Consider the following 288358-nt stretch of genomic DNA (forward strand, 5'->3'; position numbering starts at 1 on the left):
TTTTCCTTGGCATTACCAAGCCCAGGACCTCTTGTGCAACAAGGTTGAGGGAACTATGAAGCAAGGAGGCTGGAGAGCAAGAGAGTACTCCATAAGCCAGTGCTACTGCAACTGACTTCCTCCCTACCTTACCTGATAAACCTTGAGCCTCTGAGGACTGCTTTAAGAGACACAGCAGGGAAGCAGACTTGGCCCAATGGATAGGGCGTCCGCCTACCACATGAGAGGTCCAGGGTTCAAACCCCGGGCCTCCTTGACCCATGTGCAGCTGGTCCACGCGCAGTGCTGATGCGCGCAAGGAGTGCCCTGCCACGCAGGGGTGTCCCCCGCATAAGGGAGCCCCATGCGCAAGGAGTGCGCTCCGTAAGGAGAGCTGCCCAGTGCGAAAGAAAGTGCAACCTGCCCAGGAATGGCGCCACAAACATGGAGAGTTGACGCAACAAGATGATGCAACAAAAAGAAACACAGATTCTTGGTGCTGCTAATAAGAATAGAAGCGGTCACAGAAGGACACACAATGAATGGACATGGAGAGCAGACAACTGAGGGAGGGGAGAGAAATCAATTTTAAAAAAATCTTTAAAAAAAAAAAGAGAGACACAGCAACTTTGTTATAGTGAACACATCTTCCACTTTCAATTCTTCATCCTGGAAAATGATTTTGGTTATGGTGATGGCCATTAACCATGATTGCAAGTGACTTTCAGAGTGAATGTCTGCATACAAGTTTATAGAATCTTATGTCTTGGACCTAGAAGGAACCTCAGTTAGGTAAGGAACTATGATCTGTGCCAGAGGCTGTGATCTGTACCAAAATCAACATTTCTTCTAATACTGGGAACAAAAAATGGACCATGACTCCAGGCTCCTTGCTGTTAGCTATGGCTATGGGACTAAAGCTTGCCTTAGTGCAATGTGACAGGAAGTAACACATGACACTTTCAGGCCTGGCCCACTCAAAATTCCCACACCTACTTCTCCATGCACTTTTTCCCTTCCAGCTGCCTGGGACCATTACTCCAGCAAGATCTTGGGAGCCAGCATTGGAGGTAGAGTGATTCTTAGCCTCGATCCATGAATGACTAAATGGATGAGGGCTGCCCCTCCCACCCCAGACCCTAATGGAGGGTGTTTTTCAAAAGTACTTTAACAGAGTTGAGATCCTGCCTTGAAAGATCTTGCCTATGTGTACCTTGGTTTGCTCATTTGTAAAATAGAGCCAAAAATACTCACAGAGTTTTGGAGCAAATAATATGAGCTAGTGAATGATGACCACCTATTGTAGTGTAGCACCTGGCACCTAATAGATGCCCAAGAAATATCGATTGCATATATACCTTCATTCCTTGAATGTTGTTGTGGTATTTCAATGAAAAAGGCATTTTAGAAGGAGATATGGACATGTAAAAGCTAGCAGATGCAAGTGAGAAGATGGTATATCAGCTCCTTCCCCCCTCACATTCTAAGTAGCTTGGACAATTTGTGGAGCTATTCATGAGTCCAAAGCAGTGGGAGATGGCCACTGGGATCCATGATAATGGAATGTTGATTTTTAGTCACTCTTCCATGTTTTGTGCAAACCCAAAGCCAAACCATGTAGTCAAGAAACCAATAGGAATTTGTAGTCTCTAGAACTGGTGTTAGTATGTAAGCAAGGGCTTATAGAGAGGAGATGCACTCACATAGTAAATATTTTTAAAATGATAGAAACTTGGATGATTTGATCTTTATCTTATCTAGGGAATGGAGGTGGCTCAGGTGATTAGACACCTCCCTCCCACATCAGAGTCCCAGGTTTGGTTCCTGGTGCTTCCTAAAGAAACAAGGAAGACAAACAGACACAGCAAATGCAAACAATGGGGGTGGGGAGGTGGGGGGAGAAACAAATAACAAATGAATCTTTAAAAAAAAATCTTGTCCAAACTTTTATGATCTTTAAGAAAACAGTGTTCTAGTTTTATCCTTTCTTGACTCCTATGGCTTCCTAACCTTGGGAGGTACAAGTAAGAAATTCCCTCACAAAAGCAGAAAATAAAAAGGAGAAAGACAGATATGCAACAGATGACCTGCAGTCATGAATAGTTCTTATTTAAGTATCTTAGGCTGTTATTGGAGAAATCAAGTCATTTTAACAAAGCAACATGTCCTTTTAGTGCTACCCTGGGTTTGTTTTGCATTTTGTTAGGTCCCATTATGACTCCATTATCTTTGTACAGATTTGTATGGATTTTTTTTTTTCTTTCCTTTTTTCAATACAGCATCTTTTCCTCAAAGGACTTCTGATATCATTAAAATAGACTTTGGAACCATACATATCTGGGTTAAATCTTGAGCAAATTACTTAATCTTAAGATCATCTGAATCCTTATTGTAAATTTGGGCTAAATATACCATAGGGCCTGGCATGTAAGAAATGCTCAAATCCTGGCTCCATTCCCTCCTTTCTCTTGCTACAGTGCAGAAGGTCAGGTTTGTGAGACTACATTCCATAGTGGTGACAGGGAATGTCTGAGCCACCAACAGCTACTGCGGGGAACTCAGGTGAGTAAATGGACAGCAGCAGGGTTTCCCTTGGCTGTAAAAGAAGGACTGCTGATCCTGAAAAAGTCTAGGTTATACCTGCAGAGTATAGAAATCTCAAAAGATGACTCAAGTTCTGAGGACACTATTTTTAAATGGCTTCCTGCTGTGAGACAAACTTATGGGGAGGTTTATTTCAGGCCCATTGTAGTTTTCCACCTGATCTATGTATTTGTTTAGGTATTTATCCCCATCTGCTGGTACAATATTAAAGATCTTCCTTCCATACAGATGGAAATGGAGTTGCTAGCCTTCATTTTCAAGCACCGTGAAGAGGTTCAAGCCAGAACTGAGATCTGGGAGGAGAAAGAGGAAGTTTCCAGAACAGAAGAGAAATGAGGTTTCTTAATAAAGAAGGGGAATGTTATTTTTAGTCTCAGCATGAGGTGCTTAGTTGTTCCTCCTCTTGGAGTCAACTTCTCTTTAAGTTGAACTTCTGGTATGGGAATTGTGAGGTTAGAGACCTGGAGAATGGTACAATTACCCTATACCTAAGGCTTAAACCATCAACCAGTATTTAGTTTGCCCAACTGGACTCAGCAGGACAGTTTGCCTCTGCTCCAAGCAGCATTAGCTGAGGTGGCTTGAAGGCTAGAGGAATGTGACTTAGGGACTGGGGCTGGAAATGGCTGAAGGATTTGCTCACTTGCACACCTGGTGATTGATGCTGGCATCAACTGGGAACTCAGTTAAGGCAGTTAACGTGGCCACTCCTGTCTCCCTCAGAGCATGGTAAGTGGGTTCCAAGAAGAAGAGAACCTGCAGAACTGGACAGAGATTTATGACCTATCCTTGGAAGTCACTTGACATTACTTCCACTCTTGTCACAGGCCAGCCTAGATTCACTGGTAGGGAACATAGACTTCTCTCCTCAATGGGAGGAGTATCAAGGTCATATTGCAGGCGGCGAACTTGGCCCAGAGGTTAGGGCGTCCGTCTACCACATAGGAGGTCCGTGGTTCAAACCCTGGGCCTCCTTGACCCATGTGGAGCTGGCCCATGCGCAGTGCTGATGGGCGCAAGGAGTGCCCTGCCATGCAGGGTGTCCCCCACGCAGGGGAGCCCCACGCGCAAGAAGTGCGCTCCGTAAGGAGTGCCGCCCAGCGCGAAACAAAGTGCAGCCTGTCCGGGAATGGTGCCGCACACACAGAAAGCTGACACAACAAGATGACGCAACGAAAGGAAACACAAATTCCTGTGCCGCTGACAACAGAAGCGGACAAAGAAGACGCAGCAAACACAGAGAACAGACAACCGGGGTGGGGGCGGGGGGCAGGAAGGGGAGAGAAATAAATAAATAAATCTTAAAAAAAATCATACTGCAATGTCATCTGGGAGACCTCGTTGTTTTCAGCTTTAACATAACTATGTGCCACAGAGAAAAACTGACAGAGGAATGGAAAGATGGGCTTGTTGTTTGATAAATAAGGAAAGAGAAATTCAGAGCTATACTTTTATAATTTATATATACAATTTTCAAAAATTGGAATATTGGAGGTGGGGGTGAAAGTAATAGCAGTGTAATAGAATACAGAAGAGAATTTTCTTTTAAAAGGTCATTTATTTGGGACACACTGTAAAATGAACCAGAGAATAAAGTCTTTCTTAGAAAGGACACTGCTGAATCCATGATTTCTGATATTTCTCGTGTTTTTATGGTTTAATTTTTGAAACAACTGGAAATTATTTTGATGAAAGGAGGGAGGTAGGGGCTCAGATTGATTTTCTTAAATGGAATTAATCAGTTGGAACATCTGTTTACTGAATAAGCATCTCCTCACTGTTATGGATTGAATTGTATCCTCCAAAAAGATATGTTGAAGCTCTAATGAATCTCCAGTACCTCAGTATGTGAGCTTTTTTAGAAATAGGATCATTACAGATGGTATTAGGCAAGTTAAAGTGAGGTTATCCTGGAGTAGGGTAGGTCCTTAATGTGATAGGATTATGAAGCTGTTGCAACAGAACTCATTAACCCATCTCATTGTTGTAACTGGATACTTCCTTAGCCTCCTGATGGCCTCGCTGTACCGAGAGCCCTTTATAGTCAGTCTACCCCAGCCCCAACCAGCTCTAACTGGTTCTTGGGGATTCCTCAGGACCTTGCTTATGTGCTCCCTACTAACTGTGACAGAAAGAAACCTATCCAAGTAAAAGTCTCCCTTTTTTATATTCTTAGGTTGCCATTTTCTGGTCATGGAATGTATGACTTCCTTTGTAGAGATTTTGTGCATGCCCCATAAGCTTAGGCTTAGTGCTTGTGCACTGACACTCCCTCACTTCCCCTAACCCCATATAAACCTTACACAGCCACATGAAAGGGAAACAGATTTGAGCTTTGCTCCTGTCTCCTTGCTGGTTAATCTCACAATAAAAGCCCTTTTTAAAAAAATAAAAACCTCAGTGTCCTAATATTGGCTCTGTGCAAGTCGAGCAGTGAGCCCTTGCTCAGTGACAATTTTGGTGACCGTGAAGGGACCCCAGTGGTCTCAGGGACTGTGTGCCCAAGCTACCATACCCCAGTGCAATGTGGACCCTTATTGCTGATCTTGAGTGGTGCTACCTAGACCAGTTTGTCTAGAGACTTGGTGATTAGGATTCTCCTGCCCCTATCTGGCATGTTGGACCCCTCAGTGCTATCTAATTTTGAGGAAAGAAACAGCAGAAGTCATTTGGGTGAGTAACCTTGTATGAGCAGCTAAGTCCAGCACTTGTCCCTCTGTTGTCCTTTGGGGTTAAAACTCCTCTTGCTCTAAAAGCTTTAATACATGGTTGGAGAGAAATGCCCAGGCTCCTCATCAAAATTAAGAGTCATAGATCTGGTAATTGGCCAGAGATAAAGTCCTCTGTTAAAACTTTGCTGGCTGTGTCTGTTTGGACAAGAAGGGATTCTAGCTGTGGAAAGTACTCACAGGAATTTTGTATCTATTGACTGGCTGAGGGTTGCATTCCTGCCTTCTCTTGTCAAAAAAAATTTTGTTTGAATTATAAACACTAATTATAGTTTGTCTGGGCTGAAACATCACTATAAGATCATCATAATTATGGGCAATATTAATGGTATACCTAACTGCAGACCTTTGGAGTGTTTTTTTTTTACATAATTGACTTATAAACAAAGAAAAGGGAAAAAGTGATTTTCCTTTGTAACAAAGCATGGCCCCATATAAATCAGATTCAGGGGACCATTGGTCTGAAGACATATCTCTAAATTATAATACCATTCTACGCCTAGATTTGTTCTGCAAATGAGAAGAAAAATGGGGTGAGATCCCATACATTTAGTCTTTTATGCCTTTAATCAAAATAAAACTTGCAAAAGAGAAGTAAAATTAAGACACAAAGAGGATAAGCTCAGACAGTCTCTGCTGCCAGACTCCTAACTGGAGGATGATTTAACTTTGCCACACCTAATGCCTCTTGAAGCCCTCCTTCATACATGGGAAAGACACAGTGGGGCCCCATTGGGAATTCCCAAATCCCCTCCAGTTCCCAATCAGGAAGGAACAGTCTCCCCTTATGTGGCAGTTTGATATTATTGATGAACTCCAAAAAGAAATACTGATTGTTTGTAAACTGGTCTGTTCCTCGGGCTAATGATACCCTTTGATTGTATTAATTTCAGAGGTTTCACTTATACTTATTAAATTAAGATTAGGGTTTTGATTCAGCCATGCCCGTCCTTTTGGTGGGTGGATAATTACATAGAAAGGGCATGGCAGAGAAGAGAGTTGAGTTTTGATGATTGAGTGCTGGGGAGAGAGCAGGGCATTTGCCTGATAGTTTTCAGCTGGTCTTGTGGAGAAAGCAGAGCAGATGAGTCTGGAAAGAGAGGAGCCCTGGGAAGAGAGATGAACCTTATGCCAATCTACAGCTGAGACCATGGAGCCTTAAGAGGAAGAGGAAGGCTGAAAGGGCAGCCGTCTTGCTCCAACACATGGCAACAGACTTTGGTGAGGGAAGTAACTTACTCTTCATGGCCTTCTGACTGTAAGCTTCTACCCCATGTAAATACCCTTTAAAAAAGTCAATGGAGTTCTAGTACTTTCGATCAGCACACTTTTGGCTGACAAATACACTCTATCATACCTGACAGAGTACCCAGTTTGGATCAGGGACCATTCAACCCTTGGCAGGACAATCCCCACTAAGGCAGGTGCCAGCAGGACTAGACGAACAAGAAGAACCTAGAGGATTTATTTATGTACATTCCCCTTTTTCTATGCCTGACTTATATAATTGAAAAAATAATATGCCCTCTTATCAAGATGATCCCAAGAAGATGGAAAATCTCTTAACATCTAATTTTGCTACCCACAATCCCAGTTGGGCATATATTCAAGCCCTTATGAATACCCTCTTCACTCTTGAGGAACGCAGGATGATCTTAGAAAAATCCTGCTAAGAAGCAGACAGGTTTTACGAATTACAACCTAATAACCTGACTTGGACAAGTGCAGCTTTGCTTATTCCAGGGATAGAGTCTGGATGGTATCCCAATGACCACAGGGACAAGTCAAATTGAACCATTATAAAGAATGCATAATAACAGGGATACAAAAGGGGGCTCTGTAGCAGTTTGATATAACTGATGAACTCCAAAAAGAAATATTGGATTATGCTTGTAATCTAATCTGTACCTGGGCATGATTGAGTTTTGATTAGGGCGTGGAGTCCCTACTCCTTGGTGTGTGGGGACTCACAGATAAGGCATGACAAAGAACAGAATTGAGGGTTTTCTGATGTTGGAATTTGATGCTGAAGACTTAAACTTGAGCCCTGGGAAGTTGACTCGCAGAGGAAAGAGAAGCCAGCCCCAGGAAGGAAGGAAACTTGAAGCCAGAGTAAAGCAAGCCCCAGGAGCATAAGAACCCAGGAAGCCTGAACACTTGCAGACATCGGCAGCCATCTTGCTCGAAATAGACTTTGGTGAGGAAAGCAACTTATGCTTTATGGCCTGGTATCTAAGCTCCTACCCCAAATAAATACCCTTTATAAAAACCAACCAATTTCTGGTATTTTGCATCAGCACCCCTTTGGCTGACTAATACGGGCTCCAAGACCAGAAAGCTTAAAGAAAAATTCAAGAAATTAAACAGGGGTTAAAAGAAAATCCTTTCACTTTTTTTGAGAGGATATGCAAGGCATACAGGCAATACACTGATTTCTCTGATTTGGATCCTGAGCATCCAGATAATATGACGCTAGTTAGTATGACCTGCATTAGTCAGAGGACCCCAGATATAAGGGGAAAAAAAACTACAAAAATTGCAAGGGGACTGGGGATGTGATCCCTTTGCCACAATTGGTTGAGGATTACCTTTATGGATTTTAATAATTGGGACAAGAGTCAGGAAAGACAGAAACAAGATATGTGATGCTAAGCCACTCTCTTAGCAGTTGCATTAAGCCACACTGATTTGTCAGAATGGAAGAAGACATGAAGAGAGGCCAATAATCCAAAGTAAGACCCCAAGCCTCCCAAATTCCCAAAAGGAAGGATTAGCCAAACTTGGGGCCATAACAACGTGCCTAACGCAAAGAAGAAGGACACTGGAAGCATGATTGCCCACGGGCACCTTGGAAACAGGATTCCTGATGGTGCCCAACTTACAGATAAGGACCCAAAAGATTCTAAACCTTCCTTGAAGATGCCTAGATTCACTGATAGCAAAAGCTTCCAAGACTGATGAGGACCTGGGGTGCCCCTTGACCTGACTGGTCCCATTCACATTTTCCACAAGGAACCCTAGGTAAAAACGATGATGGAAAAGAAGCTTATAGACTTTTTAATAGTCACTAGAGCAACCTACTCTGTTTAAAATAATAAATGAGGCGCCCTTTCCCCAGACCATGACATTCACTGGAGTGTCAAGATGGATGGCTCATTAAGTCCTTCTTAAAACCCTTCAAATGCCAGCTGGGTGAAAATAATTTAAGACACAGTTTTCTCTATATTCCAGAATGCCCAATACCCTTGTTTGGATGGGACTTACTAATTAAGCCAAACGCACAAGTTACTTTCTCCACAGAGAAAATAAATGTTGATGTTCATTCCAAACAAGGCTGTGCCCTCCAAACTGCTTTATTATAGCTAGATAAAGAGGTGCCACTGAAGATTCCTGATGAAATATTATAAAAAGTAAGACCAGTGGTGAGGACTGATGGGATGCCAGAAGAGCTAAAATTGCTGAACTGATTAAGGTAAGGTTCCTTTCTGGGGGGGATGCTTCCAATCTAAAACAGTACTCTTTCCTTTGGTATCAGTTGATTTGGCCTTGTCAGTCCCTACACAGCACTCTTTTGCTAGTCACAAAACTTGGTACCAACGAGTATCACTTTGTGCAGGACTTAAGGGCAATTACTCAAATTGTAGAAGACATTCATGCCTGGTGCCAAATCCTTACACTCTGCTCACCACTTTACTGGGAAATTTCTGTTGGTTTTTAGTACTGGATTTAAAAGATGCATTCTACTCAATGAGTCCAGAGCCTCGAGAACTGTTTGCTTTTGAATGGGAAGACCCCAAAATGAATGTAAAGCAATAGTATTGTTGGACTGTGCTTCTCCAAGGATTTAAAAATGACCCCACTCTATTGGGAGAAATACTAGCTCAGTATTTGAGGGAGCTCCCACTTCAGAAGGGAATCCTACTATAATATGTGGATGAGATCCTGTTTGCTAGTACCATCAAGGAAGTTTCAGATCAAAATACCATCTTAACACTGAAGGTCCCGGCAGATCGAGGATATAAAGGTTAAGAAAAAAAGGCCCAAATTTCATGACCCACCATGACATATTTAGGATTTGAACTGTCAAAGGGTAAAAGAAATTTGCTGCCATGTAGAAGAGAAGCAATAGCCAGAGTGGCAGTACCAACCACTAGGAGGGAGCTCTGGGGATTTCTAGGAATGGATTTTTGGATTCCAAATTTTAGACTTATAGCCAGATCTCTATATGAAGCCCTTAAAAGAAGGACAGTGAGCCACTGGACTGGACTCCTGAATGCCAAAATGTAGTCCACACTATTAAAGAGAAATTCTTAACAGCCCCTGCCCTTGGCCTTCCGGATCTCAGAAAGTCTTTTGATTTTTTTGTACATGAGATATAAGGGATGAGCCTTGGGTTACTAACACAAAACTTGGGTAGCTCATGAAGTCCTGATGACTACTTTTCCAAACATTTAGATATAGTTACCCAAGTTTGGCTAGTATGTGTCTGTGTCATGGCCACCACCTAAGACCTACTACAGGAAGCTAAAAAGTTTACTCTGGTACAACCTACTACAGTGCACACTTTCCACTGTGTGATACCCCCTTTTGAACAAAGAGAGGGAGATTGATTTACATCTACAAGACCAAGCAAATATCAGGCTATATTATTAGATAATCCAAATGTAAAATTAAAAGGAGTCTCTTCTTTGAACCCACATTCCAGTACACAAGAGGAACCCATTCATGACTGCATACAGATAATTGAAAAAGTCTATTGCAGCTGATGGACCTCACAGACCAACCCTTAGAGAAAGCTGATGTTGAGATGTTCATGGACAGAAGTAGCTTCATGGAACAGGGACTCTGAAGAGCTGGGTATGCTATAGTAACCCTCCATGAAGTCCTAGAGGCAAACACACTTCCTCCAGGTGCATCCACCCAAAGAGCAGAACTTATAGCCCTTACCAGAGCCTTCCATCTAGGAAACGGAAAGAAGGTCACCATTTACACTGGTCCTAAGTATGCCTTCTCCATGGTCCATGCACATGGACTCATCTGGAAAGAAAGAGGACTATTCCTGAATGATATTACAGGGACAGATGCAGGACACTGCATCTTTTTAATAGTCACTAGAGCAACCTACTCCATTTAAAATAATGCCATAACACACTGGATTGACTGGGGGAGAATGAACTACAATGTAAACTATGGTCCCTGCGGTGTGGCAGTGCTCCAGGGTATATTCACCAATACAATGAATGTGCCCTATTGATGATAGGGGATGTTGATGTGGGAGGAGCTGGGTGGGGTGGGGTATATGGGAACCTCTTATATCTTTTAATGTAACGTTATTAAATCTTAAAAAAACGAAGAAAGTGGCCTATTAACCTCAGAAGAAAAGGAAATTTTAAACACGCAGGAAGTTATATTAGCCCTGTTAGAAACCATTATGTTGCAATTGGAAATAGCTGCTGTCCTTTGCCTGGGCACCAGAAAACTGATAACTTGATAGCCAAAAGAAATAATTTTGCTGATCAGGTTCCTAAATGGGCTGCTAAGACATGAGTCAAACAAGTACAGCTGTCCTAATACCTGATATAGATTTGAACTCATTTAAGCCCCAACATTTGACAGTAGATACTAGAGCTAATGAATGGGGTTTCAATATCAACGTCAGAGACCCAGAAGAAGAACCCCACAAAGCCATGAAGGAAGGATGAATTTATAATGAGCAAGGAGTTGTCTTAATACCTGAAAATTTAGTGGAAGAAATAATTGCACATTTATACCAAGGAATTCATTATGGTAGAGAGGCCCATGCCAATGACTGTGAAAACTCATGGTTGGCCCAAATATGAAGAAAATAATTTTAAAAGTGGTTAAAAATTGCTTGATCTGCAGCAAAATTAATCCAAAGATGGGACCTCCACCTCCGATTAAGGAAACTCAAATGAGGGGGAACTGAAGGAAGATTGGCAACTAGACCTTACCATTATGCCAAAGGCCATGGGAAATTATAGGTTCTTACTAGTGTTGTGGACACCTTCTCAGGATGGGTAAACACTTTTCCATGTAGGACCAAAAAAGCCTTAAGTCGCAAAGGTTTTATTGAAAGAAGTGATTCCCTGGTTTGGACTGCTTTATTCTATATAGAATGATAATGGGGGCACTTTCATAGCTAAAGTAAACCAAGAATTTGCTGGAACCCTAGGAATACATTGGAAACTTCATGCCTCCTGGAGGCCATAATCTACTGGAAAAGTAGAAAAGATGAACTATGCCTTAAAGAAGACCTTGGCAAAGATTTGCCAAGAGATTAATCTGAATTGAGACAAAGCATTGCCAATTATACTGCTTACCTAATAGAGTGGCTCCCAGAAGCAGGATCCAGTTGAGTCTTTATGAAATATTATATTGGAGACTTTTTCTTAAGACTAAAATTTACTGTGCTTAACAAATGGTCATATTGTTAAGGAATAAATACTATAAAATGTTTAGAATATTTAGGTGCTGCTTATCTGCTATTAATCAATATGGTTGTTTCCCACAGATGTACCTCTTCACTGTGTAAGTCCAGGAGACTGGATTACTTCTTAAAACTTGGATAAATTAGTGTCTGGAACACCAACCACAGCTCCATTGGAATGGGCCTTATGAGGTTTTACTCATTACCAACTTTTTTGTTAAGCTGCTACAAATAAGGCCCTCATGTCAAGTTAAATCATTTCCTTAGGATGAACAAGATCCTAAGGAACTTTGCTGGGACTGGGTAACAGCAAATCACTTCTGTTCAGAAATAGCCCCACACTGGATGGACTCACACCCCTAATAATGATTTTTTGACTTTACTATATTTTTGTGAACCCATAACCAATATTAAATTGCTTTTTAAGAAGAACCAAGATCCAAAAGCCTATTTGTAGATTACTGTCACTACATTCCCTCTCATTTTGCTCTTCACTCTCCTCTTAGATAATTAAATTGGCCCTACCCATTCTCAATAGGCTCTCAATGGTAATGTTTCCCTTAAACGGGCACACTTCCATGCCATCTCTATGAATCAATCTAATTGCTGGATACATGGTCAGCTTCCACTTTCTAGTGCTTCTGGTCTACCTCAATGAAACTTGCCCCTCTAGGGAAAAGATTGGATAGCCCTATGAAACTTAAAGAAGAACAAAAACAATCAGTAACCTTTAGCTCTTTAGATGTAACTAACGCTTGACCCTAACAATTGGCCCATTATATTAATGCCTTTGGACATAAAGTCAATTTTTCCTATAACATGACTATCAAAATGGCCATTCAATAGGCAAAACAATCACCTAAGGGTAAAAACTTGACTTGAGTTAAAGGGTAGAACAATATAACTCTGGGAGGGCATGCTATGGTTGACCCCTGGGAATGGCCACCTGAATCAAAAAGCCTCCCTTTCCTGGAACAACAAAAAGTATCATTCCAAGCAGCAGGATCCTTACAGTTCCAGAAAAATGGGCTGGTGACTGCCTGAACAATGTCACCAAACTATTATATAACAAGAGAGTGGGTGGCGGACTTAGCCCAGTGGTTAGGGCATCTGTCTACCACATGGGGGGGTCTGTGGTTCCAACCCCAGGCCTCCTTGACCCATGTGGAGCTGGCCCATGCGCAGTGCTGATGCGCACAAGGAGTGCCCTGCCACGCAGAGGTGTCCCCCCGCATAGGGGAGCCCCACGTGCAAGGAGTGCGCCCCGTAAGGAGAGCTGCCCAGCACGAAAGAAAATGCAGCCTGCCCAGGAATGGTGCCGCATACACGGAGAGCTGACACAACAAGATGATGCAACAAAAAGAAACACAGATTCCCGTGCTGCTGACAACAACAGAAGCGAACAAAGAAGACGCAGCAAATCAGAAACACAGATTCCCGTGCCGCTGACAACAACAGAAGTGGACAAAGAAGACACAGCAAATTGACATAGAGAACAGACAACCAGGGTGGGGGGCGGGGGGAAGGGAGAGAAATAAATGAATAAATAAATCTTTTAAAATAAAGAAAAGAAAAAAAGAAAGTGACTGGCTTGGGACTGTTTGGTCAAGTTATCCTGGTATTTATTCAACAGCTCCAAATGGAACCCAATGGACAACGGCACAAGTCCATGGTCCTCATTGCCCCTAGGCTGGCTAGGATGATATCCATGAGGTTAGCCATGGATCCAAGGGACTATTCATAGCACTCTACCCCTTTTGCTAATTTACCTTTATTAAAAGCTAGATGGGCCCAGTCAGTTTTTGCACTTTTGTGATCATCTTGCAGCCCTATTTGTTCCACCAAAAGACACTGAAGATGTCATCATTCACATTGAGGCCCTTAATAAATTTACTCAATAAACCCTAAATGATAGTCTCTGTGTTATTTTTCTGCTAAACACCCTTGTAGCAATTTAATATTATTGATGAATTCCAAAAAGAAATACTGGATCATGCTTGTAATCTGATCTGTACCTGGGCATGATTGAGTTATGATTAGGGTGTGGAGTCCCCATCCCTTGGTGGGTCGGGACTCATAGATAAAAGGCATGGCAAAGAACAGAGTTGAGGGTTTCTGATGTTGGAGTTTTGATGTTGGAGTTTGATGCTGAAGCCTTAAACTGGAGCCCCGGCTAGTAAGCTCACAAAGGAAAGAGAAGCCACTCTCAGGAAGAAAGGAAGCTTGAACCCAGAGAAAAGCAAGTGCCAGGAACATTGGAACCCAGGAACCCTGAACCCTCAGATGTTGGCAGCCATCTTGCTCCAAATACACTTTGATGAGGGAAGTAATTTATGCTTTATTAGCTGGTATATGTAAGCTCCTACTGCAAATAAATATCCTTTATAAAAACCAACCTATTTCTGGTATTTTGCATCAGCACCCCTTTGGCCGACTAATACAACCCTCATGCATAATGCCATCTTCCAAAACAGATTGGCGCTAGACATCCTCACTGTCTTCCAGGGTGGTCTTGTGTTATAATTAAAACTGAATAATGCCTTTCATACCTGAGCAATCTGCTAATGTTACAAGATTATCATTTCATGTGAAAATCAGATTGATGCCATGGAAACAAGTTCTCTCTCATTTGATTTGTTTAGTTGCTTCCCCTAGGGAATTGGGTCTTGATTCAGACCATATTACAGAGAGGACTATCTGTCCTTATTCTAATTATTATTGGCATTCTTGTTTTTAAGCTTTGTTTCATATCTTATCCCAACTCTGCCAAAACAAGACGACCAACAAAATAATGATGAGGATTCACCATTGTTCATAGCAGTGTTATTCACAACTGCCAAAAGATGGAAACAACATAAGTGTCCATTGACTGATGAATGGAAAAACAAATTATAGTATATACATATGATGGGATACTATACTGCTATAAGATGAAATTGCGACATAAATGATAACATGGATGAACCTTGAGGACATCATGCTGAGTGAAATAAGCCAGAAACAAGAAGACAAATATTGCATGGTTTCACTATTATGAGCTAAATATGAAGAATAAACACATAGAGTTAAAATCTAGTGTATAGTTACTAGGTGATAGGCTGAAGGCTGAGAAGGGTACTGATGGTTAATGTATGTAGAATTATTAATTAGTTTGCCTGTAAAAGTATGGAAATGGATGGACTTGATGGTAACACATTATAGTGAGTATAATTAACAGAGCAGGTTTACAGATGGGATTGTGGCTGAAAAGGGTAGTTTAGGTACATAAATGTCAACTGGAAAAAAGCTAAAGAATAATCTACAGACCGAATAACATAGTGAACCTGGAGGGAGATGAGGATTGTGGTTAACAGTACAAATACAAGAGTGTACTTTTCTATGAGCTAGAACAAATGTATGTCACTATTACAAGGTGGTAAGAATATGGTGATGCATGGAAAAAATACAATTAATGTAACTAACAGACTGTAATTAGAGCAATATTGTGATATTCTTGCATCAATGTCAAAGATGAAAGAAGGTACTATATCAATGCTAACAGTGAGTAATAGAGGGAGCATGGAATTTCTTCTTTTGGACTAAAGAAAATGTTCAAAAACTTACTGAGGCAATGACTACACAACTCTTGATGAAATTGAGGTCACTGAGTGTACACTTTGGATAGAAAGTACAAGGCATGGGACTGTATAATGCAATGAGCCACGTGATGGAAGATGGACTTGGGTGATAGTACAAATATGAGTGTTCCCTTATGAACTATAACAAATGTAGGAAACTAATATATGATGTTAATAAAGGAGGTGTATGGAAAAAATATATCAGATGTAAGCTATGGGCCATAGTTAGTGGTAATAGTCTGATCATGTTCTTTCATAATCTGTAAAAAATGTTCCACAACAATATAAGGTGTTGGTGGAAGGGTAATGTACGGGAATTCTGCACATTATGCTTACTGTTTTGTAACCTCCCAACTTCTCTAACTTAAAAAATATTTATTAAAAAAATGATGACTCAGCCTAGACCTGGGAGCACCGAACACCTTCAGCTGCAAGCAAAACAATTTCATTCCTCTGCCCTGTGATATTGACATCTCTCCACAGCTTTAAGCAGCCAGAACAGTCACTGTCCCAAATCCTCAAGGTTGAGGAATGAATTAAAAATAAGGGAGGACTGAATCCATTGCAACAGACTAACACATATCCATTGTTGTACCTAGATACTGCCTTGGCCTCCCTATGGCTTTCCTCTACCCTGAGACCCTTATGGTCAGTCCGCTGCAGCCCCAACTAGCTCTAACTGGTTCTCAAGGATTCCTTGAGACCTCATTTGCACACTGTGCCTGAAAGTAATCTACCCAAGGAACACCCTCCCCTTTTGTTTTACAGGTTTAGACGCCATTTTCTGGTCATTCGATGTATGACTTTTTATGTAGAGTTCATGCCCATGTCCTATATGCTGAGGTTTGGTGCTTGCACTTTGAGATGCCCTCCTAACCTCATATAAACCTCACCCAAACAGATGGGAGCTTTGCTCCGGTCTCCTTGCTGGTCAACCTTGCAATACAACCCTTTCCTTTTCCCAAAATCCCAGTGTCATATTGGCTTCTGTGCACCTCAGAAAGCAAGCCCGTGCTCAGTACCAACTGGCTCCTCATAAGAAGAGGAAATTTGGGACACAGAGGGAAAAACACCAGTTGATGACTGAGAACACTAGGAATGGCAGCAAGTAAGCACTAGAAGTCAGGAGGGGCATGAAATAGATTCTCCCCTGCAGGTAAAGAGGAAGCATGGTCGTGCTGACTCCTTCATTTCAGACATCTAGTCTCCAGAACTAACACAATTAACTTTGGTTGTTTTAAGCCACACAGTTTGTGGTACTTTATTATGACAGCCCAAGGAAATGAGACACTCACTGATCTGAAATGTCACTCTTCATGTACTAACTTTCTAGATTTCTTAGGGTCTGCCTCTGGATTCAATTATTCTAATCCATCTTCTTATCTTCCCAAGATAATGTCTCAAACCCAAAACTCTGGAGTCAGATAGATTGGGTTTAAACTCAGAAGTTGCTTAATCTTAGTCTATTTGAACTCTCTAAGCTTCAGTTTCCTTCTCTGTAAATTGGGGATAATAATTCTATGTACCCTATTGGATTATTTTCAAGATTAAATGACTTAACATGTGCAAAATTGTCAGCATAGTCCCCAGCACCTGTATAGCTTGGATTCTCTGGGAAGCAGATGCTGAGATGGAGATTAGGGAATGGGGTGTTTATTTGGGAGGGCTCTTCGGATCAACACAAGCAGAAGGGAGCGGTAGTAGGAAGGACAAAGGGAGAAGTTGAACTGCAATGCATAAATGCATATGCAAATAACAACCTCAGCCAACCTCCTTGTGAGTTTTGGAGCTCATATGCCCCTTAAATTTGTCCCCAGTGGGACAGGCTTTTCTACACCCACACTGATCAGTCGTTGCATGTGCGCCACAGTGGAAATGGGCATGACCGTGGGTGAGGTGGCTGTCTGCAGCTGAGACAATCCCTGAAGGAGCTGACAGCTGGAGGCTGTTTGCCAGGTGTATTCCCGTGGCTGGGCCAATAAGCCATTTGTTAAAAAGGGATCTTGGTTCACCACAGCACCTCATTCCAAAACTTTTGATTTTTTCCTCCTCTTTATTTCCAACTTGAGTGACGAACAGTTCAGCAAAGCTTCTTGCTAGGAGGCTCCTTGTCCTAGACCCGCTGGCACACTGAAATTGTAATCATGGAGGCATCAAGAACACAAAGAGAGGATATAGTTCTGTGTGAGATGGAGGAAGTGAGGTTCTACAGCCTAAATGAGATAAGCCAGACAAGGATTTGACAAACCCAAAGCTTTCCTATTAGATTAAAACACTTTTTTTCAATGTAATTTTTTTGTTGTTCATTTCTGGATCAAAAAAACGTTAACTATAAAGAGGAATGTGAATGTGAGAATCAGGCAATGAATGACTTCCATGATTACAGGGAAACATCTTAGAAAATTATTTGCAGAGATCAAACAAGGTGAGGTCATCAATTTGCTTTTCTTTTTATTATAAAAGTAAAATAAAAAATAGCATTTATAAATCCAACATTTTTCCATTAAAGTATTTGATCTAAAAACATATTTACAATAGCAAAATGCAGAAAAAGAGGAAAATATCATTTTTAGCACTGATTGTAACCATGTTTAAATATTGACATGTACATGTTCTTTTTTCAAATCACAGATATAACCACATTAGAAAAAGCAATAAGCCTTTTTTTTTGTACACCAAGAGACTTTCACTTAATAATATGCCTTTTCTTAATCCTTAATCTGAATGCACGTTTGTGGTGTGGACGGCTTGAAAGAACACTGGGTAAGGACTTGGGGACACAGCAGAGGGACAGCAGCAACGACAACAGAAAGCAACTGTAATCCATTAGCAGCTGGTAAAGCTCAGTAAGCTACCTCACCTGCAAGGATGCAACAGCCCAGCGGAGTGCTGTGATTGCTAGATACTATCTTAAGTGAACCGAACTAAAATTCATTTACGAACCAAGAAAGGAAGCCAGGTTTTAAAGGCCTTGAATTAAATCCAGAATGATTCAGGCAGGCCGGTTTTCTTCGAGCACCTTTGGATGTACTTTACCTTCCTTCTTTTGGACAATGCTTTGGTTTACACAGTGTTGAAAACTGCCAAGAGGCTAGATTTTGCCTTCAATAGATCCTTCCTGCCCAAAGTTGGGGGGCATTTTGTTAAGAGTTAGCAATGAGTTGCTGCTGGTCAGAGACTCTGTAAAGCTGAGTTTGCGGAACGATGTCTCCACACCACTGTCGCAGATGCTATCATTATCTCGGAGCTCATCTGAAGAGAGAAAGCACAGAATCACTGGGGGCAGAGCTGGGAACAAGCCAAAGGCTTTGCTGTCACAGACCTTACATTTCAGCTGGCTGCAAAATTTAGATCCAAACAGTGCCTTGGCCTACCTTTGTGCATTAGCTCCACAAATCACCACTACCCACCTCTGCTGGTACTACTGTTCACAGTTTTCTATCCCCTCAGAATACCTGCTTATTCTAAGTGGGTAGAAAATACCACTTAGAATAAACAGAATGGGACAGAGGTCTTCACTTGCCATCTAGTCTTATGTTTATCAGAATCCTTTCTGAATTTTCTCGACTCAAAGTCTGCCTTTTTTTTTCTTAGAAATCAGGATATTCTTCCAACCACTGTTACCCATTTTGTAGCTGGGGAAATTGCTGAACCTAGGCATAATAAAATGGTGAGAGAAGTAGGAACTAAAAATGAAAGATTTCTCTGAACCTTATATACTTTTAAACACTATGCATTGCCCCCAAAATATACTGGTAGCAAAAAAAAAGTGATTTTGATGCAAATGTGTCTATGTTGGAAAATTAGGTTGAATTCCTCTTGTTGAAAGAAGAATCTTGAGGGTTTTGAACAATGTGAATGCTTTCTTATGAATAGAAAGTGACCAGGAAAAGGGAAGTCTAAGATACACTAAGAATGCCATCTTCTTGGAGTTTAAATCCCAATATTAGAATATTATGGCTTTGATGGGAGTGGCATGGCTGTTCTCTTGCTGTTTATTGCCTTAGTCAGTCAATCAATCCTTTTGGTTATCTACCATGTACTAGAAGAGTGAGGTTAAGGTCTTAGTGTTTTTTAAGACATAACTATTTACTTACTTCTCTGGATATTGTATGGATTGGGCACCAGGCCATGATATAGGAGATCTGGGCTGTTTTCTTGGTGGATACACCTTAGTCTTTTCTAAAGTGTACACAGAGACACCTGTCCTTACTCTCCTAGAAAAGCCCTCTGAAGAGGTGACACGGATGTTGAAATTGAATGGCAAGAGGAGCTCTCCAGGGAAGGGGAAGAGAAGGTTCAAAGGCCCTGGAGCTGGGTCAGGTTCATGAGTTGGGGAAACAGAAGGAACATGTGGTGAGCTGAAGGGTAGTGGGGTGAGAGGGAGTGTAGCAAAGTGATATTTTTAAAGGGAGAATGGATATAGCAGGGACTTTGCTTTTATAGCTCACTGCCTTATTTTCAGAGCCTCAAAAGGTCCCAGGCACATGGATGGTGCTCATTAAAGATTTGTTGAATGAATATATGAACTGGTGGGTGCACAAGAAGAATTAACATAATCTCATTACTTCTTAAAAAGAATCACACCAATGCCCTACAAAGAATGAACTAGAGGGAGGTGGACAGAATGGAAATGGAGGCTGGTCAGGAGCTCTTACAGGAATCTAGGCAAGAGATGAAGGTGGGTGTTGTAGAGGAGAGGAGACCTTAGTGGATTAGATGTGAAGTAGTTGGGGCAGTAAGTATTCATGGACAATTCTTAGATTTTTGTCTGGACCTTCTGGACAATGGCCATGCTTCTGACTGACATAGCCAAGGCTGAATTTGACTGGGGCTATCAGAAGGTCTTTCACTGGGCTCTGGAGCACTAAGACTTTAAAAGATGAGTTGTAGAGAAGACTGCAAATGGGAAGGGGAAGCAGGTCAGCGAGGCAGGAGGACAAGCAGGTGTGTGTGCTGTGGGGAAGCCAAGAGCAGTGTGTTTGGAGTAGGAGGGAGTGGCTGACTGGCAGAGGCAGTGAGCAGCCTCGGAGGTGAGATCAGAAGGGATCTGGTGATGTGGAGGCTCTTGATCCTCAGGATGAGAGCAGGCCTGGTGGAGTGGAGGGACTGGTAGCTTGACCATAGGAGACCAAGAAGAGGAGGTGAAGAAAGAACAACATGAAAAAATCCGAAGAAGTCTTGCTATATGGGAGAACAGAGAAATCAGGCTATCATTAAAGGGGATGTGGGATGAGAGGAATGTTATTTTCCTGTTTGGGTCTGGTTTTAAAGATGAGAGAAATGATGGCAGGCTTGCTAGGTATTCCTGTTGAGAGGGAAAAACTGCTAATGCAAGATAGAGAGGCAAGAACTAGAGGAACAAGGACCTAGAGAAGGCAAGAGGGAATGGACACAGGATGAGGGCTCTCTTCAACAGGGGCACAGACATTTCATCCACTAGAAACTGGATGGAAGCTTGACATGTGGGTACAGGTACAGGTGGTGTGGGAGATCTGAAGGTGCAGAGGTGAGAGAGTTCCTTCTAACTGTCTCTATGTTTTCAAGAGAATGCAAGACAAGGACATTGGAGGGATAGAGGAAAGGGATGCTGGAGTTTTACAAAAGAGCATGAAATGGTTGTTCAGAAAGTGGGAGAATAACACTACAGGGAAATACAGGATTACAGGGCTGTATTAGAGTCCACTCCATAAGATTACGCGTTTTTAGTTGTGATGAAAGATGGTCTCGTTAAAGGTGGAAAACAAGGTCATTGCTATGAGCACAGGAGAGGGAGCTGATTATTGGAGGAGGTGGAGGAACTGAGGGGCAGCAGGGTGGGAAAAAAATCACAGCATCAGTGCATGGTCCTGGCAGCTAATCCTGGTTTATAAACTTTGGACAGCACATTTTCTCTCTCTCTCTTTTTTTAATATAAGAGGAAAATAATATTTCCTTAGCCATCCACCTCATGTAAGGTTTTAATACATGTCGTGAATCTAAGTAAGTCACTTGTCAAGGTCTTTGTTCATGGGAAGAGCCCCCTCACAGGAATGGTGTATCAGGAGAGGCAGAAGGTAGAGCACGTGTGCCCTGGGGTTAGAGACACAGGAAGCTATATTCAGGAAATGATGGGGAGGTAGGGACCGCAATGCCACATCCCAAGAGAACTGAAGATACAGGCTGGGGGAGCATGGAAATATGAACTGCTTTTCTTTCCCTGTTTTTCTTACCTATTTGCTGCCTTGTGGAGGGAGGTGAGAGAGGCAGAGAGTGGGCCTGAGAGGTTGTATTTATTGTGCTGGTGGCTGCAGTATCTGAGGTGCAGAAGGCTTTCTGGATAACTTCAATTGCTTCAATATAGCCCATCTGTCTCAGGGCCTCCACCAGCTCTTTCACTGTCCCTCCAGAGACCTGCAAGAAAGAAATGAAGAAAGTCTACATATTCATGTTCAAACCCTTGTGCAAGTAACAAACAAGGGGCAGGCTGTAAACACTGACACCATATCCCTTCTCTCTTCCATGCTGTCTCCTCGACTCAGAGAGCCAGACTGGAAAGGTCAGAGAGAAGAGTGACTAAGAAAACATGCAGTTGTTGAATCAGGTTTCCTGTCAGTTCAAAGACTACTCAGGAAATCACAGAAAAGTGGTTTAGAGTAAAAACACACTAACACAAGGGGGGGGGGGGGTAGGGAGGGAGAGAGAAAGAGAGAGAAAAAGAGAGAGGAAAGCACGGAGGTAGTGAAACTCTACCTAGAGTGAAGTTTATGCAGTATCTCTGTGTAAGCTGAATCTCTGGAAACTACTGAGAAACAAGAGCTAACAACGACATTTTCAACAGAAAATAACTTCACCTCATGTTTTTCTACCTTTTCTTTTTAGCACCACAGGGAATGGCTCTGCTGGGAGCCCCCCGCCCAGAAAGATGATTCCATGTCCTGACATGTGATCAAGGCATCTTCTTGTGGACAAGAAGACAGGCATGTTAACTACATTCTATCCTGTTTGTTCAGGAGATCAAAGTTCTGTGACAATCTTGACCCTCTAAGTTGTGTTTTTCCCAAGGACCTTGGGCAAATCTCAAGGTATTTGAAAAGAAGGTTCTCAGGAAGGTGGGCTTCCTTCCTGGTCTGGGTCACCCTCCCAGGCTTTGGGCAAGGACTGGTTTCTTCCTCAGAGGCAAAGGAGAGGGAAAGGGATTATGTCCCGTCTAGTGAAGTTTATTAAGAGTAAAGTCAAATAAAACTAGTCAAATGTGTAAGGCGATGTGTTACCTCATAGTTGTCCATAAGTGTTTTAGAAGGGGCAGGACTCAGTCGGAAGGCATTATTAAGTATCCCAAGACCTAGTTTCTGTGCCAGAGTAGCCCAGTTTTTGTCTGGATCAGGAATTTCTAGCAACTTGTAGAGTTGCAACTTTGCATCTTCAGTCAGCTGCTTCATGTCTCCTGAAGGAAATGAAGAAGAAACACTGCAGTCCTAACCTGGTGGAAACACTCTGAACGGACTATGAAGCTTTCCCTCCACCCACTGCCCCCTCCGTGGGAAGCAATCAAGCTACTTTACCTGAATGCTACCAGAATCCCAACTGAGTAGTATCACTAAGTATTTTAGTAGATTGCAAACTGGATATTCTCTTTGTATACCTCCAGAATCTTTTGATTCTGAAATAAGGAACTGTGTTTTTCACAGTAAACCCTGGCTTAAAGGGCATTAGTTCTCCCAACCCCCTTTAAATGGTAGTGTGGAGGTAACACTGGTTAAGAGAGTCTGGTTCTACTACAACCCACCTTGTGTCAGTAAATCATCAGACGTAAACTCTGACTTATCATATGGTTTCCCATTTAATATGTCAAATACCTGTGGGGGAGAAAAACATGGGAAAACATTACACATGAATGGGACCACTAGGAAAACCTACTGCAATAGAAAAGCATGCCTTTGGAGTATAGAATAGTTTTGGGGTTCTGGGGCCAGCCAGGAGGTTATCCTCTACAGGAGCAGCCTCATGGAGGGCCAGAGTCAAGGCTTTTCAGAGGGACAAAGGCAATCGAGCCACCAAGCCAGCCACGTCTTGTTCAGAGAGTCTTTGATCACTGATATCTCTTGGAGAGTTAGGGCTAGGGCTGAGCTTACTCAAAGAGGTAAGATTGTTCCCTTGCTGTCCCCTCCTCCCTAGTAAAAGGCTTATGAGAATGAATTTTATAAACTTGCTTATACTGAGTGTATAAATGCTCACAAGGCTTGGTGTTGCCTTCTAGCACCATTTACATTTTAACTGAGGGGTTGAAAGAGTCTTAGGTCAAACAACAACAACCACTACAATAAAATCTCTAAGTGAGGAATTTAGCTATAGCTGCGGAGGCCTTTCTGGTGCTCTCTGAGGTCACTCTGTTGTTGGCTGGCTGGGGTAAAGATAACACAGGGTCAGTGAAGTGGGTTATCTTTCTGTGGTGAGGCCTTCTGGGGAGCCATGTGGTCTCTCTACCACGGCAACTTGGCTCACAGCAGAACCTGCAGGAAGGCAATCGAGCAGCTTTTATATGTGGAGCAGCACTTGCCTCCAAGAAAACTGGTTTTGTTGTATTAGAGATCTGGCTCCTCTCTCTGGGCTAGGAAGACCTAGTAACCATTTTTAAAAAAAATTTTTTTAACCTTCAGATCTCAAGATTTTAGTGGAGTTTTGAGGAAGGCTTTAAATCTATTTATTTTGTTTATATTTATTGAAATCCTCAGGGGAGTTCCCCATTTCTTTCTATGTTCAGAAAGTGCCTAGCTAAATTCTAAGCAAACCAAAACAGGTACCTCAGCTTCAGAAATAGAGCTGGTAACAATTCTGGTCTAAACTGAGAACAGATAACTCTTATGTGAATTTTGCATTCTCTTTTTTCTAATCCTCTCTAAAATCTTAACTTTGATCTGACCAGGCATCCACTTTAACACTCAGAACTCAGCTGACCTAGATCTTTCATGGATAGGTTTTTCAAGATAAATATGGTTCTTGACAAGCAGACTTTCTGAAAAATAAAAATAAAAGGCATGCTCTTCAGAGAATAAAGAACCAGGAAAACCATCTATTCTTACACCTGAACCTTCAGCTATCTCAGGAGCGGTCATCTAAGGGACTACGGCGTTCCCCACCTGCCAGTTGGCAGCCATATCTAGAGGTGTGGTTCCAGGCACGACTCCTTCATCCTCTCCCTCCTTTTCCCAAGAGTCATCCAGATCATAGAGAGGCTCAAAATTCTCCACCAGAGGATCTGCTCCTGAGAAGTCAAGTTATACAGCATTAGGTAAACCCGGTCTTGCCAACTTCCACTGCCTGCAGGGGTCAGAGTTCAAAGGCAAAGTATAGTAGCTGCGAAAGGCAATTATCTATATACTTTTAAATATATGACATAGTTTTATTGGAATATTCAGAAAACTTTTTAAAATTCTAATTGATCTTGATTATAAAGATGTTTTGTGATACCCTAGATACCCAAAGATACAATAAAAGACTTTGAATGCATGGAATTTCACGTTTAGCTCATCAGACTAGTTTTCAATGAAATAATGTATCTTTAATCTGAAGACAGGTAAAAAGCAGTTTATAGAAACTAGGGTGCACCCTTAGGACTCAGATCCTAAATGTTCAAATTCATGCCTGCTAATGTGCATTTCTCAGCCTCTTCTCTTGCTCACTCAAAAGAGCTAAGATGAATGATATTTGGTGACAACATGCTCAGTTTTATTCCTGGGTACAACACTGTCAGGGCCTTGATCTTGAAATAAGATACAAAAAAAAAAAACAAAACTTCTGCAAAGATGTGAAAATTTTGGGGCTGCTGGGTCCTGGGAAATCTAGTCTGTTCTTTTGCCTCCAGCAAGAAAACATCTAAAGTAACTCAGAGATTAGAGTTAGAGTTACTTCTCAAAGGCCTAGAGACTATTTTTATGAGAGTATTTAACTTGATGTCTAATAAATAGTGGTAAGGTCAGCACACCCTTTTGGGAAGAGGGACTTGTTTCTGTGTTGCTGGGAAAACATCTCATTTGTGCTAACATCAGCAAGAAGAGAGAGGCTAATGAGAGTCAAAGAAATATCTAGGTGCCATTTCTTTTTTTCATTCTAATGGTCTTGGGGACTGATCTATGAGGCAATAAGTATAACTGGACTGTGAAAACAGTGGAGAAACTAAGGACAGAACACTGGAGAAGTTGAGCTATGTCTGTAACTTAAAAGTGACCTTCATCATCACTTTGAATTGTAGAACTAGATTTTTCATCTGAGTTTCTTCATCTATACATTGGAAACAGTTTCTTGCTATTCTTTCATGGGATTCTAAGAATTCAAGAGAAAACATGTTTGGAAGGGTTACAGCTTCTTGTCTGAAGGCATTTCTTAATTACAACCAGTAACTTCCAAAATTGTTCATACACACTGCAATCAGAGTCTCTTGTTCAAGAAAAGGTTCATTTTGACAAAGGAGAAAAGAAAAGGGTGCTGCTTATTTGGGATATGATTTTACTTGTCAGAAAAATGTGGTGCTCCTAAAGAAAAAGTTCCTGCATCTTTCTGGATTCAATTTTTTTCAGGTGGTATTTTAACTTGGTCTATTTTTTTGAACTTAGGAGCCACTTATCTTTTAAAAATTTTAAATCTTGCAAAGTAAACCAGATATGTCAGGGCAGGCTGACATACTAAATTGAGATTCCAATTTCATTAAACATTTCTTGAGGTCTGAAACACGTAAAGCACTGGGGATTCAAAAATGAGCAAGAATAACATATTTTCTATACTTCGCAGGATTTTAACAAGGATTACATGGAGTAATATATGTTAATCAGATACTATAGTAGGGAAAAGAAACACAATAGATAGAAGAGAGTCTGAAAATTCAGACTGGTGGAGTCTGATTCACAGCTTTGGCCATTATAGGACCAAGGACTGGGCCCAGTTCTCTCTCTAGTCTGTTTCTTTAGCTGTGAAATGGTCTCAAAGAGTTATCGTGTGGACTAAATGAGGCAGTGCTTCATAAATTGCCTAGCACAGTGCCTAGCATATAGTGAAGTCAATAAGATGCTAACGATTTTTATTCCAGTGCCTTGCACATAGGAGCGCTCAACACAGAGCCCATTTTATGAGTGTTTAACTTAAGTTTCTAAGATAAATTTTTTTTTTTTTGCAAAAGGAAGTCTTTAAATCATTTCCTATACCAATGAAAATTTTCTTCTGGAGACTTTGGACTTGATCAGAGACTTTGGTACTGCCCTGAATTCTTTCTTCATGGAATTAAATCCATCTCTAAGAAGAGCCTTTGCAACTCACCCTAAACAACCAAATCCTAGAACAAACAGATGAAATAGAGAGTAGAAACTACCAGGACTGTGAGGATGGAGCCAGGATTACTAGTCTACACACTGTCTTGATGGCACTTAAAATGTGATTGCCTTCTAATGTTTATTTACCCAGACATTTCAGTGGCAGGTGTGCAGGGCATAAAGGAGGTGTCATGGCTGCTCTACTCCTTGCTTGGGGTTGGGTTTGTGTTCCTGATGACATTTTTCATCAATGACTGCCAGGCTGTCTTACCTGCTGCTTTCAGAAGAGCTGCCAGCCTGGTGGATCCTCTTCCAGCCGCTATGTGCAGGGGTGTGGTGCCATCATAGGTGGTACTGTCCACGTAAGCATCACCCTAACATCCAGGGCACACAGGTAAGGGTTAGTGGAAGGTTCTTTTGCCTTTTTGTCCCTACCTCCCTATGTCTGCAGGGCCCTTGGGTCACATTACCAGCCCAGTTGCTGTTTTGGGCTGGCCCCCCCATTAGAGATGCTGGGGAGGAAAATGACTGAAGCTGCTACTCTGAAGCCTTGCACTGATGTTAAATTAACAGCTGAACGTAGGAAGAAATGTTATTACTGATGCAATTCTTTGAAAAGACTCTGCTAAATCTCCCTTGGGAATTCAAAGCAAAGAGAAATAAGTGCATCCTTCACCTCCAAGAGCAGGCAGCCAGCCAAGGAGATGTTGTCATGCTCCACAGCCAGGTGCAGCGCTGTGCGCCCAGACTTCTGTTCTTGAGCATTGACGTCTGCGCCCGCGGCCACCAGGTGCCGCAGACACAGCATGCTGTCACTCATCATGGCTATGTGAATGGCGTTCAGACCTAGGCCCAAGCACAGGAAGGTCACGGGGTGGAAGGTTGCTCACAAGCTGGCCCTCAGGGAAACTGAAGACAATGGCAGAACGCTGGTCTATCTCACCTCGAGTGCTGAAAGAGTATCTACTCAAGATATTCTTTATAGGCACTGTAACTCCCTGGTGCAGCATTTAAACCCAGTCTCTAACCATGTCCTCAGGAGACACTGAGAGCAAATAAACATCCCCTGAATAAATGTTGCATTATTCCCTTAAAGACCAGCATTTGCTCAGGCTTCTGCTTTTTCCCTCTATCGGCAAACTATTCCCAGTCACCTTTAAAGGAACTAGCTATGGTGAGCCCGAGACAGATGAACTCCAGGTGATTAAGGAAAGCAAATCCAATAACAAGCATTTCTTCCTCCCATTCCCTGCCCTGAGTGATGTTGCAGGGTCAGATGCTGGACATTATATATCCTACAACCCACTGGGTGGACTGGGGGAGAGTGTAAACTACATGTGGACTGTTATCCATGTGGTGCAGCGGTGCTCCGGGGTGTGTTCGCCAAGTGCAATGAGTGTGTCGCAGTGGTGGGGGCGCTGTTGATGTGGGAGGAGTGGGGTGAGGGGGGTGGGGGTATATGGGGCCCTCATATTTTTTGAATGTAACATTAAAAATAAATAACAAGCATTTATCAACTACTTAGTAGTTGTTTAGAAAGCTGAGGGAGAAGGTAATACCATGACCCATGAGTGTCTCTTACCTTCCCCGTTGGGTTGGTTGATAAGTAGTGTGGCCTTTTTGTGCTTGAGTAAGATACTGAGAATTCTATCATGTCCTTCTTTGGCAGCTAAGTGCAAAACGGAATTACCCAAGCGGTCCAGAAGGCTTGGGTCAGCTCCGGCCCTCAGCAAGTCCTCTACCATTTCTTCCTGCTTGGTGATGACTGCCAAGTGTAAAGGAGTCTGGAGACAGTGGAGAAGGGGTAGGAGATACCTGGTCAGCTGTACATACTTACTACTTATAGGCTGTTACTGTAATACATGGAATCAAATTGCAGGACAATTTCCCATTTCCAGATTAACTCCTGACTTCCGCAAATGAACTATTCCTTTTTCATACCATAAGCTAATGAAGTATGTATACTGAACTAACATTTAGCCCTTCAATAGTTAAGATTATTTTTATGTTTACTACTTCTAAGTAGAAACCAATGAAAGCCAATGAAAGATAATGTCATTCTCTATTCACATGGAAAATATGTTTGCTAAATCAAGAAATAAACGCTCAACTGAATGGCTCCATGAGACAGATCAATATTAACTCTTCCCTCACTTTGTAAACATAGGATTTTAAACATCATAATTAATACAATACAATCATCTCACTAAGAGGGCGCAAATGAACACAAGAGTTGCTCACACCTAATAGTTACTTAACAGTCCATTTGACTACCCTGCCCACAAAGCAAGTGAATCAGATGTTTTGGAAACTGTGTTTTTTCAAAAATGAGCAAGGCAAACAATCACTAAAGTATGTTTCAAAGAACTGAGGTTATAGACAGAGAACAGCAAAATATTATTACACAAAGAAGCCTATCTTCACAGAAGTCTGACTGTGAAAGCCAGCCCACCCAGTGACAATTTGCCTAAACCTTCCCTTTCAGTAAGCAGTTACTGGACACAGCGGCCACCACAGTCAGGCCACCGAAATCCTGGCTGGTGCAAGGTGGCCAGAGCACGTGGGACCTCGCAGGATGAAAGAGGTCCAGGTCATTCAAGGCTCAATTACACAGTTATTTAACAGCAGAAACAACATTGACCTTTTGCAAAATTATCACTCTCCCTTATTTCATTCATTTCCAAGACTATAATCCTAACTTAAAATGGAACAATGTTCTCAAAATTTCATCTGCTACAGCCATGAGTCCTCCTCTCAAAATGAATAGGGAAGTGGATGTAGCTCAAGCGACTGGGCTCCCGTCTACCACATGAGGGAGGCTGTCCCGGGTTTGGTTTCCAGTGCCTTGAAAAGAAGATGAGCAAACAGTGAGCTGACATGACTGGCAGGCGGAGTGAATTGATGCAAGAGGATACAACAAGGGACATGAGGAAAACATAATGAGAGATGCAGCAAAGCGGGGAAAGAGATTTGAACATGACAGAGGGCCACAGAAATGTAATAAGATCAAAGTAATTTTGGGAGAATGTGTAAGACAATTGCCAAATAATCCCACATTACTGACCGAACTGTATAAATTCCCAGCAGAAACAGTTATCAGAGAACCATAATAACAGATAAAAAGAGTGAAAATTTTAGTGGTTTCCAGTTCTCAAATCAAACTTGCCATGGTTGTGTGTTTGACACCTGGATGGCATACCAGAGGCTCCAGCCCTCTTGCCCATTAACCAGAGTGATAATTAAGTGGGGAAAAATGGATTTGTATTTTCCTGATAGCCACAAAATCAGAAGCGGCAGAAGTGCCATTGGTGGTGGTTTCAGGTTTTTTTGTCTCCAGCACACTGGAGCGTCTCAGTATATGGAACCAAATGGTGCAGCAAGGAGTTTAGCACATGATAAATCACAACTACTAATCCTGTTGGGCTGTGTCCTTTGCAGAGTCTATTTATAAACAGAAAAACAAGTAATTCCTTGAATCTGACCTATAGGAAATGAAGTTAGGCAGCCTTTGAAAGGATGCTAATTTTATTTGTATACTTGTGATGATTAAAAGGAACAATGAGTTCAAAAGTCTAAGGGAATCAAGTTTTATGGGCCAAACCATTTTCCAAATACCAACAACCCCCAAAAATGTTATGAAAAGTTTGATGAAGATATTCTTTAAATGTAAATCTAAAATCACACCTCATCTAAGTTATTTTATGTCAGTGAAGGATCCCCAACTTCATTTTTCCTTTGACATAAAGCACAACTTCCAGAAGTTTACTGCTTAATGTCAAAAAGGAAACTGTTATTTTCCCCTATTAGGAAACACCTATTCTCAGATAAAAATCTATTGAGAGCTATATGCAAACATTTTAGTACTTTTGCTTTGAGGAAATAAAAATGATTCCTATCACTGTGTTAAAAACTGAGAACTGGACCAGGTACATTTACAAAGTAAATAATTATCCATGATTTTTGCTAAATTTTTTGAAGGTTACAAATAAGAGGCCTGAGTCAGGGATCCCAGCACACCTAAAGGAGGAGAACTAGGAAGACTCTTTGGGTCAAGTAAAGGAAGGGGAAAGATGGAAAATAGAGAGGGGCGTGACCAGGAGATTCCTGGAGAAGACAGTGGAGCAGGAGTGAAGACAGCAAAGTGGGGGAGTAACCAGGGGAGGTGACGGGGGAGCCCTAGAAAGTAGAATCCCATCACGGCCAAGTGCTTTTTGCAGTCCTCAGACAGAATCAGCCAAGGTCAACTGGCTGCAAACGCCCAGAGTCCAGGCTTGTTCTGCCCCTGCAGTCTTGGTCCTCATTTCCTCACTCCAAAAGTCTGGATGTGCCCATCAAGTGGCCTCACTGCGTCTCCAGCTGACTTCTCTCTTTTTGAGTGTTTATAGCTCCCTTTAAAAGAGTTCCTCAATTTGTTTTTCTATTTAAACCTGGTTGGGCAAAACTCTTTGGTGTTCTCTTTTTCCCTCACATTGAGCTGTCTTTCTGTTTTTGAAAGATACCTTTTTCTCCTCAAGCAACCTTTTTACTTTTCTGTGTTCTGATTTCAGTACCCTTTATTTGATATACATTTAATTTGGAGGTTGTCAAAGTGCTTTACAGTAGTCTTCAAAATTCTAGAAAATGACTGCCTTTTCAAATAATTTTTTCAATTTTATTTTTCTTGACAGATATGCCATTTTTACTCTAGTTTCTGCTTCTGAAATGGATCAACTGTTTGAACAATTTCTAAAGTTTGCCTTCCCCCAGCAGGATGCTCCTAAATACCTGTTGTGGAGTGACTGCTATGAAATGGCTTTCACCACACAAAAAAGGATCCCAATTCACAAAATAACAATCTTAACTAAAGGGCTTTTAGGATATAATTTACAAAAATGTTAAATGATTTGTTGTATTTTTGCTTCTATTAACATTATTAAAAATAACACATACAGAAATAAACAAACAGAAACTATGGATTTTCTTTCAGTTTTCTCCTTGAGATCTCTACTTACTTGGTAGAGGTCATTTCTCATGTTGATGATGTCATCAGAAATCAAGCCACTTGTGACTTCTAGCAGGTCCCTCACAAGTTGAGCATGAAGATGGATGATTGCTAAGTGTAAGACACTGGAATATAGAAATGAAAATCAACTGAAGTATTAAAAAAAAATGAATCCCAAGGTATGGTTAGACTTGCAGACTGACACTTGCCCACATACTTAGCTTTATTTGGTGTTAAAATGATTTGAATCTGAGGTGGGTCATGCTCTCCACAGACTCTGTCCCTCCCCCTTGCTTACCCAAGGCTCCTACGCTCATTTAGTGTTTACCTGGTCTCTAGGAGCCTCTGTGTTTGACGCCTTGAGGTGAAAAGGCACCCAGGCTTTGAGTCCAGGGAGGCCCAAGTTCAAATGCCAGATCTGTCTCTCTGCTTTGGTTTAAGGGAATTTTCTTTTCTCATTTTTCCCTGCCTTTCCCTGACATATAGACAATGTCCAGAACAGTTTAGTTACATCACCTGGCCCTGTCACTCTTCTTCCAAAATACACATGTGGAGGGCTTTTAAAGATCTCCCAAGAAGGGAGAATGGAAATAGGCTTTAAACTAATGGGAGAAAACTCCTGAAGCAAACCTCTGAAGAAGCAATGTGACTGCATTTCTCCCCCTCCTGGGGGAGACAATATTCCCTCCACCTGAACGGTCCTGTTCCTCTTCTCTGCCTGGACAATGCCCACGCCCTCCTCACACTCAGTTTAAACTTCACATTCTGGAGAAGACTACCCTGACTTCCTAAGCAGGGCGAGTCCCCTGCTCACGGCTCCTGGCCACTCTGTTTATCGCTGGGTTATGCAACTGTGGTTTACTACACGTCTTTCCACGTTCCTGGTCTGCGATTTTCCTCCAGGCAGACTCTATGTTCTAATGACCTGAACACACAGTTAAGGACTAAAATAAGAATGACAGGCTAAATCTAGTGGGTTTATACTAATGAGGTAAATATATATATATAGGTAGGTGTGCCAACCTATATTGTATAAAAAATATTTTTTGTATAATTGTATAAAATATTTTTTGTATAACTGTATAAAAAATATTTTTAAAATTAAATTGAAACTACCAGAACAACAGCAATGAAAGTGGCTACTATTTGTTGAATGCTTCTAATTACCAGGTAACATATTTTATCTTTTTTATCATAACAATCATCCAATGAGGTAGATAATAGTACCTGAGACTTACAGGTACAACAGAACTCAGACAAGGGCAAAGAGCTAGTAAGTGGTGAAACTGGGATTCAAGCCCAGGTCTGTCTTGTTCCAAAGCCATCTCGTGATCTTTTAAGCTATCCTGCTTAGGATATAGTTGCAGATGAACACCTAAGAGGATGACTTCTCCAAAATAAGTACAAATTGAAATGCAGCACACACTCAAAGTATCACACAGTGGCAGCACATCTGGGATTTGAGGTGCAGGCTAGAATTTCTCTAACTTGACGCTCCTAGTTGCCACTTTATTCTGACCTCTTAGCAAGAGCAAGTATATCTTATTTGGGATTAACATTGTCATAGGAGGGCCTGAAAGAGCTAGATTGTGATTCATTACTTGAGAGATATTTTTTAATGAATGATTTCAGGCTTTCACTATCATGTCTTGAAATGTGATGCTGGAAGAAGGCTTTTGAAAAGTGCTGAATATCTGACGCAGGCATGATGCACACATACCAAGAAAAATGTCATATTTTAAAAGCTGCCTAAAAATTTCCTTAAGCATCTCAGCATTTGGTAGCAGAAGTACATTTCCTCCTCCCCCACAAATCCTCACACCCTCATGGGAATTTCCCCAATGCCAGAAATTTTTATTTTTGTTCTTTATTGTATTTTCTGTGATGACTAATGGCCACAGGATTCAGATTATTAGCTGAATATGAAAAAGTTCAATGAAAACAAGAGGCCTGCGCTGCAATGGCCAAAGGCTGTCCCTGGTCTTCACTGTTATGAGGACTCCTCTTTAGTCTCTGCAAGGCCTACCTCTGTGGCCACTAGTGTGGCAAGCTGCCAGAGTCCACACATGTGAGCAGGCTTGGGGTCCCACCGGGGGCTTTAAGTATTTAAGTGTCTACAGTCCTCCCTCCAAACACCAGCAGTCACTTTCTAACTTGTATGTGTTTGCCTTTTTTAGGCTCATCAATTAACCAGGACCCTAAAAATGTCACTTGAAACACTGTTGTCCTTCTCGCTTAACTGCTTTGTCTTCTGGTTAGATGTCATTGAAAGCTAATTGGATTATTTAACCTTGGAAAATCCATTCTGTCTCTTCATGACAATTATAAAAAGAAGACTCTACTGGCTCCTTTCATACTGGATAACAAGGCCATGGTTATACCACATCTTCGGTTACATTGCAAGGAATAAGAACCAAGGTCTCTGCTTGAAACCCTGAGGTTGGCACTTTCCTAAAGCATTTGTTTCAGTTTTTAAACTGAGGTTTTAAAAAACAGCACACAAGAGTTCTTTCACAGAAAAGGATTTCTCAGTGCTGACACTATTTTAGGAAGGTTTTAGGAAAGGCATTTGACTTATATCTGAAAGCTGCTGCCTCTCGTTATTTTTATAGGCTTTTGAGATCATTTTAGAAGTCACAATGAAAGGATTAAGAGAACTATTTTAGAAAGAAGCCAGGTGGCTTTGCAAATATAATCTCAGCAATAGCAGGAATGGAAGGCATGGTGTTTGGAATTTTAGACTGCCACACCACACGGGTTGCAGCAGTCACCAGAGTCTGATTCAGCCACAGATTGGTGACCATTAACAGAGGCAGCAGGAAAGGAACCAGGAACTGAGAGAGAATGACAATGGCTTCTTAGTCATTTCTGTTGCTGCTGCTGCTTTTATTGGGCTTATTTTGAGTACTCTATCATTACAGATAGGCAGTCGGGTTAACAGTGCTTAGGGATTTGATGAGGTCTCTTAACAATTCTCCAAATATTATTTCAGTTAATAAAGCAAGGCTTTTCAAAAAGGAGCATTCCCTACACACATTTTAATTTTCTTGCCCAAAGGTTGACACTCTTAGATGGGTACTGCCAGCTTTTCCAGAGTCTAACAGGAGAAGCAAATTACACTATGCAAACTTATTGACACATTATCTTCCTTGAGAGGTGTTCCACTCACACGACCCAGTACCTAAGCAATTCTTTTTCTCTCTAGCCAGTGTGCAAACAATTCTTTTCTCTCTTTCCTACTCCAGAACAAGAGTCCTGACTTACCTATCCCCATTTTCATCCTGCACTGAAGTAAGGTGGCGCTGAACAGCCAGCAGCATCTTCACGTCTCCTGTTACTGCATAGTCGAAGAGGGCATTGGCATGCCGCTTGGCCAGCTCCATAGCCTTCTCTAGAAAGAGATTATCTGCAAGGCAAGAGCCACAATCCTAGCTGAGATTCTTTTACTGGCTTTAAATGTTTGAGGACAAAACTATCCACACATCAGTGTTTTCTGACACCTCAATACATCATCATAGCCAAAAATGTTCCTTTCAGTGTTTCTGGATTGTGCTCACTTTACAACTGAACAACTGGCTTACTCACAAAGAGAGTTAGAGACTGATCTGAAAAGTCTGTTTATAGCTTGTTGGGGGTAGAGGGAGAAAGTTCAGAAGTGTCTGTTATAAGGGCAAATCAAGCAATCTCTGTATAATGTTGATGGGTTTTTCTGGAACTCTAGGTAATCAATCACTTGAAATAATCCTTCATTGGAGTCTTTAACAACTATCTCATTAGGCAAAGTGTCTAATATACAAGCATGGCCACAGACAGCCAGGCAGACTTTCCATGAGCCATTGATGTTTTTGTAAAGTTCACTTCCTCAAGATCAGGTGTTAGCAAATAATGTTGCAAGGATCAAACCCTGTGCGTGGGCTGTTTTTACATGAACCCCTAGCTCAGCATCATTTGTACATTTGAAGAAAGGTGTTTAAAATAATAAAGAATATGCAAAAGAGACAACGGATGGCTGCCAAGTCTAAATATATACTATCTTTCCCTTTATATTATGTATCCTGAGCATGATGTAGGAAGATACAGAATTATGACATAAATTCTAATGGGGACTGGCTCAAAGTACACTCAAAAGTACAGAGATCCCTCCAAATCCTAACCTTTCAAAGCATGAGACAGGATAAAGAGAAAAGCTCCTATTTTCAGGCACAGTTCCACTTTGATATGACCATCAAGTTAGACTCTTGAGGGGGGCGGCTATTAAGGTTATGGAAACTGTTCTCTGTGGTATACAGGAAGTAGATTATCTCTCATGATATCCTGCAACTATGTGACTAGGATTGGAGAATGTGCATCTAAACTTCTGTACTTTGTGTTCAAAGATAACAATGGGAAATGGAAATCCCAGTGTGACTAAAATGACCTGACACATGCTTTTCAGAAGACAGACAAAGAATATTGGGATTTTCAAGGGCACATTGCACTTGGTATTGATATATCACCTGTTGATTAACAGAAAGTAAACCTGTCTTCTGGAAATAGTTTTCTACACTATAGCTGAGTTCTCTTTCACCCCCACCCAACACAGTGTAATCATCTGGATGATCACTTACCCTGAAACCTACAATTCTCTTCCTTTCCTCCCATTGTATAGGCCAGAGTAACCTCATCACCCTCATCGCTGGACTCCTTATCTTGCTCTGTGGTTTCAATGACTTTCCCAGAAAGATTTACAGCATCTCTGTCATCATTCTTGTCACAAACTTCATGGTCTTTCTTAGATGGGGTGTCTATAGTTCCTAGTAGGGTAAATTAAAAACATCAGCTTTTTTCTTAGTAAAATCTATTAATTAGGTTATAATTCATAGTTTCAATTAAAGTCAGATGAAGGTAAGAGGCAAATTTATCACAAAGAGAAAGAAAACAAATGAATTAAAATTCTTTTTAAGATGGCCAAATCATAAGGAACATGCCTTGGAGCTTTTTAAAACTCTTACTTCTAAAAATTTATATCTCATTCTGTTTATCTGTAAATGAGAAAAATGAAAATAAAGCTCTGTTGAGAATTATAGGAAAGTGGAATTTTTTAAGCTCTTGAAAGCAGAGCAGTTATTTTTTTTACCTAATGCTAATTAACAAAGCAAGTCGGAAAGAAGTGATCTCAGGTCACATCCCTCAGTGTGTGACATATCCAGAGCACCATTTCTAATGAAGCTTTCTGAAGTCTGACCAAGCAATCAGACAGGAATTAGGGGAACACCTAGGTTTTAAGGGCAGATCTGGTTCACAACTTGATTCTGCCACTTATGGTTATGGGCCTTCAGAAATAAATTAACACTTTTGGACTCTGGTGAACTCCATTATAAAATGGAGATGCTAATGTTTTACTCATAGAGCACTAATGGAAATTACTATTAAAACACGTAAAAGCATCTGGCATAAAACAGGTATTCAATAAATGGGCATATTTTACTGTAGTATTTCTTCAATGGGTTCATTAGAATGGACATGTAATATACACAGTGCAACAACTGCTTCTTGGGGGATACATTTGATGGGAAAAAGACCCACCCAATAAAAATATTTCAAAAGCACATTATTTGAGAAAGAAGAGAGAGAATAGTTAGATTTGGTGATGTTTTAAAAAATGCTTCAATAGCCCTATGTCCCTTATTAATGCTCAGTTCTATCTCTAGTTCATGCCACTTAAAAAGAAAATATCTAAATAAACAAAGCATCTGGAAAAGAGTTAATCTCATCTACAGGAGAGAAGAATTTTTGGAAAAACATGTTAGTTTACTTGCATTCATCATTCTTTTCAGGATAATACCACTGTGACACGTAATGATTAAAAAAAACGTTTTGGCATTAATTAAATCTTCCTCCTTCTTCATGTTAAAAAAAAAAATCATTAATTACCATGCTTCATCCCAGGATTAGATTTAGTGGTTCCAGGATGGAAGGCGATTCCACCATATGTAGGAAATCCATAGGGAGGGAAGCCATACCCTGAAATGGCAAATAAAATGAAGGAGACATGATGATTTTTTACAAAGACACAGTAAAGCATTGTGTGAGAACTTTGTGCCTGCTTCTGTTACTTTACGGGGGTCATGGTGAGATCAGAATTCCACTTTGGCAGTTTACATTTAGGCAATTCTGGCAGGGAACCAGGCTTGGGGTACGATGGAGGAGTTCATGCTGGAGAAAATTTCCTCCTCCTGTGCTAAGGGGAAGGGCTAAGAGTGAATGGTCTCTACCCAAACCCAGACTTGCCCACAAAGAAGACACTGTAATAACCTCTGGAGGGAAAAAACAAACCAAACACAGAACATAAACTGATTCCTAAACAGGCAAACAACCACAACTATGCAGTCTCATGCATTTCTTATGGAAGCATAAACTGGCAAAACTCATTGGGGAAACAGCTGACAGTAGAAGTCATATCTTTTGACAAAATAATTTCATGTCAAATAATCTAATTTTAAAAAACACTCTGGAATAAAAGAAAAGCTATGTGGATAAAGAAGTTCAGTGTAGCATTTAATATAGAAAACAGGAAACGACATTCAGGTAAATTATACTACAATTTGTTCATGTGATGAAATATTATGAATGATTTTAAATGATGCTTATGTAAAGTATATATGCCATGGAAGAATGCTTATGTTAATTAACAGTACATACAACTCTCTATATACAATGATGGTGCAATGCTAATAAATAGCTAATGCAAATAAATGAACTAAAATACCATGTTCAATGTCATCACAGCTGTATTTTGGAAAATATATACAATAATTTATGCACAGATAAGAATTAGAAATGGTTAACTCTGGATGGTAGGATTTTCAGTATTTTCAACTTTTCTATAATGTAGTATATATAATCAGATCTTTTCAATGTTACCAAAAAACACCAAGACAACTATGCAAAATCAAAGAAAAGGAAAGGGGAACTATATAAAAATGTTACTAGTAGTATTCTTTGGATAACTGGCCTTGGGTGACTTATTTCTTGCTACTATTTTTGGCATTATCAACATATTATAAAATGAACACACGTCTTTGAATATTTAAAAAAACTGCATTGTGGGAAACTTTATCACACTCAATAAATGCCACAAAACCTACAGAAATGCTTATAAACCTAGGAAAAGAAAATTCTCCCGTCTTAAATATAAAAAAGCTTTACAAAGAGTAATCTCTATTCTTACCTGGGCCCGTACTTCCAGTGCCCCCTCCTCCACCACCAGTACCAAACATTCCTCCACCTCCGGCTCCAGCACCACTACCACCGCCAAAACTGTCTGAAAAATTGGGCATGAGCTTCTGCCTTTTCCTCTGCACTTCCTCTTTATCTGTATTTAAAGAGAGATAGGCCAAAAGGAAGAGAAACCAGAGGAGAGAAGATTAATTTGGTTATAATATTAGCCACAGAAAGAATATTGATTCTGATGGTATTTTTAAACATCTTAAAGGGAAATTGAAAGCACGCGAGGAGGAAGAGATGCCAAATTTCAAGAAGCATTACATTTATTCCAGGGGGTAACTAGACCGAGAATGATCCTCAGACAGACCACAGAAACAGTTCACACCCAAACCTTCTCTGCAACAGTTTCTCAAGTCCTCAGTGTTGTTAAAATTAGTGGAAGACTAGACTGCATTTCAAAGAGTAAGATATTGAAGATAATTACTAAGAAAGGACTATTGGGGATTTTCACTTGGTTGCACAAATCAACTATTATTGATCAGCTAATCACTTATTGTGCATGTACTATGACCTAGGTGCTGGGGATAAAGAGAAACATCACATAATGTCTTTGCTTTCAAGAACCCTCCAATATAATTTTAAGGTATGGGGGAAAGACTTAGAGCGATAGCTTTATAAGGCTATAAATGCTAAATTCATGGTGTAGACGAGTGTTTCAGGGGTTAGGAAAGGGCTTCTAGGAGTTTTCTGTGGCTGGAAAATTCAAGAAAGGCTTCCCAGAATCAACTTTAAATAAAGAGGGGGAAGAGAGAGGATATTCTGGGAAGGGGATACAGAAAGAACAATGTTCACAGGGAAAGAATGTTCACAGGGTGCTTAAAAGAACAGCAGTGGATCAGCTGCAGTGAAAGATTAGTATAAAGAATTTTTGAGAAGTGGGGTTGATTGGGATCATATTGTGGAACGCCTGGAATATGAAGCTAAGGGATTTAACCTACAGGCAGGAATGCCACTGACTGTTTTTGAGTGGGAGAATGATGTGCATAGGAAGATTCATCTGCCATGTGACAGGTGGAAGAAGAGTCAAAGTGAGAGGCAGAGACAGCTTCTTACTGTCACCATGATAATAGGCAGAGTTGGACCCCAGGTATACAATGAAAGAGGGAGCTGTAGGTTTTGGTGATGATGAGCTACAGGAGACTGTATGTCTAAAACTGCCATTTGACTAAAACACAGTGATGACCTTGGAGACTTTTGACTGCCCAGGTCTATAAACTATTTATATTTCTTCTGATACTCCTCATGCGGTTGCTCTGTTTTTCCTTCGCTGTCATTTCTTTTCACTTCTCACACTATCTGTGCTTTTCACCAGCCCCACTTGCCTTTCTGAGATCTGTCTCTGCCTCTGTGGTCTATTATTGCATTCTTGTTTCTTCTTTCTTTTTCCCTTTTCTTCTCATCTATAAAATTTCCTTATGATTTATACCATAACTAATTGATAGCCATACTCATTACTCATCCCATAAACTACTGATTGCACATAGGTTATCGTAGAAATATGAAACAAAGAGGAAAGCAGAAAACCTTGTGTATAATGAGAAATAAATGTCTATTGACACATTTTCTAGCAAAGAGAATATTTAGTATTTTCTAGGTACTCCTTTTGCCTTATAAAGCAGAAGTATGGAGAGCAGTAAATGGAAATTTTTAAGAGGGACTTAAAAAATATCAACTTATCCTACAGTCAGTAAGATATCAATGGCAAGAAATTGAAACAGAAAATTTCATGGCAAACTTCATAAAATGGGAACCCCAAATCTGAATCTCCATGCAACTGAACATGGTGATATTCATACTGGGTTCATGTGGGCTGCCTCTGGCAGTGGCACTGTTGGGTACTAGGGAACATCAACCTATTCTAGAAGGGCCCATAGTGGCCAGCAGCACAAGAGGAAACTGAAGCCAGGATGGTTAGGTGCTTTCTCTGAGGTCTGGGCAGACAGAAGAGCAGATCCATTTTAGTGATCTTTCCATTACATTAGGCTGACAATCTTTGGGAAACACTCCAAAATATCTTTGTTTCCTGTCATAATCTATTATGTTAGAAAATGGTTTAATCCCTGAATTTAGATAAACTTTTTGCCTCTATCATCTTTTGCTGTGCATAAGCTTTAAACACACCTCATTTTCACTTTTCAGGTTCTAGTTCATCAGTAAGATAACTGGGTATCTTCCATACCCTTCATAGTTCAAAGAGTATGATCCTGGTTCTTCCTAATATCTATCTTTTCAGATTGAAAAGTGAGGTCTTTCTCTGTTTTCAATAGTTCCTCAACTATCTTCTTCCCTAACCAATTGTATTAGTCTGCCAAAAGGCTGCTGATGTAAAGTATCAGAAATCTGTTGAACTTTTATAAGGTTATTTATTTGGGGTAAAAGCTTACGGTTCCTAGGTCATGAAAATGTCTAACTCAAGGCACCGTAAGAGATGCTTTCTCACTAGTGTCAGCTGCCATGTTTTGAAGCAAGATGGCAGGTGATCTCTGCCTGGTCTCTCCTTCCCCTCCAGGATTCCTTTTCCTCTTGAGCTCCATGGGCCCAGCTTCTTGAGGCTTCATGCTTAAGTGATCCTGTAGTCCTCTCTCTCCTGGCGTAGGGCTTGTTTCTTTCCAGGCTTCTCTATCAATCTAGGTTGTTCTCTTCTCTTCCCCACTTTCATCTATAAGTCATCAGGCAAAATGGCTCATCTCACCCCAGGGCCTCAGCTGTTTCAGTCTTCTCTTTTCTTTCACATGGCAGGATAAAAAATGACAGAGCTCTCTCTTCTGTGTCTGTCTGCGTGAGTGTTCCTTTATATCAGACCCAGCAAGGGGGCGGGGACTCAGCCTGAGTCAGGTCCACTGATGTAGTTGAATCAAAAGCCCAAAGCAATCTTACCAAATAACCTAATCAAAAGTCCCTCAGCTGAATTTAATACAATCAAAGGGTATCACGTCCAGATGAAAAGGCTAGTTTACAAACATAATCTTTCTCTTTTTGGGATTCATAAAGTAATCTCAAACTGCCATACTCTACCTCTGAATCCCCAAAAGACATTACAATATTCCTAAAAAATGTTAAATCATTTCAGTAGCAATGTTAAGTACAAAATCACATCAAAATCAGTTTTGGAATACAGTTTGCCTTGGGTCAAAATTACCCTCTGGCTGTAGACCTGTGAAACTTATAAAACAAGTTATCTGTTTCCTGTATATAAAGGAGACAGACATGTAGGATAAACCTTTGTGTTACTGTAAGAAGAATTGGGGAGGGAAATGTGTCATGGGGCCCCAGTGGTTCTGAAAACCTGCAGGGCATACTCTATTAGATTTCAAACTCTGAGAGTCATCCTTAAAATGATGGTTTTTTTTTCCTCAGGGCCTAATAGAGGCCCACCCTTTCCACAGGTTTGGTCAACAACCATTTTCTCAGCTTCACCCTCATCAAGCATTTGTGTGGTGGTGGCATTCCAGATCTCACCCTTCAAGAACATTTGGGAGATGGCCACACTTCCCCAATCTCTGGGTTATAGTATCAACTCCCATAGTACTGTGAGGTGGCAGCAACATTCTCCCTAATCACTGGCAGAATAAGGAGGCTCAGCCTCCTCAGAGCAGTGGGGTGGTGACCAAATTCTCCCAAATCTTTAAGGAACAGGCCCACACTCCCATTCAGAGCAGTGGGGTGGTGATCTAACTTTCCCTAATCCCTGGAGAATGTGCTTCACCCTCTCTGTAGCCCAGGGTGGCCAAATTCTCCCTAAACAACAGGCTAGAACATCGCCCTCTTCAAAGGCCTATTGCAAAATCACCTCTCCATATACATGGGTGGGGTCCTTCTCTTGGCCAGAGGAAATGTCTTAATTACAGTCCTCAACTTCATGGCTTTCCTCCTAAAGCTGTTTGCTCTTCAATCTCTTACCTTCATACCCCTTAGTTCAGGATGATAGTGGTTTTGTTCATACAGATCTCACAAAAAAGTTTGTTGGTTTAGCATGTAGGAAGCAAGGGTCTAACCCATCATACAAGTAAGACTTTCTACAAGTCCTTCCGGGATAACTGCATTTTTAATCCTGACTTACAAGTTCCAAGTTTAGTTAATTCCTCAAATGGGGTACTATCATCTGGGGATTTGATTTCCAGAAGCTTTGTATTTCTGAAATCAGTCTCTGGTTTCTTTGTACCCCACAATTCAGTTCTCAGCTTATCTCTTTCCTCTCACATTTTGCTATAAGTTGCAAGGAGAAGCCAGGCTGCATTTCCCACATTTACTTTGGAAATCCCTCAGCTAAATGTTCAAGCTTATCATTTTCAAATTCTGCATTCCATCTAACATCAGGAGTCAATCTTGCCAAGTTCTCTGCAACATCAAAACACAGATCACTTTTCCTCCAGTTTCCAATAATAGCTTCCTCATTTCCTTCTAAGGCCTTATTAGAAATAATTTAGGGTCCATATTCCTACCAACAGTCTCTTTAAAGCAAACAAAGCCTTTTCCATCAAGTATCTCACAATTCCTTAAAACAATACCCCTTACCCTTTTATAAAACTGTTCTGGCATTTTTGGTAATTGCCAGGAGCATGACCCCACTCTCCTAGTACCAATTTCTGTATTAGTCTGCCAAAGGGCTGCTGATGCAAAGTGTCAGAAATCTGTTGGCTTTTATAAAGGTTATTTATTTGGGGGTAAAAGCTTACAATTCCCAGGCTGTGAAAAAAATCCAACTGAAGTCCTCAGAAGAGATATTTTCTCACCAAAGTTAGCTGCCATGTGTTGAAGCAAGATGGTGGGTGATCTCTGCCTGGTCTCTCCTTCCCCTCAAGGTTTCCTCTTTCTCTTGAGCTCCATGGCCCAGATTCTTGAGGCTTCATGCTTAAGTGACCCTGTAGCCCCCTCTCTCCTGGCATAGGGCTTGTTTCTTTCAGGATTGTCTATATCAGCCTTGTTTGTTTTGGTCTCTTACCAATTTCAGCTGTAAGCCATCAGGAAAATGGCTCATCTTTCCCCAGGGCCTCAGCTATCTGAGCTTTTCCATTCCTGTCACATGGCAGGATCAAAAATGACAGAGCTTGGGAAGTGGCTGTGGCTCGATCAGTTGGGCTCCTGTCTACCATATGGGAGGCCCTGGGTTTGCATCCCGGGACCTACTTGTGAAGGCAGGCTTGCTTGTAAGTGCTGCAGAGTGCCACTGGCCTGCAAGCACCACGGAGTGCTGCCCAGCCCACAAGTGCTGCAGACAGCCAACTCAGCAAGGTGACACAACAAAAAAGGAAGACAAGCAAAAAAAAAAAGCAAAACAACACAGAAGAGTACACAGTGAATGGACACCGAGAGGAGACAACAAGCCAGCTGCAAGGGGGGAGGGGGAAATAAATAAAAATAAATACAGACACAGAACAATGCACAGTGAATGGACACAGAGCGCAGACAACAAGCAAAAAGTTGCAAGGGGCAGGGGGAATGACAGCACTCTCTCTTCCTGTGTCTGTCTGTGTGAGTGTCCATTTATATTAGACCCAACAAGGGGGCAGGGACTCAACCTGAGTCATGCCCACTGATGTGGTTAACACAAAAGCCCAAAGCAATTTTATCATAATCTAATCAAACATCCTTCAGCTGAATTTAATGCAATCAAAGGGTGTCACACGCAGATGAATAGGTTAGTTTACAAACAATCTTTTTCTTTTTGGGTCATAAAATAACTTAAACTGCCACACCAATCATCCTTGTGTCAACACTCTTTTAATTGTTCTCTTCTAGATCAACCATTCCCATTAAGTTTTCATTTAGGTACAATGCCAATGACATGGAGGATGCAGACTTCAGAGTTGCATGATTCTGGATGAGAGGAAAATGTTTTATCTATGTCTTAATGTCCTTCTAGATGGCACCCAACATATTACTATCTAGCCTGTTGGATGACGATGACAACTTGAGTGGTCACTCAGTAAGTCAGCCCACAGACACTTAACAAGTATTCGCTCTGTGCCATATATGTTCTAGATGCTGGAGACATATCTGAACAAGAAGGATCATGTCTGTGGTCTTAGAGGAGATATTTTTATTGGGCGTTCAAGGATATAGGCAATAGAGAAATAGATAAGATAATTTTACATATTGATAAAAAAATAACACTATAAAAATTGGGAAACAGGATAAAAGACAATGCAGAATTCAAGAAGATATTTCAATTCTAAGGGAAAACAATAGGGAATTTAAACAGGTATGGGATTTTTCCTTTTGGAATAATGAAAGTTCTAAAATTCACTGAGGTAATGATAGTACAACTCTGTGATGAAAGTAAGAACTACTGAGTATATACTTTGAATGGATTATACAAAGCATGGGACTGTATAGTACAATGATTCCTATGGTGGAAGATGGACCATAAGTAACATGACAAGCATGATACTTTCTCTTATGAATGATAACACATGTATAATACTAATACTGGGTGTTAATAATTAGGTGGGTTGGGGGAAAATATACCGAATATAAGATATAGGCTATAGTTAGCAGTAATATTTTGACGATGCTCTTTCACAGTTTGTAACAAATATTTCACAACAATGCAAGGTGTTGGTGGTAGGGTGAGCCTGTATGGGAAGTATGGGAGCCCTGTATGATGATATGCATGTTTATTTTGTAAGTTCACAACTTTTATTGTTCATGTATGTTCATGTATGAATGATATACTTCAATAAAATTTTTTTTAATAAAAGAGAGAATGCAGGGGGTGGCAGGTAGTAGAAGATGTGTTCAATACCTCTCAGAAATGTATAAATTGATTCCCTGGATTGTATAGTTTGATTCATTTCCTTATATTTGCTCTTATGATAAATAGCCTTCTACTTTTCTGACCATCCACACGGCTGGTGTGATAGTTCTCCTGGGGCCTATCATCTTGGGATTTTATAACCCAGAAGGTTTTATGGAATAAAGTAGTTGGTTATCAATAAAAAAGTTCTAATCTCATAATACCTCCATCACAATATACACATAGTGTGGCCTTTCTTTCTTGTGGAGCTCAATTGCTAACCCTGCTATTTTTACAGATGGTCCTTCTTATATTGTTGTATAATCAACAATTATTGTATTGTATTAAATGCACAATCAATATTCTTGAAGGTATGTACTTAAAGCATACAGGTGGAATTTTGAGCTTTCCGGAGAACCCGTTCTCTAATCCTGGCAGTAGATAGTACGCAAGTACTAGAATGAACAGCGTCCTGCTATATTATGCTGCACGGATACCACCAGTAAAGGAAGAAAGGCAGCCTAGAAACCAAGCTTAGCTCTGAATACTATTAGGCGCATACATGTGTAGGGAATCTGGGTTTCCCTTTTTTTCCCTTCTTACATTGATTCTCAGTGTTGGCAAAAATTGACATTGTTTTGAGGATATATTTCAGGTGAAAAATCTATTTGTTTTTTCCCTCAGGAAGTCCAAGAGAATTTGCCATATTTCGATTTTGTATTTACTTTTAAAGAAGGCTGTTTAAACCCAAGAAGTGATTTTAAAATTGTTTTATGTGAAGCTGAAATGATCAAAGATCTCAGGAGCTCTTGGATGAGGAAGTGAGGAGAGGTGAGTGAAGCTCTGGGGAAGGCCAAGAAGGCAGGGCTCTCCATGCCCCTTTTAACCACAGCCTATTTGTTTTCTACACTGGGATTTTCATAGACAAAGTGATTCTTCTTGCATAAAAGTGTTTTAAAATCATGGGTATTCAGAATGCACCATAAATATGACCCATCAATGGAGAAGTCACAACTTCATAAAAGAGATAAGAATGCACAGAAGCATTTTCTAAGTGTTTCTGCTGCAATATACATTCTAGGAAAAGAAAGCCCTCTTCAAAGGTGACCCATGACATGTTGCTATCTACAGATTCAACATGTGTGTGGACTGTTGCTGCTGCACCTTTGTGGTTTCCAACCTTGGCTAGAACTTGGGTGCCTAGTGAAAATAATTTTACTGACCTCCTTCTCCAGTCTCACTTCCTTCAAACCCAGGGATTCCTAATGCTGTGGTCTTTTTGTTTTTCAGTCTGGTGAACTCTATGGACTTCCTTCTCAGAATGATGGTTTTAAACACATAAACTACAAAATAGGATTACAAAGGACGCTAATGATACTAAAAGCACATTTTTGTTCACGGACCCCTAGGGAATCAGTGGACTCCAGGTTAAGATAAATCTTAATTTATCAGGATGACATCAGCCTTTGAACAATTACCCAGTTTTGGTGTCTGTCATATCTCCTTCTGAGATGATTCTTAACACTGAATTTCCCATCCTCCCGTCTCTCAAGTTCTAGTTCTGTATTTTGAGTGGCCTCCTAGGAATTTGCTCTTGAATTTCCCACACGTACTTAAAATTCAATATGTTTTAAGTCAAACTGCTTCTTTACCCACCCAAACTTACTATTTTTATTATAGAAGTTGGAGATTTACAAAAAAATCATGCAGAAAGTACAGAGTTCCCATATGCCAGTCCTCGTATTAACACTTTGCTTTAGTGTGATACTTTTGTTACAATAGATGAAACATGATTATAATTATACTACTAAATGTTGTCCATAGTTTACATTAGGATTCACTGTTGTGTTCTATGGTTCTATGATTTTTTAAAATTTTTATTCTGGTAACATATATACAACCTAATTTTCCAATCTTAACCACTTCTGGATACACAATTCAGTGGTCCAAATGTATTGTTGCTCCCTGCTTCCTTCATCAGCCAGCCACATCACAAGCTTCCTAGGGCAGAAATCTTAGAACCATCCATGACTCCTAAATCTCTTCTTCTCCTCCTACCTCAACCAGCATCCAGGTCCTTTGATGCCATCACTGCACAGTCTCTTTTATTCACCCCTTCCTTTCATTCCTTTACTAACCTCACCATTTTTCACTTGGATTCCTGCAATACTCTTCTGAATCACTGTCTGCCTCCCAGGTACCCTCTTCAGTGTCTTTATACATCTTTCCAAATGTGGACAGGCCTGGCTGTTCTCTCCAGAGCCAGTGGGAATTCTGGACCTGGCATTCCCAGCACACCTCAGCCTAGCTCTGGCTGACTGCACTCTGCCTTCCCTGGTCTATCTCAGTGCTCCTAAAGATCACGTTTCTCTGAATAAACACTAATTGCTCTTACCTCGGTCCTTTAGCACCTCAAGTTTCCTGAGACTAGAAAACCTTTTTCTTCTCAAAAACCAACTGCTGAAAAAGGACCAAACAATAATTTCTCTAAGAAGCCTTTTTCTTAGAGCTGCTATAGAATCAACAGCTTTCTCCTCAGCATTTTCTTATGGGTTTGTAGATAATTTACTTTTGATTCTTTATCAAAATCATAAATTGCATTATAACTGTTTAAGAAGAATATTATCTCTACTTCTAGATGTGTCTTTTGTGAGGAAAAGACTCATGCCTCATTCATTTTTATAGCCTTAGGATGCACAGTGGCTGAGCCTTCCTTTCAACTGCCTGACACCAGTTGACTGAGTGGCCTGATTTTCCAAAACCACCAAGGCTTATCTTTTGATCTCAATTGCCTGTATCCTGAGTTACTCAATAAATGTTGACTTCTCAAATAAAATTGTCTAAAATTCATGGAGGAAATAACATTACTTTAAAAGGCTAGTCTTAATTCAATGAATCACAAATAGTATATTATGTGTCTCTACTCTGAAAATAAGCACCATGGATCAACGGTCAGTTAACTAGAGACTGTTGATAGGAGGAGACTAAGTGGTCTTTTCTAATCAGCTTGTCTTCTTATTGGAAAAAACACAAGAGCCTAAACAACTTAGTTACCTTTGATTTCAGGGTAGTAGAGAAAAGGTTTTGGTTCACTGGTTTCCAAATCAGACTTCCTCCTTAGTTGGACGAACACAGAGGCTGGTTTTGTAATATTGACATCTTTATACTTTGGAGTTTTGAAGACGATGGCAAACTGCAGAATACAAGATCCAAATGGTATATAGGACCATATATATTTTGCAGCAATACTACTCATAAAACACTTTCTGAATGCTTTTCTTTATGTCCAGTGTTTAGACACCAAATACTAAAAACACAGCACCCTAGAGAAAGCTACAAATTCAGAATTTTATATACAGACATTTTTATTAAGTTTCCACAGTGAAACTGAAACACAAGACTATGCTACTGTCCTGCATTTCTCTATTATTTCATTCATCTAACACTTCAAATGTCTTCTAGTTGTAAATATCATGTGAATAAAATACACTTCTTTTTCCCCTTCCAAATCAGCCTTAAAAGCTTTACAGCAGAATCAGAAAGACTGGTTGTGGAAAGACAGAGAGAGGAAGGAAAGGGTACCACTATCATCCCTGTATGCCAGACAATGAGGAGAGGAAAGGAAGTCCTACTCAGGGAGGCAACAACACAGGATTGGGTGTATCTTGAGGTGACGATGGCCAAGAGTCTGGGCATATGCAAGGGGTTCTGTAACACACCTCTAAGATAGTAAGTAGCCTCCTCAGTAATTTCTTCATGGTGCTAGAATAGTGAGAAATATTTGCATTTTTAGGTTGACTTTCTGAATGTGTAATATATTCACAAGGATTGAGACTTTGTAAAGTAAAAAAAGGTATACAATGGTATACATTGGAAATTGTCCATGCCACCCCTGTCCTCCATAAATTCAATGCTCATTATATATCTGCTCCTCAAACATAAACACTATTGTTTCTTATGTATCCTTCCTGAGTTTCTTTATGCATATACAAACATGAACATAGAGTGTTATAATGTACCCTTTGTTCTGCCTCAAGATTTTAACATCATATCTTTGAGGGCTTTCCATATTATTTCATAGAATAGTCATTTTTCTAAAAATCTGCATAATATTCCATTACATAGTACACTATAATTTATTTAATTGGTCACTAATTGACAGAAATTTGTGTTGTTTCTAATTTTTTTTGTGAAAATATTATTTCTCAATTACCCTCAAAAAGAAGCAGAGTAACCATTGAGATGGTAAATTCATCAGTTTCATCTGTTAGTCATATAATCAATTGTAACTGGTATAAATCTTGATTTATCAGGATGATATCAACCTCAACTAGATTCCTTCTCTTCACACTTTCATTTGAATGCCCTTCAAACAGTTTTCCTAGCAGAATACTTGAAACATTTTCACTTGATGAACTGAGAGCCATTGTCTTATGGGTTAAGGGATCAGACATTTCAATTATTATTGCTAAGGCCTCAGAGCCACTGGTCTAAAAGGCCCTTATCCTTAATTCTATGGTAGATAACTTTCCTGGAAACCTGAAAGAATTTTAGAAGGTACTTTTTCATGGAAATCAGATATTTATGATTTTTCTTGTTTCAGATACAGAAATTAATGAATTTAAACAAGGCAGAAAATGTAAAATCATCACTATCAACATCATCATCATCATCATCATCCACTTACTTGTCTGTGAACATCTGTGGGGGAAAAATCTCCAAATCCTTCCCAGACTCCACCATTTTCTTCCTCTTCATAAAAACGAATCTGAATGTCATCTGCAAACAATCACATTCAGGTGTATAAATTTCCATAGTGTAATAATATTGATAAACATGCTGAAAACAGAGCTGTTACAAGGTTCTACTTACTATTTATCTAAATTTCATTCAAATTAATAAATATGAAATAGTTTTTGGTATCTGAAAACTTTCATATATCACTGAATTTTTTTTTTTTTTTTTTTGCTACCACAATAATGGGCCCCAAGTTTCATTAACAAGGGCAGAATACTAGATTTACCCACTCAATCTGAGTTTTCTCTTAATCAGTTTTTAAAATGATTTTATTTATTTATTTATTTCTAATGAAAGAAATTGTAGGTTTACAGAAATATCATGTAAAAAACAACATTCCCATATCCTTCCCTCTCTCCCTGGCAATTATTGATACTTTGCATTAGTGTGGAAACTTTGTTACAATTGATAAGAGAATATTATAATTGTATAATTAACTACAGTTCATTGTGTCCATTAGGGTGTATTCTTTCACCATATACCACCCTATTAGTAACACCTTGCACTGGTGTGGTACATTTGTTATAATTCATGAAAAAACATTTTTACAATTGTAATATTAACTATTGTCCATTGTTTACAATGGGGTTGACTGTGTTGTACAGGCCTATGTTTATTTCTTGATTTTTATTCTAGTAACGCATATACAAGTTAAAATTTCCCCTTTTAACCACATTTCTCATATATAATCTGGTTCTGTTAATTATATTCACAATGTTGCACTAACATCACCACCATCCACTTCCAAAACTTTGCAATCAACCCAAACAGAAATTCTGTACAAATTAAGTATTAATTCCCCATTCCTTACCCCCCACCCTGACCCTGATAACCTATATTCTAGATCTAGTGCTATGACTTTGCTTATTATAATGATTTCAAAACAGTGAGATCATACAACATTTGTCCTTTTGTGTGTCTCGCTATTTCACTCAACAGAACATCCTCAAGGTTCAACCAGAACTTCATTCCTTTTTAATGCTGAATAATATTCCTTTGTATGTGTATAGATCACATTTTATCCATTGACACTTAGGTTGCTTCCATCTTTTGGCAACTGTGAATAATGCTGTCATGAACTTTGGTGTGCAAACACCTGTTTGAATTCCTTCTTTTAATTCTTCTGGGTATATGTCTGGTTGAGGGATTACTGGGTCATAGGATAATTCTAAACTTAGTGTTCTAAGGACCTACCAAACTGTCTTCCACAGAGGTGGCACCATTTTACATTCCCACCAATAATGAATGAGTGTTCCTATTTCTCCACATCCTTTCCAACACTTGTAATTATCTGTTTTTTTCAGTAATGGCCATTCTAGTGGGTGTGAAACGGTATCTCACTGTAGTTTTGATTTGTGTTTCCCGGATAGCTAGTGATGTTTAGCATCTTTTCATGTGCATTTTAGTCATCTGTATATCTTCCTTGGAGAAATGTCTTTTCAAGTCTTTTGCCCATTTTAAAATTGGGTTGTTTATCTTTTTTTATTGTTGAGTTGTAGGATTTCTTTATATATCCTGGATATTTTACCCTTAACAGATATGTGGTTTCCAAATATTTTCTCCTATTGCACAGGCTGCCTATTCACTTCCTTGACATACTCCTTTGAAACACAAAAGTTTTTAATTTTGAGGAGGTCCCATTTATCTATTTTTTCTTTTGTTGCTCGTGTTGCATGTGAAGTCTAAGATACCACTGCCTAACCCAAGATCCTGAAGATGCTTCCCTACATTTTCTTCTTGGATTTTTATTTTCCTAGTTCTTACATTTGGGTCTTTGATCCATTTTGAGTTAATTTTTGCATATGGTATGAGAGAGGAGTCTTTGCTCATTCTTTTAGATATGGATATCCAGTTCTCCCAAAACCATTTGTTGAAGAGACTCTTCTCTCCTAATTTGTCTTTGCTACTTTGTCAAAAATCAGTTGGCTATAAATGTGAGGATTGATTTCTGAGCTCTCAGTTCTTTTCTATTGATTTATATCTTTTCTCATGCCAGTACCATGCCATTTTGACCACGGTAGCTTTGTAATAAGCTTCAATGTCAGGAAGTATGAATTTTTTACTTTCCCACTTCTCCATCCCTAAACCATTTTCTCCTGAGAAATATAAGGGATGGTGGGGAATTTCAGAACCCCAAAAGATAGTTCAAATCAATATAAATTTACATAATAATAGTTACACATATAATTTTTATTATGTGGCAGGTACTGCTCTGAATGCTTTATTTGTGTACATTAACTAAATTTTATCCTAAAAAAGAAAACCCTGCAAGGTAGGTAGACCATTAGTCTACTCATTTTACAGAAGAGGAAGCTTTGGCCATGAAAGCTGGAAAGGCTGAACAACTAGTAAGCGGAAGAGATGGAATTTGAACCTAGACAGTAAGGTTCCAGGGCCCAGACTCATAAATGCTCTGTCACATGGCTTCCCTATAATATTTTTTTTTGTTCATATGGAGTAATTGTACAAAATATTATGATGGTCAGATTCCTTCAAATTAAACTGGAGTGCTGTCATTTCACTCTTCATTTATGGACTCAGATTCTGATGAAATATGGTAATAAAAGTCAGGTGAGCATCTCCTTGGCTTTGCTTCCCATTTCATAGAAGGCACCATATTACTGACTAATGAAAACTAAGTTGCTATTTACATAGCATTTTAGATATGATGCAATTGGATAAAACATCCCATTATCTCCTAGTTCATTCTTTTGTTTATCATAGGACTTCCCTGGACCTAATTATTCAGGATTCTTTAAGCCAAGTCGAAGACTTCTCTTACTAAGTCATTCCAATGTAATGATAATGATTAAGAATTATATTTACAAATAAAGGTGCTCTGATTATGTTCACTTAAGTGTACACACCCAGGAATCTGGAAGTGAGTAGCCCTTGGACACAATGTGTTAAAAGACGGCTGATACCATGGTATGCAAAGAAGGTGTAAACATTTTAAAATAAAGAATATATAACTTTATTTAAAATCTGATCCTACTTTTTCTGATGCATTTAATATCAAATGAGAATATATATATGTGTGTGTTTGTGTGTATCTAAGTCATAGGCCTTTTATTTAGGGACTTACTTTCAAAATGCACACTTGTAGTGCATAGATTTTTCTTATTTATTTATTTATTTATTTATTTATTTATTTATTTATTTCTCTCCCCTCTCCCCCTGCCCCAGTTGTTCTCTGTGTCTATTTGCTGCATCGTCTTCTTTGTCCGCTTCTGTTGTCAGCAGCATGGGAATCTGTGTTTCTTTTTGTTGTGTCATCTTGTTGTGTCAGCTCTCCATGTGGGTGGCGCCATTCTTGGGCAGGCTGCACTTTCTTTCGTGCTGGGTAGTTCTCCCTATGGGGTGCACTCCTTGCGCATGGGGCTCCCCTATGTGGGGGACACCCCTGCGTGGCACGGCACTCCTTGTGCGCATCAACGCTGCACATGGGCCAGCTCCACATGGGTCAAGGAGGCCTGGGGTTTGAACTGTGGACCTTCCATGTGGTAGACGGATGCCCTAACCACTGGGCAAGTCCACTTCCCTATAGATTTTTCTTATACTACACTTTTCCTCTACTATTTAATATTTGAAATGAGTGAAGCTTGAGAAAATAATATATAATCTCCTTCTGTTTTTCTAACTTATTAGTCTTATATCTAATTTGTACAATTATACAAATATTAGTATAAGTATAATATAATTATGTATATAATTATAATATAGTTAATGCCAAGAATCATTTCTCAAAGTAAAAACTGGGAGTTAAATTTGCTTTGGGAACTCTCCTATGTTCCTTATTTTCTTTCTTTAGTTGACATCACAGTGTTATATGGATGTGTTTGGAGAAGATCTCTTGGTGTTATAATAAAGAATTGCAAAATAAGCAACGTATTATTTATTCTGCAAGTGGATGTATGTGTGTGTGTCAAACATGGACCATTATTCATTTAGTTTAGATTAATAAAGCATAGATATCAAAGTATAAATTATAAAAATAATGAAATTTCAATGACTACATTATCACATTTTATTATGTCTCTTTACTTCCACTGAAAATTTACAAATGAATTAGTTGGTCTAAAAAAACCCACAAAGCAACTTAAATTTGAAAGAGGAGAAATGTGTAGATGTTTTTTAAGGAATCCTATGACAGAAGAGGGATATTACTTGTCCATTGCCAAAAAGTGACTCACACACACACTCAGAATTATATTTTACATGTTGAGACCAGAAATTGCATTTACCTTTCTGAACCTTGTCACAAAGAAGATAAATTTCTTCCCCTCCAGTTACGCATCCAGCTGTCCTGTCCATTCTTACAATTTTCAAGTTGGAGGCATTGGGGGCTTCTGTTCATGGGAGAAGAACAAGCATGATGATTTATCTGCAGCTTTATGAGCCAATCCCTTATGAAGTACCCTGCTCTTAGTACACATTACCAAAAGAAGTTTAATGCCTTTACCTCATATTGCTTTAACAGGGTTACTAATAAAACAAAAATGCCTCTCAAAGTCCTTAGAGCACTTCTTGGGCAGGGATTATTCATTATCACCAAAATATGATGAGACAGAAATGAGCAGGTTTTTTTTTCTCAGCAAGAGAGTTGATACAGAAAGAGAAAGAGCTTTTCTGATGTTTCAGGAAGTACCAAGCTACAGGTTTTCTGAAATTCCAATTAGGTCAAGACTCCAAACTTATTTCCAAAATATAGCTGTACCATTTACAAGTCTTAGAAATCTAGGAAAAATATAATTTTCTTAAACTATGCATTCATTTTTTTTCTACAGAAAAGAAAAAGGAGATATTATATTTCTTCTCCTCAAACTAAATTAGGATTCTTTGTGGTTAAGGGGCAAAAGTTTCAGTGTGGTAATGGTATAAAGCTTCCTTTTTTTTTTTTTTTTTTTGCTTCAACAGCTGCATTTTAAGGTGATCTTTGGTATACAAGTCTATATCATATTATAATTCTTTCACTTCCCCTCAAACTTAAGTTAGAGAAATCAGTTAGTTGTTGTACTCGGTACACATAGTTTTCTATTTATACCAAATTCCATAAATTTTCAATGGAATTAAATACTGTACTTTCAGGCTTTGGGAAGTATCTTTTTTAATAAGTCTCATGTATACCAAACAAGTAAGTTCCAAGGCAAATGCTACAGACCTTTGTAAAACTCTTTATAAAACTGTAGGAATAACATTTTGAAGCCACATGGCTTCTCTACTACTCATTCAGTTAACTTGAAATTTCTACCTTAATAAAGCTAGTGATTATTAATGTTATCCAGGAATGAAGATGGATAAGACCATCAGTTCTCTAAATTCTCTTCAGAGCCCAGAATAAAAAATTTGAGACATTCTTCCTTTCCAAGAGCACCAGCAAAAGTTCATAAAATAACAAGAAATTTGGTACTGCATGTAAAAGTCTGAAATATCCATCTGAGGAAGAGGAACTACATTTATTGGGCATCTCATAAAATATTTAATCCAGAGCCAAACTGTTTTGATAGATTTTAGTATTCCCATTCTACAGAGGAGGAAGAGATTAAAGAGATTACAAATCAAAGAGAAAAGTTAGCTGCCAGAGGATTCAGAGCTAGTAAGTCAATGCTAAGGCATGGTTGGAAGCTTGTGTTCTCTGTATTACACCAAGTGGCCCCCAAGACAAGTAAGTACTCACTACTGTCGTAGATGGCGTCTGACACCACAGGTTCCAGGCGCCTTGTGAAGCTGCCAGTGCTGTCTGGAAGGAAAGCTGTAAACATGAGCCGCACCACACTGAGGTCCATCTCCTTTGTCTGCTGAAGAGCTGCCTGGCGGATTATCTCTTTTTCCCGATCTAGGACCACAGAGCACAGTATATTTCATGCCCAGGGGAAGCATAAAGAGGAGTGAACATTATAAATAGGATGTTTTTTATAAGAACATCAACTGAAAATAAAAACCTATCTTTTTTTCCTTTTGAAATTCTTCATATTGCTAGTAAAATTTAAAAACACAGCCTCATTTATGTCATCCGAAATTAAAGGTATCTAAAGAAGGCCTGTTGAAAGCACAGGCAGTGCCTAATAGAGGAGGACAGAAAGTAAGTCAAACCCTTAATGTTGTTGCAAGTAACTATGCATCTTGTTCTTCAAGGAGTAAAGCCTCGTGGTTGCCGTGGGCCCTGAGGGGAGGAGGAGGGAGGACTAGAATAGATGGAACAGGGGGCATTTTGGGGACAATGGCAGTATTCTACATGATCTTGCAATGCTGGATATAAGCCATGCTAAATTTCATCAAAATTTATGAAAGCGTAGGGTCCAAAATGTATACCATAATGCAAACCGCTGACGATGGTTAGTAGCTATGATTCAATATTTGTACAACTGTAACAAATGTTCCATCCACATATAAAATGTTATCAATAGGGGAAAGGAGGAAAGGAAGAGAATGTTGGGTATATGGGAATCCCCAATATTCTGTATGTAACTGTAACCTAAAACTTCTTTGAAGACAAAATGAAAAAGGTAAGACACCAGGGGAATAAATGGAAGAAAATGTCACTGTACATACAGGGCAACAGATATTACAATGATGAAAGACATGTCAAAAATTTTTTTAAAAGTATTTTTTCATTATTTTTTATTATTCCAAACTTTAAAAATTATTTATTTTTAAAATTTTATACATTTCATTTCTATTTTTAAAACTATCATTATTTCATTTTCTTATTAATTATATTTGGCTATTTTTTTGGCTTCACTTTTGAAAAGTTTGGATCACAGAAGGGTTACAATTATGACAGGGGAGGATCATTGGTGTGGGGTGTCAGTGATGGGGGATACATGGGAGGAGGTTCACCTGGGCATATATATATAAGGCATAAAAATATGTTCAAGTGCTCATGGGGCATTGCACAGTGGATGGAGATTCACAGAATAACTGAAAGAGTATTGAATTCCCATCCTGGGGAGTTCTGCCACATTCTCCAATGGAACAGCAAGAATCCCCTGAATATAGGGGCAATGACTAGTGAAGGAGGATGGTTCATTGACAGGCCCTTGATATTGATGACTGTGTTTATGAACCCTTACTCTTGAAATTGAAACTTAGCCTAGTATTATATAGGGTGTCTAAGTGTTACTTCCTGAAAGCCTCCTTGTTGCTCAAATGTGGCCTCTCTCTAAGCCAAACTCAGCATATAAATGCATTACCTTCCCCCCAGCGTGGGACATGACTCCCAGGGATGCACCTCCCTTGCACCAAGGGATTACTACCAAGCACCAGTTAGCAATGTAACTGGAGAAAGACCATGGCCAAAAGGGGGAAAAGGTAACGACAAATGAGTTTATGTGGCTAAGAGACTTCAAAATGAGTTGGGAGGTCATTCCATAGGTTATGCTTATGCATAACTCTGCAGGCTCTCATTGACTGCAAAGTAAATACTACGTCAAACAGCAGGGCTCCTGAGGAAACTGGAGGCATCTAGACACTATAGTCAGGGCAGATAGCTCAGGGGTCTGTGCCTTGCCAGTGGGCCCTACTTTGGAATTTATCCTCCCCAGTGTGACAGAGTTGTATTCAGTTGTGGTTTCCCTACACATGGCTCTTCTGACTCTTCTATCTGAACCTATAATTAGTGCTAGAGTTGAAGGGTTTATGTCTAAGAGACTTAAATCTTTAGGCTGTCCATGTACTAGCTGGGCCCTGAATCTCAATGGAGTTGCATTACCTACTCTCCAGTTCATTGGACTCACCCAGGACAACTAACAAGAAGATAATGATGGAAAACAACCATCCCAAAGAATTGAGAAAACCTGCAACTACAAGCAAGAGAGTCCCATCTATCTGCCCTTTAGGATTGAAGCCTCCTCTCAATTAGAGGTGGAGTGGGCATCACCATCCCAGAATCCTCAGAATTGGGGGATGAACTATGGACCAAAGTAGAATGACTGGTATTCTACGATAGGCATACTGTGATTCTAGCAATGTAAGAACGTACATTCTTACATAGATTTTCACAGTGGATGTGGAGGCAGTGGCCACTGGAGGTTCTGAGGGCAGGGAGAGGGAAAAATATGTGTAATATGGGGGCAATTTTGGGACTTGGGAATTGTCCTGCATGACATTGCAATGACAGATACAGGCCATTATATATCTTGTCATAACCTACAAAATTGTGCTGGAGAGAGTGTAAACTAAAGTGTAAATTATAATCTGTGCTTAGTGGCAATGCTCCAAAATGTGTTGATCAATTGTAATGAATGTACTGCACTAATGAAGGATGTTTTTAATGTGGGAAAATGTGGAAGGAATAGGGAGCAGGATATATGGGAATCCCCTTTATTTTTTATGTAACATTTATGTAATCTAAGTATTTAAAAAAAAAAATCTTTAAAAAAAAAAATAAAGAAGGCCTGAATTTTCTCTGGATCATAGTGAAAATGGTCTTTCATGTATCAAACCTCTCTTGTGCTACCCAATCTCTCCCTGCAATCAGAGTTAAAAGCACAAAGGAAGTGATGGAATGGAACACAATAAATCTACTCCTCACGAGTTGTATTGAGAAACATGAAAATCAATTATTCCCAAAGCACAGAGGCTGTGTTCACTCCACGGTGCCTGGCTCTTGGTAGATAATCAAAAAGCATTTTTGAAGGAAGGAAATGAATGACTCACTCCATTTAGCTCCTGCCCACCTGACAGGCACTACATGCAGGTTGATATAGTCATGCTTGATTTACAATATTAAAAAAACATAATAATTCAAGTAAGAAGTCCTATAAAAGAGCTACAGATGGGGAAGCAGACTTGGCCCAATGGATAGGGTGTCCGCCTACCACATGGGAGGTCTGCAGTTCAAACCGTGGGCCTCCTTGACCCGTGTGGAGCTGGCCCATACAGGTGAGTGCTGATGCATGCAATGAGTGCTGTGCCACGCAGGGGTGCCCCCCTCATAGGGGAGCCCCACGCGCAAGGGGTGCACCCCGTAAGGAGAGCCGCCCAGTGTGAAAGAAAGTGCAGCCTGCCCAAGCATGGCACCGCATACATGGAGAGCTGACACAACAAGATGATGCAACATAAAGAAACAGATTCCCGGTGCCGCTGATAAGGATAGAAGTGGTCACAGACCATCACACAGCGAATGGACACAGAGAGCAGACAACTTGAGGGGGAAATCCTTTCTTCTAAAAAAAAAAAAAGAGCCACAGATGAAGTGTTATGAGATTTTGAAGGAGGGGAGAATTCAGAGGCTTTGGGCAGAAGAGGCATTTACTCTAAATCTTGAAGAAATTTTAGAATTTGGTGGAGAGTAGATAAGGGCATTTAAGGATGAAGGAAGAGCAAGAATGGAAAGAATGTGCCAAGGCACATGAAGGGGTCTACTGGGAAACAGAGTTAGAAATGCAGACTGGGGTCAACTCTTTGGAGGCCTAAAATGTCTCCTTACATAATTTATCCTTGTTTTTGTGGGCAGTGGGGAGATACCTGAGTAGGTGTGAGATGTACGGTTCAGTAAGATCTATCTGGCCATAGGGTGTAAGGTGGATTAGAAGTGGGAGGGATAGACTACTACAACAGGAGCAATGAAATTGAAGTGGGCACAGAATACCTGGAACAATGACTGGAGATGCAGCACAGGTGGGAGGGAGGAGCCATAAATAATGTGAAAGTTTTGAATCTGGATATCTGATGATATAACATGTTTAGTAGAAAAATGATCAGTTTTGGGTCTCCTGTGTATGAGATGATGGCAGGATGGCCAGACTAAAGAATAAAATATAAAAGCAGAAATAGGGTACGTAATAGGACAGGGATTGGGGTTGAAAGAAAAAAAGTGAGTAAAGGACAAGAAAGCAGAAAGCCACAGCATTTCTCTGGTAAAGATAGAATAGTTTATTATGTACCTGAAGAGCCCAAAGAAAGAAAGATTCATTATAATACGGTGAACTGTTCTTTAAGTCTTGAATGATGAACTGGGTTTTGACAGGTTGCAAAGAGAGGGAGGGAAATTTTTGAGAGGAAGACACATATAAAGAATGGATATGCATCACATGTTCAGAGGAGCAGAGATTAGGAGGGTGGGCACAGGAGGGGGACTGGAGATAAGGCTGGAAAGGTGGCTGGGGCCAGACTGTGAGGGCTTCGTATGCCAGGCTATGGAGCTTTAGATTTTACTTTAGAGGTAACAGGATGCCATCAATGGTTTCTGAGCAGGGAAGGAGTGGAAGCAGCTTGGGCATAGACCAGAAGAAGGAGAAATCAAAAGCATACAGACCAATACTTAGTCCACACATGAGAAAAGGAAAGCCTGAGTTCCTCGAAGGAGCACTGATGCTCACCTGTGAGTTGTCTGTCTCCTCCACCTTCTGCTTGCAAATAGGCAAGATCAGGATGCACCAGAAGTCCAGGATTATAGCCCCTTACACATGCTTCTGTCATTCGTGTTTCCAGTGTTTCAAATACTTTTTTCTTTGTCACATGAAGTATACCCAGGTTTGCAAAGCTGGAGGAAAAAAAAAGTAATAGCAGCAACAACCAAAAGTTAGGCAGTTGATGGCTAGAGAGCCCAACTTCAGTAAAGTGGAATTTTAAAAAAACACACAAGTCCTCATTCTTTTATCCAAATCTCTTGCAGCTAGGTACATTTTGGAATTCAGAGTTTTCTTTTATATTAGAAGAGCAATACAAGACACACATTGCATATCACACAATCTGCTCAGTGTGTCTGGGATATGCAATAATCAAGCACATTAGTATTTCTGAAGTGAGATGTATAACTAGACATCAAATGGAACAATAAAGACTATAAACAGCTTCACATCAGATCAGATAGGGGTTTGCCACCAAAGAGTTTGTGATAACTCAGAGCTTATTAAACTTCAAAATTGTGATTAAGGGATTGTGGCTAATAGTTATAGTTATATTAATAAGGAAGTTTTACCAACACTTATTTATTTATTTACGTATTTATTTGCTTTTTTTTACATTTATTTTTAAGTATTTTCTATGGAAATGAAATTTTTATTCCAAATATAACATAAAATTATTTTATTTTTTTCCTTTTCAGTGAATAATTTATTGAAATAAAAAACACAGGGATTATATATTCACATATGTGTATAACCATTACTACAAACGGGGTAGTGAATTCCCCCAATTTTTCTCTTCTACCACTATAATGCATGCCTCTGGTTTCTTCCTTTTCTTTAGGCAACATTTGATCTCCTTTTTTATTTTTTTAAATTTTCATTGTCTTTTTTAAAAAAAGATACATAGATCACACAAAATGTTACATTAAAAAATATGAGGTTTCCATATACCCCACTCCCCACCCCATCCCTCACTCCTCCCAGTTCAACAATCTCTTAATCAGTGTGGCACATTTACTGCATTTGATGAATACATTTTGGAACACTGCTACACAGCATGGATTATAGTTTACATTGTAATTTACACTCTCCCCCAGTCCATTCAGTGGGTTATGGCAGGATATATAATGTCCTGCATCTGTCCCTGCAATATCATTCATGACAACTCCAAGTCCCAAAAATACCCCCATAATGCCAAAGCTATTTTAAGATTAGAGGAATATTATTTTGGAAGGGATATTTTTGCTTTTGGATCATCACTGGGTTTCTGGATGTGATTTAAAGATTACCTGGAATTCCATCTCCTCCTGGGTTATCTGTAAGTTTGCAATTATTTATTACCACTGGAATTGTCATAATTCTACATGTACTCAAGCCTGATGGTATTTAATCAATGATAGGGAATCTTTTATTAGTGAAGGCTATAGAGCCATTGAAAAAAATATGTAAATAAGCTAAATAAATCCATTGAAGGGATTTTAAAGAAACAATTTAAAATACTCCAGCCATTCATTTTAAAAATAAAGTACATGAAACAAAGGAACATATTAAATAAATGCAATACAACAAACAACTTTATCAAGAAGAATCATTCATTCAATAAATATTCAGCTCCTACTAGTGGGAGGCAGTGTCCTATGCACTTCTGTTAACAGTAAGAGAATCTCTACCTTCACAGAATTAATGTGCTAGGGCGTTTATATATGCTGTATATGGTGACAGAGAAGAAACAAACAAAAAATAAATTACAGACCAATTAGAAGGTAATAAATGTTATCAAGAAAAATAAAGTAGGGGCACTGGGTAATGCATTATACTTTAAAATAGGGAGAGATCAGGAAGGAGCTCACTGAAGATGACAATTGAATAAAGACTTGAAGGACATGAGGTAAAAGGCATCGATACATGGAGGAAGGACATTCAAGATGCAAGAAATAGCAAGTGCAGAGACCTGAGGTAGGAACATGCCTGGTGATGAGGCCAATGTGGCTGCAGTGAAATGAACAAGAGGGTCAGCAGTAGGCAAGGTGATCTAAAAGGGAAGCAGGGACCCAGATCCTTAAGCCTTGTAAGCTGCAGCAGTTTGATACGGTTATGAATTCCAAAAATAGGTATTAGAATGTTTGTAATCTGATCTGTAACTGGGTATGATTAAGTTATGATCAGGGCTTTGATTGGGACACATCATTAGGGCGTTCAGTCCCCACCCCTTGGTGGGTGGGGACTCACAGATAAAAGGCATGGCAAAGGACAGAGTTGAGGGTTTCTGATGTTGGAGTTTTGATGTTGGAGTTTGATGCTGAAGTCTTACGATGGAGCCCCAGGGAGAAAGACAGAGCCGTTTGCCTGATAGTCTATAGCTGGCCTTGTGGAGAAAGGCAAAGCCTAAAGAGTCTCATAGTCTACAGTTGACCTTGTGGAGAAAACAGAGGAGCTGAGCCCAGAAGAACCCAGGAAGCCTGAACCCTCACAGACATGCAACCATCTTGCTACGATACGTGAAAATAGACTTTGGTGAGGGAAGTAACTTATGCTTATGGCCTGGTATCTGTAAGCTCCTACCCCAAATAAGTACCCTTTATAAAAACCAAACGATTTCTGGTATTTTGCATCAGCACCCCTTTGGCTGACTAATATATAAGCTTTTGTAAGGAATTAGTTCTTTCACTCTGACTTTTACTCAGAATGAAAAAAAAAGATTAGTAGAGGAAAGAAAAACATATGACAGAACTGGACTGACTGAAAGAAAGAACAAGATAATATGGAATGTCATATAAAGTAGGGGAAGAAAATATGAGATGAAGGTAGAATGAGAAGAGCACTCATATAGAGGCCCAGAGACAGAATGAGACGAATGTCCAGACAGAGACAGAAAAAAGTAGGACACCTGAGATAAACACAGAGAACATACACCACTAGAATATGCTTCCTGAGGGCAGGGATCTCCAGTACTTTGAAGAGTGCCTGACACATTGGTATCTAATCAGTGCCTGTTGAATAAATGAAAGAACAAACAAATACTGCATAGAAAACTACACAACATGGCATACTGATATGCATGTAAGCACAGGAAGTTTTTTGGGAACACCACCCCTGTCTTTCAGCCTTTTAGGATTTAAACCTAGAACATCTACATCTTAAAACATTTGCAATACAGGAAAATGGGTTTGTTTCCTAGGTAATGATAATGACAAACATTTGTGCGGCCATTTAAAATTTACCATGTATAAAGAGCTTTTCATGGACATTATCTACTTTAATCTCTATAAGAGAGGTATCATCTTTATTATTCATACAATATTCATACAATATTATTCATTGTATGAATAATAAAGACTTTGCTCTGGTAATACAAACAATATAGAAGTCAGTCTTCTGCTTCTGTAATTATAATTTAACACAGACAGAGTTGACCTCCTACCTTAAACAACTGAAAATATGAAAAATATTAAAAAAATGTTTTTCAGACATTAGACAACAGGATGCACAGGCCAGTGCTCTTTAAGAAACGGAAACAAATAAGGTGAGTCCTACAATTCCTCCAGGTTAATACCTGTAATTTCCAGGATGCAATAAGAAAGGGGAACCCAAATGAAGCCTGGAAATCTCCCTGAGATAAGGAGACAGAGCTAAGAATTCACAGGCAGAGTACTAGACTGTAAAGAACTGTACACAGAGACAACATCCAGAGATCAGCAGGGGATCCACCCTGAGTCTTCAGCTGGGTACTGATCAATGTGCATGTAAGGAAACTACCCTAGGCTGAGAAAAGAACCACCAGAAAGAAAAAAAAAATATTGGAACACTTACAGAGCTAGAGTAATTCATGTCTCCAACAGCCAGACAGGAGAAATCTTGCAATATATAGAACACTGGGTTGAATATTCAGAAAGGTATTGCCATAGTAATGGTTTCAAATTAGCCTTAGACTAAATGCTGCTCTGATCTTCCCAACAAAGCTTAAGAGTAAGTATAGAAAGCAAAAATTTCCCGAAAGCTTAAATTCATCTTAGTGCTCAAAATATTTAAAGGAATACAAGAAACTCCAGCCCCCAACAATCCAAAATTCAAAATGTTTGACATTTAATTCAAAAATTACCAGATAAAAGGTAAGAAAATATAAATCATAATGAGGATTAAAAATCAACCAATAAAACAGATCCACAGATGAGACAGAAGACCAAATATGTAGACATGCACATTAAAATACTAAGTAAAATATAAAAGAACATATAAAATATAAAGATATCCCACATATTTAAGAAGGTACAAAGTACTATTATGTTAAGAAGAGACACGACAGATATAAAAAAGACCCTATATAAACTTTAAGAGATGAAAAATACAATGCCATGAGAAGAAAAATACACTAGATGGGATTAAGGACATATTACACACACAGACAAAAAGATTAGTGAGGTTGAAGACACAGTAATGTGAACTATCCAAATTATAACACAGAGAAAAAAGATGAAAATGAACAGAACATTAGTGAGCTGTCCAACCAAATATACATGTAATTGTGGTTCCAGGAGGAAAGGAAAGAATGGAAGAGATGGGAAAAATACTTGTAAAATATAGGCTGCTAAATTAAATAAAAACTATAAATCCCTCAGAACCAAGAATCTCAAAGAACCCCCTGCATAGGGGAACATGAAGAAAACTGCACTAAATACATCATACTCAAATTACTTAAAACTAGTGATAAAGAGAAAATCTGAAAAGCTACTAGAGATTAAAAAAAAAAAGACATTATATACAGAAGAACCAAGATAAGAATTATAGGAGACTTCTTGTCAGAAACAATGCAAGCCAGAAGTCAGTGGATCAACATCTTGTAGGAACTAAAAGAAAAAGTCAATCTAGAATTCAATACTCTTCAAAAGTATCTTTCAAAATTAAAGATAAAATAAAGACTTTTACAGACTTACAATTGAAACAATTCACCAGTATATTCAGGCAAAAGAAAATGATATCAGATAGAAATCTCAACTTAAAAAATATAATGAAGTACATTGAAAATGGTAAATATAAAATAACTTTTTTCCTATTTTAAAAATTTCCTTAAGAGCTGGTTGACTGCTTAAAGCATAAGCAAAAAACAATGTATTCTGGGATTATGACATGCATATATATAAAACATATGACAACAATAGCACAAAGGGTAGAAAAAGGGAAATTAAAGTATACTGTTCTAAGTTTCACATACTATATGTGAAGGGTATAATATTACTTGAAGGTAGGCTATAAGTTAAAGATGTGTAGTAAAAACCCTAAAACAACTACTAAAAAATACAGAGGTATAGCTAATAAGCCAATTAAGGAGATAAAATGGAATCATAACAAATAATCCATTAGTCCGAAGGAAGGTAGAAAAAGAAAAAGGGCAACAATGAATAGATGTGACAAACAGAAAACAAACAAGAAAGGTGGTAGATTTAAATGCAGTCATATCAGTAATCACATTGAATATAAATAGTCAGGGGGAGCCGATGTGGCCCAAGCAGTTGAGCACCCTCCTCCCATATGGGAGGTTGCAGGTTTGGTTCCTGGTGCCTCCCAAAAAAGACAAACAAACAGCAAGGAGACAAGGAGCAGGCATTGAGCAAAAACAATGAGCAGAGAATGAGCAAAAACAAAAAACAAAACAACAGCAACAACAAAAAATGAGCAGACAACAAGTAAAAACAATGAACAAATAGACAAGGGAGCCATCTGGGAGGGGTAATATAAATAGTTAAAACACCCCAACTAAAAGTCAGAGATTGTTAGACAATAAAAAAGCAAAACCAAAGGATATGCAGTGTATAACAAACTTAACTTTGAATTAAACATACAAATAGGTTAAAATTAAAAGGATGAAAAAAAATATGTTCCATGCCAACATTAGTAAAAAGAAAGCTGAATCATCAACATATAAATAAACAAAACATGGTATACATACATACAAGGAAAGCAGCTGTAAAAAGAAGTAAAGTTCTGATAGATGTTACAATATGGATAAACCTTGAAGATATCATGTGGAGTGAAATAAACCAGTCAGCCACAAAAGAACAAATAGTGTATGATTTCTATTATATGAAATGCCTGAAATAGACAATTTCAGAAATAGAAAGTAGATTACAGGTTACCAGGGTAAGGGCTAGGGAGTTATTGCTTAATTGGTACAGACTTTCTGATTGGGGTGATGAAAAAGTTTTGGTAATGAATGGTAGTGATGGTAACACAATTTGGTGAATGCAATTAAGATCACTGAATTGTACACATGAAAGATGTTAAAATAGGAAATTTTGTGTTATCTATATGTTACCACAACAAAAATTAAAAAGAAAGCTGAAACAGATATGTTAGTATCAAAGTAGATTTTAGAGCAAAGAATATTACCAGGAATAAATGGGGTAATTTCAGAATAAAAAGGGATCAATTAATGAAGAAGACATAATCCTAAAGTTTTATGTACCTAATAAAATAGCTTCAAAATATCTGGGGCAAAATTTTACAGAACTGAAAGGAGAAACAGAAATCTACAAATATAGACAAAGAGTTTAACACCTCTCTCTCAATAACTGACAGAGCAAATAGACAGAAAATGAGTAAAGATATATAGGATTTGAACAATACTGTCAAACAACTGGGTTTAATTGACATTTACAAAACATTCAACAAGAGCAGGATAAACATTCCTTTTAAGTGCACAAGGATCATTTACCAAAGTAGGCCATATTCTGACCCATAAAACAGGTCTCAAAATATTAAAGGATTCAAATCATACAAAGTATTCTCTTACCACAATGGAATTAAATAAAAAATCAAAAACAGAAAGATATCTTCACGGGAGTATATTTAAATCATCTAACAATAATTGTTGAAGCTGGGTGATGAAATAAAGGGGATTCATTATGCTATTCTTTCTACTTCAGTATACTTTTGAAAATTCCTACAATAAAATGTAAAAGAAAATGAGAAGACAGTATCATTAGTACATTAGAAAACAATTCAAGATCAAAATGTTAATACATAGGAATGCAAAGTGGTATGGTATAGCCACTTTGGAAAACAATTTGGCACTTTCTTACCAAGATAAATGTACATTTACCATACATCCTTGCAATTCTACTCCTAGGTATTTACCCAAGAGAAATAAAAAATTATGTTCATACAAAAAGTGGCTTTATCTTCAGAAAACTGGAAACAAACCAAATGTCTTTCTACTGGGGAATGATAAAGAAATTGTGGTATATAGATACAATGGAATACAATCTAATGAAAGGAATAAAGTACTGATACATGTAACAACATGGATGAATCTCAAATGCATTATGCTAAATGAATAAAACCAGACTCAAAGGCCACATATTGTATGATTCTATTTATATGTCATTCCGAAAAAAACAAAAGTATAGGGATAGAAGACAGATCAGTGGTTGCCAAGGATTAGAGTGGGAGAGGAATTGATTACAAAGGGTTGGGATGGAATTATTCTGTATCTTGACTGTGGTGGTTATGGGACTGTATGTAGTTATCAAAACTCATAGAGGGGAGCAGATGTAGTTCAAGTGATTGAGTGCCAGTTCCCACGTGTGAGATCCTGGGTTTAATCCTTGGTACCACCTAAGAAAGACAAAACAAAACACAAAAGGAAAACAACAACAACAAAAAACCTCACAGAACTGTATACTTTGAAGGGTGAATATTACAGTATTAAAATTATATTTCAACAAGCCTGACCCCCCCCCCCAAAAAAAAAAAACCAGACAGACCGAAAAGTTATCATCACCTGTAATAATGAGGCTAGGGCTACAACCCTGTTTCTTACTTGAAATGTCATATTCCTACAAACCAGTGGTTTTCGGGGTAGTCTCCAGACCAGCAGCATCAAATTCATCTGGAAGCTTTTTAAAAATGCAAATTTTTGGGCCCCATCACAAACCTACTCTGGGAGTAGGGCTCAGCAATTGGTTTTAACAAACCCTCCAGGTGATTCTGATGCATACTTAAGTGTGAGAACCACTGTCCCATGCCACTCTAGACCAATGAGAGCAAAATCTATGAGACTAGAGCCCGGCATCAGTATTTTGTAAAGTGCTAATCTTTATAACCAGTACCAGGTTTGGAACCTTCTGCACTACTCCAAAAGTTTACATCATCATAATCATTTGAAAACTGTTGTTAACTTCTCCCTGTGCTCAAATCTCCATGTCACTGGGGTAGGATCCAAAGCCTCCCCCGACCTGACTTTCCCTTCTTTCTGGACTCAACTATTAACTTCACAGCTGGTACAGGATTTAAAAGCAGCCCCTGACTCACAAAATACAGCCTAATTTGGAAGTTGGATACTTCCAAGCTCAGCCCGTACTTAGTCCATTTCCCCCAACCAGCTCCTTTTCTGTAAGGCTGAACTATATGAAATCACTAATATTCAAATGGTTTTGAACCTACAAAAGCAGCCATTTCCTATAACCTACACTAGCTCATGGAGGGAGGTCTTGTTCTCCTTCATATTTATATATCTACTTCCAGTGCTTACCAGTTGGTTGTGCTATAAATATTAGTTAAAAATGTATAAGTATTAATTAACAAAAAAAGAATACCTGTCTATACCTCAGGGCTGCCAGGAAGCAAACAGAGGGTGTGGAATTTATTGGTGAGGAAGGTGGTCTAAAGCAATGTTAAATTAAATAGCTAGAGAGAATTTTCAATTGAATTAAAATTTCAAAGAACTAAAATATTGTTGAAACAAACTGTTGATATTCAAGGTTTAAAATAAAATGACAAACTAAGCTTTTTTTAAAAAAAATCAGGACAGGCCCCAAAGGCTAAATAATAAATGAATAAGAAATAAAAAAAATACAAAATTAAAAAGACAAATCTCCAAGTAAAAATAAGCAATCATGATTTAGTTATCAAAAACATCAGTATTTTAATACAGATACTAAAATACCTTTCAAAATAGAAACTAAATATTATTAAGAATTCATGTTAAGAGAAAAGCAAAGACTCAATAAAAGGTAATTTTTTCAGTTTTGATAATTTAAAGGTGATTTATTTTCTTAGTGTCATTTTTTATATACTTTTATTTGTTGTGTCAGATTGGTGCCCTGTTTGTGAATCTATAGCTTTGCTCAAGCTGTATTATTAAAATCAGGTTATCTTGGGCAGCAGCTGTGGCTCAATCAGTTGGGCTCCCCTCTACCATATAGGAGGCCCTGGGTTTGCGGCCTGGGGCCTCCTTGTGAAGGCAGGTTTGCACGCACGCTGCGGAGAGCTGACTCAGTAAGGTGATGCAACAAAAAAAGGGAGACAAGCAAAAACACAGAAGAACGAGCAGCCAATAGACACAGTGAGCAGACAACAAGCAAACCTCAAGGGGGTAGGGGAAATAAAATAAATAAATACAGACACAGAAGCACACACAGCGAATGGACACAGAGAGCAGATGGCATGCAAAAAGCCACGGTGTGTGGGGGGGGATAAAAAAAAATCAGGTTATCTTGGTTCCTTTTCTAGTATTGACAAGTATAAGGAATAACTTTGACTATCTTCCTAAATTTCTTTATGTGATATTCTTGCCTATAAATTAGAACTAAATAATAATAATCAATGACATACCATAAATACATAAATGCCAAGTTTGCTCATGTTATTTTATAATATTAGCTAAAATTAGTTCAGTCTAGAGTTTTGGACATTGAAAGGGCCTGGAAACAGATTCTGTAGCTCAATCCCTACATTTTATAAGATAAGAAATTAAGGTCCCAAGAAGTCATACAGTTTGTACCAAGTCTCACTGTGGAGATTGACAGAGCTGGAAATAGAATTCTGGTTTTCCATTGCTAGCATGGTGTTCTTTCCACTAAAGTTCAATAGGTTCTGACATTAGAAACAAAAAAAGAAAGGCAAGTTAATCATGAAGGAAATAGTGTAGTTGTTTGGAAAATACAGGCAAAAGTTTCTCAATCAAAAGTCAAATTAGCAAGTTTGTACCAATGTTTCATAGAACACTTTGAATAAGAAAGGTCTACTGCAACTCTCAAGTTGCATCCTCTTGATTAAATTTTTCAGTAATTGGCTAAGGTCAGAAAACCTTACAGTGCTACAATCAGACATCTTGATAATCAACTGATGCTCAAAATGTTTGTCGACTGAATGAATGGGCCCTGCCAACACCGGAGCCCCACACTTCACGGCACTATGTTGAGAGTACAGGAATCCCTCATTTTCCTTGTCGATGTGAAATTCACTTCTTTTCTCATGGTAGGTATCTAATTAAATAAATATTAGTTCCTTCCAAAATCCTGAAAGATTTCTAAGTCATATCACAGAAACACTGAATTACAGACAACATACTGGAAATTTTGCAATAATAAAAATTTTTATTAGGGAACTTCATCCATAATTTCCTCTAAAGGGTATAATCATCACATATTAAAAAGGACTAAAGAGTATAGCACTTCAAACTGACAGGAACCTATTGTAGCAAATCTGCAGAAACACTAAGTGATCAATTAATCTGAAACTGTGACAATGACCCTGCATTTCATGTCTCTCCTCGGCAGTCAGGAACTGGAAGGGTTTCCCAAAACAGACGATGAACCAACTGGGATACAGAACAGGAAATAGGACAGTCTTTCAAGAGGATGTTGAAACAAGTTCAGATAAAGCACACTTGATTTTTCCAAATCAATTTAAGCTTCTTCCCTCAATCTAGAGTGTTTTTTTCCTAACATCAAAAGAATCAGATTTTAGTGACTTAAAAGAAAGCTCTCTCTCTAGGTTTTCACACTTGAATATTTTCACAGTCAAACAAAGAAATACCTAGGAACATGAAAGCTCAACCTACCCAATAGCAACCAACTTGAAACGTGATCTAAATTCAAAGCCTGAAATGCTACCAAAAGCTTAATTACAGTTGAGTTAAACTATTTTCTTCTTTTGTGTAAATAGCCCAGATTAACTGGGATTTTAGCATAAACTTTAAAACCAGGATAAGAAAACCCTGAAAGTTAATTAAAATTAATTATTTTAAGAAATTAATAAAAAATTTCTGACTTCATTTGGATAGAAATTATTTCTATAAAAGTTCTTTCATTAATAAATTGCTTCTTTTATCTGTCTAGCCAACCCTTTAAGGAAATGCCACCTTGTGTTTCTATTTGAAACATAACGAATGCCAAAAATTTTTATTTCTTAGCCTCTTTTCTGTGGACATTTTCTGAAGCAATAATTATTTATCCACTTCAAGCTTAAAAAGTACACAGCAAAAATCCAGAGTCAATAGTTCATGAAAGGAATCATCAAGAGTGTAAAAATACCCCCCAAAAGTTTGATTTCTATGTTAAATTTTTTATTCCTCTTTCCTCCTCATCTTTGTTTCCAGGAAAAGGAAAATATTGCTAGAAGTGCCACGCGTCTCCCAGGTCAAGTGATCATATAATTTATCATCCTGGCTGGGCCACTTTTGAGAAGGAAAGGGCGATGCTATAAATAATTAGGAGAGGAGCATGGATGTAAGTCAGGCAAACCCCAACATGTGGTCACCTTTCCCCTTGAAGTACAAGTGAGAGCACAGCTTTTCATGTTTTCTTTGAGGCCTGTGAGGGCTCAGAAAGGTCTCTAAAATCAAAAGGGCCTGTTCCATCAAAGTCCCTGAACCCCATGTCCTATCGGCTCCTTCCTTTTGTGACATGATACACCCTCACTTACCCGACCACCATGTCCTTGGGTCCAGCGGTTACAGTGCAGATCCCGTCCTCACAGTGTTTCCCCACTAGGCTGTGCGCATGCAGGTGGATGTTTTTTCCATTTGTGACCAACTGAACAATCACCTTTGCAGGCCCCACATAGTTGCAGATCTATGTAAGAAGCACATTTCAAAAGTCAGCACACCTGACTATATAGCAACATGAAAAAATGTTTATGATAAGCTAGTAAATCTAAAAAGCAATAAAATTATAGACATACATATATGACCCTGGATCTGTTTTTAAAAATTAAAACAATGACTAGATGGAAATAAATTAAAATGTCAATGGTGATTGTTTTGTGTGGTGGGAGAATATACTTCAGGAAGCCGACTATTTAAAATACAGTATGTATTGTTAAAGTTGGAACAATGCATCCTAGAGATGCTGTATTGCCATAAATCTCTTCCTACTAACCAAAAGCCATTCTCCACCTGCACCCTCACAATTTTTAGTCACACGAGCTGAGTGGATTGATCAATGAGAAGTTAACTGATGATTGATGGAAATCAAGGGACGGAGGGAGGTAAGCAGAAACAGTGCATCCTTTTTGCTATGTGATGGGGCAGGAGAAAGAGTCCCTGTATCCTCTCCAAGGACCTGGCTCTGAAGGTTGGCCATGGATGCTCAAGCCCAAGGACTTGGCTTGTAGTCATCTGTTAGGATATCTCAGCCTTCAGAAACTCTTTGCCATGAGCTTTGATAACTGAGTTATATATGCACAGATCATAGAATGTTTCATCATCTCAAAAGAGTACATTCTATAACTGGAAGGTCTAGATTTGGTACTTACTTAACTCTTATTTGATAAATCAGATTTTTTTTTCATTTAAAGTAATATATTGTTTAAAATAATGTTGACAGTAATAGGAAGGAAGAAGCCTAGAGATAATGACATTTTAAGCAAGCAGAACTTGTACACCTTTTTCCTTCAGTTAATCTAATTCCCTAGATTCCTTTCCTTGAGAAAGTGTAACACTAAAAGCATACCACCAGAAAACACAGGACTTATTTACCCTCTAGAATCTTATTAAGTCATAACTCTGTGATAGATTCAACTGACTTTTGGAGGTGCACTGTATCTCCTCACAGGGTGATCAACTATCCTGGTTTGCCTGGGAATGAGGGATTTCCATGCTAAAACTGAAAGGAGTTGGTACATGTGATGGCTTAGAGCTACGTACCCCAGAAAAGACATGTTTTTAAGCTTAATCCATTCTGGTGAGTGTGGGCTCATTGTAATAAGATCTCTTGAAGATGTTACTTCAGTTAAGGTGTGGCCCAAATGAATCAAATTTGGCTTTAATATTTAGAAACGAGTCTCTTTTATAAGCAGAATGAAAGTTAGACAGAGAAAAAGCCAAAGGGAGCACACAGAAGTCACAAGTGAAGGGAATGGAGAAGCCAGAAGACAGCGCCACGGGCACTGCCATGTGGCAGAGAAGTAAAGGACAAGGATCACTGGCAGCCAGTCCCAGAACACAGTCTTCTGGGAAAATGCCTTAATGACACCTTGATTTTGGACTTCTCCCAGCCTCAAAACTGTGAGCCAATAAATTCCCGTTGTTTAAGCATGGCATTTATGTTTAGCAGACAGGAAATGAAAACAGTGCCCAATCTCTTTAGTTTATATTGTCTCTTTTTGCGTGTGTGCATAACCTAAGCCCAGGATCTCCCAAATATACAATCATTAGAAATAAATCAACCTGCATAGGCAGTCCAGGGACCAAAAGGAGAAGAAGGTAGAGGGAATCCTACCTAGAGACAGCTTCTTGATGGAATTTCTTCCGGTATGAACTTAGTGATGAATTTAAATCTGCCAACAGAACTTCTTGGAAAGAGACAGAATACTTTTCAGACAGTCCACTGCTACTGTAAGCAGATTTATATTCCACTGAGTTCCCATATCCAATCTCTCATGATAAAAGTTGAGGAGAAGTTGATCAGGGCTAGGATTACTCACCAGAGGGCTTTGGGGAAGAGGAGTTTCTCCCCTGACTGAAGGGCAGACTCCCCACTCCCCGACTTCTAATGTCTCGATCTTTAGAGATTTGTAAATAATTAAGTGTGGTTTCACTGGAAACCTATGTGTCTTCATGAACCCTGACTCACAGCTGTTGCAAAGGTTTGCTTCTGACTCTGTAGCACCCTCCCGAGGAGCACCGACACCAGCAGGGGTGGCCTCCAGGCCTTTCAGAGCAAGTTAATCACAAAGAGGGTTTGGGCTTAAGTAGGAATTTGCTCACCACAAAGCACACAAAAAAATAATTTCTTCAACAGGTTTTTAAAAAAACCTTCTGGGCAAATGGCTAATTATAAGCTCAGTGTTTTTCCTTTCATAACAGACAGAAAAAAAATGCCTTTGCTTTTTAAGTTAGGACAGGGAATGAGTCGTTCTGTATTTGTTCCAAAGTTAGCTCTTGTCCTGTGTATCCTCTGGATTAGTGATGTCAGTTTCTGTGCCTAGGTGACCTCATCTGAAACCAGACTTTGTTATAATGACATATCTTACAGGGACTTCTTCAGCAATAAATAAATAGTAAAAGAAAACTGAATAGACCAGGTAACTTCATTTTTAGGTGGCACTAAACACAGGAGTGCAACAGTGTGAGGCATAACAAAATGCTTCACTTGGGTGAATCAAGTGGACTTTCCACTTAAGCAGGATACCAGAAGGGATCCAGCAATTCAAGCCTGATAATTTTGGATTCTTGGACCCTTCAGTAGTACCATTATGAAGGAATTAGTCACTGGCTGAAGAGGTGGAGGGTGTCCTCAAAAAGTACTCTCATCTTTTTCATTATTACTTCATGATTGGAAGGGTGGCAAGAATGAGGAACCGGGTAGTCTCTGAGGTAAAGGACCTGAAAAATTTGCCAGTGACTAATGTGCCGTTCGATCCATATGAAAGTCTAAGTCGGCATGGCATCATCTGGTTTTTACATAGACCACAGGGCAACGACAGGAAGGCCCCTGGTTTTTGTGGACTTTCCAAAATACTGACTGAAAGAAGAAAGCTCATGCGATGACTAACTTAATTTAATGTACATAAAGTGTTTAGAACCACGCCTAGCAATCAATAGCAGTATACAGATGTTAACTATTATCCTGTTTATTTTTGCAATATATTCTAATGTCTCGAACTTTAGAGATTTGTTAAATAATTAAGAGAATTTTTAGAGGCTTTTTAAAAGATAATCCAATGACATTAGAAATCTTTAACTAGTACAACTGCCCTGAGATGATTTTTAAAGAATCCTGTCCAAAGGCAGGTGGAATAAATCACCAATTCTGGCCACTTCTATACCTAAGGTAAGTCTTTTTTCCAAAGTGCCATATTTTGGTGGGCTCTGCTAATTTTCCAGTAATAATTATGTCATCATAGTAACAAATATCACTCCTTCGGGTACTCAGGATTTCCTGGCTTCCTTGATGAATTCCTTCAATTTGCCTTCTGACTCAACACCTCCTGAGGACCACCAGCTAGATCTGCTTATTGAATATGAAATAGAAACCAAGTGTCTCAGATAATACTGAGCATAGTCAAATCACCTTCTTTTATTTAAAACAATTCTGTCATGCTGTGGAAAAGTACATACTCGTTCTGCAAATGTGCGTAAGAGAGGAGAAGCAGTCTAGAATTTTCTGGGAAACAGAACTTGAAGTGTCCAGTTTGCTTTCTGGGTAAATATGACCAAATCACTTGGGCAGAATGTAGAGTCAAAATGAACATAAGATGTGACAAGTGAAGTAGTTCTTTTCTGCTTTATTTTTCTCCTGAAATGATGATGATAATGAAGAGGAGGAGGAGGAAGAGGGAAAAAATCCATAATTTTCCAACAGAACTCTGTCCCAGCTTTATTTGTGTTCTTGACTCTACTGCATAAAGCAAGTGGTAACATTGAGGCCAAGGCTCTGAAGCCGGGCTGCCAGAGTCAAACCCTTCCACTCCTCCTCATTAGTTATGTGAGTGGGGAAGATGGCTAGCATCTTTGGATTTCAGGTTCTTCATCTTTAAAATGGGGTAAATAATAAAAGTGATTTCATTAGTTGTTTTGAGGATTTAATGAGTTAATACAGTGTATGGCACCTAATAGAACTAGCAATCCTACAAATAAATCCTCTCTTCCGCCTAGGTTATTACTTCAGTGATAAGAAAACATCTATCCATTAATTTAGTGAGAATTTATTAATTGCCTTCTATGTTCCGTGCACTTTACTAAGTCACAGGGTAAAGGGATACATGGTAAGCGCAAAACAGGCAGAGCCCCTTTTCCTATGGGGATTGAAGAATGGCATTGATACTAATAAAATAATCTCATAAATAAATGTAAAACCATAACTGTGATCAGAGATCCCTCCTTCTCTCCTTCCTTTTTCGCCTTCTCTCTTTCTTTCTTTCTCTTTCTAGTTGTATATTTTTTAAGATTTATTTTATTCACTTATTCCTCTCCACCCCCTCATTGTTTCCATTTGCTGTGCTTTGTTTTGTGCTGGTCTTCCCTTCAGGAGGTCCTGGGAACTGAACCTGGGATCTCCGATGTGGAAGGGAGGCACCTAATCACCTGAGCCACCTCCACTCCTTGCTTTGTTGTGTCTCTCATTATGTTTTCCTTGTTCTCTTGGCATCATCTTGTTGCATCAGCTCACTGTCTCCTTCAGGAGGCCCTGGGAACCGAACCTGGGACCTCCCATGTGGTAGGCAGGAGCTCAATCGCTTGAGCCACATCTACTTCTCTTTCTAGTTATTTTATGATAGAGATTTGGCCTGGTCAGAAAATCAGAGAAAGCTTCCTGAGAGGGTAATAAGGGCTAAGATGAATAGGTGTGTGTGAAGTAAGGGGATGGGGAGGGGACAATGGAGTTGAGAAGAGTGTGTCTGGCAGAGATAATGGCATGTGTAAAGACCTACTCATTACCACTTTTCAGTGCTTCCTTTGGTAGTTCCTATCACTTTGGGTGTCCCTTTCTTCTCTTCCCTAGCTAGAACCATCCTTTCTTCATGGATAAATACCTGAATCTTAATTTCCTTGATACCTTCCCTCAGCACTTTAGCCCACAAAACTACCACTGTCCCTTTCTAGGAATTTAATAGGAAAAAGATGGGGGGAGGCTTGCAGGAAAACCACATGTAACTCACTGCATCAAGAAGACAGTGAAACCAAATGTCCACTAAAGGGTCATTGTCTTGCCTCTCTTGCTTTTTAAGTTCCCAGAGCACATACTGTCTACACTTCATAATACAGTGTTTTCTGGAACATGTTAACTCAACTAACACTCACAATAGCCCTGTGGGGTCAGTAGCAGTAGCCCACTCTATAGCTGACAGAACTGCAAATCATTAAGACACCACAACTGCAATCAACAGTCCCACCCATCTGCCCCATGGGATCTAAGGCCCCTCTCAACTGGAAGCAGCATGGCATCACCATCCCAAAATCCTCAAGATTGAGGAACTAACAAACATAAGGAGGGAATGCAACTATGGGCCAAAGTAGAATTACATTGTCCTAGTAATGGAAGAACTTGTAACACTGATATAAAGACAGTGGTCATCCGAGGTTCTGAGGGGCAGGAGAGGGAAGAATAGGTGCAATATATGGGGCATTTTGGGGACATTGGAATTGTTCTGCATGATATTGCAATAATGGATACAGGCCACTATACATTTTGTCAAAACCTATAAAATTGTGTGAGGCCTAAGCGTAAACTATAATGTAAACTACAGACCATGGTTAGTAGCAATGCCTCGATATGTGTTCATCAATTGTAATACATGTACCACACTAATGAAAGATGTTGTTAATTGGGGACAGTGTGGGAGGGAGAGGGGGTGGGATATATAGGAATCTCATATATATATATATATATATATATATATACATATATATATATATATATATATATATGGGACCACATTCGTTTCTAGGAGGGAGGGAGGAAGGGGGAGAGAGAGAGAGAGAGAAAAGAACATTATTTTAGTAATACATCTTCTTCCAGTGATGAAAAATACTGAGGTTTCACTGTTCTTTATTATTTATTATTTGTTGAGGAAGTAAAGAATAAGTTTTATTAAAAGAGATAGCACAGAACCATATCAATGTCTGGAAGAGAGTAGGGAGCTGGTCAGTAAAGTCAGTTTCTTCCTTCTCTCTAAGCAGGAGATTTCAAATTGATTCAAAGTAGAATCAAATCGCAGCTCTTCCTCCTCCCAGCTTTGTGGTCTTGCACCAATTATATAATTTCTCTGAGCCTCAGGCTCCACATCTACAAAATGGGCTAATAATGTGACCTCAGAGAGCTACTGTGAGGATGCTACAGTGTCTGGCCCATGACAGGTACCTTGGGAATACCAATTTTCTCTCTTTTCTTTTCTGTATAAAAGGAATGATTCCTGCCGTAACCCTCACAACTACCTTGTAAGGTAGACAGGGTTGGCACTATTATTCCTGTTTTGCAGATAAGGATATGGAGGTTCAGACAGATCGAGTACCAAGTGACAAAGCCAAGGTTGGAAAGCCAAGATACAGGCTCTTTGGAATAAATGCTGGATCTTCTGAATCTAAGCCTTGTTTTTAAGTAAGGTGGGACAACATGAAATATCCTCTTTGACACACTCACTGTAGCTGATGCCCCTGTTTTTCCAGTAGTTATCAGGGATTTGCACTATTTGTTCGCATTCTTTCAGCTGGTTTAGTCCCTAGTTGATTGAACACCACCACCTAAGTCAGCCTAGGTTTAGAAGAGACAACTATGCCAAAAAATAGACAAAACAGGCTGAGAGCATCTCAACTACACAGAGCAGATGGACAGAATCTCTGTCCATATATAATTCTATTCTGGAAGTCTGAAATTTTCTGTCATATCTTGACCTAGAGTACTTTTTTACTATAGTTTTCTATTTCATTACATCAAATGTAGCTGCTTATAACCATGTTTTCAGAAATTCAAGTAACACACTCTAAGACTTCAGAAATTGTTGGAGATACTACCTCATAAATAAAGTAGAAATAAATTTACCTTTTGCATAGCCTGATGAACTATAATTGGAAAAGAATATAGGAAAAGTGGATAGTTTGTATTTTATGAATGAGTTACAAATGAGTTTACGTTACTTTTTTTGAGAATGGAGTGCAATCTTAAACAGAGTGGTATTATAGCACCTTTTCTTTTCTACATTTCTTACTGTCCTATATTATGTGCATTCTTAAAATTCTTTTTTTTTTTTTTTTGGCTATCTAGTCTGACCTCCAAACGATATCCCTGTTCTGACCATTTCTCACCACCTCTACTGCTCTACCCTGGTTTCAAGCCACTGTCATCTGTCTCTTGAGGTTTTGCCCCTAACTGCATTTCCTGCATCTGTCTCTCCTCCCCACAGCCTATTCTCTTGAGTGATCCTGTTCAAGTCAGGTCCTGTCAAATCTTGTCATGCCTCTGCTCAAAACCCTCCAAAAATGAAAGTTGTTGAAGCTGAGTGATAAGTTACAATGGGGCTCCTTACTTTAATCCGTGTGTATTCATATAGGGTTAAAAATTTCCACGATAAACAAGGCAAAAAACAATCAAAAACAAAAACATGTATCTCCATGCCCCTCCGGTTCAGAGTTTAAAAGCCAAAATCTTTTCAATGGCTCACAAGGCGTACACAAGCTGACCGCCCCACCCCATTTCCTCTCTGACCTTGTTTCTAACTACTCCCCCACACCAACCTGGGTGCAGCCACATTAGTCTCCTTGCTGATTTTGAGCATACCAGGTCAGCTCCCTTCCGTCAGCCTTTACAAAAATGCCATTCTCTCAGCAAGGATTTTATTGACCACCTAGCTCCATCGAAACCTGTACCACCCCATTCCTCACACTCCTTGTTCCTCTCCTCTGCTTAATTTTTCTTCATGCATTAATTATCATTTACATTAAAAAAATTTTGATTATTGCCTATCTCCCATTAGAATGGAGGCTCATAAAGAAAGGGATGTTGTCTTCTTTCTTGCTATATCCCCAGCACATGGAGTAATGTTTGTCACATTGTAGGCATTCAATAATTCCTTCACCAATATATGTAAGATTTAGTGATTAAAGCATGATTAAAAGGTTAAGCAATGGAAGGTAATTTGCTAAAATACAAAGAACTGTGTTAGCTAAGGGGTGGACTACATTTATTTATTTTTGATTGTTATTCTTTTGTCTCGTCAATAAAAATGAGGAAAAAAAGGGTGGTAGTGGCTAGACCCCAATGTAGCCTCTCAATAGGCTATTTAAATTAGAGTGTGATTATTAAGCAACCAGAGCAGAACCTTAGCTTGAGTTGGTAAGGGTGTCTGGGTGGGGACTCCGGTCCTGCAACAGGTCTGCAAGGAGTCTAACTCCTGAATGGTAGGAATTCTGGTAGCAGTGCAGAAGGGAAGGGAAGGCAGCCCCTGAATCATCTCCCTTGGAAAACCAACGTAGCAGCTCTCCTCCTGAAGTCCAAGTCATCCCTCTGTGCTTTCTTCTTCCCACCCTAACTGCTATTGTCTACAGCGCAGTCTCCCTCTCGTTCTTAAGAATCGCAGCACCTGACTCAAACATTTTCCCTATTCATGCCCTTTGTCATCATCCTCGGAGATCCAAGATTCACATTTCTGGTCTACCCCAATTTCACAGTGCCTTACCCCTCAAATGAAAGGCCCTTTGATGTTGACTCTGGGGATAACCAACCCGCAGGACAGTAGCCTGACACATGCAGGGCTGCACCTCCAAGATCTCAAACTAACCGATTCCCTTTCAGTAAAGAACACCTGCTTTGGAATTTGGCTCCTCTGTTTACTAGCTATGTGACCCGGGTCAGTCTCTTAATCTTTCTGGCTTGCTTTCTCATCTACAAAAGGCAATAGAAATACATTATCTCCGAATTTTCATGAGGATTAAAGGAGATAAAGTACAGCACTTGATGCACAACAGGTACAAAATAAATAATTCTTATTTATCTCCTCATGCCTTAAGCAGATATCTGCAGTTGATTTCCTCTGATTTTAATAAGTTGGAAGGTAGTGCATGCATTTTCCTTCAGCTTCTTTTCTCCTCATTGTTATCCAGCCTCAAAACATCCCTGTAACTTCACATATTTTTCCTAATTCAGAGAAAAGCAAGATTGTTTCCTTTTCCAGGGCTAACCACTGTTTGTGCCCTTGGTGCCGTATTAATTCCAACCTCTTTGAATTGCTCTCCTCCCTCCCTCTCCAAAAGATCCTTCCCCTTTAGACCACAAACACGCACTCTCTTCTCCCTTATTCTAAAAAAGAAAACCAAAAAAGCTTTCCTGATAATGATGATGGCAACAACTGTAAAAGTGGTCATTTACTGAAAGTCACCTGTGGGCCAGGCATTATACCAAGAATTACAGAAGCACTCATTCCTTTTATCTTTTCCATAATCCAATGAGGAAGCTTCTTTTTTATTTTAAACTTTTGATTTTGAAACAATTTCAGACTTATAGGATAGCTGCAAAAATAATACATACCTATACAGGGATACCTACAATGCACCACACTCTCAGATACACCAACTTTAAAAATTTTCCACATTTGCTGTATCATTTTGTCTGTCTGTCCATCTGTCAGAGGAAAGTGCTTAAGTGGTACTAATAACTAGTTGAGTATCATTTTCTTTTTCTCCTCTTTGCCTCTATCAAGTATGAAAAAAAAATTTCTAATTACAAATGCCTAAACACCTACTTAACCTGTAACCTTTACAAATTAACTAATCCCCTACCCCTCAAATGAAAAAGTGCTTAAAGGTCATGACTCACCCCCATGTTTCCAAATTTAGCTACATCTTTGCCTTCCTCCCACTTAACCTCTCTGAAGAATGGGATGTGTAATTTGCTAGTCCCTCCTTGAAACTCTACCCTCTCACTTCACTGGCACTTTGCTAAAGCACTCTTCCTTTTGAAAGAGAAGTTTCACCAGAGATTGGTCCTTGGTCCTTTTATCATTTTTACCACCATCACTTCCTTGATACTCTTATCTGAGCTCCAGGATTTAATTATCTACTCCGAGCAAATGACTCCTAAATTTATCCCCATATCCCCTCCTTTTTACCTTTATGCAATCTCCAGCTGCACTTAGGGCATATTCATATCCATAAAACTTTAAAACTCAATGTGCCGTGACCAAACAATTTGCTTTTCTTCTCAAACTAATTCCGCCTCCTATTAAATGGGACTACCACCTCCTAGTCAATTGCACTGAAATCCTTCAATCACCTTGGGTTCCTCTTTGTTTCTTATCTTCTATTTTTAATCAGTTACCACATTTGGGCCAGGTGGCATCCTCAAAATCTCTGGCATTTATCCCTTCTATTCTCATTGTCTTTGTTTATCCATCTGAGCTGAAATTCTTCCAACTGGTATCACTAGGCCTTTCCCTTCCCATAGGATATTGCTACTAGATTTACATTCTTCAAGCATGATATATCATTCCTACATTAAAGATCCTATTGCCTACTCATTTTTTACAAACTCAAGTCTAAATTCTTAAGCCTTGTACAATATGGTCCTATCCCAGCTCTCCAGCCTTATTCCCACTTTCCCTTTCTTGTACTCTTCACTCCAGAAGACTACTCACTATTCTCTGTTCAACCTCAGAGATTTCTATTTTTTCAGACTTTGCTGTTGATTTTTTTTTTTTGCTTGTGCTGTTTTGTCCAGCTGGCTCTATGATTTCAAATGTCTATTTTTGATATCCAGCCTAAATGCAATCTCTGTCTCAAAAGTCTTCTATTTTTTTAGCCTTTGCTGTTGATTTTTTTTTTGCTTGTGCTATTTTGTCCAACTGGATCTATAATTTCAAATGTCTATTTTTAATATCCAGCCTAAATGCAATCTCTGTCTCAAAGTCTTCTATTATCACCTCAACTAGCCAATTTTTACCTTAAAGCCATTAGATCATTCATGCTTTCTTTAAAAAATTACCTTATTCAGCAATCGCTACATGGCAGTGACAGGTGCTAGATTATACAGTGGGGACTAAAACAGTCTTACCATATGCCATTTATTTAAGGATATATCTTAGTTCCTCTACTAAACTGATTGATATCTGAAGTCAGCCTATTTCATTCTTTGCATTTTCCCAATCCCCAGCAGAAAACCAATACCTATTTAACCAACATTGTTAGAAGAATTAATGAATGGATAAAACCACTGGTTCCAGGCCACAGCGAGGAAGGGGGGAGCAGAAAAGTGGTTAAAAGCAGTTCCCTGGACAGCGTTAGGAAAGGAAGCTGACAGCAAGGCCCACCAATTGGTCTCACTTTTAGGTGTGCTGAAGGTTACTGTCTACAAAAGGGCTCATCTCGGTGATCTCCCTGAGGAGTCGCAGCAAAAAGTGAGCACGTGAAGCCAATTATCTTGTGATATTTTACTAACTCCTTGGCTTGAAGTCACATCCAGGAACACCTAAACCCTGGTGCTAGTCTTATTTCTAAGATATTTCTTATCTTGATGTGTTTATACTTCCTTAGGCTGTTCCACTTAGAAAAATGGCTTTCCTTTATAGACCGGTGCAGAAATGGTAAAATAGCTTTAACTTTTACAAATGCAAAACTTGGGTGGAATTCAACTCTGAGATAAAATTTCTCAATTGTGCTAGGGCTTAGTCAAGGTGGTGGGATGGGTGGAAAACAATCATCCAGGGTTGGGTCCAGGTAAAACAGCAGTGAGACTGGGAGTACCTCAGGCATGGTGCCATTTGGAAAACTGATCTCAAATTCACCACAACAGCCAAACTCTGCCAGGGCAGCTGCACGAGGTGGGCTTTTCCCACCAGCATCCAGAGACACGTTGCCATCCTTCTACTTGAAAACCAGAACTAACTCACAGCATCAGTTCATTCTTCTAGTCACTGAACAATGTCCCAGGAATGAGAAATCAGGTCATTTTAACCTATCAAAAGATGCAATTTATTTTCAAGTATGGTTCCAGGTTTGGAGCAAACAACAACAGGGATGACAGCGCAGTTCACAGACAGTCTAAATAAACTGTGCTTAAATTAATATAGATGCCCATGAACTCTCAAATATATGGAAGAATGTTTTCCAGGGGAAATCTTCATGTAGATTTTTTTTTATACCAAAGACAGATATTTGTGTCAGTCACATCTTTTCCTGCATATGGCCTGTTAACATGGCCTTTCAAAAAATAATTTAACTTCTTCTATTTAGAGGCCTGGCCTGAAGCTTGCAAATTTTGAGATAAGAAAATGTGGGCTAATTTCTAGCACCAATTTTTAGTGCTCCAGTTCAAAGGACATGGAAGAACTGAGTGGTACGAGGTAGAAAATTCAAATTTCAGTGGCCAGAGTTCTAGTTAGCAGTTCCTGCTATGTCCCTTGCATAGCAGTTCCTGCTATGTCCTTGCATGTCCCTCAACCTCTTGGGCCTCTTAATTCATTTGTAGAATCACTCAAAAATGTCTAAAGTATCTTCCAGCTCTAAAATTCTATGATTCCTGGTCATATACATAGGACACATAGGACAAAACTCAGAGATCACATTTCCATTATTCAAAAAAAAGTTTAAAATCACAGAATTTCTGAGTTGAAAGGCACCTTATAGATAAACAATTTAAAAATTGTGACCATTTTAAATACACTTCACCACAATTACAAACTGAGAAAACATACAATCAACACTTAAATTACCTGTTGCAATGGGGCCTCTGAGAGCATGGAAAATCAAAATTTAGAGACAAAGAAAAACCTTCATGTTAGGAAAAGATTTCAACTTTTGTCATTAAAATTGAGATTGAGTACCCAAAGTGTTCAGTTTCAGTAAATACAAGGAGGGACCTGGGTAATTAAGCCCTGATAATAAAGAACTGCCTGTTTGGGAATATGTCAGAAATGCTTCAGATACATATGTGGGGGTGGGAAAGGGGGATAGAAATCAGACAAGTTAAAAAATAAACAGAATGAGACATTTTAATCTAATAAGTTTATTTTTAATGCTTACAAACTGCATAAAAATAATTCAAAAGATTCAATCACATGTAAGGTATGACTGAAATTAGGTCCAAAATAAAAATTTAGATTTCTTATATATTCTTTGGAAATATTAATAGAAATTATTAATATAGAACTTTAACATTCTTTAAGGTCTCTCAACACATTTTGACCCAAAAATAATTGGAGATAATGAAGAATATCTCCTGCCTCTGTGATACTCAAATTTAGTAGGATTAAATATCACTGATTTCTTTCTTCTAAAAGGAATATATATAGTCATCCTCATGATATATTTTTCTTGCTTAGAAAACCTAATCTATTACCTTCACTGAAATTCACTGGTTAGAAAAGTAATTAAACAATTTGACTCTTAGTGATTGAAATACTAAAAAGGATCATTCTGCGCAGAATTTAATTTGTATTATAGTAAGTACAGCTGCCCTGTACAAGAATTTAGATCTCTATGGGAAGAAGACAACTAACTGTTCCTTTCTTCAGAAGGAAAGTACATAAGAAAAAGAGTATTTCAACTATTCTTCAGCAATTTCCTGTGGAAAACCCCTACTATGTTAGGAGAATTACAAATGAGTAGAACTGGGAAATTTTCTACGTCTGATTTCTTTTTGCTATTTGATTGGTTATTTTACACTCCAGAACACTGACAGGGCAAAAGAGAAAACATGATTGAAGTGTCAGTCTGAGGTTAACCAAGATATTGTACCAATTACATACTATGATATAAACAAAAGGAGGAAGGGGAAACACCAATAGTTCTAACAAGTTCTAGAATAACAATAGCTAGTAATTTGGAAAAATGGAGTCCTTTAAACCTGACAGGAAAAAAAAGAATTAAAAAAATTTATGGTTCAGTCTACATAAATGGACTAAAACACAAAGTACATGAAATAAATGATAAATTCTGATACTTAGATGAAAAGTTCTGCCTGTTATTGATTTCTATTATTTTTTTTAGGAATCTGTCAGAAAATTATAGCTGCCCTAAAGCAAAGCTTGATTGCCTCTGGTTATGAAGTAATGGTTTATTAAGTTACATAAAAGCATAAAGAAAAAACGGATTTATGATTGTGAAAGTTTTTTACACAAGTTAGTTTTCCTGCCCTGTAATCATCCAGTTTATTTTTTAACCAGTACAGCAACAATGAACTCACTTCATCCTGAGGCTGTACATTCCATTGGGTGGCCCTAATTCTCAGCAACAAATGAAACTTCTCTTTTTGGGGCTCCCACTCACGGCTCCTGATTTCATCCTTTTGAGACAGACAGGACACATCTCATCCTTCTTTTCTATGATGGCCATTCAAATTTTGAAGACAATAAATTCCTCCAGTCCTCATTTGAGAAAGGTTTGGGTTCAGTCACCATTCAGCTCTGAACACAGTCTAGTCAGTTTCCACTATAAATGTGGTGTCCAGCAGTGCTCACAGTACACCTTGTGAGGTCTATCAAGCCAGAGTGTGAACGGGACCACCGCTACATTGGCCTTATATACTACACTTCAACAATGCAGCTTAATGTGGAATTATGTTTTTGGCAGTCACATCATGTGGAATTACGGTTTTGGCAGTCACATCACATTGTCGGCTAATGCTGAGCACATTAGTAACTAAAACTCAGGGATCTCCATATGCATTGCTGCTACAGCATATCTCTCCCGCCCTAGGGTAATTTATTTTCTGTATGCATTTATCACTTTTAAATATCACTGCTTAAGGATGTGGCCCTTTGCCCTAGCCTTTCGACATTAATTTGAACTAAAATTATCTATCACTTCATGTCACCTGCCAATTTGTTAAGAGCCCCATTCTAGGGGTTCATTCAAGATACTGATAAAAATACTGAAGTGGCTGTGGAAAGAATCCTGGGGTTCAACACTGCAAATATCCCTCCAGGCTGAAGTCACCAGCATGAGAAATACTGTATTCCTGAAGTACCAACATAGAGATCTCTAGCATTTCACTATTGTACTCCTCTAGAAATCTGGTAAAGAAACAGTGTGGTTTGATTAGTTTTTACTAAGGTGCTAGAGATGGATATACAGTTCTCCCAACTCTGGTTTGGGAAATACCTTATCAAATGTCTGAAACTAGAGAGGGAAAATGACTGTCTAGCCAGAAGGTTATCTCAAGTTAGGTGCACTTTCTCCCTGCCTTCCCCAAACACATACACACACACTTCCAGAGCATCCTTTGAAAAGGCATTCCTGAGTAACAACCCTTATTGCTATTGAATATGTGCCCATTTCCTGGCTGTACCATGTGATCCCAGGAGCAGAGATGACCATGTTCATAGGTGTGATCACAGAGCCCAGCACTGTACCTGGCAAGCTGTGGGCACTAGATAAACACTGGCTGCAGGAGTACGCAGAATGGAAGAAGACCAACAAGACTGAGAAACCTACAAATGGCCTATTCTGGGTTTGGATGGATTCAGGATTCTGAACTGATGATCCAGAACACACTATAAATCAAGGCTCTGACTGATCCCTCTTTTAGATTCCTATTTTAGAAATGAATAAAAACAACCTGACTTTATAATGACCTCTAAACAGGTCTAGTTAATATCACATAAATGAAGGAGTTAAAATATCGATAGCCTTACATATTAAAAAAATAGAATCAAATCAATAAGCATAGAAAGCCCTTAAAATTGAATATAAGAAACCCACAACAAAATAATGAACCTAACTGTAAGTGTACCACATGATAAAATAACATCGAAGAAAAAAACTTAATCCAAGTAACTTTAGAATACAGTATTTTGACTGAATATTCACTACTGAATATATTCTAAGGTCCCAAAGGAACTACAAAGAAATTTTGAACTGTATTTAGTAAATCTGTAGCTGGTATCAATATTGGTATAGGAATTCTAAAACTATTCTGTGTGTACTACAGGTCTGAGCAAAATGAGTATATATATTGATATTATTGGCTACTTGGGTTTTCATTATTGGAGGAGTGAGGCACAAATACAGAATGAGGAAGGAAAGGAAAAAGTCAAAAGTGTTCATTTGGAACTAGAGGTATCAGTATAATTCAAGGATTAAAAAATAAGATCAATCTTCTAGCTTTGTTTACTGAAAGAGCCTCGAAGAAATGAGCATATGCTGTACCTAGATCTTAGTTTGTAAACATCATTCCCTGCTTCAAGGAACTAAGGTTTCTTGGAGAGCAATAACTAATTCCAGGACTGGGACAGGGATAGCACAGAGTGCATCTAGAACATTTTACTATTTCAGAAATAAGGAAGTGTTCAAAAACTGGGGAAGATGTGTCAAAAGAGCATAGGAGCTAGCATGAAAGATTCCCACTTTCCAAGAGTAGGCAATTTAAATATCAAAATGAAACATGACAAGAAATGCTTATAATTCACGGATTAAAAAAAGAATCTATGAGTGCAAACTGATACTAAAATTTTTTTTTAAAGAGGTGGAAAAAAGAAACCTTTTTATAACAGAAGAATGCCAACTAACAAACAGAAAAAAGAATTGAAAGAAATAGAAAACCAATAATAACTGGCTCAGAAAAGAATCATCACTCATCCCAAAACCACTGGGAGAATGATGCTGAGGATTGTGGCTTGGAGCAGGCTGGCAGCAGTGGAGGTGGTGAGACACGATGAGTTTAGATCAGTTTTGAAGGTACAGCCAATAGGATTACCTGAAGGATTAGATCAGGGATGTGAGACGAAGAGAGGAGTTATCCTCTCAAGGTTTTGGGCCTGAGTAATTGGAAGAAAAGAGCTGCCATTTTCTGAGATGGTAAAGACAATAGGGAGAACAGGTTGGAGGGGGAGATTAGGAACTCGGTTTTGGACGTAAGTCTATCAGACATCCAAATGAGAATGTCAAGCAAGCAGCCATGTCTGGAACCTTGATTTCAGGGTGGAAATCATGGCTAGATAAATGAATTTGGGGGTTCTAAGTATATATATGATACTTAAAGTCATGATATGGAGACAATGGAGAGAGAGAAGCTTTTCTTGGTAAAGTTACTTAACTTCAGCAAACCTCAGCTTCTTACGCTAAAAATTGGGTAAATACCATCTACCTTGCAAAGTTGTATAAGGATTACACAATACTTGACGCACAGAAAGAACTCAATAAATGACAAAAGGGAATACCATAGCACTTACCTTGTTATTCCTATTACTAATTGGTGAGCAACAACCAAGTGGTTCCAAAATGAAAAGGAATTCAGTTTAACTTAGCAAATACTTATTGTACACCTACCAGCAGGAGAAGATATAAAGAAAAATGAGACATGGCCCCTTCCATCAAGAAAGAAAGTCTAGTGATCGGGAGAAGGAGGGGGATGGGAGACAGGCATACAAGTAAAGCTCAGTGAAAATGTGGAGTATAATAATAGAGCTATGCAAAGATATCATGAATCTACTAAGGAGATCACCTAAACCAGGTTAGTGGTATGGGGGCAAATCAGGGCAGACTTTCTGAAGGAGTCATTGTCCTGAAAAATATGCCAGAAAAATACATGAGAAATAAATGATATGACAAAGAGCTGAAATGACAGTTCAAAGAACTTCTGAAAATCAAGTCAGGATGAAAACAACCACAATTCTGAAGAAATGAATATTTATAAGGCAACTTCACGGCCATTTTAAAAGGCAACTTAAATGACAAAATATATTCTAAAAATATATATATTTATTTATTTTTAAAGATTCAATTTTTATGTATCCTCCCCCCCCCCCAGTTGTCTGCTCTCTGTGTCCATCCGCTGTGTGTTCTTCTGTGGGAATCTGTGTCTCTTTTTGTTGCATCATCTTGCTGTGTCAGCCCTCCGTGTGTATGCACAGTGCCATTCTTGGGCAGGGGGCACTCTTTTCGCGCTGGGCGGCTCTCCCCACGGGGTGCACTCCTTGCACGTGGGGCTCCCCCACGTGGGGGACACCCCTGCATGGCAGGGCATGCCTTGTGCACATCAGCACTGCACATGGGCCAGCTGACCAACAGGTCAGGAGGCCCTGGGTTTGAACCTTGGACCTCCCATGTGGTAGGCGGATGCCCTATCTGTTGGACCAAATCCGCTTCCCATCTAAAAATATTTTTAAAAAACCTCAGTGTAAGGGAGAACTCAGGATCTAGTAGAATTAATCAAGGAAGGCTCTTTGAGCTTGTCTTTGAGAAGAAAGAAAAATAGATGGATTCAGAGGCTAGAAAAGGTAGTGTGTACAAAAGTATAGATGCAGCATGAGAAGCTGAATTTGAGCAATGAAATGCCATGTGCCATGCAGTCCTTACAAAGAAAAAAGTAGATTCTCAAACCTGACACTCACAGAACCCTTACAATGTGCCAAGCACTAATCTTTACACATATTAATTCATTTTAATCTTTTCAACAACCTTTTGAGGTAAGTGTTGTTTTCCCCCATTTTACAGTGGCACAGAGTGATTAATCAACTTGTCAAAGGCAGTTTCAAGCTTTTGTGGACCTCAGAATATCCTGTTCTTAAAGCTAATCCATTTCTGTGCATGTAAACCTATTGTAGGGTGGGACTTTTTGATTAAATTGCTTCATTAAGGGCATTTGATTAGATTGCATGACCAGGCTGGGTCTTAATCCTCTTACTGGAGTCCTTTATAAATGGAGAAATAAAATGCTGCAGACATAGAAAAAAAGCTGCAGAGACAGAGAGAAAAACTCCTAGAAGCTGGGAGGAGCCATTGAAGTCAGAAGCTGAAGGCAAGGAAGCCTGGAAGAGAGGGGAGAGATAAGCAGATGCTGCCATTTTGTGCTGTGATCACCCACAGGTAGTTCAAGGAGAAAGCATCTCTGATGATGCCTTGATTTGGACACATTCATGGTCTCAGAACTGTAAGCTCATAAATTAATAAATCCCTATGGTAAAACCAACTTATTTCTCGTATATCGTTTTGGCAGCATTTAACAAATGGAAACATTATTATGTTACCTGTTTTTTATTTAGTTACATCATCACAGTACTAGTGCTTCTTTTAGAAAGATGATTCTTCCTGCACATTGACCATTCATTCATTAAACAAATACTTATTTCTCCCCTGTCGATTTAGAGGTGGAGTAGACATTGCCATCCCAGGGTTCTCAGGATGGAGAAATAAAATATGGATTAGGGTGGCCTTGGTATTCTACTATAGAATTACTGTGACTCTAGCAATGGAAGAAACTGTATCATTGATGTGGAGACAGTGGCCACGGGAATTGCTGAGGGTAGGGAGAGGAGGGAAGAAGAGGTGTGATATGGGAGCATTTTGGGGATGGGAGTTGTCTTGAATGATATTGCAGGGACAGATGAAGGATATTATATATTCTGCCATAACCCACTGAATGGACTGGGAGAGAGTGTAAATTACAATGTAAACTATAATCCATGCTGTGTAGCAGTGCTCCAAAATGTATTCATCAAATGCAATGAATGTGCCACACTGATGAAAGATGTTGTTGATGTGGGAGGTGTGGGGGTGGGGTGGGCAGTAGGGTATATGGGAACCTCTTATATCTTTTAATGTAACATTTTGTGTGATCTATGTATTTTTAAAAAAAGAGATAATAAAAGATTAAAAAAAGCATATGTTAAAAAATATCACTTTTTATATACTAGATATATGCGGCAGATACAGCAATAAACAAAAAGGACAAAAATCCTTGCCCTTATGGAGCTACAATCGTATTAGAGCCACTTTTTCATAATTTTTTAAAACTAAAAACATAAAAGTATCCCAAATGAACACTTGTTAGCTGTGTGCCAGGGATTGTTCTAGGTGTTTTTACATCATTTAATCTTTATACCATTCTTGTAAGGCAGGTATTTTAATTTTCAAAAAGATTGAACAACTTGTTGAAGATCACATTATCTGTAAGTGGCACCAGCTGAAGTAAAATCTAGCTTTTGCTTTCAAGTTTGTTTTGCCCACTAAACCACAGCTTTATTTAACTACTATACAACAGATGTCTCCACTTCAGCAACTTAGTAGCTTACTCAGATCCTGCAAAGTCTCTGGTAATTTTTTTACAGAATGCAAGAGTAAAGAACCTTATACAATTCCTTCTCTTGATCTGCTATTGCTCACTGGGTTAATATCTAGGATGTGATCACATATATGTTTTTTTTTTAATGAAATCTTGCAGTCATATATTGGAGTCAGTTTGACTGGCTCAAAAGTGCTCATTGTTAAATTTTCAGAAATTTTGTGAGCTAGTTGATTTCACATTGGTTGCTTGAAACTGGCCAAGGTAGGAGTACGTATGCCACAGAAACTGGCAAATGCTACAAACCGGGTTGTTTTTTTCCCTGAAGAGAGCCAGTTATTAAACATATATTAAGCCCACGGCTGTTTCTCAGGTCCATCATCTGCTTAATGGGAAAACACTGTCAAGGACTTTCTCTTTAGTAAATTATTCAAAATTCTGGAAAACTTCTCCAACTTGAAAGATTTTCTACTACTTCTTAAAAAGATAACAGTGATATATAAGGAAACACCAAGGATATATGTAAATTTCTTTCCAGGTGTATCATGAGGGTGAAATGAGCATTATCCAATATGCTCAGAACTACTGTTCTGTAAACTTAATGCCATAATACACTTATACAAATTAGTATGTATTTAGTGCCTAGGAGAACATAGTTTAAAGAGCCTAGAAAGAATTTAATAAAATCTTTTCTGGTCTTTTGCTCCCTATAAGATTTTCATAAGGAATCATGTTACATCTGTTTTTGGCATAGCATCAATTTTCAATCTCTTACCTTAAAGCAGGAACAATGGTACGGTGTAAACAGAGTGGCGGCAATACTAATTAATGAAGTGTTCTGGAAATAATTTAATGAACTGGTAAGCCTTTGTGTAGCTGTATGTTGCATAAACCAATCAGCAAAGCTGCCACTCACAGTCACACTAGTGTATTTGGGTATATAAAAATAGAAGTTATCACTTTTAAGTGCTTATTATGTGCCAGATATTGAGCAACATAATTTACACATATTTCCTCTAAAATAGGTATTATTTATCTCAATTTTATAAATGAAAAAACTGAGGCTTAGCCAAGTTAAGTAAAACTACTAATAAGTGGCAAAACTAGGAACCAAAATCATGCCTAGTCCTGAAGCACATGACTTTAGAATCCAGGTTTTAAACCCTAAAAGTCCACAAGCCACCTGACCCTCGCTCAGATTAGTGAATCAGAATCTCTAAGTGTAGAACCAGAAATCTGTGGCTTTATTACATCCTTCCAGGACTTCAATTAGACATCTGGTTGCTCCTTCTTGTCTATCCTCCATCTCATACTTTTTTCTCTAATTTTCAACATCTGTTTCTCTGAGCTTCATTATGGGAAATCTCTTCAGATCTATTTTTCAGTTTGATAATTATTTCTTCAGCTGTATCTAATCTTGCTTTTAACACACTGACTGAGATATGTAATTTTAATTATATAACTCAATTACCTGAAAATTCTGGGAGTTTAATTCTGCTTTTTATTGCCCTTTTTTTTAAAAAGATTTATTTATTTATTTAATTCCGCCCCCCCCCCCCCCCCCGGTTGTCTGTTCTCTGTGTCTATTTGCTGCGTCTTGTTTCTTTGTCCGCTTCTGTTGTCGTCAGCAGCACGGGAAGTGTGGGCGGCGCCATTCCTGGGCAGGCTGCACTTTTTTTCGGCTGGGCGGCTCTCCTTACAGGTGCACTCCTTGCACGTGGGGCTCCCCTACGCGGGGGACACCCCTGTGTGGCAGGGGACTCCTTGTGCGCATCAGCACTGCTCATGGGCCAGCTCCAAACGGATCAAGGAGGCCCGGGGTTTGAACCGCGGACCTCCCATGTGGTAGAAGGACGCCCTAACCACTGGGCCAAGTCCGTTTCCCTTTATTGTTTTTTGATCTCTAAATTATAATGGCAGGTTTGCTTACGTGTTTTGTAATTTCTGATCAAGTTGTGTTTGACTAAACCTTTCTGTTTGCTTCTGCCAAATTCCAAGGGTACTACCAATGTGGAACGAGTTTATATTAATTTCTAGATGTTGGGTTTCCTAAACTACACAGAAAGTGTGAATCTGCAACTCTGTAAGAGTTGGGCCTGTAGTTACTGATTCTCAAGAGATACATTATATCTTGTCATATTCCAGAGCCTAGGATGAGACATGATATTTCCTCATCATATCTCTGCCTGAGATTCTCAGTTTTGAGTTTTCAGATTGTCTTATATCTTGTTCTTGGGAAGCTGTGAAAAAAACCAAATTTCTTGATTATCCAGGTTAGCAAATTTTTCTAGGGCAGCCGTGGTCCCAAGGTCTGTCTATATACTATTGTATTTAGCTCTACAAACTCAGTTATGTATTAGAGACAATGATTATTAAATTTTTGTTTTAGCATTTTTAGGTGTTTTGTAGTGGTAGGGTTTTCTATTCTATCCAACCTTGGAAAGTGAACAAAATCTTAATTTAAATAAGTTTTTGAGGAAATTTTTATGCACAGTAAATTTTGTGAACCAGACTCTACTGTCCCCCTGTGGTCTCCTGAAGAAATCAATTTATGTGTCTCTATGAATTTATTGTATCTCCATCTTCAACTGAGACAAGCTAGAAGTTGTAGCTATTGAGTTATTCTGCTTCACGTTTTTTCCTTCATCCCAGTATCATGCTACTCAAGGTGGAGTCGTGTGTCAACCACCCTAATTTAACTCTTGGGTAAACAAAACTAAAGAATCATCCACATGCTTCAGCCTAGGCTTTGTAAAAAGAGGATAATATTTGTAATCAATGGATAGGAATAATTTAAAATCTTGCATTTTTCCTTTAATATTAGGCCATAAACAATTCCCCTTGTTTATAGCTCTCATAATGATCATTTTTTAAAACACAATGGCTTAATATTCTATCATGCTTATATCATAATTTATCTATTCATCTGTAAGTATATTTTGTCATTTTAGAATGACATGGATCCATAGAAATTACCACAGAATAATCACAGACATAGAATTCTAGGTTGCCTAAACCATGCATTGTGATTTAGCACAAGTTAAGTAGGTCCCAGACATTTCTGTTGTTAGAAGATTCTTAGGTAATTCCAATGCACACCCCTAATTAAGGAACAGATTTAAAGGATCCCCCCCCCCCCCAGAGAGAGACAGATTCTCAATACTGTGATAATTAATAGTTACCCATGATGGTTAAGAGTGTAGGCTATGAACTCATACTGCTTGAACTGAAATCCTGGGCTCTATCTCTGAATTAAGTTTCTTAATTCTCTCCAGGGCTCAGTTTCCTCATTTATAAAATGAGGATAATAGAACCTACCTCAGTGGATCGTTGTGATGATTAATGAGGCGGTATAAGTGAACATAGCAAGCCATTCTTATTCTCATCTGGTGAGGTGGATTGGAACCTAACGGTGAGAGTCATTATCTGTGAAAGTCTGCATGTACCTTCCAGTCCACACCCACAAGGCCTCAGGGAGGTAAATGGAGACCAGAGGATTTTGATCTGGAACCCACCTGGGGGATAGGGAGACGAGACTCAGACTGCTAGGGTCGCTTACAGCTTCACTTAGACCTGCAGGCAGGTTGAAAACAAACTGGTCTATGGAGGAGACAGGGGTACATATTTGGGGATCAGAATGCTTTAGTGTATTCACCTCATTTTATCAAGAAGAATTGCCAGTATGTGACTTAATGAGAGCAAAATTCCTGAATGGAAAGGGGAGATGCTATAAATAATCATCAAACTGAGACCACGGCAGTTCTTAGAAGGAGCCATCAAAGGTTTGCTTCATATTGAACAAGGGTCCTATAACATATTTAGGCAAGTGTAGAGAAGACTCCACAAAGCAAGGTCACTGAGCCAGGATGAGAAAAACAACTTAAAACTCAGGCAATTCATAAATTCAAGTAGCCCATGGCTATCTTAATAATTTTGAAGGGTTAAGTTTCACATCTATGATCTCTTGGTAGACACCTCCTTTAATGAGTAACTCTCTCCAGTTCATAAGGGGACTTAAACTATTGAATTCCTTGAAAGAAGAATTATATAGAAGTCTAAATTGTGGTTACATTTGGGGACAGAAATTTGTCTGCTTGCCTAGAGTGTTCCCGACACACAGCCAGTGCTCAATGAATTGTTTTCCCTTTATTGGCTTCATCCACTAGTGGTCAACTTCATGCTTAATTAGCACCTCCAAGAAAGAGCAAAACAGAAAAAGCAGTCAAGTATATATTCACCTTTTTTTTTTTGGCTTTTGAAACTAAGTCTCACCTCTTCTCCATTCAACCCCCAACTGAAAAGAAGCTTTCCTGAGCTATATATTGGCAACCTAAAGCATTTCAACTCACTCAAAACAAAGGAAAAATGCAAACAAATTTTTTTAATAAAAATACAAAAAGTGAAAAATGTCAAGACTATCAGTTTTTTAGTTAGCGGTTGAGAAATAGCTAAAGTGACATGTCCCCTACAACATTGGTTATCTGTGCTTTAGTCCTTTTTCCTTTTGAAAAGCTGATAAAAAGCTTATCTCATCAGAAAAATGAACAAATATACCAACATTTACAAATTTATAAATTCTGCATATAAATTCAGGAGTCCAAGGTTAAGAAGCCCTTCTCTTCGGTAAGTAGTTTTTCTTGTGTGTTATAGAACAAAAGGCATAATGAAGATGAAGAGACATGGTTATTTTTCCTTATTAACATATGTAAACAATCAACAATTCAGAGATGTCAGTGGAAATTTTAATAAATGTTATTACTAGGTCGTACATGCATGTCTAATGGATTATTGGTGATCTTTTCCTGTTATTTTCAGAAATTGAGTAAGATTAAATTATTCAAAATTAGTCTTCCAAGTAGATCCTTAAAATGGCAACCTTCCTGAATCAGACAAGTCTATACAAAGGGAAGTTATGCAAGGATATTTGATATCCTAAATGACACAGCAGATCAGCCCGTCTTTATTTGACCTTGACAGAAATTTAACATTTAGGATTTTGAAGTGTGAGATACCAAGAGTGGAGATTTTTCTTTTAAATCAATAGGGAAAAAACAAACTGAAAAACAAAAAAACAGAAAAACAAAAACTGTTGCTGACCTAACATTTCAAAGCATGCCTTCTGTTAACACAAAACAAACATATGTGAGGACTAGCTTTCAGAAAATGTTTGATAAAAATAGTTGCTCTTGTATCAGCTGTGGTTCAAGTTATAGCTCACTGCATTTTGTATTTATAACTAAAGGGAAAATAAGAATAAAGTAATTTGCTAAGTTATTTGTCTTTTAGGATCAAAGTCGCAGATGTTGATTTATGTTTAGCATAGAACTGGGCCTCACTGAAGGAAGCGAGGTGGGCTAAGGATGGGATATGAGTTCTTTCTGGGTCCCTCTAGAAGGGAATCAGGGAGGGTTTTTGAGGCCCCACGAGGCTCCTTCTCTTGGCACCGTTCCACTTCTATGAAGAGGAAGACTGTTTAAATTTTTTTCTCATGTAAGACTTTCGGGAAAAAGGGGGAAATGAGCCTTCCCTGGCACTCCTTGCTGAGTCAACAACAGGCAGGGACAAGCTTGGCCTAGAGGAAGGACTTGTGCTTTTCTGCCAGCCTCTCCTATCAGGAGCTCCAGGATGAAATTAGACTGAGGAAACTCTGGAGGGAAACTTTATAGGAAAGGATAATACATTATAGAACGTTGAACGACAGGAAATTTTTTTTTTTTGTAAAAACGGCAAGACCTAAGAGTGAGTCTGCATTTTACTTTCCCTAAGATTTTTCTCTGAATATTATTTTTTTGCTGTAAGAGTCAACATAAACTCCACATAGTAAATGAATAAATTTTATCTAGATGATAAAGAGGGATCAAAAGGATCAAAGCAAACACTATTTAATCTTCAGTGGGGCCCAGTTTAACCCTCATTTGCCCTGAAAGAGAGGCATTACATATAAAAGAAAATATGGGTTGAAACAAGTAAAAATTGATTTTTTGAAAATGCCAGTATTTATGGATGCATTCATATGTAGTAAAAATAGAAATATATAACAGAATAAAACTCTGAAATATTTATTTATGGAGAAGGAAGGAGAAAACATGACAGATGGGTGGGGCTTTAGTTGTAATTATGTGTTATTTCAGGGAGAGAAAGATCTGAAGCAAATATGGTAAAATGTTACTAGCTATTATATCTAGATGGTGGGTACAAGGCATCAGATATATCATATTTTTTAATGTTTCTGTATGCTTGAAATATTTTATAATTAAAAACCCTTTTTCAAGAATGTGAAGACTTGCACAGAAAGACACTAGAAAGTTAAAGAGACTTCGTTCTTAGCAGCTAAGTGAAAGAAACGTGCAGAGCACAGTGTAGCTGGTAGCCCAGGTCTAGGAATAATTTTGACATGGGAAGAAGGTATCTAAGCTGCACTAACACCCTGCTTATCTGAAGTAGGGTTTTAAGCATGAGACAAAATTTTAGCAGAAAACAGGACTTGGGTAGACACCTGGAGTTGGTTTTAACATGACTGAGCTTGAGGTACCAAATTTGAGCAATCGGTAGGGAGTAACCCAAGAGGTTAGGTTTGCACACTCTCTAACATGTGGTCTGGTGGCCCCTCACTCTTTGCTGCTGCCCTTGTTTGGACTAAATGCATTCTGCCTAGGCCCTGCAGAGTCAAGACACCTTCAAGGGACAAAAGAGTGGGGGTGCTCCCACAGAGGCCCACCCAGATGAGAGGGGGAGACAGGAGTAAGAGGCTACAGGCGAGGAAAAGGCAGGGCCCATAAATTGCCTTTTAAGCGAGAACAAATGTACTTAACAAATATGTAGTACAGGCAGGGCTTGAGAACATCATTTCTTTTCAGTGAATGTAAATGCCCTCCCTCTGAACTTCCTGCTGGAATGGATTCTGGGGTTGACCGTGGGAATATTCTCCATTACACCCCCCACACCTGAAAGAGAGGGTGGGGACCTTTCCCTGGATGTTTCCATTGTTCCCGCACAGCTGCTCTGCCATTTCAGAGTTGATTGAACCCCACTGTCTCTACTTTCGCTTTCTCTCCTATAATAGTTTATAAGAGACAGCCAATAGAACCCATACATTAGCTTTTAGGTATGTGGTTATCATAGAATATGGAATGTCTCTTATTTTTCCCTTTGCTTTTCTTTCTTCTTACTATCTACGTATATTAACTCAGAGATTCCAGGAGAATTTATATAGACATTATGATGATCGTCTTGAAAAAAGACATAGCTACTAATATTTTTAAAAAGTACATTTTTTGGAGGGTAATATAATATACTTGTGCAACTCCATATAATCTATGTGATATAGCTTAAAAGTGGAAAGTATACAGGGAAGCGGACTTGGCAAAATGGACAGAGTGTCTGCCTACCATATGGGAGTCCACGGTTCAAACCCTGGGCCTCCTTGACCCGTGTGGAGCTGGTCCATGTGCAGTGCTGATGCACGCAAGGAGTGCTGTGCCATGCAGGGGTGTCCCCCTGTGTAGGGGAGCCCCACGTGCAAGGAGTATGCCCTGTAAGGAAAGACACCCAGTGCGAAAGAAAGTGCAGCTTGCCCAAAAATGGCGCCTCACACACAGAGGGCTGACACAACAGCATGATGCAACAAAAAGAAACACAGATTTCCGGTGCTGCTGATAAGGATAGAAGCGGACACAGAAGAACATACAGTGAATGGACTCAGAGAGCAGACAACTGGGGGGGAGGGGAGGGGAAGGGGAGAGAAATAAATAAAAAATAAATCTTAAAAGAAAAGTATGCAAAGGGGTGAGGTTAAGATTGTTTCGACATTGCTTCTAGATCAGTTGTATCAACCAGAGGCAGTTTTGTCATTTGACAATGTCTGGGACATTTCTGACTGTCACAATTGTAGGGGTGCTACTAGCATCTAGTGGGAAGAGGTCAGGGGTGTTTCTAGACATCCTAAAATGGACAGGACAAGTCCCCCAAACAAAGCATTATACAGCTTAAAATGTCTACAGTACCACAGTTGGGAAGCCCTGATCTAGATGTATCTATTCCACTGTTTTCCCTACAGTCTCACACAGAATAGATGCTGAGTTAACTGCTGCAAAAAAGACACATAAAATTGTAAATAACAGAAATAAACTGAAAGCAATTCTTTCTTCTGCCTAAATTTTGGAAAGAATTTAGGCAGAAGGATTTTGGCGGATTTTATAAAATTCACCCTCAACTCTTCTTTACTATTAAAAGTGCTATTGAGAGAAGAGCTTGGGGGGAAAAAACCTCACAGTTGTCTTATTCTCTTCCTCTTCCTTCTAATTAAGACCTTCTATGAGAAATAAAATTGCTTCCTTTAACTGTTATGAACCATTTAAACTTGCAGTGAGTATGCATCAGGGAACAACAAAAGTTTTGAATAGTTGAATTTTCCAAACCCTAAAGTTTCTCCTTTTCTTATAACTTAATTAAATACAATAAATGTATGCTGAATTCATAAATAAAAAATAAGTGGCTGAATGAAATAATGTCATTGTAGCTAAAATTTAATAATGATCAGTTTCTCACATTTATATTTTAACTTGTTTTATTACTGCTATTTACAATCCAATTAGTTTATAACAAAGTTAATGCCATGTAGTTGTCAGTATCATGAATTGTTACTTAGCCACAAAGGACTCGAACAATAACAGTACTTAGTTCATAAAAGTACCATAATTTATACTATTTGTACAGAGCCAATCCAGAAAAAATTCCGTTTTTCTCTTAATCTTAATTCTCCAGAGCTATAATCAGTGTCAATGCTGACATATATTTTAATTACCTTTATCACAAATATATACACTCACAAAAATATACACAATAGTTAAATATATGACATACACACACGTGTTAAAAAGAAAATGTCCTGGATCTGACTCTCCAATACCTGAGTATCCTCTGTGCCCTATTCTCTACAGTTATAACATCCAGTATCTTATATTTCATCACTGTACTCCGGTACCCTGTCCCCTTAACTCCCTGTCCCCAGCACTTCAAATGCACACATTCCATGTGAGATATTCAGTGCAGAACAGTCTGCTCTAGGATAAAGAGTCAATAGTCCACAACAGAGGTAAGTTAATTCATTTCTCTGAGCCTCACTTTTCTCACAGGTGTTGTATTTTTTTACCCATCAGGAATGTTCTGAGTATTAGGAGAGATTAGTATGCAAAGCCCTGGGTTCATCTTTGGTGTTTAATAGATGCTAACTCAATTCTTTATCACTGTTCCTCATCCTTCTTCTAGGTTCGAAAGAGCCTGAGGTTTGCTTCTCTGGGCTAAAGACTTCATACTTAAACATTGAAGGTAATTACTTCATAATTACCTTTAGTAGGAAAAACATCTATGCCATACTAGGGCTAAGAGACTTAATATGCAAACATGCCACATAGGACCAATAGAATGGGTGGGTTTAACTCACGGGGTAAAGGCTGACAGACAGCATATCGTCTTTTAGTATGGAAAAGGGATGAAAGTTCAGAAAGGCCTGGGCCTAGAAGTGGCTAAGAGGAAAGGGAGGAAATCAAAAGCAAGCTGGCAGAACCAAAGATAAATCTCTTTGACATCACAATCTTGACTTTCACCTATTCATAGAAACCAACCAACCAACAAAAAGAAGGTTAAAAGAATGCTATGTCCTAAGGGGCTCATATACCTTAGTGAGAACTGTGTTGATAACCTTTTGCCCAAGCCTTCGATTATGGGTCAAATAAAAACTTTTATAAGAGACAAAATTGCCATCGTTGACCAGTTCATCTACAAAAACATTACCAGTCTATGAAACATGACACCATGATACGAAAATAAAAACTAGAGTTAGCTTAGAAAAAAAATTTCTCAATTAAATTAACAAAAGCAAGAGCCATAACATGAAGAAAAGGTGTGACTCAGTAGCCCATGGAATGCCAAGAAACAGTATGTTTGAAAAAGGACCACCACGTGTGTTTGCACATCCACTCAAGTGAGGGCAGAAGCTCTCGGGTACTCCTGGCTCCCTATGTAATACTTACATACATTTTCTCATTAACCTGTAAGAGACTCTATGAAGCATATACTGTGAATACTTCTGGATTTTATAGGTTTGAAGTGTTGAATAACCACTCAAAGCCACACAGCTTATAACTGAGTCTGGATCTGAATTCAAACCTCTAAAGCATTTCCTTAAAAAACTTAAAAATAGTTTTGGGAAGTACACATTTAAGGAAAAAAAACACCTTTAAGATGACTGAGAAATAAGTTTGTTAGTCACTGTTAAAGTAATTTATACTAAATGTAAATATTCACAGAGTTTTAAAATTTATCTCCATTGCTAAGTGACAAATTTTATTAAAAATGATAATAATCATGCAAACATTTCAGCTTAGGGGCAAAGGCAAATTGTACTAAAGCAGTTGCTTGGTTTCACTCCTAGGAAATCAGTTTTCCAGAGTTCCCATAGAAGGGTAACACAAACTTACTTTGACCTGTGGGTAAGACTTCTTATTCTTTTCACTAGATGCACCAGGAAGTCCACCATGGGATGGGCCTTCACATACATAACGGAAACGAAATCCTCTCTGCAAAGGTAAACACAGAGTCAACAAGCTTGAGGAATATTTATTAAAAACCATAGTGACAAGTTTACAGATTTAAATTTTTTATAGGTTATTAGATGAGAGGAGAAAAATTTAAGAAACTGTAAAAGAGGCCTCTGTAAATGAGAATCACTTTTCCTATAATCTTATTCTGAACATTGATATTTGTGCACTGACATGTGGCTGAGAAGTCAGGCACCTAAGCTGACAGTATAGCTCATGATGGGCATAGGTGGAGAGAGGTTGAGAGTAGGCTGCCAAAGAGTTTAAGCCTTTGTACTTGACAAGCTCCAGCTTGTATGAAACAGAGCTTCCTCATATCAAATTGCTGCTGCCAAAGGCTTCATTTTACCATATCCTCAAAATTATGCTTCTTTGACTCTTAAAGAGATTCCTCTATCTCCTCTGATTACACTTGGTGCAGGAGTGAATACAGGAATATATTGCTGAATACCCAGCATAAGTGCTACAGAACCCAACTTAAGCTGGACTCTGCATCTGGTGATTATTGAGATGATCAGGCATAAGCTTGATAGGTTAACTGACTGAATGAGTTAAAAACCAGATATTCCCCTTAAATATTATTGATGACCCAAGAATTTTCGAGGTGTTTCTAACCAATGAAGGGCTAACTAGAAGCCCTTACTACGTGACTATGGTGTCTGATAAACCCCTAATTTCCATGTTTTTCATTTATGCAAATGAGAAGATTAGACCAGATTTTCCTTAAAGTCTGTTCAGGTTCTAACATTTTAGGATTTGTAAAACTAAATGATAACACATATATTTCTATACAAAGAATAAAATAAGAGTAATTCTGCAAATGGACCTCATTACACATATTAAGGGAGTTTCCACTGTATTTCCTGAAAGACTCAAGGTATAACTACTTTATGATGATGTCAATCAATTTGTAATAATATTAGCTATTTATAATTGTGCAGCCACTTAACCAGAAGGATTTTCTTCTTTTTTTTCCAAACTAGTAAAAAGAACAACAAGTTAACATACATTAAGGACCAGCCTCACTTTAATTTATTTTTATTGTGGGGACTGACTTCATCTAAACAGTGAAGATCATTAGGTTATCAGGAGCTTCCCACACTCAGTACTTGCTGGTGGGGTTTCCTAGCAAACTCAGCTCTGATCTCAGCAACCAAAATAACTTTTGCCTTTCTTGGCATGTGCTATATTTCATTTTGCCCAGTAGAGTCTTGCAGAACAGTTTCTGATTAGTCCAGATACTATGAATTCATATTTTTAAATCAGTGATACAAATACAACTGTCCCTGTATTCTTTGAGAACTTGATGATTTCCAAAGAGGATCAATCCTAAAGCATATTTCATGGAATGTCTAAGACCTGAAATTAATTCCCTATTCTAGGAAAGTTCCTCAAATTGCACACAGATTTGCAGTTTATGATCAAGTCCTCAAAGCTGAGACCTAAAACTCTTATATATGGTTCCTCAGGATTTTCCAAACCTAATTTGGAAATTTGTGAGGTGAGATTAGTCTTTAGGAGCAATTTCTCTGCTTTGCTTCTCACAAAATTCAAATTAAATACAAATTCAACTCTACATCTTTTGTAGGCAAAGGCTGTTGGTTTATTTTTAATAATTAAATGAAATATCAAAACGTGTGAAAAAGCAACAGCACGCACAAGTTAAGTCTCCAGACTTGGCTAACAATAAAGATGAATGATACAGACTTACTTGACTGTTAACTGATTTAAACACAACTGCAGTTTTTAAACTAAGAGTATTAAATAATTAACACTTAATAATATGTAACAGAACTGGATATCCTAAAGAATCTATGCTATGACTCATCTCTGTCAGAACTGCGGAAAGTCTGTGGTAAAGAGACTCAGAAGAAGAAAAAAAAGAACACTTTCCTAATCTTTATTTTAAAAAAAAACAGTAAAGCAATTCATTATCTTTAATAACCAAATTCATTTTAGACAATCAGAAAAATATGCACATATATACTTGTATATCCTATTGGGAGTTGTATTAAAAAGACTAAAGAGGCATTTCTTAGTATCTATACAAAGTAATGTTTAATACAAGGATAGAAAGTTATAACTGTTTTTTTTTTTTTTTTCAGGAAAGTCAGATACCTTCAAATGCATGGTCTGAATGTGTTTCTAATTCTAAATTTCTGAGATTAAAGGTTTGCTGATCTACCGCCATTCATCTCAGTAACTCTATTTGCCTAAAATGAGTCATCAACCTCAAAGGCAAGGCTACATTCATCCGGCCAGAAAGTCTGACTTAGATACAAGCTTTTTACTTTCACTGAAGTCAGACATCAAAATAGCATTAGTTTGATAAACACATAACCTTGCTCACATGAGCATTTAGGCACCTACGTTTAGTGAAATAAATTCTGAATTTTCAAGTATATTAACCTTTCAGCTAAATTATAAATGTCAATTTTTCTTTATGACTATTGGGCCTATGATAAGGAAGTACATTTTAAAATTCTTATTGTAGTGTTATGCTTATGAAAATGAATATTTGAAAAATTATATTTTGTCTGGTAGGCAGACAAATAAATTTTAGTTGATTTCTCAATTTCATTGATAACTCAGATCTTACAGTCTAGAAAATTTCCCAGATGGCAGAATACTAGGTAGGCTTATAGAAGATAAATTTCCAGTAGGAGGCTGGGTGAATTGATGACCTCCTGCGAGAAATCCCCACTATGGAGCTGGACATGGGTAAAGCAAAGGAAAATCACACTCGCTTACATGGTCTGAAACCTGCAAACAAGCAGAATGATGTCCAAAGTCTCAAGTGGCATGTCTGACTCCACATCAAAAACTTTCATATAATTTCAACCTTTATTATGGGCACTCTGTTTTGTCAGGGATAAAGTATTGACATCCTTTGACTGTTGGCCAAATCTAAATATATATAATGTCATGATTCTAATAATCACAATGCATGATTTTATTTAAGTTCTTGACCTAGTATGCATTTGTTAAAATGTTACAAATAAATGCAAAAGTGTTACACTTCCTCACAGAGGCCATTGGTAATGCCACTACAAGAGGGCATGTATAGGTGTCCTCACCCTCACCCAAGTGTGGTAAGCACATCAGTCAGAGATTTTACTGACTTTGTCCTTCTCACTCTGTGGGGGACCATCCCATTACCTCTGTCCCCTAACAACTGAAATCGCCTACAAACTGATATTAAAGATTCTCTTTCTTCCTCTTTTATAGTACTGGCCCTATCCAACTTCCGATAAATATTTATGCACAGAGAAGGCCACTTCCCAGCTATTCCTTACAGGGTCTAGTGGTAAGAGGAAGAGCCTGAAAAAATAAAATGCTTCTTTCCTAACTCCAAAGAGGCTGAGTCTAAAGCTAATACCAGACGGAAGAGAATGCAAGTGTCCATGATAATACTTGAGCTACCTTCCATTGCTGCTTTTAGTACCTTAGGTTACATGTTCTGAAGACAGAACAGAAAAGCCTAGAGCTACCAGTGGGGAGGAAGAAGGCTAAATACTACACGGGAGACATGTGGACATGATGATGGATCTAATTCAGTATACACGACCTGCATGTATGCATATTTCCTTATAAGTGAAAACGAATGGAGATAATCTGTGCCTTTCCTGAGAGTGGCTGGTAAGCTAAACTGGTAAACAGAGAGCTACCAAAGGATCTGTAACTATGTACTGGGGTTCAAGGCAGTTTGAAGAGTGACTAAGAGAAATATAATGTGTGCATAAGAGAAATATAAGGTGGGCGAATAAAGTTGTTATATAATTGGGCAGGTTGCTAAGCTTCTAGATAAGCTTCTTCCTTTATAAAGTTCATTTATTATTATTTAGTGCTTATGAGTTTAACATTAGATTTACTGATCTAAAGAAAAAGTCCCACCCCTTTAATCTTCTTACCTGCTTAGGTTGCTCTAATATTTGAAGGTATGGGCCATCTGCTAAAAACAAAAACAACAAAAAGAAACCAAAAGAAACTGTGAGGCTTCTTGAATTTGCTACAAAATATAAAGCAAGTAAAAAACTGAAAATACGCTTATATAGAGAGGTTTTATTTCAATTTCCTACCTAAAATTCCACAAGGATATAATTTTACCCTCTTTTTAAAATATTAATTGACTTATATTTTAACAGTAGCTTTACACCTTTAGAATGCCACAATAAATAAATGTTTGGTGATTGGTCATGGCACACCACTCCCCAACTCAACAAAATACATGATGGCTGGCAAGGATTATGAAGTCAATGACCTTCACAATTTAATCTCCTAACAAAGCATCTTATAAATGACACAAATACAACTTAAAAGCATCATTCCCTTCCTGGGCACTATAACATTTTCTTTTGCCTTTATATCATTAGACACTAATTTTCATTCTTGGATGCTTTCTTTCTTTCTTACTTTCAAAAGCTTTAGATTACATAAATGTTACATCAAAAATATAGGGGATTCCCATATATCCTACCCTCTCCCCCACCTACACTTTCCCACATTAACAACATCTTTTGTTAGTGTGGTACAATTGTCAGAATTAATGAATACATACTGAAGCATTGTATTGACCATGGTCTATAGTTTACATTATGGTTTACACTTTGTACTGCACAATTTTATAGGTTTTAACAAAATATATAGTGGCCTCTATCCGTCATTGCAATGTCCCAATTCCAATGTCCCCAAAATGCCCCCGTGTTGTACCTATTCTTCCCACTCCCTCCCCTCAGAACCTCTGGTGGCCACTACTTTGTATCAGTGATAGCAGTTCTTCCATTGCTAGAATAATAATAAGTCTACTTTAGTAAATGGTTGTTTCCTCCTTTATATTTGTTTATTCCTCAGTTTTGAGGATTTTGGGATCGTGATGCATACCCTGACTCCAATTGAGAGGGGGCTTAGATCCCATGCAGCAGATGAATGGGAACTGCATTGCTTGCAGTTGCAGATACTCTGCGCTTCCTGGGATGGGCGTTGTCCATCATCATCCTTTTATTAGTTGTTCTGGGTGAGTCTGACAAACTGAAGAGTAGGTGTTGCAACTCTGCTGAGATTCAGGGCTCAACCAGCATACAAACAAACCAAAGATTTAAGTATCTGGGACATATAATTAACAAGTGTAGTGCTAATTATAAGTTCAACTAAGGGGCAGAAGAGCCATGTGTAGGGAAATTATAAATGAGTCTAATTCTGTTACATTGGGGAGCATATATTCCAAAGTAAGGACCACTGACAGGGTGCTGAATTCCTGAGATTGTCTGTCCTGCCTATGGTGTCTATATGTCTCTAGAACCCTCAGGAGCTCTGCTCTTTGAGGCACTGTTATTGTGGTAGTCAATGAGCTCCTGCTGAGAAGTATACAAGCATAACCTATGGACTAACCTCCTGACTCATTTGAAATCTCTTAGCCATAAAAACTCATTTGTTTTATTTCCCCCTTGTAATATTTGTAATATTTCCCCCTTTTGGTCAAGGTCTTTTTCCAGATGCATTGCTATTTGACACTTGGTAATAATCCCTCAGTGCCATGGAGGCTCATCCCCAGGAGTCATGTCCCATGCCTAGGGGGAGGGTAGTGCATTTATATGCTGAGTTTGGCTTAGAGAGAGGTCACATTTTAGCAACAAGGAAGCAGAAGGTAACTCTTGGCAATATATAATACTAGGCTAAGATTCAGTTTCACAAATAAATGTTCATAAGTATAACCATCAATATTAAGGGCCTGGCATAATGATCTGTCCTCCTTCACTAGGCACTGCCCATGTACTCAGGGATTTTTGCTGCTAGAGAATGTAACAGGATTCCCCAGAATGGGAATTCAATATTCTTTCATTTATTGTGTGTGTCTCCATCCACTGAGACAACACCCATGACCACTTGAACATATTCATTTGCCCTAGAGGCATGCCCCAGGTGCAACCCTCCCCACACATCCCCCATCACTGACACCCTGCACCAGTGATCCTCCCCTGCCAAAGCTGTAACTATTCTGCAATCCAGAACCTTCCCAAAAACAAAGCCAAAAAATAAAAATAAACAAAAAATAATAATAATAAAGTGAAATAATAAAAACAAATAAAATACAAAAATAAAAAATAAAATAATTTTTCATTGTGTCTTTCATCACCATAAGATCTCTTTCTATGTACAGTGACAATTTTTTCTGTATATTCCCCCAGTGTTTTTTTTTTTTTTTCTTCTTCTTCTTCAAAGAAGCTTTACGTTACAGAAAAGCGACATAGAAAATATAGGGGGTTCCCATATACCCAAATCCCTGCTACTCTCCCACTCTCCCTTACTAATAACATTTTACATGTGTATGGTTAGTAGCAATGCTTCCATATTTGTACATCAATTGTAACAAATGCACCTGGATGCTTTCTTTTTTTTCCTTCTTTATTTTCTTTTAAATGTTACATTAAAAAAATATGAGCTCTCCATATACGCCCCACCCCACCCACCCCAGCCCTCCCACATCAACAACCTCTTCCATCATTACAGCACATCCACTGCACCTGGCAAATACATTCTGGAGCACTGCTGTACCACATGGACAGTGGTTCATATTGTAGCCCACACTCTCCCCCAGTTCACCCAGTGGGCCAAGACAGGACACACAACGTAGAGCATCCATCCCTGCAGCACCACCTAGGACAACTCGAACTCCTGAAAATGCCCCCACACCATATCTGAACTGAGGTTACCTGTTGTTCCTTACACTAAGTTTTCTCTTCCTTTCCCCCTCCTGAATCCATAAGCACTGCCTTCATTCCTTAAGTGATTAGTGTGTCCCCTTCCCCCACTGTCCACTTAATTTGTCATATCAGACATGGTGGACTTTTCTTATTAATCCATAGTTTTTTATGTTTATATGGATTTTTAAAAAACTGTGCTCTCAGGTAAACTATGTTCTAAAACAGCACAAGCATTTTATTAAACCCTGAAAGTAACAATTAAAGTAAAGATAGACATATGTCAATTATTGTAAAATCACAAAGGGAATGTTTAATTCATACAGACTATATTTGAATTTGGAAATTCAAAGGAAAATCAGAACCTCTGACAGCATAAATACAAATTTGTTCAGTTTCAGAAACTCCCTAAACTCCCCAGCTGGCTTTTATGTCAACAATATAGTAACCCATAATTTTGAAATAAATAAAGACATATGCTGTTTCTCACTTGTTTGAAATAAATTAAGATGTTTGTTGCTAAAAAATGTGGGAGAATGATTCTTTGTCCAAGTTAATCTCCACTGCCTCTCAGGTGAATATTCAAGACCTATTATTTTAGGTAAATAAATTTATGAAGAAGAGATAAATCTTCAGGTTAAAATTAAAAGTAAGCTATAACTTAGAAGAGAATTAATTTTTTCCTTCTCACTGTTATGATGGAATCAAGGTAAGATCAAAGAACTCTAGGGGAAAAACCTACATAATTATGTCCTGATTTATTCAAGAAATTTATAGGAAAGTGTGTTGAAAATAACTGAATTTGAAGTGAAAAATATATAAGATGGGAAAAATTGTGAGTGATTGGCTAATGTAGTTTAGGTAAATTATCCTGTCTGTATGAAATTATCCCTGGAAATTTCAAGCTACTTTTAGAAAAGAAATTGAAATTTAAAACTTCCCCAAATGACTAAAATTTTAATTTTTGATAAGGAAGTAAAAGTCATTAGAAAAAGAAATATTCTCCCATCACTTATTTACAACTTGTATGACAATTTAAAAGATAACACTCACAAAAACATTCTTTCTGTAATGTTAAATTAGCATATTAAGAAGGTGGAACAGAATTGAGAGTCCATAGATAAATCCACACATCTATGGCCAGCTGAATTTTGACAGGAATGTCAAGTCCATTCAATGGGGAAAGAATAGTCTCTTCAATAAACAGTGCTGGGACAACTGGAAATCCACATGCAAAAGAATGACTGTGGACCCCTCCTTCTCACCATATACAAATTAATTCAGACTGGATCAATGACCCAAATATAAGAGCTAATACTATGAAACTCTTACAAGAAAATATAAGGATATATCTTAAGGACCTTGTAGTAGGCAATGGATTTTTAGATTTTATACAAAAAGCACAAGGAAAAATTGATAAATTGTAGTTCATCAAAACTAAAAACTTTCATACATCAAAGGACTTATCAAGACAGTGAAAAAGACAACCTACATAATGGGAAAAATATTTGCAAGCCATATCTGATAAGGGTTTAATATCCAGTATAGATAAAGAACTGAGGGAAGCGGACTTTTGACAGTGGTTAGGGCGTCCGTCTACCACATGGGAGGTCCGCGGTTCAAACCCCGGGCCTCCTTGACCCGTGTGGAGCTGGCCCACGAGCAGTGCTGATGCGCTCAAGGAGTGCCGTGCCACACAGGGGTGTCCCCCTGCATAGGGTAGCCCCACACGCAAGGAGTGCGCCCCATAAGGAGAGCTGCCCAGTGGCAGAGAAAGTGCAGCCTGCCCAGGAATGGCACCGCACACATGGAGAGCTGACACAACAAAAAGAAACACAGATTCCCATGCCACTGACAACAACAGAAGCAGACAAAGAAGAAGATGCAGCATATAGACACAAGAACAGACAACCGGAGGGGGGGAGGAGGGGGGAAAGGGGAGAGAAATAAATAAATAAATAAATCTTTAAAAAAAAAAAAAAAGAACTGCTACAACTCAGTAACAATAAGACTACCCAATTAAAAAATGGGCCAAGGATTTGAATAGAAATTTCTCCAAAAAATTGGAAATTTTATTGCCAGTAAGCAATGAAAAGATGCTCAACATCGTTAGCCATTAAAGAAATGCAAATTAAAACTACAATAAGATACCACTTCACACTCACTAGTGTGGCTATTATTAAAAAAAAACACCAACAAGGAAAATAATCAGTGTTGCAAAGATGGACACAATAGGAGCCCTCAAACATGCTGGTAGCAATGTAAAATGGTGTAGCCGCTGTGGAAAACATTTTGGCAGTTCCTCAGAAAGTTAAACATAGAATTACCATATGACCTGGCAATTCTACTCATAGGTATATATCTATAAGAATTGAAAGCATGGACTCAAGCAGATATTTATATATCAATGTTCATCACAGCATTTAGCACAATAGCCATTAGGTGGAGGGAACCCAAATGTCCATCAATTGATGAAAAGTAGATCAATACAATTGAATATTATTCATCCACACAAAAAAATGAAGAGCTGGTATATGCTACAACATAGATGAAACTTAAAGAGATCATGTTAAGTGCAATAAGCCAGACACAAAAGGACAAATATTCTATGACTTCTTTATATGAAATACTTAGAATAAGAAAATTCATAGAGACAAGAAGTAGAATAGTGCATTACCAAGGGTGGGGTGGTGATAGGAGGAGTGGGGAGTTATTGCTAAACAGGTATGAATTCTGGTTTGGGATGATGAAAAGAGCCTAGAAATATACAGTGGTGGAAGATACACAATACTGTCAGAATACTTAATGTCACAGAATTGTCCACTTAAAATGGTTAAAATGACTTCTGTTTGTCTGTTTTACCACAATTAAAAATAAATAGATGTGGCTCAAGCAGTTGAGCACCTGCTTCTCACATGGGAGGTCCTGGGTATGGTTTCAGGTTACCTCCTAAAAACAAAACAAGCAAGCAAACAAACAAGAAACTCCAATGCAGGGGGACCGATGTGGCTCAGTGGTTGAGCACTGGCTCCCCAAATATGAGGTCCCAGGTTCAATCCCTAGCCCAGGTACCTCAAAATTAAATAAATAAAAAATAATTAAAAAAAAAAAAAAAAAAAAAAGAGCCAGACCACCAAGAAAGCAACATTTGGAAAAGATGTTGTGAAGAATATAGGGGAACTGGCTATATTCCATTTACATTAAACTTTAAGGGCCTAGCTTTTCTTTAGCTTTTCTAAAAATTTTTGCAGTTTTGCTATTATTTTTGCCGTAAAATTTAATTTCCTTTAAATATGTGAAATTCCAAGGTTTGGGAATTTCATTAGTCAAATGGGGCCATTTTTCTCCTTCAGGGAACACGCTCAAAAGTTAAACCAACTGGAATTTGAGTTTCATATACTGTATTTGTTTTAAGGCTAATTTTCTTTTGGCCACATTTCTGCACCATGAAAGTGACATCCCTCTGTGCAGAGAAATTTAAATTACGGCATAATATTATAGACCTAACAGTTGTACCACAGCTAATCTAATTTTCAAAGTGTAGTAAAACTAATAACAGTTTTAGGTTCCAAGAAGTGTAAAAGATAAAACAATCCATATGAACATCATAAATTAATATTAATTTTGATAACCTCTCTACCCATTAAAACAGTGAATAAAATGTTCATACATCTCAGATTTAAAAAATTAGATCATGCACTGCAACAGAGGATTGACAGCAAGATAAAACGTATTGATAAAAATGATGAGGTAATAACAACTGGAAAAAGATTTTCAATTACAATTAAAATATTTTTCTAATACTATGGCAAAAATAATTCTACAGCATAAAGCTCTGACCACAGAGTATTTACTGAGTGGTGTTTTTTTAATAATCTCATTTCCAAGTCCATAAACATGAAGAAATAAAAACATTATGAAAACATCTGCATTGGGATACTATTTGGCATTCACAAGGCAATAAATGGAAATGTGTATACTTCCCAAGAGCAGGACTTAGTTCTTATGTTTCCAATAAATCATTAATATTAAGAATATGTAAAAGACTTTGAACCCCAGAGTAAAAAGAGTTCACAGGAAGCCCAGAGGCTACCAAGACATTTACTTATATACAGGAAGCTGACCTAGAGCTCAAATTGGACAGCACCTTGCAAGATCCCAGATATGGGTAACCTTAAAAAATATATCCTGTGGGGTAACTAGAGAAAGGCCTCAGCAAAAAAATTTCTGCCAGTGAAGGGAAAGATACAGCAAATATATTTTTACTTTCCATGTACTTCTAGACATACTAGAAATTTTAAAAAATGCATAAAAGCATTCTGATCTAAAAAATGAAAAGTAAATACCAGAGTAACATAACATTTTTTGAGACATTGTAGGTTTACAGAAAATACAGAATTCCTATATACCTTCTTTCATATGCACAGTTTTCCCTAACAGTCATAATTTAAAGTGAGAACGATATAAACTGGATCAAGTCTCCTGAGCAAGTGATAGGTAAAGAAAATAGCCTGATTGTTCAACTCAGTGATTACAAACTGTTTTTATGTATAACCTTCATAAATCACTCACACTACTTATGAAAATCTGTTATATACCACTGGTGATGTAAAGAACTAAACAGAAAATTAAGAGAGCCATCACATAGAGTTTAAATACAAAATCAATCAATAGAAGAGACTAAACGAAGTAATTTTTTGTATCATGCAGGAGATTAAATAATTTGTGAATGGGGATAATTAATATAGTCACGTTAGAAAGGAAGGATTTACTATTATTAATTTTATCCAACTGGTCAGAATGTAAAGGTAAAAGCTTGTTAAAGAGGTGATTTTTCTACCGAGATGATTTTAGTGATGTTTGTACAGTTTGTTTCCTCAGTGCCTGGCATTCTGGTGGGCACACAACAGGCCCTCAGACAAAGGTTTCTGGAAAAGAACTGAAGACTCGAGACTGTGCCATATGAATGAGTCCCCAGTAAAGGACAGAGGAGTTAACGAGAATCCAGAGACAAAGATTAGGAAAAAAGGAAAATTCTTATATTGCTGTAGAAATGATCAAGAATTTAGCACCAGACAAATTCAGAGAGACAGAAAGTAGATTACAGATTACCAGGGGCATGGGGAAGGGGAGATGGGGAGTTAACGCTTGTTAGGTAAATAGAGCTTCTGGGGGGGGTGGAAAAGTTTTGGTAATGGATGGTGGCAACGGCAGCACAACCTTGTGAATGTTATTAATACCACTGAATTTTATACTTGAAAGTGATTAAAATGGGGAGATTTTATGGTGTATATATATATATATATGTCACCACACTAAAATTTTTTAAAAAAGAGTTTAGCATAAGAGTAAAGTAATTCCTTCTGAGCTGCCCTAGCAGCAGCAATGGTAAACAACAATGGTAAGTCATACAATGGGTAACTGAGGAAAAACATTTTTGTACAAACATACTTCAAGAAAGTAAGTCAACTTTTTAAAAAGCATAAATTATCAATTTCCTTTTGGGTACATCACTGAATTTCTAAAAGAGAATATATGTAAATCCTCAATTTTAAAAAAGTGAAAACAAAAAAACAGGACAGCAGGGATGAGTTTTCTTACCTGTTGGCAGTGGCATCTGTTGTTGAAATATTTCTGGATTAAATATTGTATGGTTCAAAGGATCCAAAGGAAACATCTACAAAGAAGAAAATTAAAAGCTTTCAATCAAGTGATGAATGCACAACTATGTGATTATAGCAAATACTATTGATTGTACATCTTGGAGGAATTATATGCTTTATTAAAATGTATCAATAAATTGATTTTTTAATTAATTTTTAAAAAAAGCTTTTAATCATTATTTTTCCAACATTATATTAAAAATTTTGAGTGCCTGCCTAAAGCATAATTACAGGAACAAAAACTAAAGACGAAAATAAAAATCTGAAAATATTTCAAGTCAGGATTTTAAAAATACCTAGCGAGGTTATCATTTGTACTGTACTTCACATTGGGTTGGGCTATGTTCAAGGGATTTGATATGAAGGGATTTGAGAAGACTAACCTAGCTGTTAAGTCTACCAAGGCAAGGATTACTTCAATTTCCTTATTAGTATATCTTCAGGGCCAAGTGTATTCTGATCACAGAGTGGATACTACATAAATATTTGTTGAATGAATAATTTGAAGCTGGTACTCTCTTAGAAATATAATAGTTATCAATTCCAAAACCTTGGGACATAAGCATAAGAATATAATCCTGGAAATATATTTTATTTTATGGTAGTAAATACAACCCTACTCTAGTCACTCAAATTCAAGGTCTAAAAGAATTAGCAGCCCTGAAATAATTTACAGAAAAATTGAAAATATATTTTGCAGTCTAAGGAGAAAATGACCTAGCACTGAGCTCCCTTATTTTCCTAGCAAAATGCAAAATATCTGAAATTTAGTGTGTGTGGTAGGTTACATAATGCATTACTCCCAAAACATCCACATTCTAATCTCCAGAACCTCTGAACTACATATGGCAAAAGGCAATATGCTGATATAAAAAAGTTAAGGGTCTTGAGATGGGGACAGTGTCCTGGATTACCCAGGTGAGTGTAGTGTAATCACAAGGGTCCTATAAGAGGGAGACAAGAGATCAGAGTGGGCACTAGTAGATAACAACTATAGCAGCAAGAGGCTGGAGTGATAGCAGGAAGGAGTCAAGAGCAAAGAAGACAAGGGGACTTCTAGAAGCTAACCAAACAAAACAAAACAGTGAAAGAGAAGTTTCTGGAGGAACGAAACCTTTCAGAACTGAAACAGGATAAATTCTTGTTGCTTTAAGCCACAATTTGTGGTAATTTGTTATAGCAGCAACAAGAAACTAATACAGTACTCATATAATACCTTCTGATGGAATTAAATTTTATCTTGATAACAACCAGGTGAATTACTAATAAAAATTGATCTTAAGAGCAAAGTTTTCTTTCCACCTCATTGATTCAAGATTTTAAGTTCTTATTTCTGAATATGTTGTTTTAGTCTATAGCAGCCATCTGTTTGGAATTTCTGTGGACAGCAGAGTAACCAATCATATTTCACTCTTTAATGTTGTGCTAGTTATTAAGTGTGCTGGAACTAGTATTTTTTTTAAAAACAGTAGTACAATTTGTTTCTTTGTGTTTACTTATAAATTATTGGAGTTTCATAGAACATAAGAACCTAATATACCTAGTTAAAGAGTAAGAAAAACAAGATTTATAAATAAATTAAGAACACTTCAGATACAGTTAAAAAGGATGCAGATTTTCAACTGAGGAAAATAGGTTTCCTCTACTTAAACGCTTATCTATGCTATTCACTATCTGCTAAAAGGAAAATAAAAGGAATGGAGGAAAAATGTTATTATAAAAACAGGCCCCACTTTACAAAGACTATTCATCAGTCTTAGAGTTGAAAAGATAACCCAACAGAAAAAAATCTCCTTCCCTCTGGTCCCACGTGTGGCTAAAATGACTAGTTAGAAGGCAAAATACTGATCTTAAGAAAAGGAGAAGAGAGAATCATACACACTCCACGTCAGACAGAGGCTGCAAATTGCATTATTTGTTAGGTCAGGGTAGAGGGCAAATTCCTAACTACACTAAAATACTGAAGAAAACTCATTGAGGACATTTAAGTCTTAGGAAATATAAACCATTAAGATTAAGATGAGAAAAAATGAAAAACTTTAAGGGCCTTTCCCCTGAACATGTAAATATCAAAGAATGACCCACCCCTGTTGCTGATCATCACAAAAATGCCCACATTAGAAAAACTTTCGAAATGAGTACACTTCAGCAGTTTTTACTCTTGTGTGGCATAAAGGGCCATATCTTGTTGATAAGATTTCCTGTGTTCAGACAGGAAAGCATGCTTTAAAATCAAGCCGAACAACCCTTATGCTGGTTAGAGTTTGCCTTTAATTGTAAGAGATTGCATATTAAAAGTGAAAGGTAAAATAAAGGTTTTTGATAGTATGAAGAGCCAGATGTCTTTCACACTGTAATCAAAGAAAATGTTCCTAGATTTATCCTATTTCACCATTTTTACTAGAAAATCAGGAAGGAGCATCTTATTGTGAAAAGGAATGCATACTCATTCTTGCTAAATCAATCAGAACATTACCAAGAGAAATAAATTCTACTTAAGTCTATATAAATTTCTAGAAACAATACCAGATCCCTTAAAAAAGTATACACTTTGGTTTTATTTTTCTGAGGGATTCTTTGCATGTACAACATTGGGAAATCTGTTTCTTTTTTCAGGTAGTTGTTGCTCAGATTTAAATGTGAAATGATTATGAATTATCAGTCCCGGGTCTCCTGGCACCTAATATTCCCTCTCCTTAGAATGTCTCTTTCCTCCTTGTCTAGCCAAGCAAACTATATCTTTCAAAACTCAGCTTAAATTTATCTCCTTAAGGAAGTCCTCCATTACCCTGATCTCCAGCCCCCATCCCCATCCCCCAGGCAGCATCGAGTGATTCCTTTCAGCATTTCTGTCTCACTCTCTGCAGACCGCTCTTAAAGTATTTATCACTATATGGAAACTGTCTTTGCCCTTACTCTTAGAACAGCAATTCCCTGAAATGAGAGTCTATATATCACTTATTTCTGTACCCCACTTAGTCAACATTTTGGCACATAGTAATGCCTCAATAAATAGCTGAAGAATGGATAAATCTCAATATTTTAAATACTTCTTAAAATCATTTTATTAAAATTTTAATATTGCCATTGTAAAGAGCCTAGTGTCTGCTACTTGTTAGAGGAAGAATGGGTGGAGAGAGAGAGACAGAGAGATGCCAAATGTTAATTACCAACAAATTGGAGTGAAGTTTTTTTTGGCTATTCAATATCTCTGTATGTTTGAACTTTTTCAAAATACAAAGCATGGAGAAAAAAATTTAAACATGAACTCAGCGGGGTTATATTACATGATAATACTTACTTGTTGATGCCCTGCCAAATATGGATCGTCTTCTGCCATTCTGGAGCTATATTTTAAAACAAAGCAAAATGTAAGACTGTAATGAACCTTAAAAACCATCACCAGTTCCCTTTTCATACAGGGATAAACTATTATTCTGGTAAGACCAAAAATGCTTTCTTAAAGACCTTAGGAGGACATGGTGTAGTTCCTCTTTGATATCTATCTGTAACAGCAGGGAGATTGCATAATCCAGGAATTACCACTTGCATATAATCCAAAACCCTCACGGCAAGCTCACAATAGTGTCTTAGAGTTTGGTACAAGTGGTCTCCATCCTCTAGGTAAAAGTTGTTCTTCATACTTGAATTCTTGGAGCCATTTCCTATCACCCTCTTAAGACTTCATGGATTTACAATTTTATCTCCTCATGGACATTATTTTCCAACCCTTAAAGACCTTTATGACAGTCCTAGAACTGTCTCCAAGTTTTCTACAAACTGCTCAAGTTGAGAAGCTCAGAAGGGGTAACTCTGCTGTAAGAAAAGCCAGGCAAGTGTTTTTCATAGCACAAGGAGAGCACTGTTCCAGTGTGTCATGTTCTGTCCTAGAGCATGTTCCACTGAAACAGCCCATTTCCTGTCACTTTAAAGGCACCACAAAAACTCTGTAATATAAAAAGTGCAATAAGAAATACAAAAATAAGAGCCCTTTATTATCAAGGCTATATTCCCAGATTTAACTCTGGGCAGATATTTACATGCTACAGGCCCTAGCAATCATCTATTACACAGCATCCCTGATAAAAGTGAAGAACCAAATGATCAGATAAAGATAGTATCTAAATTATATATAATTTTGGATATAATTCCTTAAAACATTCTTATCATTATTTCAAATATTGGTCAATTTTATTTGAATTTATTTAGATTAAATTTTATGTGTGTGACATGAAAAATTAGAAGAGTAAAAAAAGCAATGCTGAAAGCAAGTAATTCCTGAGGCAAATTTTTCCTTTTTTCAAGAAGTGTTTGAAGCACTCAAGGCAGTTTTATGTATATATATATATTTAAATTAAATTGTGTGATTTAATTTAGTTGCTGCTTAATCCTGAATCCCTTTTTTAAAAAAGTTGTAACTAATTATTTATGTTAATGAATTAAAACCTTCCAGAAATCATGAATACAAAAGGAAATGTCCAACGGGTCATATGAGCCAGATATCTTATGACCTATTTCCATCTCAAACCTTCTAGAGGAGAACCAAAATCTGTTTACCTCTTTTCCAAAGAACTAAAGTTGTAGCTGGACGCATGACCACTCAGCTGGACTATGCCCCCACACTTCCCTGGAATTAGGGATGGCCATTTTCTAAATACTTGCCAGTGGAATGTCAAAATAATTGGGTGCCACTGCCAGGTCTGGATTCATGCTTCCTCCATGTTTTGTTTTGTTTTTTCTCTTTCTGCTGGTTAAAAACCAGACATGAGAAAGACCTCGCTTCTACCATGTTGTTGATGATGAATGGCCTAGGGGATGGCAGATCAATAAGATGGAAGGAATCTGGATTCCTAAACCATTACACAGTACTGCCCTACCTGAACAGCTCATGCTGGTGGTGATTTAATAAAGATATATACTTCTTTGTTTTTTAACCCATTGTATTGTTGAGTCTTTTTGCTAAAACAGGTTAGCCCTTATCCTGTTGACTAGCCCTCATCCTAATGAATACATTCCCCAATACTCCAATAAGCACAGAGCCTCCAAAGAGGAATCCGTTTCCCAGGGAACTTCTCTCTTGCTGGAGCCCTGTGTTATTGGTGAAACTTGAGAAAGTCTGATGAGGATTTCTAGTGGTACAAAAAGTAGTATCAAACTTTAGCAAAAGGGAAAAGGGCAATTCTGATTTCTAGAGAACAGTAAGTTCATAGTAATTTGCAGGGAAATATTTGTTTAAAACAAACTAATGATTGGGGATGTACAAATAGCAGCACTTGAATAACTCGCAACTAAGACAAGAAGCTTAAAAATGATACAGCAAAAAATAATTTAGCCATTGAAAAAGGTTCTGCCACTTGCTCTCTGTGTGAACATGAGTATATAACTAAACTCATTGAGTCTCTTTTTCTTCATCTACAAAATGAGAGATTTAGATGGAATGGACCCTGGAAAAGGAAGCTTTGTAGAGCTAAAATGTATTAAGTTAACCAATGATTAATCAAAGAATAAATCCCCTATGTCACACGATTTTTTTTATAAACTTGGATTTATATATATATATACACATATATTTTTTAAGTGTGTATATTAAAGAATCACTAGCATAATTTTCAGCTCTATGAAGAATACTAGTTAAAAATAAATACTACAGTGAAATACAATGTTAATATCATTATAGCATTCTATGTGAAAATTCCTATCCTTAGAACATCACGAAATATATAGAGTATATTTTTTGCCTTAGGATTTGCAAATCTGGGCAAATCACCTGAATTTTCTCAATCTTAGACAGAGGTCTTCGAAAGCAAGGGGAGACTGTTAACTTGTGAAATCGACTGAATCTATTCAGTAGCTCTAGTACACTGAAACCTGTGAATGGTTTCCCTTTGTATGTTTGGATTTAATATAAAGCAGCCCTTGCCCTAACCTTAAAAACTCAACTAAATTTACTTTATTAGGTTTTTGCAGAGTTATTATCATGATCACTATCATAGTTTAAATTTAATGAAAATCTCTAAATTGTAGGCACTGGACAAACCACCAAATTAAACATAGTCTACCTTCCAGCATTAATCCCATGATTTATGCAGTAAAGTGTGCCAAAAGATCTTAGTTTTAAAAGCCCAACAGTAGCCTAGGAGGAACTTGGGTGATAGTTTAAATGTGAATTTTTACAGACTTTGCAAGCCATTTAAATGCACTGGAAGAGTTAATGCAGCAATAACCCTAGTGTGATGTCAATGCTAATTTATAAATTAGAAGTAAAATGTCAAAAGAAACCAAGAATCAGTTAGAAAGGATGAATCACTGAGTAATATTTGCATTAATTGTAAAAGCAGGTTTTACTTCTAAAATTTTGAAATATTACCTAAGCAACTGGAATTGAAGGATTAGGCAAGACCAGGGAAAGCCCCTTCTGTACCCATGCTCCCCCAGCCCTTCCCCTCTCTTTCCCTTTGCACAGTTTATGCTTTTGAGGAAGGACCTAGAAATAGAAAGGGAGATACTGAGTGACTGGGAAGAAGATGGGTCTAAATTCTGCATCTCTCTCCCCCAACTGTGAGATTTTCAGAAAGGTTTTTTCACTGTGGAAATAAATAGAAATGTAACTAACTGATAATGAAAAAATATATTCAGTGAATCATTTGAATTTTCACATGAAAATATTAATGGAAAAGTGACTTAGTTCTGAGACAGTCATCATCAAGATGGTTGAGTGAGACACTCGGGGGTCCAGCCCCACACAGAAACTTTAAAACAACCAGCAAAAACTAGAAAAGGCATCTTGCTCAGAGCTCTAGAAAATAGTTAAAGGGTTGTAGCAACAGGGTGGAGGCTGAAAAGAGAAAAAGACAATTTAAAAACAGTAGGAGGGGAGCAGCTGTGGCTCAATCAGTTGGGCTCCCATCTACCACATGAGAGGCCCTGGGTTCTTGTCCTGGGGCCTCCTTGTGGCCTACAGGTGCTACGGAGCGCCACTTGGCCTGCAAGTGCTGCGGAGAGCCGACTCAGCAAGGTGACATAACAGAAAAAGGGAGACAAGCAAAAACACAGAAGAGTGCACAGTGAATGGACACAGAGAGCAGACAGTACGCAAAAAGCCACAAGGGGGAGATAAAATTTAAAAACAAACAAACAAAGAACAGTAGGAAAACTCTGTGGTCCCCTTACTGAACTTCCCACCCCACTTCTCCAGCTTGGTATGGAGCCAGACCATGCTTACAGTGTGGGTCCCTGTAGGTGGTTCCAAAGGAGCCAAGAAACCCTTGTGTACATACTACAGTGTATGTATGCCTGTGAAAATCTGTCTATTGGCAGACTAAAGAGCTGAAGAGGACATTCACCACAGGTTTGCCATCCCAGAACTTGCCTGATGTATACAGGTGGCAGGCAAGGCAGCTAGAATGCTGTAGAACAGACAAATCACAGCTGCCTGAAGCAAAGAATTGCTAGCTGTGGGACAAAAAGAGTAGCATCTTGAAAAAGAAGGAAAACTATTTTCTAGGGGAAATGGAATATTCAGATCAGTGTAAACAGAAGACTTCCTAAGGTCACACTCATAAGCCCAGGACAAGACAGATGCTCAGAAAAGATTGGAGAGGACTCTATATTTTCACCTCAGGCTGCTCTTTAAACTTACTGTTAATAAGGCTAAGCTCTGAAGAAGAACACTTACAAAGGCCTATCTGCAAAGACTAAGGTGTATTGTGTGTGTAAGTCTGTGTAGGTAATCTTTTGGCATTCAAGGAAATATGTGTCATAACACTAGCTGGACATAAACTTAGGAAAAGATGCTTCATCTGCTAAATTATTAACTCATTAAAATATCAAAATTTTCAGTGTGCAAGAAAAGATTATAAGACATAAAAAAGAAACAGGAAATGATGGTCCATGCAAAGGAACAAGCTATAGCATTAGAAACCATCAACAAGGAAAATAAGACCTTAGACATACCAGACAATGACATTTTAAAAATTTGTCCTAAATATGATCAAAGCGATAAGGGAAAATGCAGAGAACTAAAGGAACCCAGGAAAATGATAAATGAACAATAAGAAAATATCAATAAAGAGTAATCATAAAAGGAACCAAACAGAACTATGGACCACAATAACAGAAAGTTAAAAATTTTCTAGTGGGCTTCAACAGGAGATTGGAGGTGGCAGAAGAGAGAATCAGGAAACTTGAAGAAAAGACAACTGGACACCTAAAATTATTCATTCTTAGGAGTAGAAAGAAAAAAGAATGAAGAAAAGTGAACAGAGCCTGAGAGATCTATAGAACACCATCAATAAATGCATTTTGGGAGTCTCAGAAGGAGAAGACAGAGATAAAGGGGCAGAATGAATATTAGAAGAAAAATGGACCAAAACTTCTCAAAATGAACAAAAGACATGAATATATACATCCAAGAAGCTCAACAAAAGCCAAACAGATCCACAGTCAGACACATTATAATGAGTTAATGAATGTCAAAGACAAAGAGAGACCCTGAAAGCTGCAAGAGAGAAGCAACATGTCACGTACAAGGAAACCTCCATAAGATTAAGTGCCTATTTCATATCAGAAACTATGGAGGCAATAAGGCAGTGGAATGATATATTTAAAGTGATGAAAGCAAAAATTTGTCAACTAAGAATTCTATATATGATAAAACTATCTGTCAAAAATGAAGCAATTAAGACATTTCTAGATAAACAAAAACTCTGGACAGGGGTAGAGGCAATGGAGAGTTAAAGACACAGTGCGTCTTCAAGGATACAGGAGAAACTTAGCTGAAGGGTTGCATTTGTTGGGCAGGCCAGGAAAGCTCAGCTTTGGGTAATCATTGGAGCAGGTTTTGTCATCCTTGCTGACCCCTTTCATAGGACATTTTGGGGAAAGTATGTGACCCTTCGTGGGTATGGTCTTGTCTTGGTTGGGAAAGAATGTCTTGGAGAAATCCCTCATCCCAGAATTTTCCCTGAAGACAAGAGCAGCTAGAGGCAACAAAATAGTGTTTAAAAACTATGAGGGTGGACAGTATGGGACAAAGGCCACTTGGCATCATACATCCTGGAGAGAGAAGTCTGTCTTCTGGGAAAGAGACATCAACCCAACTCCTGTAAACAGGGGAACTCCAAAACAACTGACAAGCAAAAGTCCAGGACAAGACAGAGGTCCAGAAACACAGGGAAAACCATGAACAGGGCCTTCATCTTGGGCAGACTTTCCTGATAGGCAGGTTGAAGCTCAAGGAACTCTCTGTCTTATCACCAGCTGGTTACAAAACCAAAAAATAGACATCTCAGGGAATAAAGCTCAGTGTTAACATTTAAAAATATTAAAGTGTAAACTGTGTAGCAAAACAGTACAAGACAAACAAAGAAACAGGAAAGCATGACCCACCCAAAGGAAGCAGAAAAAAAAAAAATACAGAAAACACCAAGAAAGAAGATGAGAATGTGGATATAACAAACAAATTAAAAAAAAAATGATCTTAATAATACTCAAGGAGATGAAGCAAAGTACAGAGAAAAAAATTAAAGGATTATCAGGGAAACAATGAATGAACAGTATGAAAGTCTAAGAAGATAGAGAAATTTTAAAAAGGAACCAAACAAAACTACTATAGTTGAAGACCATAATAGCTGAAATGAAAAGTGCCCAGAAGAGTTTAAGGTCATACTGGAGTTGGCAGAAGAAAGAATCAGTGAACATGTGGACAAGGCACTTGAAATGAATCATGCTGAGAAGCAGAAAGAAAAAAGAAATATTAAAAGTGAAAATAACCTAAGACAGCTCTGGGACACCATTAAGTGCACCAATATATGCATTATGGGAGTCCCAGAAGGAGAAGGAAGATAGAAAGGGGCAGAAGAAACAGTCAAAGAAACAATGGCATTGAACTTCACAAACTTAGCGAAACACATGAATATGCACATACAGGAAGATTAGAGAACACCAAGTAGGATAAACATGAAGAAAATACACCCCATCATAAATCGATTACACTGTCAAATGCAAAGGACAAAGAGAGTTCTGAGAGCTACAACAGAAGAGCAACATGTCATGTGCAAAGAAGTCCCAATTAGGTGGAGTGCCAATTTCTCACCAAAAACCCATGGACGCAAGAAGACAATGGGTTGAAACACTTAAAGTACTGAAGGAAAACAACTGCCAGCCAAGAATGTTATATCCAGCAAGACTCTTTTTGAAAAAATGAGGACGATATTAAGACATTCTCAGACAAACAAAAACTGATGGAGAACATCACCACTTGACCTGCCTTAAAAGCAATGCTAAAGGTAGTTCTTCAGACAGAAATGAAAGGATACTAGATAGTGATTCAAAGCAGTGTAAAGAAATAAGACCTGTGATAAAGGTAACCATTTGGGAAAATATAAATATCAGTATTATTGTATTCTATTGTTTGTGATGTAACTTCACATTTTACTAGCTATAGGAGTTAACATGTTAAATGCATAAAATGATAAATCTATGTTTTTGGACATACAATGAATGAAGATATAAGTGGTAACAAGTAGGAAAAAATGTTAGGGGAACAAGAAGTATTTGAAGTTAGGTTGGTATGAAACCAAATATGAATGATATATATATAGGATATAAATTTAACCCATGGTAACCACAAGGAAAACATATGAAAAATACTTTAAGATTGAGAAGTGGATGTGATTCAAGCAAGAGAAAAATACCTCAAGATAGAAATGAGAAGACACTCAATACTGACACAATACAAAAAAGCCAGCAGACATAAAAGTAGGCATTAACAGAATTAAGGGACAAAAAAAAAAGGCATAAGACTTACAAAGGCTAAATAGCAAAACAGCAGAAGAAAGTCCTATATTATCAGTAGTGATTTTAAATGTAAATGGATTAAACTCTCAAGTCAAAAGGCAGAGATTGGCAGAAGGGATAAAAAAGCATGACCCAACTATATGTTGTCTGCAAGAGACTTACCTTAAAATCTAAGATACAATTAGACTGATGGTGAAAGGATGGAAAACAATATACTGTGCAAGTACTAACCAAAAGAGAGTTGGGGTGGCTATACTAATATTGTATAAACACACTTTAAGTAAAAAACAATTACATTGGAAAAAGCAGTCATTACATACTGAAAAAGGGGACAATTCACCAGGAAGATGTAACAATTATAATACATATGCACCTCATCAGCAGAACCTCAAATTATATTAAGCAAATATGGACAGATTTGAAGGGAGAAATTGACAGAACTACATTAAAGTAGGGGGTTTCAACACACCACTGTCATAGTGGACAGGATATCTAGTTAGAAGATAAATAAGAAAATACAGGAGTAGAATGATACACAAAACCAATTAGGCTTAACAGACATATATAGAACACCACACCCAACGAAACCAGAATACACATTCTTCTAGAGTGCACATGGGTCATTCACCAGGATAGACTGTATATTGGGTCACAAAGCAAGTCTTAATAAGTTAAAAAATATTGCATTTATACAATATATATTCTCCTACACAACTGAATGGAGCTAGAAATCAATAAGAGGGACAAAAACTGTAAGCTTTAAACCTAATAAGTCCCCATTGTAAAATCCAACCTATTTTTGGTATATTGAATTTTGGCAGCCTAGCAAACTAAACCTATATCCTAGATAAAATGGACAAATTCTTGTAAACACACAAACTACTAATATTATCTCAAGAAGAAATAGAAGCTCTCAACAAAACAATTACTAGTAAAGAGTCTGAATCAGTCTTAAAAAAATTCACAACAAAGAAAAGCCCAGGATCAGATGGTTTCATAGGAGAACTGTACCAAACATTCCAAGAAAACTTAACTCCAGTTCTTCTCTAATTCTTCCAAAACATCGAGGAGGAAGGAACAATCCCTAACTAATTCTATGACACCAATATCACCCTCATACCACAAGAAAAGAAAAACACAGACCAATGTCTCTTATAAATATGGATGCAAAAATCCTCAAAAAAACTACTACAAACTGAATCCAACAGCATATTAAAAGAAATATACACTATAATGAAGTGGGATTTATCCCTGATAAGCAAGGTTGGTTCAACATAAGAAAATCAGTTAATGTAGTATACCACAAAGGAAAATCCTACACGATCATTTCAATTGATGTAAAAGAAGCATTTGAAAAATACAGCATCCTTTTTTGATAAAAACACTTAGAACACTAAGAATAGAAGAAAATTTCTTCAACATGATAAAGGACATATATGAAAAGCCAATAGCTAACATCCTACTTAATGGAAAAAATGAAAGCTTTCCCTCTAAGATCAGGACAAGAAAAGGATGCCATTTTCACTACTATTATTCAGCATTGTACTGGAAGTTCTAGCCAGAGGAACTAGGCACAAAAAGAAATAAAAAGCATACAAATTGGGCAGAAAGAAACAAAACTTTCACTATTTGCAGAAGATATGACCCTATATATAGATAATCTTGAAAAATCCACAGCAAAGTTCCTTGAGCTAATAAATGAATTCAGCAAGTGGTAGGGTACAAAGTCAACATTTGAATATCAGTAGTGTTTCTATACATAAACAATTAACAACTGGAAGAAAAATCAAGAAAAACATTCCATTCTCAATAGCAACTAAAAAATCAAATATCTAAGAATAAATCTAACCAAAGATTTAAAAGACTTGTACACAGAAACTACAAAACATTTTTAAAAGAATTCAAAGAAGATTTTAATAACTGGAAGAACATTCCTTGTTCATTGATTGGCAGACTAAATATTGTTGAGATGTCAATCCCACCTAAAGTAATTTATAGGTTGAATGCAATCCAAATAAAAATTCAAACAACCTTCTTTTTAGAACTGGAAAAGCTAACCAACAAATTTATATGGAAGGGTAAGGGGCCCTAAATAGCTAAAGCCATCTTGAAAAAAGAAGAATGACCTTGGAGGACTCACACTTCCTGATCTTAAAAGTTATTACAAAGCCACAGAGATCAAAACAGCATGGCACTGGCACAAGGACTGACACATAGACCAATGGAACAGTCCTAAGAGTTCAGAAATCAACCTTCACATTTCTGGCCAACTGATTTTTGACAAGGTGGTAAAGACCACCCAATTGGAAAAAAATAGTCTCTTCAACAAATGGTACTGGGAAAAATGGATCCCCATTTGCCAAAAAAAAAAAAAAAAAGGAGGACCCCTATCTTATATCATATACAAAAATCAACTCAAAATGGACCAAACACCGTAATGTAAAAGCTAGAAATACCAAACTCCTAGAAGAAAATGAAGGGAATCATCTCCAGTACCGTGTGTTAGTCAATGGCTTCTTAGACTTTACTTCCAAAGAACAAGCAACAGAATTAAAATTAGATAAATGGGACCTCATCAAAATTAGAAACCATTTTTTGTCCTTAAAGGACTTTATCATGAAAGTAAAACAATAACATACACAATGGGAGAAAATATTTGGAAACCACATTTCCTGTTAAGGATTAATATCCAGTATATATAAAGAAATCCTTCAACTCAGCAACAAAAAGACAAACAACCCAATTTAAAAATGGGCAAAAGGCAAGAACAGACATCTCTCCAAAGAAGATAAACAAATGGCCAAAAAGCTCATGAAAAGTTGCTTAGCATCCTTGGTTGTCAAGGAAATGCAAATCAAAACCACAACAAGAAATGTACATTTGTTTTTAAGTTCACAACTCACTCTATATACTTACATTTATATTCATATATAAATGATACACTTCAATGAAATTTTATTTTTAAAAAAGTATTTTAAAGTTAAACCTTTACTTTTGTCTATAAAGCTATCACTGTTGAAAAGTGAGAAATAAACTTAAAAAATCATGGTTAAAACAAAACAACCCACAAGACACCTTTTCACACCCATTAGAATGGCTGCTATTAACAAAAACAAACAAGCTTTGGAGAGGATGTGGAGAAATCGAAGTTCTTATTCATGGCTGATCAGAATGTAAAATGGTGCAGCCACTGTGGAAGACAGTTTGGCAGTTCCTCAGAAAGCTAAGTATCGAACTACCATTTGACCCGGCAATCCCACTGCTAGGTAAAGACCCAAATGAACTGAAAACAGGGACTCAAACAGATTTTTGCACACCGATGTTCATACCAATATTAGTCACACTTGCCAAAAGATGGAAGCAACCTAAGTGTCCATTAATCAATGGATGAATAAAATTTGGTATCTACATACAAAGGGATATTATTTAAAGTAAAAATGAATCAAGTCCTGATAAATGGAACAACGTGGATGAACCTGGAAGACATCATGTTGAGTAAATTCAGCCAGACACAAAAGGACAAATACTGTTTGATTACACCAATTTGAAACAATTAGAATTAGCAAACACATAGAGTCAGAATCTAGAAAATAGGTGACTAGGGGAGAGAGTGGGAATAGGAAAGTTAAAACTTAAAAGGCACAGGGTTCCTATTTGAAATGATGGAAATGTTTTGGTAATGGATGTTGGTGATGGTAGCATAACATTGTGAATACAATGAACACCAATGAAACATACATATATATATATATATATATATGAATATGACTAAAAGGGGAAATATTGGATCGTATATATGGCAACAGAATAAGTTATAAAACAAAACATCCAGAACTCCACTACACAGTGAACCCTAAGTTAAACCATGTTTAATAGTACAATTATTTTAAAAATGGGCTATTATCAACTGTAACAAATATTCCACACCAATGTTAGGTGTTACTAATAGGGTATATACGGAGTCCTGCATTTTATACATGATTGCTCTGTGAACCCATATCTCTAATAAAGGGGAGGGACCAAAATGTGTCATGATATCCAGTATTAAATAGTTATTACCCACAAATCTTTGATACTCAGAAGTTTCTAGATGGGAAACCTCAGGAACAAGCAGACTGTTAACAGGGTTTACTGTACTTAACATTACTGAACTTTAATGAACTTGCAACATTATAAGACCTGGGAGCTAGTAACAGGCTTTGCTAATTATTTCTCAGAGTATTTTCAGTAAATTGGCCTTGAAACTCAGAATCTAACCGTCTGTTCTATGTAAATACAATTTATGAAGACAAAATACACTACCCAGACTAGAAGAGATCAAAATGCCAACATGCCCGGTTACAGTGTCATTGTGCTCGAGGGAGGCCTGAAACCTAGGGTGGTCTTTGCAGGAAGTAAGAACCATTTTATTGAAGGCTGCTGACATCCCCAGTCCACTCTGATTTGCTGTCTGCTTAATTCTGATTCTGACCCTCATCTCTTTTTGCATGACTCATAAACCATTCGATATTCAAGTTAAAAAATTAATTAATTATAGATATATAGTGTGTGTGTATAATCTGTTTTGTTGTTATGAAACTGAGGAAGAAGTTAAACCTTCACTTATACCATGAAAGCCTTGTAAAGCTCATATTGCTTAAAAGAACTCTGAAGGTGGATAGCATCAATGTTTGTTAGTTACAATAAAATAACCCAAGGAGTCTGCCTCTGGCTTGCTTTTGGGAAGACTACCAAAGAACTATAAATCATGCTGTACTCCATTACGTAATCAACTGAACCTACAGCTTCTGGGCATGAAGAGAAGCATAAACAGAACACACGAAGCTATAACATAGCCATAATCTTTCCTATATTAGTAAAAAAAAAAGGTGTTTGGACAATCCATACATTTCAGGCTGGAATATAAAGCTATGGGATATTTTTCTGATTTTAGCCTTTTGGATAAATGACGTTCATTGGTATTTCTAGGAAAGATTTGCTAATGAAAGTCCAAGACCTGTATAACATTAAGCACACTTACACTGAAAGAGTTTAACATTTTTAAAAAATGTATTGCTATAATAAATTTTATTTGTCAAAATAGCAGTTATTATTCTGTGATTTGGACTAATCACTGTATACCATGCATTGTATTTTAATGTGAGGGTTTATCTATCCCCCTCCCTCATTTTTATCTCCAGAAATCAACTATAACAAACATTAAGCACGCAAAGAAAAAATTAAAAGTGAGGACAGATTCCCTAACCAACCTACTTATTTTTTGGCTCTATGCCCAAGCCTGAAATAAATTTATTTATTTATCTATTTATTATTTTGATATTTAAAAAGAATTCCTGACCATAAATTTGTGGTTTATTGATATTTGAAGAACTTCTTTGTCTACCAGTTCTTAGCTTAGGTTTAGGTTTATTCTGTGGTGTTTAACCATTTATTGGTGGTCTTAATTTGCTAGATCTGCTTTAACAAAGTACCTCAGACTGGTTGGCTCAAATAGCAGCAATTTATTTCACAATTTTGAAAGCTAGAAGTCCAAAATCAAGATGCTGGCAGGACCGTGCCTTTTCTGAAGTCTGTAGCATTCTGGGGATGGCATGCCTGGAAATCTCTGCCTCTGCTATGTGGCCATTTATCTACTTCTGCCTACCACTAATTCATACTCAGGGTCCAAATTTCCTCTGCTTATACATACTCCAGTCATTGGATTAAGTTCCACCCTGATTTAGTGGTCATCATCTTAACTAATAGGATCTTCAAAGATCCTATTTAAAAAGGGAATGAGTTCACATCCACAGGACAAGGGTTGAAGACTTGAATAAGTCTTTGTGGGGGCATGATTCAATCCATAACAATTGTTGACCATTAGATTTGATTTATAACTTCAATCTCTTTTTTTTAATTAGAGGGAATTGTAGTTGGTGAAGTCAAAGGAGAAGAATTCCTTACAATTTATAGCATCTAGTATAATGTTTTCTATATAATACTAACGAGTTTATGGCACAAAATTAAAATAAATATGATTTGGAAGGATGAAGAGTATGAATAGTTCGTCGCATGGAAGAAATTCAAAGTAGAAAGGAAGAAACATGAAGAAGGTTAAGAATAAATAATAACATTATTTCAGTTCTTTTGGATATTCAGATGAGTATTTAAGGGCCTATATGAAACCATTGTTTTTTATTAAATTAAAACTGACAACTGAATATTAAAAACTAGGAAGTAGGAAAGAATTAAAAAAAAAAAAAAAACTCACTCACATCGCTTATTTCAAACTAGCCAGTAAGCCTGGTAAAATCTTTTTTGGAGTTTTTAAATGAGCAAAAATATATTTAGTCCCATGCCATTTGCATTTAGTTTATTCATTTATTATTCCTCTCATACACATGCATGCATTATTCTATCTGTGTGTGTGTGTGCATTTAATCTAAGAGTCTTGAATGGTTTGGTCAAATGGATAATGAAAGCATGATAAAGATTTAGAGGGAGACCCCTTCATAAAATTATGACTTGAACTTTATTATTGACTTGAATGGGAAGAGAAAGATAAGTAATATAGAATGTAAATCAGCATTCCAGTCTATTTTAATAGCCAAACATGAGTTAGTCCAAGTTGTTTAGAGAGTTAGGATCAATACGTTGTTGTTGAAATAGATGTTTCATCTATTGTGTGTTGAGATAGATGTTTCCTCACCTAAGATATTAGTAAAAATATAAAATAAACCACATTTTCACATTAATTTATCATTTATGAGTTTGAGTAAATATTTTTCTTATTATCAAGTATTTAAGGTCACTGACAAAGAGATATGGGAGAAAGAAGTGTTCTCTTCAGGCCTTATCAGAGATATGAGAGGATAGCTTACTTCTTTCCTGGATTTGACTGGTCGGTGTGGAATGCCTTCAAAGGTCCTTGGATAAGGACAGATTTTGATTTTTGCAAATCATTATTTTATTGTATATAATCAGAAAGTCATTGCTATCATTGTTTCTTTGAGGAAACCCTTTTCTCCTCCAGGCTGATTACAGACATATCCATAGATATGGTTCACCTAATAAATTATTTTCTTCTAATAATAAAGGATATATTTTTATTGATTTTTGAGGATTAATAAAAACCCAAACTAAAGTCAAGTAGTTCAGATTTAAGAGAAGGCAATCAGTTTATCTATATTTGATTAAAAGAATACTAATCTCTAATTAATAATCTATGAGTTCTACTTCCTCCTTAACCTGAACATACAAATACTCCAAAAAGATGTGTAAGACAAAGTCCAGATGTCAAAATTAAAATTCTATATTTCTAGACATACTGTATTTCTAGGGAAGAAGAAATCTCTAGCATCAGAAATATGAAAGCAAAAGGTTTAGAACAAAGTCCATTATGTCAAATCTCTTTCTGATACCATCTGATTGAAAAGGCTCAGATGTTGAGCTTTTACAATGAATTGGTTTTTATTTGAAAATGGAAGGTAGCAGTTTCTTAGGAGTCATTTTATTTAGCACATGTAAATTTTGATCTAATTAACTATAATCTTTAGAGAACTTCTCTAGCTCTACAAATTTATTCTCACCAGATGTTATTCTACTCTAGTATTAATAAATGTTTTTTACTTAAATGGAACATGCCATTTGATATACATGACACTTAATTACAATATGATTAGAAGGTGTCCAAAACATCATTTTGATGCTATAAATTTCAGTCATCTATGATTAAGAAAGCAACCATGGACGAAGATTTGTTTCTTACGGAAAATACAATGCAATGCATTCCAATCACTTTTCTAAGAAAAAGTCCTGTCCCCCATGGTTATAGTGTACATGATACAGCAAGAATTTAGATGCTTCTTTCATATTGGGGAATGAAGTTATATTTATTATGGTTTATTGACTCTATTTCACAATTTTCACAATTTAACACCTTGTCTTAATTCCATATATTTGAGGATTTCTAGATATATTTCTGTTACTGATTTCTAATTTATTACACTTTACTGGAATAACATACTCTGTATGATTTCCCTTCTTTGAAATGTATTGAGAACTTTTTTTTTAACTAAAGAAGTTGTGAGTTTACAAAACAATCATGCAAAAATATAGGATTCCTATATACCACCCTACCACCAACACCATGCTGGGGAACCTTGGTTACAACAACTGTTAGCACTTGTTTATATAATTGCACTATTTTTTTAACAGTAGTTACCTTTGTTACAATTGATGAAAGGTGATTAAAATAGTTCCAACACCCATTATTTATATTAGGTGTATTTTTTTCATATACCACCTTATTATTACCACCTTACATTAGTAATTCTTAAAGGACATTCTTATATTCATACTAACTATAGTTCATCATCTACAATATGATTCACTGTATTGTACAATCCTATGTTTCATCAATCTTTTAATTTTTATTCTTAGGAATATATAATCCTAAAGTTTCCTCTGTAAACCACATTCATCTGTGCAGTTCAGTGTTGTTGATTACACTCACAATAATGTGTTGCCATTCCCAGCACCCATTTTCAAACCTTTACTATCAGCCTAAACAGAAATTCTTTACACATTAAGTATCAGCTCTTCATACTCTAACCCCAAGCTGTCTCCTGGTAACCTATATTCTAGATTTTAATTCTGAGTTTGATTATAGTTAGTTCATAACAATATGATCATATGATATTTGTCTTTTTGTGTCTGGCTTATTTTACTCACTATAATGTCCTCAAGGTTCATCAGTGTTGTCCCCATGAATCAGGACTTCATTCCTTTTTACAGCTGAATATAATATAATGGAATACAGTATTCCATTATATGTATTTACCACATTTTGTTTACCCATTCTTTGGCTGCTGGACACTTGAGCTGTTTCTTCTGGTATATAGTAGAGGAATAGCCAGTTCCTAGAGCAATTCTATACTTAGCTTTCTGAGGAAATATCAAAGTTTGTTCCACAGCAGCTTTACCATTTTATTTTATTTTATTTTATTTTTTTTTATAGATTTATTTTTTATTTATTTCTCTCCCCCCAGTTGTCTTTTCTCTGTATCCATTCACTGTGTGTTCTTCTGTGACCGCTTCTATCCTTATCAGCGACATCGGGAATCTGTGTCTCTTTTTGTTGCATCATCTGGTCGTGTCAGCTTTCTGTGTGTGCAGCACCATTCTTGGGCAGGCTGAACTTTCTTTCGTGCTAGGCGGCTCTCCTTATGGGGCGCACTCCTTGTGTGCGGGGCTCCCCTACCCAGGGGACACCCCTGCGTGGCAGGGCACTCCTTGCACGCATCAGCACTGCGTGTGGGCCAGCTCCACATGGGTCAAGGAGGCCTGGGGTTTGAACCACGGACCTTGCATGTGGTAGACGGATGCCCTAACCACTGGGCCAAGTCCGCTTCCCAGCTGTACCATTTTACATTTCCACCAGCAATGAATGAGTCTTCCAATTTCTCTAATCCTCTCCAATACTTTTAGTTTTCTGTTCTTTTAATAGTGGCCATTCTAATGTGTGTGAAATGGTGCTCATTGTGGTTGTGGTTATGATTCGAATTTCCCTATTAGCTAATGATGTTGAGCTCCTTTTCATGTGTTTTTTTAGTCATTTGTATTTCCTCTTTGGTAAAATGTCTATTCAGTCTTTTACCCATTTTTTTAATTGGGTTGTTTGTCCTTTCTTGTTGAGTTGTAGAATTTCTTTACATATTCAAGATACTAAACCTTTATTGGATATGTAATTTCCCAATATTTTCTCCCATTTAGAAGGTTGTATTTTCTGAAAAGTTTTTAATTTTGAAGAGGTCCCATTTATTTTTTCTTTTGTTGCTTGTATTTTGGGTGTAAAGACTAGGAAACCATTGTCTACCACAAGATATTGAAGATGCTTCCCTACATTTTCTTATGGTTTTATAATCCTGGTTCTTATATTTAGGTCTGTGATACAATTTTTTAAAGATTTTTATTTATTTCTCTTCCCTTCCCTGCCCACCCCCCCAGTTGTCTGTTCTCTGTGTCCATTCACCATGTGTTCTTCCGCGTTTGCTTGTATTCTTTCAGTGGCACAGGGAATCCATATCTCTTTTTGTTGCATCATCTTGCTGTGTCAGCCCTCCGTGTGTGCAGCGCCACTCCTAGGTAGGCTGCACTTTTTTTCGTGCTGGGCGGCTCTCCTTGTGGGGTGCACTCCATGAGCATGGGACTCCCCTACGTGGGGACACCCTTGCGTGGCATGGCACTCCTTGCACACATCAGTACTGCACATGAGCCAGCTCACCACATGGACCAGGAGGCCTGGGGTTTGAACCCTGGACCTCCCATGTGGTAGGTGGATGCTCTATCTGTTGAGCCAAATCCGCTTCCCTGTGAGACATTTTGAGTTAATTTTTGTATATGGTGTGAGATAGAGGTCCTCTTTCATTCTTTTGCATATGGATATTCAGTTCTCCCAGCACCATTGTTGAACAGATTATTCTTTCCTGGTTGAGCGGACTTGTCAGAAATCAGTTGGCCATAGATATGAGATGGTCTCAATGCCATTCCTTTGGACGTTATATTTATCCTTACGCCACTACCATGATGTTTTGAACATTGTAGCTTTTTAATATGCTTTAAAGTCAGGAAGTGCTTTTTTTAAAACTTTGTTCTTCTTTTTTAAGATGATTTTGGCTATTTTGGGACCCTTACTCATCCAAACAAATGTGATAATTGGCTTTTCCATTTCTGCAAAATAGGTAGTTGGATTTTGGATTGGGGTTGTGTTCAATCTGATATTAATTTGGGTACAACTGACATCCTAACAATATTTAGTCTTCCAATCCATGAACATAGAATGTACATCCATTTATGTAGGTCTTCTTTGGTTTCCTTTAGCAATGTTGTATAGTTTTCTGTGTATAAGTCCTTTAGGCCTTGGTTAAATATATTCCTAGATATTTGCTTCTTTCAGTTGCTACTGTAAACGGAATTTTTTTTCATGATTGCTTCCTCAGATTGCTCATTAGCAGTGACTACTATTCCTAGTGTTCTAAGTATTTTTACCAAGAAAGGATGCTGTATTTTTCAAATGCCTTTTTTGCATCAACTGAGACGATCATGTGGGCTTTTCCTTTGTGGTGTACTACATTAATTGGTTTTCCTATGTCAAACCAACCTTGCATACTAGGGATAAATCCTGCTTCAACGAGATGTATAATTCTTTTAATACGCTGTTGGATTCAGTTTGCTAGTATTTTGTTGAGGACTTTTGCATCCACATTCATAAGAGATACTGGCTGTAGTTTTCTTTCCTTTTGTTATCTTTATCTTGCTTTGATGTGAAGGTGAAGCCAGCCTTATAGGATGAATTAGGGGTTATTCCCTCCTCTTCGATTTTTTGGAAACGTTTGAACAGAATTGGAGTTAAGTTTTCTTGGAATATTTGGTACAATTGCCCTGTGGAACTATCTGATCCTGGGCTTTTCTTTGTTGTGAGGTTTTTTTCTGACAGATTCAATCTCTTTACTAGTAACTGGTTTGTCAAGATCTTCTATTTCTTCTTGAGACAACAAAGGGAATTTGTGTGTTTATTAGAATTTGTCCATTTCATCTAAGTTATTGTTTCAGTTTGCTAGGCTGCCAAAATTCAATATACCAAAAATGGGTTGGCTTCTACAATGAGGATTATATTCATTTAAAAGCTTACAGTTTTAGTCCCATGTGGGAGCCATTTTTTGCAGCCAGTATGACGATGATGTCACTGTAGCCCTCATGGCAGGATTCATCAAATTCAATATGCAAAGGAAGCTGTTAAGCAAGGTTCAGCCACATTTGGTCTGAAATCAAACACCCATGCAGGGAAACGGACTTGGCCCAGTGGTTAGGGCCTCCGTCTACCACATGGGAGGTCCACGGTTCAAACCCCGGGCCTCCTTGACCCGTGTGGAGCTGGCCCATGTGCAGTGCTGATGCGCGCAAGGAGTGCCGCACCACGCAAGAGTGTCCCCCACGTAGGGGAGCCCCACACGCAAGGAGTGCGCCCGTAAGGAGAGCCGCCCAGCGTGAATAGAAAGTGCAGCCTGCCCAGGAATGGCGCCGCCCACACTTCCCGAGCCGCTGACGACAACAAAAGTGGACAAAGAAACAAGACGCAGCAAATAGACACCGAGAACAGACAAGAGGGGGAGGGGGAGGGGGAGGGGGAGGGATTAAATAAATAAATCTTTAAAAAACAAACAAACAAAAAAAAACCCATTCAGTATCAGTTGCACTGAAGAGGACAATCAGAGCTTGTAGCACATCAAAAAATTCTCCATGTTGGCAACCTTACTGGTATCTCAATTTTAGGCTTACTGCTGATGCTAGACTGTTATGTAATTTCAAGTGCCAGGAGTATTTGCATTCCAGTTTTGTATTTGACAGACCTCTACCCTTGTTTCATCTTGCATCTCTAATAGGAAGTAAGAACCAGATACCAACACAACCATATGACCCAGACCATGTGATGTGGGATTGCTCATTGCTGGTTATGATATGACATGAGGCTCACATTTTCCAAACCTGTTCATCTCCTCATTTTTTGACTGCAGAGCTATGCCCATTGGAGCCCATTTTCAATCAGCTAGTACTTACTTGGAGAGACAAAAGTCTGAGTTTATGGAGTGTAATTTGAATAAACTGGTTAAACATAGTCTGCATGCCTTAAGAATGACATGTCCTGCAGAGCACGACCTAATTACAAACAATGTTTCCATTGGAATTGTTGGTAAAGATTGGGGTTTACAATCTACCATGAGGATGTTGTGTTTTCCTTCCTGGAAGGTCTTGAAGAAAGACGACAGAGAAAGGCACAGCCTGCTCAAGGTAAAACAATGGAACAATAAATGATAAATCAGACTATATGTGTCTTATCAAATATGTAGGGAAGGGGCTGTGGCTCAATCAGATGGGCTCCCGTTTACCATATGGGAAGCTTTAGGTTCATGTCCTGGGCCTCCTTGTGAAGGCAGGCTCGCCTGTGCGCCAAGGAGTGCCACTGGCCTGCAAGTGCTGCAGAGTGCCACTGGCCTGCAAACGCTATGGAGAGCCAACTCGGCAAGGTGACGCACCAAAAGAAGGGAGACAAATAGAAAACACAGAGGAGCATGCAACGAATGGACAGAGAGAGCAGACAACAAGCAAGCTGCAAGGGAGGGAGGGAAATAAAGAAAGATAAATACAGACACACAGAAGAATGCACAGCAAATGGACACAGAGAGTAGACTGCAAGCAAGCCGCAAGGGAGGGTGGAATAAAAAAACAAAAATAAAAAATATGTAGCAATGCAGGAACATACCTAAATGACAATAATCTATACTTTGAACCAAAAGGTGCAGAGTTTTGGAATGGTATGTTTTAGTAATCAGTCTAGAAATGAGTTTTTCCCAAGTAACCTGACTGAAGCCATAAAATGGGGTGTTTTTTTCTTTGAGAGTGTCTATATAATCATTTTCTAGGAAGTATAGGGTATCTGTACTACTATTTTTATATGAAGAATCTAGTGTCTTTGTTGTTTTAAACTCAAGTGTGAAATAAAATCATTTCACCTGAACAAAAAAAGCTTACAATTTTGAGGCTGAGAAAAATGTACAAATCAAGGTCTCATTATGCAATGTTTTCTCCCTAAAGACCATCTGCTGGAGATCCTGGATTCCTCTCTTACATGGCATCTGCTGGACTCTCCCTTTTCCTCCAGGTTTTCTTGCCTTCACCTTCTGGCTTTGTGACTTTCTCTTCTGTGTGTTTCTCTTTCACTTTCTGTGATCATTCTGTTTATCAAGGACTCCAGTAAAAGAATTAAGACCCACCCTGGCTCAGGCCTTACTGAAGTAACCTAATTAAAATGCCTTTTCCTGAAGTAACTAATCAAAAGGTCCCATACACTGTAGTTTCATGCCTAGGAATGGACCACCTTTAAAAATGTGGTTTTCTGGGATACCTACAATCTCCAAAGTACCACAGCTATCTATTTATTGTCAAACAGTTGTTCATAGCATGCCGTTTTAGCTTTTTCTTTTTCAGCAGGATCAGTATCAGTGTTCCCCATTTCCTTTCTGATTTTCAGTATTTGTATCCTTTTTTTTATCAGTCTAGCTAAAGGTTTATTGATTTTGTTGATCTTTTCAAAGAACTAACTTTTGACTTTGTTGATCTTCTCTACTGTTTTCATTGTTTTGTTTTCTATTTCATTTATCTTCCCTCTAATTTTTGTTGTTTCTTTCCTTCTGCTCACATTGGGTCTACTGAGCTCTTTTTGTTCTAGTTCTTCCAGTTTTGAGGTCAGGTCTCTAATTTGAAGTCTTTCTTTTTCTTCTTTTCTTTTAAGGAGTTACCAGAGATTGAACCTGGAACCTTATATATGGGAAGCAGTCACTCAGCGACTGAGTTATACCTGCTCCCTTTCTTCTTTTTTTAATGTAAGCCTTTAGAGCTATAGGTTTCTCTCTCAGCCACACCGTCACTGCATCCCATTAGTTTTGGTATGTTGTATCTCCATCTTATTCACCTCAAGGTATTTCCTAATTTTGCTTCTGATTTCCTCTTTAACCCACAGGTTGTTTAAGGAGTATGTTGTTTAATTTCCACATTCTGCTAATTTTTCCTTTCTCCCTCTGTTATTGATTTCTAGCTTCATTCCACATGGTTGGAGAATACACACAGTATGACTTCAATCCTTTTCAATTTACTGAGAATTGTTTTGTGACCCAACACATGGTCTACCCTGAAGAATGATCCATGTGCAGCTAGAAAATAATGTGTATTCTGTTTTTGTTGGATGCAGTATTCTATATATGCCTGTTAAGTTTGGTTGGTTTTGTGAATCACTCTAGTCCTTTGCTTCCTTGTAGATCTTGTGACTAGATGTTCCATCTACTACTGAGAGTAGTGTGGGTTTTTTTTTATTATTAATTTTTAAAAATTAATTTATTGAAGTATATCACTCATACATAAACATACATAAACAATAAATGTATAATAATAGTTGTGAACTTACAAAACAAGCAAATATAACATCATACAGGACTTCTCCTACTATTACTATAGAACTGTCTATTTCTCCCTTCAACTCTGTCAGTATATGCTTCATATAATTTGGGGCTCTGCTATCAGTTGTATATATATTTATAATTGTTCTTGGTGAATTGGCCCCTTTTTCAGTATGTAATAACCATTTTTGTTCCATGTAATCGTTTTTGAATGAAGTCTTTTATTTGTATAGCCATCCCAGCTTTCTTTTGTTTACTATATGCATGGTATATATTTTTCCATCCTTTCACCATCAGCCTACCTGTATCTTTGACTTTAAGGTGAGTCTCTTCAGTGGCCACTGGAGGTGCTGAAGGCAAGGAGAGGGAAAGGAGGTGTAATATGAGGGAATTTTCAGGACTTGGAATTGTCCTGAATGACACTGCAACAAGAGATATAGGCCATTATCTATCCTACCAAAATCTATAGAATTGATTGGGAGAGAGTATAAACTACAATATAAACTATAATCCATGCTTAGTGGCAATGCTCCAAAATGTGTTCATCATTTGCAATGAATGTACCACACTAATGAAAAAAATTGTGAATGTGGGGAAGGGTGGGAGGTGTGGGGAGTGGGGCATATGGGAATCCCTTATTTTCTGTGTGTAACATTTTGTGTAATCTAAGTATCTTTTTAAAAATAAAAATAAAAAATATATTTTAAAAAAGGTGAGTCTCTTGCAGACAATATGTAGTTGGGTTATTCTTTTTAAATCCCTTCTGTCAATCTTTGCCTTTTGATTGGTGAGTTTAATCCATTTACATGTAAAATCACTACTGCTAATACAGGACTTTCTACTGCCATTTTGCTAATTTAGCCTTTGTAAGTCTTATACCATTTTGTCCTTCAATTTTGTTAATGCCTACTTTGGTATCTATTTGCCCTTTCGTGTTGTACCATATTTAGTGTCTTCTCATTTCTGCCTGAATATATTTTTCATCTGTTCCCCAAAGCCCTGAGTGAGTGCTGCATCTTTAAATCTCCACCGTCTCTGCCCCTGTCCAGGGAGGGTTGAAACAATGACTGGCACCACATTTGTCTGGAGCAGGTTGAAACAATACCTGCAATCAGGGTCCAGGACCCAGGGATCCAAATTTGCTAATCAAAAACCATGCTAAGTGATTGGCCACGTACAATCCTGTTCTTGGGGACGAGAACTGTTACATCCTTCTCTGTCACCAGGCACTAGCTTGACCCCACAACAGCCTGCCACTACAGTGGTGGATGGATGCCGGTGGCCACCACACTAGGAGAGTAATTTACAGTTCTCTACAGTAATTTACAGCCTCTTCTTTCTGCTGTTCCCTATATGCTGCACAGAGTTCTTCTGGCCTCAGGAATTTCAAAGTAATTGCTTCAGATAGTTGTTGCATATTTAATAGTTGTGTTGGTGGAAGGACTGAGTCTTGGAGTGCTCTATTTCCACCACCTTCCCAGGAGTAACCCCACATTTTGTTTTTAGTTTCTGCTGGATTAATTTAGATAAGCTTTACAGATACATGAATTATAAAGCTTTGCCTGTAGCATTATTTTGTTTTTTCAGAGATGCTGAGATTGAAATTAGTTTCAACTGAGCCTCAGAAATTCTAATTTAGTTAAAAAGTTACATTTTTTAAACTTGTACAAGCACTTTTTATCATTTCAATTACTTTATTATTACTTTGCTTGACAAATAACTCAAAAACTTTGATGAGAAAACATTTTTTTTTTTTTTTTTTTTTTCAGTCCACAAACTCTTTGGGAATGAAAGTCTTCTCTTTTGGAAAGCAGTAGGTACTTTTTAATAAATTATCTGTACTAGTAGACTCTAAGTGTTAATAAGGTCAGAATATAACATCTAGGAAGAGAAGATTATGTTTTTGGCTTATTCCTTCCAAGAAAGCAAAATCATGTCATTTTTATTCCCTAAAGAAAAAGGTCACCCTTTTTTAAAAATTTTAAGTTAATTGCATTCACTCAGTCAATAAGTAGTAATTAATTACTTAATAAGTTAAAATAATTACAGTGTTAAGTATCAGATGTATCTTTGTCATGTGGATTAAATATATTTCTTTTTAGCTGGAACTATAGGATTATGATTCTTTTCAGATTGCTCTCTTCTTTTTTAAAAATAACATTATTTAAAGAGTAAGTTATATAGACTAGTCATATTCTTCCTCAATGTTCCATGTGTCAGAATATGTCAGAATATTTTTTTCAAAGTTAAAAGAAATCAAGTTTGAGGACAGTTTAAATCTATTAATCTCTGTTGAAAGCAGGGGTCAGAATAAAACTGCAAGGTGTTTGGGGATGGTGAAATGTAAATAAAAAGTAGCAAGCCAATTGTAATGGGTAATTAAATAATCATTAAACCTTATTTTATTTCAAAAAACAGGCAACAAATTAAAGCACATGAAACTTATACTACTGGCAGTTTAATCTGTGCTAGTTGTTACAAAAATAAAAGGAATGAATGATGATTAATAGGTTGATTTTCAAAAATTTAATACAATGATAATTTTTTCTGATTAATAACCTGAAGTAAACACATGTTTTCCTCCATAATCTATACTCTTAAGCATTCTATAATTCAAACAAATCATACTTTATATTACTTTTATCTTGTGGAAAAGCATTTAAATTAGGCTTTAGATTATTTGGGTGAAGCAATGAAATTTTAATTCACAAATTATATTCTAAACCATTGGCTGATTTTCGAGCCATGTCAACCAAATTCACTTGAAAATCTGAAAGGCAGAATATTAATTTGCACCTAGGAACATCCTCTAATACAGCAGAGACCAAAGGTATGAAGCAATTTCTCATTATGAGAAGAATGCTACTACTTTTTTTTTTCATCTAACAGTGAAGCACTGGATACTCATTAATGCAACACTGAAAAGATAAGAGGCTTGGTTGTGTTTCCATAATTCTCAACTTTACCAAAATATTTGATTTCAAATATTAATCTCTTTAGAAAAGAAAAAGAAAAAGAAACATTCAAGAAGCCAAACTGACTGGCAAGACTATGCTATATGGTCCAAACATTCCTCCTCAGGCTGAATGCTTCAAGGTTTATGCTTCTTTAGTTCTTTAAAATCCTTAAGGTCACCTAAGGAATGACAGAGCCAATTCAAAGGGATATATATGTTCATAATGATTTACCTGTTCTTCTCTAATTACAACATTGGGAATTTTTGTGAATGTGAAGTAATTCCCAGCATGCAGGGTAAATTGCTAGTCTGGTTTCTTGGTTACCAGGAAGCAACTGTCAATTCACTTGGAGACAACTACCCAGATGTAAATGTAAATGCGGGGGTTGGAGTAAAGTATCTTAGAGTCTTCTCCAGCACTAAAATACCATTTTCGCTTTTTCTTCTGTTTCTTTAGCTTCTAACATATAACAATCTCACTACTTTATATGATTCATACTGTAAACAGAAAACCAAAATAAACTTCCTACTAAAAAGTAAGACAAATTACTGAGAAACTCTGAGTACCACTGATTCATTTACATCCATTCCTGCTAAAGTGGTTCTTGTTCAATCTGTAGAGCAGAAAAGAATATTTTTAATATCTGCTCTCTTGGTTAAACAACTCTGCTTTCCCAAATACACTTCCTACTGCAGGTATCTTCAGTGGTCAGACTGCACATCTACTCCTAATTTCTGAAGAAGAAAAAGGTAATTTGTCTGCTTCAGCAAAAATCCACATGGCAACTCAGAACTAAGTTTTCAACTCACTGTTTTAAAATGCCAACTACTGCTCTTACTACTCCCAACTTCAAAGTAATTGAAGATTATGAAGTAACCACTTCCCCCAAAAGCCAGAACTTTCACCTCCTCTGAACAGGGGAATACCTCTCATAAATGAGGTAAAATAAGGGCTGCTGTCTGAATGATCTGGACCTCTTACCTACCCCAAAGAGCAGTGACTGAAAGTCAAAGAAGTAACTTCATCAGTTACCTGGTAGTCTGAAACCAGTAAAAATAATAATAAACACTGCATAAATATTAATTTCTCAAACTAGCTTCAATTTATTCTAAGGAACAATGACAAGTGAAATATGAGGTATACAATCACTGAATCTAAAGGCCTAAGTTTTGCGCTTCTACCAACTGTAACTGTCATCACAGATGATCTTGTTAAAGAGGTAGAAGTAAAAAGGAAGTGCAAATACCAAAGTAATACTTACAAAGGGGAACAATTATTTTTGTATGCATACTCCAATATTTACTAGTTAGATTTGAAGAGCAAGCATTTATTCTTGAAGTAAGTGTCAACTTCAGAACATATGATAAAATTGACATTTCAAAGGAAAGATAATAGATTTACAAATCACTACCAATTCCTGATAGGATTATACCATTTTCTTTAAAAAAAAAAAAGTTTTCCAAACATATTAGGAATGGTTTACTATTTACATTAAACAGTATTTGGGTTCTAGCATTAAATCTACATATGAGCCTTCCTCTGTGTTCAAGTTTGTCCAGTATGCTGTGGCCCAGGAAGACATTTTATTTAACAAGCTCTGGCATTTAGAAATTGTGGGTGTATCAGTGTGGATGGGTAATTTCAGGAGAGGTTAATACATGTTTCTATTCATTGTATATGTGCTTTTCCTTTCAGCAATTCAATTACATGAAAAGTGTAAAATTCTACAGGAACCAAGATTTTTTTCCCTGTCTTCCCAAGTTCATAAGCTTAAAAGTAATGCTTTGCTTTAAATTATTTACATAATTCCTTTAGTACAGAAAACAGTAAAAGGATTCATCTTTAGAAAGCACAATATTAAAATCAGGAGAAAACATGCTTCAGCTAAGGGCTTTACTTGAATCAAGGTTTCCTTTTAAAGTTTTAACAAAAAGTACAGTTTAAACTAGGCACGATTATTCAATTGAGGAATTTTTCTAGAAAAAATAACCATGTTATTTTTGATGAAAGATCATCAGCTTGTGGAAGAAGCTTTATGCCAAAGTATAAATTTTTCATACTTATTAAATTTTTTAGTATTTACCATAATCTTTTGATCCTTTGCTCAAGTTATGAGCCTTATAACAAAATCTTCAAGTTAAATACGGTTACTGCATAAACTGCAATGCTGAAAAATCCTACTTAACAAAATCCATGAAAATGTCTTAAATTTGATAATCAAATCCTGCATCATTAAGTCCCATTTCAGTTTCAGAACAGACCGATAAATCAGGGCTAACATCACCAAAGGGTCTGTTTTCAAAGACCACAACAAAAGTTGTATTTGGGATAGGCTTTGTTTATATTATTATTTTTGTTTTAGAGGTCATGCGCAATACATGGTGCCATTGTCCAAGTGTTTTATATAATCAGTGTCTAAAAAGTGCTCTAAGGCAATTGCTTTTCTCTCTCAAATGCCAGGCCGTGGAGGATCAATACCAGTCCCTCCTTATTTTTGAAGATTAACGTGCGTACAGGTCCTAGAGTAGATGAATTAACGTCACAGTTGGGGGACTTGGGTGTGTGGGGGGGCAGTATCCATGCTGGAGGCTTCTTTTGGCAGCGCAGAAGGAAGAAAAAGGCTCTCCTACGTAATTTTGGGGACCTGGGAAGGGCTTTCCAAGCCAAGAGGACTGACAATCACTTCTGCTTTCATTTTATGGAACGCCCTTAGGTGAAATCTGGTTCAGCACTACACCAACCACCTTCTCTTCGCTACTCCACGCCGCAAAACACCTCAACCTTCTCTCCATCTCCCAGGCTGGGAGTGGGATTAAAAAGTTTGCAAGAGTTGCCCTCTGGTTCCCGCCTGGGGAAGGGAGGAGAAGGGAAAGAACGGCCCGGGCGGCCGCGGCCCTTGAGCCGACCGGTCCCTGCAAAATCCGGGTGAAGCTTTTCCCCTCTCGCCCATCCCATGTGCCTCTCAACTACTGTCAACCTTCTACGGTCTAGTCCACCGGTTAGCGCAGGAACGGGGAAGACTGAGAAGGGCTGGAGGGAGTGCGGGTCGGGGAAGCGGTGGGACTCGGGCCACACGTCCCCAGCGTGGCCCCCACTTGCCCGAGTTCAGCTTACCCTGGTCGCGAGTCCGCGCTCGGCCTCCCTGCGCCAGTGGACCCCCCTCCGGGGAGACGCGGGGCCGGGGGCTCGGCGAGGAAGAGCAGGGCCGGCCGGGGCCGCGGCAGGTCCCGGTGCGGGTGCGGGCGCGGGCGGGCGGGCGCTCGGCGCTGCGGGCGGGCCAGTCAGCGGCGCGCCATGGCCGCGGCGCGGGCGGAGGGAAGCGGCGGGCGCGGGTGGCCGGGCCGCGGCGGCGCAGCGTCCCAGCCGCGGCGGCGCCGGCCTGGGCTGCGCTGGGCTCCCGGAGCGCGGCGGGCGGCGGGCGCAGGCCGAAGGCGGCGGCGGCGGCGGCGGCGGGAGGCCCGACCGACGGGAAGGGCAGGGGAAGCTGTCAGCGCGTCGCCGGGCCTCTCCGGTGGCGAAACCTCCTCTTCCTGCCCCGGCTCGCGGGTGCACTTCTCTCTCTTTCTCTCTAGCTCACTCTCTCACTTCCTGGCTGGAAATTCCCACTGACGTCGAGAGAGCAGACAGACAGAGGGACACACGCGCACACGCACCGGGGGCGGGAGGTGGGGTCGCCGCCAGGGGTGGGGGAAGCCCGCACTTCGCTGGGCGCGGTACGCCCCCGGCCACACTTTGTCGCGCCCACCCGACTCCCGCCCTCCGGGGCGGCTTCGAGGCGCAGGGCGAGGGGCGCCCTCGAGGCGGCCTGGTCCCCGGGACGCCTGCGGGACTCCGGCTCCTGGACTCGGAGCTCCCGGGGCGCGTAGGACTGGAGCAGCGGGGACGCCCCTTGGAAGCGCCTGCGGCTGGAATCTTCCCGGGTAACCGGCAGCGCCCTGGCCAAGGAGGTGGTGGCTGTGCCACTGTTGGAGTCGGCGGGTCTAAAGCCCCTAAGGGCAGGCCCCAGCAGCCGAGGGCGGGGGTCGGCACGGATCCAAGCATGCCATATATAAAAATAAATCCCATCTGTATATTCCATTTGTGTGTCTCAATTACACTCAGATCTTTTCACAGATAAAACTGGAATTTTAATATCTTAACTGGCTTCTGTGCAGTGAAGCATGAGCATCTAATTTTTATTTTTTTGTGAGGTCTTAAATCTCTTGGTTATATAGACAGTCATTCAAAACTTTCATCTACAGGGCGTTGTAAAGCCTTTATAATAATTATGTGTATGGAGTTACGGTGCTGTGGTAGCCATCGTTTTGGTCACAGTCAATAACAAAATACAAATCCAGTAGAGGGGAATTTTTCTGTAGCTATCCCTACTAGAGTCTATAGGCAGGCATCCCAATGACCACTATTCATTGGCCATTTGAGCTTCTTTACGTGCCTGATATAGTGCTAGGTACGGGCCTGGGGACACCCTGTGGTGAATTAGTTCCACAAATAAGAAATCGTGAGCTGAAATAGATATTTTAGAGCATATTATCACATAGCGAGTTCAGTGACCAGTCTGTAAATTTAACTTTAAAATGCTAGTAATCACTGGGAAGTGTTCCTATGGTATTAAATTGTTCCTGGGAAGTTCACCCTCTTCCTTTCTTGTCAACTCCCCTTTCCATGCACTACCTCTCCCCCCATGCCTCTCACTCCTAAATGTATGAGAACCCTCCTGGTGGACAAGGAACAGAGGTCCATTTGCTTGGGATTGAACTGACCTCTGGGACCACCCAACAATCTTCAAGCTATTTCATTTGATTCCTGGAGGTTGTTTGAAGAACTGGAGTGCAGGGGATTCATACATAGTGAAGACAATGGCATAAAATCCTGTGTTATTATTTATAGGACATGATTAGAAATCGTGCCAACATTATATTTGAGTCAATTAATATCCAGTCTATATAAAACGATTTTTAGCACTGACAATCCAGAGTGTGCGAACTCTCAAGAAACAAGTGTTAGGGGAGTTCTTTCTTTCCCTTCCTTCCTTCCTTCCTTCCTTCCTTCCTTCCTTCCTTCCTTCCTTCCTTCCTTCCTTCCTTCCTTCCTTCCTTCCTTCCTTCCTTCCTTCCTTCCTTCCTTCCTTCCTTCCTTCCTTCCTTCTTCCCTCCCTCCCTTCCTTCCTCCTTCCTTCCTCCCTTCCTTCCTTCTTTCCTCCCTCCTTTTCTTCCTTTCTTTCTTGTGAACATGAACACTCTTCATTCTGTGGGGTGTGGCAGCCCCAAATAGAAAAGATGGACAGACAGGATTATGAGTACAGCCAGTGTGACATATTTTAGGAACAAAAATCAAAAGATGCTAACTAGTGCAAACTATTTAATTAAATTTTAAACTGAATTATCAGATAGAATGAACCTAAAATTAAAAATAGGGGTGTTAAGCAGACAAATCTGTGAAAGTACCCAGCCTTTTGATTTACTGGCTAACCTTCTTTTGTTCGTCTTTGTTTCCCAATATTCTCTCCACATCCTGTACATAATCACTTCCAGGAATATTTCTTAGAATTCATTTACCCTAAGGTATGGAGGGTATTTGCTTTTATCAGGCTAGAGAGAGACAGAAAAAAAAACCTAAATGTAGAATTTCAGGCATCGAGATTGTGGAAAAGGGAGGTTGCATTGTGTTTGTCCCTGAATTTTTGAAATAATAAGTTTCCCTTCTCATAAAGCCAAATATTGGAAATGTCCAGAGGAGTCTCAGGTTGAGACTTCAGTGAGAAATTGTGTAGTGCATGAAGGAGACTCACAAATTCAGAAGCATACTCCTGAGCCTTGCAAACTCTAAGATACATCTTAGGGTTAGAACAGGAGTGAATCATACTTCTGTAAAGGGTACAGTGGGCTTTTTGAGTCATGAAGCCACCTCAGTCTGCTTGGATACACCCAGTTCACAACTCTTGATTATGGGTGCAATGATGAAATGGAAAGACCCTATTAGACTTTTTTTTTAAGATTTATTTTATTTAATTTATTTCTCTCCTCTTCCCCAGCCCAGCCCAGCCCAGCCCAGCCCACCCCACCCCACCCCACCCCCACCCCACCCAGTTGACTGTTCTGTGTCCATTTTGGTGCATGTTGTTCTTTTTGTCCGCTTCTGTTGTCACCGGCATGGGAATCCATGTTTCTTTTTGTTGCGTCATATTGCTGCCTTAATTCTCCGTGTGTGCTGCACCATTCCTGGGCAGGCTGCACTTTCTTTCGCGCTGGGCGGCTCTCCTTATGGGGCGCATTCCTTGCGCATGGGGCTCCCCTACACGGGGGACACCCCTGTGTGGCAGAGCACTCCTTGAGCGCCTCAGCACTGTGCGTGGGCCAGCTCCACATGGGCCAAGGGGGCCCGGGGTTTGAACCGCGGACCTCCCATGTAGTAGACGAACTCCCTATCCACTGGGCCAAGTCCACTTCCCCCCATTGGGCTTGAAATCAGACTTGAGATGGGCCTTGACTTCACCTTCAATTATCTGTGTGACTTCACCCAAGTAATAGTTTGAGCTTCAGTTTTCTCACCCATAAAAAAGCGTAACATAAACCTATGAGAAGACTAAAGGGAGATAAAGAATGTAAAAGGCCTATAGAAAAGTAAGCGATTATGCTAAGAAAAAGGACTTGAAATTAATTTTCTCACAGGCTAAGGGACATCGCACTGGTGACCACTAGGGCATACACTCATTATTGTGGCATCTTTCCCTACAGATAGTGAAGGGTTTCATTACACCTCCATTAAAGTGCTTGCCATATTCTGTCTTGGGCTTGCACAGTTAACAGGCCTTATTGAAAGAGCACTCAATTAGCCTCTGTAAGTGGTTACAATAGAAAAAAAAGATACAATCTCTGCTACCAAAATAAAGCCAGGAAGAATGACCCCTTATACAATAATAGGACAAAAGTTACTTGTACAATGGATTATATCACCAAAAGTGAACCCAACAGAAAAGGGAAAAGAAATCATCTGCCTCTTGAGAGTATACCGAGAATCCAGAATTTTATTCCCTTGGCAATGAAGGTACTCTGAAATGGAGACATCAATAAATTTGAAAGGAGAATGTTACTTGGTCTTATAAACACCAGCATCTTTAATGTCAGTTTAAATGAATACACATGCACTACCATCAGTGCCTTCAAAGAGTTCACAAAACACAAAGGAGTACGTGTAATTTGAGATTAGGCAGAGTGTAGTAAATGCAATCATGGAGACATACTAAAATAGTCATAGATAGGGAGAAACACCTCGGTGATGGTACTGTTGCTTACTGCTTAAGCTCTGCGGCTATGGAATGAAACAGTGGTTTAAAATGTGAAGCCAGACCCTGACTGTATCCTGAACAGGAAAAAAAAGTGCTTCAAGAAAATGCAATCTGTGGCAAAAAGACTCAGGAAGTGGAATTATGTTTTGTAATAATTAATGCCAAAAAAAAAAAATCTACATCTGTTTCCAGATGCTTACCAGCTAACACTTTTTGTCTAATATCACTTTTGTAAAGCACATTAATAGCACTTAAATTCCAAAAAATGACATTTTCAAAACGACTACTCATTTTTTTTCTAAAAAACATAAACTAAGGGTCTGGTGGAAAGAGGGGAAATATATATTGTTTTACCAAAGAGTGAAAACATATCCCATATATGGAGAACCTCAGGAAGAGTCACCCCCATCCACCTCAGTCAACTTGACAACTATATCTGGAAGGCTAGATGGAGGTGATGAGAGAAGTTGTAATATGTGGAGGGCCTAGGAATCCAGGCACTGCTTATCCTTTACTTTGAGGCAGTAAAGAAGGAATGGAGTATCTATTGTTTTCCTCTTTTTGAGAATCACAAAATAATTTTCTTTTTACCATATTTGAGAAATAATTGCCCTGTAACTTACTAACAACTCAACTGGGCAAAACAAAGACTTTTGTAGCAAAATATATTTTAAATAAATAAACTGCTCAGGCAAGGAAAGGTTGACATCTTATGTGATCCTCCTCTAATTTAAGTGAGAGAGGCATTGGGCCCAAAGTATTACATTTAATAGAAACAATAATTTCTAACATTTATTGAGTAATTTATTTGTGGTAGTGTTGCCAATGTATTTTAATAATATTTGGGATAAATAATGCTTGTAGCTATTACAAATAAATCTCAGTGATTTAACACAATAAAAGTTTACTTTTCTCCTCTACAAAATTCACTGCAGAAGCGCCTGGCTGGGTATGTGCCCTAGGCAGAGCTCTAGAGACTCTAGATAGACACTCAGGGATTCAGGATTCTTCCATTATTGAAATCTACCATCATTGTGTGTTGCTTACAAAGTTGCCTTAGAAAAGGAAGTGAGATGAAAAAACTTCGACTATAAACTATAGTTAACAGTAATATTGTAATATATTTATAGCAATGGCAAAAAAGGTACTATATCAATGCTGAGTCAATAATGGCGGGGGCATACAGGGGTGTGGGTTTTTCCTTTTGGAGTAATGAAAATGTTCTGAAATAGACTTAGCTGATGGCAGCATAACTCTGTGATGAAACTGAGAGCCACTGAGTATACACTTTGGATGGACTGTACAAGGCAGAAGACTGTATAACACAGTGAACCATGGTGAACGATGGGCTGTGGTCAAGAATACAAATACGAGAACATTCTCTCATGAACTATCCAAATATACAATACTAATACATGTGTTAATAATAGGATGGTTTGTGAGAAAAATACACCAAATATAATCTATGGGCTATAGATAGCAGAAATTTTATGATGATATTCTCTCATCATTTGCAACAAATGTGTCACAACAATGTAAGGTATTGGTGGTGGGGTCATGTATGAGAATCCAGTATGGTATGCATGATTCTTTTGTTAACTCACAACTTCTCAAATTAAAAAAAGAAAAAGGTGAAGGGAAAAAAAAAAAGAAAGGAAGTGAGGGCATAGGGTAATCATGTCTGTTTTTAATTGCCTGTAATTGGAAGTGATGCAACACTTCTGCTAACATTCCATGACCCCACCTAGATAAATAGGACCTGGAAAATACAGTTTTGCTGGGTGTCTAGGAGGAAATAGGTCAGGTGAGCATTTAGTTCTCAGTCATATAGGTAGGCCTCCATAATTATATCCATACTTACAGATAAGAAATAAAGTAATTTTCCCAAGGTTTCATAACCAGTAAGTAGTAGGGGAGCTGAGATTTTAACCCAGTTAATTTGACTTCAGTGTTCATGCTCTTAACCACTACACTGAACTTTCTATCCAATGAAATGAAAAGAAGAATATGAAATTTTTAGAAGATAAGGTTAACAGGGCATGTTTAAAGATGGGGTGATGTGTCGTTTTAGAGAGGAGTCATGGGTAGCTTTGAACTTTCCAGTGGGGATAGTTAAAATGATAATGCCATTAACTGAAAAAGCATCTGCGGGAATATGATACATTTAATTTTAGACAAGTTAAGAGTTTATAACTTGTGAGATGTCCACGTGGAAATGACTTACATGCGATTGGACATTCCAGCTTGCTGCTCAGGGGCATAGTGTTGAAGAGCAAATAAGGAAGGGTGACCGGGGTTAGAAGAGGAAAGGCGCTAAGACAGAAGTTCAGTGAGTGACTTTATTTCTGGGATTGGTGAAGTAGAGAGAGGTAGAGAGATGCTTCCAGACTCCTGAGGTGCCATCAAGTGAAGAAGGAAAGCTTGGAAAATAAGAGAAGAGAGAGTTTCAATAGTCAGCTCAACTATTTCAAATACTGCAGACAAGTCCTAAAAGGTAAGTATAAGAAGAGAGTTGAATTTGGGATTATGAAATCACAAACCAGCAGCAGGAAGGGGGGAGAGGGATGATAATCCTGAGGGAAGGGGAAGCTTCATTTTTTTTTCAAAGTGGCACTGGCAGCAGTGGCTGTGGTCCTAGTTTACTTTTTAGAAGAGTTTCAATATAATGGTGAGAGCCAAGAACCAGATTATAGGGGGTTGAGAAGTGAGTGGGAAGTAGGGAAAGGAAGGCAGTAAATGTGAAGGATTTTCACAGAGAGTTTGAGGTGAAGAGAAGAAACGAAAGAGGAGCTAGTGAGAGTCTTCATTATTTGGCAATTATGGACTGTCAGGATTAAAGGAAGTTTTTGAAGGTGGAATGATAGTTTAATGAGTTAATGGAATTAATAAGAGGAAGATGATTAATGAAGGAACAAGGTCCAGGAGAAAAGAAGTCAGATGTGCGGAAGTCATAATGCTAGGTGCAGTGGGGGAGGGGCAAATCTTCCTGTGTGAGAAGTGAGAAGAAAGAATGGAGAGAAGAAAAGCTCTGAGAAAGAGGGAGAAGAATTAGGCTGTAATAATCATCTGAAATGCACTAACCTCCCCCCCCCCCAAAAAAAAAAAAACTGTTGGAGAGATGTATTGATTTGCATGAAGAAATGGACCTAGGAGGACAAACTCATTCTAATTTGCCAGGGACTATCCTGGTTTTACACAGAAAACCCCATATCCAGGAAACCCTCTGTCCTGGGTAAGCCAGGGTGATTGGCCAACAAAATGAGGCCAACAAAATGGTTTTGAGTCAAGCCAGACTGGCTAATGGACATCCCATTGAGACAGCTGCCATCACTTATTTTTTATGAAGAAGGCTTCATAATTCTTAATTCCAAATTCCAGCATCAAATATTCTCACAGGTGATGGTCTGATGCTTATGAATATCTCTTTAATAGAATGAATATCCTTTCCATGCAAATATATCCTGACAAGGTTTTATAAATATCTGAAAGAAATTGTTATAATACTAATTTGTTATAATGGATCTCTACTCATCATTTGGCAGCAAAACTTTTAAGGAAAACATTGTCAGGGCTGTTGAAATGCAAATTCAAGAAACGTTGCTTATCTGTTGATTATTTTATTGTTTCAACAGATTAAAAAATTTTTCAGATTTCATGTTCTTTATTGGTACATTAAGTTCATGTAAAAATGGTTTTAACAGTGTGTACATAATCTTAGCAGCATATCTTTCATTGTGTGTGTGTGTGCGCAAGTGCATGCAAAAATATTCCTTCATGCAAAATGATCCTTCTGATTTAAGCAACAGATGGAAACATTTAAGAAATGTTTAATTGTCTTGGAATAGAGAAAAATTACATATGTTGACCTTATGTAAATGATACAGTTATTTCCTTTTGAAACATTTTTCTTCCAGAAACAATATTTTCTTTTAGAAGGAAATGTTTTGGTTCTTAAGTCATTAACTTATTTACTGGAAGCCAGTTTTCAGAATTACATAAACCTTAATAGAGTTAGAAGGAAATTTAAAGACTTGCAATCCAACTTTGTACCCAAAGCAGGAGTCCTTCCGTACTATCCCAGAGTCCATGAATAATTACAGTGATTTAGGAGCTAACCAGGTTGTTTTTTCGTTACTGAAGAGATGACTGAGCCCTAATCTATTTCTTGTAACTCATGCCTTTATTCCAATTGCTGCCTTGTAGAGTAACAAAGATACCTCCACTCCCTTATTTACAAAACAGTCATTCAAACATTTAATCAGTATCAATACCTCTCTAAATTGCCAAGCTAAACATTTTACCTGGCACTTACTGGCTCCAACTGAGTGCTGGGGGTTTTTACTACTTTTTATTTTTTCAAGTCTTCACAACAATTCCATTTTGATTCTGATAATTGCAGATGAGAAGACTGAGGGTCAGAAAAACTAAGAGAATTTGCCCAAGGTCACAAGTAGATCACAAAGAGTATGACAATTGACTAGAATGGAAATAAGAATTCTGGCTGTCTAACTAAAGCAGAAATACAATTTGGGGGCTAGAGGCAGTGGAAAGAGCCAGGGTAGCTTTGCTTCTCTTGAGACTTTCAGAGAACGGCAAAAAGCCCACAGCCTTCTTGCTTTCACTATCCCCGATAAAAATATAACCCCACTAATCCTAGATTTAGTAGGTGTCTGGGAATATAATTTGGGGCTCCAGTAGACCCAAAGAACATACAAAGAAAGAATTCATTTTATCCGTTCAGAGCATTACTCAACAGGGACTAAAGAGGGGTGAGCGTAAACTCTGGGCTCTGAAATCAGCCTGCAAAGACTGTGAATCCCACTCTCAGTTTTTCTAGCTTCAAGACTAACCTCTCCAAACCTTTAATCTAAAATGGGAGTAATAAATTTATTGATGAAAAATAAATCCATGTACCATACTTAGAATTGTAAATTCCCAATAAATTTTTGCTATAATCTGAGAAATGTGAATTTCTAGGATGAGCTATTCTGGAGCCATTCCTAACACCCATCTCAGGATGCAGTGGTCTAGTGCAGGAGGAGGCTTTCTTTGTAAAGGAAACAGGTCTGGACACAAGATTTACCTCTTACCTGGTGAATGAGGCCGTTGTTAAGGAGACCTGTGTGAACATTGGGGAATTTGACAGCTTCAGGCAGTTGTCATTGGCTCTGCTGTAGTAGAGGATCCCTGAAGAAAGTTTTGGAGTGGGACTTTGGGAGCAGCTATCCCTGGAAGCCCTGAGGTTGTAGTACAGTGAGGCCTACACTTCTCGAGCAGAAAGGAGCTGACCCAGGCTATGAGGTGGCCAAGTCTTACTTGTTAGGACTCAGCTCAAATGTTAATTTCTCAAAGGAGTCTTTTATGAGCCCCAAAGTTGCATAAATGCCCCTCTTATTTGCTTTTCTGGTATCTGAGACATTGTACTTACCTCATTATATTTTATTGTATTGTGTTATGTAAATGTTTTGAGTCAGTATATATTTAATTTTGAAAATAAATTAAAATAAAAAAAAATAAAATGTTATAAAATAAGAAGCAAAGCAGATAAAGAAAGTTAGATGACCTTACGCCGGGATGGATCAGAGTACAGATAAGAAATAGATGGCACCCTCAGCAGAGTAACAGAGGAGCCCTTAATGAAGGGATGTTGGCAGAGTTAAAGGAAACCAGTAAGGGCTGGTGGGGCTAACAAGAGCAGAGGGCAGTTACCACCTCTAGGCTAAAAGGGGCAAGTGGATTTACTGGAATGAAGGAAGAGCTTACAGTTGTAGAAGAAAACTTTCAGAAAAGAGCTGGAGCATTCAGTAGAGAAATAAGCCACAGCCCTCTTACCACATGGCAGGGAAGGAACCAATGGAGCACCTTATCCAACCTCTTCTCCCACCATTCACACTTCTAGCATTTCCTATTAACAGTACCCAGGTGGGAAACAGAGACATAAAGCAGAATGGAGAGAAATGGAGAGTGGATCTGGAGGAGCAAATATAGATTATCCAGGAAAGAAGTCCAGTGGTCAGGTTTTAGTGGTACTTGCAGTCTCATTTTTCAGCTATTTATACAGACATAGGCAGAAGGAGGCTGCAAGACACAGAATGGTATAATGCCTGTAAATATTACTATACCGTGGAAGTACTATAGAGAGCGCATGTAGCCCTCATTCCATAGAGTATAACCAGAATCCAGATCTTTTCAAAAGCCTGTGGAATGAAAATTATAAACAGAGAAGAGAGTCTACCTAAAAGACATGTGTGCTACCTACTCCTTTTACATTTTATACTCTCAAACTGGGTGAGCAGATGGCTATGCAAGGGACAAATTTACTTAAGTCCAAGGAGGAATAATTTTTCAGTAATTTGAACCTAAATTATCTAAAGGATTCCATATACCTGGTTAGATCAAATCACTTCTTACCTCAAAACCCTCCACTGCCTTGAGCACTCAGTTCAGGTACCAAAGTCATGAAAATGATCTTTAAAGGCCCTAAAGATCTGGCAGTCTGTTGCTTCTCTGATATCATCTTCTACCACTCTACTGTTTACTCTCATTCCAGGAAAGTTCTCCTTGAAGCTCCTTAAGTACATCAGGGATACTTTCCCCAGCATTTATACCCATGCTGCTCTTGTGTGGAACACTCTTCTCCAGATGTCCACATGACCACTTCCTAACTTCCTTCAGGTCTCTGCTCAAATGTCACCTTGTAAATCAGCAATACTACCCCTTCAACCTCTGTAATAGAGGACAGTTATATATAGTTAGTGACAGACAATATGAATAATACTTTTTATGGTAACCTGGTCATATTCGAACAACAAACCTTATAATTTAAAATTTCTTTTAGTGTTCTTTGTTTTAAATATCTGTATTTTATCATTTTTCTTAAGGGTGTTTCCTAAGTATATAATTCCAGATAGAGTTACTTTTCTTTACACATTAAAGATTGCATTTCGCCCTCTGGTTTTCATTGTTGCTATTAAGAAGTCAACCTGGATCAGCGTAATTGCTACTTTAAGAATTTTCTTTTTTTAGGTTTCCTTGTGATGGATCTAGATATGGTCTATTTTATATATTCGACTTGAATTTTGTTGGGCATGACTCATTCTGAGTAGGATCTTTTGATGAGGTTTCTTCAGTTAAGGTGTGACCCAAGGCATTCAGAATGCATCTTAATCCCCTTACTGCAGTCTCTTATAAATGGGGTAAATACACACAGAGAGAGAAAGCCACAGAAGCAAGAAACTGAAAGCAACAAACCTGGAAGAGAAGGAAGAGACCAGCAGATGCCATGTACCTTGCCATGTAGCAGAAGAGCCAAGGATCACTGGCAGCCAGTTTTCAGGAAGAAAGAATTGCTTTGATGATGCCTTGATTTGGACATTTTCACAGCTTCAAAACTGTAAGCTTGTTTAAAGTCAACCCATTTCATGGTATCTGCTTTGGGAAACCCAGGAAACTAAACCTCCTGGGGACACTTTAAATTACACTCTACTTTAGTGTTATAAGTCACAACATGGAATGTGAGTTGTTATGAATTCTCAGAAAAGGATTTCTCTTTCTGCCCAGTGATTAGGTCTAGAAAGACAATTTCTCAGCTCTTCCCCCATGCTTTTAGTTTTGGGAATAAATGAATTACTGGTTTTTATGCCAACTCAGCAATGCAATGATTTATAACTCTGTTATACAGCATTTTAATTATTTCCACCAATTTTTTCATCAGTTATTTCAACTAGTTATTTCATTTTGGTTATTTCAGTTGGGATGGAACACCATCAGAAATACATTGAGCTTTTACATATTTTTAAGAATTATTATTTTTTAAATTCTAGCATCTGTCATATATTTAACTGTTAATCTCAACCTTTAATTATATCTTTTTGAGAGGTTTTATTATATTTTTGTTAAAGTTTTCCTCTGACTCTACAACAGTTCTATTTCCATGAAATACCTGTTTAAAGAGTTTATATTCATGTCAAGATAGAGAGATAGAGAGACTTCTTATGGCTCTCTTTTAATAGCAAAGAAGAACTTTCCCAGAAATCTTCCACAACACCCCCCCCTTTTTTTTAATTCTCATTGGCCGAAATTGGGTCATGTGCACATTCTTTTTTAAATGGCTTTATTGAGTTATAATTGACATACAGTAAACCACATATATTGAAAGTGCACAGTTTGGTAATTTTAATATATGTAAACAGCCATGAAACTACCACCACAATCAAGATAGTGAACATATTATTCACCTCCAAAAGTTTCCCCCTGAAGTCCCACTTCCTCCCACTCACCCATCCTTAAGCAACCACTGATCTACTTTCTGTCACTATAGATTAGTTTGCATCTTCTAGAGTTTTATATAAATGGAATCATACAGTATGTGCTTTAAAAAAATCTTCTTTCACTCAGCATATTATTATGAAATTGATCCATGTTATTGTGTATATCAATAATTCGTTCCTTTTTACAGTTGAGTAGATTTCCATTTTTTTTTTTTTTTTCAGTTTCCTAGGCTCCTCCAGCAAATACCATGAAATGGATTAGACTAAACAATGGGAATTTGTTTGTTCACAGTTTTAGGCTGGGAAAAAGTAAAAATCAAAATTCCCTTTATAAAGGACTCCAGTAACAGAGTTAACTTAAAAAAATTTTTTTTTTTTTCCTTTTAAGAGGTACTGGGGATTGAACCCCGGACTCTGTACAGGTAAAGCAGGTGCTTAATCCCTGAGCCATACTCACTCCCCTCAGTAATTGTTTTAGACCCATCCTGGGCCATACCTTAAATGAAGTAACCTCATCAAAAAGTTCTACTTACAATGGATTCACACCAACAGGAATGGATTAAATTTAAGAACATGTTTTTCTGGGGATACATCTACCTTGAAACCACCACATATAGATATACCATTGTTTGTTAATCCATTCGCCTGCTGATGGACATTTCCAGTTTGGGGCTACTACAAATAATTATAGTATTGTACAAATACTACAAATAAAGCTGCTAAATCATTTGTTTACAACTGTTGTATAGACACGTTTTCTTTCCTCATGGGTAAATACCTTGGAGTGAAATACTTGATCATATGGTAGATGTATGTATAATTCTTTTTAAGAAACTGCTGTCCGTTTCCCAAAGTGGTCATATTATTTCATTTTAAATTTTTTATCTTTTTTTTTTTTAGGAGGTACCGGGGATTGATCCTAGGACCTTGTACATGGAAAGCAGGTGCTCAACCACTGAGCTATATCCAGTCCCCAAGGAGAGTTGGTTTTTTCATATGTTTGTCTGTCTTGTTCTTAGGAGGTACCGGGGATCACACCCAGGACCTCATACATGGGAAGCAGGCACTCAATCACTTGAGCTACATCTGCTCCCAAAATCATTTACTTTCCCACCAGCAGTGAATCAATGCTTTAGTTACATCCTTTCCTTGCAACATCTTAGTATGGCCAGTCTTTTTTATTTTAATTCCAATTGGTATGCATAGTAGTATCTCATAATTTAAATTTGCATTTCCCTAATGTCTAACAATGAAGAACATCTTTCTTATACTTATTTGACATCTGTTTATCTTCTTTGGTGAAGTTCTGCTCAAATATTTTGTTTATTTGTAGTGAATTGCTTTTTAATTATTGAATTTTGAGAGTTTGTCACATGATCTGAATACAGGTCTTTTATCAGATATATCATTTGCAAATATTTTCTTTCAGCCTTTGGCTTGTCTTTTTAAAAATTTTTTTTATTTCGCTCCCCTTCTCCCTCTGGCCCCCTCCCCCCAGTTGTCTGTTCTCTGTGTCCATTCACTGTGTGTTCTTCTGTGCCCACTTGTATTCTTGTCAGCTGCACCAGGAATCTGTGTCTCTTTTTGTTGCATCATCTTGCTGCATTGGCTCTCCATGTGTGCAGCGCCACTCCTGGGCAGGCTGCACTTTTTTCACACTGGGCGGCTCTCCTTATAGGGTGCACTCCTTGCGCGTGGGGCTCCCCTATGCGGGTGACACCCCTGCGTGGCAGCGCACTCCTGGTGCGCACCAGCACTGTGTGTGGGTCAGCTCCACGTGGATTAAGGAGGTCCTGGGTTTGAACTGGGGACCTCCCATGTGTAGGCAGACACTCTATCCATTGAGCCTAGTTAGCTTCCCTCTGGCTTGTCTTTTAAGTCTCTTCCGCAGAGCAGAAATCTTAAAATTTTGATAAAGTCTAATTTATATCAATTTTTAAAAATGTATTGTGCTTTGGTGTTGTATTTAAGAATGCGTTGCTTGACAAAAGCTTACAAAGATTTTCTCCTTTGTTTTCTTCTAGAACTTTTATAGTCCCTGCTTTTAAATTTAGGGCTATGATCCATTTTGAGTAAACCGTTGCATATGATCATGCAAGATATGGAATGAAGGGTATTTTGGTTTGTTTATTAATTGCATATGGATATCCGATTGTTCTAACATCATTTGTTGAAAAGGGTGTCCCTGCCCACAAAACTGCTTTTACACCATTGTTAAAAATTGGTTTTCTGTATTTATATATGGGTTTATTTCTGGACTCTATTTTGCTCCATTAATCGTTTTTCCATTTCTCTGACAACAATATACTGCTTTGATTACTGTAACTTTATAATAAATCTCAAAATCAGGTATTGTTAGCCCTTGAACTTTCTTCTACTTTTTAAATTTGTCTTGGCTATTCCAGGTCCTTTGCATTTCTGTGTGAATTTTAGAATCAGCTTCTCATTTTCTGCAATAAATATGCTAGGATTTTGGTTTGGATTACATTAAATCTATTGATCAGTTTGTGTAGAATTGACATCTTAATAATAGTGAGTCTACTCTTCCATGAAAAAGATATATCTCTCCATTTATTAAAGACTTCTTTGGTTTCTTTCAACAATGTTTTGTTGTTTTTGGTTTTCAGGACTTAAATATCTTGTGTCAGATTTATCCCTAAGTATTTGTATTTTAATGCTTTTAAATGGTATTCTTTTTTATTTTAATATTTTAATTTCCAGATTTGTTGCTTGTACAGAGACCCACAATTAGGTTTTGTTTATTGATTTTGTAATCTGCCACCTTGAAAAACTCACTTATTAATTCTAGTAGTTTTTTTGTAGTCTATCAGATTTTCTATATAGATCACCATCATCTGTGAATAAAAATAGTTTAATTCCTTTTCAACCTGGATGCTCCTTTTATTTATCTTTTTTATCAGAATGGCTAGAACTTCCAGTATAATGTTGACTAGAAGTGTTTAGAGCAGACACCCTTGTCCTGTTCCTGATTTTTAAGTGAAAACATTTAGTTTTTCACTATTATGTATGATGTGTCCTGTATGCTTTTTGTTTTAGATGCCTTTTGTCAGCTTAAGGAAGTTCTCTTCTATTCCTACTTTGCCAAGAATTTTTAAAAATCTTGAGTGGGTATTGTGTTGTCAAGTGCTCTTTCTGCATCAGTTGAGATGGTCATATGGTGTTTCTTTTTCAGTTTACTACTTGAATTTCATTGAGTTTTGAATGTTAAGTGAACCCTATGGTCCTGAGATAAACCCCACTTGTCATTATATATTGTCCTTTATATATATATATATATATATTTTAAAGATTTATTTATTTATTTAATGTCTCCCCCCCCCCCCCCCCCGGTTGTCTGTTCTCTGTGTCTATTTGCTGTGTCTTGTTTCTTTGTCTGCTTCTGCTGTTGTCAGCGGCACGGGAAGTGTGGGTGGCGCCATTCCTGGGCAGGCTGCACTTTCTCTTGCGCTGGGCGGCTCTCCTTACGGGGCCCACTCCTTGCGCGTGGGGCTCCCCTACGCGGGGGACACCCCTGCGTGGCATGGCACACCTTGCGCCTATCAGCACTGGGCGTGGGCCAGCTCCACATGGGTCAGGGAGGCCCGGGGTTTGAACCGCGGACCTCCCATGTGGTAGACAGACACCCTAACCACTGAGCCAAGTCCGTTTCCCCCTTTTTATATATTGATGGACTCAACTTGCTTACTTTGCATAGAAATTTTGCATCTATGTTCATGAGGAATATTGGTCTATCTTTTCTTGTAATATTTTTGTCTAGGTTTGGTTTCAGAGTAATGCTAGCACTTGAGAATGACCTGAAAGTGTTCTCTCTTCTTCACAGTTTTCTAAGAGTTTGTGTAGAATTGCTATTTTTCCTCTCATAAATGTTAATTGACTTTACCAGGAAAGCCCTCTGGACATGAAATTTTCTTAGTAACAAGCTTCAATATACAAATTAATTTCTTTAATAGATACAGAACTATTCAGGTTATCTTTACTTTTTAAATGAATTTGATAGTTTGATGGGTTTTAAGGAATTTGCCCCTTTCATCTAAGTTGTTGAATTTATAGTCATAAAGCCATTCATAATATTCCCTTGCCCTTTTTAAAATTAAACATTTTGTTTTAAGATAATTAAAGATTTACACCTAGTTTTAAGAAATAATGCAGGGAGAGCCTGTGTGTATCTTTCACTCAGTTTTCCCCAATGGTAACATCTTGCAAAACTATAGTACAATATTACAACCAGGATATTGACACTGATACAGTTAAGATACAGAACATTTCCATCACCGCCAATCCCTCATGTTGCCCCTGCCCTTTTCAGCAGGTCCCACACTAATTTCTTTTATTTTATTTTATTTTTAATTTTAAAAGAGGCTTTAGATTATATAAATGTTATATAAAAAAATAAGAGATTCCTATATGACCCAGTCCCTCCCCCTCCCACACTTTCCCACATCAACAACATCCTTCATTAGTGTGGTACATTTATTACAATTGATGAACCCATATTGAAGTGTTGCTACTAATCAGGAGCCACTTCCATTTCCCACCCTCCTCCAACTTCCCTTATCCCTAGCAACCACTAATCTGTTCCCCATTTCTCAGCTTTTGCTACATAATGGATGTTATGTAAATGAAACCATACAGTTTGCAACCTTTTGGGATTGGTTTTCTCACACAGGATAATTCCCTGAGATTTATCCAGATGGTTGTATAAATAATCAGTTCCTTTTTTATTGCTGGGTAATATTCATGATTGGATGTACCACAGTTTTCTACATTATTCACCCTTGAAAGACATGTGGGTTGTTTCTAGATTTTGACTATCACAAATAAAGCTTCTATAAACATTGTTACACAGATTTCTATGTGAATGGTTTTCATTTCTCTGGGATAAATACTCAGGAGTGTAGTTGTTAGCTCAAATATAGTAGCATGCTTGAATTTTAAAGGAATTGTGAAACTGTTTCCAGAGTGGCTGTACCATTTTATATTCCAAGCAGCAATGTCTGAATAATGCAGTTTCTTTGAATCTTCGCCAGCATTTGTATTTTAGTCATTCTAACAGGTAGGAAGTATCTTGTAGTTTTAACTCACATTTTTTCAAAAAGATTTATTTATTTTTATTTTTTAAGATTTATTTCTCCCCCCTCTCCTCCCCTGTTGTCTGCTCTCTGTGTCCATTTGCTGTGTGTTCTTCTGTGTCCACTTGTATTCTTATCAGCAGCATGGGGGATCAGTGTTTCTTTTAGTTGTGTCATCTTGCTGCGTCAGCTCTCTGTGTGTGCAGTGCCACTCCTGGCAGGCTGCATGTTTTTTGCGTTGGGTGGCTCTCCTTATGGGGTGCACTCCTTGTGCATGGGGCTCCCCTATGCAGGGGACACCCCTGTGTGGCATGGCACTCCTTGCACGCATCAGCACTGTGTGTGGGCCAGCTCATCACATGGGTCAAGAGACCCTGGGTTTGAACCCTGGACCTTCCATGTGTAGGTGGACACTCTATCCATTGAGCCAAATCTGCTTCCCCACACTTTTTAATGGCTAATGAAGTTGAACAAAGTTTCATGTGCTTACTTGCCATCTGTATATTCTCTTTGGTGAAATGCCTATTAATTTTTTTTCAACCCATCTTCTAATTGATTGTTAATTTATTTGGAGTTTTGAGTGTTCCTTATGCATTCTAAAAAGATTTGTTGGCTATATCGTTTGCAAATATTTTCTCCTAGTATTTAGCTTGTCTTTTCATCCTCTTAAAAATGTCCTTCACAAAGCTGAAGGTTTTAATTACGATGAAGTTCAATTTATCAATTTTTTCTTCCAGTGGTAGGGCTTTAGTGACAAGTCTAAGGACTTTGCTCAGCTCTAGGACCAAAGGTTTTCTTTTCTTTTTAAAAATTATAGTTTTATGTTTTACATTTAAGATCATGATTCATTTCAAATTAGTTTTTTACTAGTTTGAGGGTTTTTTGTTTTGTTTTATTTTTGTTTTTTACCTATGGATATGTCTTATTTGCCAGGGTGTTATGATAAAGACCATGCAATTGGTTGGCTTAAGCAATAAGCATTTGGTTTAAACAACAGGTTCAGAGTTTCACAATGGAGGGATCAGCAAGGCCACGCTTTCTCCCCAAAGTCTGTAGCGTTCTGGTGCTGGCTTGCTGTACTCCTTGGGGTTCCTTGGCTTACCTCTCTGCTTCCTGTCACATGGTGATCTCTCTCTCTTGTGTCTCTTTTGGTTTTCTCTGACTTCTAACTTCTAGTTCCTTTGTGGACTTCTCTGACTTCTCTTTATAAAGCCTCCAGTATTACCAATTAAAGTTCACCTAGTTTCAGTTGGGCCACATCTTAAATAAAAATAACATCTTCAAAAAAGTCCAATTTACAATGAGTTTATACCTACAGAGACACAGATTAAGGATGTGTCTTTCGTTGGGGTGTGTAATTCATTCCACCACAAAAATGTCTAAATACTCTAGCTTTTGTTGACAAGGCTACCTTTCTTCCATGGAATTCCTTTTGCACCTTTGTCAAAAATCAGTTGGCCATATTTCTGTGGGTATATTTCTGTAGTTCTCAATTTTGTTCTGTTGATGTTTGTATCTATCTCACCATCAATAACACATTCTTGATTGTTATAGCTGTATAATAAGTCTTGAAAATGAATAGATCGGTTTCTCTTACTTTACTCTTTTTTTTAAAAAAATTGTTTCAGCTATTGTATTCATTTGCTTTTACACATATATTTTAGAATAATTATTTTTGCTATTCTAGTTCCTTTGTCTTTCCATTATATTTTAGATTAATTTTGTCTCTATCTATTAAAAGTCTTGCTGGGCTTTTGATGGGAACTGTATGAAACCTATATATCAGTTCAGGAAGAATTGACATCTTTAATATGTTGAGTCTTCCAATCTATGAACATTTCTATTTAGATCTTTGATTTCTTTCATTATCATTTTGTAGTTTTCAGTATATAAATCTTGTACATGTTGTGTTAGATTTACACCTAATATTTCGTTTTTGAGTGACTATAAATGGTATTATACTTATGAACACATTTTTGTGTCCATGTATTCATTGCTAGTATATAGAAGTGCATTTGATTTTTGTATGTTTACCTTAACCTTGCTTAACTCACATATTAGTTATATGAACTATTCTGTAGATTGCTTGAGATTTTTAAAAATTGACAATCATGCCATTTCCAAATAGGGATAGTTTTCTTTCTTTTTGGTCTATGTGCCTTTTATTTCCTATTCTAGCCTTACTGTACTGGATAGAACTTGCAGCACCATTTTGCTTTGTTTAAGATTCAATCTTTTACCTTAAGTAGATGACTTTTTTGTAGATGCTCTTTGTCAAGTTGAGAAAGTTCCCTTCTATTCCTATTTTTCTCCAAGTTTTCTTTTCTTCCTTTTTTTTTTTTTTAACACCATAAATGATGGTTGAATTTTGCCAAATGCTTTTCATGCTTCAAAGGAAGCAAAAAGAAAACCCAAGGAACTCACTACTGAGTCATTCCTTGGGCTCTGAGGTCCCCAGTCAGTCTACCTTTCTCTCTCCACCTTTGAGTGTGTTTGTTTTAAATATAATTTCCAGGAGTTTTAGTTTACTTTGTGGGAAGAAAGGAGGTAAGTACATCGACCTCATCTTCATGGAGGAATAGTTCTCCTTATTATCTTTTTAATGCCTATAGAATCTGTAATAATACCTCTTCTCTCATTCTTAATATTGGTAAGTTGTTTCTTCTCTTTAATCAGCTTTCTTTTGACTAGGGTCAGCATGTTATGTTTTCTTTTCTTATATTCTTAAACTGTAGGTGTCTTTATATTTAAAGTGCTTCCCCTATAGGCAACATATAGTTTGAGACCAGATTTTTCATACAATGTGAAAATCTCTGCTTTTTAATTAGAGTATTTGGATTACATTTAACATCATTATTTGTATAGTAGGCTTGATTTATCATTTCTACTTGTTTACTATTTTTTATTTATTATTTATTCCCCTTTTCCTATTTTTCTGCCTTCTTTTAGATTGCATATTTTTATGACCACATTATATATATATTTTGCTTATTGCCTATAACTTTTATTTTTGTGTTATGATTTGTTGTATACTATTTTTTAACTTATCGCAGTCTAGCACCAATATATATTATATTACTAAATATAATATATAAGAACCTTGTAATAGTATATTTCCATCTCTCCCTTAATTCAATGATATTGTTGTCATACATTTTACTTTCATATTTGTTATCCACACCACTCCATATTTTTAAAGTTAATTATTTTTAAAGAGCTTTAAGCAGTAAGAAAAATTTATATATTTACCCATAATGTTACCATTTCTTATAATTTTCCATCTTTTTGTACATCCATATTTTCATCTTGTATCATTTATCTTCTACCTAAAATAATTCTTTTAACATTTGCTTTAGTTGCAGTCTGGTAGTGATTAAGTTTTTCAGCTTTTATATGTCTGGAAAACCTCTTCATTTCGCCTTTGTTCTGAAAGGTATTTTTGTTGGGTATATAGTTTGAGATTGACAGGTTTGTTTTTATTCAGTGCAGTCTTTTCTCTTGCATTATGTCCAACAAGCAATCTACTGTCATGCTTATGCTTATTTGTCTGCCTGTACCATGTCTTTTCTCCTTTGGCTGCATTTAAGATTTTCTTTTTATTGCTAGTTTTGTATAATTTTATTCTGATGTGCCCGTGTAGTTTTATTCCTGTCTCTTGAACACTGTGTTTATTAAAATTATTGGATCTATGGATTAATAGTTTTCATAAAATTAGGAAAATTTTTGGCCATTTTTTTTTTCCCATCTTTTTCTCCTCTTTTGGGGGAGCTCCAATTACATGTATATTAGACCACTTGAAGTTTTTCCATAGCTCACTGATGTTCTTTTAATTATTTAAAAACATTTTTTCTCTATGTTTTTCATCTTCTATTGCCATGTCTTTAAATACATTGACCTTTCCTTTTGAACTATTTAGTTTGCCATTAATTCTATCCAGGGAAGATTTTGTCTCACAATTGTACTTTTCACCTCTAGAAATTCATTTGCCTGCCTGTACTTAGCTGTTAAAACACATGGAAATCAGTTATAAAGAGTAATTTTATGTCTTTGTATGCTAAACTTTGCCTTGTTTCTCCTTCCCTATATGATGGCCTGAAAAACTCTTTCAAGGTCATAAACTGAGGTGACTGTAGGGCTCATTTTGTCTGTGACTGTCATTCTTTGCTTGATGACATACCTTTGAAATGGCATGTACTGTGGTGGAAAAAAATACTGTTCTGGGACCCAAGAGATATGTAATCTTTTTTTTTGGATTTGCCACTAAATATCTGTTATCCGTATGGATCATCGTTTTGCCATGGGTATAATGAGAGGTTTTAACCAGTGAGGTCCTTTCTCTATCTAATGACTTCCCTTAGTATAAACAGCTATAAATCACAAGGACTCATTTTAAACAGAATATGCCTGTACTCATTTTAAGCAGAATATTTAGTTCTAACCTCTTCTTGTAAAACAATATAATAGCATATTTGAGGTTGGAATCCAAATTCTAACAACAATACATAGGAGTTGTTTAGAGTTTAGATTTTTGAAACTAATAATACAGAGTGGCAGAGAGTTTAAGAGCTGCTCTTTGAAATGTTATTTTGCACAATAATCTAATTTTTAGTTTTATAGATAGTATGATTCAATCATTTGGCCCCAATAATTCTAAATCTGGCCTTTAACTGAAAGGATGTGGATAGTAAACTGTTCTGCTTCAAAAAGTTAGCATCGTTTTATCAACAATCTCAAATCCTGCTGAGGGAAGGAAGTTGAGCACAGGAAATAACTCACTGAGTGACGCGATGCCCTGAACAAATACTATCTCTCCACCATCAGAACCAGCATCACAGACTGAGATCAAACAATTTCTCTGTGCAGTCATCAATGCTGGATCAAAAATTTTGGGTCAATTTATCTGCATTCATTTGTATTATCAATTTCTTTCTTCCCATTACCTCCCCCTCCTCCCCACACACGTATTCATTACTGGTGAGATTTGTTGGCAATTTATGAAAAGCTCATTTGGAGTGGTCTAATTGTGTTCATATAACCAAAGTCTTCTTTGCTTGGTAAGGCACCATGATGCAAAGAAGAGAACTGAACTTAGACTCAAAGCCATCTGCTTATGAACCTGCATGCTATAGCACAAAAGAACAAAAATGACATAATCTCACTGATAGGAACTAACCATAATAAGGAAACTCATAAAGTTAGAATCTAATATATGGTTTACCAGAGGAAGGAATGGGGGTAGAGAATGAGGAGCTGATGCTTGATTTGTGCAGAATTTCTATTTAGGATGATTGGAAATATTGCAAATGGATAGTGGTGATGGCAACACATTATAGTGAGTATAATTAGTGGTGCTGAATTATGTTTGTGTATGTGATTGAACGGGTAAGTTTTGGGTCGTGTATGTTATTAGAAGGAGAGGTAGCAGACAACTTACAGGGCATCATGTCACTAAGTGAGTTATTTAAGAGTATAAACAGTGAACCCTGTTGTGGATGATGGACTGGTTAGTAGTACAAATATAACAATGTTCTTTCATGAATTATAATAAATGTATGACACTATTACAAGGTGTTAATAATGGGCTGGTATGTGGAAAAAAACACCTCATGTATACTATGGACTATAGTTAACAGTAATATTTTAATATTTTTCATCAATTGTGACAAAGGACACTAATGTAAAGTGTCAAAATAGTGGGGTATATGGGGATGCTGTAATTTTTCTGTAAATTTACAACTTCTCTAATGAAAAAATTTCATTAAAAATTTTTTATTGAAGTGTATCATTTATACATGAATATACACAAACAATAAGTATATAGTAAACATTGTTTTTTTTTATTGAATTTGTAATAATATTACATTAAAAATATATATGTGAGGTCCCATTCAACCCCAGCCCCCCACCCCACCTCTCCCCCCCCCCCCAGCAACACTCATTCCCATCATCATGACACATCCATTGGATTTGGTAAGTACATCTTTGGGCACCTCTGCACCTCATAGTCAATGGTCCACATCATGGCCCATACTCTCCTCCATTCCATCCAGTAGGCCCTGTGAGGATTTACAATGTCCGGTGATTGCCTCTGAAGCACCATCCAGGGCAGCTCCATGTCCCAAAGACGCCTCCACCTCTCATCTCTTCCTGCCTTTCCCCATACCCATCAGCCACCATGTCCACTTTTCCCAATCCAATGCCACCTCTTCTATGTGGACATTGGATTGGTTGTGTCCATTGCACCTCTATGTCAAGAGGAGGCTCAGATTCCACATGGATGCTGGATGCAATCCTCCCACTTTCAGTTGTAATCACTCTAGGCTCCATGGTGTGGTGGTTGTCCTTCTTCAACTCCATCTTAGCTGAGTGTGGTAAGTCCAATAAATCAGATTGTAGGTGCTGGAGTCTGTTGAGGCTCAGGACCTGGCTATCACATTGTCAGTCCAGAGATTCAAATCCCCTAAATATATCTTAAACCCCAACATTAACTGCACCTCCAGCACATTAGCGTGAAAGTCTTATGAAGGAAGATCCCATCTGAGTCCAGATTCATCACACATAAACACCATTTCCAAAGAGGGGCCATCTGACCTGGTAGTTAACCCCATCGGCCATGACCATAACTCCCATGGGTCTCTTTAGCCCTCAAAGGAATCAATATCTGGGGGTTGCATCTGCTTTATCTGTCTCTCTGACTCTGCTCAGTTGTGCATGAGGGCAATCCTTCTGCCAGCCTCCAGACTCTTTTTTAGAAACTCGTAGCCATATAAACTCATTTCTCCTTTCCATTTCCCCCTTACTTTAGGTCAAACAGCATTTTAAAGTCATGTTATTTTATGTAGACAGGGATATTCTGCTGATCCGCATTGAACCTTCCATTTAAGGTCATTTTCCAGTTGCATCATCAGTTGGTAGTTGATAGTGGTCCCTCGGTGCCAGGGAGGCTCATCCCCGGGTGTCATGTCCCACGCTGGGGGGAAGGCATTGCATTTACATGGTGAGTTTGGCTTCGAGACTGGCCACATTTGAGTAACATGAAGGCTGACAGGAGGAAATTCCCAGGCACAATGTTGCTCTAGGCCTTGTTCTTATTTTAGGCTTATCAGCTCACAAGCATAGTCATTAGCATCAGGGGCTCACTGTTGAACCCTCACTCCCTCCCGGTCCCCGCCGATGTACCTGGGAGACTGTCGCTGCTCCCCTAGGGACCACGACAGGGCACCACTGGCCAGGAACCCAGTAGCCCCCCTGCTGTGGTTTTTAATTGTTGCCACTATGAGTATATCCAAAAATTACCATGCACCCTGGACATATGTTCTGTACAGCTCCCTGTCAGCCATATATCACCTGTCATTGGCATCCCATACCAGTATCCCTCCATTGCCATTGTTGAAGAAACACTCTGTGATCCAGAACTCCCCGAAATTTGAAGCCCAATATAATGTCATGGTCCCTTACTAGGGAATGGCATATAGCGATGGGTTTAAAGGTTAGATAAAGAACTTGGATAAAGTTAGATAAAGAACTTAGATAAAGAATGTTGACTTGAAAAAATTCTACATCCTATCTTTTTCTTTTTTTTTTTTTTTCCCCTAATTATTCAGCTTCTCTTCACAGGAGTCCTAGACCACAGCAATGCATATATATAATATACAGCACTCCCATACATCCACCACAAAACCTTTTTCCTTCCACAGCGATACTCTTACACCCTATTCACATCATATTTACTTAACGTGATGTACAGAGTCTGAGACATTAGCTTTCTAACAAGGTGACATCTGTGCTTACATTATGGTGCATACTTTAGGATACACAGTTCTTTACATTCTTAGTTATCCCATGTTTTACATTATGGTTTACATTATCAGTCTGTCATCTCCTATATGTTATGGTGTAATATTACATGTTTTATATCCATCCTTGTGTACTCTCAAGAAACTCCTCTCTTACCCCCCATTTACCTTGGTTCCACACATTTAACGTCCATTTTCCCTTCCACCTTGGTGCCCACAGTGACAGCCAACCTCCGTTTCCTGAGGAGCCACTTCCAGAGATAGATGGAATAGTGTTCAGGGCCTAACTTGCTCAACTGCCCCAATGCCCTGGGAGCCACCCTTTCTCTCGAGGGATACAGTTCCCTCTATTTGATGGCATTAGTCCTCCCCAGGATGTGGGTCCACCCCCACTCTCACTACTTGGGTTTCTACCCCATGGTGTCACCCACTCTGGCAGAATGAGCATTTAGACATTCCCCAGGAGCCCTTCCTGCATCAGACCCTCCCCTCCGAGCATTCTAAACAGGTAACCCTCTTTATTATATTTTGATATGATTTTCTCGGCATTTTACTCTCCACCACCTCCTGACCCTCTCCTGTGTTCGTATGCTACCCCTCCCTCCCCCCACTTTTGGGCAACGTTACCCATCCGTCCCTCCCCAGCCACCCTCAATCCCGTAAAGCCCCAACCAAAGGCAACCCCTTGCCCCCCTTTTATCTCTTCTTTGTGTTCATACTTACCACCATCTCGTCTTAAATTCCACCCCTGCAGACATCGGCTCATATCCTTCCTCCACCCTCCGATTTCCTGTAAGCCTATCGTTCAGTCTCTTGCTATCTAGGGCAGCTTGTTTATTTCATATCATTGAGGTCATGTAGTATTTGTCCTTCAATGTCTGGGTTGCTTCACTCAACATAAGGTTCTCAAGATTCATCCATGTTATCACATGTGTTTGTAGTGTGTTTGTTCTTACAGCCGAGTAGTATTCCATTGTGTGTATATACCACATTTTATTGATCCACTCATCTGCTGATGGGCATTTGGGTTGATTCCAACTTTTGGCAATAGTGAACAATGCTGCTATGAACATTGGTGTACATATATCGGTTTGTGTCCTTGTTTTCAGTTCTGCTGGGTATATACCCAGCAGTGGTATTGCTGGGTCATATGGCAAATCTATGGCTAGTTTTTTGAGAAACCGCCATACTGTCCTCCAGAATGGTTGGATCCTTCTGCATTCCCACCAGCAGTGAATGAGTGTTCCCCTTCCTTCACATCCTCTCCAGCACTTGTATTCTTCTGTTTTTTTCATAGCTGCCAATCTTATGGGTGTAAGATGGTATCTCATTGTAGTTTTGATTTGCATTTCCCTGATAGCTAGAGATTTGGAACATTTTTTCATGTGCTTTTTTGCCATTTGTATTTCTTCTTCGGAGAAGTGTCTGTTTAAGTCTTTTTCCCATTTTTTAAATGGGTTGTTTATCTTTTTATTTTCAAGATATAGAAGTTCTTTATATATGCAAGTTATAAGTTTCTTATCAGATATATGATTGCCAAATATTTTCTCCCACTGTGTGGGCTCCCTTTTTACTTTCTTGACAAACTCCTTTGAGGTGCAGAAGGCTTTAATTTTGAGGAAGTCCCATTTATCTATTAGTTCTTTTGCTGCTCGTGCTTTTGGTGAGATATTCATAAATCCATTTCCTATTACAAGGTCCTGTAGATGTTTCCCTACACTGCTTTCTAAGGTTTTTATGGTCTTGGCTCTTATATTTAGGTCTTTGGTCCATCTTGAGTTGATCTTTGTATAAGGTGTGAGATGGTAATCTTCTTTCATTCTTCTACATATGGCTATCCAGTTCTCCAGACACCATTTGTTGAATAGGCCACTCTCTCCCAGTTGAGAGGGTTTGGTGGCTTTATCGAATATTATGTGGCTGTATATGTGAGGTTCTATATCAGAGCTTTCAATTCGATTCCATTGGTCTATGTGTCTCTCCTTATGCCAATACCATGCTGTTTTCACCACCGTAGCTTTGTAGTATGTTTTGAAGTCAGGTAGTGTGATTCCTCCAATTTCGTTTTTCTTTTTCAGTATGTCTTTGGCTATTCGGGGTCTCTTTCCTTTCCAAATAAATTTCATAGTTAGTTTTTCTAGTTCCTTAAAGAAGGTTGCGTTGATTTTTATTGGGATTGCATTGAATGTGTAGATCAGTTTTGGTAGGATAGACATCTTAATAATGTTCAGTCTTCCTATCCATGAACAAGGAATAGTCTTCCATTTATTCAGGTCTTCTTTGATTTCCTTGAACAATCTTGTATAGTTCTCGGTGTATAAGTTCTTTACCTCTTTAGTTAAATTTATTCCTAAGTATTTGATTTTTTTATTTACTATTGTGAATGGTATTTGTTTCTTGATTTCCTCCTGATCTTGCTCCTTATTGGTGTACAGAAATGCTACTGATTTTTGCGCATTGATCTTATAACCTGCGACTTTACTAAACTCATTTATGAGTTCTAGAATCTTCGTTGTAGATCTCTCAGGGTTTTCTATGTATAGGATCATGTCATCTGCAAATAATGAAATTTTGACTTCTTCCTTTCCAATTTGAATGCCTTTTATTTCTGGTTCTTGCCTCAGTGCTCGAGCAAGTACTTCTAAGACAATGTTAAATAGGAGCGGAGACAGTGGGCATCCTTGTCTTGTTCCTGAGTTTAGAGGGAAGGAGTCTAGGATTTCTCCATTGTAAACAATATTGGCTTTAGGTTTTTCATATATACTCTTTATCATGTTCAAAAAATTTCCTTGTATTCCAATCTTTTGGAGTGTTTTTATCAAGAAAGGGTGCTGTATTTTGTCAAATGCTTTTTCTGCATCAATAGATATAATCATGTGATTTTTTTCCTTCAATCTGTTTATATGGTGTATTACGTTGATTGATTTTCTTATGTTGAACCATCCTTGCATACCTGGGATGAATCCCACTTGGTCGTGGTGTATAATACGTTTTATGTGTTGTTGAATACGATTAGCAAGTATTTTGTTAAGTATTTTTGCGTCTAGGTTCATTAGAGAAATTGGTCTGTAATTTTCCTTTCTTGTGATGTCTTTGTTTGGCTTTGGTACTAGGGTAATGTTGGCATCATAGAAGGAGTTGGGTAATGTTCTTTCTGTTTCGATATTTTGGAATAGTTTCAGCAGGATTGGTGTCAGTTCTTTCCGGAATGTTTTGTAGAATTCACCTGTGAAGCCATCTGGCCCTGGGCTCTTCTTAGTTGGGAGATTTTTAATAACTGATTCTATCTCTCTGCTTGTGATTGGTTTGTTAAGATCATCAATTTCTTCTTTCGTCAATATGGGCTGCTTATGTGTTTCTAGGAATTTGTCCATTTCCTCTAGATTGTCATTTTTGTTGGAATATAGTTTTTCAAAATATCCTCTTATGATAGTCTTTATTTCTGTGGGGTCAGTGGTGATATCGCCTTTCACATTTCTTATTTTGTGTATTTGCATCTTCTCTCTTTTTTTCTTTGTTAGTGTTGCTAAAGGTTTGTCAATTTTGTTAATCTTCTCAAAAAACCAGCTCTTGGTCTTGTTTATCTGTTCAAGTGCTTTCTTATTTTCTATTTCATTTAGTTCTGCTCTTATCTTTGTTATTTCCTTCCTTCTTCTTCCTGTTGGGTTACTTTGTTGTTGTTTTTCTAATTCCTTCAAATGTGCAGTTAGTTCTTCAATTTTTGCTCTTTCTTCTTTTTTGATATATGAATTTATGGCTATAAACTTCCCTCTCAGTACTGCTTTTGCTGCATCCCATAAATTTTGGTATGTTGTGTTATCATTATCATTTGTTTCAAGGTAGTCATTGATTTCTTTTGAGATTTCCTCTTTGACCCACTGTTTTTCTAAGAGTGTGCTGTTTAATTTCCAAATCCTGGTGTGAAACCTGGGCTTCTGTCCCTTGCAAATCTCCAGCTTGACTCCACTGTGGTCAGAGATAATGTTTTGTATGATTTCAATCTTTCTGAATTCGTTCAGCCTTTCTTTGTGACCTAGCATATGATCTATCTTGGAGAATGATCCATGTGCACTTGAGAAAAATGTATATCCTGCTGTGTTTGGGTGTAGCGATCTATATATATCTATTAGATCCAGCTCCTCTAATATACTATTCAGATGTTTTGTTTCTTTGGTGATTCTCTTTTGAGATGTTCTGTCCAGAGTTGATAGTGGTGTATTAAAATCCCCCACTATAATTGTAGATGTATCTATTCTTTCACTTAGTTTTTCCAGCGTTTGCCTGACGTATTTAGAGGCACCCTTGTTAGGGGCATAGATATTTATGATTGTTCGATCTTCTTGACAGATTTTCCCTTTGACTAAAATGTAGTATCCTTCTTTGTCTCTCACAATTGTTTCACATTTAAAGTCTATTTTGTCTGATATTAATATAGCTACTCCTGCCTTTTTTTTTGGTTATTGTTAGCTTGTATGATTGTTTTCCAGCCATTCACTTTCAATCTCCATGCGTCTCTGGGTCTAAGATGTGTCTCTTGTAGACAGCATATGGATGGGTCATATTTCCTTATCCAATGTCCCAGTCTGAATCTTTTGATAGGTGAGTTTAATCCGTTGACATTCAGTGTTATTACTATCAAGGATTTATTTGTGTTAGCCATATTTTGATTGGATTTGTGTTTGTCATATTTTGTTTGTATATATATTTTTTTGTCTTTTTTGTTGTTGTTGTTGGTCTTATACTCTCCTCCAACTCTGCCTTTCCTGTTTTTTCCTTTCTTCCTGCAGAACTCCCTTTAGAATTTCTTGAAGGGGAGGTTTCTTGTTGGTATACTCTTTCAGTTTCTGTTTGTCTGTGAATATTTTGAACTCTCCATCATGTTTGAATGCTAGTTTAGCTGGATAGAGTATTCTTGGTTGGAAATGTTTTTCCTAGTAAACATTGTGAACCTACAAAACAAACATGCATATAATTCATACAGAGGTCGCATACATCACTCTACCACCAACACCTAGCATTGTTGTGAAGCAATTGTTACAGACTATGGAAGAGTAATATCAAAATATTGCTATTAACTATAGCCCATATTGTACATTTGATGTGTTTTTCCCCCAAGCTTCTGATTATTAACACCATATATTAGTATTGTTCATTTGTTATAGTTCATGAGAGTTCATTCTCATATGCAGTTAACCATAGTCCATCTTTCAAACAGGATTCATTGTATTATACATGTTTTGTACAATCCATTATGTACATTCAATAGCTCACACTCATTTTCATTACAGAGTTATACTGTCATCCCTCAGTCAATTTCAGAATGTTTACATTACCCCAAAAAGAAAAATCCCACACCTTCTTATACCCCCCATTGTTGTCCCTTATAATTGATATAGTATCTTCTTTTCCATTGTTGCAAAAATATTACAATATTACCATTAACTAAGGTCCATAAGTTATATTTTACCATGTATCACCTTATTTTTAATACTTTATAAAAGAACATCCTTATATTTATACTATAATCACAATCTTCATCCACCACCAAAATCAGTGTTATACAGTCCCTAGATTATCCTCTAGCTTCCGTTTAATTAACATTTACATCCACGACTATCTCTTTCAGCCACAATCACATTTATAAATCAGCAGCATTAGTTATACTCACAATAATGTTTACCAGCAACACATTTCCACACTTTTACAATAAGCCTTATTTTAAAAATTCTACATATATTAGGCATCGGCTCCCATTCTCAACTCATGATCTATCTCCCAGTAACCTATACTCTAGAGTTTACACCCATGAGTTTAGGTATAGTAGTTAGTTTAGATTAGTGATACCATAAAATATTTATCCTTTTGTGTGTGGTTTATAACTCAAAGTAATGTCCTCAAGGATCATCCATGTTGTCATATGCATCCTGATTTCATTTCTTCTTACAGACGAATAGTATTCCATTGTATGTAAATATCACGTTTTGTTTTTCCATTTGTCAGTTGATGGACACTTGGGCTGTTCCATATCGTGGCAATTGTGAATAATGCTGCTATGAATGCTGGTGTGAAAATGTCAGGTCCTTATCCTTGGTTTCAGTTCTTTGAATATATTTCTGGTAATGGGGTTGCCAGATTATATGGCAGTTTTTTTTTTTTTTTAATTATTTATTATTTTTTTAAAAAATTACATTATGAAAAATATGAGGTCCCATTCAACCCCACCGCCCCCGCCCCCCACTCCCCCCACAGCAACACTCTCTCCCATCATCATGACACATCCATTGCACCTGGTAAGTTCATCTCTGAGAATCACTGCACCCTATAGTCAATGGTCCACATCATAGCCCAGACTCTCTAACGTTCCTATATGGCAGTTTTATATTGAGATTTTTAAGGTATGGTCAAACTGTCTTCCATAGAGGCTGCACCTTTCTGCATTCCTCCAACTGTGAAGGAGTGTTTTATTTATTGCATCTTCTCTCTTTATCTTGTCACTCTAGCTAAAGTTTTGTTGATTTTGTTGATCTTCCAAAACCAACTTTTGGTTTTGTTGATCTTTCTATTGTTTGTTTGTTTGTGTGTGTGTGTGTGTGTGTGTGTTTTTCGTTCTTGATTTCCTTTATATCTGCTCTGATCTTTATTATTTCTTTCATTTGACTTGGATTGGGATTAGTTTGCTCTTCTTTTTCTAATTACACCAGGTGTACAGTTAGGTTTTCAATTTTAGTTCTTTTTTAAAGAACATATTTTTATTTATTTTGAAAAGATACTTAGATTACATAAAATATTACATAAAAACTATAAGGGATTCCCATATGCCCCACTCCCCACATCTTCCACTTTTTCCCCCATTAACAACATTCTTTCATTAGTGTGGTACATTCATTGCAATTGATAAATACATTTTGGAGCGTTGCCATACAGCATGGATTGTAGTTTACACTCTCACTGCATTCTGTAGGTTATGGTATGATATATATTGTCCTATATCTGACTTTGCAATGTCATTCAGGACAATTCCAAATCCCAAAAATGCCCCCATATTACACCTCTTTTTCCCTCTCCCTGCCTTTAGAACTCCATTGGCCACTATCTCCACATCAATGATATAATTTCTTCCATTGCTAGAATTTCAATAAGTCTATAGTAGAATACCAGTAAGTCCACTCTAGTCCATATTTTATTTCCCAATCCTGAGGATTCTCGGATGGTGATGCCCACTCCACTGCTAACTGAGAGGGGGTTTTGGTCCCATATGGCTTATGGATGGGATTCTCTTGCTTGCATTTGCAGACTCTCTCAGCTCCTTGGTGTGGTGGTTGTCCATTCTCATATCCTTGTTAGTTGTCCTGGGTGACTTCAATGAACTGGAGAATAGGCGTTGCAATTCTGCTGGGGCTCAGGGCCCAGCTGGCACATGGACAGCCCAGAGATTCAAGTCTCTTGGTCATACACCTACCAACTTCAGCAACAACTATAGGTTCAATAAAAGGGACAGAAGAAACATGTGTAGAGAAATCACATCTGAGTCTAACTCTGTCACACTCAGGAGCACAAACTTCAAAGTAGGGCCCACTGGCAAGGCACCAAACTCTGGAGCTATCTGCCATGACTGTATGACCTGGGTATCTCAGAGCCCTCAGGAACCCCACTATTTTGGGTAGTATCTACTTTGGCAGTCTATGAGATCCTGCTGAGATGTGCATAAGCGCTATCTCTGTGATAACCTCCCAACTCATTATGAAGTCTCTTAGCCATATAAACTCATTTGGCTTTATCATATCCCCCTTTTATTCAAAGTCTTTTACCAGTTACATCACCAGCCAGTGCTTGGTAGTAATCCCTTGGTGCCTGGGAGTCTTATCCCCAGAAGTCATGTCCCATGCTGAGGGAAGGTAATGTATTTACATGCTGAGTTTGGCTTGAAGAGTGGCCACATTTGACCAGCATGGAGGCTTTCAGGAGGTAACTCTTAGGCATCCTACAACTCTAGGCTAAGCTGCAATTTCAAGAGCAAAAGTCTCATACTGCATAGTTGTCAATATCAAGGGCAGATCAATTGATTGTTGCTGTTCCATTAGAGAATGTGTCAGAGCTCCCAAAGATGGGAATTCAGTATTCTTTTGTTTGTTGTGTGAATCTCTACCCACTGCGGCAATGCCCCATGAACATTTGAACATATTTATAAAACTTACATGTATGCCCAGGGGAACTTCCTCCCATGTATCTCCCATCATTGACACCCCACACCGGTGATCCTCCCTTGCCATAGTTGTGACCCTTCTGTGATCCAAAACTTCAAAAATGAAGCCAAGAATATGGCCAAATTCAATTAACAGAAAAATGAGATAGTAATGATAGGTTTAAACATAAGGAATAAAATACATAATAATTTAGAAAAACTAAAACTAAAATTTTAAAAAATTGGAGTGTTCCAAAATGAAAATATTTTAAATTTTTGTGGTGTTTTGCCTTTCATCTCTGTAATAACTATTGTCCTGTATGTACAGTGGCAATTTCTTTCATTTCTTCCTCAGTGTCTTACTTTTTTTTCATTATGTTTTCAAAGAAGTTTTAGGCCACAGTAAAATCACATACAGAATATGTTAAATAAGCCATATACCCATCCCTCCCCACCTCCCCCTTCCCTATTAATGACCTTTTTACATGTGGATGGTACATTTGTTACAATTGATGTATAAATATTGAAACACAGCTACTAATCGTGGTTAGTAGTTTACATTGTGGTTTACATTTTAGACCAAACATTTTTATAAATTTAACATGGCCTGTATGCATCATTGAAAGATCATGCAGAACACTTTCATTGCCCCTTAACTATCCCCTCTTCCAACTATTCTATTCCTCCTTCCCCCTCCCCTTAGGGCCCATAGTGATCACAGGCTTCATTCCTTGAAGGACAAGGTTCATAGATACTTGCAACAACACTGAGGCCTTGACACACTAGTATGTCTTCCCCTATTAGGAACCATCCATGCTATCAAGACATCCTACCCTCTGTTTGAGAACATATCAGGCCTCCCCAGTATGGAAATCCAACTCCTTCCCACTCATTATGTGGGTCTTCCCCCACTGATAAAATACACTATGACAAAATGATCACTCGCATATTCTCTAGAAGCCTGCCCCAGGTGTGCCCTATCCCATATGCCCCCTCAAACAACCCCCTAAACCAGGAAACCTTCCTTGTCATTGTGCCAAAAGAGTTTTCTCAACATTGTAGCTTCAGCCACCTACCTGCCAATCCCCAGTGTTCACGGGCTTCCTCCCTGAACCCTCCCCCAGATTCATGAACCATCCAACTCATCCTCCCCACCCTAGACCCTGTCAAGCTTGCACCGCCCAACCCAATAGCCCCCTACACCCCTTTCATATCTCTTCACTGCACAACTACTCACTTCTACTTTATAATAGATTTTGTCAAGGTGGGTGTTGGCTCACAACCTTCTCTCTATTGCCTATAAACCTATCTTCCAGACTCTACCTCTCTGAGATGACTCAATTTGTTTAATTCATATCAGATAGGTTATGTGATATTTGTCCTTCAATGCCTGACTTGCTTCACTTAACATAAGGTCCTAAAGATTCATCCCATGTGTTAGTAGTATATTCCTTCTTACAGCTGAGTAGTATTCCATTGTATGTATATACCACATTTTGCTTATCCATCTATCTGTTGATGAGCATTTGGGTTGATTCCAACTTTTGGCAATAGTAAATAATGTCGCTATGAACATTGGTGTGTGTATATATCTGTTTGTGTCCTTGCTTTCAATTCTTCTGAGAATATACCCAACAGTAGAATTGCTGGGTCATATGGCAGATCTATAGTTAGTTTTTTGAGGAACTGCCAAACTGGTTCACAATGGCTGGACCATTCTACATCCCCACCAGCAGTGGATGGAGAGTCCCATTCCTCCACATCCTCTTCAATTCTTGTAGTCCTCTGTTTTTTAATGGCTGTCAGTCTAAGGGGTGTAAGATGATATCTCATTGTAGTTTTAAATTGCAGTTCCCTAATAACTAGTGATGTTGGACATCATTTCATGTGCTTTTTAGCCATTTGTGTATCTTCTTTGGAGAAATGTCTGTTCAAATCACTTGCCCATTTTTAAAATGGATTTTTAATCTTTTTATTTTTGGAAAGATAGGATTTCTTTATATATGCTGGATATTAGGCTCCTATCAGATAAATGGTTACCAACTATATTCTCCCATTGGGTAGGCTATCTCTTCATCCTCTTGACAAATTCCTTTGAGGTGCAAAAGATTTTAATTTTGAGGAGGTCCCATTTATCTATTTTTTCTTTTGTTGTTCATGCTTTGGGTGTGAAGTTCATGAAGCCATTTCCTATTACAAGGTCCTGTAGATGCTTCACTATTTTATCTTCAAAGGTCTTTATGTTCTTGGTTCTTAAATTTAGATCTTTGATCCATCTAGAGTTGATTTTTGTATAAGGTATGAGATGGTGTTACTCTCCAATTCTCTTGGATATATATATATGTCCAGTTCTCCAAGCACTATTTGTTGAAGAGGCCATTCACTCCCAGTTGAGTGGGCTTGGTGGCCTTGTTGCATATCAGATGACTGTATATGCACGAATCTATATCAGAACTCTCAATTTGGTTCCATTGGTCAATATGTCTATCCTTGTGCTAATACCATGCAGTTTTGACCACTGTAGCTTTGTAGTATGTTTTAAAGTCAGGTAGTGTGTTTCCTCCAATTTCATTTTTATTTTTCATGTGTCTTTGACTATTCTGGCCTCTTGCCCTTCCAAATAAATTTCATAGTTAAGATTTTCAGTTCAGTAAAAAGTGCTGTGTGGATTTTTATTGGGATTGCCTTAAATCTGTAGATTAGTTTGGATAGTATAGACATCTTAATGACACTTAGTCTTCCTATCCATGAACAGAGAATATTCTTCCACTTATTTAAGTCTTCTTTGATATCCTTCAACAGTGTTGTATAGTTTTCTGTGTGTAAGTCATTTACATCTTTAGTTAAATTTAATCCTAAGTGTGATTGCTTTAATTACTATTGTAAATGTTATTTTTTTCTTGAAATCCTACTCAGATTGCTCATTACTGGTGTACAGAAATGCTACTGAGTTTTTCTCATTGGCTTATAACCTGCAACTTTACTGAACTCATTTGTAAGCTGTAGAAGCTTTGTTGTAGATTTCCCAGGGCTTTCTATGTATAGGATCATGTTGTCTGCAAATAGTGGAATTTTGACTTCTTCCTTTCCCATTTGGGATGCGTTCTATATCTTTTTCTTGCCTCAATGCTCAAGCAAGTACTTCTAACCCAATGTTAAATATGAGTGGTGATAGTGAGAATCCTTATCTTGTTCCTGATCTTAGAGGGAAAGCTTTTAAGCTTTTTTAAGGTTTTTCATATATACCCTCTATTGTATTCAGAAAGTTGCCTTCTATTCCTAACTTTTGCAGCATTTTTATCAGGAAAGGGTGCTGTATTTTGTTGAATGCTTTTTCTGCATCTATAGATATGATCATGTGATTTTTCTCTTTCAGTCTGTGTATTTGGTGTATTACATTGATTGATTTTCTTATGTTGAACCATCCTTGCAAACCTGGGATGAAACCCACTTGGTCATGGTGTATAATTCATTTGATGTGCTGTTGAATACTATTAGTAAGTATTTTGTTGAGGATTTCTTGTGGCATCTTTGTTTGGCTTTACTCTTAGGGTAATATTGGTGTCATAGAATGAGTTATGCAATGTTCCTAATACTTAAATTTTTTTGGAAGAGTTTAAGCAGGATTGGTGTTAGTTCTTTCTGGAATGTTTGGTAGAATTCACCTGTGAAACTACCTGGTCCTGGGTTCTTCTTAGTTGGAAGGTTTTTAATGACTGGTTCTACCTCTTTACTTGTGATAGGTCTGTTGAGTTCATCAGTTTCTTCTTTCATCAATGTAGGCTGCTTGTGTGTTTCTAGGAATTTCTCCATTTCCTCTAAATTGTCCTTCTTGTTGGCATATAATTTTTCAAAGTACACTTTTATGTTACTCTTTATTTCTGTGGGGTCAGTGGTGATATCCCCTTCCTCATTGCTTATTTTGTGTATTTGCATCTTCTCTCTTTTTTTCTTAGTTTAGCTAAGGGTTTGTCAATTTTATTGATCTTAAAGAAGAAGCTTTTGGTTTTGTTTATTTTTTCTAGTGCTTTCTTATTTTCTATTTCATTTAGTTCTGCTCTAATCTTCGCTCTTTCTTTCTTTCTACATCCTTTGGGGTTAGTTTGTTGTTCTTTTTTCTAATTCTTCTAGGTGAGCAGTTAGGTCTTTGATTTTAGCTCTTTCTTTTTTGATATATGAATTTATGGCTATGAATTTCCCTCTCCATACAGCTTTTGCTGCATCCCATATGTTTTGATATGTTGTGTTGTCATTTTCATTTGTTTCAAGGTAGTTACTGATTTCTTTTGAGATTTCCTTCTTGACTTACTGTTTGTCTAAGAATGTGTTGCTTAACTTCCATATCTTTATGCCTAATTTGGTTCTCTGGCTCTTATAGATTTCCAGCTTTATTCTGTTGTGGTCAGAGAAATTACTTTGTATAATTTCAGTCTTTCTCAGTTCATTGAGAATGTTTCTGTGGTCTAGCATGTGGTCTATCTTGGAGAATCATCCATGTGCACTCAAGAAGAGTGTATATCCTGCTGTATTTGGGTGTAGTGTTCTTTATATGTCTATTAGGTCCAGATTCTCTAATGTATTGTTCAAAGTCTTTGTTTCTTTATTGAATCTCTGTCGAGATGTTCTGTCTAATGGTGATAATGGTGTATTAAAGCCCCTCACTATACTTGTAGAATTATCTATTTCTCTACTTAGCCTTGCCAATGTTTGCCTCATGTATTTTGAGGTGCCCTGGCTAGGTGTATAAATGTTTATGATTGTTCTTTCTTCTTGAATAATTACCCCTTTTACTAATATATAATATGCAGCTTTGTCTCTTACAATAATTTTGCATTTAAAGTCTATTTTATCCAATATTAGTATAACTATTCCTGCCCTTTTTTGGTTTTTGTTTGCTTATAAGATTGTTTTCCAGCCATTCATTTCAGCTTCCTTGAATACCTGGGTCTAAGGTTGTTTCCTGTAGACAGCATATAGATGTCATTGTAGCAGTTTGATTTAGTTATGAATTCCAAAAATATATATTGGATTATGTTTGTAAACTGGCCTGTACCTGATCATGATTAAATTGTGATTAGGGCTTAGATTGGGCCATGTCAGTAGGGAATTGAGTCCCTGCTCCTTGGTGCATGGGGACTCACAGATAAAAGCCATGGCAAAGGACAGAGTTGGAGCTTTTAATGTTGGAGTTTTGATGCTGAAGTCTTGAGGTGGAGTGCAGGAAGTGAATACACAGGAGAAGAACACAGAGGAATAGAGACAGCTCCTTAGGTATGGCAGAAATCCCGGGGAGACAGAGTCATTCACCTGATAGTCTGCAGCTGGCCTTGTGGAGAGAGGCAAGTCCTAGAGAGCCTCATAGTCTACAGCTGACCTTGTGGAGAAAAAACAGGACCTGAACCCAGAAAGAAATGAAACCTGGGAAGAGAGGAACCCAGAAAGCCTGAATCCTGGCAGACACCAGCAGCCATCTTGCTCCAGCATGTGGCAAAAGACTTTGGTGAGGGAAGTAACTTATGCTTTATGGCTTGGTAACTGTATGCTTCTACCCCAAATAAATAATCTTTATTGAAACCAACCTCTTTCTGGTATTTTGCATCAGCACCCCTTTGGCTGACTAATACAGTCATATTTCTTTATCCATTCTGCCAACCTGTGTCTCTCTGTCTTTTTTTAAAGATTTATTTTTATTTATTTATCTCCTCTTCACCCCTGTTGTCTGCTCTCTGTGTCCATTTGCTGTGTGTTCTTCTGCATCCGCTTGCAGTGGCAGGTGGCACCAGGAAACTGTCTCTTTTTTGTTGTGTCATCTTGCTGCGTCAGCTCTCCCTGTGTGTGGCACCACTCCTGGATTGGCTGCACTTTTTTTTCACACAGGGCAGCTCTCCCTGTGGGGTTCACTTCTTGCACATGGGGCACCCCTACGCGGGGGCATCCCTGCATGGCATGGCACTCCTTACACGTGGCAGCACTACGCATGGGCCAGCTTACCACATGGGTCAGGAGGCCCTGGGTATCAAACCCTGGACTCTCCATATGGTAGGCAGATACTCTATCAGTTGAGCCATGTCCACTTCCTAATCTGTCTCCTGACTAATGAATTATTCCATTAGCATTCAGTGTTATTACAGAAATTACTTACATTTGCTATATTTTCTTTGGGTTTATGTAGGTCATATGTTTTTTTTTTTTTAAAGATTTATTTATTTCTTTCCCCCTGCCCCGGTTGTCTGTTCTCTGTGTCTGTTTGCTGCGTCTTCTTTTTTGTCCACTTCTGTTGTTGTCAGTGGCACGGGAATCTGTGTTTCTTTCTGTTGCATCATCTTGTTGTGTCAGCTGTCCATGTGTGCAGCACCATTCCTTTGCAGGCTTCACTTTCTTTTGTCCTGGGCGGCTCTCTTTATGGGGCGCACTCCTTGCATGTGGGGCTCCCCTATGCAGGGGTTACCCTGCATGGCACGGCACTCCTTGCGTGCATCAGCACTGCACATGGGCCAGCTCCACATGGGTCAAGGAGGCCCAGAGTTTGAACCGCGGACCTCCCATGTGGTAGACGGACACCCTAACCACTGGGCCAAGTCTGCTGCCTATTATTTTTATTTCTCTTTTTTTCTTTTTAGTTTTTCTTACACTCTCGTCCAACTCTCTCTCTCTCCTCTTTTTTCCTTTCAAACTGCAGAACTCCCTGCAGCATTTCTTGAAGGGCAGGTTTCTTACTGGCATACTCTCTTAGTTTCTGTTTATCTGTGAATATTTTGAATTTTCCATCATTTTTTGAATGCCAGCAATTCTGGATAGAGAATTCTTGCCTGGAAGTTTTTTTCTTTTAGTACCTTAACTATGTCATACCATTGCCATCTTGCCTCCATGGTTTTAGATGAGAAATTAGTACTTAATCTTATCAAGCTCCCTTTGTGTGTGATCGTTCTCTTTTTCTTGTTGCCTTCAGTATTTTCTGTCTTAAGCATTAAACAGTTTGACAAGTATATGTCTTGGAGTAAGCCTGTTGGGATTTATACTCTTTGGAGTGCACTGTTCTTCTTGGACATGTACATCCATCTCCCTCAATAGGGTTGGGAAGTTTTCAGCCATTATTTCCTCCAACACCCCTTCCAGCCCCTTTTCCTTCTCTTCTCCCTCTGGGATGCCTATATTGCATATATTTGAGTGTTTTGTGTTATTGTTCAGATCCCTAAGTCCCTGCTGGAATTTTTCTATCTTTTTATCTATCTGTTCTACTATGTCTTTCATTTCAGATGTAGAGTCTTTATCACTGTCATATCTGTTATCTTTTATGTATGTTTACAATTTCTTCAGTATGGTCTTCCAGTGTTTTCTTAATATACTTAATCTCTTCCTTCACTTCATTAAGTTGGTCCATGATATTTGTTTGGACAGCTTTGATTAGTTGTTTGATGTTCTGCATCTCCTCCTGGTTTTTAGTTTGTTCATTGGAGTTGGCCATGTCTTCCTATTTCTTGATATGGTTTGTAATTTTTTGTTGTGCTCTGGTTATCTTTTTATCTTAATGGGTGTATTCAATTGATTAGCTTTTCTCTCTACTCTAGGGTTTTATTTGTTGATGTTTTTGTGTGTGTGTTAGGTTTTCTTCTTGACACATTGTTTATTTTCTGTGTCCTTGCTGTTGCCTATGATTCCTTGAAGGAAAAAGTTTAGGGCGAGAGAAAGCAAAAGAGGTAAGAAAAGAAAAAGGATAATAGTAATAATAGTAAAGTTAGAAGGGAACTGTATAAGACCTAGGAAAATGAATATTTAACTCATGTAAGCAGGGTAGAGAAATAGAAATAAGAAAGTGGAAGACCTACAATGAAATGGGAAACTAAATCTAGAAAAGTACATAGAATGAATTAAAAGGCCAGAATGATGAGGAGAGGGAAAGAAAAAAGAAAGGACAAAAAGAAAGTAAGTTATTAAAAGAAAGAAAACTGAATAGAAGAGTTAGAAATAAAAAAATCAGAAAAATCGAGGACTAAACAAAGAGGTTAAATGTAAGAGCAACAACAGAAAGGGAAAGATAGAAAGATGTAAGAAGGAAAAGAGATAGCATTGGTAGACAAAGGCTGTATACACAGAATAGAGGAAATCAAAGAAGAGGAAACAGCAAACAAGAAATAAGCCAGCAGCACCTAATTAAAAAAAGGGGGGTGGGAAGAATGAGGAAAGACAGGCAAGAAAACAAAACAAAACAAAAAACAAATAAACCCACAATCAAGCAGTCAAACAAAAACTAAAAAAAACAACCTCTCAGGCCCCTGTGGAACTTCTCAGGTTGCCAATGTTCATCAATCAATTACCCTGTAGCCTCCCCTCTGCAGGTTTTGAAGTGGGTTTTAGTGAGTAGACTAAGTTAAATTTTAAAACAAAAGTAACCCCTTTTTTGGAAAAATAAGAGAGTCAAAAGAAGCTAATACCAGAATAATGTCTATGTTTTCCCTGTCCTAAAGTATCAGCTGGATGTTAGATATTCTGGTGGATCACTACTCTAAGAGGAGCCAGGAATTGAACTAGGGACCTCAAAAATTAAAGGCAGAAACTCCTCCACTGGGCTAAACTTTCCCATTAACTCTTCAGAAAGCTATCTAGTCACTTTCCCTCCAGCAGGTTTGACTCTTTGCAATTGGATAAATGCCTGCTGATTAGGAGTCTGTCCCTGCCCCTTTTCTATTATTATTGCTTTCTTTTCCAGGGCAATAGGATGCAGGAGACTGTGTGAGCATTCCCTTTTGAAATTCAAATGGGACCCTGTGACTTAACTCACCACAGAAAAAAATGACTCTCAATCCTTTTCCAGACCTTCCCCTTCTCCCAGGTGTCCCTAAATAGGCTCTTGGAAGTTCCTACTTCCTGCCTCCCTTAGGAGAGAAACTTTCAGGCCAAGTTTCTCTATCCAAGGGTGGTTAGGTAAAGCAAGCTGCCTCAGCAGATTCACCTCTCCTTTCTTCCTGGTGCCATCTCAAGCCAGCCGGTATGCTCCTCAGAGCTCAAAAAGGGGGTCCAGGCATTAAACCACAGAAAGGAAATCCCTCTCCACCCTGCGCTTGAACCCTTCCACTCTCAAAGAACACTTCCTCTGGCTGTGTGAACAGAGGGAGTCAGTTCACTGCAGTTTTAGCCTTGAGGGTGAGGCTTAGCTGTCCCACAGTTCCATCCTCAAGGGCAAAAAACTCATGGTTTTACCTTGAGCAATTTATCTCTTTGTCGAGCTCTCTCCAGATCGATGCCCTGAAGTCTCCGGCTCTGTGGGTTCCCAAAACAGCTCACTTGGGCCAGATCTTGCCCCCATTCAGATGTTTTTTGTGAGAGAGATGGTGAGTGCACACTTAAACCCATGCCATCTTGTCCCTCCCTCCTATTCTTTTTTTAATGTAAGCATTGGGGACTATAAATTTCCCTCTCAGCACTGTCTTTATTGTATGCCATAAATTTTGCTATTTGTGTTCTCATTTTCAGTCTTCTCAAAATATTTACTGAATTCTCTTGCAATTTCTTCTTTGACTCACTGATATTTAAAAATATGTTGTTTAATCTCCACAGATTTGTGAATTTTCCTTTTTTCTGTCCATTATTGATTTTCATCTTCATTCTATCATGATCAGAGAAAGTGCGTTGTATAATTTCAATATTTTTAAATTTATTGAGATCTGCCTTGTGATCCAAAATCTCTACCTGTTTCTTTGCATGGCTTGTAATTTTTTGTTGATGTCTAGGCATCTGAATTGTTGAATTTACTCTGGTGGTCAATTTCTTTCTCTTGCCTAGTGGTTTTGTTTCATGGCTCTTTTATTATTGGTTCAACTTGTTCTAAGCTTTAACATTGCCCAGTTTAAGCTATCAAAATAGGGTCAGGGACCCCCCCTTAATGGGGCACGGGTCCAATCCATGGGATCAGGGATGAGAGACTCCACAAAGCATTTTTATCTCCATGCAGTTTCCTGGCATGCCAGCAGATGTCACTCTTTCAGTAAATCTTACTAAGGCGGTGTCTCTTTCACCCTCCTCTTGCTGGTGATTTCTGGGTTTTCCACAGCTGAAATTCAAAGTGAGCTTTGTTGGCCAAACTCACTGAAAAGAAATCACTGTCTGCCCTCTGCTACACTCCCTTTTCTCAGGGAGGAAAATGTCTATTCTCTCAGTTGGCTTCAGTGAGTCACAGGTTTTATCCAGGCTGTTTGTCTTGAGGGTGGGGGATGGGTGCCATTCAGGGCTGTGTGGGCTAGTAACTCATGGTTTTCCTTTTGGCTTCTTTGTCTCTGTGTCCCTCAGCCTCCTGGACAATGTGCAGCACTCTTATGGTCTGCAGACCTTCAAAGCAGTTCCCTTGGACAGCTTTTGCTTTTCTTCCATTGTCCTTTTAAGCAAGTTGACTCCATTTACCTATTCGGATGCCATCTTTCTGTAAGTCTCTGAAACAATTTTTTAAAAATTATACACACACAGTTATTTCAATACATATTTCAGTTGGTGTGAAGCTAATAAAATCAACGTAACATGAGGAAGTTACATTATAAAAGGGCTTATAGTAGTCATTGAAATAGATCAAACATAAAATTAGTTTTAAATAATTGTTTTAAGTTTGGTTATAAAAATAAATATAAATGTCATAAATTGTTCTTAAAAAGAATAATGTAAATTATATATGATAATGTGTGTAAAAATGTTCAGATAAAATGCATAAGGACAATGAACTAGTGAAGAATGTGAAGTGTGTGAAAGGAAAAATGTGAAAATTTTTTTTAGTTTTATGTGAAAATAAAGATCAAAAGAATGACTGTTAAACACTTAAGTGTATCAATAGAACTGAAAACAGCTTTGAAATCTTCTAAATCTGCAGAGTATAAAATTAACTGAAACAGAGGAAGCTTCATAGAAGTCCTAAAATGGAAGAAAGGAAGGATGGAAAGAAGGAAGAAAGGGAGGGGGAGGGAGGGAGGAAAGATAACCCAAGATAGTACAAGACCAAACATCAGTTGTGAAAATAAATTTCAATAAGGGTTTTGATAAAGTTTTACCAATAAGGTTAAAAATCCAAATTCTATATGCTGCTTTCAAGACATACACCTAAAATGATACAACATAAAGTTTAAAATTAAGAGGTTGAAAAAGATTTATAAAACACATTTTAAAAAGAAGAGATGGAATTATTGATTTCAGACAAAGTAGACACGGGTCAAAACAGTAAATGGCTAAAGAGAAAGTTCTTTTTGTCATGAACCCTACTTTGTACAAAAAAGTTATAACAAACATAAATCTTTATGCATTGAATAAATTACCATCACCATTTTAGGCCAAAATTATTAGAAGAAATGTATAGAAATACTGTAGGCACTAGAACATTTAACAGCCTTATCTCAGGTTCTGAAAGATAGAGGGGCCATTTATTATTTGTTGCCCCACATCCTTTCATTTAGGAACTGCCCCTTTCCCAACCCATGAGAATGTTACGGTGGTATCCACCAAGAAGTTGCATCTCTGCCACAGAACTGAATACCTTTAGCAGAAACTGTTGATATCCCACTCAGATTTATTTAGATCCCTTTTTACCAGTTCTATGAACCATCTGCAGCCCTCATGTGTCTTGCCACTAAGTGTTCATACCTAAGCCTTTAAGAGGCTGATACTTGCACTGGATCTTTGACCTTGAGGATAGCTCGAAGTGACTAGGAGTTTTATGGCTCTGGAATCTCTTTACCTCAACTCCTCTGCCCTAGGGACAAACTCGTAAGTGTAATTGGCACTCCAGTGGTACCATACCAGGCTTTGGAAATATTTTGGTTTCTTTCCTTCCCTATCCTGATTTCCCTATTCCTTAATGATTTCTTCTGAGAGTATGTCCTTAATAATTCACTCTCAACTGAAATGTTGGCAAAAGATTTGCTTCGGTGACATCAACCTAAGATATCACATGACCTGAGCTGACCAATCAAAGTGCTTTTTCCTTCTGACCCAGAGACAGCTCAGGGGTTGGTACTTTACCAAACTGAATAAGTCAGGCTTTCCCCTCTTGATATGCTCCCTGAGAGAAAGAGAGAGTGTCTCTCTACTCCTGTTATTGTATGTAAGAACCAAATAAACCTGGAATTCCCAGGATCTGTCCTGTCACTTTGAAAGAGCCTGTCTGAAAACAAAGACCAAAGCAAGTAAAGCTAAGGGAGAAAGAAAGACAGTACTAATGGCATCATCAGGTCCTTTGACCCAGCCTTTCCTGAAGCAGAATTTTGGAAATCCCATTTTATTAGCAAACTAGTTCTTTTATTGTACTATGCTAGTTTGAATTGGGTTTAAGTTTTATTTGCAATGAAAATAATTCAACAACATAGCAGTTCAAGCAAGAAAGAATATATATGGTTTCAGAGAATTGGAAGGATATTAATAATGAATTAATAGTTTATAATCTTTGGATATGAAATGGACAGTATTTTAAAAAAAATAGTTGTACAAACTACAAAACAGAGCTCGCTCTAGTCCCCAAAACATAATCCTTAAAGAACTCATTCTTTAAAATGTAATCATCCTAGAAATTAACATTTAAAAGGTTAAAGAATATAAATAGAAAGGCCTACAAGGATATTTTAAAAACTTCCCCAATAACTGTAGAGTAAGAAAAAAAAATTCTAAAGTGCCCAAAAACCCCAAAATTTTGTTACTAAGAATAACCTTTTAGAGATAATTCTTCCATCTAACACATTGCCTTTCATTCCCCTTGATCATTTCAGCATTCAAACATCTAGGCAATGTACTCATTGCCTTAGGAAAGAAATATGGCAGGTATATTAGTTTGCCAAAGGGGTGCTGATACAAAGTACCTGAAATCTGTTGACTTTTATAAAGGGTATTTATTTGGGGTAAAAGCTTACAGTTAAAAGACCATGAAAAAGTCTGACTCAAGGTTGCTTTCTCATCCAAGTCAGCTGCCACATGTTGATGCAAGGTGGTGGGTGATTAATCCTGGCTTTCAGCCTTTCCTCTCCCTCTTGAACCTCCCTGGGTCTAGCTTCTTATCTGATATCAGCCGCAGGCTGGCATAGCATTTTTGTCTCTCAGGGCCTTCTACATCAGTCTCAGCTCTCTTCCCAAGGTCAACTGTAAGCTATCAGGCATATGGTTCCTCTCTCCCTGGGCTTTAGCAATTTGGAAGAGCTTGGGCAAGATTGGTATTAGGCCGATATAATGATTCATAGAATTCACCTGTGAGGCCATCTGGTCCCAGGCTTTTCATCTTTGGGAGGTTTTTGATGACTGTTTCAATCTCTTGTAATTGGTTTGCTGAGGTCTTCTATTTCTTCTATAGTCAGTGCAGGTGGTTCATGTGTTTCTAGGAATTTGTCCATCTCGTCTACATTGTTGAATCTTTTGTCATACAGTTGTTCATAGTACCCTCTTAGGATCTCTCTTTTTTCCTGCAGGGTCTATCTTGGAGAAAGATCCATGAGCACTGGAAAAGAAAGTATATTCTGCTGTTTTGGGTACAATGCTCCATAGATGCCTGTTAAGTCTAGTTTACTTATTATATTATACAAGCTCTGTTTCTTTCTTTATCCTCTGTCCAGATGTTCTATCCAATATGAGAGTGGTGTATTGAAATCTCCAACTATTATTGTAGAGACATCTATTTCTCTGTATAGTTTTGCCAGTGTGACCCTCATGTATCTTGGGGTACTCAGTTTTGGTACATAAATATTTATTATAATTATTTCTACTTGGTGTATTGCCCCTTTAATTAATATATAATAACCATTTTTATCCCTTATAACAGTTTTGATTATATAAAATCTATTTTGTGTGATATTAGATTTGCTACTCCAGCTCTTTTTGGTTACTATTTACATGACTTATCTTTTTCAAACCTTTCACTTTTAACCTGGTTGCATCCTTATATCTGAGGTGAGTCTCTTATAGACAATATAGATAGCTCATATTTTTTAATCCATTTATCAGTTTATGTCTTTTGATTGGAGAGTTCAGTCATTAACATTCAATGTGATTACTGTAAAGGCATTACTTGCTTCATCCATTTTGTCCTTTTGGTTTCTGTTGTCATATTGTACTATTGCCTGTCTTTTTATCCTTTAATTTACCCTTCCTAATAATCTTCATTTCTACACTCTTCTCTAAGTCTCTCATCCTTGTTTTTTTTCTTTCAGGCTCCAGCACTCCCTTTAGTATCTTTTGTAATTCTGGCCTTTTGGTAACATATTCTATCAGATTTTGCTCATCTGTGAAGATTTTGAACTCACCGTCATTTTTGAAGGAAAGCTTTGTCAGATAATGAATTCCTGGCTGGCAGTTTTTCTCTTTCATTACCTTCAATACATCATACAACTTGCTTCTCTCCTTCAGGGTTTCTGATGAGAGGTCAGCACTTAATCTACAGAAGTTTCCTTGTATATAATGCTTTGCTTTTCTCTTGCTCCTTTCAGAATCCTCTCTTTATCTCTGATATTTGTCATTCTGAATAGTAGCTGTCTTGGGGTACATCTATTCAGATTTATTCTTTATGGAGTGAATTGTCCTTCTTGGATATTGATATTTGTGTCTTTTGTAAGGGTTGGGAAGTTTTTGATTATTATTTCCTCAAATATTCTTTCTGCTTTTCCATTCTCTTCTTCTGGGACACTGATAATTCATGTTTGTGGGTTTTGCATTGTCACTCAATTCCTGAGGTCCTGTTTCTTTTTTTTCCGTTCTCTTCTCTTTCCGTTCTCCTGTCTTTTCCAGTTCAGATGTTCTGTCTTCAAAATCACTAATTCTGTCTTTGAGCAATTCAAATCTGCTCTTATGTGCCTTTAATGTATTTTATTATTTTTTAAAGATTTATTTTATTTATTTATCTCCCCTTCATTGTTTGAGGTTGCTGTCTGCTCTCTGTGTCCATTTGCTGTGTGTGCTTTGTGTCTGCTCATCTTCTTTTTAGGAGGCACCAAGAATTGAACCTGGGACCACCCATGTTGAAGAGAGGTGCTCAATCACCTGGGCCACCTCAGCTCCTGGTTTGTTTTGTCTCTCTTTGTCTTTCCTCTTTATGTCTCTTTTGTTGTGTCATCTTGTATGGATTGTAATTTTTTGCTGATGTCCAGGCAATTGAATATGTTGGTGAATTTACTCTGATGGCCAATTTCTCTCTCTTTTCTATTGCTTTTTTTCTTCTTGTAGCTCTTCCTTGATATTTGGTTCAACTTCTTCTAAGCCTTTAGAACTACTCAGGTTAAGTTACCAAAATCATGCCAGGAATTCACTAATGGAATGCAGATTTTCTCCCAGGAATTAGAGAGTAGAGAGACCCAAAAGTAGTTTTTTTCCTTGCAATTTCCATACTCTCCAGTAGATGGTGCTCACTGGTGCACCTTTTCATGGAGAGAAAATCTCCATTTTTCTTTGCTTTGGTCTGGCTAGAGCTGAGATTCAAAGTGGGCTCTGCTGGCCAAATTCACTATAGAAAAGTCCCCAACTCACTCTCCCTTTTCTCTTGTAACAGCTGACAGGGAAGAAGATGTCTGTTACCCTTTCAGTCAGCTGCAATGAGTCAGGGTTTTACCCTAGCTTAATATATTGGCAGTGGGGAAGAGAACACTCCCTGGCCACCATAGGGATTTAGTAACTCATGTTTGTTGTTTCAGGTTCCTTGTCTCTCTGTCTCTTCCATCTTGGGAGTTGTGAAGCACTGTCCTGGTCTGCTGACTCCCAAATCAGGTCCCTTGGAGAGTTTTTGGCTCTTTTTCTGTTTTTGTGAGAGAGCTGAGCCCTGCCTGCCTAATCTGATGCCATATTCCCACAATTCTGGGCTTTAGCTGTTTGAGCCTTCTCCTTGACAATGGCAGGATAAAAATGATGACATTCTCTCCTCTGGTGTGTCTTCTTCTGTCTCATGAGTAAGTGTCCATTTATATCATACCCAAGCAAGGGAGCGAGGACTCAACATGAGTCACACCCTCTGACATAGTCAAATCAAAAAGTGCTAATCTTAACAAGTAAATCAAAGACATCACAGCTGAATTTAATACAATCAAATTGCATTACACCCAGAGAAATAGATTAGTTTACAAACCCAATCTTTTTCTTTTTGGGATTCATAAAATAACTGCAGGGTAGAAAGAAATGACATAATTTCATTTTAATAATTATTATGATTATGTAATTTGTCCCTTTAAAATGTCTTCTTAATTTCCTTATTTGTTAACTGCAAAACATAGAAGTATTTTAATCTCTCTATTTTTAATAACTGACTTAAGAGGTTTTCCTTCACTTCATCTTGTCACAAGAATGATTGTATTATTTCATTTTCATTTTCCCACTTGATTTTTCAAATACTTGTACAGCTATAAACCTTTTCTCTTCTTTCCAAACTACACAGGTACATAGACGTCATTATCATCTCTTTTTAAGCATGCTATAGTTAAATGTGTGCCAGGCTGAGCCAAAGAGAACATCATGAAACAGCAGTTTTAAATTAAAAAGTGATAAAATTCAATTTGTAGTTTACATGATTTTTATTTTAAAAAGAAAAAGAAGGAAGACATCAAAACCAAATCTTTTAAAATCTCATAATATATACGTATAAATTTCTTTAGTTATAGCTATGAATATTTCAAAAGAACATCTTTGAAATTATAAATATGCTTGATTGAATTTTTTTCCTTTCTCATCTGTCATATAAAAATGTTGGATTACATTATTTCTATGTAACCCTTTTAGCTTGAAATTTTCCTTTTGAAACCTTAGGGCAGAATTTGGTAGATTTTTGGAAAGCAGTTTGGGTCACAAATTTGCACAATTTTTCCTGAGAAATAATATCTAGCAACTACCAAGCCTTTAGCATTTTAAAACACTTCAAACCACCTGTGATTCACCATTTATTTGTTTTTAGTTCACTCTAGATGAAGATTTGAGAAAGTGGGAAAAAATGGGAGGCATTACCAGAGAATAAATTTTAGTCTCTAATGTTTTGACATGTAATAAATAAATTAATAAAAATATTTTACAGAGAAAAGGTAGAATTTTGAAGGAAAAGAAGAATAGTAGGACTTTGATCTGTATATTCTCAAGTCAAGAGTGTAATTCAACAGATCACTTTTTAAAATTAACAAGTGTCTCTTTTCTAAGGTATTCTAATTCATGATTAAAGACAATGATATTTATTGTGAGCATCTCTCCATGTAGGAGCAGAGATAAAGAGACCAATTAAAGATAAGAACAAAGTCCTTAAAACATAACATTGATTTGGTACTGTGACAATGTGAATAGTAACATTGTTAGTCTGCCACCTTGCTCAGAAAGAACCACTTCATTCCTGACTGTCTGTTTGCCAGGTTTGTCTATTACTATTTCCCAGACAGTCAGAGAGATTACATTTTTAATGGTTTTCCCTGGAGAAAAGCACTAGAAGCAAAAATATAACTCCTAGAGTTTGGCAAAGTAATAGTTACCCTGAGGCAAGTCTCCCTCAGTAGTGAGAATGGACTAAAAAAAGGAGATGGATATTTACTGAGTTTTCTTACTCTACTTGGCACCAAGCCAGACCTTTCACAAATAAAATGTGTGGAGCAAATTGTTCCTGGAGACGGTTCCAGAACTACAATTTAGTTTTGTCTCCCAATTAAAATCGATGCTCTGCTCTGTGTATGTCTTCCTGCACTTTGAAAATTGCAGTAACTTTGGTATATTCCCGCTAGTGAGGGTTTTTGTTAAGATTTTAAAGAATACCCCAGGATGAACAAATTTACTTCATTTTGAAGTATAACATTATGCTAAAATATTGTTCGAGTGCATTTTCAACCTAAACAGACCCTCATCACCTTATCCTTGTCATCACTCCACTTCCTCCAAATCTGATCAATTGTTCTTCTCTCTGGGAAACTGGGCTTTATTTCTTTCAAAATATTTATTTATGTATTTATTTCTCCCCCCTCACCCCCAGTTGTCTGCTCTCTGTGTCCATTTGCTGTGTGTTCTTCTGTGACCCCTTCTATCCTTATCAGCGGCACCGGTAACCTGTGTTTCTTTTTTGTTGCGTCATCTTGTTGTGTCAACTCCTTGTGTGTGCGGCGCCATTTTTGGGCAGGCTGCACTTTCCTTTGTGCTGGGCAGCTGTCCTTAAGGGGCACACTCCTTGCGCAGTGGGGTTCCCCTATGCGGGGGACAACCCTGCATCGCAGGGCACTCCTTGCGTGCGCCTGCACTGGTCAAGGAGGCCCGGGGTTTGAACCGCGAATGTGCCATGTGGTAGATGGATGCCCTATTCATTGGGCCAAGTCCGATTCCTGGGAAGCTAGGCTTTAATTTGTATAAAATCACCAAAGCTGCAATAAATGCTGCCACCTCCTGGCATCTTTGAAATAGGGTGAAATCTGGTAAACAAAGTCTTCTATCTCCATTCACATGCTATTTACCATTACACTCCTTGGACATGGCCCTTCCTGTTTATTTTCCTGTCAAGTTCAGAGTTGTCAAATTTTGGCTGCTTATGGAGGAACATAAAAAGCTTGGCTATGTCTTCTGTTCTCCTATTATGTCCAACCTGATGAAATTTAAAACTTTCTTGGTGATTCTGTTATGCCATTTAATATACAGCAGTTATAATAGTTGATGCTCATGAAAGAAAAGTACAATCTTTGATGTACTGCTTATACTATACATAAAAGTTTGAGGCAGAAGTCTTGACTTTAATCTGGTACTCTTAGCCATATTAAGCCAAAATTAGGTGAAATTTTTCTTGCTGTGTTACTATGAGTATCTGCTGTAAATTTATTTATTTATTTTTATTCTTCACCATACTTTTTTTATTGTCTTTTTAAAAATAGATCACAAAAAATTATGTTAAAAAACATAAGGGGTTCCCATATACCCCACTCCCCCCCAACTTCTCCCACATTAACCTCCACTTTTATCAGTAAGGCACATTCATTGCATTTGGTGAATACACCCTGGAGCACTGCCACACCACATGGATCATAGTTTACATTGTAGTTCACACTCTCCTACATTCCATCCAGTGGATTATGGCAGAATAAATAATGTCCTGCATCTGTCCCTGCAGTATCATTCAGGACAACTCCAAGTCCCGAAAATGCCCCATATCACAGCTTTTCCTCCCTTTTCCTGCTTTCAGCAACTCCTGTGGCCACCATCTCCACATCAGTGATCTAATTTCTTCCATTGCTAGAGTCACAACAGTTCTATAGTACAATACCAGCAAGTCCACTCCAGGCCATATTATATTCCTCCATCTTGTGGACCCTGGGAAGGCAAAGTCCACTCCACCTCTAATTCAAGAGGGGGCTTAGATCCTGCATGACTGATGGATGTGATTCTCCTGCTTGCAGTTGTAGACACTCTTGGTTCCCTGGTGTGGTGGTTGACCATTCTCACCACCCTGTCAGCTATCCTGGGTATACGCAGTGAGCTGGAGAGTAGGTGTTGCAACTTTGCTGAGGCTCAGGGCCCAGCTGGCACATGGAGAGTCCAGGGATTCAAGTCTCCAGAGCATACACAAATCCCAGAACCAATCACAGCTTCAGTAAAAGTGACAGAAGAGGCATGTGTAGAGAGGTCACATCTGAGTCCAACTCCATCACAATCAGGAGCACAAATTCCAAAGTAGTGCCCACTGGCACGGCAGTGAACTCCAGAGCCATCTGTCATGACCATAGAACCTGTGTGTCCCCATAGCCTTCAGGAGCACCAGTACCTGGGGTTGTATCTACTTTGGCTGTCTCTAGGATCCTGCTAAGATGTGCATAATTACGACCCCTCTGATGACCTCCTGACTCATTTTGAAGTCTCTTAGCCCTATAAACTCACTTGTCTTTACAATTTACCCCTTTTATTCAAGGTCTTTTTCTAGTTGCATCACCAGCTGGTGATAGTGGTCATCCCTCAGTGCCAGGGAGGTTCATCCTTGGGAGTCATGTTCCACACTAGAGGGAAGGTAATGCATTTACCTGCTGAATTTGGCTTAGAGAGTGGCCACATTTGAGCAACATGGAGCTTCTCAAGAGGTAACTCTTAGGCACCCTGCAGCTCTAGGCCTAGTTGAAATTTCAGGCACACAGGCTCATAAGCATAGTCATCAGTATTAAGGGCCCATAATTGGACCATCCTTCTTCACTGGTCTTTGTCCTTGTACTTGGGGGATTGTTGCTGTTCCATTGGGGAATGTGACATAGCTCCCCAGAATGGGAACTCAGCACTCCCTCAGTTGTCATGTGTAACTCTATCCACTATGACAATACCCAACGAATATCCAAACACATCTGTGTACCCTATATGCATACCCTGGAGAACTCTCTCCCACCCATGCATCCCCCATCAATGACACCCCACACTATTGCTTCTCCCCTGTCATAGGTGAACCCCTCTCTGATCTGAAACTTCTTAAAAAGTGAAGCCTAATGTATTGCCAAATTCAATTAGTAGGAAAATGAAATAGTATTGGCAGGTTTAAAGATTAGAAATAGAATCATACTAATTTAGAAAAACTAAAATAAAGTAAAAAATAAATTGAGGTATTAAAAAATGAAAAATATCATGAAACTTTGTTTTTGATGTTTTGCCTTTCATCACAGTAATAGGTGTTGCCTTGAATATATAGTGGCAAGGCAATCTCCTCCATTCCTTCCTCAGTGGATGTGGCTCAGATAATTGGTTCCCAATACCTCCTAAAGAAGACAGCGAGCTGGCATGATGGGCAGGTGCCGCAAGCTGAAAAACAAGATGATGCAACAAGAGACACAGGAGGAAAAGCATAATGAAGGATAGAGCAAAGCAGAGAATGGAGGTGGCTCATGCGATTGGTGCCTCCCTTCCACATTGTAGAACTGAACTCTGGTCCAGTTCTTGGTGCATCCTAAAGAAACAAAGAAGATGAACAGACACAGCAAGTGCAAACAACGAGGGGCTGGGGAGAAATAAATAAAATAAATCTTAAAAAAAAGAAAGGAGGGCTTTAAAGAACTTTAACTGCCATTATTTTTCCATGTAGTTGTAGGATTTAGCAGAAGCCATTAAAAAGAAATCATCTTACCAAAATGCTGAACATATTCATGGACTTCTCAAATTCCTTCAACTTTCCAGTATATGAAGAAAAATTCTGTAAATAAGGCCCGTTCTCCCGTAGATTTCCAAATACATTTACTTTATGACTAGACTTTCTGCTGCTCTCTGATTGAGTCTATGCAAAATAAGCTTTTACATTTTTTATTTCCCTTTCTTTACTAAGAGTTGCTCAAGCTTAAAAACTGTGTGAATTCCTACTCCTGAACTGTGGGGGCTTTTTTCGAAGGGGAACTCCCTTCAAGGGCCATCTGATTAAAATAATTTGAATGATTGAACCAATGTTAGAAATTAAGTAATTTCTCCTTAAACAGATTTCTTTTTAAAAATAATGCTTAATGCTTGTTTGATGGAGGACAAACACAGTACTCAATTTAAGGGAAGACTTCCCACCACAAAATATTTGTAACAATCTGAAAGAGAAAATAACGATCACAAGTCAATTTGGTCTTTTAAAAACACAAAAACTGTTCTTCATGAGATCATTCATGTGCAAATTTATGGAGGGGAGTGAATCACCTAGTTTTAATTGTTATCTGCTTTTTACTTGTTATTTACTCAACAGCCTATTTTTTTTTGGAAAGAACACTTTGACTGTTTTAAACTTGCCCAAAGTTATTAAAGTAATTAAAATGGTTTTAATTATTCTAGTTTTCAAGATTGAGGCGTTTACCTAATATATCCAAAAAATTAGCTCCAGCATTCAGAGCAGCTTGTGAGGGTGCATATACGAAGCTGAATGCCCGCTTTCCATATGCCTGTGGCCAGGTCATTCCTTTGCCTGGGGAGAGATCCAGGGGCATGTCTTGGGGTCAGTGTCAAGAGAAAGAAAACATTAGGAAAGATTAAACTCCCAGTGCTTGTGCAGATCTCTACCCTGGCATGTATCCTTCCTTGTTGAAATTGCTTGTTTACTCAAAGGTTGTAAAGGGTCATGGAAAGGGACTGGGATTTGGAGTCAGACGCAGACATTCATGGGTCCCCTCAGAACTCCAGATCATTTTTTTCGTAAAGTTAACATTAATGGGTTTGAGCTGTTCAACGGAAAGAACTTCCCTAGATTGAGAGTAATTTGAAGAAAAGGACTTTTCTTTAAAGTGTGTATCTCCCTGACCTAGAAGAAGGCTGGCATAAGGTAGGTGCCCAATACATGCTTGTTATTATCTTGTAGAGTATTTATTTACTAGTTTATTGCTCAGTTTTCTCATGAGAATGTGATTAGTGAGGGCTAGTGATGTTGATCTGGTCTATTTGCCTGTGCCTTGCATATTGCTTAGTGCAGGTGACTGCATGAATGAAATAGCTGCTAAGTGCTTGCTAACAGTAGAGGTACTTCACAATTTATGTCATCTTGATACTGGCCAAAAGCAGGTTCTTTTCTCCTCATGAACCTTTAAAGCCAGTTCCTGAGATAATCAGGGTTTCAAAGATACAGTTTCTTTGGTTGCATAATCAAAGGTGCTCCGTGGCCTAATGGCCCAAAACTCTCTCTCACATCTGCAGAAATTCTAACATTCTAATATTTTATAACATTAGCACTGGGGTGCTAGTGAATAATGGAGGTGGAGGTGGACACAGGTTCTTCATTAATAACCATGAAGGGGCTGAACGAGATGGGGGTGGGTACGGCACCAAACCAGGGTCACTCAGAAGGATCTGGGATAGGGGTATACGGAACAAAGGTTTGTTATGAGACTCTTCATATGGATATTAAACTCTCAGGTACTCAGTTTCCTCATCTTTAGAATGGGATAATAATGATTTTTTCTTATAATTTTAGAGAGAATTAAATGGCTTAATCAATGAAAAGTGCTTAAAACAGACACTGTCATGTTGCTGGGATTCAGTAAATGTTACCTATTGCCATTAGCTATTATGAATGCTATAGTATGACATGAACAGCCTGCCCCTTGTCCCAGTCAATAGTTCTCAGTTTTAGAAGATAATGCAGAAGTGTTTCAGTAAAAGAACACAGTTATGTTTCAGAACTCTGTGGAATTCTTTAGAGAGATGTTAGATGGGTGTATGTGCGTGCGTATGTGTGTTGGGGGATAAATTGCTTGTCAAAACTGTTCACAACTATTTGTATTTCTTAACAGAGAAGATTTGAAAGTATTGTGTCTGACAAAGCTATGTTGATTCACAGAGATAAGAACTCTCTTCATCTTCTATGCTGCTTCAGATTGATTGTACATGAGGCAAATGCAAAGGAAGCAGAATGAAGAAAATGTCAGGGCAAATATCTAGTGAATCATTCAATGACTGGGAGAAAATGTCTATGAACCATGGACAGTGGCTGTGAAGTTACCATATTCCTGACTAAGTCAGGAATAAAAGATCATGCAGAATATTAATATCAAGAAGCAAATTTTCCTACATTTAGCAGTAATGTAGGTTTTAATGGAATAAGTGTTTAGAAAGTAGTAACCTTCTCATCTGAAATAAATTCTGTATGTGTACTTAGAAAACAGGAAGGTCTGACTTCCATTATAGAGATGCTGGTCACAACTCCAAAAAAAAAAAAAAGCTTCAAAAGCACTGTATAAGTTTAATGAGGAAAACATTCAATTTTGTTAATAAAAAACAAAATTAGATGACTGTGCTTAGATTTTTTTCTGGATGATGAAGACTTTTAGGTATTTATACATAATAAGAATTGGTCAAAAGAAAACACTGATAAAACCTATAGAAATTCATACACTAATGTATTATAAGTAGATTCAATTATTTCTAAGAGCCACTTAAGATAATGTATAACAAGGATTATAAAAACGTCATGCGTTTTGACTCAAGTCCATTATTGGGAATTTGCTTCAATCAAATAATTCAATAATATAGAACTAGATAGAGCCTAAATATTTACTAGTAGGAGTTTGGCTAAATAAATTTAACACGATAATCTTTGAAAGAGCATGCTGTTATTAATAAAGTCATAAATAGTGGCTTACGTTTATAGTGCACATTATTACCTAGACACCGTCCCAAGTGCCTTTACGTGCAGGGCCTCAGAGAGGAAGTGAAAGTCACAAATAACCTAGAAGATGTGCTATCTATCTCGTATCATCTGCTGCATTCTTCTCTTTCAGTATCAACCTTTATGGCTGCTGCAGAATTCCTCATTTATGTTGAGGGAGGGCCCTTCACCCTTCCCCTTCCCAAGGGAGCAATCTGGGAGTAAATCTCTGTCCCTCTCTGCATTCTATGGCATGTTCCTCCTCTCGAGGAGGGCTGGTTTATCTTACTTGTTGAGTTGAGCAATGCCTGGCATTTGTTAACCAGCTGTGAGGTCATGGCTTCAGAATCCCCTTAACATAGTCCCACAGCTCTCTTGTCTCTTGTCAATTTGTGGACTTGTCCTGCCACTTGTCCTTTGTCTCTTGGTGGTAACCAGACTAGACAAAGGATTGTTTCTGGCAGGCTCAGTTTGTTTCTTAAACCTGCTAACGGTGAGAAGATTGAGTGGAGCCTACTTTTTAGTCCTGAGGTCTTCTTTCCAGGAGAGGACTCAGGCCAAAATTCTATTCCCCAACACAAGTAACCAAAGCTCTGTGTTTTGGGATTATTTGGTTTGTCTGATTTATGCCGATTCTGTACGTTGTTCCCTAACTCTATCCTTATGTTTTTAGAATACAGAGGGAAGGAGGCAGTAGTGTGCTAGTAAAGTGGCTCTCTAGGGGGAAAAAAAGCCCTGATTTGTAGTGTTTGCTGATTTTTGTGATGGGACTCTCCCACCCTGGCTTATTTCAAGCTCCCAGTGTTGTAACAACCAACTAGCTGACAAAATCCCTCCTGTGTGTTTAACTATCAATTCTTATGAGTGCTGGAAGGAGGAAGTCATTAAGCTTCCTTAGATACCATCTAACACACCTCAACTGGTTTCCAAACTCCTGGGGAAAAGTCTGCATTGCCCAGCTTGTCTGCCAGGATTCTGTCTCTAGTTTAATCACCTGTGACCGAGGATCAGTTCCAGGATATTTGCATATAATTGCATGCTAAATACAAGAAGTATTAATTCCCAGATCTGAAAAAAAGAGCCACTTTGTGAAATTGTTTTGAGAACACACATTCAGAAATTGACAAACCTGAAAAACAATATGTTTTTAATAGTGTTAGAGGGGGAACAGAAAAAATAGAAGCAGGTCATTAGTCTGTCTTAATGGATCAGCAAGGCAGAAGGAGGTGTCAGTGTGTGCTGGGATAACATCCCTGTCTTATCCCAGATTCACCCAAGGCAGAGCTTGAAACAGTCTTATATCTAGGGCGTTAACTTGGAAATATGATCTTCAAGAGCGGGAGTGCAGGAACAGGGGAGTAAAATAGGGAAAGCGAGAAAGACAAAATGAGGATGAATTATTACATTCTACAAATTTTGGGTATTAAAAGGCCAATCTTTCTAATTTCATACCGTGAGAAATGAGCCAGGAGTTGCCAAGGCCATCACTGGAGCCTGAGGACAAAGCCAGTACAGACGAGGGCAGAGCTGAGAAGCACAAACCAAGACCGGTGACATCACTTGAATCCCTGGGTTGAGATACACTCTATGTCAGTCCTATGAACCATTTTCCCTCCTCCAATTTCAGTTATGTGAACCAATTCATATCCTTATTGCTTAAGCCAATTTGAATCATGTTTTCTGACATGCCCAATTAAAGTGTTCCAACTGCTACACTTTCACAATAACAAAGACCACATTACATTCTGGTTGTTGTTAGTGCCTTCTCCAGTAGTTTGTCTCCTCTGAGATCAGGAGCCATGCATATTATTCAGCTTGGATCCTCAGCACCTAACAGAGTGCCTGACATGAATAGAAGCTCAATATATGTTGGACTGAGGAATATATTTGTAATATTAATTTGACACCTGCAGTACTGATTCTTTCTAGCCTCATTTCAATGCTTCCTTAAGAATGAAAATGGGTTAACCTTTGTTGTATAGGAAAGAAAACAGGTGAAAATTAGCAAAGAAATTTGATGAAATACATTCATTCATTTGGAAAAAAAGGATAGGTGTATAACAGAGTTACCATTGTTTGAAGGTACCCTATCAAAAAACACATCCCCTGAGACCATTTCTTTCCCCTTTGACTATAATAGAGCCAAAAACTTAATAAAGATGTAATTAAAATCATCAGTTAATTTAACTGTAATGAATAAAATGGAAAAGTTTTCTTCTGCTTTTATATTCCTCAACATGGAATCTCTATGTAAAATGAAAATATGGCAAAGAGAAAATGCCATGGTGTTGATAATATTTACTCTGCTTAGTCCTGAAAATGCATTACTATGAACAATTATGACTTTACTTCTTAGGAACACATAAAAGAGAAGCTTGTTTCACAACCAACTTCATCTCTTTATATTAGGGCTGTACCACCTCTTTCCAGATAGTTGAAAAACTTTCTGAAAGAAAATCTGTAACATGAAAGTTCCAGGAAGGAAGCCCACAATTGTATTTTACTATTCATCATTCTCTCTGCATTTCTTGCACAAAACTTTTCTTTAATTTTGAAAGATACTTAGATTATATAAATGTTACATAAAAAATATAGGGAATTCTCATATGCCCTCCTCCCTACACATCCCACATTTTCCCACATTAACACAACATCCTTCATTAGTGCGGTACATTCATTACAATTGGTGGACACATTTTGGAGCATTGCCACTAAGTACAGATTATAATTTACATGGTAGTTTATACTCTCTCCCACACAATTTTGTAGGTTATGGCAAGATATATAATGGCCTGTATCTGTTGTTGCAATGTCATTCAGAACAATTTCCAAGTCCCAATAATGCCCCCATATTATATACCTATTTTTCCCTCTCTCTGCCCTCAGAGCCTCCAGTGGCCACTGCCTCCACATCAAGGATATAAGTTCTTCCATTGCTAGACTCTCAATAAGTCTGTAATATAACAGAATGCCAGTAAGTCTACTTTAGTCCATAGTTCATTCCCCAGTCCTGAGGATTCTGGGATGGTGATGCCCATTCCACCTATAATTGACAGTGGGCTTTGATCCCATAGGGCAGATGGATGGGACTCTCTTGCCTGCAGTTGTAGACTCTCTTGGTTCCATGGTATGGTGGTTGTCCACATCACTTCCTTGTTAGTTGTCCTGGGTGAGTCCAGTAAACTGGAGAGTAGGTGTCGCAAATGCCATTGAGATTCAGGGTCCAGCTGGTACACAGACAGCCCAAAGATTTAAGTCTCTTGGACATAAACCTATCAACTCTAGTACTATTTAGAGGTTCAAATAGAGGCATCAGAAGGGTCATGTGTAGGGAAACCACAACTGAGTCCAACTCTGTCACACTGGGGAGAATAAATTCCAAAGTAGGGCCTACTGGCAAGGCACCAAACTCCTGAGCTATCTTCCCTGACTATAGTGTCTGGATGTCTCCAAGAGAGAGCAGTAGCCCTTCTATTTGAGGTAATATTTACCTGACAGTCAATCAGATCCTGCTGAGATGTGCATAAGCATAACCTCTGGAATGACCTCCCAACGCATTTTGAAGTCTCTTAGCCATATAAACTCATTTGTCTTTACCTTTCCCCCCTTTAGGTTAAGGTCTTTCTCCAGTTGCATTATTAGTTGGTGCTTGATAGTAATCCCTCTGTGCCAGGGAGGCTCATTCCCATGAGTCATGTCCTATGCTGGGGGAAAGTTATTACATTTATATGCTGAGTTTGGCTTAGAGAGAGGTCACATTTGAGCAACAAGGAGGTTCTCAGAAGGTAACTGTTAGGTACCCTATACTACTAGACTAAGTTTCAGTTTCAAAAGTAAAGGTTCATAAGCACAGTCATCATTACAAAAAAATAATGGAATGCTTCACAAATTTGTGTGCCATCCTTGCACAGGGGCCATTCTCTGTATCATTCCAATTTCTATATATGTGCTGCTGAAGCGAGCACTCATATAGCTTGTTGAATGAGCATTTAAAGCAAATTTTATGCGAAATCTTAAAACTATATATGATCTTCCAAACTAAATTGTGAAGTCATTATCTGGGATGCTCACTATATAACTTTACTATTGGCAAAAACTCATGGATAGTAAGTACTGTCTTCAGATATATTTCTCTATAATCCAATTCTTAGAAAAATAGAATTCAGATAAATAAAAGAGAGAAGAAATCTTTACAAAAAACCTTTTATTTTGAAATAATTTCAAACTTAAAGGATAGTTAAATAAATAATACAAAAGTAATACAAAACCCATCCAGAGAACTCCAACATATTCTACTCTTTCCTCCAAAAACCCAGCTCCACCAATTTTAAGTTTGCCAGTTTTTCCTTCCTTCCTTCCTTCCTTCCTTCCTTCCTTCCTTCCTTCCTTCCTTCCTTCCTTCCTTCCTTCCTTCCGTCCGTCTCCCTCTTAGATGAGTGGGAATAATAAAAATTTACAAGTTAAAATTCTACCTTCTGAATCAAAAGAGAGGGGGAAAAAACCCCAGCCTGGAATTTTAATAGGTTTCAGAAATTAGAAGCAAAACAAGTCTAAAAGAAAAAGAACTTTATTATTTTTTCCTAGACAATGAACCAATAAGTCCTCGTGGGCTTCTTCTAGGCTTAATAATGTCCAGCTTTCTCTGGGTTTGTGAATATCCATGTTTGTGTATATACTGTATATTCCAAAGCTTGGGCAAATGATCACAGATGTATTCCAGACACCTACAAAATTTGAATGAGTAACTCATGACTGCATCTTTGCAATGGTTGTCTTATGTTCACTTTATGTTTCCCTTTCCAAGAGACTTACTGAATGTAAAGTTTCATATTGATTATTTCCCTTAAACTTATTTTTTGTTTATTTTGGAAATTATTAAAATCTGAAAAAAATCTAATATTGTTATGATTCTTAAATGTAAATTTGAGATTAAAAATATTTAAAATTAATCTCATAAAAATGAAATATTTCAGCTCCTTTTGTTCTATATGTCTATATTATGTAAATTATTCTTCATGATTTGTTGTTATTTAAAATTTTTTATTTAAATATAAATAGTAAGACTTTACATTTTGAATATGAGATAAATGATATATTGCTAAAACTTTGAAAACCTTTCCATATATTTAACTGTTCAAAAAGTTTATTTGTACTAAAATGTCCTTCCTGTAAATTAACAAAGTTGTATTATAGGATTGGGTGGGCATCTGGTCAATGCAGAAAAGCAATTTTAAAATAAAAAAAAATCTTCTTGATTTATTGAGAAGATTATTGTTCATTCTTTCTCTCCCTCTTCCTTTCCTCCCTCTCTCCCTTCCTCTCCCCCTTCCTCCCTCCATTCTTCCTTTTTCCTTTTTTAAAGATGATCTCAGTCTGGAATGAACATTGTTGTGAAATTGGCCAGGATTTTTGCCAAGCACAATGTGTAATGTCAAGCCTTTTCTCGAAAATAATTGTACCATGTGACAATGTCTATTATTTTAAAAAGTAATGAAGAGTGCCTCTAAGATACTCATCAGGTCAGTATTTCTTACATAGGCAATGGCGTTTTATTTCCTGATATGCTGATTAAGGAGAAGGTTGACATTTTGTATAGATGAACACAAAATAATTGCTATAATTAATATGCCAGAACTCACAGAGGCAATAAACTGTTCCCTGAGTATACAAAAGGCATCCTGAGGAGAGCAGGACAACCATCAGAGTGCAGTGCAGTAATATGATGAAGTGTTAAAAAGCACCCACAGAAAATGTTAACCAAACTGTCAGAATGTGGACAGGGCGCTCCCTGGGGAAGTTCCAGCATATCTGGGGAGCTCAAAGTGCTTCTTCATAAAGATTTCAAGGTTTAGTCCATCATCTGTGTATTTCCAAGGTACTTACATATATTTGTGTACTAAGCTTAAGATGTTTTTCAAGATCTGAGAAAAGAGTTACCTTGTGAAATTGTATTGAGAACGTGCATTCAGAAATTGACAAACCTGAAAAATAAAATGTTTTTACTAGTGCTAGAGTGGGGAAGGAAGCTTTAGGTCCTGTTTCTACAGCTTCCCCAACATCGCTGTAGGGTAAACTAGAGATTAGGATAAGAAGTTTTCATTCAAATTGAAAAATATTTCCTATTCATCATGCTGCGCACGCAGTGTCAGTGGGTTTGGGAATATAATAAAACAGGCATTTGTGTACTGTTTTTGCCTGTCTTCTGTGTGAATAAAAGAGGTTATTGGTTTTTACTCTTGAGGCTTGTGGAGGATGGAAGGCCACGCCCAGTGGGTGGATATGATTTCCTCCAGGGTGTGGTGATTCCTGACGAAAATCTGAATCTGTGAAAAACTGGACCAATGGTTGGAGGACATTATTCTCTTCCTCTTCTGTGTCTTAATCTCTGAGGGTTAACAAAATGGGGAGATGTTAGCCTGTGATTGTGGGTGGTAAAAATGGTCTCCCTCCCTTAGAGGCTGGACCTTGACCCAAGGAGGGCACAGCGTAATTTGTAATCTGTGTTTTTCATGTAAAGAAGAACTTTGTTTCACTCATACTTGTGTTTAAAAAATTCATATTTCTCTGTTTTCCATCTGGTTCAGACCTCCATGCCTTAGTGTTGACCAGAGGTTCAATATCAATAATTTGTCAGGGTCCGCATCCCCTTTTCATTGCTTAAGTAACCTGAGCCTTACTTAGCCCAGGAAAACGGGGGAAGAGTCCAGTTGTTAGTCTATATTGTGTTCACTATCATTTTTCATTGCCCGGCTGGTCTAGCGGGGAGGTGTTGTTTACGATTTTCCCTCTTGTGCTAAACTCGGCTCTGAGGTCCTCTGTTGAGGCTTCCAAGGTCCAACACTCAAGATCCAGGCTTCCATGGCAGGTTCTGTGTAGAAGGTTCTGCTTGATCTTGGGACTACATCTGGTGGATACTGGTCTCCACTTGAGTCTAGTCCTTTCTTGTGGGGGATTGGAATAAGGGTGGAGAAGGGACATGATTTAATTTTCTCCTGGCCAGTATTAAGAAACCAAGGGATTAGTTAAATATTTTCACATATTCACCCTGATGGAGGTGGTGTAATTCTGTTTCCCTTAAAGCTCCCTATAGTTATTCCTTTTTATTTAGTAAAGACTTGTTTAAATATCCTAGTCATGTTTCAGCCTTTCTTGTTGGTATTAAAGGAAGAGTCTTGTGTCAGAAAATTGGCAGGTATGTTAAAAGGCATTCCCTTTCCCTACATCCCACATCAACCTAGCAGTGACAGTACCAGTGGTGAAAGTTAACCTGTCAACTAGAGAGGGGGCTTCATGCCCCTGCTATCCTTGTTTTGGGTGTGGTGATCCTTTGCCAATTTGGAAAAATCTGGGTTTTATTTAAATTATGAAGGGGACAATTTCTCTACAAAATGTCATGGCTCTGTTGGATTCCTATACATAATGTGGCACTTACTATTTTCAACTATGCAGACCTCCTAAACAGTGCTTTTTTAGGTTTGGGTTTCAGGGTGGCATATACTGTTTCTTTCTCATTGGCATGAGAAATTAAGAAGAATCCTTAGCCTCAGAAGCAGGGTAGAAGAGAGTTGTAACGATAATCACATTAACTAATACAATAGGTCCCCCACCTCCAGAGTTATTTCTTATTTTACTTTTTTAACTTGTTGAAGACAGTATATGAACAAATCCAAGGTAATTGCTTAAATTTCTCAATGGTTTTTCTAACTCATTACTTAGTCAAGTTTTGTTAATTAGTAACTATATAGAAAATCAACACAGCTAGATTTTTTTTTGTGTTTTAATTGCAGGGATTTCGTAGAAGCAGAAAGAAAATTAGTGCGTTCCATTGCCTAGGCTGGGCATGATAATAAAGGAAGCAAGTAGTTATGTTCTTATTTTGTCAGTGTGTTGTCTTTCTTTTTTTATTTGACCAACCAACGTTGCAAAGCATAGTGCAAAAAAAAGTATATTTTCCTTTTGAAAAAAGCTATAGCAATTCCAATTCTGTTGTTTGATTAGTGGAGGAATAAAATTGCTCCTGAATGTGAGTAAACTGCAACTCTTTCAAGGCTTTTTAAGGCCCCTTATAAGGAAATCTGCTGCCACCTAGTGTCAAAGTTCTAGAATAATGGAATTACTGTGTTCAGAAATATTTAATAACTGATTACACCACTTGGTGGCACTGTGGACAAGTAATTAAAGGCAAAACTTACGGTTCTGGACTTGTTGATTCTATTCCAGTTCTTAAGAATTTGTTGAATGTGGGTAATACATTGTTTTCCTTCTCAGATTAACAGTGTTCTATTGTCTAAGAAAATCTGATGCTTTTTTGGAACTGCTGTTTTGACTCTCACAGTCATGAGAAACTTGAACACATTGAGACAATTCCTGATCTCTGATGTTTAAAGGCTTTAAATATTTCAAATTAGATTGTCCTGCCACCCCCCTATCCGTATAACTATAATTCAAATCAATTTCAATATGGAGAGAAAGGTTTAAAACATTTACATAAATATAGACTTTCTAAATGAAAATATGCAATACATTTCCCACATAATCTAAAAGAAGAAAGAAAAACAACTCAAACTATTTTAGAACAGGGGCTCTTTGTATTTATAAAGTACGATGGTGATAGGAATAACTTCTGTTTTAAGCACTAAACCTAGTGAGAAAAGCATACTTGCTAAAAAGAACATTGACCTGAGATGATTCAACAAAGGGACACACAACTTGGGTCCAGAGAAATAGAGAATGTACTATAGAAATTTTTGTAATTTATTTTGTGAGCATGCTTCAGGTTTCATTTTGCTTTTGGTACACCATCAAATATGGTGGTAGTCACAGCAGAAAATGAAATTTGTTCCATTTCCTCTAATGGGCAGATTCTTGAAAAAAACTGCTCTAACAACATGACCTTCCTTATGTTTATGAGAGGAAGAGAAGGATGAAACAAACCAACGTTTGAAAACATAAGAGCTGTTTAAAATAAACATTTCACACTAAGTTTATCAAAACATCAAATGAAATTTCAGTGCTTAGTATCAGGTTATATATATTATGCACAGAGCCGTGAAATGACTGGAATGTATACAATCATGATGTTTGCTATAGCTTTTGTAGTTTGTATAAATCTAATATTTTATTGCTGAAGATGTAATTGTAATGATTCTGTCTAAATACTTCTGCTAGTAAAGCAGGAAGACTAGTTGCCAAAATACTTGTTTGGTATGTTCTGGCATCAGTGGCTATCAAGATTTTAAAGGTTTGTGAGAAAATGAATTCTCATAGTTTGTTCAAGAGCAATAGAATTTAACTTGTTTTGTTTTAATTTCTCTATCATAACTTTTGGGCACTATTCCACTCACCATCATTTCCCCCAATACTTAACGTCCAATATTCTCAATAGAAATCCTTGTCTCTTACTTAAATGAAAAATTTGTCAATTGTCAGCCCTATCCTACCCTACCAATACACAAACACTTCCTTACCTCTTTCTCCCTAGATTATCCTCTAGCTTCTTTCAATTGACATTTGTGTCCTTAGGCTGCTTCTTTCAGCCACAATCACATTTAAAATCATCAGTATTAGTTACATTCACTATAATGTGTTATCATCAACTCTAGCCATTTTCAAACATTTAAATCAAACTTATTAAAAATTCTACAGGGAATGGATGTTGTTAAAGCAGTTGAGCACTTGCTTCCCACATGGGAGGTCCCAGGGTGCCTCCTAAAAACAAAACAAAACAAAACAGAAAAACAAACAAAAGCAAACAAATGAGAGACGTAGGGGAGCCAATGTGGCTCAGTGGTTGAGCGCTGGCTTCTCATATACGAGGTCCTGGGTTCAATCCCCAGACCTGGTACCTAAAAAATAAATTCTACATACGTTGGCCTCCTCTCTCCCTTCTCAACCCATGTTCTATTTCCTAGTAACCTATACTCTAAAGTTTAATTCCATGAGTTTACTCAATATATTTAGTGCATATTAGTTAGACCACACAATATTTGTCCTTTTGTCTTTGGTTTATTTAACTCAACATAATGTCCTTAAGATTCATCCATGTTGTCATATGCATCCTGATTTCATTTCTTCTAACAGCTGAATAGTATGCTATCAAATGTATATATATTTTGTTTATCCAGTCATTGGTTGATGAACGTTTTGGCTGTTTCTGTATTTTTGCAATTTGTGAATGATGCTGCTATGAACATTGGTGTCAAATATGTGTTTGAGACCTTGTTTTCAGTTCTTCTCAGTATATGCCTGGTACTAGAATTGCCAGATCATATAGCAGATCTACATTTAGCTTCCTGAGGAACTGCCAAATTGTCTTTCACAGAGACTGCACCATTTTACATTCCCACCAACAGTGAAGGAGTGTCCTTATTTCTCTACATCTTCTCCAGTACTTGTAGTTCTGTTTTTTCAATAATGGCCATTCTAAAGGAGTGAAATGATATCTTTTTATAGTTTTGATCTGCCTTTCCCTACTAACTAGTGATGTTGAACATAGGCTTTTTGGCCATGTTTTCCTCTTGAGAAAAACATCTATTCATTTCTTTCACCTATTTTCTGGTTGGGTTGCTTGGCTTTTTATCATTGAATTGTGTGATCTCTTTATATTACATGGAAATCAAACCCTTATTGGATACATGGTTTCCAAATATTTTCTTCCACTGTCTAGGCTATTTTTTTTCACTTTCTTGACAGTCATCTGAAGTACAAAAGTATTTAATTTTGAAGAGGTCCCATTTATCTATAGTTTAGTTTTTAATCAACTATATTCATCAAGTGTGTAGTAAGCAAAAGCATATATATTTTTTTCAAGTAATACTTTAAACATCTAAAGTAGGTGTGACAGTTTTAAGGTTTTTGTGAATCCCAGAAAAGATAATTTTCTTAAACTAATCCATTCCTATGGGTGTGGGGCCCTTTGATTGCATTAAGTAATATTTCAATTAGCTCACTTGATTAGATCCCGTTAGAGCCTTTGATTGGACTATATCATGAGTTATGACCCAGAGTCTCTGTCCTCTTGCTGGGGTCTTACATAAACTAAGAACTGGAAGCAAAAACACACAGAGAAAGACAGTAGCCATTTTTACCCTGCCATGTGAAAGAGGACTGCAAGATCAGCGACAGCTGAGAAAGAGTCCAAGAGAAACCCTGAGAAGTTGACAGAGAAGCCAGAGGCTAGAATCATCAGAGCACAGAGACCTGGAAAGGAACGGCTGAGAGCCAGGCCTTTGGAGCATCTCAAAGCTGAAGAGATCAGCCATGCCATGCTCTTGATTACCCATAGCTGAGCTTAAGGAGAAAGCAGCCTGGAGGAGAAGGCAGAGACCCAGAGGGAGAAGCACCGTTTTGTCTTGCCACGTGGCAGGAGTCCAGGATCTGTCAGTCGCCAACATTTGGTGAAGTAGTATCTCTGAAAACTGCAAGTTTTCACCCTAAGAAATACCCATTATAAAAACCAATCCCTTTCTGATAAATCTTGCATTGGCAACTTAGTTTGCCAAAGGTTTCCTGATGCAAAGTATACGAAATGGGTTGGCTTTTATAATAGAATTTTATTTGGAATGAAAGCTTACACTTCTGAGGCCATGAAATGTCCAAATCAAGGCAACATCACAGATGCTTTCTTGCTGAAGTCAGCTGCTGGTGACCCTGGTATGTTGCCACGTGGTGAAGCAAGGTGGCTGCCAATCTCTGCCGCAGTCCCTGCTTCCCGCTCCAGAAATGATCATCTCCTAGAGTTCAGCTGTGGACAACCAGGTTTAGAGCTTGTGTCTTTCTGGGTCTCCTCTCTGTCTCTTGGGACCTCTCTGCTTTTCTGCTGCTATAGGTGAATGTGGAGTCTCCTATCACACAGCAGGATTAAAAATGGCAATTTCCTTTTTCTCTGTGTCTCTGTTTATATCAGACCTGGCAAGAGACCCAAGCTGTCTCGTGCCTCACTGATGCAGTCCAATCAAAAAGCCTAAAGCTATCTTACCAAGTAATCTACCCAAAGGCCTCAAACAGGCCCCATACCCACAGAAATGGATTTTTCTAAGAATATAATCTTTTTTTCTGGGATTCACAAATTCAAACTGTCATAGCAGCCTTTGGCAAATTAAAAGAGTAGGTATGATAATCCTCACCTTACAGATTAGAAAACAGGCTTATAAAAAGGTTAAATGACTTTGCTAAGATGATAAATTTAGTAGATGGTTGTCTTGGTTTTTAACTTTCATTTATTTATTGATCAATTCTATTTCTCCAGCTCTATTTCCCAAGTATCAGGTTCATGGATAAGTTTTTAATTAATTAATTAATTTTTATTTTTTATTCCCCCCCCGCATTGTCTGCTCTCTGTGTCCATTTGCTGTGTGTTCTTCTGTGTCCGCTTGCATTCTTGTCAGCAGCACCAGGAATCTGTGTCTCTTTTTGTTGCATCATCTTGCTGCATCAGCTCTCCATGTGTGTGGCGCCACTCCTGGTCAGGTTGTGCTTTTTTTGTGTGGGACGGCTCTCCTTACGGGGCACATTTCTTGCATGTGGGGCTCCCCTACACAGGGGACACCCCTGAGTGGCATGGCACACCTTGCATGCATCAGCATTGCATGTGGGCCAGCTCACCATAAGGGTCAGGAGGCCCAGGGTTTGAACCCTGGACCTCCCATGTGGTAAGCAGATGCTCTATCAGTTGAGCCAAATCTGCTTTCCTCATGGATAACTCAACATTTCTTATACTGAACTCATTCTCTTCTTTCCCCAACCTGCTTTTCCTGCATTCTCCATTCATGGGACTATATGACAGTTATCTTGATTATTTCCTCTCCCCTCCTACATTCGACCAATTCAGTCCTACTGAACTTAGTTCCAAATTATTGCTGCTTCAGTTCAGGCTCTAATTATCTTTCATGTTACTTTCTGCAAAGGTAGCTTACCTGACTAAAATCTTTTGATGACATAGAATTTTATGGTGACTAAATAAATGGAAAACGAGGCCTTCCCTGATCCAACCCTTACCTTCCTCTCTAGAACCATTTCCTACCTCTCCCATCTCATAATTACTCTTCAGTTACATTGAATTACTTGTTGTTCCTCCGTTTTTTCTCACTTTCATGCTTATACTTACATGATCCCCTCTTTCTGGAAAATACTCCACTCCCTTCTTCATCCAGCTAAATCCTATGCATTCTCAGATGTCACTGGTTGAAGAATCACTTGCCCTCCTTTCTTATGCAACATGATTTGCTGGTGGAAAGGATAAGAAAGGGGAGAGTTGAAGATGAATTCAAGGTTTTGGCTCTATCAAGTAGAAGGCTGGAGTTGTCATTTTTTTAAGTTGGGGAAGACTGAGACTTTATGGGCCAAGATGAGACCCTGGTTTTGAACACACAGAATTTGAATGACTGTTAGATTGTCTAATGAAGTTATTGATTAGAACTTCGACTAGATGAGGCTGGAATTCAGAGGGGTGGCCCAGACTGGATATATACATCTACATAGAGATGGTATTTAAAACCATAAAACTGGGTGAGAACATCTAGTGAATGAGTTAAGAGAGGATAAGGCCCAAAGACTGAGTGCTGGAATATCTATATAGTAGTAATCTTTTTATGTATCTGTGTCCCCACCAAATGATGAGATCTTTGAGATCCTGGGCAGTGCTTTAGTTAGTATTTTTTTCTAAGTACCTTGTGTAATATTGTATGTATTAATTTTATTTAATAAATGTTTGTTGAATAAATGAATGAATCAGTGGATGTGTATTAGTCAGATAAAGGGTTGCTAATGCAAAATACCAGAAATCGTTTGGCTTTTATAAAGGGCATTTATTTGGGGTAGAAGCTTACAGTTACCAAGCCATAAAGCATAAGTTACATCAGTCACCAAAGTCTGTTGCCATGTGTTGGAGCAGGTCTCTGTGAGGGTTCAGACTTTCTCTTCCTCCTAAGGCTCCGTGGTCCCAGCTTCTTCCAATCTCAGCTATAGGCTAGCATAAGGCTTGCCTCTCTCCCTGGGGTTTGTTTCTTTCCGGGCTTTCTCAGCCTTCAGAGCTCTGGTCTCTTTAGCTAATCTTGATTTAATAAAATAAAAGTGAAACCTCTGAATCTGATACAATCTAATATGCCCAGAGGAACAGACCAGTTTACAAACAATTCAATATCTATTTTTGGAATTCATAAATAATACCTAATTGCCACAGGATAGATGAGCTGAAATGATGATATGAAACAGATAACTAATTCACATATCTATAGAACTCAAGCCAGTAATGCAAATAAATGTAGCTGCTGAAGTGTGGGTAATAGGGAGTGATGGTGGCCATGAGAAGTTGAAAAGTAAATGCTTTGGCAAAAGAGGGAAGCCATTATTCAACTCTATTTTGTTGCCTCCATGCAGGAATATCGGTCAAGTATAGCCAATTCTTCTGTCTTTTCAAGAGAAGATGGGAATCTTATTGTTTTATTTAAAATTTTCTGTGGACCAAGATTCTGCAGGTTGAATAAAATCTGTCTGGAATCTGTTCATCATCCTGCCGGGTCATAACCTCTGATGAAGTATTTCAACATTATTTTATAGATGAAGAAATGCAGGTTTCTTAATTATCTATTATTAAAGAGAGCTAAAGTTTACAGGCAGCAAATTACTCTCTATAACCACTTGGGTGAGATTTGGCCCTCCTTTTTGCTTCAACAGAGATGTAGAAAGCCTGTAATCATAAAAATTGTCCAATAAATATTGTTATATGGATTCTTATTGTTTAATTTGATTATTTAAGTCATTTTAATTTGGAGTCCAGAAATTTAATTACCATATGTATCAGTTTTCACATCTGAAAAATGGGGATAAAATTTTTGCTCTAATTATCTAATTATCTAATTGTTATGAGAATTGAATGAGATTATCTTTAAGAGATTTGAAAGTCTTAAATAGAGTGCAGCTGTGAGTTGTTATTCCCACATCATTCCAGAGATTAATCCAGGATAAATAGCTGGCTGAGCCTATGATCTTAGTTCGATATTATATCATGGACCCTTTCCCAAGATACTTAATTTATTTCCCCCTAATTAAAAATTCTTATTAAACTTTGGAATGAAGAAATTTACAGAATACTATAATATGGTCTTTTAGTTTGCTAAATGCTGCTGGGAGCAATATACCAGAAATGAGTTGTCTTTAACAATGAGGTTTATTAGGTTAAAAACTTACAATTCTGAGGTTGTATATGTGTCCAAATCAAGGCATCATCAGAGATGCTTTCCCCCTGAGTTGCAGCTGTGGCTGATCAGGCACATGGGAGGGTGCAGTGGGCATCTCTCCTCTCTCCTCCAGGAGAGGCTTTTAGCTTCTGGCTTCAGTGGTTCCTCTCAGGTTCTAGAAGTTTTTCTCTTTGTCTCAGCAGCTTTTCTTTTCTGTATCTGGAGAGCTGTATTCTGGTTTGTACTCCGGGAAGAGGATTAAGACCAACCCTGAGTCATGCAATCTAATCAAAGGCTCTTAACTGAAGTAATGTAATAAAAAGGTCCCACTTATAATACGTGCACAGGAATGGATGACCTTTAAGAACAGGATTTTCTGGATCCATAAAAGTTTCAAACTGCCATATATGAGATGTCCTATTAATGGAAATTTTTAAATGTTTCTTTTAATGACTAGAATATATCATCACATAAAAACTTTAGAATTTAGGCAACACAATCATATAACCTTGAGAGTAAAACAATTAAGACAAGGGGAAGTATATGGATGGAACAAGGTTACCCAACTAGCAGAACTAAAACCAGTATTTTCACATTTCTAGTAAAGGACTTTTTCCATTCTAGCTTATATTTTACATATATATATTATCTATATTATATATAGATAAATATAAATACAAACTTCTTGTTTATTACACAGCAGCACACTATTTGCCAACCTTCCCTGAAGTCCTTAAAGTATAGTATAAAAGTGAAATTTTATAATAAAGTTCTTTGGGTAATTCAGTAAGAAAATACCCTTCACTCAGGGAGCAGGTGTAGCTCAGTGGTCGAACACCTGCTTCCCGTGTACAAGGTCCCGGGTTCAATCCCTGGTATCACCTAAAAAACAAAACAAATGCTGGAATCTAAGGCAACTATTTACTGTGTAGAAATCAGTTCTATATCATTTAACGCTATTGTAGTAAAGTTTCACTGAATTACTTTTAGAAGTTTATTCTCTCATTTAAAAGTATTATAGGGAAACGGACTTTGGCCCAGTGGTTAGGGCGTCCGTCTACCATATGGGAGGTCCGCGGTTCAAACCCCGGGCCTCCTTGACCCGTGTGGAGCTGGCCATGCGCAGCGCTGATGTGCGCAAGGAGTGCCGTGCCACGCAAGGGTGTCCCCTGCGTGGGGGAGCCCCACGCGCAAGGAGTGCGCCGGTGAGGAAAGCCGCCCAGCGTGAAAAGAAAGAGCAGCCTGCCCAGGAATGGCGCCGCCCACACTTCCCATGCTGCTGACGACAACAGAAGCGGACAAAGAAACAAGACGCAGCAAACAGACACCAAGAACAGACAACCAGGGGAGGGGGGGGGGGAATTAAATAAATAAATAAATCTTTAAAAAAAAAAAAAAAGTATTATATAGGGAGCTGATGTGGCTCAGAGATTGAGTGCCAACTTCCCATATTCAAGGTCCCAGGTTCAATTCAGGCCCTGGTACCTAAAAAAAACCAAAACAAAACCCACAAAATTATATATATCCCTCATAGAACATTAAAAAAATATAGAAACTGAAAAGAAAAAAGAAAAAAATCACTACTAATTCCAGTAACCAGAGATGCCCATTGTTCACATTTTGGTGTATGTTCTTCCAGATAGATGTGTGTGCGCACATGGAGCAAAGGTAGACTCGTAATATAAAGCATGCTTTGGATCTTCCCTTTAGACATTGTGCCATTAAATATTCTTCAAAGCTATAACTTTAATAGATTTGATAATTGGTGTCCTTATTTTTCCATCACAGTCTGTGTAGAAAAATACTTGATATGGTTCTTTGGCCATCTTTTCATCTAATGGTAGGATTATGTTTATGAATTTATCTTGTGAAAATAAGAGTGGGTAAACTTTAACAAGGGTAAAGGAATTCCATACTCTGAGATAATATCTGCACAACTCTGTAATGATTTCTTTGACTAATGAACTATATTTAATCCATCATTTTATAAATTGGCTAGAATTTGTGAATGAAATTATCACAAAGTAATTAAAATGGAAGAACCCCTAGCATTAAAAATCCATGACCTCTAATTTAAGAAGATGTAACACAAGATGTAATTTAAATCCTATTGGTTATTTTAAGTGTTTTTTTTTTTTTGTTCTCTGAGGATGATTTCATCCTTTGAATTATATCTTAGTAGCCTAGTAATGAATACTTTCACTCCTACATAATTATATGTTTTTTTGAAGTTCCATTAACCACAACATATCATTTTGTGGTATTTTTTTAATTAATGAAAGCTAAATTGTTTTTGAAATAAACATACTAAAAGACAATTACATGATTGTGCTTTCTACTATTGATTCTTGCTATGCCTCCAGATTATTTGCTGTCTGTTATTTTCCTTGCTATTGTGTTCTTCTAAAATTTCAGAAAAAATTGCTTGTATATGAGTTTTACATAATTGAAGTTATGTACAGATACGATGGATATTTGGTGCAAGATTCATTTTTATGATAGGATCCAGGCCACAAAGAATTTTTTTTACAGGGAAATCAATAGTAGTAATTTATTTTTTTGTATTTCTTTTTCTAGAATAAATTTTATTGATACCTATTAATAAAGCATACAATTCATCCAAAGTGTACAATCAGTGGTATTTTATAATTACAGAGTTGTGCATTCATCACATAAATAGCTATTATTTTCATTATTTCAATAATAATAATAATAAATAAAAATCACACAAACAAATGAAAATTCTTCACCTTGCATTCTCTCTGTGCTGCTTCTGCTGTACAAACTGCTATTGCTGGCTATTCTTACACAATTACTTACTTATTTATTAAGCAGTTTTGTTGAGATATATTCACATGCTGTACAATCTATCCTAAGTATATAATCAATGGCTTTTAGTGTAATTGTAATGTTCTGTATTCATCACCACAAAAAACTTTAGAACAATTGCATTACTCCAAAAAGAAAAACTCCACACCCCTTAGCAATTCTTCCCCAGCACTACACAGCCACTAATCTAATTTCATCTTTATAAATTGATTCATATTTACATTTTATATAAATGGAATCATACAATAGGTAGTACTTTGTGCCTGGTTTCTTTCACTTAGCATATTTTTTTTGGTCTGATATTACTATCCTGTAGTATTAACATACGTTTGTTCAGTTTCAGAGAAAGACAGTTTTATATATGCAAATTTACCTATATTTATATTTCACATATGGTTTTATTACCCTATACAGTCCCGTGTTACATTTTTTAGCTTTTTTTTAGTAACGTATCTGACCTTAGACTTTCCCTTTAAACCATCTTCATACCCATATCATAGTACTGCTAGTTACAAACATTATGTTGGGCTTTCACCTTTTCTATTCATTTCCAAAGATTGACATACATCCTTTTTACCAATTCTGCACAAGATAACCCTCAGCTTTCCATTCTCTAAACTCATTTTTTTCTCGTGACTTATATTCAAGTTATTAACTCCGTGAGGTTACACAATATATTTAGTTCATAGTAGCACAATCATATAGTATTTGTCCTTTTTTTTTTTTAAGATTTATTTTTATTTCTTTCTCTCCCCTTCCCCTCCACCCCAGTTGTCTGTTCTCTGTGTCCATTTGCTGTGTGTTCTTCTGTGTCTGCTTCTATTCTTGTCAGCGGCACCAGGAATCTGTGTCTCTTTTTGTTGCGTCATCTTGCTGCGTCAGCCCTCCGTGTGTGCAGCGCCACTCCTGGGCAGGCTGGACTTTCTTTCACACTGGGTGGCTCTCCTTATGGGGCACACTCCTTGCACATGGGGGTCCTCTACGTGGGGGACATGCCTGAGTGGCATTGCACTCCTTGCGCACTGCGCGTGGGCCAGTTCCACACAGGTCAAGGAGGCCCTGGGTTTGAACCGTGGACCTCCCATGTGGTAGCCGATGCTCTATCCATTGAGCCAAGTCTGCTTCCCAGTATTTGTCCTTTTGTGCCTGGCTTGCTTCACTCAACATAATGACCTCCAGTTTCATCCATGTTGTCATATGCTTTGCAACTTCATTTCTTCTTACTGCTGCACAATATTCCATGTGTGAAAACACCATAGCTTGTTCATCCATTCATCAGTTATAGACACCGAGGTTGTCTACAACTTTTGACAATTGTGAATAATGCTGCTATGAACATCAGTGTGCAGTTGTCTATTCGTGTTACTGACCTCAGTTCTTCCGAGTATATACCCAGTAGTGGTATTGGCAGGTAACATGTCAAATCTATATTCAACTTCTTTATGGACTGCCAAACAGTCCCCCACAGTGTTCTAAATTCCCACCAAAAGTGAATAAGTGTTACTATCTCTCCACCTCCTCCTCAATACTTATAGTTCTCTGTCTTTTCAATAGTAGTCACTCTAATAGGTGTGAAATGATACCTCATTGTAGCTTTGACTTGCATTTCCTCAACCACTAGTGAAATTGAACATTTTTTCTTCTTCTTTGCATAAATGTCTATCAAGTCTTTTGACCATTTTTAATCTTTGGTCTTTTTATTGTTGAGTTGTAGCATCTCTTTATATATCATAGATATTAAACCCTTATCACATATGAGATTTCTGAATATTTTCTCTCATTGAGTCACCTGTAGTTTTACTCTTCTGACCATGTCCTTTGAGATTCCAAAAGGTTTAAATTTGAAGAGGTCTCATTTATCTATATTTTTCTTTTGTTGTTCATACTCTGGGTGTAAGCTCCAAGAAACCACCACCTACTACAAGGTCTTTAAAATGTTTCCCTTGTTTCCCTTTATTTTTTCCTAGTAGTTTTATGTTCCTGGCTTTTATATTTAGGTCTTTGAACCATTTTGATTGATTCTTGTATAGGAGTGAGATAGGGGTCCTCTTTCATTCTTTTGGCTATGGATATCCAGTTCTCATGGCACCATTTATTTAAGACACTGTTTTGTCCTGTTAACATGGCCTTGTTAGGTTTATTGAAAACCAGTTGGCCATAGAGGTAAGAGTTTATTTCTGGACTCTCAATTCTATTCAACTGATCAATATGTCTGTCTTTATGCCAATACCATGCTGTTTTGACTACTGTTCTTTGTAACACAACTTGTAGCACAATGTTGAATAACAGTGGTGACAGTGAACATCCTTGTCTTTTTCCTGATCTTAAAGGAAAAGCTTTCAACCTTTCCTCTTTGAGTATGATGTTGGCTGTGGGTTTATCATGTATGCCTTTTATCATATTGAAGAATATTTCTTTCTATTCTTATCTTTTTAAGTGTTTTATCAAGAAAGGATCCTAGAGTTTGTCAAATGCCTCTTCTACATTAATTGAGGTGATTATGTATTTTTTTTTTCCCCCTTCAATTTGTTAACGTGGTGTATTATGTTACTTGTTTTTCTTATATTGAAACACCCTTGCACACTGGGAATATATCCCACTTGGTGGTAATGTATAAGTCTTTTGATATGCTATTGGATTTTATTTGCAAGTATTTTATTGAGAATTTTTGTATCCATATTAATTAGAGAGATTGGTCTGTAGCTTTTTCCCCCCCCCCCCGTAACGTCTTTATATGGCTTTGGTATTAGGGTGATGTTGGCTTCATAAAATGTTGGGTAATTTTCCCTTCTTTTCAATTTTCGAAGAATTTAAAGAGGATTGGTTTTAATTCTTTTCAAAATGCTTGGTAGAATTCACCTGTGAAGCTATTTGGTCCTTGATTTTTCCTTTTTGGGAGAATTTTTATATACTTTTTTTTTTTAAAGTAGGTACTGGGGATTGAACCTGAGGCCTCATACTACAAAGCAGGTGCTCAACCACTGAGCTGCACCTATTACCCTGTTGGAAGCTTTTTGATGACTGATTCAAACTCTTTAAAGGTGATTGGTTTGCTAAGTGCTTGTATTTCTTGTAGCATCAATGTAGGTTCTTTGCTTGTATTTCTTATAGCATCAATGTAGGTTCTTTGTGTACTTTCAGGAATTTGTCTACTTCACCTAGGTAGTCTAGTTTGTTGGCGTACCGTTTCTCATAATATCCTCTTATGATATTTCTGTGGTGTTATTTGTAACTTTGCCCCTTTCATTTTTTTAATCATAAAAAATTTATTGAAATATATCACTCATGCATAAACATGCATAAACAATGAGTGTATAATAGTTGTGAACTTACAAAACAAACATATATAACATCAAACAAACATATATAACATCAAACAAACATATATAACATCTCACCCTACCTACTATTTTTAACTAATGATTAAAGAGCATTGTCATAAGACTTTCATGCTAATGTGCTGGAGGTGCAGTTAATGTTGGGGTTTAAGATATATTTAGGGGATTTGAATCTCTGGACTGACAATGTGATAGCCAGATCCTGAGCCTCAACAGACTCCAGCACCTACAATCTGATTTATTGGACTTACCACACTCAGCTAAGATGGAGGTGAAGAAGGACAACCACCACACCATGGAGCCTAGAGTGATTACAACTGAAAATGGGAGGATTGCATCCAGCATCCAGGTGGAATCTGAGCCTCCTCTTGACATAAAGGTGCAATGGACACAACCAATCCAGTGTCCACATAGAAGAGGTGGCATTGGATTGGGAAAAGTGGACATAATGGACAAAGGGTATGGGGAAAGGCAGGAAGAGATGAGAGGTGGAGGCGTCTTCGGGACATGGAGCTGCCCTGGATGGTGCTTCAGAGGTAATCACCGGACATTGTAAATCCTCACAGGGCCTACATGATGGAATAGAGGAGAGTATGGGCCATGATGTGAACCAATGTATATGAGGTGCAGAGGTGCCCAAAGATGTACTTACCAAATCCAATGGATGTGTCATGATGATGGGAACGAGTGTTGTTGGGGGGGGGGAGAGGGGGGGGTGGGGGGGTGGGGTTGAATGGGACCTCACATATATATTTTTAATGTAATATTATTACAAAGTCAATAAAAAATAAAAAAAATTATAAAAAAAAAATAAAGGGCATTGTCAAAATATTACTACTAAACAAAGTATTTTTCCCCTAACCAATCTGATTATTATTATCTTTATATCATTTATATATGAACATACATAAAAATTAAGTGTATAGTAGAAGTTGTTGACACTGAGGCAGTATGGAAAATGTGAGCCAGGTATACACTATGGACATGGTATTAATCAGATGATATTATTTTATTTGTAGCAAATGACACACCACATTGTGGTATGTTGATGGAAGAGTGTTGTTTGGGAATTCTGCACATGTGCATGATTGTTTTATAAGTTTACAACTTCTGTCATAAGATATATATTTTAAAAATAATAATAGGGTGGGTTGCGGGAAAAACACACCAAATGTAAGATAAGGACTATGATTAGTAGTAAGATTTTGACAGTGTTCTTTCATAGTTTGTAACAAACATCTCATGACAATGCAAGGTGTTGGTGGAGGGTTGATTTATGAGACCCCTATAGGATGTTATGCACATTTGCTTTGTAAGCCCCTTTCATTTTTTATTTTATCTATTTGTATCTTTTCTCTTTTTTTTGTTAGTCTATGTAGGCGTTTGTCAATTTTATTGATCTTCTCAAAGAACCAGATTTTGATTTTGTTTGTTTTCTATATTGTTTTTCTGTTTCTCAATTTCATTTATTTCTGCTCTAATCTTTATTATTTCTTTCCTTCTGCTTGCTTAGGGAATGGTTTACTGTTCTTTTTCTGGTTTCTCCACTTGTTCATTTGGGTCTTTGATTTTAGCTCTTTCTTCTTTTATAATATAGGAGTTTAGGGCTATAAATTTCCGTCTCAGGATGCCTTCACTGTATCCCATAAGTTTTGATAAGTTGTGTTCTCATTTTCATTTGTCTCAATATATTTACAGATTTCACTTGCAAGTTTTTCTTTGACCCATTGATAATTTGTTTAGCATCTACATGTTTGCAAATTATCCTCTTTCTTGTCTATTATTGGTTTCCTATTTCATTCCATTATGATCTGAGATTGTATAATTTCAGTCTTTTTATCCTTATTGAGACCTGCCTTGTGACCTAATATGTGGTCTATCCTGGAGAAAGATCTGTGAGCACTAGAGAAGAATGTAAAATTCAACGAGTTTGAGCACAATGTTCTGCATATTTCTGGTAGGTGTAGGTTATTTATTATATTGTTCCAGTTCTCTGTTTCCTTGTTGATCTTCTGTCTAGTTGTTCTATCTATAGATGCAAGTGGTTTGTTGAAATCTCCAACTCTTACTGTAGAGATGCCATTTCACCCTTCAGTTTTGCCAGAATTTGCCTCATGTATTTAGGAGCACTCTACTTAGGTGCATAGATATTTATGACTGTTATTTCTTCCTGGTGGATTGTCCCTTTTATTAATATATAATGGTCTTCTGTATCTCTTATAGCATTTTTGCATTAAAGTCTGTTTTGTCTGATATTTGTATAGCCAGCCCTGCCCCTTTTTTGTTACTATTTGCATGCATTAACTTTTTCTAACATTTCACTTTCAGCTGGTATGTATCCAGTGAGTCTCTTGTAGGCAGCACATGGATGGCTCATGTTTTTTACCCATCCTGTCAGCCTTTGTCTTTAGATTGGGAATTTTAATCCACTCACAATCAATGATATTACTATAAATGCATTATTTACTTCCACCATTTTATTCTTTGGTTTTCATATGCCGTATCTTATTTTTTTCTGTCCTTTTACTCTTTGGTTATCCTTTTTGTTATTCTTTCTTCAATACTCTCCTTCATGCCTCTCTCTCCTGTCATTTTTTTTCAAGCTCTAAGGCTTTCTTTAATATTTCCTGCAAAGGTGGATTTCTTTTTACAAACTCTCTTAGTTTCTGTTTGTGAATAGTTAAACTCACCTGCATGTTTGAAAACAATTTGCTGGATAAAGAATTCTTGGCTTGCAGCTTTTCTCTTTGGTATCCTAATTGTATCGTATCAGTATCTTCTCACCTCCATGGTTTCTGATAAGAAATCTGCACTAAATCTTACTGAGTGTCCTTTGTATGTGATGTTATGCTTCTCCTTTGCTGTTTTCAGAGTTTTCTCTTTATCCTTGACATTAGTAGTATGTGTCTTGGAGAAGGTCTATTCACAGTTACTCTGGTTGGGGTACGCTGAACATCTGGGACATGTAAGTTCATTTCTTTCATGAGAGTTGGGAATTTTTCAGCTATTATTTCCTCAAATACTCTTTCTGCCCCTTTTCCCTTCTCTTCTCCTTCTGGAGTTCATGTGACATGTATGTTATTGCATTTCATTTTATCATTCAACTCCCTGAATGCCTGCTCAATTTTTCCCATTCTTTTCTCTCTGTTTTTTTCTGGTTCTATTTCAGCTGTTCTGTCTTCTGTATCACTTAGTCTTTCTTCTGTCATTTAGCATCTGCTGTTAAATGCTTCTAGTGTGTTTTTTATCTCACCTATGGTGTCTTTCATTCCCATGAACTGTTCTATTTGTTTATTCTGGGTTTCAAATTCTTCTTTGTTCTCATTCAGTGTCTTCTTGATGTCCTTTTTCTCTTTAACCATATTATCTTTCAACCTATTAATTTGATTTGGGAAATTTGTGTACGTTTCATTGATTAGTTGACTCAAATTCTGTGTCTTTTCTGGGGCCTTGATATATTCCTTTTCTTGGGCCATTTCTTCTGTTTTCTTAGTATGGTGTGGCAATTTGATATTATTTATGAATTCCAAAAGGAGAAATAGATTATGTTTGTAAACTGGTCTGTTCCTCTGGGATTGATACCCTTTGATTGTATTAGATTCAGCTGAGATACCTTTGATTAAATTGTGTTAAGATTAGGACTTTGATTCAATCATGTTATTAGGGTGATTCGCTTTGAGTCCCCACCCACTTTGTGGGCTATATAGATGGATACTCAATCAAGAAGAAACACACAAAAGTAGATAAACAGAGAAGAACACAAAGGAAGAGAGACAGCTCCATAGACATGGCCCTGGAAAGAGAGATGAGCAATTTTCCTGAGTTTATAGCTGACCTTATAAAGGGAACAAAGCAGTTGATCCAGGAAAGAAACAAACCCTGGGAAGAGAGATAAGCCCTATGCCAGCCTACAGCTGAGATCAGAAGAAACTGAACCCACAGACCCTTAAGAGACAAAAGGAAGGCTGAACACTCACAGACATTGCCTACCATCTTGCTTCAACACATGGCCACAGAGTCTGGTAAGGAAGTAACCTTGAATTGGACTCTTTAGGGCCTTGTAACTGTAAGCTTTTACCCTAAATAAGTACCCTTTTAAAAGCCAACAGATTTCTGGTACTTTGTGTCAGCACCCTTTTGGCTGACTAGTACATATAGCTTGTAATTTTTCCTGATGTCTAGGCATCTGATTAGGATGGTGAGATTACTCAGATGCTCAATTTCTCTCTCTTTCTTAGGCATTTAGTGGCTGGAGGCTGTATATTACTGCTATTCTTTTCAACCTGTTCTGGGTCTTTAGGATTGTCCCTGCTAGTTGCTCAAATCTGTGTCCTGGGCCTACTAATGGATTGCAGACCCACTTTCAAGGGCCTTGGGGAGGGAGGCTGTAAAGACTGGAAAAAAGCCTCTCTTATTTACTTGTTTCCTCACATACACTACCTTGGTCCATCAGCAGATAGTGCTCTTTGGCAGCCATCTCAGTTCAAAGCCTGGTCAGAGTGTGTTTGTAGCAACAAGGACCCCAGTGTGATAGATGTTTCTGCCTGGAGGCTAAGAGCCTCATAATTCAAACTTTCTCAGGGACAGTTCTCCAACCTTTGCTGACAAACCACTCCCTTTTCCTATGTAGGAAATAATACCATTCTGCTCTGTGTCCTCAACAACCAGTCCCAGTCAATAGATAGGGAGATTGAGAGGGTCAGATCTCTTTGATCCCTTGTGGGCTCCCAAAGCAAACAAGAGTTTGGCCCCGCCTGACCTGGAAGAGCTCATGGAACATAGAAGACCAAATCTGTGGGGCAAAAGCTGCATCAGCCTTAGGCTGTGTCCCTCTCTCTCCCATTTCCTGGGGAGGTGGGTCCCTGGGGCCCCCTTTATCTGTAATCACCAGGCCTGAGAATTCTAAAGAGTCTGTAAGGTGGGGGAGGAGGATGCTGGCAGGTGCAGCTGTGGTTTTCAACTCATAGTTTTTCCGTCGCGTTTCTTTTCTTTTTCCTCTCTCTATTCTGGGCAGTGTTCAGGCTTCCCCTGGTGTCCTAAAACCCGAGAAGATTTTCCCCCAGGCCATTTCTCCCTGTCCTCTAGCTATTGTTCTGGGAGAGAAGAGGGTCCCTTATCTTTCTAGTCTACCATTTTCCTGGAAGTTCCCACAAAGACTTTTAAGTGGCACCTCTTTATGTCACCCAGAATTGAAACAATTTTAAGATCCTGAATCCAAAGAGTCAGAGAGTTCTCCTATTTTCTGCTCTCAGAGAGATAGTTTCATGTCTTTTTTGTTTGGAAGGTATGTCTTATGGGAACCAGGCCATTTTTTCATCCACAGTCCTCAGGTTAAGAATTATCCTGGTACATTCATAGAAAATAATAATCTATTTAACATAATATATAGATGTTTTGTGAGATTTTAACAAAAATTAGAGAAATAAGTTTCTCTTACTCTTTTCATAATAGAGAAAAAATTACCAGGTTTTAAAATATAAAAACCTGAAGACTAATCAATCCTCCCTGAAAATAAATTTTTTAGTGTGTTTTTATTTTTATTCAATATTTTTTATTGTCTTTTTAAAAAAAGATATCTATCACACAAAATGTTACCTTAAGAAATATGAGGTTCCCATATACCCCACTCCCCAGCCCACCCCCCACTCCTCCCACATCAACAACCTCTTTCACCAGTGTGGAACATTCATTGCTTTTGATGAATACATTTTGGAGCACTGCTGCACTGCATAGATTATAGTTTACATTGTAGTTTACACTCTCCCCTCTGCCCACTCGGTGGGTTATGGCAGGGTATATAATGTCCTGCATCTGTCCCTGCAATATCATTCAGGACAAGTCCAAGTCCTGAAAATGACCCCATATCACACTCCTGTGGCCACTATCTCCACATCAATGATGCAATTTCTTCCATTGCTATAGTCACAATAATTCTATAGTACATTGCCAGTAAGTCTACTCTAATCCATATGAAGAAAGTTTCCTTTGAACGTCTATGGAATCGTAATACCAGAAGTCAGTAAAACAACTTTAATCTCCCATTAATATTAATTCCATGATATAAGTATGTATATACAAGTGATAAGTTTTCAAATTTTAAATAAAAAAGTTTCAATTCTTCCATGAGGAGATATTGATAGAGGGATAAAAGAAGATAGCACAGACATAGAGACTTTATAAAATTAGGTGCAACTGTGTTAACCAGTTGGGAAGTTATTAGTGTGCTCTGCTATCAGAAATATCATAAATGTATCCCTAGGTGACTGAAACTATGCACAGATATTATCTTCTGTTTCTAATATCTAATATCATGTCAGTATGATCTTTTTGCTCTTTCAGTCTTCTAACAATAGTGTAACCAATTCCCTACATTAAATCTTCATGTTTGAAATAACTAGTGTGTTTTCTATTTTTCTGACTGGATATGGAAAAATAAAAGTGAATGAGGAATAAAATAATGATAAATGAAGATAAAGTTTTTTTCCTCCTTTTAATTAATGGGTGCTACTGGGCTGCAAAACCATTTTAATTTGGGCAAAATAATGGAGATACATTTTATTTGCACATGTGAGTTAGAGTGGATATAACTGAAGTAGTTGAGCACCTGCTTCTCATGTAAGAGGTCCTTGGTTCAATCCCTGATACCTCCTAAAAATAAAAGAATGGAATTGCAGTTCCACTGTATAAGCTTCTATTTTTTACAGCCTAGAACTTTATTTAGGAGTAATGATTCTTTGTCATATTTTTGCCAATGAAACTTAACAATTCTGTGCAAGATGATTCCAGAGTTTTCAATATTTTATAGTCACTTGTTCAGAAGAAATTTTTAAGTAGAAATGTTTTCTCAAAACTTAAAATGATCCCCTTTTAAAATCATGATGTTATGTTATGCTATATTATGCTTTAATCAGATTGTGGCTTTTAGTAACATTCCATTTATTTAAAAATATATGATATCCTCAGGGATTCCAATTCTGGTCAACCCAGCAGTACTCCTCAGTTTGCATTCACTCTTCTATATCCTACCATTTCCTCCCAGTAAATAATACATGTACCTAGAAGCCCTTCTTATCACAGGATTGTGATTATTCATTAAATTATAACCTGCTTCCTTTTGAAAAAGGATTTGAGGTAACTTGTTGGATCACATACAGTATAATAACATAAAAATTAGAGGGAAAGAAATTTAGAGTGGTGAGATACAACCAAAAGAAAAGTTAATAACACATAGAAATCTATGTCATGAACTCTTATAAAATTCTTAAAATAAAGTTATATATTTAGTTCTCAACTTTTTATTAACCCAAGCCAAAAACATGATCAAGTAAAGAGTCATACTGTCCATATTTAAAAAACAAACAAACATGCAGATAACACAGGAGAAACTAATATTTTATTGTTTATGAGATTTGAGGAAAATTTCCCTTTTGTGTGTTTAAAAATAAGGCAGGGAATCATGGAATGGATAATATTGTTAACATCATCCTTAAAATCAAAATAACTACTTTTGTTATTTTAAATAGGTCTTTCAATATACATTGAGGGCCTAAGGCTAAAGCACAATATACTAAACGTGATCTTCTTTTAAGTGGACTAACAGCGGGAAACAATAACAACAACAACAAAATGATGTCCAAACTCTAAGCTTTCTTAAAGTTAGGATTAGTCCAGGGATAAAAATCTATACTATTTCTCACTGCGTGTAGACTCTAGCCCTTCAATTAATTCTCCATGAATATTATATCTTAAACATTGACTTTTTTCCCCTCATATTTTAATTGCATTTATTTCATTTTATTTTCTAATTTTTAATTTTTTAAAAAGATATTTAGATTACATAAATGTTACATAAAAAATATAGGGGATTCCCATATGACCTGTTCTGCCCATTGCCCGCATTTACCCGCATTAACAATATCCCTCATTAATGTGGCACATTCATGGCAATTAATGAACTTATTTTGAAGCATTGCCACTAAGCATGGATTACAATTGAACATGGATTACAGTTGAACATTGACTTTTTTTTTTAATTGATTTTGTAATAATATTACATTAAAAATATATATGTGAGGTCCCATTCAATCCCCCCCCCCACCCCCCATCTCCCCCCCCCCCCCCAACAACACTCGTTCCCATCATCATGACACATCCATTGGATTTGGTAAGTACATCTTTGGGCACCTCTGCACCTCATAGACAATGGTCCACATCATGGCCCATACTCTCCTCTATTCCATCATGTAGGCCCTGTGAGGATTTACAATGTCCGGTGATTACCTCTGAAGCACCATCCAGGGCAGCTCCATGTCCCGAAGACGCCTCCACCTCTCATCTCTTCCTGCCTTTCCCCATACCCTTTGTCCATTATGTCCACTTTTCCCAATCCAATGCCACCTCTTCTATGTGGACACTGGATTGGTTGTGTCCATTGCACCTTTATGTCAAGAGGAGGCTCAGATTCCACCTGGATGCTGGATGCAATCCTCCCATTTTCAGTTGTAATCACTCTAGGCTCCATGGTGTGGTGGTTGTCCTTCTTCACCTCCATCTTAGCTGAGTGTGGTAAGTCCAATAAATCAGATTGTAGGTGCTGGAGTCTGTTGAGGCTCAGGATCTGGCTATCACATTGTCAGTCCAGAGATTCAAATCCCCTAAATATATCTTAAACCCCAACATTAACTGCACCTCCAGCACATTAGCATGAAAGTCTTATGAAGGGAGATCCCATCTGAGTCCAGATTCATCACACATAAACACCATTTCCAAAGAGGGGCCATCTGCCCTGGTAGTTAACCCCATCGGCCATGACCATAACTCCCATGGGTCTCTTTAGCCCTCAAAGGAACCAATATCTGGGGGTTGTATCTGCTTTATCTGTCTCTCTGACTCTGCTCAGTTGTGCATGAGGGTAGTCCTTCTGCCAGCCTCCAGACTCTTTTTTAGAAACTCGTAGCCATATAAACTCATTTCTCCTTTCCATTTCCCCCTTACTTTAGGTCAAACAGCATTTTAAAGTCATGTTATTTTATGTAGACATGGATATTCTGCTGATCCGCATTGAACCTTCCGTATAAGGTCATTTTCCAGTTGCATCATCAGTTGGTAGTTGATAGTGGTCCCTTGTTGCCAGGGAGGCTCATCCCCGGGTGTCATGTCCCACGCTGGGGGGAAGGCATTGCATTTACATGCTGAGTTTGGCTTCGAGACTGGCCACATTTGAGTAACATGAAGGCTGACAGGAGGAAATTCCCAGGCACAATGTTGCTCTAGGCCTTGTTCTTATTTTGGGTTTATCAGCTCACAAGCATAGTCATTAGCATCAGGGGCTCACTGTTGAACCCTTACTCCCTCCCAGTCCCCGCCGCTGTACCTGGGAGACTGTCGCTGCTCCCCTAGGGACCAAGACAGAGCACCACTGGCCAGGAACCCAGTACCCCCCCTGCTGTGGTTTTTAATTGTTGCCACTATGAACATTGACTTTTGATAAAAGTTGGGTAGTGACAGTTGGATATTCTGTTATCTGCCAAAGGCCTGGAAGCAATTATTTGGAGTTATTTATTAAAGCACATTAATTTTTAAAACTCATATTTAAAAAATTATAATTTTGAAATGGAAGTATTAGGTGTTTAAGAAGCATGGCATATGCAACTTACTCTCAAATGTTTAGAAAATAGATAAAATAGGTAAAATGATATAGAAGTGTTAAAAATTAGTAAATCTGAGTATTTGGGTAGGTGGTATATTGTAATTCTCTATATTGGCTTTGTATTATTTTTGTAACTGCTCTGTTAGTTTTGAAATTCTTTTTAAAAATATTTTAAAAGTCATTGAGGAGAGAAAGAAAAGGTTGATGAACTTTTATGAAAATGAATAACCTAGACTTTGAAAATGAATATGAAAATGAATAACCTAGACTCTGTTTTGAGCAAGCAGTGGCCCTACCTCTTTGTAAAGGCCTAGGGAGCACTGTAGGCAGGGTAAAGATTTTTCTCAAAAAACAATTCTGGGCCTCCTCCAGGATAAGGACAAATCAATAGTCAAGGTTCCAAAGTTCTACCCTATAAAACCATAGCTTTGGCAATTTTAGCCTGGAAAATTTTCAAAACAGAAACACCCATATAAAAAGTCTCAGGAGTCCATCTGTGAAATGTCTGAGTTTGAGAGCTTCCTAGGAAACCCCCTGGGGAAATTTTTTGTGACTATGTACTATTTACTAATAAAAATGATTGACATGCTGATTAGAGTTGTTATATACAAATCAATTAAACCTTAGAGGGCATCTGCCAGAAATTTGAGTTTGTGTTTTGAGATATATTATAAGTTGACCTTAAGTCAGCTCTTTCTGTTATATTACAGGAAAATTGTATATTGAGTCCAGTGCTATCAAAGAATATTTCTCTAAGAGTTTGTTTTCTTATTTGCCCTTTTTTAAAAAAATTAGAGATGTTGTAAGGTTTCACAAAAATCATGCAGAACATATATATATCTCATGCACACAGTTTTCCCTATTATTAACACTTTGCATTAGTGTGGTACTTTTGTTACAATTGATGGAACTATATTATTATAATTATGCCATTAACTGTTGTCCATAAGTAATATTAGGGTTAATTGTGCTGTACAGTTCAATGGCTTTTAAACTTTTTTATTCTGGTAAAATATAGACAACCCAAAATTTCCCCTTTTGAACACTTTCAGTGGTATTGATTACATTCACAACGTTGTGCTATTATCACCACCATCCATTAACAAAACTTTTCCATTACCCCAAAAGGAGACTCTCTACCATTTAGGCATTAACTTCTTATTCCCTATCCCACCCCAGGCCCTGGTACACTGTATTCCAGTTTCTGATTCTATGAATTTGCATATTCTAATTATTTTATATGTGAAATTACACAATATTTTCCTTTTGTATACTGCTTTTATTACTCAACCCGATGTCTCTTCCAGGTTTGTCCATGTTGTAGCATGTTTCAGAACTTCATTCATTGTTATGGCTGAATAATATTCCGTTGACTGTGTATACCACAGTTTATCTTGATTTGCTTCCATTTTTTTTGCAATTGTGAATAATGCTGCTGTGAACATTGGTGTGCAAATATCTGCTTGAATCCCTGCTTTCATTACTTCATTGAATCCCTGCTTTCATTACATTCAAAGTAGAATTGCTGGGTCATATGGTAATTTTATTTTCAATTTTCTGAGGAATCGCTAAACTGTTTTTCACAGCAGCTGTGCTATTTTACATTCCCACCAACAAGGAATGAGTGCTCTTATTTCTCCACATCCTCTCCAACACTTGTTATTGTCTGTTTTTCCTCTAAAAGATTTTTTGGCAAAGAGAATTGTATTTAGGATATGAAGTTGAAGTTGCTTTCTTTCAGCTTTTGATAGTCTCAGTGAGATTGCTGTTAACTTGGTATTTGTTTACAATTTGTTAACAAACTATAAAAGTCAGAATTCTCCACTAAAAGTAGGAGAAAGGCAGATAATTAAAATAAGAATTCAGAGGCCTTCTAAGTTTCTATTTACCAGGCGTGGATTGAAAATTTATATTTTAAGGAACTCTCAGTGACAGAACTTGTGAATAATGAGTCATGCCTCAATCAGTTATAAAATTTTTTCTCCACCAACACCCCATACCTCCCTTATTAAAAATTTTTAAGTCTACCTCAGGTGTGATATAAAATGCTAGTAGATCACCAGATATTGTTGTAGCAGAGAGAAGTTGAGTGTATGAGGTATCAAAGTCCAGGACATGAGAATTCTGAGAATGAAGATTTATTTCGACCAACCAGACTTGGCGGACTCTTGTCCTGATAAAAACCGAGCCCCAAATAGAATTTTGGAGTCCCTTTTATACAGAGAATGTAAGAGTGGGGGGTCAAATGGTGCTTAAATGCAAAAGGACTTTTTGTTAGTTTCTTCAAGTGTTTTACTGAGTATAAGATAGGTTATTTTCTTCAAGTAAGCTTAAATTAACTCATATCCCCCACATTCCAGGTAAGCTTTTAATATGAACCCCCCACATTCCAGGTAAGCTTAACACATTTGGTTTGCATCCTCCCTGAATATCAAAAGCCTATAGAGTTTATATTTCTCAATTGGTTTTCTAGGCATACTTGGATATAGAATAAGTTTGAATTTATGCACAAGTTATATTACTTTCCTCCTTTGATGCCTGTTTAAGGTTATTAAGCTTCGGCATCACTATTGTTAGAGTCTCTCTGGACTGATTGGTATGTATATAGAGCCATGAGTTGGGCAGCTGTCTGCATTTTTGCTATACCATTTATTAGGGCATGTATTCTGTTTACGATGAAAGGGAGGAGGCAAGGAAGAATGGTGCATACTCCTATGAGGAAAGCAATTATTCCCAGTAGAAGCTTGAAATTGTTTACTATTGACTGCCAGCTTCCAAAGGGATTACTTAAATTCCAACAATTCCAGGTCTGCACTGGAACATGAGCAATTTTTACTATTTTGCTTGTGATTTCATTAATAATTTTCCAGTGCTGTTTGGTTCAAGGCAACAGTTAAAGAGATTGAATTTTCCACTCACTCCCCCTCAGCTGCCAGGAGATAGTCTAGGGTGAGACGGTTTTGATAGATAGTGTTTCTGAATTTAGTTTGCTATTGGGCTAGTAAGTTTAGAGCATGGACAGTTTCATTAGTTATTATTTCTACCATGGCTTGTAAGCAGATGATTTGGTTTAGCATATAGATAGGGGTTTGATAACCCCACATGCCATTCTCTGCCCAAGTTATGGCCCATAGTATTGGATTATATGCTCAGGGGGCCATTCTTCACCTCCACAGGTAATGACAGCCCTTTTTTCTCTTATGTTTTGATACACTGGCTGGCTTAGCTCTTTCCTTTCTGCTAAGGGAAGGAGGAAGAAGGAGGGTTTTATTGTACCAAGCATACAAGTACCACACCTGTTTCAGGGAAGTTCTCGGAATGCAACCTTTCCACAAATCCAGTGCAGACCAGTTGGGGCAGTAAAGGGGCCCTATGCAGAGGAGTTCCACACTGTGATTAATTTGGGGAAAGTACGATTTATGAGAATGAGGTCAGATTCATTCCATGTTCCCCAAGGCTCTGTTGTATTGTGATATAATTTTGGAATTTCCCCCCTGTACATGTTAAGTTTGAAACATATATAGAGGAGTTTAGGCAGGTCCTTGAAGCACAATAATTTCCTATGAAAGAAGTTTGCAAGGGCCACATACTATCTTGGGGAATGGCTGTGAGGCCAGTTTCAGTATATGGTGGCTGTAATTGTATTCTCTAGTTTCTCAGGGCCATTGGTCTCCCATATTGGTACCTTCACATATATAGCATGAGGAGACATTTAGGGCTGCCCCTACTAGTTCAGCTAGGTTTATGAAGAGGTTTTTTGCTGCTTGTGGATGGAAACTGGTTTTTCCATTTCTTCATAGAAGGAGTGGAACACAGAGTGAGCTTTACTTGTGAGTGGGTGTTCCTGATACCCAACCCAGATGTAGGCTCCTGGGTCTATTCCTTTACTGTCAATGTGGAGGATCATTTGGACTCCTGAGTCTTCCAGGATTCAGGGCTAAGAATGGAGAGGTTTAAGGAGTTACATTGACCTCATGGACAGTTAGCCAAGGCCATACCTTTGGTGAGGATGGCTGTTTGTTTAGTTGTATCTGTGCTCCAGGTGGCCCACGTGACACAGGACCAGTAAGGGCAGTAGTATGCACCTAAGTATTTGCACCAGAAGCCCCCCCTTGGGCTGTACCTTTCATTTCTGGAGCGCACATATACTTACTGTTATGAGTATATATTTCTGCTCCCAGCTGAGCACTCCACATTTGGTGTTCCTTGGTATCCTGAAGTCTATAACTTGACATGCATCAAATAGGAAGGACACTCGTTGGTTCTGGCTAGTGACTGAGGTGGAGTTAAGTGGCTCCTCATTTTGATTAAACACTCTTATTTCCCATTTATGGGAGACTGTTGGGGGTTTGGGGACATAGCAGGTTATTTGGCCAGATATGTTACAGAAACTATAGGAGAATCCCCAAAACTGGCAGGTGGTTATATGGCCCTTGCTGGTGTAATGGCTAAGATATATTAATGTGGTATTGGTATGGGCCCCCATTCACACTTCTTGGATACATGGCTTCACTCTGTGGTGCCAACCTGGGACCAGGGTAGGGTCAGGGCTAGGAATAGGGAAAATAATCAAAGGGGCATTGTAACTGGGATTAAACTGGATTCCTATTCTTTGGCTATGCATTGACCAATCATCTTCTGGGGTTTGACTGGAGCAGAGATCGATGTTCTGTCCTCAACTTTCGGCCATGTGTGGACCAGTCAGCTTCTGGGGTGTGACTGGAGCAGGGCTTGGTGTTTTGCTCTTTCACAAGATGAGTTTGGTTGCGTTGTGAGTATCTGGAATACAGGTCCAGGACTCTGGGGCAGCTTGCTTGACCCGGCTATGGTATATCCATGGGGTGATTTCAGCAAATTAACTGCACTGGGGGTGGATAAAATGACAAGATAGGGTCCTCACCATCGAGGGGTTAGTGGACCTGATTTCCAGTCTTTGACCCAGACTGCATCTCCCGGTTTGTACATGTATGTGTATGGAGCTGCTTAAGCTAATGGGGGCCCTTTCTTGGATCCAGTGATGCAGGTTTTGTAGGGGTTTTCCAAAGCTGATCATTTGCTGAGCTATTGATAAGTTTCCTCTTTCTCTGAGATCCCCTTTTATATTTTGGATTGGGGGGGATCTCCCGAAGATGATTTCATAAAGGATCAGGCTTAGCTTTTGGCTTGGGCTCAGGGAGATTACAGATGGCTTTCTTTCTTTAAGTCCCAATTCACGGTGCCCCCGCGCTATTTTATAACCTAGATATTTGACCTGAGGTGAGCAGATTTGCCCTTTTTTCTTGGACACTCAATAGCCCTTTGCTGTAGATGTTTTAAAAGGGCGTGGGTTCCATCAGCGCAGTCTTGGTAGGTGAGACTTCTGACAATGATGTCATCTACATATGGGAGGAGAACCATAACCAGTTACAGCTTTCTGGTTTAAAGGATTTGAGATCACTGGCCAGGGCTTGTCCAAAAATAGTGGGCACATTTTTAAATCCCTGAGGGAGTCGCATCCATGTTAATTGTTGCTTCTAAGCTGAGTTCGGATTGTCCTCTGTAAAGGTGAAAATTGTTTGGCTCTGGGGCGCTACCCAAATGCAAAAGAAGGCATCCTTAAAATCTAGGCATGAGAAGTAGATTGCTGATGAGGGTATCAAGCTGAGGAGAGCCTATGGATTAGAAACTGCAGAATGGAGAGTTATTTCTGCTGAATTAACTGCTCACAAGTCCTAGACCGGGCAGTAATCCCCATTAGCCTTTTTAACTGGAAAGAGTGGGGTATTCCATGGAGACTGGCACGGCTTTAATATGCCTTCATTCCGCAATCTCTGAATATGTAGCTGGAATTTTTCTTGCACTTCACATGGAACTGGATATTGCTTTATGCTTACTGGGCTGGCTGTGGGCTTTATTTCAATAATAATTGGAGGAATGTCATGTGTCATTCCCATTGAGTTGCCCTCTGCCCATACTTCAGGCACATCTTTGAAGGGGAGCTGCATGGCTGTAGATTGGCCAGCTTCACTGAGGCAAAACAGTCACCATTCCTCCTGTGGAAGAAGGGTTAGCGCTATTTTTGGAGGGTTCTGTGGTCCCAGTGTTAATGTGGATTGCCCTGTGGCGTTAAAGGTAATTTGGGCCTGTAGTTTAGACAGCAGGTCTCAACCCAGGAGTGGCACTGGGCACTCTGGGAAAAAAAGGAATTCGTGAGTGTCCTTCTTACCCCCAATGTTACAAGTCCTGGCTTGGAGGAAGGGCCGCTGGGTACTTTTGCCAGTTGCCCCTATGATAGTGGCTTTTCTTTTTGATAATGGCCCAACTGGCTTGGTCATCGCAGAGTGTTGGGCCCCAATGTCAACCATCATATATATGGTGTGGCCCCCAGTTTGGACTCTGACCATAGGCTCCACAGGACCAAGAGAATAGGAGCCTGGTCTGTCCTAATAATCTCTATCAGAGTCTTCTATTCCTGCAAGTCCAATAACCTGATTTGCAGGGTTTTTTTCCTGCATTTTTATGAACCCAGGGTTTGGTTTGTGATGCTCTACTAGCTTTCCTGGCTAATGTTTTGGCTGTTTGTATTGCAGTGACAGGGTGGAGTAGTGCGCTGGGACACTCCCGCTTCCAACGTCTTTCCTCCTTGCAGTATGTGCACTGATTTCGCCCTAGGGGCAGGCCTTTCCCCCTCCTTGGGGCAGGGGTTTCCCAGGTTACACTCCCTTTTTTTTTTTTTTTTTTTTTTTTTTAAGATTTATTTTTATTTATTTATTTCCCCTCCCCTCCCCAGGTTGTCTGTTTTCTCCCCAGGTTGTCTGTTTTCTGTGTCTTTTTGCTGCATCTTGTTTCTTGTTTCTTTGTCCGCTTCTGTTGTCGGCAGCGGCACGGGAAGTGTGGGCGGCGCCATTCCTGGGCAGGCTGCTCCCTCCTTCGCGCTGGGCGGCTCTCCTTATGGGTGCACTCCTTGCGCGTGGGGCTCCCCTACACGGGGGACACCCTGCGTGGCGCGGCACTCCTTGCGCGCATCAGCACTGCGCATGGGCCAGCTCCACACGGGTCAAGGAGGCCCGGGGCTTGAACCGCGGGCCTCCCATGTGGTAGACGGACGCTCTAACCACTGGGCCAAAGTCCATTTCCCAGGTTACACTCCTTAACACAGGATTGCTTCTTTCCACTATTACTGCTGCCAGGATATCTGCCTTTTTTATTCCTTCTTCTGATTTTCTTCTCTTCTGATCTCCGTATCATGGTTGAGTAAACCTTAATGGCTATTTCCATGGGCCAAGAAATATTCATACCAGCAAAGCCATCCAACTTCTGTAGCTTTCTTCAGATGTCAGTCTGTGATTGGGCAACGAATACTGCATTGACCATTGTTTGGCTCTCGGGATTGTCCAGGTTAAAGGGCATATATATATGGAATGCCTCATATAGTCTCTCGTAGAATTGAGCTGGACTTTCATTGAGAGTCTGTAGGATTTGGGTGGTTTTTGCAATGTTTACTGCTTTTTGGCTCCCAGCTCTGAATCCTTCAACTAAGGAAGGCCCTATGGAACATTTCTAGTCAGTTGAGCCCTATTGTGTTATTGGGATCCCATTGGGGGTCTTTGTCTGGGAACTGTAAGTGGGCATATTGGTTGCTGTCTAAAGTTCCCTCAGGTCAGTGCTCTCTGAGATGAGTTAGAGCTCTCTGGGTGACTTGCATTCTTTCTTCAAAGTTCAGTAAAGTCATTGTAAGTTATTTACAATCAGCCCAAGTGTTTGTGGGTCTGTATGATAGACTGGAAAAGGTCTGTCATGGCCTGAGGCTACTTTGAGAATGGGGTGTGGCTTTTCCAGTTAAAGAGGTCCGTTTTAGTAAAGGGCTGGTAGACAAATATCTGGTTTCCCCCATTAATTGGCCATCTGCATCATAATAAATTGGGGCCCAGGCTTCATGGAGAGGTAACTGTAAGGCCGCCCTTCTCTCTGCTCCCCCTGCCTCCGGGGCTCCCCGTGATCTGAGTTGCCATTTTTCAGGGACTCCTTCCTGACTGATGGTTGGCACTGCCCTGCCAGGGGCACTGGGGAGGCAGCTGGGCTGCATTTTTTTAGTGTGAATGGTGACAAAGATAGCTGCAGGGATGGTGTAGGTGCCCTCTCTGGTGTGGATGGTGATAAAGGCAGCTGTAGGGATGGTGTGGATGTTGCAATTCCCAGTGTGGATGACAACAGGGGACACTGCTTAGGGAAATTGGCTCATCCTCATTCCTCAGCACTGCTGTGGTAGGAGCAATCACATAAGGCAGCAGGAAGTCATTTTCATTTGGTCCTTCTAAAATGAGTGGGTCAGCACTGGATTTGGGGCTCACTTTCTCTGGACCCTTTGCACAGTGCTTGTTTGGCCTGGTTCCTGGGACAGCACTCCTCAGTTTTTGTATTAGGCAAATCCTGGCTTCTTTAGTTGTACACTTCCCTAACCAGGATGGTTTTACCAGACATCAGTGTAGAGGAACTGGTCTGGATGCCCTGTTTTCTGGTTACTATGTCATGGACTTTATGGATGATCTGGGGGTCTAAAGTGCCCTCCTGAGGCCAGCCCAAACCAAAAGTTGGCCATTCTAATTCACAAAGCATTCTAAGCTTTCCTGGCTGGAACTTTATGCTGTATACTTCTCCATGGAATGCACGCAGAAAGTTTTACAGGATACAATCTAACGGGGTCCTACTTTGTGTGTTTCCCATGTTTCCACCCTGTGCCAATGCTGCATAACACTCATTCAGCCTTTCGCTTTGTCTATTTCCAGCTGCGTCTCTTGCGGGAGCTTATGGCACCTTTTAGCCTTAGTGGGTCAGTAAAAGCCCCCGCCTTGGAGGAGGGTTCCTTTGCACGGAGGCCCTCCAGACTGCCCTAGACCAGATGAGGTTGCCATGGAACCATGGATCAGGACTCTGTACTCACCCCACAGAAGTGATTTTCTGCATCTCACTCAGCCTCCACAATCACATGCACACAACCACCCCATTTTCCTTTCTCAGACCTTGAGAAGACAGCTTCTTCCCTTTCTCAGGAGTACTGGGGCTTCCTCCTTTAGAGAGCTGATCAGGCTCCCTTCTTAATTTTTAGAATTAGGCTTTTTCTGCACTATGCCCCAGGGCACCCGTCTAGCGTGCGGAGCTCCTTGCTTCATTATCAGTGTCTCTTGAATCCTCTGGTGCCTCCAGTTTCTCCAGGAGGGCTGTGGCAGAGTCCACAACCTCTTTCTGGACTAAAAGCGGGAGTCCAGGGGTGCCCAGGGCGGGGTTTTTCCAGGGCCCTCCCAGCCTCTTTGGAGATGTCTGGGAGGGGCAATCAACCGTTGCCACTTCGGAAACTCTCAGTGTATCCCGGACGAGCCCCTAGAGATGTTGTAGCAGAGAGGTTGGGTGTACACAGTATTGGAGGCCAGGATGCGAGAATTCTGAGAAGGAAAATTTGTTTTGACCAGCCAGACTCAGCAAACTCTTTTCCTGATAAAAACTGAGCCCCAAATAGAATTTTTGGATCTCTTTTATACAGAGGATGCAAGAGTGGAGAGTCAAATGGTGCTTATATGCAAAAGTACTTTTTGTTAGTTTCTTCAAGTGTTTTATCTGCCTATTAGATAGCTTATTTAAATTAGCACATATCCTCTACATTCCAGGTAAGCTTTTAACATGAACACCCCACATTCCAAGAAAGCTTAACACATTTGGTTTACATCCTCCCTGAATATCCAAAGCCTATAGAGTTTATACTTCTCAATTGGTTTTCAAGGCATACTTGGATATAGAGTAAGTTTGAATTTATGCACAGGCTATAGTAATATCACCACGTGGGGGTGGCAAGGAGAAGGGGAATGGAAAAAGAAAGCTTACATGTTATAAGGCTTTTAAAAAAAATAAAAATAACTTTTCCTTTTAATAGCTCTTCAAAAATTGCAAAAGTAATGTAAGTTTAGTTCAACTAGTGAAATAATATAAACAAAAATAAAGAAAAAATTGAAAAAAATTTCCTTCCCTTTCCATCTCCTGAGTCCCCCGTAAGTGACAAATGTTAACAAACTGGTGTGTATCTTTTCACACATTTCCATGTGCTTGTTCATTCACAAACTTACCTGTGCACATGTGTGTGTTTTGGATGTTATCGTTTTTATAAAAATGTGATCTCAGTATATGTACTAGGCTACAATTTACTTTTCTCTATTACCCTACCTTTAGGAACATCCCTTCAGATCAATTACATGCTCTCTATTAAGCTGCTTAATATTCCATAGTATGACTATATCACAGTTAATTTCAACATTTCCCTACCAACTTGCAGGTTGTTTGTGTTAATCAGAAAAAAAAATTGGTGTGTTGTCATGAGTCACTCTTATCACTAAAAAGGAAAAGGCAGAACCTATCCAAGGTACAAAGGGAAAGATAGGGTTTAGAATTGCTTTTACCTTTAATTAGTTCACAAATTCAAGGGCTTAAAATTGCTTTTATCTTTATAAAATTCATTAATTCAAGGAGCATTGATAGAACTATTGTTTTTTTAACATATGTTTAACATGTTTATTTATTTATACTTGCTTTGATCCACCCAAAAAATTTAAAGTGGCTTAGGAGCTGGACATGGTCTCTCTTTTTTCTTGCAGACATCAAGTAGCTGGTACAATCAGTCTGGGCTATGAAGGGAGGAATTTGGAAAGAGCACAGCAGAGAAGTCTCCATGTGCCTGGGACTTTGACTGGGATGACTCGGATGTCTGGAGGTGACTTAGGGGACATCCATTTCCAAGACAGCTTCTTCTCACATGTCTCTTTTGGGCTGAGGCAGCTGAAAAGCAGATTCAGCTGGGTTTGGGGACAGAGTACTTGTCTATGGTCCCTCAGACATGGTGGTCTCAAGGTAGTCATACTTCTGTGGTGGGCTAGATGGCTCTAAGAGTGAACAAGGCAGAAGTTGCATGGCTTTTTATGAGCTCACATTAGAAATCACATTGTTTTGCCTTCACTGTACTCTGTTGGTCAAGGAAATCACAAGCCTGCCCAGATACAGGGGATAGACTCATGACTCCATCTCTCAATGGGAGGAAAGTTAAAGAATTTGTGGCCATTCCAAAAAAAGACCTTATGTGAAATATTTATCTGAGAAGCTCATGTTTGCATTTTATTAGAGTACTGCAAAAGCTAATGGGTCAATCATTTTGTGTAAAAGTTCTCTTTCAAAAATGGGCTGACTATATCTGAGTCAAACTAGACAAGGCCACAATCTTAGAGATTGTATGTGTCAACACACTGTCAAGTCATCCTGTCAGAGAAGACCTTGACCAAATCATGACAAGAACTCTTTATTAGGTAATTTAGCATGACTGTTAATCATCTTTTCTAAATGTTAAAAACTATACTTGGACCAAAGTAGTAATAGACCTGGGTCACAAAGTTCAGAGTCATTGCCCTAAAAATAAATCTGAGAAAAGCAAACCTCTCAGATGTCACTTGTGATTTGGACTTCCATGATCTCACTCAACACACTGGTACTGGATTAGCTATCTCTAAATCTGCCTTCATTAATGGCTTCAACAGGGAAACCCAGGTCTGGTACAATAATTGATTATAGCTAAATTTTTTCATTGCAATAAGTTTATAGTAAAGTCATGGCTAAGTGGTGAGCATTGCACCAGGCTTAGGATATAAAGATGAATAAGGTAGGGTGGCTGCCTTCAAAGAACTCATAGTCTGGTGGCATTGCAGACATGTAAACAGATAAATCTCAACACTAAGTATTGCTTGTAAAAGAACCATGTGATCTCAGAGGGAGAAGATCTACCACCTGGGTGTTAACACTGATACCACCTTTAGCCACCTCCTTTCTGTTCATATCTGAAACTTTGAATCTTCTCTCTAGTCTGGCCTTCTTAGGATGCCTCTTTTATAGACTTTGAACCCAGTTTTCCCCTCTGTCTAGATTTTTTGGTTTAGTGAATGGCTTGGATTTTTTTTTTCTTTCCCTAACATCACCCTTCCTACCAATATCCTGTCTCAACCCAGTTTTTGTCTCCCGGTCTAAAGCCAGAAGGTAAAAGATTCCTTCATTAAAATACATATAAACTGAACAGTGACTATGTGCTGGGCAAAATATTAGATGTTTAGGGTATAGAGGTGAAGAAACCAAACAAATAATAAAAGAAAGAAAGAAATAAAGAGGATATGATGGTGAGTCAGTTAGATATAGTCCCTGTTGCCTGCAAGGAGGCCACTTTCTAGCAGGAATGTTTCATATGCACTTGGAGTTATATTCTTGGCCTAGTCCAATGTAGAGTGGTTTAGACACTGAGGGAATCACAAAATACTTCCTAGCTAAGCAACATTTGATCTATTAAAAAAAAAGAATTTTCTACATTGGGCAGGAGGTAGAGTGGGCAAGACCAGACATTTCACATAGCGGGTACAACACATGCAAAAAAACCCAGGAAGGGCCTGGTTAATTTGGGGGATAAAGAGAAATTCATTAGACTGTGATGAGGCACATCAGAGAGGAAAGCAAGAAAAGTAGGTTGCCGGTCATGTTGTGAAGTGCCATGTACGACCCTTCTGATTAAGTTTGGATGTAATCCTGTAGGCAAGGTAAGAGTCAGCAAACATTTATAAGCAGGGTCATGACAAAATCCAATTTGCCTTTCTTTAAGAAGAGAACCCAGGAGGTTGGTCACTGGAATGGGGAAAAGACAAATAGCAGGATGAGCAGTAGGAGACAATTGCATTCCTCTAGATCATAACTATGAGAGCCTGAGTGAAGCAATTGAAAGAAGGACTTGAGAGCAGAGGTCAATTCTGAGATAGAGTCTTACGGGCACAGCAACACTTACCAACCCATTAGTATGGGAAACTTCTCCAGTGGTAAGGATATGACTCTAAGGTGTGGATAGGAGAAAGAGGAACAGGTTTTGTGACAGTAACATAATTACCAAGTTCTATTTTGGATACTTTTTGGATATCCAAGTGAAGTTGAATAGGAAGGAGTTGGAGATTTTGATCTGAACCTTAAAACAGAGAGAAGATCAACTGAAGACCCAGTTTTGGAGGTCATAAAAGAGGTAAATGGACAAACTATTACACAAATATTTGAGAAAAGAGGGAAAAAGGGTCACAAAGACAGCATCAGAGAACTAGGAGAAGACCCTGCAAAGATGAGCATCGTGGAAGGGAAGAAAGGTCCAATATTTGAGCAGTGTTACTTTGTTATTGATTAAAGTCCTTTGAGCACCTGGGTCAGTGTTGGCACATGTGATGATGGGGATATAATGTGTCAATTGTCAGTCCTGCTGTTTGGGAGGTTGCCACTGACGGATCCACCAAAGGACCTTTGTGGTCTCTGGCCATTCCTTTTGGTTCTTGTCAGTCAGAAATCAGAATGGGGTGGAACACTCCCCAAATTGGCCTCACGCCTGAGAAAGAGAGACCTTTATAACCTTGGTATACCACTTTCCCAAGTTTGAAAAACGTAGGAGACATAATCTTTACATCTTGGTAGAACATATAATACTTAAAACAAGTTTATCAATTTCTGTGCTTGAATTTCATTTGCCTATTATGTTTGTTTAAATACCACCTTTTGTTTTCTGATAAGTTCTATTGTATTAGAGATGTTTACGAGTGGACTTACTATACAATTTAATGCTGCAAAACATTTCAAATTGTTCTAATAACTTTCTTTCCAACAAAGTTGTAAGACTTTTCTTTTCTCATCAAACAGACCTGAAGAGACTTGTCCAAATGTTGTTTCCATAGTTTATTCACTCATTTAATTTACATTGGGAGGTATTTCAATTACAAATGCCCCAGTTATTCAAGATGAGTTGTTTAACCTGCATAGTCCCTAGTCCCTTGTGAGCAAAGGATCTTGTTAGGGAAATCACAGATACTAGTTCAATGGACATTGCCCAGACCTCACCTACCTCCACCTCCTTCTCTGGGGAAGTCACAAACACAGCTAAACAGCCATTCTTTCCCTTCTCTTCTGCTACTCCCACTTTTTCTACTGTGTACCATTCCACAACATGGGGGAGATATTAAATCTAATGAAAAAGCTCAGTCAGACCTTGAACCCGGAAACCTGGGACAAGCAGCTCCAGATGCTTATCAGAACAGGAATTCTCAGCGGTAGGATCCCCTCCTCCTGAAGTGGATAAAAACCAAACTCAAACAATATAGATCTGTCTCTTTTCAACAAAACAGAGTGTGGCGTGAGGAGCTGTGATCTACTGATCCCAACACAGAGAAGTTTTGGTCACCCCTGGGAACCGGCCACTATGGGACTTCTTCCCTGCTCTTTTGAACTCTTTGTGCTGTGTAAGTTACAAAGATTGTTTGCTTTTCTGGACTCTTTATATTGTGCACGTAATAAAGAGACATCATTTGCTGAAAGTTTCTGTTTTGTCTTGAACCTGTGTTTCCATGATGTACCATTGCAGCAACTGGCTCCACAGTTCAGTTTAGCTACTAAGTGACACTTACTGGGAATTAGGTCAGAATGATGTTGGCTGAGTGCCCTGGAAGGATTAATGTCCAAATACTTGTTCATCTAGCTGGGCAAGGTATTGCTTGTTGATTAGAAGAACGTATAGTGGCCAGGAGACCTGGAAATAATGATACAAATTTCCTGGCTAAACCAAAACTAAACATGTAGTCTTCCCTAGAGAAGGTGATATTGGGACAGGGTGATATTGGGTGACCCTGAAATTTACTTCCAAGATTTAGTCTTTGCACCCCTTTTTGTTATTATTTTCATTTTTTCCCTTCCAAGTGACAAGATCTGTATGATAATTCCTTCCTTCTCCTTTAAATATTTACTATGTAATTGAAGGCTTCCTATGTGGCTTATAGATGAAAGTACTCCTCTGCATGTATTCAACTAGGCTTCCCTTCAGATCATAATCTTTGTTATGAAAAACAGTGACAATCATGCAACATCTATTGGCTTGTATTACTCAGCTATCTGTGTACAAGTTTTATTTTTCTTACTTGATAGTAAGTACCTTGAGGGCAGAAACCATATCATTCCATCCAACCATCCATCCATCCATCCATCCATCCATCCATCCATCCATCTATTAATTTATCAAACATTTGAGTATCTATATTTGTTGACACTGTGACAGTTTTAGAGATAATTAAGAGAGAGTCTCTTCCTTCAAGGAGCTCATACTCCAGTTATGTCACACACCATCGTGGCACATAAGAATCACCTGGAGAGCTTTAACAAATAAAGTGGACCTGGGATCCACTTCCAAGTAGTCTGCCTTAATTGTGCTGGGATGTTAATGGACATTGTATATACGTTTGAGATTGACAGCCACTGATTAGGCAGACAGGACTATATTATTTTTAGTTCTATTACAAAGAAGTACCAGAATTTTTTTGGAGTGTAGAAGAAAATACAGCACCTAGCATAGGATCTTGAATATAGTAGATTAAGCATTTCTTTAATGAATGAATTTATTATCATTAGTCTCAATCACCTACTTCAATATCGTTGGATAATATTCTGTATTGCAATTAAATTAGGACAAGTCTTTCCATTATTTATTGACTTGTCACAATTCAAAGAGAGTTGTTATGTCTGGTATGTCTTTAAAAATTTTTTTTAAAAAGGATTAATGAATTTAGTTGTTAAATTTAGCTTTATAGATTTAGATTCTTGATTTTATTTGATGAAATATAATATTTTTATGGCTAAAATTCCTCTTGTAACCATTTAAATACATTTAGCATCTATGCAATCCTTTTTTTGGCTTTGGAAAAGCTGACTTTTAAAATTTGTTATTCATTTATTTCTTTTTTAAACCAACACCTAGTTTAGTCAATCAGTTTTATAAATAATTTATGATACATGTACATTATCTGTGTTTTAATGTACTTCATATGTTTGAAACTATAATAACAATTGCCATAGAGTGGCTATGAAATTGTTAAACAATAAACTCCTGACCTAGGGAGAACATTAAATGGTTTACTTAGGCAGTATCATGGTATTGTGTTTCTGTTCAATGGGGAATCCGTTTCTGCTGAGACACCCAATCTGGAAATGATTCTCCTCACCCAAGTTCAAATGAGGTAACATCCTCCTCACCTCACAATATGTGTAGGAAAGGAGAGCAGGTAGTGGCAGATTGCTGAGGGCCCAGATCAGAGAGCCCAGCTGTAGTCACACTGAAAGAAGCTAGATTTAGTGGAATGAGTGATTAGTGGTAGGTACTTTGTGGAGTACTGGAGATGACTAACATCCTTAGAAATACTATTGATGGGCATAGTTCTTCCTGTGAACACTGAACATTTCATAACCAAACTGTGAAGATCTGCAAATAAGCATATGGCGTAGCTTATATTTCCTCGGCGTCCTTACAGTTAGGCATGTCCATAAGACTAACTTCTGAGCAAGAAGATGTGAGTGGAAGGTATGTGTGCAAATTTTAGCTTGTATCCTTGAAAGGAATAGGTTTTCTTCTTCTTCTGCCTGGCTTCGTCCCCCTGGCTGGAAGGCAGTTAGTAATCAGCTCTTTGGACCATGCTGCTGATACAAAGACAAAAGGAGCCTGGGACCTGGGTGACTCCACAGAGCAGAGGTGTCATACCAGCTCAGACTTTTATGTGAGAGAGAAATAAACTTTCATGTTTAAGCCACTGCTACTTTATGTCCCTGTATGCAGAGCCTTCACCATATTCTAATATATTATCCCCTCATCTTCTAGGTCAACAATGTTGAATTGAATACAGTTCCCTGAACTTGCAATGTGGTGTAGACCTTCTATTCCCTCTATCTAAAATGCATGTTCTCCACCAGCTGGAGAAAAAATTTCAAGACTTGGATGAGCTATTACTCCCTGTGTGAAGTCATCTGTGACTTTGCCACGTAGAGGTAATTGTCTTTCTTGTTGCTCCCACTGACCCTTGTACACAATCATAATAATGACAATACATTCACTTTATTGAGTGCCTACTCTGTGTCATGTACTGTAAATTTGCTTTAGATACAATATCTCATTTAATCTCATGAAGGTTTTATGAGGGGGAGGATGTGCTAAACTTATTTTATAAATAAGAAAATTCAGGTTTGGAGAGGGAGGTTGGGTGATTTGACCCAGTTCATAATGTTAGAGTAAAGAGTACACCAGGAATTCAAATACAGATTAGCCTGGTTCCAATTATATGTTCTCTTCACTACACCTTCATTATAGCTTCTTTCACCTGGCATCACATTTATTTCTTGTCTCTCTTGCCCAATTATACCCTGGATTCCTTACACGAGGCATATTGTGAGACCTCAATAAATGGGAGTAAAATAACTGAGCCACCCCTGAATTTTCCTCACCAGTTCCAAAATCATTATATAACATTAGGACCGGCGTCACACCCCAGTTGCAGGACTAAGGGCAAGTACTGTGTTTCATACTCTAATTTCTCTTCAGATCATTTATCTGTAATTGATCTTATCCTTTATATCCTAGGCTAGCTGTGGCTACTGTAAGACAGCATATTAGGTGATCCAGAGAAAGCTGGATACAGCTTAGTGCACACATTGAGGACAGAGCGAGAGAGAGAAGAGTAGTTGAGCGTTAGGGCTGCAGTGTCAGGAAATTACCCTAGAATCTCAACTCTGGCTCGCCACCAATGATGGGCTTTCATGCAAGTCACCCAAATTTCTAATCACTAGATTCCTATCTATAAAATGAGGGTAATGACACCTAACTTAGCTTGTTATGAAAGTACAACAAGCAAATCTAAAGCATGTAAGACAGAGCCTGATACATATTTGGTATCGATAAAGGTTATTTTTAAAAAATTTTTAATTAATTAATTAATTAATTTATTTATTTATTTCTCTCCCCTTCCCCCCCAGTTGTCTGTTCTCTGTGTCTATTTGCTGCGTCTTCTTTGTCTGCTTCTGTTGTTGTCAGCTGCATGGGAATCTGTGTCTCTTTTTGTTGCATCATCTTGTTGCATCAGTTCTCCGTGTGTGCGGCACCATTCCTGGGCAGGGTGCACTTTTTTTCACACTGGGCGGCTCTCCTTATGGGGCACATCCTTGCACGTGGGGCTCCCCTATGTGGGGGACACCCCTGAGTGGCAGGGCACTCCTTGCGCGCATCAGCACTGCACATGGGTCAGCTCCACATGGGTCAAGGAGGCCCGGGGTTTGAACCGCGGACCTCCCATGTGGTAGACAGATGCCCTAACCACTGGGCAAAGTCCGCTTCCCAGGTTTTTTTTTTTTTTTTTGTACTAATAGATTTTATTTTTAGAGAAATTCTAGATTTACAGGGAAACTATACTGAAAGTATACTTCAATCTCTTCAAAAACAAAGTACATATATATTTTTTCTCACAACAAAAAATCATTCTTTTGCTTCCTAACGTTTCTGACTTCATTTTGCAGCTTCCTTTACTCTCAACCCTTCTAGAACCTGATTTATACTTCACTACCTGCCCTGGATGCCACCAAGGTTTCTCTTTCTCAGGGTTTTCCAGATTTGACAGAGAGATTCCCTAATAGCCTTTCTTGCCTGGCAAGTCCTGATTTTTGTTTGTTTGTGTGTTTTATTTAGGTGACTTGCATGAACTCAGTTAAAGGAGGCTTGATAATCCAGGACCCTCCCTTCAAACATGCAGTACATTTTAAAAAGCTCTTTCAGTTTCTTTTCATCTTTGCATCCCCAATTCAGCTCCCACACATCTAGAAATCCTGCTCAAATGCTTGCATATTGCCAGCCTGTGGAATAATTCTCACTTAATATAAACATTGGAAATTGCCATAGGCAAAAGTCTGCTTTTGCTTTATGATCACTTCTGCTCCACACTGTCAGAGTGGTCACAGTCAAACCCACATACATTTTGGGAGGGGATTTTTACCCCACAGAGTAGATTTAAAAATTTATTATAAATTCTAGAAAGTACTATTCATTAAAAATCCTTAAAGTCAAAGCTGCTCATTGCTGCTATAATTCAGGTGGAATCATATACAAGAATAAAAATTCTCCTCAAAGGCCACTTTGCTTACCCAAACATATTCATGTGTATATATACACACACACACATATTTTTAAACATTTATTTATCCCCCCCTCCCTTACCCCTGCTGTATTGTCTGCTCTCTGTATTCATTTGCTGTGTGTTCTTCTGTGTCTGCTTGTCTTCTCTTCAAGTGGCACTGGGGACCGATCCTGGGACCTTCCAGGGTGGGAGGGAGGTGCGCAATCTCTTGCACCAGCTCAGCTTCCTGGTGCATCTCTTATTGTTTCTCCTCTGTGTCTCTTTTTGTTGCATCATCTTTCTGTGCCAGCTCTGCACTTGGGCCAGCTTGCTCTGCGGTCCAGCACTCTGCTCGGGCCAGCTCACCATGCAGGCTCGCACTCCATTCAGACCAGCTCACCACACAGGCCAGCCCACCTTCACCAGGAGGTCCCAGGTATTGAACCCTGGACCTCCCATATGGTAGACAGAAGCCCAACTGCCCGAGCCACATCTTCTTCCCCCAAACTTGTTTATAGATTCAATGTAATACCAATTCAAATTCCATCAGCCTACTTTACAGAATTAGAAAAGGCAGTTACCAAATTAATTTGGCAGGGAAAGTACACCCAAATAGTTAAAGCATGCTAAAAAAAAAGAGTGACATGGGAGAAATTTCACTGCCTGACCTTGAAACATATTACAAAGCTACAGTGGTCAAAACAGCATGGTACTGGCACAAAGATAGATACATCAATCAGTGGAATAGAATTGAGAATCCAGAAATAAACCCTCACCTCTACGTTCAATTGTTGTTTTTTTTTTAAGATTTTGTTTTTATTTCTCTCGCCTTCCTTGCCACCCCCTCCTTGGTTGTCTGCTCTCTGTTTCATTTGCTGTGTGTTTTTCTGTGTCCACTTATATTCTTGTCAGTGGCACCTGGAATCTGTGTCTCATTTTATTGCATCATCTTGCTGCATCAGCTCTCTGGGTGTGCGGTGCCATTCCTGGGCAGGCTGCACTTTTTTCATGCTGCGGGGCTCTCCCTACGGGGCACAGTCCTTGTGTGTGGGGCTCCCCTATGTAGGAGACACCCCTGCGTGGCACAGCACTCCTTGCAAGCATCAGCACTGCACATGGGCCAGCTCATCACACGGGTCAGGAGGCCCTAAGTTTGAACCTTGGACCTCCCATGTGGTAGGCAGACGTTCTAGTCGTTGGGCCAAATCCGCTTCCCTCAAACTGTTTTTTTTTTTTAAGATTTTATTTATTTCTTTATTTCTCTCCCCTCCTCCCCCTACCCTGGTTGTCTGTTCTCTGTGTCTGTTTGCTACGTCTTCTTCTTTGTCCACTTCTGTTGTTGTCAGCTGCACAGGAATCTGTTTTGTTTTTGTTGTGTCATCTTGTTGTGTCAGCTCTCCGTGTGTGTGGTGCCATTCCTGGGCAGGCTGCACTTTCTTTCACACTGGGCAGCTCTCCTTATGGGGCGCACTCCTTGAGCGTGGGGCTCCCCTACATGGGGGACACCCTTGCGTGGCAGGCCACTCCTTGCACGCATCAGGACTGCGCATGGGCCAGCTCCACATGTGTCAAGGAGGCCTGGGGTTTGAACCTTGGACCTCCCATGTGGTAGATGGATGCCCTAACCGCTGGGCCAAGTCTGCTGCCCTCAAATTGGTTTTTGACAAACCTATCAAGTCCATGTTAACAAGACAAAGCAGTTTCTTCAACAAATGGTCCTGGGAAAACTGGATAACTATAACCGAAAGAATGAAAGAAGACCCCTATCTCACTCCCTATATAAGAATCAACTCAAAATGGATCAAAGACCTAAATATAAAAGTCTGGACCAGAAAACTACTAGAAGAAAATGAAGGGAAACATCTTCAAGACCTTGTAGTAGGTGGTGGTTTCTTGGCTTTACACCCAAAGCACATGGAAATAAAGAAAAAATAGTAAATGGAACCTCCTCAAAATGAAACACTTTTGCACCTCACAGGAATTTGTCAAAAGGGTGAAAAGGCAGCAGACTCAATGGGAGAAAATATTTGGAAATCTTATGTTCGGTAAGTGTTTAATATAAAAGGAGATATTACAACTCAACATTAAAAAGACAAATGACCAAATTGATAAATGGGCAAAAGACTTGAATAGACATTTGTCTAAATAAGAAATACAAATGGCAAAAAAATGCATGGAAAAACACTCAACATCACTAATGATTAGGGAAATGCAAATAACTACAATGAGATGTCAGTTCATACCTATCAGAATGGCCACTATTGAAAAGAGAACTACAAGTGTTGGAAAGGATGTCAAGAGATAGGAACACTTATCCACTGCTGGTGGGACTGTAGAATGGTGCAGCCATTATGGACAGTCTGGCAGTTCCTAAAGAAGCTGAATATAGACTTGTCATGTGACCCTACAATACCAGTACTTCTGGATCACCCAGAAGATCTGAGAGCAGTGACACAAAATAGACATCTTCACACTGATATTCATAGTGGCATTATTCACGATTGCCAAAGTTGGAAACAATCCAGGTGTCCATTAACTGATGAATGGATAAACAAACTGTGGTGTACTCATATGATGGACTATTATGTAGCTGTAAGAAGAAATGAAGTAATAAAGCATATAACAACATGGATGAACCTGGAGGACATTATGTTAAGCGAAGCAAGCCAGACACAAAAGGGCAAATACTATATGATCATATTACTATGAACCAAACACATTGTGTAACATATTGTATGATTAAAAAATTATATGTATCCAGTACATTTAATTGAGAAATGTATGTTTTTATTCAACTGTGTTTTCTATTTTTAATTATTGTTTATATTTTCAATTATTAAATATACAAAATAATGTTTAAAAATTTAAAAAAGGGGACCACTTTGCCTGCCTTAAAATTTAAAATCCAATTACTATTTAGAAAGTTTTTCTTTCCAATATGTCTCAGTTTCATTATTGCCTTAAAGCGTGGTGATAATGTAAGTTATGCCCATGTAACCCTGCCTGAGCCTCAGTTTTCTCATTTTTAAAATAGAGATGATGATAACAGTCCTACCAATCTCACAAATGTTTTTAGTAGTAAATGTGAAAATATTTTTAGAAAGTGCTGTGCTAAATGAAAGTGCTATGTCTGAAATGTTCTTTTGCCAACTACCTAGAAAACATTTACTCAATTTTAAGACTCAGATTAAATACCATCTCTTCTGTGGAACTATTATTTTTCCTTATCAGAATTTTTAAAATGGTTTTTACTACCAGAAGCAGACTTTATATAGGTGAAATATAAAAAGATTACAGATACTTTTCTGAATTCTTGGAAGTAACCATCAACATTTGCTTCTCTAACCTTGGTGCTACATGATTTTGAGTTTGTTCCTGGACTGGTTTCTTCCTTAATTCTTATTCCTGCTCAAGTGCTGTTTTACCTTTCCCTGTCTTTGGTTTTCTCTAGTTGCATCTTTCTCCACAATCTCTTTCTGTTATCCTAATTTTTCATGTTCATAGACCAAAGTTTTATTCATTTATTTGTTCTTCTTTTTTGGTCATTTATTAAGATACGATTTATAGACAAGAACATTTACCATTTTTTATTTTATGTAGAATTCAATGACTTTTGACAGATATATGCAATCATATCATCATCATCATCAATTATGATACAGAAAATTCTCCTGTGTCACATTGCACTCAGTCCCCTACTCCTGCCTTGGTCCCTGACAATTACAGATCTGTTTTCTGTCATTATAGTTTTGCCTTGTAAAACATTTCATATAAATGGAGTCATTCAGCAGGTAGTCTTTTGTTCTAGCTTCTTTTACTTAACTTAGTACTTTTGACATTCAGATATGATATTGCCTACATCAGTAGTTCATACTTACCACCAAGAAGTAGTCTATTGTATTGATGTACCACAAGTTGTTTAATCATTCAACAATTGATAGGCATGTGGCATTCATTTTTCAAACTTTCTCTAGTTTCTTTCCTGAAGTCTATCTCTGCCTCATAAAGCCAGATTGATGTAATTTTTTCTTTTGTACTGATATCAACTATTTTTTATTTTCCTCTGTTTTATAATAATTTGTCTCTGTGTATATCCCTTAATAGACTTTGATATCCTTGAGAGCTGAAAGTGGTTTTATTAATCTACCTGCCCCCAATGCCTATAGCATAGTAAGTACTCAATAAAGTTAGCAGACCTGAATGGAAATAACGCTTTCTACCTAACCTCCAGTTTAGTCTAAAGAGAAATGAAGGATTACAATTTGACTCACTCTTTTTAGTTCTTCATTATTCAACTGTGGATGTGGCACCAGTTTTATGACCCAGACAGTGAGATAAGAAAGGAATGCATGCAAAGGCCACAAGAATGAAGGTGACAAGATTTCTGGGAAGACGGAGGATTAGTGAGGCAGAAGGATCACTATTTTTCAAGAACAAAATAGCTAGAGGACAGGCAGAGACTATCTGGAGGGCTGCTGTGGGGCTCAGCACACCAGGGAAAGGCGAGCCACTACCCAGAAAAGAGAGGACGAAGGAAAGGAGTCTCAGCTGGCTGAAAATCCTGTGAGTAAAGCTGCAAAAGCAGCACCAGGTACCCTTCTCCCCACCTACTGAACAAATATTCTGTGGACTGCAGTGGCTGCAGACTGAGGGGGTTGCAGGGGGCCTTTTCTCCCAGGAAAGGGAAGAGGGAAGGACACAGCCAAAGGAAATTCATATTTGGCCAGTAAATTGGTACGCTGTATTGGAGGTGTCCCATACTTCCAGGTGGGGTGGCGCCATGACATTGTTTGCCTTGAGAGCCTCCAGGAACGAAAGATAATTTGCCTTCTCACGCAGCTTCCCTACTTCCCTGGGCTGGTTGCTGAAGAGGAAAGGGGAGGGAAGGTGTGGGGGGCCAAGGGTGGAGAACAGTCTCTGAGAAAGTTTATGAGGTTTGGCCAGCCCTAATGACATTACTTCTATATTTACCCACTGACCTGGGAAGTTACACTGAATGCATTCCCCCACCCAACCCCCAGCTCCTAGCATCTGAGCAGAGGCCTGCCCAAGAGGGCCATCTGATGGCCAGACCAGAAAAGTAAATGAAAAAGAAAAGTAATAATAAATAAATAAAAGAGGCAAGTAGGTACCTTCACAGCCCTCCTTCTCCAAGAGCCTTGGAAACTGGCCTGCACCCCAATACTGGGACCTTAGCCCTGGTTTGAACAGTTAAACAGGAACAATCCTAAATATCAAAAAAGAATAGATTTAACTAAGAATCAAAGAAGAGTGGTAGTACACAGCCACTTAACAGTAAATCCCTAGGCAAGAGAGAGAGACTGAACATTTGAGTAAACTCAGCATCAGAAACAGACACCTGGATATCAGCAAAAAATTACAAGCCATGCTAAGGAAAAGTAAGATATGACTCAGGCAAAGGAATAAATCTAACCTCCAGATGAGACACAAGACTTGAAACAACTATTCAGTGAAGTTCATACAAATCACCTAAATTAAATCATGGTGCTGAAGGACAACATGGCTAAAGAAATAAAAGACATTAAGAAGACACTGAATGAGCAGAAAGAAAAATTCGAAACCTTGGATAGAAAAATAACAGAGCTTATGGGAATTAAAGACACAATAAGTGAGATTAAAAAGACAATAGAGGCATGCAACAGCAGACTTAAAATCATGAAAGAAAAAAACCAGTGATGTAGATGAAAGAACAACTGGAATTGAAGAGGAAAAAGAACATAGAGAGAAAAGAGTGGAAAAAATTGAGCAGGGACTCAGGGAGTAGAATGATAACATGAAACACACCAACATATGTATTATGGGACTTTCAGAAGGAGACAAGAGGGAAAAGGGGCAGAAAGAGTATTTGAGAAAATAATGGCTGAAAATTTCCAACTTTCATGAAAAGACAGGAATATCTGGGTTCAGGAGGTGCAGCATACTCCAATTAGAATAAATCCAAATAGACCTACCCCAAGACACATAATATGCAGAATGCCAAATGCCAAAGATAAAGAGAAAATTCTGAAAGCAACAAAAGAAAAGCAAAACACCAATACAAGGTATGTCCAATAAGACTTAGGATTTCTCTTCAGAAACCATGGAGGCAAGAAGCCAGTGGTATGATACTGAAAGAGAAAAAATGCCATCCAAGAATTCTTTTTCTGGCAGAACTCTCCTTCAAATATGACAGTGAGCTTAAAATATTCACAGACAAACAAAAACTAAGAAAGTTCAGAAATAAGAATCCAGCTCTGCAGAAAATACTAAAGGGAGTTCTGCAGCTAGAAAAATAAACACAGGAGAGAAAGGCTTGGAGGAGAGTGTAGAAGTGAAGACTATCAGAAAGAGTAACCAAAAGGATACAAAGACAGATAGAGCTAAGTTATGGCATGAAAGTCAAAGGATAAAATGGCTGAAGTAAGTAATGCTTTTAGAGTAAAAGCATTAAATGCTAATGGATTAAACTCCCCAAACAAAAGCCATAGACTGACAGAATGAATAAGAAAACATAAGCCATCCATCTGCTGTCTGCTGAAGGCTCACCTTACCCAAGGATACAAATTGACTGAAAGTGAAAGGTTGGAAAAAGATTTTTCATGCAAATAGTAACCAAAAGAAAGCAGGAGTAGCTATACTGGTGCCAGACAAAACAGACTTTAAATGCAAAAAATTGATAAGAGTTACAGAAAGGAATTATATATTAATAAAAGGGACAATCCCCCAAGAAGGAGTAGCAGTCATAAGTATCTATACCCCTAACCAGGGCACCCCAAAACACATGATGCAAACTCTGGCAAGACAGAAAGGAGAAATAGACATCTCTACAGTAGTAATGGGAGACTTCAACACTCCATTCACATCAATAGGTATAAAAACTAGTCAGAAGATCTACAAGAAAACTGAGAACTTAAAAAACATGATGAATGGGCTGGATCTGACAGACATATATAGAATATTGCACCCCAGATCAGCTGGTTATACATCCTTCTCAAGTGCTCATAGGTATTTCTCCAGGATAGATCACATGTTGGGCCACAATACAGCTCTCAATTAATTGAAGAAGATTGAAATTATACAAAGCACTTTCTCTTATCATAGTAGAATGAAACGGGACAGCAACAATGGGTAGGAAAGGGGAAATCTGCAAATTTATGAAGACTAAACAACACATTTGTAAACAATCAGTGGGTCAAAGAAGAAATTTGAAGAGAAATTAGTAGATATCAGCAAGTTTAAGGCTGATATTTAGGAAAACTTGGACTTTCTAAGTTAAATAAATTTATAAACAAACAAACAAATTAATAAATAAATGAAAAAAAGAAAATTTGTGCACCTGTAACTGAAGGAAATAAAATTTTAAAATAAAAAAATTAAAGATACTTACATTACATAAGTGTTACATAGAATACATAGGAGATTCCCGTCCTTATGCCTCACTCACCACACTTACCACATTTTCCCACATTGGCAACATCTTTCATTCATTACAATTGATAAACAAATTTTGGAGCATTGCCACTAAACATGGCAAACTACATGTAGTTTACACTATATCCCACTCAATTCTGTAGGTTATGGCAGGATAAATAATGGCCTGTAGCAATGTCATTCAGGAAGGTTCCCAAGTCCCAAATTTACCCCCGTATTACACCTGTTTTTCCCTCTTTCTACCCCTAGAACCTCCGGAGGCCAGTGACTCCACATCAATGATATTTCTTCCATTGCTAGAATCACAATAAGTCTATAGTAGAATACTAGTAAGTCTACTTTAGTCCATAGTTCATTCCCCAATCCTGAAGAGTCTGTGATGGTGATGCACACTCCACCTTTAATTGAGGGGGGCCTTCAATCCCATACAGCTGATGGATGGGCCTCTCTTGCTTGCAGTTGTAGACACTCTCAGTTTCTTGGTAGTTTGCTTGTCCATCGTCTCCTCCTTGTTAGTTGTCCTGGCTGAGTCTAATGAACTGGAGAATAGGTGTTGCAACACTATTTAGATTCAGGGCCCAGCTGGTACATGGACAGTCCAAAGATTTAAGTCTCTTGGACATATACCTACCAACACTAGTACTAATTATAGGTTCAAATAGAAGAACAGAAAAGCCATGTGTAGGGAAACCACAGCTGAGTTCAACTCTGTCACACTGGGGAGCATAAATTCCAAAGTAGGGTACACTGGTAAAGGATCAAATTCCTGAGCTCTCTTCCCTGACTATAGTGTCTGGATGTCTCCATAGCCCTCAGGAGCCCCTCTATTTGTGATAGTTTCTACTTTGACTGCCAATGAGATCCTGCTGAGACATGCATAAACGTTACCTCTGGAAAAAGCTCCCAACTCACTTTGAAGTCTCTTAGCCACTTAAACCCATTTGTCTTGACCTTTCTCCCTTTTGGTTAAGGTCTTTTTTTTTTCATTTTCCCAGTTGCATTGCTTGTTGGTACTTGGCTGTAATCCCTCGGTGTCAGGGAGGCTCATCCTTGGGAGTCATGGGGAGAAGTTATTGCATTTAAATGCTGAGTTCAGCTTAGAGAGAGGCCACTTTTGAGCAACAGGGAGGTTCCCAGTAGGTAAGAGGCACCCTACAATACTAGGCTAAGTTTCAATTTTAAGAGCAAAGACTCATAAGCACAGTTACCAATATCAAGTTCCCATCAATGGACCACCCTCCTTCACTAGTTATTGCCTCTGTACTTAGGGGATTCTTGTTGTTTCATCAGAGAATGTGGCAGAGCTCCATTCTAAAGAAATAAATTGTTACCTTGTTTGGTTTCAGATTTGCAGGTCTTTAAGGAATTTGTACAGGGTGTGGCAATTAAGCAATAGTGGAATTTCCACATACTGAATATAAACTAAATATTTTGAGGCTTGCGTAAGTTCTGAATATGGTCAAAGCCTTTTCAGTAAACATGAATTACATTTCTCAATAATGGAATGGCATTTTAAAAGAAGGAACAATTAACAGGAAAGAAACAATTTATGAAAGGATAGAAAAAATATTTCCTAAGATTTTTGATAAATACAGTTTTATTAAAACATGATCTGAAATGTATACTAGTAAGTTAGAGGTCTTATGTCCCCTGCCCCTCTCCCATTGTTAGGTATAGATTCAATTTTTATTAGAGTGTCGTTTTTCCCAATGGTCTGTGTTTATCTAATCTATATCCAGTGATGGATTTAAAGAAGGCAATGAAAGAGTGGTTTAAGAGAATTCAGGAAAATTAGTTGACAGGTAGATAAGAGGAAAGCACTGTATCAATGATTGTGACTCCAAATTTGCATCTCGGGTGGGTATTTTGGTACCAGCATAGAGGAGAATGAGGGAAAGTGCTGAGAATTGCAAGGTATGTGGGACCACTGTTTTATAATCCAGAGGTTATTTTCTCTAGTGCATGGCATGGCCTGTCCCTTGAAAAATCTTATTGAAAGACCAAGTCAAACACATGCATATCAACTGAAAGGTTACTGCGTGTGAACATAAAACAATTCATTATATCGAATGAACGTATTTTACATTAAGGAATTACATGGCCCTGGTTTAGATTCTTTAAGCCTCAGTTTCCTCTTCTGATAAATGGAGACAATAATAATAACTATGTCTTATTGAGCCTGTGTGGTATTTCACATTCATTATTTTTTGCTTCAAAACAGACTTAAAAACCAAACATTATTTATCTCATTTAATAAAGGAGGAAATAAGGTACAAAGAGGCTAAACAATACACGTTGAAATCATTATAAGTGGCTAAGGCAGGGTTCAAACCAGATCTGTTGGACTCAAAGCCTGCTCTTGTTCGCCGCACAGACGCAGCCTCCATGCTGCTCCCTGTCTTGTGGTAGTGTCGTGAGGATTTAAGGAGTGAGCATGCCCTTCGTAAGGACAGGTTGCAGTAGGCATCTTTTGAAAGTTAGTTCCCTTACCCTTCCTTCCAAGGACCCAAACCCTGCTCATATCAAAACTATTTCCACCTCTAAGATGTGTGTGTGTGAGTGTGTATATGTCTGTGCATGTGCATGGGGAGGAGGTTTTCTTAATAAAATGCTCATGTTGATGGCAGTACCATGAAAAAGGTAGTCACATCTGGGACATTTAATTTTCATTTATTTCAGCAACAATAAATGGATTCTATTTTTCATTGGACTTTGGGTATAGGTTCAAGGGAAGGCCAAAGACTCTGAGACTTAGAGGAAGATATAAAATTAAAATGGAAACAGTTGCGCCTTGTCCAGAATAAAATAGGGAAAGGCAGAAACCTATTGAGTGGGGTTCAGGGGAGACAGAAAGTGGCTAATGTGATAATTCTCTCTATTGGGAAGTGCAGTATAGCAAGTACATTGCCAGACAAGGGCTTAACAGGCTGGCATGAGATAAAGGTTCTGTCTTGAGGACTGTAAGCTTGTAGGTCAGAGTTTAATGAGGCAGAATGATTTCTGATTGAAAGGACATACTTCTAGGGAACTGGTTATTAAGGCACGGTTTCTTGGTGTCACTGGGGTAACATCTAACAATGTAGATGTGTATCTAATCTCCGATGGACCTTAACCCATGTCTGCCCAATAGTCTAGCTCTGATAATTGTGAGATAGTATGTTGACTGATATTCACTTTGAAAAGAACTTTGAATTGCATTTTTAAACTATAAAGAAAAAAATCAATAGTTAGCAAAAAGAAAAGCAGCTAAGGAGACTTAGAATTAGGTTGCTAAGTAGTGACATATACTGCAAATGTATGCCAGGAATTTATAGTGGGAAAGTTATATCTGAGAGTGAATTGGAAGTAAAGACTTCCTGGAGAAGCTGCCCATAGAGATTCCTGCCTCTTTGTGTCTTGTAGGAGAGTATTTCTAGTCCCACTTTACTGAATGCAAAAAATTGCTCAAGAGCAAAGGTGTCCAGAGTGATGGTGGAATTTCAATGGTTCGTACATGCGAATGACCACACACAGTTACCTGCTTATTTCCCATGTTGATGTGGCCCCAAGTCCAAGTTTTGCCAAAGGTCTCACAAGCTTACTAATCAAGGAAAGAGAAGTTAGGTTTAACAGTTCCCTGTCTTCCTGGCATTGCACCACCACCACAGAAACAAAACCAATGAAATATCTCCAATGAACGAAACAAACAACCCCCTAAATTGGACAGTTGGTGATTTACCTCCATGGGGATTGAGCATTACAGAGGCAAAACTCACATGAAATAACGGCTGTCTGAGGAACTGTCATTGTGAGGCTATTACCATTTTTTAGTCTGGTCTAGACATGCTATTCAATTAAAAAGGAAGATACTAAATCCAGGGATTTAGTGTTGGGGATCTAATTATGCATTATCATTACCTGTAGGCCTTAAACCTTGGTTCACTACGACACCTTGTCTGAGGAGCCTCCTCAGTCTCATTCCCAGTCCTTAGCATCACCTTCATGGGTCCTGGGTGTGGGAAGAAATTAGTGGTATAATTCCCCCCCCCAACATTTTACTGTGAAAAAAAAAATGTAGGGTATATTCCCAGGTACCTACCCCCTAGATTAATAACTAACAAATTGTTACATTTGTTTAGTCACAAAATCTTCCTTCTATCCATCAATCTATCTTACTGTTTTTGGAAGCATTTCAAAGTAAGTTGGAGGCATCAGATATATTTCCTCCCCAAGTATTTGTTTATAGTTTTCTCTTTTTTCAGGTAAAATATTAATAGAATGAAATGCACAAATCTTAAGCATATCTTTCAATGTGTTTTTTTAATGATTTTACTTCTATTAATTTTTTAGAGATTTATTTTATTTATTTATTTCTCCCTCCTCTTCCTTGTTGCTTGTGCTAGCTATCTACTCATCATTCTTTTTTTAGGAGGCACCAGGAACTGAACTTGGGACGTCCCATGTGGTAGGTAGGCACCCAACTGCTTAAGCCACATCTGCTTCCCTCTTAATTAAAAAAGAAATATTTTATTTAAAATACCTTCAACTTTAAAAAAAATTTTATTTATTTCTCCCTACTCCCTTGTTGTTTGCCCTTGCTGTGTCTGTTCATCTTCCTTGTTTCCTTAGGAGACACCAGAAACCGACCTGGGACCTCCAATGTGGGAGGGAGGTGCCTAATTGCTTGAGCCACCTCTGTTTCCTGTTTTGTTGTGTCTCTCATTATGTTTTTCTTCTTGTGTCTCTTGTTGCATCAGCTTGCTGTGCCTGCCTGTCATGACAGCTTGCTGTCTTGCTCATCTTCTTTAGGAGGCACTGGGAACCTCCGCTCCCTGCTTTGTTGTGTCTTTCATTATGCTTTTCTTCTTGTGTCTCTTGTTGTGTCAGCTTGCCGTGCCTGCCCATTGTGCCAGCTCGCTGTCTTCTTTAGGAGGCATTGGGAACTGAACCAAGGACCTCTCATGGGGTAGGCAGGAGCTCAATCACTTGAGCCACATCTGTTTCCCTCTATTAATTTTTGAAGGTTTATAGCAGTTAAAGTATTTTGCCTCTATGTATGAAGGTTAAAATATAATTTTTTCCCCATTAAATACAAGAGCAACCAATTTTACCATTGACTAAAAGTAAAAACTGAGATTCTTTCTTGAATTAGTCCCAAGTGGCATTTAGGAATTTAGGTTGGAGGCTGCGGTGCTGACCTCACAACAAACCAAAGTGTAGGGTTGTGTCTAGTTTTGTTTCTGTTTTCTTTTCTCTATCCTACGTTCACGGATTAAGTTATGGAAATGTTCCAATTGTAAGGCAGGGGTCTTTTTGGATTTCACCATAGATATGCACCTTGGGTTGGATGCTGGAGGGTGAGACACAGTTTGCTGGACCCATGTCAACTACCTAGTAGTCATCAAGGTAAAAAATATTGTCTCCTCCATGGTATTTATTCCATTCCTTGGAAATCTACTTGGTAATGCAAGATACCTGCAATTCCTCTAAATCCTTTCACAGTCTGGGATCCTTCTTGTGACTTATCTGTGACAATTTTCAATGTAGCTCCAAATTTTTTATAATTGTTAGTAAACCATTCCAGCAGGGACATGCTGTCAATCGGCTCGTGTTCCTGTCCTGTCTCTATGTCTGTGAAATGAGATTAATTATTTTGTTCTGGAGTTAGATAGAAAATTTTCTCCTGTTCTGTGCCTTAGCAATGAAGAATATATCTCATTATATCTAGATTCTCATAGACTATTAGAATCTCTACACCTCCCATTTCTAAAGTCTTTAATGTATCTTCAACTCCAGAACGGTACTTGCCCTTGTCCTGCCTGATTTCATCAAGATAGCATCCTATTAATTTCTTCTCTTGCGTAAATTTCACTTTGGAGAGAACTTCAGTAGATAACCCAATAGCTTGGTTGAATCCATTTTCACCACCATAGGAGAAATCAACTAATTTTAAGACATTCGATTGCAACCCCTGATCTAATATGTCAGACTGACTTAGTTCAGTTTTAAAGTTAGCTAATTCGGTTAAAACCAGACCAACCACATTCACTTTGTCCCCAGAAATAAACAGCTGCACAGCAGTCTCAGTTGCTTTCCCAGCATAGTTATGTCATTTTTCTATTCTTAAAGAGGGAAAACGCAAGGCAGCCTGACCTCCTCTACCATGTTTCTTTGGGAGATCCACAGTGAATTTGTGTAGGACTTTTCTTGTGTTTCCTTGGAGTGTGTGGAAAAGCGCACCACTACCATCTATTACAACAAAGCCAAACTGGCTATCGTCTGAAAGTAGCGCTCTAAGAGCCTCTGTATGGAATTTGTTGTCATACAAATACAATGATGTATTAATTGGTTTGAAAGGCTCAAAGTCAACTGTTGACTCTCTTTTCCTTTTCTTCTTATGTTACAGTGGTTCCACAGTAAACAACCAGACCATTTGGAAGTACTTTGTTATAAAGTTGAGTCTTTGTTGTACAGATACTATGGCTCCCAGGACGGAAAGGTTGTTTACTGGTGACTTAATGTTAGATGTAGTTCCAAACTCATCTGCTAACATTTTTGCCACTCGTGAAATCTGGTCTTTGGGAGGAATGATCAAGGAAATCATGCTTGTGCCACTGCCGTGGGCCTCCTCCAAACTCTTTTTTTTTAAAAGATTTGTTTATTTATTTAATCCCCCCCCCCCCCAGGTTGTCTGTTCTCTGTGTCTATTTGCTGCGTCTTGTTTCTTTGTCCGCTTCTGTTGTCGTCAGCGGCATGGGAAGTGTGGGCGGTGCCATTCCCGGGCAGGCTGCGCTTTCTTTCGCACTGGGCGGCTCTCCTTACAGGGCGCACTCCTTGCACGTGGGGCTCCCCTACAGGGGACACCCCTGCGTGGCAGGGCACTCCTTGCGCGCATCAGCACTGCGCATGGGCCAGCTCCACACGGGTCAAGGAGGCCCGGGGTTTGAACCACAGACCTCCCATGTGGTAGACGGACGCCCTAACCACTGGGCCAAGTCCGTTTCCCACCTCCAACCTCTTGATGAGCTTCTTGATCTTCTGGATCTCCTGTCCCTGTCGGCAGCACTGGGGTCCTTCTCCATCTTCCCGCCCCTCCTCCTCCCTAGGGGCCCAGGCCTGGGCGGCAGCGCCTGCTCCTCCCAGGCGGTGGCTCCAACGCGGCGGTGGCTCTGAAGGAGGACCCCAGCTCCATCTCTCCAGGCAGCTGCCTGTGTTGCAATCTGCTCACATGGGGCCTGTCAGAGTGTTTTTTGTTTGTTTTGTTTTTAGGAGGTACGGGTGAGTAAACCCTGTACTTCATACATGGGATATAGGTACTCAACCACTGAGCTACATCTGCTCTTCTTTCAATGAGTTTTGACAAATGCTTGGACTTACGAAGGCAAACTATCGAGACACAGAATATTACCATTGCCTCAGAAAGTTCCCTCATGGTCCTTCAAGTCAATTCCCATCCAGCCCCCAACTCTGATCCCTACTCTGTGACTGAAGAATAGATGTGCTTTTATTTTATTTGTAGTGTTTCTTATAACTGGAATTATAGAGTATGTTCTCTTATGTGTCTGTTTTTTTCTGAAAAGCTTGTGTTTTGGATATACATGTGGTTGCATCGGTAGTTCTTTCTTTTTCATTGTTGAGTAGTATTTGTTGTCATTTCTTCAACGAACCTTTACTCCTTTTAATGGAAAGAACTATTTGGAAACCAAGATCTGACTGATAGGTATGCTTATTTATTGCAACTAAAGTATGCTTCTTTCACACCCTCTCAATGACAAAAATATATATGTAAACATATGTATACATACATTTATATTGATAATTATTTCCATGTCTATGTATTTTGAAAAATAGTTTACCTCAATACCTCCAATTCCAGTATAAGACTACAAAGTATGTTATAGCTGTTAACTTTCCTGTATTGTACTTTTCTTCCCCAACATCGAGAAATATTGCTGCCATTATCCTCAACATGCTTACTCAATCCCTTTGAATATAGCCAATCTCCGGACCTCACTGGGCTTCCCCACCATTTGGACACCCTCCTTGCATCAGCCTTCACCTATTCAGGTGCTTTCCTGTTCTGGGGAACCCTAACATTGACTCTGACCATTGCTGAGTTGCCATCAAGAAAAGAAGTAAAGCAGGAAAGAAAGAGGAGGAGGAGAAGAAATATTTTCAGTACTAGTGATATAAACAAAACAAAACAAAACACATTTGTATAGTCATCGTCTTTTGGAAACTCCAAACTGTGTAGCCACTGCAGAGAAACATGGGTGGGATGTTCATGGTGAAATGACATATATTAAACCAGTTACATTCCTAGTTTTCTTATTAACAGAAGCCTGGGTTTTAAAAGAAACCAGGTAGTCATACTATGAGATGATTTGGTGTAGTTGAATGTTTCTTCTAATAAAATATTTTAATGCTTGCATACTAATGTGCTAATATTCTTTGAGGGGGAAATATTTAAAAATTCATTTACCTTTCAATTATCTGCCTAGTATCTCAATTATAAAATACAGACGTTAAGGAAAGCTAAATATTTTAATAAAAATAACAATCATATAATATTTATTGAGCAACCACGATGTGCTAAGCACTATTAATGAACTCATTTAATGCTTGTGACTATTCAAAGAAGCAAGGCAAATTTTGTTAGAGACTAAGAAGTCAGGGGTTTGGTGTAAAGGTTATAGTTGTCATAGGTATGGGATGTATATTTCTACCAAAGTTCAACTGACCCTAGAGATAGTTTCCCTTGCTTATTCAAACAGTACTAAATTTCACTGTAAGTGATAGCATGAACTGTTCTCCTCACAAAACTTTCATGAAAACTTCTAAGATGAGTAGTTAAGGTTTCTACTTTTTTGTGTCCTCCTGAACCTCAGGAAAGAATTGCCCAGTATAGGGTAGAATAGAAGACAGGCCAAAGGAGCTTAAAACATTCAGTTATTTGAATAATCACTTGCTAAATAATCAGGAATTTAGTAGTAGTAAATTTCAAAATATCAGAGCAAGGTGAAACAACAGAAAGATTAGTAAGGCTGAGAGGTTGTATTAATTTTTTGTAAAAGTTACGTGGGTTCAAAGATTTAAAAAATATCTCCAGAACTGGGCTAATTACTAGAATCTTTTAAACATACGTATATTTTTGCTTGATTGCTTTATTTTTTGTAGTTCAAGTATGCATTCCTTCAGTTTTCATTTGAATATGCTGCTTAACAACCTAACTTCTGTGTTGATTAGCAGGTAAAGTAAGAGTTATTCTTGTTGAATATGCAGTGGGTATAACCACTTTTCTTACCACCCGTGTTCATATATGTGACGTCTTTTCCAGGGTGCCTTGCCCTTTGAATTTCTTCCTTAAGTACTTCCTATGACAACTATACTTAAAATACCATAATACTTACCATTGTCAGATTTAGTGATGTTGGAAAAGAGTTGCAGTTATTTGATACTCAAAGATAGATGTGGTAAAGGAAATCAATACTTTTATAGCTCAATTTTGAGTCACAATTCAACATTCTGCCAACTGGACTAATTAATTGTATCTACTAGGGGAGTTTGAGATAACCATGTATGTAGTCCTGACTTGTTATCCAAGTTTTTATTATAGGAGTCCCCAAAGTAAAGTTTAGCAGAGGGAAGCAAAAGTCTTTATAATATGAAAATATTTAATAATGAATTTCTACTTACAAAAGCAATCTGCATTTATGCTTCTTTTTCCTTTAAACACCACTAGGGGTTTTTCTATCTAACATGTCAATGCCTTTTCTGTCAGCCTCTTACTGATTTTTGGATGTCACAAATAAAATGTAACTCAATTGAAAAGTGATATTTCAAATCTTGCAAAACACATAGGATTGCATTCAGTTGTTGAACACAGGTTTGAAGAATTTCTCAATTCTTTATTGGAAAAAGAACATCAGGTACAATTAAACCATTATCAGTAGAAGAAGACAAAAATATACCAGATGATAGAGTAATTGACACATTGTAAGAGATTGATGTGAATACCAAAGAAATAAGAAACATACTCAGGAAAACTGATAAAGCACTCAAATATTTCTGCAAAATGACAAGCTTTAGATCATCCTTTGCAAATCGAATGTGAAGAACATCAAGCTGTGATCTCTTGGAATTTCATCAGAAAAATGTTCCCAAGAAACAGGAGAAACCTGCACAACACCTGATTCATGCTTCCCTTTTGTTTGACTACAGGTAAAGAAGGTTAAGTTGTTAATATTTCTCAGCTTATGGCATACCATCATTATTATTCTACTCAGTTCCTCTCTTGTTCTATCATCTATCCATCATGTCTTTCTTTTTCTCTTATCTATCATCATCTATCATCCGTATCTATGATCTCTATCATCTGTCTGTATCTTTCTAATCATCATCATCTATCTCATTCCCTAATTTCATTCAGCTCTTTCCCATTGGAATTAGGTAAATATATTTTATTGTGTATCCAATTGATGGCATCTTTAGACCCTTTGTCCTTGACATAGGCCCTGTTCTAGTTGGACCTGAATATCACGAAAACAAATTTATTAAAGAACACTCAGAATCTGGTGCTCAGGGCTGGCAAAGAACAACCTGTATCCTTCAACATTCACTCTCCTAGCTAACACCTTTCAGGCCCCATGGAAATACTTCATATGTCTCACCTGTATCCTCTGTGCCCAAATGCCTGAAAGTTTGTGCGTTGTGCTGTTGCCAGCAGCAGATTGGACAATACTCTACCATGCAGTGAGTATTAGAGTAGCAGAAACACTTAGGTAAAGGAAAAAACAAATTGCCTTGTCAAATTCTTACTCCCAGAGAGTATTAATGTAAAAGACTTTTAAAAAAAGAAATATTTCTAGGGATGAATATTTTCTGGACTTCTCTTTTGTCCATTCCTTGCTTCTATTTATGTTCAAGATTTGACTCAGGAAGGATTTGTGAATTAACATGCTATTTGCAACAGTTGCCCATGGCAGCTGAGGAGCATTTTGTAATGTTAAATAATTACTCAGCCAAACATTGTTGGCACATCAAGACAGCACCCAGACTTGAGCAATACTAATTAAGCTTAGTTTCATCTTTGATATTTTGCCAACTTTTAGTCTTATATATATAAACATAATTTTACACATGTTTTTAGATTTTGCTTTTATGTATTTATATTTGTCAAGGTAGAAGGATAAACATGTATTTTATTTAACTTCATCAGCTTGATTTAAAACTTTTAAATGTTTAGACACATGTGGACCTCCATTTACATTCTTACCCCAGGCCCTGCAAATGTTAAATAGTAGATCTGATCAATTTATCTGTTTGTGCTAAATATGCGTGATTGTTTTGTGTGCATTTTTTTACAAAAAACTTACAGAAATGCTATTGTCCTATAGATTTTATCTCTTTCTTCCTCTTAAAGAAAAACAGCTCATCTTTTGTTGATGTAAGATCTGTGCATGTAACTGTGGAAAAATGTAGCATGGCTTTTCTAAATCCTATGCAGTATCCTTTGTGTCCATCTAATCCATCATATCTATTCCCCTGATGGTAGTCTGTAAGACTGTCCTGAACCTCCTTTTAAGATAAACAATACTGTGATAAGCATCCTTTAATATGTTCCTCGTGGACTGCTGTGTTGCCAGATTTCTCTCCAGAAAGATGCACCAGTTAACACTCCTGCCAGCAGGGCACCAGTGTTCCTGCAAAAACCTGGTGCTAGTCTGCTTGTTAATTTTTGAAAATCAAATGGATATAAAATGACACTCATTGTTCTTTTAATTTGAATACCTCAAACTACTGATGGGTTTGGTTTTTTCTTCTTCTGTGAATTGCCTAGTCATAGCTTTAGACTTGTCTTCTTTATGTTTTATTCAAATGATTCTTGTCTATTCTAGATATCAGATCCTGTCAATTGTGCAAATTGCACATATTTCTCTCAATCTGCCACTCATTTGCTAACTTTATCCATAACGTCATTGATGAGAACCATGTTGCATGTGCCATGAGGTCTTTAAGCCATAGGGTGGCTCAGGTTTCCACTGATATGACTACAACAGTTTTCCTTTCCCCTTTGATTTCTGGTGCCTTCATTATATGTTAAATCCCCATATATACAATGATCTATTTCTGATTGTTCATTTTGATACATTATTTCATTTTCTATTCTTGCATTAAAGTATATTTTCTTGCACCATAATATATTTTAATATATGGCAAGAAAATCATCCCTTTACTTTTTCATTTTGAACATGCTTTAGCTCTCTGTGGGTACTTATTCTTCCATATGGATTTTAGAATTACTTCACTGAGTTCTTAATAAAACCTGACTGGTATTTTTATAGGTCTAATTTTTAAAATTATAGATTGAGATGATAACTGACAACTTTATAAGATTAAGTTGTTCCATCCAAGAGCATGGTATAGCTTCGTTTATTCAGATCTTTTAAAATTTTTTCTTATAAAGTCTTAACATTTTTTCTGCAGGGAAATAAGTCCTGGGCTCTAGTTGCTACTTCCTTTCATTTGAGAAGGCCTAATTTTAAGAGGTTGGCATATCTATTTCTGTTCTTCATATCTCTTAGTTTTTGTTATATATGTTTGGTCCCTTTGACAATTTTCAATATTTTCTGGGAGAGTTCCTATAGCTTATCTTCCAATTTATTAAGCCATCTTATTTATCCAACTTATTATGTTTTAGCCCAGTTGTAATATTTTTCAACTTTTAGAACTTCTTTTCCCTGGTTTACATTACTAATATGCTCCTGTACACGATTGAGGATTTTATAGTGGTTATGTTCCTTATGTGTCTAGTTATGTAGATAGCTAATATTTCCTCATGAATAGCAGGTACCTGTCTGGAAACATGTATTGGGAAAGGCTCTAGCCCTTGGGAAATTCACAAATGAATAAATAATTTCAGTAAGGATAAATAGTATGGAGAAAAAAAATCAAGCTAACATGATAGTGGAATGTGGGGACATATGATATGTTAGTATTGATTGACTGATAAGAGAAGTCCTCTCTGAGAAGGTTCCAGCTGAATTGATAGTGAAATAAAAATGAGCCAGCCATGAGAAGATCCAAGAGAAGGACTTTCCAGGTAAACACAACACATGTGTAGATACTCTGAGGATAAGCCAGTTTGGTGTGTATTTAAAGAACAGACATAGAAGTGGGTGTATCTCAAGTTGTTGAGTGCCTGCTTCCCATGGATAAGGCCCCTAGTTCGATGCCCTGTACCTTGTAAAAACAAACAAATAAGCAAAAAAAATACCCACTCTCATTGGGGAGCAGATATAGCTCAGCATTGAGCCCCTGCTTTCCATGTACAAGTCCTGGGTTCAATCCCTGGTAGCTCCTTTAAAAAAAACAACAAAGGACAACAGACAGCCCAGCCAAGGCCATTGGAGCAGAATGAGAAAGTAGGAAACATAAATGAGAACAGAAATATAGAGCCTTGCAAGTCATGCTTTAGGAGTTTGTATTTTATTCTAAATGAAGTGCGAAGCTTTTGTAGGTTTCTAAATGAGAAATGAGATGACCTCATTTGTTCCCCTGCCCAACATTTTATTATGGTAATTTTAAGCATATAGCAAAGTTGAAAGATTCTATAGTGAATACCTGTTTGCTCATCAATAGATTCTTCTATCAACATTTTACCATACTAGTTTTTTCATACATCTGTTCATTGGTCCATCCCTCTACCCATTAATCTATCAAATTTGTATGCATGCATTTCAAAGTAACTTAAAGATCTCAATTAATTGCCCCTTAAATAATCAGCACATATATCACTACCTAGAGTTTGAGTTCTTTTTATATAATACTTATATAAAATGAAATTATAAATTGCTGACGTTTGACAATTACTTCTCCCAGTGCAACTCAAACTTCTATTAAGATAATAGACTACTGTCCTGATCCCAGAAAGTTCTCTTGTGCCCTTTTACAATCAATTCCCATACCTACTCCTCCAGAGGCAACTATTGAACAGATTTTTTTCCACCATCAATTAGTTTAGCCTACACCCACCCACCCATTGTAGAATTTCATTTAAGTATAAACATACTGTATGTGTGTTTTGGTGTAAGGAATTTTTCACTTAACACAATGTTTTAAAAATTCATCTATTTTTTGGCAATATAGCAGTAATTTCTTCCTTTATTTTGCAGAGCAGCATCTCATTATATAAACATATCACAATTTATTCATCTTATTGATAGATTACCATCTTAAGTTTTGGCAATTATAAATAAAACTATGAAGAACATTCTTGTACAAATATTTTGGAAACACATATTTTCATTTCAGTTGGTTAAATACCTGGAAGTGGAATTGTTGGGTCATAATGTAGGTGAATATTTGTTTTATAAGAAACCAGCAAACATTTTTCCAAAGTGATCACTCCATTCTCATTTGCTTTTTAAAAATCACAACTTTGGTGGCAGTGTGGAGGGTATTGTAAGGACACAAGAATATAAACATGAAAGCAAGGCTATTACCATAGCCAATAGCCAGAACCTCAACATAGTCTTTAAACAGAATCTCTGTAAAATATTTTTGTAATCTTAATTGCTAGTTAAAGTCAGATATCAACCTGACTCAGAATGAGATTAAAAAAATACAGGGCGGGAAGCAGACTTGGCCCAACAGATAGGGCGTCTGCCTACCACATGGAAGGTTGGCGATTCAAACCCCGGGCCTCCTTGACCCATGTGGAGCTGGCCCATGCGCAGTGCTGATGCGAGCAAGGAGTGCTCTGCCACGCAGGGGTGTCCCCTGTGTAGGGGAGCCCCATGCGCAAGGAATGCGCCCTGTACAGAGAGCCGCCCGGCGCGAAAGAAAGTGCATCCTGCCCTGGAATGGTGCCCCACACAAGGAGAGCTGATGCAGCAAGATGTAGCAACAAAAAGAAACAAAAAGATTCCCGGTGCTGCTGACAAGAATAGAGGTGGACACAAAAGAACATAACGTGAACTGACACAGAGAGCAGACAACTGCGGGCAGAGGGAAGGGAGAGAAATAAATGAATCTTTAAAAAAACAAAACTAAACAAAACAAAAACCACAGGGCCAATTTCAGCTTGTACTTTGGAAATATGAAAGGAATTTAAAGTTCAAGTTCTATGTGCAGGAAAGAACCTTTCATTTTATAAAAAGGTATTACACAGTAAATCATACAGAGAACATATTCTGGTAAACCTTGGTGATGTTTTCCATGTGAGTGATGAGGTGCCAAGTAAATCTGTATTAGACTTTTTTTTAATCAAAAGTCTTGTATATTTTTTCTTCTTATTGTGAAATAAAATACATACCCAGAAAAACCACACAGAATATTGTATATCTTAATGAATTATTATAAACTGAACACCTTTTAACCACTACCCAGACTTAAATCTAAAGCTTTGCCCGTCATTCTGTTAGTGGAACGCTCTGGATTCTGGGCTTCTAGGTTTTTGGCTTATGTTGCATATAAGAATTAAGGACATACCATAGGGTAGGCAAGGAAATAAAGAATTTTTTAAGAAACAAGAAGAGATACATTCACAATACAATACATGAATTGCGGGCATGCTATAGGATGAGTTGCACGGTGGGGCCCCAGTTTAGGCCTTTTAATGACCTTCCTTCTCCCCCTTCCTAATATGGGGGAGGGCCTGCAGCTGTTTGCTGTTATTGGTTGCCTTATGATTTGGGCCTGTTAGTGCTCAGGGGCCCAATAAGGAGGCCTTTTGCCTAGAGGTATCTGGGGCTTCCTCTTGACCTCGGAAAGAGTTCCAAATGAGACTTTGGAAAAAGTTCCAAAGAGTAACAGTTTGACATTGTTTATGAATTCCAAAAATAATATTGGATTATGTTTGTAAATTGGTCTGCTCCTCTGGGTACATTAGATTGTATTGTATTCAAAGGTTTCACTCTTACTTGATTAAATTATGATTAAGACTTTGATTGGGCCATGTCAATAGGGCACAGAGAAAATGACAAGGTAGATGAGTTTATTGGAGTTTTAATGCTGGGGCCCCAGGAAGTAAATACACAGAGAAGCAGACAAGTGAGGAATGAGAGAAGATGCCACTAAACACAGCAGAGGTCCTGGGAAGAGAGACGAGATGTTTGCCTGATAGTTTATTGCTGGTCTTGTGAAGAGAGCAGAGCAGCTGAGCCCAGAGAGAAATGAGCCTCTGGAGAGTGACTAGACTTACCCCAGCCTACAGCTGATATTGGAAGAAGCTGGGCCCATGGAGCCTTAAGAGGAAGTGGAAGCCAGAACCTTGCAGACATAGGCAGCCATCTTGCTCCAACACGTGGCAATAGACTTTGGTGAGGGAACTAACTTATGCTTTATAGTCTGGTAACTGTAAGCTTCTGCTCCAAATAAATACCCTTTATAAAAGGCAACAGATTTCTGGTATTTTGCATCAACACCCTTTGGCTGACTAATATGGGGATCTCATGGCCAGGGTCTAGGTGGGGTCTTTCTGGCTTTTTTAGTAGCAGGGGCTTTCCAGGGAGGGTCTCATGGCCATGTTTGCTGCCAGCCATGTTCTCTGCTGGGTCCCAGCTATGACAGGATGTCTTCCTTCATCTTCCCTATACTAACCTGCCTCAACATCCCCCTCAGAGAGTTTACATCTTTAAGGGAGAACTTAAAGGTGATGGTCATTGTTCCATAGCTGCTTTGTGCGGGGATGGGGGTGGGGGTGGGGGGCGGGGAGTAGGCCTTACCCAACACAGTGTAAAACTCTCTGACTAGTCTTCTGAGGTTGAAGGAGACAGGTCCAGTACCCTGCTTGGAACAGAACGAAATCCCCACATGACTAATATCTTGTTCTGGAAGGCATTGATTCTGGAAGAAATAAATTTAGTTAGAATTTAAGATATGGTCCTTCTAAAAGGATAAAGAAGATGGTGGTAAGCAGGCCTCCAAAGGGGATAACCATGACATGCTGGACATTGAGAGTGAGAAAGGCCAGGTGCCTTTAGGTGCATCCTCCCAAAGTTGAAGGGAAACAGCATTCTTCCCTGAGTTCTTTTATGCTGTTGGTTAACTCTAGGGAGAGATTATGGTAGATCTGCTGAGTTTTGTATAAGCTGCCAACCCCAGTCCCCATGATGGTGGTTATGTCTAGGACAGCTAGGAAAGGTATGAGTAGAGACACTGCCCTAGACATAAACTCACAAAGACAATATGGGCAACAAGACAAGCATATGCTAAGAAAATAAGTACATTACTTGAGAGAGCCATTCTTTTATCTTATAGGCACATTCATGAACCAGTTAGAAAATGAATTAAGTTTCCTAAACTTCTAGCATGTACAATATCCTTCTGTATATGATCTAGAAGAGGTATTATATTCATCGAGTATATAAGTATAGCACTTAACACTTGTTAATGCACAAGTTCCTCTCTGAGCTGAACTTAACAGATCTAAGCTCCAGGTTTGCAATACCATACATGTTGTTCCTCCATTAGAGGAGGTCATAATGTCAATTGTGTTTAAGTTCACTCACATCACTCTGGTAATTATTGCTCCACTTGGTGTGTCCTTCACACAGCCAGCATGCTGCAGCACTGTTGACCCTATAGAAAGTCTCCAGTGTTTTGCAAGCCTGGAGTAAAGCACTCTTCAGCACTATGAAACACAGTCAATCTAGAGACAATGTCCGTTGTAAATCTGGCTATATCGAGCCACTGCCAGCTGCTGCAATAGTATGAAACTGCAATGTATTCTCCATCCTCTTTAGAGCATGTCCAGGTATGGTAGATACTTTTACTGTTTTAGAGGTTATGGTGAGATACCATGCAGTGTACTGAGAACCTGGTTTGAATGTACAAAAGAGTTTGACAATACTAAAGTCTGTCACTTTTAATTTTTGTACACTATCTAAATACTTCCAATGCATTTTATAATGTATCAAATGAACTGTGACAGGATGTCCTCCATCATCTTCCTTATACTAACCTGCCTCAGTTCTAGCAGTCCTTCCATATGATCTTTCCCATCACAGCACCTTCTCTCTCTTTAAAAGTAACCACTATCTTGATTTCTATAGTATTCACTTGTTTCTTTATGACTTTATCACTTGAGGGTGAATTATTAGACACTGTAGTTTGTTTTTCCTATTTAAAAATTTTGACATGTCTTTTTTGATTTACAAGCTATCCTCCAACACACTCTTTGTCTTGCAGTTGTTTTTGATGAAGAACCTGGATCATTTACATACAAATTTTTCCAATTACATCATCATAATGGAGTTTGACACATTTTTTTGTCCTTTTTATTTCCTGAAAATTGGCAGCTGTGTGCTGGGACTTGATCAGACTCAGGCTTGATTTCACTGACCCATTATGTCTTTTTTTTTCCTTCTGAAAATTAGCAGCAATTAATTGCATTGATTCATTAATTCAATGGGGGGTTGCAAGAAGGTGCTGTTCTAATGATATAACATCTTTTGTGTTTCAATTATTAGCTTACATACTTTATTAAAGAGATGCTTCCTTCACCTACTGTTTGTTACTTAGTACAGTTTATATAGAAAAGGCAGAATAAATGTTTGATTCTTGCCCTTTACTTACATATTTTCAATATAATAAACTAGTTCCAATTCATCCTATGATGGTGAGCAATTAAATATGTATGTGTGTATGTATATATCTATATACCTTAAAAGGAAAAGCTATTTTTTAATTTATGTAAAAAACAGATTACCAAAGGAGAAAAATAGTGTCATAATAAAAAATTTTGTTGAATAATTGTACTTTGACTAACTGAAATAATTCTTTTAATTTTTCACACCTTAAACTTTCTTAAAAGCAATACATAGAGGACTTCTGGAAAGACAGAGGATTAGAGAGGTGGAGGGATCACTTCTTTCCCAGAAAAGTAGCCAGAGGACAGGTGGAGACTGTCTGGAGGGCTGTTCTGTGGCTTAGGACACCCAGGGAAGGCTAGACACCACCCAGAAGAAAGAGGAGTAAAGGAAAGGAGTCTCAGCTGGCTCAAAAAATCCAGTGAGTAAAGCTGATATAGCAGCTGTTGGTACCTATCCTCCCATCCTTTGAGCAAAGAGCACTGGGTCCTCCAGGACCTGACAGGCAGTTATGGACTGAGGGGGTTGCAGGGGCCCTCTTCTCCAAGAGAGGGGAGAGGCAGGTACACAGTCTACAGCAAATTCAGGTTTTAACTAACAAAAACATGGTCAGCTACCTTGGAGGTATCACACACTTCAAGCCAGGTGGGACTGTGACATTGCTTGCCTTGAGAGCCCTCAGGAAGCTAAAGATAATTTCCTTTCTCAAACACCCTCCTTACTGCCCTGTGCTTGTTGCTGAGGACCCAGAGGGAGAAAAGTAAAGGGAAAAGAACAGCTACTGAGAAGGTTTGTTTGTGAGGATTGGGTCACCCTGAGGCCATTGCTTCTTCATGGCCTGACCAGGCTGGGTTAGAGTTGAATGCAACTCCTGCCCCTCCCCCTGATGAATGAGCAGAGAGGTCTGTCCAAGAGGGTCATCTGACGGCCAGACCAGAAAAGTGCATGAGAAAGAAAATTAATATAAATAAACAAAGAGGCAAGCAGGTACCTTCACAGCTGTCCTTCTCCAAGGTGATTGGAAACTGGCCTGCACCCCAATACTGGGACCTTAGCCCTGGTTTGAACATTTAAACAGGGCAATTCTAAATATCTAGAATAAGTTGAACCAAGAATCAAAGAACAGTGGTAGCACACAGATACTTAAACTCAGCATCAGAATCAGTTACCTAAACATCAACAAAAAATTACAAGCCATCCTAAGAAAAAGTAAGATTTGACTCAGGCAAAGGGACAAATCAAACCTCCAGATGAGACACAGGATTTGAAACAACTATCCAATGAGGTTCATACAAATCTCCTAAATCAAATCATGGAGTTGAAGGACAACATGGCTAAAGAAATAAAAGATATTAAGAAGACAATGAGTGAGCAGAAAGAAAAATCTGAAACCTTGGATAGAAAAATAACAGAGTTTATGGGAATGGAAGACTCAGTAAGTGAGATGAAAAAGACAATAGAGGCATGCAGATTTGAAGTCATGGAAGAAAGAGTCAGCAGTGTAGAAAACAGAATAGCTGAAATTGAAAGGAGAGAACACTGAGAGAAGAATGGAAAAAATTGAGCAGAGGTTCAGGGAGTTGAACAACAGCATGAACTACAGCAAAATATGTGCCATTCCAGAAGGAAAAGAGAATGCAAAAGGGGCAGAAAATTTGAGGAAATAATGACTGAAAATTTCCCACTTTCATGAAAGACATAAGTATATGTGTCCAGAAAGCATAGTGTACTCCAATTAGAATAAATCCAAATAGACCTATCCCAAGGTATATAATATGCAGAAAGCCAAATACCAAAGATAAAAAGAAAATTCTGAAAGCAGCAAGGGAGAAGTGAAACATCACACACAAGGGGTATCCAGTAAAACATAGGGTGGATTTCCCTTCAGTAACCATTGGAGATGAGAAGGCAGTGGAATGATATAATGAAGGTACTGAAAGAGGAAAAATGCCAGTAAGAATTTTTTGTCTGACTAAACTGTTCTTCAGATATGACGGTAAATTAAAAATACTCACAGATAAACAGAAACTAAGAGAGTTTGTAAACAAGAATCCAGCTCTCCAGAAAACAGTAAAGGGAGTTCTGCAGCTAGAAAAGAAAATACAAGAGAGAGAAGCTTGGAGGAGAGTGTAGACTATCAGAAAGAGTAAACAAAAGGGTACAAAGACAGACAAAGATAAGTTATGACATATGAAAGCCAAAGGATAAAATGGCTGAAGTGAGTAATGCCTTTAGAGTAATAACATTGAATGTTAATGGATTAAGCTCCCCAAGACAAAGGTATAGGCCAACAGAATGGATAAAAGAACATGAGCCATTCATATGCTGTCTGCAGGAGACTCACCTTAGACCCAAAGGTGTAAATAGACTGAAGTGAAAGGTTGGAAAAAGATTTTTCATGTAAACAGTAACCAAAGAGAGCAGGGGTAGCCATACTGGTGTCAGACAAAACCGATTTTAAATGCAAGGAATTGACAAGAGATGCAGAAGGGAATTACATATTAATAAAAGGGACAATACCCCAAGAAGTAGTAAGTCATAAATATCTATGCACCTAACCAGAATGCCCCAAAATATATGAGGCAAACACTGGCAAAACTGAAAGGAGAAACAGACATCTCTACAATATAGTTGGAGACTTCAACACTCCACTTACATCAATAGATAGAACAACTAGACAGAAGATCAACAAGGAAACAGAGAACTTGAACAACATGATAAATGAGCTGGACCTGACAGACATACAGAATACACCAAAATGTACCCCAAATCAGCAGGTTATACATCCTTCTCAGGTGCTCATGGTTCTTTCACCAGGATAGGCTACATGTTGGGCCACAAAACAGCTCTCAATTAATGAATAAAGATTAGAACAGAACTAAATGAAATTGAGAAAAAAAAATGCACTAGAAAAAATTAACAAAACCAAAAGCTGGTTCTTTGAGAAGATCAATAAAACTCACAAACAGCTAGACTAAAAGAAAAAAGAGAAAAGATGCAAATAAAGTCAGAAATGAAAGGAAGAAAGTTGCAAATGACTTCACAGAAACAAAAAGAATCATAGGATAATATGAGAAACTTTTACGCCAACAAACTAGTCAACCTAGGTGAAGTGGACAAATTCATAGAAACACACAAACAATTTATACTGATACTACAAGAAATACAAGAACTCAACAAAACAATCAAATTTAAAGAGATTGAATCAGTCATCAAAAATCTCTCAACAAAGGAAAGTCCATGACCAGATAGCTTCACAGGTGAATTCTATCAAACCTCTCAAGAAGAATTAACACCAAACCTGTTTAAACTCTTCCAAAAAATTGAAGAGGAGGGAAAATTATCCAACATATTTTATGAAGCCAACATTGCCTTAAAACCCAAAGCCAGATAAAGACACTACAAAAAATTTCTCTAATGGGCATAGATGCAAAAATTCTCAACAAAATACTTGCAAGTAGAATCTAACAGCCTATCAAAAGACTTATACTCCACAACCAAGTAGAATTAATTCCTGGTACGCAAGGGTTGTTCCACATAAGAAAATCATTTAATGTAATATACCACATTAACAAACTGAAGGAAAAAAAACACAGGATCATCTCCATTGATGTAGAGAAGGCATTTAACAAAATCCAGCATCATTTCTTGATTAAACACTTTGAAAGAGGAATAGAAGGAAAATTCCTCAATGTGATAAAAAGCATATATGGGGAAGTGGATGTGGCTCAACAGAAGGAGAGTCTGCTTACCATATAGGAGGTCCAAGGGTTTGACACCCAGGGCCTCCTGGCTCATATGGTGAGCTGGCCCATGCGCAGTGCTGCTGCATGCAAGGAGTGCTGGCCCATGCAGGGATGCCCCCGCTTAAGTGTGCCCCCCGTGCAAGGAGTGGCCCCTGCACAAAGAAAGCCACCCCACATAAAACTGCAGCCTGCCCAGAAGTGGTGCCACACACATGGAAAGCTGATGCAGCAAGATGATGCAACAAAAAGAGACACAGATTCCCAGTGCTGCCTGATGGGAATACAAGAAGACACAGAAGAACACACAGCAAATGAACACAGAGAACAGACAATGGGGGGTGGGGGTGGGGAGAGAAATTAAAAAAAAAAGCATATATGAAAATCCCACGCCAACATTGTATTATACTCAATGGGGAAAGAGTGAAAACTTTCTAAGATCAGGAACAAGGCAAGGATGTCCACTCTTACCACTGTTATTCAACATTGTGCTAGAAGTTCCAGCTAAAGCAATTAGATGAGAAAAAGAAATAAAAGGCCTCCAAATAGGAAAAGAGGAAGTAAAACATTCACAGATGACATGATCCTATATTTAGAAAATTCTGAAATGGCTATGACAAAGCTACTTGAGCTAATAAATGAGTTCAGCAAATTGGCAGGATATAAGATCAATATGCAAAAAGCAGTATTTCTGTACACTAGTATTGAACAATCTGAGGAGGAAATCAGGAAAAAAAGTTCCATTTATAACAGCAACAAAAAGACTCAAATACCTAGGAATCAATTTAATCAATGAAGTACAGTAGCTATATTCAAAAAACTGCAAGACAATGCTAAACGAAATCAAAGAAGACCTAAACAAATGGAAAGAGATTCCATTTTCATGGATTGGAAGACTAAATATTGTGACAATATCAATCCCACCCAAACTGATTCATAGATTCAATGCAATACTGATCAAAATTCCAACAGCCTACTTTACAGAATAGAGAAGGCAATTACCAAATTCATTTGGAAGGGAAAATGCACCCAAATAGCCAAAAGCATTCTAAAAAAGAAGAGTGATGTGAGAAGACTTACACTGCCTGACCTTGAAACATACGATGAGGCTACAGTGGTCAAAATAACATGGTATTGGCATGAAGATAGATACCATTTCTTAACTATGGAGAGAAGATCAGTTAGCACAGCAGGAAGATAGGAGACAGATATAGGACTTGGTCTTGAATTGCCTGGAGGAAGAAAAGCCAGAGAGTGTGAGGCATTTAACCCTTTAATGCAAGATGTGTCAACAGGGCATAATAAAAGTGAGTCAGGTGCTCAAGTTTAAGCAGGCTGCCTAGTCTGGGTCCTTACCTTTTGTTGCTAAGACTTAGTCCCACTAGAGTAACCTGTTCAAACAAACCAATAAGCCAAGAATTAGGAAAACTGGTACAAAGTCATCAACGATATTGAGAGGACAGGAAAGTTTAGGATTTTGTGTTTTCTGGTTGTTCTATACATTGAAAAAAAAGTCACATTGGATAAAGGGCTTAGGACACATGCATACATTTTTGTGTATGAGAATACTTTCAAGTTTATTGGAATAGTTCCAGGTTGTTCCCCTTGCCAGCTTGAATTTCTCTGTGCTGGTGGTCTGCAACTCTCTGATTTTTTTTCTTGACTGACAGTTCGCTCATTAACACTGAGAGTTATTTAGCACTAGGATGCTTTGCCAGTTATGTAGAATGTGGCAATTTGATTTGAGAGGTTAATTTAGTACAAACAGTGGTGGGTGAGTGAATTCTAATAATTTAAATGATTTAATTTAATAATTTAATTTTTAAAAATTTAAACCCTACTCTTCCCTTATTGCACAATTGATGCAATAAAATATTTCACAGCTTTGACCTTTGTTATCAGTTTTGTGAAATTATTTTTTACTTTAAGGAGTAATACTCTGAGAAAAAAGATCAGTTTTCTTTTACTTAGTAAATAGAGGCATTAAACATATATTTGTAACTTTATCCTCAAAATTTGTACATAAAACTTCTAATTTGTAGTAAAATCTGTGGAACAGGAATAATAGGATGAGTTTGTCTATATTTCTCTTTGCCAATTTACAGAAAAGAACTAGATAAAAGGAGATGTGGCACAGTGCTTTCTTCCAGAATAACAATCATGCAAGTGCCTGAGGAGAAGCCCAAGGCGCAGTTCAAAGTCTATTTCTGATCTCTGGTTGAGGCACTGAGAGGAAGAATGTCCTCTTACCTGCTTGAGACTGAAGAGGAAGGGTGTGTGCGATCACCTTTCTCTCATTCTTAGTGACTTTGCCATTAAAGCCTGGCCTTATTCCAGGAGTGCCCATTTACATACGCTGATGGAGAGAGAAGCTAGTGAGATAGTGGAATCTGGTATCTCTTTTAAGTGTTGTGCCCCATTTCCACAACCATCAAGTGGGTCTGACCTCTGCTCTTCAACCGAGGTTGGACAAATGCCCCTCACATCTTCCTTCATCTCAGAAATAGAGGTAAATACTGTTTACGCTGGCCTGGCGATGCTGTGGGCCTGAGGCAGGGATGGGAGTCAGCAGAGGAAGCAGCTGCCCTTCGTGCTGAGGGAACAGTGAGGTAACAACACCTACCTACTCTAGCTGCACTCCATCATCACTTCATCAGTTCTTCAGTGAACCATACTCTGAAGGTTTTACAGGGGGATCTGGTCTATGAACATATATTCCTCCTCCTGTCTCACAAGAACAGGTATGAGAGTTTCTAGGAAGTAAACAAATCAAATGACCTCTTGGGAGACTAATTCACTGTCTACACTGCTAGCGTTTCCACATTTCCTGTGACTTTACAGTCACGATAAAGCAACAAAGGGCAGCATGGAACATGTGAGCAGCCAACTGTTCTGAGGGTCCAAGAGTGGCTGGTTTTAGGAAATAGACATTCCTTCCTCTGGAAGCTCAGGCTGAAGCAGCCTGACTTGCAGCACAGTCCTCTCCACACTGAGATGGATACCAGTGATTCCTGACTGATGTGGAGCAGGGGCCAGGAGACACATTCATGAGGATGTGGTGAAATGAGAAGAGTGGCAAAATTGAGTGAGGTTTTCAGAAGGCCAACTTTATTACATTTGAAGGCATTTTCCTTATTTTAAGATTATGCTCTTAGTTTTTGGTGATAAAATGTCCTTTTTTATGGAATATTGTGGAGAGAGAAAGAGTGAGATAGAGAAAAAGGGAGAGAGAATAAATGCATGCGGTCTGCGTGTGTATGTGCTCACATGCCTGTGTTTCATGTATGCAGTGGATGGGCAAGTGTTTGTGTCCAGTCAGAACCTCAGAATTTGACCTGACTTGGAAATAGGGTTTTTTTTTTCATTTATAATTAAGTTAAGATGAGGTCATACTTTATTAGGATGGACCCTAAATTCAATGACTGGTGTCTTTATAAGAAAAGGACAGACACAGAAAGATGCAGAGAGAAGAAGCTCTTGTGAAGGTGGAGGCTGAGATTGGGGTAATGTAGCTACAAGTCTAGGAATACCAAGCATTTCCTGGAGCCACCAGAAGCTAGGAAGAGGCGAAGAAGGATTTTTCCTCAGGACCTTCAGAAGGATCTTGGTCCTGCCAACACCTGGTTTCTGACTTCTAGGATCCAGAACTGTGAGAGAATAAATTTTTGCTGTTTTAAGCTACCAAGTTTGAGGTGATCCATTGCAGCTGCCCTAGGAAAGTGATACAATGTGCTAATTTAAGCAAAGGAAAAGTGGAAAATTCTTTGTCTGTCCCACCCTTTT

The 288358-nt window shown here is 38.3% G+C and overlaps 1 protein-coding gene and 2 pseudogenes across 5 annotated transcripts; all 3 read right to left on the reverse strand.

Annotated features, from left to right (window-relative positions):
• Positions 1-17803: 17803 nt before the first annotated feature.
• On the reverse strand, positions 17804-147511 carry NFKB1 (nuclear factor kappa B subunit 1). Of its 5 annotated transcripts, none has more exons than XM_058294873.2 (24): positions 147318-147511; positions 118761-118806; positions 115398-115473; positions 107010-107050; positions 102979-103077; positions 72495-72643; positions 60762-60925; positions 56117-56275; positions 54684-54788; positions 50330-50421; positions 48697-48835; positions 38851-38994; positions 37554-37643; positions 36248-36433; positions 34905-35046; positions 31651-31765; positions 28242-28443; positions 27336-27505; positions 26931-27033; positions 24497-24621; positions 23146-23215; positions 22631-22803; positions 21590-21770; positions 17804-18629 (listed from the first exon to the last, which is right to left on the reverse strand). In XM_058294873.2, exons 2-24 carry the CDS (start codon positions 118797-118799, stop codon positions 18469-18471), a joined length of 2925 nt encoding a protein of 974 aa, XP_058150856.1. In that variant the 5' UTR covers positions 118800-118806; positions 147318-147511; the 3' UTR covers positions 17804-18468. The 5 variants fall into 5 exon arrangements, with proteins under 5 accessions (XP_058150856.1, XP_058150869.1, XP_058150857.1 ...); XM_058294886.2 differs by having other exon boundaries at positions 22631-22800; positions 107010-107047; positions 147318-147447; XM_058294874.2 differs by having other exon boundaries at positions 107010-107047; positions 147318-147437.
• Positions 147512-208711: 61200 nt separating this feature from the next.
• LOC111764468 (U6 spliceosomal RNA) lies at positions 208712-208810 on the reverse strand (annotated as a pseudogene).
• Positions 208811-267630: 58820 nt separating this feature from the next.
• On the reverse strand, positions 267631-269321 carry LOC101430414 (eukaryotic peptide chain release factor subunit 1-like; annotated as a pseudogene).
• Between the last annotated feature and the right edge of the window lie 19037 nt (positions 269322-288358).

Source organism: Dasypus novemcinctus, chromosome 1 (genome assembly GCF_030445035.2).
Source record: "Dasypus novemcinctus isolate mDasNov1 chromosome 1, mDasNov1.1.hap2, whole genome shotgun sequence".
NCBI classification, from domain to species: Eukaryota; Metazoa; Chordata; class Mammalia; order Cingulata; family Dasypodidae; genus Dasypus; species Dasypus novemcinctus.

Coding starts and splice junctions, on each gene's coding strand:
- NFKB1 (XM_058294873.2), bottom strand. CDS start 118,799: ATGGCAGAAGACGATCCATATTTGGCAGGGCATCAACAA. Junction 36,434..37,553: donor TAATCCTGGGATGAAGCATG/GTAATTAATGAT, acceptor TTACCCTACTAG/GAACTATAGACACCCCATCT. Junction 27,506..28,241: donor CAACCAACCCAACGGGGAAG/GTAAGAGACACT, acceptor GCTTGGGCCTAG/GTCTGAACGCCATTCACATA.